This window comes from Marmota monax, unplaced genomic scaffold (genome assembly GCF_021218885.2).
Source record: "Marmota monax isolate L192 unplaced genomic scaffold, Marmota_monax_Labrador192_F-V1.1 WCK01_AAM20220418_F8-fsc00008, whole genome shotgun sequence".
NCBI lineage: Eukaryota > Metazoa > Chordata > Mammalia > Rodentia > Sciuridae > Marmota > Marmota monax.
This window is the reverse complement of record NW_026694432.1, coordinates 16,720,840-16,967,373: the sequence shown is the minus strand read 5'-3', so window position 1 is coordinate 16,967,373 and position 246,534 is coordinate 16,720,840. Positions and strand designations below refer to the sequence as shown.

The 246,534-nt window shown below is 51.9% G+C and overlaps 6 protein-coding genes across 20 annotated transcripts; 2 read left to right on the top strand and 4 right to left on the bottom strand.

Moving 5' to 3' along the window:
• Nucleotides 1-19,512: 19,512 nt before the first annotated feature.
• Hcrtr1 (hypocretin receptor 1) lies at nucleotides 19,513-30,666 on the top strand. 3 transcript variants are annotated; one of them, XR_009224332.1, is made up of 10 exons: nucleotides 19,513-19,675; nucleotides 20,611-20,670; nucleotides 20,978-21,160; nucleotides 21,338-21,516; nucleotides 22,543-22,786; nucleotides 23,029-23,144; nucleotides 24,778-25,004; nucleotides 26,237-26,358; nucleotides 27,974-29,082; nucleotides 29,184-30,666. XR_009224332.1 is itself a non-coding variant. In XM_046469352.2 (7 exons), the coding sequence occupies exons 1-7, from the start codon at nucleotides 20,962-20,964 to the stop codon at nucleotides 28,162-28,164; spliced, it is 1,278 nt and encodes a 425-aa protein (XP_046325308.1). In that variant the 5' UTR covers nucleotides 20,852-20,961; the 3' UTR covers nucleotides 28,165-30,666. The 3 variants fall into 3 exon arrangements, 1 of the variants encoding a protein (XP_046325308.1); XR_009224331.1 differs by lacking the exons at nucleotides 19,513-19,675; nucleotides 20,611-20,670 and having other exon boundaries at nucleotides 20,852-21,160; XM_046469352.2 differs by lacking the exons at nucleotides 19,513-19,675; nucleotides 20,611-20,670 and having other exon boundaries at nucleotides 20,852-21,160; nucleotides 27,974-30,666.
• Nucleotides 30,667-31,131: 465 nt separating this feature from the next.
• On the bottom strand, nucleotides 31,132-47,936 carry Pef1 (penta-EF-hand domain containing 1). The gene is made up of 5 exons (XM_046469333.2): nucleotides 47,788-47,936; nucleotides 36,784-37,069; nucleotides 33,787-33,942; nucleotides 33,180-33,323; nucleotides 31,132-32,122 (listed from the first exon to the last, which is right to left on the bottom strand). Exons 1-5 carry the CDS (start codon nucleotides 47,809-47,811, stop codon nucleotides 31,893-31,895), a joined length of 840 nt encoding a protein of 279 aa, XP_046325289.1. The 5' UTR covers nucleotides 47,812-47,936; the 3' UTR covers nucleotides 31,132-31,892.
• LOC124110187 (transmembrane protein 230) lies at nucleotides 37,739-38,843 on the top strand. Its single transcript, XM_046469334.2, has one exon. It carries the CDS (start codon nucleotides 37,765-37,767, stop codon nucleotides 38,125-38,127), a length of 363 nt encoding a protein of 120 aa, XP_046325290.1. The 5' UTR covers nucleotides 37,739-37,764; the 3' UTR covers nucleotides 38,128-38,843.
• Nucleotides 47,937-55,674: 7,738 nt separating the features above from the next.
• Nucleotides 55,675-103,737, bottom strand: Col16a1 (collagen type XVI alpha 1 chain). Of its 3 annotated transcripts, none has more exons than XM_046469167.2 (72): nucleotides 103,458-103,737; nucleotides 101,801-101,907; nucleotides 99,760-99,834; nucleotides 99,537-99,654; nucleotides 98,664-98,787; nucleotides 98,136-98,402; nucleotides 97,483-97,563; nucleotides 97,205-97,330; nucleotides 96,444-96,497; nucleotides 96,155-96,181; nucleotides 95,591-95,626; nucleotides 94,526-94,552; nucleotides 93,382-93,444; nucleotides 93,117-93,158; nucleotides 92,967-93,011; nucleotides 92,834-92,869; nucleotides 92,416-92,478; nucleotides 92,052-92,096; nucleotides 91,878-91,973; nucleotides 91,655-91,693; nucleotides 91,039-91,083; nucleotides 90,852-90,887; nucleotides 90,075-90,185; nucleotides 89,653-89,688; nucleotides 89,389-89,424; nucleotides 89,205-89,315; nucleotides 88,854-88,889; nucleotides 86,966-87,001; nucleotides 86,772-86,816; nucleotides 86,329-86,460; nucleotides 85,547-85,582; nucleotides 85,238-85,345; nucleotides 84,830-84,952; nucleotides 84,665-84,718; nucleotides 84,421-84,462; nucleotides 84,025-84,060; nucleotides 83,878-83,931; nucleotides 83,647-83,715; nucleotides 81,541-81,594; nucleotides 81,428-81,454; nucleotides 80,685-80,744; nucleotides 80,450-80,497; nucleotides 80,259-80,312; nucleotides 77,204-77,257; nucleotides 76,949-76,981; nucleotides 74,500-74,616; nucleotides 74,376-74,417; nucleotides 74,202-74,288; nucleotides 73,502-73,546; nucleotides 72,674-72,718; nucleotides 70,956-71,009; nucleotides 70,400-70,453; nucleotides 69,825-69,878; nucleotides 68,462-68,506; nucleotides 68,296-68,349; nucleotides 68,094-68,129; nucleotides 67,706-67,768; nucleotides 65,908-65,979; nucleotides 65,700-65,753; nucleotides 65,080-65,124; nucleotides 64,843-64,887; nucleotides 64,618-64,671; nucleotides 64,255-64,308; nucleotides 62,226-62,276; nucleotides 61,797-61,886; nucleotides 60,343-60,378; nucleotides 59,200-59,244; nucleotides 58,205-58,393; nucleotides 57,806-57,872; nucleotides 56,980-57,156; nucleotides 56,766-56,843; nucleotides 55,675-56,027 (listed from the first exon to the last, which is right to left on the bottom strand). In XM_046469167.2, the coding sequence occupies exons 2-72, from the start codon at nucleotides 101,871-101,873 to the stop codon at nucleotides 55,825-55,827; spliced, it is 4,869 nt and encodes a 1,622-aa protein (XP_046325123.1). In that variant the 5' UTR covers nucleotides 101,874-101,907; nucleotides 103,458-103,737; the 3' UTR covers nucleotides 55,675-55,824. The 3 variants fall into 3 exon arrangements, with proteins under 3 accessions (XP_046325123.1, XP_046325122.1, XP_046325124.1); XM_046469166.2 differs by having other exon boundaries at nucleotides 103,429-103,735; XM_046469168.2 differs by lacking the exon at nucleotides 80,450-80,497 and having other exon boundaries at nucleotides 103,429-103,732.
• Nucleotides 103,738-123,532: 19,795 nt separating this feature from the next.
• On the bottom strand, nucleotides 123,533-158,924 carry Adgrb2 (adhesion G protein-coupled receptor B2). 10 transcript variants are annotated; one of them, XM_046469429.2, is made up of 30 exons: nucleotides 158,795-158,924; nucleotides 151,342-152,155; nucleotides 140,493-140,576; nucleotides 140,036-140,200; nucleotides 138,749-138,913; nucleotides 137,936-138,100; nucleotides 137,685-137,852; nucleotides 137,507-137,608; nucleotides 137,256-137,362; nucleotides 136,352-136,546; nucleotides 136,128-136,196; nucleotides 135,935-136,043; nucleotides 135,296-135,629; nucleotides 134,931-135,036; nucleotides 134,698-134,741; nucleotides 134,313-134,439; nucleotides 133,755-133,858; nucleotides 133,563-133,665; nucleotides 132,711-132,861; nucleotides 132,493-132,562; nucleotides 132,009-132,075; nucleotides 131,766-131,851; nucleotides 131,370-131,468; nucleotides 129,148-129,319; nucleotides 128,744-128,839; nucleotides 128,387-128,426; nucleotides 127,113-127,732; nucleotides 124,980-125,015; nucleotides 124,583-124,681; nucleotides 123,533-124,017 (listed from the first exon to the last, which is right to left on the bottom strand). In XM_046469429.2, exons 2-30 carry the CDS (start codon nucleotides 152,138-152,140, stop codon nucleotides 123,832-123,834), a joined length of 4,668 nt encoding a protein of 1,555 aa, XP_046325385.1. In that variant the 5' UTR covers nucleotides 152,141-152,155; nucleotides 158,795-158,924; the 3' UTR covers nucleotides 123,533-123,831. The 10 variants fall into 10 exon arrangements, with proteins under 10 accessions (XP_046325385.1, XP_046325387.1, XP_046325388.1 ...); XM_046469431.2 differs by having other exon boundaries at nucleotides 124,583-124,678; XM_046469432.2 differs by lacking the exon at nucleotides 131,370-131,468.
• Nucleotides 158,925-182,938: 24,014 nt separating this feature from the next.
• Nucleotides 182,939-206,749, bottom strand: Spocd1 (SPOC domain containing 1). Of its 2 annotated transcripts, none has more exons than XM_046469075.2 (15): nucleotides 206,690-206,749; nucleotides 204,807-206,142; nucleotides 191,949-192,125; nucleotides 191,573-191,698; nucleotides 191,405-191,462; nucleotides 191,095-191,185; nucleotides 190,246-190,405; nucleotides 190,033-190,149; nucleotides 188,740-188,865; nucleotides 186,316-186,427; nucleotides 185,967-186,117; nucleotides 185,536-185,692; nucleotides 184,985-185,074; nucleotides 184,543-184,729; nucleotides 182,939-183,732 (listed from the first exon to the last, which is right to left on the bottom strand). In XM_046469075.2, exons 2-15 carry the CDS (start codon nucleotides 206,103-206,105, stop codon nucleotides 183,071-183,073), a joined length of 3,513 nt encoding a protein of 1,170 aa, XP_046325031.1. In that variant the 5' UTR covers nucleotides 206,106-206,142; nucleotides 206,690-206,749; the 3' UTR covers nucleotides 182,939-183,070. The 2 variants fall into 2 exon arrangements, with proteins under 2 accessions (XP_046325031.1, XP_058426930.1); XM_058570947.1 differs by having other exon boundaries at nucleotides 185,536-185,671.
• Nucleotides 206,750-246,534: the final 39,785 nt, after the last annotated feature.

Genomic DNA, 246,534 nt, shown 5'->3' with positions numbered 1-246,534 from the left:
ATGGAGACCGTGGGAACCACCTTTCAGACGCTGACTCAGCCCTGCCTGTAGGGGCAGCCAGCCCACCAATCAGCAGAGCTGGCGCCAGGGCCCAACGGGCAAGGGGGGCCCAGCCCCACAGTGCTGGGACCTCTGTCTCTGCAGATCATCTTCTCTAAGCCACCGAGGCAGGGGGCTCTCGCCTTCCCTCCTCCTGGGTCAAGCTCAGCCTGCCTAGGCGCCCTCTTAGCCCCCCACCTCCCCAGGCTCCCAGTGCCCTCAAAATACACCCCGACCTCTGCCTGACTCTCAGGACCTGCCAACCACTGTGCGGCACCAGTGTCTTCACCCTGTGCCCAGACAGCTCCAGAGTCCCCACTGCTCCGCAGATGGTGAGAACACGTGTGGACCGCCAGGCGCCGCACTCTGCTGCTCCCCAGTCCAGATGCCCTTCCATGCCACCTCCCAGGCCCACTCCTATTTCTGTCAATTCCAGGTTCCCTCATTCAAGCAGTCGCCTACTAGGTACTGTCCTGTGGGGGACTATTGACAGAGGCCATCTGCTGTACATCCTCCCCAAGCCACCCCAAATCCACAGGCATGGATCAGACACCCCTTCCTGCCACAGAGCAGCCCTCTGCCCTCCACTTCATGTTCCACTCATCCGTGTGTCCACCTGCCTCCCCCACTGTGCCTCCTGAGGGCAGTACAGTGGGTCCTGGTCCCCAAGCGGGCTGCCCTGGTATAAGGGCCATTTCGGTTTGTGGAATGACTGAGTGGCTGTGACCCATCTTTTCCTCCAGTTACTTCCCGACTGCGGCAGCCTGGTCCCTCGAGCACAGATGCCAGCTGCGCCCTTCCTTCCCTGGAGCCCAGGACCCTGGGCCTGGGGACGGGGTGGGGCGTCCCCGAGTGCAGGGTGGAAAGGCAGGTGGCCGAGTCACGGCCTCACTGCGGGCAGGGGGCGGGGGTCCTCCTCCAGGGGCCCTGGCAGCCCCTCTGCGCCGGCGGGCATCACCTGAAAGGAATGCGGGGCGCGCGATAAGCGGCCGCCTTTGTCTCGCTTCCTGTTGGCCAGGACGTCCCGAGCCGGCTCCCCTGGCCCGCCCACTCGTCCCCAAGGATCCGGGCCGGCCGCGGCCTTGGAACGACTCCGGTGCAGGGGCCGAGGAGGGCCACCCCTCCGCGCCTTCGGCCCCAGGACGCGCCCCGCTGGAAAAATCCCGCTCGGGGGCCGCGGGCCGGGGCCAGGCTGGAATTTTCTACGCGGACCTCGGGCGGAAGCTGCGGGGCGGGGAGGGAGCAGGGGCGCGGCGGTCCCGGCTGCGACGCCCGCCCGGCCCTGCGCTGCGCCGCGCCCGCCCGCCCGCTCCTCTCCGGCAGGCAGCGCCGAGGCCGCCGAGGCCTTGGCAGGTGCCGCGTGTCCTCGGCGGGCCGCCCCGGTGCTCGGAGGCCGATGATGGACGTGTGGTCGCGAAGAGTGAGGCAAACCTCAGGCGTCCCCAGCCGCATTCCTGACTGCCCTAGAGTCAGCCAATAAGGAAACCCTGGCACTCTGGTCTCCTGCTGTGTGTCCCGGAGCTAATTCCCTCCTTCTCTGGGCCTAGGGCACCGGTCCTGAGACAAACCTGGCTTTGAATCTCTGCAGTGTGACCCAGATCGTTCATGGGGTGACTCTATTCACCTCCCTCCTGGGATTGGGGGGCGATTAAATGACAAAGCACCTAAGCATTTAGCTCTCTGCTTGGGGCTTTTTAAAAGCTCAATAAATAGTAACAGCTCTGATCATTTCAGGGGATTGGACTTGATCAAGTAAGTTTTCATAATGAGCTAAACATTTAGGAAGAGCTTGGCTACAGGTTTCTGCCAACGTTATTGTTCTGAATACTTTATGCATATAATCTTGTTTAAGCCTTGAAAGTTTTCTTTATTAGGAACAGAAGTTTAGTGGTTGAGACAGGATGCAGACCCAGGTCATTTAAATCCTCATAGTCATCAGCTCTTTACTAATGGAACTTAAGATTGATAATCATAGCCTAATGCCCCTCCCCAAGACCTTTCCCTGACTGACAAACTCTTATTCACCCTTCAAAACCCAGCTCAAATGTCCCACCTCTGGAAACGCTTTATTGGCACCCATCTTCTTGACCTCTAGGGACCCTGGCATACCATAGAGGGAGTGCCTGTTTAAAATTTCTCAAGGAGCCTGGCATGGTGGCCCATACCTGTAATCCTAGTAGCTCAGGAGGCTGAGGCAGGAGGATTTGAGTTGAAAGCCAGCCTCAGCAATTTAGTGAGGCCCTAAGCAACTTAGCAAGACCCAGTCTGAAAATACATTATTTTAAAAAGGGGTGGGGATGTGGCTCAGTGGTTAAGCATCCCTGGGTTCAATCCACAATATAATAAGATAAAATAAAATAAAATAAAACTCTCCCGCAAAAGAATGGGCAGAATTTTTTCCCCTGAGCCTCATCCTTTCCTAGCTACCGAATATCCCACTTGGGCATTAATTCTGGTCTCCTGTTGGGCCCTGCAGGGTCCCAAAGCACCTGACTCTATTCTCCCAGGGGCTGCAAAGTCACCTCACCAGTGCGATGCCTCACATCTTCCTGGTATCTTGCCAAGCCCCATCCCTGCCTGGCGCCCATGAAGGGAAAGGAATCCATGTCCCCTGAGCCTGCAGCCGGCCAGGCCGCAGGCCAAGTGCTCCACACGTCAGCTCGCTCCCATTACTCACTCCTCTGTGGGGAAGTGCATCTCAGGAATACCCAATGCCACCAGCAAGGTGGCTCGGAGAGCCCGGGAGGGGTGGACTTCCAGACAACTCGGAGGGCTGGTGGGCAGGCACGGCTGGAACCAGGGTGCCCAGTCCTGCCAGGACGTGGTCTCTCTGCCTCTCCCTCTCCCTCTTCCTGTCTCTCTAGATTTGTCTGCTGCTAGGAAAGTCACGTGGCCAATGATGGGAGCCTCAGCACAGCCATTTTCTGGGGAGTCTGCTGATTAACATGGCTCTGGTCAGTGTCCACTTGTTGGCCAGTCGCTGTGCCCAAGGTCAAGATCATGGAAATCATGATGGCCCTTGTGGAATCAGTGTCTGGAGGAAGGAGGGACGCTGGACGGATGGCACAGGGACTGCTGCCCTCCACCTGCCAGGTGAGGCGATGGAGGCTCAGGGGTGACTTGTCAGCTCGCACAGCCCCTAAGTAGTAGAGCTCGATACAGACACAGACCCGACTGCTTTCCACTGACCTTGACACTCAGTCCAGAGGGACAGATGAGTGAGGGCTTCCTCCCCCAGCTGCTCCCACAGAGCTCTCCCCTGGGCCCTGGAGATGCCTTTTCTAGAATCCCTCTGGCTTGTGAAGATGCAGAGGCAGTCTCTTTTCCAGGGGAGACAAGGTGGAGTCCTAGCAGACCTTCAGGGGCCATCCTGCCTCGTCCCTGGGATGGGACGAGGCAGGTGACAGAACATGCTGGTTTATCCATCAGAGTTGGGTGTCAGGCGAGTTGTCCCAAAGACACACACTGCAGGAGAGGATGGCCCCTACCCCCCTTTACAGGGAGGGAGCTGAGGCTGGGCATGGGCGCGGGAGAAGGTGAAGTGACTTGCCCGGGGACACGTTATTAGTGTCCAAGCGATGTGTGTGATATTATGACACACCTGTTTTTTTGATGTTGTCCATGGTTCCTGGCTCAAAACTCCCTCCCTGAGGCCAGCCACAGAATCTAGACCTTCCCCGAGGCCATCACAGAAATTCCTGTCTTCCTTGCCTTTCTGTCTCACCTCCAGGCCCAAAGAGACTCTGACCTGCCCCCAGCCTATGGCAGGTCAGAGACCCTCCTCATTACAGAGGGGAGCTGCCCCAACGGTGCAGGGGGGAGGGCTGCACAGAGAGGCCAAGAAGGATGCAGAGGCCGCAGCCTGTGAGCATCCGAGATGCAGGGAAGCCTCCCTGGGGATCCCAAGGGACGGAGCTCTCGGGAGCCTCCCTCCTTAGCCAGGCCCTAGGAACTTAGCAAGACCCTGCCTCAAAAAAATATAAAATGATGAAAAGGACGGGGGATGTAGCTCAGTGATGAAGGGCCCATGGATTCAGTTCTCAGTGCCTAAATAAATAAATAACAGCATAATAAAATTAGAGTGTGTGGGGGGGGGGGGTCTTGGGGTGTGATTCCTCAACCTGTGAGATCTGATGCCATCTCCACGTATGGGTGTCCAGACGGAACTGGACAGAGGATACCCCCTGGTGTCCCTGCAGCACAATGGCTTGTTTGCTGGTGAGAAGGCCCCACGCCTTTTAAGGCGTCACTTGGGACACTCTGTGTGTATGGCAGGAGACCTGGGTCTGGGTTGGAGTTTGTTTTTTCTACACGGAGGAACCTCACTGGTCACACGGCAGCCTTTGTTTCCCCTAAGCCGAATCCAGGTGTCGGTCAACTCTGTGGCTTGTACCCAGACAGGGGCTTTGGCTTCCAACTTCACCTGAAGTCTGGGACTCTTTTCTGCTGGCGATTGAGGGTTGGCGATTGAGCCACATCCTCAACCCTGGGGAGGGGGGTTAGCTGTGCAACACTCCGGTGGCCTTGACCTGGGGCTGCAGGGAAGTGTCAGGGTCTGCAGAGGGGGAGCGAATCCCTGCTCATCTTGTAGAGTCAAGTTCCAAAGCCACCTCCTCTGAGAAATCCCTGCCTTCCCTAGACAGTCATCGTTCAGATATCCCGCCCCCAGTCTCTCTGTCACCTTCTGGCACTGCAGACCTCCCCCGTCCCCCTCCCTCCTGACGCAGATTTCTCAAGAATTGGGCTGGGCCACACCCTCCGCCCTCAGGATTATGGAGGGTTCGGGGGAAGAACGCGGGGCGTGAAAGCACAAGGTGCCCCCAGAGGGCGGCGCCCGGGTAGCAGCGCCCCCTGGTGGCTGAGTCCGCGCGTCGTGGCTGCGCAGAGGAGAAGCGGAGGCACCTGCGCAGGTTCCCAGACCCGAGCACCTACCGTTTACCGCGTGTTTTACGCACCTTCCCGGACTGAGTCATCGCGGCTCTTGTGACACTGCCTCCATTTTGACTCCCGTCTCCTCCAAGCACACCCACGCCCTGTAGGAGACCTGTCACTCAGAGCCAGTTAGACCCCGGGTTCAAGTTCCAGTTCCTCTGGCCTCCCCGAAGCTCACTTTCCACTCTGAACTTCAGTTTCCCGGTCTGTAAAATGGGAACAGTGATTTCTATGATCTCTTTGTAGAAATGGCTCTAGCTTAAGGAATTCCTTAAGAATGAGGAAACCGGGAGACAAGCTTATCCCCAAGAGCTCAATTAAGAAATGGGTACCTAAAGGGTGAGAGCAGAGATGCGCAAGTCTCCCCAGAGGGCCAGGCTTACTCTGGGACCCAAGGAAGCTGACCGGCATCCAGTGAAAGCATTAACCCATCACCCCAAGACGCTGAGAGAGGCAGCCCTGGCCAGCAGACGTGTGGTCAAGCTGAGCCTTGGGTTGAGGTGGTACTGGTGAAGAGGTCCCTGCCCCTGTGACAGAGACCTGGCTGTGGTGGGATCCCTGAGCCAGAGTCTAATGAGTGAGCTGGGGTGAGAAAGAATGGGGCACAGGGTCCAGTGTTGGGGGCAGTGCACGCTGCCTCTGGGCACTCGGAATCAGTGACTTTTAAAAACCCATGCCAGCCTGCGCCCCTCAGGGTCTCCACAGGACACAGACGGCGAGTGCTAATTAGGAGAATTTGGGCAGAATTTATTTTCAAAAAGACTCATGAGAAAGCAGAGTGTAGGGGGTCACAGGAGAGTACAGGACCCTGGGGCCTGCAACAGCATGTTTGTCACTTCCATTAGGCCTGCAGGACCAAGTGAAGAGAGAGGCCACTCCACTCTGAAGGAGAGAGTCTCTGAAGGCAGAGGCGACCTGCCTTGGGGAAGCAGGGGATAAAGACCTCGCCTCCCTCTCATCCCTCCCTCTCATCTCCTGTGGGCTCCACATGGATCCCAAGTTCACAGGAGGCTGGAGGGCAGGGGACTGCAGCTGCGAACTTTCTAAGTGAACAAGAAATAAAATGTCTGTCTTTTTAAAACCATGCTTTTCTTGGGGTCTTTATAATAGCAGCTTAACCCATAACCTGGGCAAAACACTCAGGAAGGGAAACATCTGTCAGGAATCTACGGTAATTGTGAATTTATATGTATTTGGCAGCACATATTTATCTTGGTGAAACATATAAAGCCAATCTGGAGGAATTGCAGGGAGAAAGTGAGAAATCTATAAACAAAGAGGGAAATTTTAATTAAACTTTCTTAAACCAATGGATCAAGTAACAAAACATTGGTAAGGACACATAAGTTTGAACAATGTAATTAAGGATGTTGGTCCATCAGATAAATACAAACTTTGCAATGCCCCCAATAGAAAATCCAGTGTTTTCAAGCGGATGTGCAACATTTTAAAAAATACTGCATACTCGGTAATAAAGGAAGTCTAAGATATTTTCAAAGAATCAATATAGGGCCAGTGGTGTAGCTTGATGATAGAACAGAGTGCTTGCCTTGCATGCTCAAGGCCCTGGCTTCAATCCCCAGCACTGAAAAAAGAAAGAAAGAAAGGAAAGAAAAGAAAAAAAATCAATATTAGTATATCACTTTTAAAAATTTTTTTAGTACTATGATTGAACCCAGGGGTGTTTAGTCACTGAGCCACATCCCCAACCCTTTTTGTATATTATTTTGAGACAGGGTCTCAAGAAGTTACTTAGGGCCTCGTTAAGTTGCTGAGGCTGGCTTTGAACTCATGATCCTCCTGCCTCAGCCTCCTGAGCCACTGGGATTACAGACATGTGCCAACACGCCTGGCTCCATCACATTCTTTTTTATCCCAATAATAAAATTAGAAATCAACAATAAAAAGTTGGCCAAGGAAATCCAATATGTTTGGAAACATAAAAACTCAATTCTAAATAATTCATGGGGAAAGGAGAAAATTATAAAGAAAATTACAAGATATTTTAAATGGAATAACAATAAGCTAAAGTAGAACTTGGAGGAAAAATTGTAGCCTTCACTGCATTTATTAAAAACAGAAAGAATTGGCAACAAATGAATTAAACATCCAATTCAAGATACTAGGAAGAGATGATCAGAAAACCCAAAGAGAGTAAAAGGAAGAAAATCATAAAGATAAAATAGGAAGTGATGATATAAACAAACAACCAAAAGTTGGGTTGATTTTTTTTTAAAAAGCCTCAATAAAATAAACAAAGCATTACCATGAAATACACAATATTGGGAACAAAAAGAATATGACCAGAAATGCAATCAAGGTTATAAAAAAAAATCACTAGAAAACACCACAGGGAGCTTTGGTTTTGGCAACATCTGACTAAGATAATATGAAAACCTAGGAAATAAACTCAGAAGAAGTAGCTTGTTTGAATGGGGAGCAAATAAAAAAATGATCAATCGTGGAAAATTCAAACTGGCTCAGACTTTGCAAGAAAAAAAAAAGATGTTTAAAGGCTGCTTTAAAAACAAAATGAATCTGGCGTAGTGGCACATGCCTGTAATCCCAGCAGAATTGGGAGGCTAGAATAGGAGGATCCCAAGTTCAAGGCCAGTCTCTGCAACTTGGTGAGACCCTTAGTTAAACTAAAAAATAAAAAAAAGGGCTGCAGGTGTGGCTCAGTGGTAAAGCACCTCTTATTCAATCCCTGGTACCAAAAAATAATAATAAAATAAAAATTAAAAGAAAACAAGGTGGGCTGGGGTATGGCTCAGTGGGAGAGCACTTTCTTGGCATGTGTGAGGCCCTGGGTCTGCAGAGAAACGAAAGAAACCCACAAGGTAAAATTAAAACGTTGGAAGATGTGAGGGAAGCCATGATCAGGCTCACAGGCATTCTTAGACTATTCCAGAGGACATGGATTAACTTCAGACATTGTTAATGAAACTTGCAGATTAAAAATTTAAGGATGACTAATGAAGGAGAAGGAAAGGAAGGAATTCCCAACCTGTAGAAACAGAGAATGAAGAAAATCCAGTCAGTCCACCACCAGCTAGGAAATGACAAGTGAAAGAAGGAAGAAAACCTGGTTGGTTTCTAAGACGATCTTCCCCATCCTTCTCCATGCCCTGGTGCAGTCCTCCCCCATAAAGAGCAGGCTGGACTTGTGACCTATTTCTGTCTCATAGGGTCTGGCAGAAGCCAGGGCAGCTTCGAGCAGGGTCCACTTTCTGAGCCCCATGTTCGGAAGGGTTCCATGCTTAATGCTCTGCTCACTTTGAAATTCTTCACACTATTTTCTTTTCCCCTGCAGGCTGGGGATCAAACCCAGGGCCTGGCACGTGCCAGACGAGCACTCTGCCACCCAGCCACAACCCTAGCTCCTCTCAACACTATTTTAATAAGGGACTCCACAAATTGTGTAGCCTGTCCGGTGTCCTATAGAGAGTTACCAGATAAAATACAGGAAATCCAGGCAAATTTGAATTTCAAGGAAGCAATGACTAATTTTTTAGTGAGTATTGATGTAGTGTCTGAATTTTAAATTCAGCTGGGCATCCTGTGTGGGTATTTGCTGAATCTGGTGACCCTACTAGGAAAGGCCTGTGACTTCCATTTTGATGACACTCTCTCTGGCTCTATCTCTCTTTATTTTGCATCATTCATTCTGGGAAAACCAGATTGTGAACAGCTCTGGGGAGAGGCTGAGGTGGGGAAGACCTGGAGGTTCCTGCCTCAGCCCTGTGAGTGGATGTGGAACAAATCCTCAGCAGGCCCTCCAGATGGCTGCAGCCTTGGCCACAGCTTGACCAAAGTCTGTAAAAGTCTGAGCCAGAATCCCTTAAGTGTAGCCCCCCCCCCCCCGATTCCCAACCCTTAGACATTGGATGAGATAATAAATGTTTGTTGTCTGAATTGGGGGGGGGGATTTTTTTTAACCTAGTAATGACTGCTGATAATATACATGGTAAATGGAAAGCACAAATTGGATGGTAGAAATAAATTTTGAAACACTGATAATCTCAAACAATGTAAATGCACTGATTTCCCCTTTAACAGATTATTCCCATCCATGAAAACACTTACTTCAGCTCTGTGCTGCTCCCAAGAGACACTCCTAAAACAAAATGTGGGCCTCCTGAAAGCAAAGATTTGAGAAAAGATCCCCCTGACCTGACACTGTCCTTGGCTTGATCAACAGTGAGCTCAGAGCCTTTGGCCCTCTGCTGCAGGATAGGGAGCTTTGTCAGGTAGCAGACAGAAATCCACTGCCCCTGGCAGGATGTGTCACCCCAGCACCAGTTCAGTCCTCAAAATGGGAAAGTACCAGCCCCAAAGGGTGACGATGATTGGGTCTAGGTCACTCATGTCTTTCTTGGTCAATGTTTAGGGAAAAGGTGCTCATGTGACCCCCGTTCTGGAACAGGAGATGAGGGGGAAATCAGGTCTGTTTCCTTACTTCTCTTTTCCCAGCCTGGCTCATGGAATCAATGCCTGAGGCTTTTCTGAATCTTGACATGACTAACATGAGCACAGGGGCCCACAGGTGAATGCCGATGGAGAGGAAATGCAGATGGGTGCTACACAACCAGCTTTCAAAAGACGTTCCAGGGCCCGAAGTGCAGCTGGGTGGCAGAGTGCTCGCCTGGCGGGCCCTGGGCTCCATTCTCAGGCCTGCAACGACGAGGAAAAAGGAGTCCAGACCAAGAGGACCATCCAGGCGTCAGTTTGCTAACCCTCTAGCAATGCAGTGGGCCAGGTGAGGAGTCTCAACATGCACCCGCTCAGCAGTTTTAATGGTTTGTCATAAAATCTTAGATTTTCTAGGTAGACAATCGCATGATCTACAAATATAGGATGATTTGTTTCTTCCTCCCCAATAGTTTATGCCATTTATTTATTTTGACTTTTCTTATTGCACAGGCTAGGGAATCCAGTGCAATTGGATCAGAAACAGAACACCCTCTGTGGGTTCCTGGTTTGAAAAGGTAGGCTTCTAAGTCCTTACCACTAAGTAGAATGTTTTCGGGTGGCTTTGGAGAGATTCCCTTTATCAGGTCAAGAAAGCTCTTGCCTGTCCCTCATTTGCTAAAAATTTTAATAATCTGCTTAATGTTATCAAATGCTTCCTTCTTTCTCCCTCCCTCTCTCCCCTGCCCTTTCTGTCTTCTCTTTCCACGTGCTCCACCGGTGCTCTGACACCAAGTCACATCCCCCCCCGACAATTTCCTAAGGTTGAAATAGTCTTGCCTTCCTGGAAGAAATCCAACTTGGTGACTATGTGTTTTTAAACATATTTCTGTATTGAGTTTGATAATATATTTAGGATATTTATGTCTGTGTCCATCAGTGAAATGGACCTGCAAAAAATCTTCCTGTCTCCAACTCTCCTCATCCAGGTTGGGGATCATATCAAATGCAGCACATGATTTCCCCTCCTTTTCTGTTTCTTGAGGCAATTTGTGTAAGACCTGGGCTTTCTGCTCCCTGGATATGTACTCGAGCCCAGAGTACTTGGAGTCACACAGTGTGAGAGATTTACAGCTATGTGTAAATCCCCAACACCTTTCCCTTCTGATGACCTTGGCTTTGCCACTGTCTGTAGGATTCTCTCTCCCAGAAGAATCCTCAGCAATGTGGCCACACACACCAGGACACCCAGTGTGGACAGGAAAAGGTTACCTGAGGCCGTGGGCCCACTGTAGTGAGATAGGGGTCCCGCCATCCCCATCATCAGGCAGTGATGGCCATGACTGAGGTTTGGTTAGCAGGACGCTCAGCTCTCACCCCAAGATAAGTGTTATGGTTTGGAAGTGAGGTGTCCCCCAAAAAACTCTCATGTGAGACAATGCAAGAAGGTTTGGAAGGGGAAGTGATTGGGTTCTAGCCCTCACCGAATCAGTACTTTAATTCCTGATGGGATTAACTGAGTGTGGCTGGAGGCGGGTGGGGTGTGGCTGGAGGAAGTGACTCATTGGGAGTGTGGCTCTGGGGTATATGTTTGTACCTGCCAAGTGGAGACCCCTTTCTCTGCTTTCTGATCACCATGTGAGCTGTTCCCTCTGCCACACTCTTCCTCCAAGATATACATGCTGCCTCACTGTGCGTCTTGAGGAATGGAGTCGGCTGTCTATGGATTAAGACCTCTGAAACCCTGAGCCCCCAGGTAAACTTTTCTTCCCTAAAATTGTTCTGGTCGGATCTTTTAGTCACAGCAGCAAAAAAGCTGACACTAAGCCTTCCACTTGACATGGTCAATAATAAAAGGGATACTTTGTCTTCCATAATTACTCTATTACTTTATTTCCCAGTGTGTCAATCTGGGCGGGGAGGAGGCGGACTATTTAAACTCCACCCCTTGGAATCCCAAACCAGCAGGTGCAGGAAGAAAGCTCAGACTATTGACCTGAGGGCAATCAACATTAACTCTTAGAGAATGTCCCCAGGTTATTGTGAAGGTCCCTCAGCTGTGGGTGGAGCTCAGTCACAGACAGATAAACCTCTGTTACCTTACTAGTCATATGATTATTTTAATGTAGATTAGAAGATATAGCTATCTAATTACAAACAATAAAAATTAGAACCACAGCATCAAACTTGCAAATGTATAGACAACACGTAGGACTAGGACAGAAAAAAAATAAAGACAAATAATGCCATCAGTACATAATAAAGTCCTATGATGTGCATAGCAACCATGGTCGGTCACCAACCTTCCCCACCTCAGCACACACTTCTGGAACAAATCGAGATAGAAACAGATTTTAAGTGAGAAAGAACTACTTTCTAAAGGCACTGAGTGATCTTTCTCATAAGGCTGGAGTTCCTACAGGGAGTCTTGGTGTCTAGAATAAATTCCTCCTCATCCTGGCCCAGGGCGGGAGCCCAGGGTGTCTGTACGCCTGTCTGCAAGCGCGTACCCTACACCGGAGCCCTGCCGGTTGATCTTCACCCTGAAGACATGTAAAGACAAATGAAGGACATTTGCAGACATGCAAAAATTCAGAAAGCTTTCCTTCTATGCCCTTCTTTTAAAATCATTATTTGAAGATCTACTGCAGCAAAACAGTGACATAATCCACGAAAGAGAGACTCAATAGATTCACAGAGCAGTGGAATTAACCCAGGAGAACAATGACTAGAAATACCAGAGGTCCACAGAGCCATCAGTCAAAATTAGAACAGGAAGTCAGAGGGTTTGGAGAAGAAGGTCTTTGACAGGAAAATGGGCTTCATTCAACAAATAATGTAATTAAGAAGCTGGGCGATTTTAATGACCTGATTTTAAAAGGCATATGTTTCTTCTCTAAAGAAGAAAAGAGAAAAGCAATTAGAAACTCCAAGAGAACAAAAAGTTCTCTAAGAAAGTCATGGCCCAAATAGGAAATGAATTAAAATGTAACATGACTTCAAGTATCAGAGGGAGTGTAGGAGAATATACTTGAACTTGAAGCGATTCCCTTCAAACAGCACTGAAACTCTAGGATTAGCTCCTTTCTAGGCCCCAGAATATTACTTGGTTCCTCAGAGAATCATGTTTATATGATCATAATATTTTAAAAAATAACTTTATTGATATTTGAAATTCAGAGATAGACAATACACACAATTGGAACCTTGTAATTACGGATATAGAACCAGATGCAAATGTAGGGTTTAGCAAGAAGAGTTGGGAGGAGGAAGGCAGAGCGAGTAGTAAGCAAGGATGTCTCCTCTCACACATCGGGGTGTCAAGAAACATTGCATCAAATTAATGTCACAGGGAAGACGCGCTGGAAATATGTGCATCTTACCAAAGGCTATGTTCCAAGCTTCTCGTCTTTCCTAGTAGGAATTGTTCTAGGTACTTAATGCATCAGTAATCACCTCCTCTTCTTCCTTTAGTCATAGAGCCCTAACGTTTTAGTTGAGCGTTAGCTGAAATGGCTCTCTAGAGAAAAATTATGTTTCCCAGTGTCTCTTGCAGCTACATGACAGGTGACCAAGGTCAGGCCACTGGACATATGTAGGCGTGATGTGCCTTTCCAATGACTGACTGGCCATCTCTGACCCAGGCCAAGCGTTTTGCCATAAATAATAATACCTAATACATTTTTGTGTGCTAATTGCCGTTAGGCCCTTTTTTAAAAAGTGCTTTGCATCTACTAACTCATTTCCCCTAACGTGGATAGATATTCAGTTCTTATGGGTTGTAACAAAGCTCCACAAGCTGAGTGGCTAAAACAGCACAGATTTGTCCTCTTACAGTCCTGGAAATGGAAGCCGCTGGGGCTGCCTCCTCCTGCAGGGGTGTGGAAAGCCCCGCCCCCTCGCCTTTGGTGGCTTCCATGGCACCCTGCAGTCCTTGGCCCCTCCTTGTCACCACCACCAAGTGCTTCCCTCAGCACAGCTGTCATGACTCTGATTTCCTGTATCCCTCGTATGAGGACCCTTGGGAGTATATTGAGCCCACCCCAATATTCTCACCTCAGAATTCTTAACGTAATCACGTGGCAATGTCCATTTGGGCACAGATTCTAACAGTTAGGATCTAGACATCTTTGAGGGGAACATTATTCTCCCTAACCAGATTGGTATTCTGTGATTTTCATTTTGAAGATGGTGAAACCCAAGCACAGAGAAGTTAAGTAGCATGCCCAGGGTCACAGAGCTGGTAGGTGGCAGACCCAGGATTTAAAGTTTAAAGTGTGGCGCTGGCATCTGTGCACATTACCATGATACCCCTCTAACGGGCTGGCTTCCTGATAATGATAACCTGACCTGGTGGTCTTCAGGGAGAAAAAAACTTTGGTCTTTCTAACCCACGATTATCTGGAGGTAGATGGGGGGTTGGGGAGTGATTCTTCATTGACAGCAGTTATATTCTAACACACGTAATTAAAAATAACGATTTTCACTTTATTCGGAATGTTTGACTATTTTGTAAGGAGATGTCTTCTTTATTAACTTAAAATGTCTTTAAGTTTTAGAACAAGAGTGCCTCTCTTAAACCCTCCAGGGACCCCGACCTTGGGATGGATTGAGTGCCAGCTCCTCCTTCGCTCTAGCCAGCCCTTCACCCGCTTTCTCTTTCTCCTAACTCCTCTCCAGGGGAGCGTCCCCAGCCAAACTAGCATTCACTGTGCTCCCAGAACAGATGTCCATCATGCCCACCCGTTACCTGTGCTCGTGCTGTCCCTTCTACCCGGAATACCTCCCCTTCTTCCCCTGTCACTCTCACCCAGCATGTGTCACTCAAAGCCCGTCTGTGAACTCCTATGCATCCTTCAAGACCCAGCCCATAATGCCTCTGCAATGTTTTCTCTTTATCTTGGTCTTTCTCTTATCTACTCAAGATTTTCCTCAAATTTCTGGTGATCCAGGTCATAGTTAGAAAACCCCCAACTCCCCACGTCTCCTAACACACACACACACACACACACACACACATATACACGCACGCACCCACACCCCTCCCAGAGAGAACAGGCCTCTCCTTTTCCTTCCTCTTGCGTGTTCCTGTGTTGATGTACCCACGCCAGCACACTTTTACTATGATCATTGTTTATTACTGGCATTATTTATGATTTTAGGGTTTGGAGCTGTCACGGCTCCTAGCACCAGTCTGTGATTCAAGATACAAACAACACCGAACCACAGCTTAAGTGTGAGGATGCTCGACATAGCCTTCGCTATTCTTCCCCAAGACCACTTTGACTTTTTATTTTTTTATTTTTTTTAAAGAGAGAGAGAGAGAATTTTTTTCACGTTTTTAAATTTTTTATTAGTTGCTCAAAAGAGAATGAATTTTTTAATATTTATTTTTCTTAGTTTTTGGTGGACACATCTTTATTTTATTTTTATGTGGTGCTGAAGATTGAACCCAGCGCCCCATGCATGCCAGGCGAGCGCACTACCGCTTGAGCCACATCCCCAGCCCCCACTTTGACTTTTAAAAATTTGAAATCATGGTTAAGAGATTGTGCATGTGCTTGTTTGTGTCCCTGCCCTGCTGTTCCCGCCCTGCTGTTCTGCACACCTCTCTGGTCTTGGTCTCTCACAACCTCCATGTGACAAAGGCTCCTGTTACAGCCAATGACCTGAGGCACAGAAAGGGTATGCTCCTTTCTAGCTGCTTCTCTAACAGATTATCACAAATTCAACGACTTAAAGCAACAGCCATTCAAGATGAGCCTCAGGAGGCTAAAATCAAGAAATGGGCAGGACTTCCTTCCTTCTGGAGGCTGTGGGAGCGCCTGCTCTGTGCTGTTCCATCTTTTAAGGCCACTGCATTCCTCGGGCTGTGGTCCCCTCCAGCACTGCCATCCCTCACAGCCCCAGGTCCTTCATTTCCTCTCCTCTTTCTGGTGCATCTGCCACCCTCTTATAAGGATGCTGTGGTTAGCGGGGCCACCGGATAATCCAGGCTCCTCTCCCCATCTTACGATCCTTAACTTTTTGTTGGTTTTTGGAGGTACTAGGGACAGGACTCTGGACCTCGTGAGTGCGAGGCCTGTGCTGTACCACTGAGCTACACCTGGATGTGGCTTCACTGGGCCAAGATTCAGCCTGTCACAGAAACTCAGGAAGTGACTATTGCAGGGTCACACAGTACCGAGTGGCATCTTAAGCCAGGTCTTCGTGGCCCCGAAGCCTGTGTTCCGGACCTCCCCTCAGATGGATTTAGCACCTCTGGGGCTGACTGGCCTTCCCCTGGGCTCACATGCACGGTCATGGTCAGTCTCAATCCTCTTTCGCCCTTTCCCTCCCTCCACAGGCTCCAGCCCTAATGCATTTGGCACCCCCACCCCTTGACTGCATGAGGGACCCCCCAGCCTAATCATCAGGGGCCCTCTCTGCAGCCTCCGGGCTATCAGTGTTTTTTGTTTTGTGGGGAGGTATTGGGGATTGAACTCAGGGGCGCTTGACCAGTGAGCCACATCCCCAGCCCTATTTTGTATTTGATTTAGAGAAAGGAGCTCACTGAGTTGCTTAGTGCCTTGCTTTTGCTGAGGCTGGATTTGAACTCACAATCCTCCTGCCTCAGCCTCCTGAACCACTGGGATTCCAGGGACCATCAGTGTTTGTGGGTGCAGGGGCTGCCTTCTCCAGCCCTGGCTTGAGGATGCTCTTTAGCTTTTAAGGTCATGAGGAGGCCTGACTCTAGGCCCTGGGCTCCTGCTCTCCCAGTGATGCTGGTCCCTTTGAGCCACCCAGACCTGAAGGAGGAGGCTTTCCCTGGGGAAGGAGGAACAAAGGATGGTGGCAGGGTATGTGAGGTCCATGGCTCCCTCCCAGGGGCAGGAGCACTTGGCTAGGCATTCCCAGAAGCCAGAGGCCAGTCATGGGCCCAAGGACCAAAAACCCCATAGATTCCTCATTCCTCTGGTCATGGGTCTCCCATGACCCAGACTTCAGAACCCCTTTTCTGGACCCACAGCCCAGTCGTGGCTGCCTTCTCCCCCAATCTCTGCTTGTTTTCTGATCTCTGTCCTAAACAGCACTTCTGCCCTCCCAGCGTCTCCCACCCACATCCCCAGGCTACAGCAGCATTAGCAAGTTGCAAACCCAATTACATTTCAATTGCTCTAGTCCCAGCCAGACAAAGGTTACTGTAAGTCTCATTGGAATTGGGATGGAGGGGGAGATAGCACCTGGGGCCACTGCCCAGGCTGACACTTGAAGATGGATGTGACAGGGACCTATGGCTCAGAGGCTCAGGATTAGATCAACAAGGCTGGGGCTGGCTGGTTCCAGGAAAGAGGTCATGTGGGCACTGGTTGACAGACAGCTCCAGCAAAGCCAAGGCTGGCCCTCCCTGGGTAGAAGAGGCGCCAGGGCTGAGGGCCCAGCCTGAGATGGATGACCCAAGGTTCTCTTCTAGGCACAGATGTTTTGCCAGGAGCGCCCCGTGCTATGCTGCTCCCCACAGTCCCTGTGGGGCTTCTAGAGGGCCACTGGCCTCTCCGGCCTGCAGCATTTCCTCTGAGCACACCCAGGGGTGTCTCCCTCATGTGCAATGAGGGCCACTGAATGGCTTCTCCCACTCTCAGGTGCAGCTGAGTGGGCCAGACTCAGGACCAGAGGGACTTGGGGCCCAGAGCCTCCTGCCGGCCAGGGTCTGAGAGCAGAGGAAAAGTGATCTGCCTCCTTAGGGAGCTGCTCATGGTCACTTGTCCTGGGGAGCAGCTATTTTTGGGGTGCCAAAGGATAAAAAGGGGGAAAGGTTGGCAATTGGGGACCCCCTCATAAGGGGAGATGGGCTATGGGAAATTGGATATTTTGGGTGGGGTTGGGCAAATCTCAGCCACGATTGTGTCTGTAAGGAGTATGTGTGTGTGGGGGGGGGCGGGGGGCATCTGGCTCTCTTTGTGTGTCTGAATGTGCACACACAGACACATCCCTCATGAACAGTGATCTGGTGGGTCCTGAGGAGCCCCTTGCTCATTCCAATCCAGGGTGTCTGGGAGGCCCTAAGCTGTTGAGTTCTAAGCCTGGCTGGGCTGGGCTCAGCTGGTACCCACCACCCACGCAGACACATGGATCTGTACCTTCCGCATCAGCGGCTGTACCTTGTTTTGCTGCAGCTGTCATTTAAATGTCCCTGCAGGATTTGCCTTCCATCTCCCCACATGCTGCAGCCCCCTCCCCAGCCCCTGAATGGCAAAGCCTGTCACAGCTCTAGATGGGGGGAGGGGGTTAACATGGAGGGATGAGTCATCGTCACTGGAGCAGATGTACCAAGTTCCACATTCCCACACTCACAGAGCCATGGACACAAAGGCATGACCACACTCACATTTTCACACTCACAGAGCAATGCGCTGGCAAGCCAAGGCTGGTCACAGCCTTACATTTAGACCCACAAAAGAGACAGACATACCCTCTCCCAACACACACTCCTCACTGACACACACACCAAAATACAAATCAACATCTACACACATCCCACCCAGGTGACCCCCAGTCACCAACTTAGTACCTGTCCTCTACACATATGTGTGCGCATGCGTATACACACACGCCAGCCCCTCTCCTCGAGTCCCTCATCCATGCCTCTACCTCTGCCACACCTAAAGCAGGCAGGACGGTTTTGAATCCTAGGTCTCTATTACCCATCATCCTCGTGCAGATGCTGTGGCTGCCCAAGGACAAAGTTGTGCCTTAGTTTAGCTTCAGTGCTCCTTTCTGTTTTGCAGAGGAGGTCAGGCGCCATTCCATAGCTGCCCGGCTCCCGCCCACATGTTCTGTGCCTAACAGCGCATCTCCAGCACCTGTGAAAAGGTTTCCCTGCTAAGGGAAGATGGTGTTTATATCTCAGGAGCCAAGTTCTAGGAGGGAAGGAGTGTGAGCCTCAGAGGGTGAGAGAGGAGGGCGGGGTTTAATGTTCTGAGACAGGGAATGGCTGCCTGAGGCCCATGAGGTCACTCTTCACTTACCTGCCATTTCCAGGAAGCCCAACTTGCAAATCTTTGCACCTGCAACTTCCTCTACCATGAGGACCTCTGACCTACTGCCAACGCCCTCCTCTGCGGGGTCACCTTCTCATTTTTCAGGTCTCGAGGAAGCCCTGGCCCAGCCCATCTGCTGTGTCTCAGGATCCCAAGCCCCAGGGGCCGGCTCTAGGGAACCCATAGGTGAATTGCCTGGCTGTGCACCTGCCTTCCTCCAGCAACCAGAGAGCCTTTGGAGGGTTGGGGAGCCTCTATTTGGTGGTCAGGTCTGTTAGATCTGAGAGGAGCACAGGCTTGAACCCAGCTCTGCCTCTGTTGGATGACTTCTGGCAAAACACTGAGCCAAGTGTGTCCAGAGGGTCCTCATCTGTAAAGTGGGAATAAAAACACCCTCACCAGGTTGATGTGACGGTTTCATGAGATCACATTTCACCACTCTATAGGAATGGAGCTGTGTTATTACTATTCATTGACCAGCACACAGCTAAGTAAATATTTGTTGAATTAATGAGCCCCTCTGGCACCCCCTCTCTTGCCTCCAACTCATGTCGGTCTTGGGAGGGGGAAGTAGGTATGAACAGAAAGAAGGATTTGGGGCAGAGAGTCGGAGATGAGAGAGCAGGGCTTTTGGGCATCGCTGGGAGCTAGTTGCTCTGGCAGCATCCAAAGCTCGGCTGGAGGTGACGCGGGCATCCTTACCCCTGAGACCCACCTATGCCATCATCCTCGTCAGCTAGGTAAGGTAGCCAGAAGAGGTGGGGCTGGGGTACACCTCTGCCCTGTGGCCCCCCAATGGTGCCCTGGGGATGCAGTCGATGCGCCCAAATGGGGGTGGCGGTGGAATAAATGTTGAATGAATGCCGACGGTATGAATGAACGGATGGACGCATGAATGGAGGTGGGATGGAAGCGTGAAGTGACAGGCGGGGAGGGATGAGCTTCTCCCTCCGCCCTCCGGGTCTCGGGCTGCGAGACAGGCTGGGGCTCCCCTCCCCGCCCTGCCCCTCCCTCCCGGCCCCCCTCCCCGCGGCGGCGCAGCCCGGCGGAACCCTCGCCGAGCCACTGCCCGCGCTGGAACCGGGCTGCTCCCTGCCAGCGAGCCAGGCGACGCCGCCTCGGGAGGGGGCTGCCCGGCCGCCTCGGGAGGGGGCTGCCCGGCCCCCTCCCTAGTCGCATTCTCCAGGAGTCCGTCTTCCCCGGAGGAAGGCGGAGTCCCGGGTGCAAGGTCTGGAAACCAGCAAGCGAGAACGCCCGGGTCCCGGAGCCAACAGGTGCGGAGAGTGGGGGACCCCGGCCCGGGGGTGAGGGCTCCAAAGGACCTGCGACGGGAGATGGGTGGACCAAGAGTCCAGGAGTGATCTGGACGCTGGGAGGCTGGGTCACCATCCCACCCTGCTCGCCTCCTGGCAGGCTGCTGCGGAACACCCAGGGGTCTTGCTGCACCCCTGCACCCCTTCCCCGCAGTCCCCGAGGTGCAGGGAGATCCCGCGGAGGGAGCTGTTCGGCCCCTGTACCCTCGCTCCCCCGGGGGTCTCCAGGGACCGTCAACCCTACTACACACCCCGGGGTCGCTTCTGCCCAGTCAAAGGAAGGAGGGGTCCGAGGGGGGAAGGAGGGGCGGGAGCGAGGCCGGATTTATGAATGGAGAGAGCGGCCGCTAGCGGCGGTCCCCAGCACTGCGCCGCGGCGATTTGCGAGGGGCCTGGCAGAGGGTCTGAGGGCCTGGCCGCTGGGCCCTGGCCTCTCCTCTCGCTCGCAAGGAAGTTCTCTGTTCCTCCTCGCACCTTTCCTGGTGTGTGTGTGTGCGTGTGTGTGTGTGTGTGTGTGTACACCCACGAGGTGGGGGGGAGTCAGGCGGGTCTGGTGGGAGCAGCCTGGATCTCTAATACCTGCCTCAATTCTTTTTCTAATAAAAAATTAAGGCCCTTGAGCTAACTCAAGAGAGAATATTTGTAATCCGTACGTCTTCCCTTCCCACCCCTGTGGTGTTCCGCGAATCCAGACAGACCTGGCTTTGTAGCTTTGTGACCTTGAGCAAGGGGCTCAACCTCTCTGAGCCTCCATCTGCCCATTCACAAAGCAAGGCTCCCTAATAATGGTATTCGGCAACGTCCGTGAGGCTAGCTTCCAGTGCCAGGCTTTGGGCAAAGCGCTTAGCGCGCAATAGAACTCATTCCTTACTCCTCGCCGCCGACCTGGGAGGTAGGTACCGTTATTACTCCGTTGGACTCCATTGAATGGGGAAATCGAGGCTGAAAGAGGCGAGGTAAGTTACCCAAAAGCAACTTGTGTGGAGTTGGGATCAACCCAGATCTGCCTTCCTCCACGGATTTGATACTGACAATTAAGAGGGAGCGCATATGCAAAGTGCCAGGCACACTCCCTAATATCTCCTTCCTTCCTTCCTTCCTTCCTTCCTTCAGGAAGTTTGGGCTGGGACCCCAAAGACCTGGGTGCAAGAAGCGGGCCCCCTGAGGGGAGTGGGCTGAGGGCTGGCCGGGCTCCCCTCCCTTCGCAGAGCCCAGGGTACCCCTCGGCTGCAGCGGCTCCTGAGCTCATGGAGCCTTCGGCAGCCCCAGGGGCCCAGACGGAGGTCCCAACTGGTAGCGGGGAGCCGTCCCGCGTGCCACCAGACTACGAAGACGAGTTTCTCCGCTATCTGTGGCGCGATTATCTGTACCCGAAGCAGTACGAGTGGGTCCTCATCGCCGCCTACGTGGCCGTGTTCCTCGTGGCCCTGGTGGGCAACACTCTGGGTAGGTCTCGGTCCTGCCCTCTCCTGTAACGCTTCCTCTGGGGACTGGGGGGTGAGTCCCGGTCCCGTCTGACCCTCTCCTGCTCGCGGGGACAGGGGCTCACTGGCTGGGCGGGGAGGGGTGGGCGTGGCTCTGACTCAGGTTTCACTGCCCTGGCCCCCTGGCTGCTGGCTGCAGTCTGCCTGGCCGTGTGGCGGAATCACCACATGAGGACAGTCACCAACTACTTCATTGTCAACCTGTCGCTGGCTGACGTGCTGGTGACGGCCATCTGCCTGCCCGCTAGTCTACTAGTGGACATCACCGAGTCCTGGCTCTTTGGCCACACCCTCTGCAAGGTCATCCCCTATCTACAGGTGAGCTCTTCAGGAACCCCTCACCAGCCTCTGTCACACCTACACGAAAACCACCATCTTCCAGAGGTCTCAGTGACTCTGGCTGGCCTTTCAGGCACGACACAGTGGCTCAAGACCAATGCACTGTCATCCCCTACTGCCATGAAGGACAGGTTACTGGGGTGAGCACTTGAGGACACAGCCACAGCTCCACATGCTCCTACACAGAACTCCTGGTCCCAAACACTGCCACACCACATACGCATCCATGGTGACCTCCAGGCACACAGCAGAGAAGAGAGGCATCAGCCCACTGTGACACAAACACCAATACTTGCTGGGCTTGCACCCTGATCCCAAGGGGGGCAGAGTTGAGGGGACTATCCACTGCCTTCCCTGTAGTGGGAACCAGGGCACCTGATGAGGTTTGTGGAGAAGGAGTGCCAGCCAGAGGCTGGCCGTGGCCTCTCTGATTTATCTCTGGACCCTCTCCCTGCACCCCAGAAGCAGGGGGCAGCCCTGGAGGCCATGCTTACCCATGATACTGGTCCGGACCCATCTCTGCCTCCTTCTCCTAACAATTTAGAGAAGGGGTGGCATTCCAGGGTGAGAGAAATGCTTCTTGGATTTTGCGCTGTTTCAAGGTTTTCCACTCAATTGATTAACTCTGGAGACTTTAAACATAAAGACAGAGGAGGGAATTTTGTACTCAGTTTCTTCATTTGTAACACAGTACCCACCTCATGAGAATGGTGCCTGCCACGTAATGCTTTCCATAAATGGAGGTAATTATTCACAGTAGGAGAACACCTACTATATGCCAGGTCTCCAGCTGAGCATTCCCATTCACAATTTCATTTATTCTCACCAGTATCCTGCCAGGTACATGGTATATTCCCATTCTGCATATGAGGCTCAGAGAGGGTGAGTAGCTTGCACAAATTCACACAGCCATTAAATGGAGTCAGAATTTGCACCACACTGGGATGTCTGTTATCTCTGGGCTGTTCCCCCTCATATCTCTGATGCTGTGTCCCTGTGGGGCAGGCCGTGTCAGTGTCAGTGGCAGTACTGACTCTCAGCTTCATTGCCCTGGACCGCTGGTATGCCATCTGCCACCCACTGTTGTTCAAGAGCACCGCCCGGCGTGCCCGTGGCTCCATCCTGGGCATCTGGGCCGTGTCGCTGGCTGTCATGGTCCCCCAGGCTGCTGTCATGGAATGCAGCAGTGTGCTGCCTGAACTAGCCAACCGAACCCGGCTCTTCTCTGTCTGTGACGAACGCTGGGCAGGTAATAGTGGGCACCTCCAGGACACATACCCATAGGGCAGACATCTGTCCATCCCTAGGGGTCCCTCCAGGATAGACACTGCAGGTTGGGTGACTCCAGGCGATCTCCCTGCCATGGTGCCAGCATGGGGGAGGTTCAGCTGCACTCAGGCCTTGCCCTACACAGGAAGGGTGGCATTGCCAACCAGGTAAGCCTGGGGCCCCCATGCTGAGCTTGACCCTTACATCTCTTGGCCCCTACAGATGACCTGTACCCCAAGATCTACCACAGTTGCTTCTTCATTGTCACCTACCTGGCCCCACTGGGCCTCATGGCCATGGCCTATTTCCAGATCTTCCGCAAGCTCTGGGGCCGCCAGGTGAGGCCAGCTCTTTTGGGCACTGTCTATACTGAGAGGGGTGGGGGGCTACTGGCCTCAGGGAGTAGACACCCTCTGCCTTCAGAATATGCTATCCTGGCTGCAACTGGAAAGAGGCAAGGCCCAGGGACGTGGGGACATTGGGGAACTTGAAACCTAGAGTGCTAGGCCTAACTCTTGGTAACTCCATTACCAGTAGCTGCCATTTATGTTCCATCACCCCCAGGGAATCCTGCAACCTCTTAACCTCCGTATCTTATCCTCCATGAAATACGTAAGAAAACAGAGAAAGAACATCATGTCCCCCAAAGCCCTCAGCTAGAGAGTAGAAAATCAGGGATTGAAACCTGGATCTGTAAGTTTCTAATACTCATTTTATCTCTGAAACATTAACAGCAGCTCTGAGTTTCTGCCTGGTGAAGCTTTGTATCCAGTGTCTTCACCGCTACCTAAAAAAGACATGCTGTTGCCTGCGTCACAGTGCTGAGCAAGGGCAGTCTCCTGCCAAGGCCAATGAGGGGCAGAGCCGGTCCCAGGGCCTGGCTTCTTTCCTCTATTACAAATGGCTCTGCAGTGGGTTTCCTGCTGGGGGGTCATGAGGAGAGGGGTGCTCAGAGGCCCTAAGCACTAGTGGAATTAACTCCCTGGTCAGTGCTGGGGCAGTGAGAGGATGCAGGCCAGAGAGTGACCAGGCTCGGGCACGGACACTCGCTTCTGGAATACCACTTACATTCCACACAGTGTTGACGGCACCCAGACCTTGCAGGGTGGGTGGTGAGATTGGTTAGACCCGAGCCCTGCTTTGGAAAGATGCCCAGTCAGGTGGGGCCTTTCCATACTGGCCTGCCTTGCAGGCTCCCAACGCCTGCCACCTGCCCCTCCCAGACCCCCTGTCCAGCAGGACAGAGGCACTGACCTCATCTAACAGACAAGAAACCAAGGCTTGGAAAGTTAGATGAGATTGTTTCACAGCTCATGAATGTTTGACTAGCTCTGGATGCCAAGTTTCCTGCACTCTAGCCCCATCCTCCTCTGATGGGGGGTGATCCAGGTGTCTAGAGGCAGGAGGGTCTTCAAGGATGTCTCTGGCTGCTCCAAGAGCCCAGAACCACCCCAGGATTATGGGCATCAACCCAGAGGGGGACCCATGCTCTGAGGCCCAGGTCATTCACTGCTGCCCTCCTGCTCACCCCTGACCTAGGCCTCCCCACGGTCTGATATGGGCCAGGGAGAGGCCCAGCTCACCCCACCCACACCCTGTCCCCACAGATGCAGCTGGATATTGAAGGAGGATGGATGGGCAGCCAGGAGATGTTCAGACCTGAGGCTGTGGCCTGAGGCTCCGCCTCTCTCTGAGTCTCAATTGTCTCATCTACAGCTAAAAATCAATAATGCCTTTTCAAAAGCATGCCGTAGGTGGTTTTGCAGTGAGATAATGCAAAATGAGAGTATATTAATCACCAAGTCCAGAGTGTTCATCTTTATTGTGAATATTGGGTTCCCTCCTTTTGCAAGAGCTCGTTCCTTGCCACCTCCACTCTGCCCCAGGGTCTAGCTAGGAGTGGACCCACCCAAAGAGATCAGTCCTGCCAAAGAGCTATGCCCACCACTGCTCTCTGTGTGTGCTGGACAGATCCCAGGCACTACCTTGGCACTGGTACGGAACTGGAAGAGACCCTCAGACCAGCTGGAGGACCAGGGGCAGGGTCCCAGTGCACAGCCCCAGCCCCGGGCCCGTGCCTTCCTGGCGGAGGTGAAGCAGATGCGGGCCCGGAGGAAGACAGCCAAGATGCTGATGGTGGTGCTGTTGGTCTTTGCCCTCTGCTACCTGCCCATCAGTGTCCTCAATGTCCTCAAAAGGTGAGAGCGCAGCCAAAGGTGGGAGGGTGTGGGAGGAGCTCTACTGGCCCCCCACATCAGGACAGATCCTTCTCTTCCCTGAGTCCCCGCACCTCCATGTCCTCGCTCATTAAATGGTATAGCAATAGTAATGGCTCTGGGCTGTCGTGAAAACCCGTCCCTTCACTCCTCAAGCATCACGTTCCAGGGTGAACAAGGCAAAGTCCCTCTCTTCGTGGGGACTACACTGTAGTGGGAGAGGAGGAAAATAGAAAAACTCATGTGTGTTATCAGGCAGTGATCATTGCTATAAAGAAAAAGAAAATAGGGAAAATGGTTTTTCTGTTTTAGACTTTTTTTGGGGGGCATACTGGGGATTGAACCCAGGGGGACTTAGGCACAGAACCACATCCCCAGCTCTTTTTTTAAATATTTTGTTTTAGTTGTTGTTGGACACAATACCTTTATTTTATTTTTATGTGGTGCTGAGAATCGAACCCAGTGCCCCTCATGTGCGAGGTGAAGGCTCTATGGCTGAGCCACAAGCCCAGCCCCTTCCCAGCCCTTTTAAAAAATATTTCATTTAGAGACAGGGTCTTGCTAAGTTGCTGAGGCTGGCTTTGAACTCATGATCCTCTCGCCTCAGCCTCCTGAGTGGCTGGCGTGTGCCACGGTGCCCGGCTTGTTTTAGATTTAATTTATAAAAACAAAAGGAAGTGACCCTTGAGCAGAGACTTGGAGGAAGTGAGGGAGTCAGCCTGCAGGGATCTGGAGGGACAGCAGTCGAGGCAGAGGTACACAGGGACACAGCAGATGAGGGGCCACAGGATTCTGGGGAAGTACATAGGCTATTGGGCAGGAGTCAGCCTGTTTGGGTTTGTGCTTGGCTGTGTCCTGGGTGTGTGATCTTGGGACTTCAACTCTCTGAGCCTCAGTTTCCTTAGCTGAAGAATAGATGCTGACCGGGGCTCCTCATGTCGCTGTGAGGTTGGATGAGAAGGTGGATGGGGACTCCAGGGGATTAGGTAGCTGGAGACTGGGCACATATACCTGGTGTCTGTCCCTAGGCCCTCTGTGGTCCTACTTTCTGTGCTTGAGAACCCAAAACTATAGGCAAGACCTCAGACTTGGAAACCCAGGAAAGGCCACTGAGTGGACAGAAGTGGGCGGGGGAAACTTGCCCTTCCCAGCTGGAGTTCCGTGAGCACCACCCCCAACACCTGCCCCTTTCTGACTCCTCCACCTGGCACTAGGGTGTTCGGGATGTTCCGCCAAGCCAGCGACCGCGAAGCTGTGTACGCCTGCTTCACCTTCTCCCACTGGTTGGTGTATGCCAACAGCGCCGCCAACCCCATCATCTACAACTTCCTCAGCGGTGAGTGGGCTGGGCAGAGTGAATGAGGGTGGCCAGCAGTCCCTGGGACAAGTGTCCCCACTGTCAATCCAGGGCCCAAGGAAAGGATGGTGGCAAGGATATACCTACTCTCTCCTGAGCATCACGCCTCTGCTCTGGGTTCCCCCACTCAGGAAAGACTAGGTCACACCCAGAAGCCTGGGCTCCAGCAGTGGCCAGCACCCAGGATGGAGTCTGGTAGATCCTACAGACCACAGAAGGGCAAGGGCTGGGCCAGTGGCCTCCACTTCCCTTCCCAGCCTGGGGGCATGCCCCTCTCTGGTCAATACAGGCAGAATAGTCTATTTTCCCCAGAGGGAGCCAGGCCTGTGGGAAGAAAGCCCAGGAGTCCGGCTGAGGGGATGGTGTATCATCCAGGGCCCAGGGTAAGGGAGAGCCACCAGCAGAGGCAGCTCAGTCCCATGAAAGGGCTCTCCCGGCCATCCAGCAGACGCCCCAGGAATCTAGGGGCTTACCCTGGATCCACGGCCTCCAGCACTGCCCTCTCTCTCCCACCTCCGGAAGTCCAGGCCTGCAGGCCCTCACTCCCACCATGGGCTTCGTGTCTGTTGTCCTGTAGCCCCCATCTCCACTCTGCCTTCAGGCCTCCAGGAGGGTGGTAGTGGCCTGACCCCTCAGGCTTGGCACAGCAGAAGTGACTCGCTAGACCTCATATTTAGCATTAGGCTTCTAAGGAGCTGGTCTAGATGGCCATTCAAGTCTGGACACAAATAATTTTTCAGAAACAGTTAAGATGTTCAAGAAGCTATCGGAGGTCATTATGTAATCCTCAATGCCACCCAAAAATTACTCCCAAAGGCTGCCTGGCTGGTTCTAGCTCAGGGGAGAGAACACAAGAGAGGAGCATTGTGGGGAGGAAAGGGCAGGCAGACTTCTTGAATCACACCTCTTTGCTTGGACTACATTTACTGAGCACCTACTGTGTGCTTGGCCTATGTTGGGCACCAGTGCGGCTGGCAGGCTGGTGACACATGGTCAAGGAGGGCTTGGTTCCGCATTCCCCTGGTAGAGTGGGCTGAGCTGGTGTGGGTGTGGTGATCACTCTTCTCTCTCACTGGTGGCCTTGGGTGAGCCTGTGTCTTTGAGCATCTCCTCTGTGAGGTGAGGATAAAGCCCTATGACCTCTCAGGATGCTGGGATGCTCTGGGGGGATGGACGCTGGGGAAGCTGTTACTGTGCCTGGCACAGTGGGACTGCCACATGCAAGGGCTGCTGCTGCCATCTCATCATCTTACAGGAGATCTGGGGAAAGCCTGGCAGCAGAGTAAGCCCCAAGCCTCTCCATGTGCACACAGAGTGGGGCCGAGGTGACCCACGGCCCCTGAGCCAGACGCCTTGAGCCAGGCTCTGAGCCAGAAGCCAAGGAATCAGATGATAATTGCATTTTTCTTTGGGAAGCCGCTTGGGCCTCTGTCCTCGTTCCCCGTGCAGTGCCGAGGTTGCTGGGGCTCTCCATTCCAACTCTACCCTCCCTCCCAGCCTCCTCTCAGACAGCTTGGCTGGAGCTGTGTGGGCTCAAGGTCCCTTCCTGCTGCGTTTGTCTCCTTATGGCTGTGTCTTTTGTCTCCTAACCAAGGTAAATTCCGGGAGCAGTTTAAGGCCGCCTTCTCCTGCTGCCTGCCTGGCCTGGGTCCCTGCAGCTCTCTGAAGGCCCCCAGTCCCCGCTCTTCTGCCAGCCACAAGTCCTTGTCCTTGCAGAGCCGGTGCTCCGTCTCCAAAGTCTCCGAGCATGTGGTGCTCACCAGCGTCACCACAGTGCTGCCGTGAGGGAGGGCTACCCTGGAGGCTCTGGGAGGCTCAGTGGGCCCTGCCTGGGTTGCTCCTCTGGGTCCTGGGATTCATCCCTGTGCCTCATGGAGAGACTGCTGGATGCAGTGACAGGCTCCGGGTGGAGTCCTGGTTTTCTGCCCCTGTGACTCTGGGCAAGTGGTTTCCCCTCTCTGAGCTTGTGATCCCTAGGCAGGGTTGATGTGAGGCTTAAGCATGCTCTAGAGAGTGGAGAGCTCTTTGTCAACTGTGAAGTGCTGTGGACTTGGTTACTGTTGTACTTCTCTCACTTGGCCGAACCCCGCAGTATTATCCACCCCCATCATCTTTCCAGAGCTTGGCCTTCCTCCCAAAGAACTTTCTCCTGCCCAATTATAAGCCTTCCCTGGAGTCTGCTGTAAAGGTCTCCACAGGTGTTTCCATCTGCTCCAGGGGCTCCCTAATGCCCAGGGCTGTACTTGGCCAGCTGCTCTGTGCTTGTGTGAACCAATCTGGGCCCAGCCCTTCCCTGGTGGGTTATGAACACAGCCCCATGTCACCAGGTGCCCAGTACACACACCATAGCTGGACCTGATGGCTTTGTGGTGTGATAAAACATCTATGTGTGGCCGTTCGGCTTGGAAGCCAGCAGCCCAAAGCAATTGTAATTAAAAGCCTGGCACTGAATGTTCCCTTTCCCTGTCATTACACAAAATCTGTGCTGCTTAGGTTAGGAGGAGAGGAAGGTGGGGCAGCTGGGGGAGGTGACACAAGACACTGGAATGCGTCTACTCATTGCCCCCTACTCCCCGTGGGATCCCAGATGGACCATGCCTCAGGTATGCTCAGTGCTGCCTCCGCAGTGGTGCCAAGCCCTTGATGCCTGGGACCTTAATTCTTGACACATTTGTTGGCTCCCAACTCGGTGGTCTCTGGAAGGTAAGGGGGTAGGGTGGGCAGACAGCGGGTTAACAGACTGATTTACTGTTCCCTCACCTTCTTGGAAACCAGGGTCTCATTTATTTTCTGTGAACTCACAGGATAAAAAGAGAAAGCCACAGACTTGGCCGGATGTGCTCCGGCTGCTACCAAGCGGATTACAGGGCTGCCAGAGGCCTTGATCCTCGTTGCCAGAGCAAGATGGGAGTGCAGTCTGGAGTGCTGCTCTGCTGAGAGGAACGGGAGGCATCTGGCCGAGGCTGATGCGGCCGTGCCTGCCACCAGGTCTGCTTCACTTGATTAATGGAGTCCCGGGCTCCCCGACCTCACCTGTTAAGAAGCAGGGCAAGCTGTGGGCCCGCCCAGGAGCGCCTAGGCACAGCTTCTTAGGAGTCCCACCCTGCCCCGAGCAGGTGGACAGTGTGCTGCTTGTCACAGGCCCTCAAGACTTGCCAGCCCAGCTCCAGCTGTCAGTGGACATGCAATGGTTGCCAGGAGCGACAGGCTGTCCTGTCCTTTTCATGTTCCCACTGCCCTTGGGGTCCAAGGCTGTTGGCAAAGTTTGTAGGCAGGGTTGGAGGTGCACGGTGCAAGAACAAAGTGTGAGGACCAGGCCCCAGGGCCAGACCCACAAGGATAGCCCAGGTCTTGGAGCCCTCCACTGCCCTGACCACAGAGATAGGGACTGTGATTGGCACCATTCTAAAGACAGGTTTGGGGCAGTGCTGCAGCTCAGTGGTAATGTACTTGCCTGGCATGTGCAAAGCTCTGGGTGTGATCCCCAGCACCATGAAAAAAGAAAAATTAAAGAGTTTTCAGTGGACACTTGGCTCAGCAGAAACAGAGACAATAGGAGTTTCCTCTAATGACTGCAGTTCTGCTTCTGCTCTGCAGGATGGAGCCAGAAAAGGGGGTCTTAGGCTTCCACTTTGGGGACTGATGAACTAAAGGACATGGCAAGGGGAGTGATGCCCAGTGAGGAGCAGCTGAAGACCTTGGGGCTTCCTTGGCCTAGGGGTCTTGGGGTAATGTGGTGGCAGGCTTCACTGTCTAGAGGATTGGCATGCAGAAGGGGAAACGAATGTCCCAGGTGGCCCAAAAGAGAAAACTGGAGCCAATGGCTGGTGTTTCCAAGGTGGCAAATTTTAGGATGCACATCAGGAAGTTTCTACCAGTAAAGGAGGAAATGGGCTACCTGGAAAAGCCCTGAGTTTTTTGTTACTGGAGAATTAAAAGAAGAGACTGGACTCCCATGGGGACCCTGGAGGGGATTCTAGCTCTGGATGAGGGTTGTCCTTTGAGAATTGGCTCCATCTAATTGTGGGATTCCAGCACCACAGAGCCCAGAGGAGAGGAAGAAGGCTGAACAGACTGAGCCGGCCATGCCTGCTGGGCCTCACTGGCCTGCAAAACAGTCACACCACCCCTCACCCTCTGCAGGAAGGATAGCCCTGCTAAAGGCCTCAGAGTGCTTATCTTCATCTCCAAAAGTCAAAGGATAATCACACCACCTCCTGTGATAAGGCCCCCCTGGTACATTAGAATGTCTGGTGTCTTTAGCTTTTGATTGAAATTCTGTCAGTTCATTATAGACACCCAATGTAGTCTGGGTGTCATGCTGATCTAGAGATCCAACTGGCAGGTACAGACGTCTGTACTTAATAAAAAAGGGGAGAAGTTATGACTTCATAAATGGAGTTTGTCTGGAAAATAAAACTCATGCCTGAGATAATAAAAAGGCCATGCTGTGCAAAGCTTGGGGTGGCTGCTTCCAGCCCCAAAGGCCAGCCCTACAACTTCCATGAAATAGACTCTCGGGCTGACCCCCAGCTGTATGGAAGTACACCTGGCAGGGCCCAGGAGCCACCCAACACCTCAGGTTCACCCTGACAAGTGAGGGGAGCCCTGTCAGTCTCAGCCCCCAGGCTGCTTCTTTCTGCATGGCTAGGTAGACAGTATGGACTTAAATATCTGCTGAATGAAAGAATAAATAAGTGGGTAGATGTGTAGGAACTGGTGGCTGGGAAGTCATGGAGGAAAGCATGGGACTACAGAATTTCATTCTTTTATTGAAGCTTACAGTTTCACTAGACTTTTGGCCCCATATGATAACTCACACATTAAAAAATAACAACAACAAAAAAACAACAACAAAAAAAAAACAGCATTGGCGGTAGGAGGTGACATCTGTCCTCCAGGAACTAAAGCAGAGCAGAGCATGGCAGGCAACTGAAGGGTCCAAGCTTTGGAGGGCAGTAGCCTGGCCGAGATACCCAGACGGCAGACTGTCCCAGCTCCCTGAGCAGGGACAGCCTCCAGTTAGAAGTTAACACACAAGGACTTGTGGATGTGAATGAGCAGGAATCCAAGCCACTGGTCCCACAGGCAAATCTCTCTCAAGCTTGGTCAAATTCCATTTTGGAGAAGCTGGGCTCATCTTACAGGACAGTCGCTGAGGGAAGGCAGATGCTAACGGTAAGAGGCTGAAGAACACTTATCACTGGTGTCAGTGCACAGAGGGGGAAGCTAAGGGCCAGAGGCACAGCCGATTGCTCAGGCCTGTCAGGACACTCAATTTCCAGTCCTCTCCTAGGTCAGGCTCCTTCCTACCTGTATGGCCACAGTCCAGGGATCAATTATTTGGTGGCTCTGATGCAGAATCCTCAACCCTCTTTGGGAACAGTGCTGCATCAAGCTAGGGAGAATTTTTTTAGAAGGGGAAAGAAAAGAAGAGAGACCCACATGCTTCTCCCACTCTAAGGAGCCAGGAAAGGTCCTTGGTGTGCTCCACTGTCTACAGATAGGCTGGGTCATAGCATCCGAGAAGCTGTCATGGTGACGAAGTCCTCGAAGCTGAGCCGAATGTTGCCCTGCACCGCGGTATCCTTCTCTCGGAAGGCCTCGGTCAGCACCTGCAGCTGGGTGCACACCTGAATGAAGCGGTCGAGCTGCATGGCGGGACTGGCAGAGCGTGGGCAGTAGCGGGAGACCAGGAGCTGGGTGAACTGGGGGCTCAGGTTGTAGCCCATTTGGGACAGAGCTGGAGAGGAGGGGCACACAAAGCAGACACACAAAAACCTGCTGTGAGCAACTCCACTGACCAGCAGCACTGGAGCACATGGAGCAGGAGACTTCTAGGATACAGGCATGGAAGCACGAGGAGGCCAGAGAAGTCCCACAGGTCTGTTCAGGTGGTCAGGTGCACAAGAGGGGCTCTGTCTGGAGGTTCCTCTTGGCTGGAAGGCCCCCCTCCCTCTTTCTCCAAATCTCCCTTAGAGAAGCTGGCAAGAGTAGTGCTAGTACTGATCCCTCCCTCCCTCTTGCCAGGGGCAGAAGTGGTTCTCACCAACCACACACCTGTTTAGTCTGACTGAAACCCATGGCCAGGGCAAAGGACCAGATTCTCTGTAGTTTTTCCCCTCTCCTAGGTGAGGAAGCTCCCCACTGGGTTCTCACCAATAGCTAGCCCCATTCTAACAGGCAGCTAACCACACAAGCTACCTGTCCTCCTACCTACTGGTCTGGGCTCAGATGGCAGGCTGTGGACCCAGCGTTGGATCAGAACCAGACTTGGAGTTGTGCTCTTAGGTCATCTTACTCAGCTTCAACTTTTACTCCACTCCACCTCCGCCATACCCACCCTGTGCCAGGGACTGAACCCAGGAGTGCCTTGCCAGGGAGCTACTAGTCCTTTTTATTTTTTGAGACAGGGTCCTGTTAAAGTTGCTAAGGCTGGCCTCAAACTTGCAATTCTCTTGCCTCAGCCCCCCTGAGTCACTGAGTCTACAGGTGTGCACAACCAAACCTGGCTCAACTGCAATTTTAGAGTGCTATGGGTCCTGGAGACAAAAAGGAAACAGCCTCTGGCAGAGGTGGCAGCAGAACCCTGCTTTCTGAGACCCTGTTCAGGGCTCTTTCCATTCTATATGCTGGGAACTAGAGGGAAGAGCCACACAGACTAGTCTCCAAGAGTGGGCCTGCACTAGGACAGCATTTTGCGGTACGGGTGGACACATGAAAGGACACGTTTCTGTTTTAGGAACTAAAGAGAAGAGTCCAGCTCTGCCCTGCCCACCATGCCCTTGCATGGGCCTCACCTTGCTGCAGCTCTGTGTAGCTGATGGAACCTGAGTGGTCCCGGTCATACTGCTGGAAGAGGTTCTTCCACTGCTGGATGAATTTCCACAGCGCTGAGAAACCATAGATATCAATGCGGCCTGACTTGGTCTTGTCAAACATGTCTGAGGGGGAGAAGGCAAAGGATGGCCAAGGGTACCATTGAAGCAGCCCCTTTCCCAGGCTGCAGTAGAAGACTCCACAGGACTGCAGGTCTGAGACACGAGCATCAAAGGCTAAAAAAGCCTCTTCCCTGGTTGCCTCGGCCCCACTCCACTCAGAACTTCATTTTCTCTGCAGGGTTGAAGGCTGAGCCCCAAGAACTTGATCTATGCTGAGCCCCCCACCCAGCCGTTTCCTGCCAGGGGTGGGAGTGCCCATCTGCAGAATGGGAAACCAAATCAGCCTATGACTTATTAGTCTAGAGAGAAACAGCTCTCAATTTAGGGGAAATCACCTTGAACCCCACTTTATCCCTGAAATTTTCCCTGGCCAAAGAATTTCTCCCAAGTGACCATCCACCCACCTACTGTCATCTGTCAATGGCTGTGCACCAGCTCAATCCCACGAGGAAGGGCTGGGACTCACTTATCATCATGAGGCATGTCTCGTCATTGAATGAAGACCAGTTGGAGTTGACCAGGGCCTGCTTTAGCTCCTTCTTGGAGATGTAGCCACTGTGATCTGAGTCCACTGACTGGAACCAGGAGTAGGCCTCAGGATCCACATTGGGTGGGACACCACCTGGGAAAAGGGTGTGAACCAGGGAAGTCAGACCCAGGCCTCTAGGCCAATCTGTTGAAATGCTGGGCAGGGCCAGCGTCAGTGCCTCTTGTCTCCTTTCCTACCCACATCTCCCCCATCAAGCTGAAATTCTTACTCTGGTGGAAAAGGCCTCAAGGCAGACTCAAAAGTATTTGCAATTGCTTTCTACCCCAAGAGTACTTCAGACTTCTATATAGTGCCCCAGTCACTTCTTTGTTTGTTTCCTGTCCACTTGGAGTATGTCAAGAATTCTCTGGGAAAGGTAAGCTGAGGGATCAGCGATAGATGAAAGGGGAGAAGAAAGAAGTCTATCCATCTTAGAAAAAACTTATACTAATTAGCCAGAAAAGAGGCTCCTGTACATGTGAAAGGATCATGGGTAGTTGGGAAGGATGGAAACCACTGCCCAGTCCAGAAGGCGAGGCCAGAGGGGAAAAGGTTTGCCTGACTGAGGGGCTGGTCTCAACTCCTTAGATAAAATCCAGGCAGTGTCAGTGGGGAGTGAGATTCACATTCCCCAGAAAGAGAGTTTCTGCAACCCATGTATGCCATGCTGTGTGTGTCGTGGAGCTCAGGCTTTATAATCAGATCCTGGCTCTCATCCTTACTAGCCTTACGAGTCTGTGTGACTTCAGGTGAAATGTGTAACTTTCTGAGTACTGATTTCTCCATTTCTAAAATGAACCCACTTCCCAAGGATATTGTGATGATTAAATGAGATAACAGCAAAGTAAGGTTCCTTAGCAAAGGGACTGGAATGCAAGCCATCAGAGATATTGTCACTAAGGAAGGAATACTCCAGCTGGGTCTGAGAGGATGATAAGGAGTGAGGCAGGGAGAAAAAAGAGCAGGTGGCAAAGGCACAGGTGTGTTAAGAGCATTCCAAGGGGTCTTGGTTTGTGGGAAGGAAGGGTTGATGACAGATTAGGAGGCTGGAAAGGCCCTTTAGGATCCTCCTGGGAGCAGAGGGGCACGGCTAAGGGTCAAATCTGTCTTCCAAAACAGTGGTGCTCTAACACCAGACATGGTCCTTCCAGGACTCCAATGCAGATGATGTCTGGATCTTGCTTTACGGGCTGGCTACACTGAAGAGGAGAGGAAGAGGCACTGGCAAGAGAGTAAGCAGCAGAGGGTGAATGGCAGAGAGTCCAAGGCCCATCCCTCCTCTCTAGCCCTAGGGATTAACATGAGCCTCAGGCCCTGGAGGATGTCTCAGGGCTGGGGCTCATTTTCCTATGGGCTCAGAAACAGGATTTTTTAAAAGTGTGGAAATGTGTGGTGAAGTTGCTGAGCTGAAAGCAAATGACCAGACACTCTGGGCTTTAAGAAGATAAATGCCACTGGCTGGCACTGCTCAGAACCCCCGAGGTTCAAGCAGCTCCCCCTGGACCACCTGCCTGCACATGTAAACTCACACGCTGCCTGCTTCCCAGCAGGACACTCCCTGGAGGCCCTTCCCAAGCATTCCAGGCTGCCTTGCTGGTGGCTTGGTCTCCCAGGAACAATCATTCTGTCAAGGAGCTAACTGAAATGGGCTTAGAGAGGAAGCAGGGCACTGGTACCCACTTTCCCTGGCCTTCTGTCTGAGATTGTTCAGAAATCTTCATGGAGGCTGTAGCCCCCACCCAAGGCTCTGCCTCCACTGAATCTCCAAGTCTCTGTCCCTCTCCTGTCCAGTACCGCATCTCCAGTCTCTCTGATTTTTGTTTCCCTTATCTCATGCTCCTGTCTTGCCTCAGCATTTTTTTAAAAAATATTTTTTAGTCGTTGATGGACCTTTATTTTATTTATATATGGTGCTGAGAATCAAACCCAGTGCCTCACACATGCTAGGCAAGCACTCTACCACTGAGGTACAGCCCCAGCCCCGCCTCAGCATTTTTTAAAAGCAAGGTCCATGCCATATCTGCTATCACATTAAATGCCACATTCTTCTTTGCTGAGAATGCCCTAGAACGAGTCCTCTCAGAGAATATTATTTAATGAAGCCCCTCCCATGGCCTGGACACTGTGCCATTACTTGTATATTCTCATTGAATCCATGTGAACAACTCCATGAGGCAGTGGCATTGCCCCATTTTACAGGTATGGGCACTGAGGCTCAAAGATGTAGTTTGGTCAGGTCAGTAAGTGTTCAAAAGACAAGCTTTCAACAATTAAGCCATCTTGCCTTTCTATAGATAGTGATCAGTCTCCCTCACACAAGAATGGGCTTGTCCTCTGGTACACTACATTACTGTCTCCAACTGTTTGCTGATTTCCTCCTCCTTATAAAAGCACTGTACATGTTCTCCCACTGCCTGGCAACTTGCAGAACCCCTCCACGGCAGAAGCATCCATTCCCATCCTATTGCTATCAGGCTTGGCCAGGAGCTGTGCTTTGGCCAAAACAATGTGAATAGATAACACATAGGGTACTTCAGAGTAGAAATTTAAAAAGCCTTTGTCCATCCCTGCTAGCTTCCTGATCCTTTTCTCTGCCACAAGGATAACATTTTCCAAATAGGGGATGCTCCTTCAGCCTGGATCCCAGAGTGAAAAGACACATGGAGCAGAAACTCAGCTGCCAACCTGCAGCTGCTGACACATGAGCAAGAGTAAATAAGCGTGAGTAAGCAATAGAAATTACTGCTTGTTGTGAGCTGAGGAGATTTCCCATAGCCAAGTTAGCTGACATCTTCTCATTCTGCTGATGCAGGCTGAAGCTGGAAGCAAGAAGCTCTGGTGCCAGAGACGGGGGTGCCTGCACACCCATACATGAAGGACAGGATGGGACTCAGAAGCTGGGTAGAGGCACCCAGAACCTAAGATCCTACTTACCCTGTCCATAAGGCCCAGGCTGCTGGGCACCATAGGAACTTGGAGGTGGCTGACTATAGGGGCCACCTGGGGCGGCACCACCATATGGTCCTCCTGGGGTTCCAGGGGGGAGCCCTCCAGCATTGGGGTATCCATAGGGCCCTCCACCAGCTGGTGGTCCATAAGGCCCTCCAGGGGCAGGACCCCCATAACCTCCGCTGCCATACTGCCCTCCACCATGTGGAGGTCCAGGGTAGTAGCTACCCGGAGGGGCTCCAGGTGCCTGTCCTGTAGCTCCTGGGCAGCCCTGCAGGAAGAACAAGATATCAGTCAGAATGATAAACTAGAAACTAGCCACAGTATGGCACTCCATAGCTGATCCCACTGCCGTTCTTTCAAATGGTTCTACAGGTAGGGTTGGAATTATAGTCCCCTTGCTTGATAGGCAGCCTGAGGCTTCTACTTGAAGGGATAAGTTACCCCAGGTCACACCACCAATGTCTGCAGAGTCAGGGCTGGAATCCTGCCCTCCTGACTCCCCTTTCTTGCACACCAAGGTGCTTTACAAGGGCTGGGATCATGTCTGGTTTGCCACTTTATCCCCAGCAACCAGTACACAAAGGATGCTCAGTAAATACTTAATGTATGAAAAAGCAGGCAAATGAATCAAATGGGGGTATTTGCTAGGTCGGCGGGTTAGGTTGGCTGTGCCATGAGGCCTGGGACGCCTCGGCTGGTACCCGTGGGCGAGTTCCTCTCTAGCTCCAGTCTTTTCTTTTTTTTTTTTTAAAGAGAGAGTGGGAGAGAGAGAGAGAGAGAGAATTTTTTTAATATTTATTTTTTAGTTCTCGGCAGACACAACATCTTTGTTTGTATATGGTGCTGAGGATCGAACCCAGGCCGCACGTATGCCAGGCGAGAGCGCTACCGCTTGAGCCACATCCCCAGCCCTCTAGCTCCAGTCTTAGCACGGTGCTCGGACTGTAGCTGTGTCCGTGTGTTATGATGCCGTCTCGTACTAATCTGGCTACTGGAATCCCCAGTAGTAAAGTAAAATACTCAAGGCTCTCCAGCACAGATGATGGCTACATTGACCTTCAGTTTAAGAAAAGCCCTCCTAAGATCCCTTATAAGGCCATTGCACTTGCCACTGTGCTGTTTTTGATTGGCGCCTTTCTCATTATCATAGGCTCCCTCCTGCTGTCAGGCTACATTAGCAAAGGGGGGGCAGACCGGGCCGTCCCTGTCCTGATTATTGGCATTCTGGTGTTCCTGCCAGGATTTTACCATCTGCGCATCGCCTACTATGCATCTAAAGGCTACCGGGGTTACTCCTATGATGACATTCCAGACTTTGATGACTAACGCTCACTTCAGCCCTGAGACAAATCACAGTGGAACTAAACTCAGCTTTAAGATATTGAACAGAAACTATGTCTAAGGGCTGAGGAATTATGCAGTTTGCAGATGTTTGACAAAACAATGGCCAGAGTTTATGGTTCCATCCCAAAAATGTTCATTGAGCTTAATTAGCTAATTAGGAAACGCTGTTTTTCATCTGGCCGTGGCAAAACTCAACAAGTTTTTCCACATGTATCATGGAAGAATAGCAATGCTAATTGGGAAAACAGGAGATTATCCTGTAGTGGAAAGTGTTACCATTCCCACCCTCTTTATACTGAGCATTTCTTTTAAATAGTCTTCTTTGTCAATTTGTTATTGTAGCAAATGGAAGAGTGTGGTATGTCTAATTTCTTAGTTACTAAGTAATTTATTTTTAAAATATCAAAAGATCTTATCCCCTACACTTAACTCTACTTTCACATTCTGGTGGAAGACCTCCCTAAAACCACATGTTGGTGTGGCTCCATCTGTAATATTTTTTACTTTGTTTCTTAGTGACAGGAACCAGGAATTTTTTGAGCCACAGAGTAAGTTTTCAAAGTATAAGCACTGTCTCTGATAACCAATCCTTGACCAGCTCTGATCTTGTTTCCCAATAGGATGGCCTGCATATAATTTGGGTCATTCTATCCTTTGTAGATCAAGATGTTCTATATATCATGCCTTTAAAGACTGAACTTTTGGCTGTTCCCTAATGAAAAAAAAATGAAGATAAGTGGTTGCTATTTAGAGTGTATAACTCTATTGGTAGCACCTGGTACTATAGTGTCATTCTGCTGAAGATCTCAAGACTTGGCTTGGATCCCTAGAGGACCACATCCTTAGGTTGATTCTATTTCTTTGCTTGAAAAAGTGACTTATATTCAAAAGAAATTAAAATGTCAGAATCCAAAAAAAAAAAAAAAGAATCAAATGGGATCCCAAGTGTTCACCCTGTGGTACCTCCATGTCTATCTGCAGAACTCACAGCACAAATGCAGACTCTGCCACACAGCTGTGACCCTCATCAGTCACCAGTGATGTAGCCACAGTATGGATATACCCACAGCATGTCTTCCTTAAGCTCCACCAGCTCAAGATGCAAGAACATTTTCCTATCCTCACTCATAACTCTTGAGGCAGGCAGGGAGACAACTATTCCTAAGGCAATATGGCCCAATGGTTAAAAAAAAAAAAAAAGTACAGTTCAAATTCAGGTTCTGTCACTTACTAACTAGCCTAATGAGTTACCCTAACCCTCAGGATCTTCTACTGTAAAATGGAAATAATAACAGTGCCTACCTTGGGTTGCCATATGAATGAAACGGGACCAGTCATGTAAAGGGCCATGACATAGGGCCTGACACAGAGTAAGCACTTGATACACATTAACTATTAATAATATCTCTATCTACAGAGGAGGCAACTCAAGTCCAGGGAGGTTACATACCAACTGTGTGGAGGAGCTGGGCCCAGAACCCAGGTCTCCTGGCTCAAAGGTCAGGCATTAGAGAATACAAGGGGACATTACACTCTCTTGTCCATCTCTGCATGCTTCTATCCAGGGATTCTTGAGGCTCAGAGTGTTCCGCTGCATGTCCCTAAATGGCCAGCACAGGGCCTGGCAGAGCACAGCCCTAACCTATCTGCAACCAGCTGAGCTCAAGGACACAGAGGAGAGCTGGCCCAGCTGAGGATCTGAGAATGGTATAGGTTCTTTTTGTGTGTGTGGTACTGGGGTTTGAACTCAGGGACACTCTACCTCTGAGCCACATCGCCAGTCCTTTTTATTTTTATTTTCTGTTTTGAGACAGGGTCTTGCTAAGTTGCCAAGGCTGGCCTTGAACTTGTGAGTTGCTGGTATTACAGGCACATGCCACTGTGCCCAGCTTGGTACAGGTTCTAGAAGTGTGCTAGATCAACTTATAGGTACCCCAGGGTCCTAGCACTGAAAACTATGGCTTTCTCTTTTTATTGTGTCTGACAGCTTCTCAATTACCCTCAAGGCTAAGGTCAAACTCATACTTCCTCTAAAAAGGGGCTTGCTTGCCCAAGGGAGGCTTCACAGGGGAAGGCAAGATGCAGGCACTGCCACCTTCCCCATTCTGCACTGTGGGAACTTCTTCCTGGAGGCTGCCATGGCTGGCAGCAAGGCTCTCACAGACAGTGGAGTCAGATTCAAAACTCTTTTCTCACCAGCTGAGTTCATGATTATGGGCCAGTGGCTTAAGCTCTCTGAACCTGTTCTTTACAAATAAAATACGAGGGCTGGGGATGTGGCTCAAGCGGTAGCGCGCTCGCCTTGCGTGCGTGCGGCCCGGGTTCGATCCTCAGCACCACATACAAAAACAAAGATGTTGTGTCTGCCAAAAACTAAAAAAAAAAAAAAATAATAAATATTAAAAAAATTCTCTCTCTTTAAAAAAAAAATATATATATATATATAAAAAAATAAAATATGATAAATCCCTTCTTCAATGGTTATGCCATGAATTACAAGAATTAAACATAGCAAAGTTCTATTAATTTAATTTTTAGCTAAACAATCCTTTTTTTGAAAAAAAAATATTTATTTTTTAGTTTTCGGCGGACACAACATCTTTGTTTGTACGTGGTGCTGAGGATCGAACCCGGGCCGCATGCATGCCAGGTAAGCGCACTACTGCTTGAGCCACATCTCCAGCCCAGCTAAACAATCCTTTGATGACATAAAATAAATACAATTGATCAAAGAAAGTTGCTTTGGCTGTAGCCAGGTGGGGTTCCAGATCCTTGGTCACATGGGACTCCCTGCCTAGATTTTTAGAGGACTGAGAAGAAGCCTCAGAGTAACTCAAGAGTCCTAAAACCACTAATGGAAATAAACAGTCCTTACAACACTGCCTGCCATAAGGCAAATGATCAATAAATCCTTGCTGTATTATGATTATATGAATTATTATTGTCAGCAAAGGTAAACCCTGTGGGGTTTAAAGGAGAATGGACATTATGAAGGAGCTTGTAGTTAACAGACAGGCATGCAGATACCCTGAGGCCCTGGGTTCGATCCTGAGCACCATGTAAAAATAAAGATATGTGTCCATCTACAACTAAAAAAATTTTTTTTAAAAATTAAAAGGGAATCTAGCACAGTGGTAGAGCACCCCCAGGTTCAATCCCCATCAAACTGCCAGTACCATGGAAAAAACCCAAGATTCCCAAGGGGGTTGAGAGGTGTGACAAGAGAGGTACACTGCAGGCCAGTCACATAACCTAACCCTCTGGGCCTGGAGAGAGGAAGGAACTTTCCCAAGCCATCCTCTGAATTGAAGGCACAGGTGGTGCCAAACCACTCCCACCAATCTGCACCTGAAGACTCTCAGTACCTCCAGCTACAGTGCTCCTCCCTTAAGCAACAGTATCCCAGAGTAAGATGGAGGTGGGTGGGAACTCTGCGGTATCTGGGCATACCCAAAGGACAGGCTGAACACCATGCCAGGAAGCTGCTGCACTGCAAAGCCATGAGCTGTCCTGGCCAAGGACATCTGAGGCCCAGCCCTCCCACCTGGGACACATCCCCAGGACCGCAAAGCAGGTGCACCCAGGCCGTTCTTCTGCCCTCCCAGCTACCACACTCCAGACAGAGACCTGTGTGTCTGGGACAGTCTGAGAGTAACTAAATCCTCTTCTTGCATTATACATATACAAACACTACTGGCAGAATATCACCAACGATCCCCTGAGAAGATGTCAGGAGGCCTATTTCTCAGATAAAGAAACTGAGGTACAGAGCTGTTAAATGACTTCATTCAGCAAGCATTTTAGAGCAACATTGTACCAGACTCTGTGCTTGGCCCGAGGGCACAAAACTAAATGGGACCCTGCTTTTGAGTAGCCCAAAGATAATTATGATATGATCCAACTGGTGTCAGCAAATTCTTCTTACATGCTATGAAGGAATTTACTTTGTTTGCTGAATGAATAAATAAGCAATCTTATGAATGATGCATGAAGGAGGGCTTCTCAGCTGAGGCAGCAGTGACATTGGAGTTGGTCCTTGAAGGATGCATGGGCATTCCCCCAAGAGGAAGATGGTGAAGGACGCTCCAGACAGAAGGCTAAAGAAAGATAAAGCACAGACTTACATAAGCAAGCACAGTGTGGTCAGAGAATGGGCTGAAGAGCAGAGGTGCAGAGGTGGGAAGAAACCAGTGTGAATTGAGAAAGGCCCTTGACACACTCCCTGACCAAGCATCTCTCCCGCCCGCCCTTCAGTCAGTGGATGCCTTTGGTGCCAAAGAGTACTTTCTATCTATTTAGCATCTCTCCACCCAACAATAAGCTCCCTAGGGACAAACACTGGGCCTCATTCATCAAGGTACCCCAGGGTCCAGCACAGTGCCTGACACCTGCAAACCTTCATAAATATTTGAACAAATGACCACCACTCTAAAGTGTTTGGGCTTTATGCTGAAGAAAACAGCACCACAGAAAGGTTTCCAGTAGGGGAGTAATGTGAGCAGAGCCCTGTTTAGAGAACCAGCAGAGATGTGGACGTGAGCTAGTGGGGGAGGCAGGGGCCCAGGTACTGGGCAGGCAGGACCTGAACCAGACAGAGAATTGGGAACAAGGAGACCAGGATGGATTCTGAAGCTATTTCAGAGATAGACTAGACATGACTTGACAACTAATTAGATTAGGCAAGAGATGGAGGGGGAGTGAGGAGAGGGAAGTGTTTAGAATGACTCAGGTTTCTAGCTTGCACAGATGACGGAAGTAGAGCCACCAACTGATGATACACAATCCAGGATGAGAGGAAGTGTGCTTTCCCAGGGTCACTGAGTTCTTTGTAAATGTCTGAACAAGAAATGAAAAAACAGAGCCCCTGACTCCACATTCTTTCATACTACTCGGTGCTGCCAACCCTTTGAGAGTTTTTCCAAAAGGATTTCAAAATAATAAATATAAGATTGTGAAAGAGGGGAGAAAAAAGGCAGGAGGAGTTCATTCAATAACCATGGTTTCCAAAGTATCACCAAAAAAGCATCTCTAGGTCTTTAGCTAATTGCAAATAAGCTACATTTGATATATTAGGGGCTTGTGTGGGGGGGGATACAATTATTAAAGCTCTGCTAGGTGCTTCCAGTTCAATCAACTTTAATTGATTTTCAGTTCTATAAGGTTAAGTACTATTATTCCCATTTCAGAGATGAGAAAATTAAGGAGCACAAAGTTTAACAATGTGCCCAAGATCACGAAGCTAGAATGGGCAAGTTAGGATTTTAAACACTGTCTGCATGAAGGGGTGCCTGGCATGTTCCTGCACCACAGATTGTGTAAAATGCCTGTGTCAAATACGATGGCTTTCTACAGTGGACAGGCTCAGAGGGGAAAGACTGGAGTAGGTGATCTTTCCGAGCCTTCAGGCCCAGAAATCAGGGAGTCTCAGAGGAATCTCATATTCTTTTTTCACTCCAGCACCAAGGTCTAGTTTGAAAGCTACATATTGGAAGAAATCCCACAGACCCTTCAGTCCAACCTCTCAGTTGATAACACAGTCTCTGCAGCACCACTGGAATCTCTATTTGCACTCCTGCTAGTGATAAAGAGCTCACGCCGCCCCCCCCCTCCAATAACCCACTCATAAAGTCCTGCATGGGTCTTTTCCCCCACTTTTAGCTCCAAAGGCTCATTCTTCTACCTGCAAGACCCTTCTGAGGCCCAGAGGTATCAAAGGCTGTTCCCTGCTGAGTCCTGCTGAGGAAGGAAGGAGGCTGCACTGAAAGAGAAGCCTGTGCCCTGGAGCTTCCTGTCAAGTGTCTACTGGAGTGGCCAGAAGCCCAAATAAGGGGTTGAATGATCACAAGAAGACATAAGGTGCCCAAACTCACCAGCAGAGCTTCCTAAAATATTTAAAGGACAGAAACACGCAAACAAAGAAAAATGAGCCAAGAACTGTGCCAAGACCACCTCTGTGCTGACACTCCAAAATCTTTCTTTCCAGCTTCATCTCCCCTGAGCTGCAGACCCACAAATCCAAAGGCTTCCTGAGCTTCCTGCCAAAACTATGCCTACCTCTGTGTTCCCATTTCCTGCTATCTACCTCAGTCACCTAAACCCAAAGCCCTAGTACCCTCCAGGGTACCTTCTCTTTCTTCCCTTCATCAATTAAACACCAAGTTTTATCAACTCTACCTCTTGAACGCACCTCAAATCAACCTTCACCCAGGTCACTGTTCTTTTTAGCCCAGATTACCTCAGTGGTTTCAAACTGCCTCAGTCTCTCCATTCTCATAGTGTTCCACGGTAAGAGTCCCAAAGGACAAATGAGCTCCCCTGCTACCCTTAGAATAAATTCACTCTCTCCAAAAGGTATACAAGGGATCTGGCCCTTGTTTATCTTTCTGGTCTTATTTCTTGCCCCTTTCCCTGTCACAATTACTACTAGACTGCTTTTCTTTTCTTTTCTTCTCTTTCTTTCCTCCCTCTCTCTCTCTCTCTCTCTTTCTTTCTTTTTTCAAGACACGGTCTTGCTATGTTGCCCAATCTGGTCTTGAACTCCTGGGCTCAGACAATCCTCTTGCCTCAGCCTTTTAAGCAGCTGAGACGAAAGGTGGGCATCACCATGGCCAGCTAGACTGATCTTAAACTTCTCCCCAAATACTGGGCCTACTTGCTTTCTGGTTTTTGTGAACTTATTTCCTCTATTAGAATACAATTTCCTTCTTCATCTAGCTAACTCCTACTGGTGATTCAGTTTTTGGATTATCCCCAAAACTTAGTAACATACAGATTCCTGGGTAAAAAACAGGTCTGAGGTGGGCCCTAAAAGTGTGTTCTTTTAACAAGCTGTCAAATGGCTCTGATGCAGACCAGCTACTGAGAAACAATGGCAATGTTTACCCCTAAACTAAGGTATCCTGCTATTCTAGCACGTTACACTTATTCCCATTTAATACTTATCATACTGATTCTATAATCAACCTATCTACATACCTCTTCCACTTAAGAATATTTACTACATACCAAACACCATACCAGGATTGATATGGATTATCACGTTTAATCTTTATGAGAATTCTGAGGTAAATACTGTTATGATTTCTTTTCGAAAGAGGGGAAACCAAACTTCAGACCTTTGCAACAAATTTCTGCAAAAAAATTTCAGAGATTTGAAATCAAATCTCTCTGGCCTCAGAGATCAAGCTCTTAAGAAATCCTTCAAGCTGGTTCTCCCACAAGAGCAAAGTTTACTACTCCAAAATCAGTCCATGCTAGAGTACCCTGGGCTGAAGGCAATGGAAAATTACAGGAATTGTGACTTCTAGCAGTGGGTGGGAATCCTCCAGGACCATGTAGCAGGTGGGAAGAGGCAGCAGTGACCAAACCTCTGGATGACTTGAACCAGTTTTCTTTCTTAGAATACCTGGGACAAGTCAGCAGGTAAAGTAAAGTGGGGTGGAGGGGGGAAAAGCACCATTTCTTCTATTCCAGAACCCTTTTCTCCCTGCATTCCTTTTTGACATTTCTCTCCAAGCATAAGTCCAGGCAACATGACACTGTAACAGAATGCAGAAGCAAAAGCTGCCACCATACACCAGCATGTACAAGCAATGTGCCAAACTCCTTGTAGGCTTTGCTGCATTTCTTCCTCCTTTCAGTCCTTTATACAGATATTATTTCTCCCATCCTACATGTGAGGAAACTAAGATTTAGGGGCCCTTATATGGTTTGTCCCAGGACACATAACTATTAAGTGACAGAGTTAGGATTCTAGTCCAGTTGTGTCTGACCTGAATGACTTGAGCCAGTTTTCTAGGATGCATACAACTCATCCCCAAAGCTCAGTAACGTGCAGATAGGTTCTTTTAACAAGCTGTCAGATGACTCCAATGCAGACCAGCCACTGTGAAATGTACTATGGCAATGTTTTCCAAAATTGCATTTCTCAGGAATGCTAATATCACAAAAATGACTGATATAAAATACATATTCTATTTATTTCTGGAAGAGTTACAATGTACATTAGCAAATTAAGAATTCTAATCTGTCGTATAATGAATAAATCTATTCTGCTTGACATAGTATTTCCCAAAATTTTTGACCACAGAATTCTCCTCTATTAACAATAACTATTAACATCTCACAAGACTCAGCAAATGGAAAGGGGTTTGGGAAACACTGCTATGATACAATTCCTCCTAACCTAGCCCATGCTGGTCTCTCTAAAGAATTCTAAGTTTTAGCCCTGGTGTCACCCTTATTTGCTATGTGTGACATCTAAGCCACTTAACCTCTCTGGGTTTGTTCCTCAGTGGTAAATTGGGGGTAACAATCTCTGTATGACACTTGGGCCTTCATGATAGGTGTAATGGAAGTCCAAATGCCCTGTAAACTGGATATAGGAGTGCACCTTCTGGAGTGAGTCTTGCTACATTTTCTGGCGTGTCAGTTGAGTTTAGTAATATCACATTTGATCTTGTTTTCCAATTTTTCCTGCATGAAATTTATCTCCTAAAGTACTACATGATTTTGGACAACTTAGAACCCCTCCTGAGATTGTTTCCTCCTCTGTAAAATGAGGGGGCTGTTTTGAGGGCCTCCCGGAAATGACCATCTTAAAAGTCTAGTAAAAGGGCTGGGGTTGTGGCTCAAGCAGTAGTGCGCTCGCCTGGCATGCGTGTGGCCCGGGTTCGATCCTCAGCACCACATACAAACAAAGATGTTGTGTCCGTTGAAAACTAAAAAAAAAATAAATATTAAAAATTCTCTCTCTCTTTTAAAAAAAAAAAGTCTAGTAAAAATCAAAACTCTAAAAGGCAACATGTTACACCTTGCTTTGTGCCAAATGCTGTAAAAGCATCACCTCATTCTTTTCAAAACTGCTCTGAGAAAGATCCTATTATTTGGCCCTAATTTAGAGGTGGACCCTCTAAACTACCCTATCAACATTCTGCCACCTAACAAAGCATTTTGGCCACAGAATCATATTATGGTGTTCTTGGCTGGTTTGAAATAAACTGGAAAGTAAGGAAGAGGCATTTGTAGACAGCCCAGGTTCTGTCGTTGGCTCTGCTGCCTAAGTACTTGGTGACTTCAGATAAACTGTGTCTTCTCTGGTTTTCACTTTTCCTAAGTGTGAAATGGAGACGTTGAGCTATGTCAGTGATCAAACCAGCTCAGTTGAGGATCTTGGTACCACCACAATTTCTCCTGATTATTCTGAAGCAATACGTGAGTAGGAAAATCTGTATTTCTTATCCGACTCCCTAATGACATCGAAGGAACCAGAGCGCTAAACACCTTATCAGCACGGAAGACCCCGCCCAGGGCGTCCACGGGAGCCTTGGGAGGGTGTGGAGCCCAGGACGGGCCCAGACCAGATTTGTGGGGTCCAGCCTGAATCTGTAGGGTCTGAAGTTTCCCAAATCATCCCAATCGAGGCGTCAGATGGGGCGGGACACGACTTGAGCAGGGTGTGTGACGTGAGCCGGGTGCGACCGATAGTCCCTTTTTCCTTCTCCCTCGCGCGAGGCCTCGCTGAAGCGAACCTCAACGTGAGGAGGCGCAAACAACGCCGGGAGAAAGAAGAGTCCAGGGGCCGGGACTGGACTGAGCGGGGCTAGGCCCCTACCTGCATTCGCGGGCCCCTAGCGCACTCACCTGCCCATACGGATAGCTGGCCATGGCGACTCTGACGTGATACGTTGGTGATAGGCGGGGCTTCCTGCCCTCAAAGCCACCCCTCGCTGGGTCTGGGGGAGAAGCCGTATCTGAATGGACAGTCGGATTGTCAATCTTCGGCAAAGTCGGCCGACGGAAGTGACGCTACAGAGCGGTGGACGGGTGTTTCTTCGACTTACCAGAAATTCTGAAAGACTTGTAGAGGGTTTCGGAGGTTCTGAGGGTTGTGCCGGCGCGCTTGTTTCTCCTTTTCCTGTCCAGAACTAGGTCCCAGGGCTGACCAGGTCAGGATATTTAGTGAGAAGCCTGGGTTGGGTATTGCTGCGGTGGCCATGTCATAACCTGGCAAATTGGACGCATGATAGTGGCGTAGTTGCTGTCCTTCTCAAGTTCCCGCCCTAGGATGCCTTGACTACTGGGGAACTAACTGAGGCCTCCTGGAAAGGGTAGAGGCGGTGGCGTCATGACATCGCTAGTGTCAAGACGCCGGTACCAGTTCGAACCCTTGGGGTGATGCACAGATCTGTGGGTTTTGGAGAAAACCTCAGACTGTAAGAGTAGGAAGAAAGGTTGTTGGTACCTCTTCATAAATGAGGAAACAGGTTCTGAAAGGCAGCGACTTACTTGTCCTAGTTCACAGTGAGGTCGCGGCAAATTGTGGCCTAGAACTGGGGTCAGGACGCCCAGGTCTCAGCAAGGAAGTGTAATTGGTCCCCTTGTGTGCGAGGGGGCAAAATTGGGATGCATGTAGTGGAGAGGGAGAAATAAAGAATGTCCATGCTTCTGCCCCTTTCAGCGCTTTATTCACTCAAATTACTCAATATAATTTCACTCTATAGGTTCTTTTTTTAAAAAAAAATATTTGTTTTAATTAGATATACGTGACAGTACAACGAACTTGACAAATTATACATTTGAATCAGATGGGGTATAATTTCTCATTTTTCTGAGTGTACAGGTTGCAGAATCACGTTGGTCATGCAGTCACGTATATACCCACAGCAATAATAATGTGTATCTTATTCTGCTGTCCTTCTTTTCCCCTGCCCCTCCCCTCCCCTCCCATCACTTCTCTCTACCCAATCTAATGTGACACACTTATTTTTTTTTTCTTTTTCCTCACTTCGTCATACATGTATTCTATATAACGATGAGGGTCTCCTTCCATCTTCTGTGCAATTCCCCTTCTCCCTCCCTTTCCCTCCCACCTCTCTTCCTTATTTATTTATTTATTTTTTTTTTAGAGAGAGAATTTTTTAATATTTATTTTTTAGTTCTTGGCGGACACAACATCTTTGTTTGTATGTGGTGCTGAGGATCCAACCCAGGCCGCACGCATGCCAGGCGAGCGCGCTACCACTTGAGCCACATCCCCAGCCCCTCTCTTCCTTATTTAGTGATAATCATCTTCTCATGCTCTTCCTTCCTACCCCATTTTGAGTCACCCCCCTTATATCAGAGAAGACATTCGGCATTTGTTTTTTAGGGTTTGGCTAACTCTCTATAGGTTCTTAATCAAGAAAACGATAGTCCTTAATGCTAGGTACTGCAATAGACATAATCAATGCACAGCAAATGATTCTAGATTAGTTAATTGACAGCAAACAATTCTAGATTAATTTTTAAGCAGTGTAAATATACTTCACCATGACAGGCTAATGACAGACATTCCCTCTGCGTGCTAAGTTCAAATGTCAGATCAAAAGTCTTAAGTCCAGCAGATGCACACTCAGACCACGGTGATCAGCTCCAGAACCAAGGCAGGCTTCTCCTGGGGTGGAGTGGATGACCGGTTGAGGAGAGGGTAATATGGAGAAGTTGAGGCTCTCACCAAGGTCCAGATGAGGCAGTAGAGTTTGAGAGCTGTGAGGATCAGGAAAACGATGACAAGAGATGGGATGTCAGACCAGGTCCTCATCAGGCTCTCCAGCTCGAGTGCATCCTTGTTTCATCTGGCTGAATCCCTGTTCATTAACTCTATTATTTATACTAAATAATAATTTGGGGGCTTTTGACCCCTCTTTCAATCCTTATCAGCTACCATTGGATTTCTCCATGACATCATTTACCCTGAGGTCAGAAACATCTGGTCTGGTGGTCTCCACCCTGATCTTCTCTCCTTTCCCTCTTAGGTGAGGATAGCCTGCCAGGGGCTTCACTCTGTTTATCAGGGTGAGGGGAACTAACTTGTCTGAGGCCATACTGGAGGGCTCTGTTAGGCGTGCCTGATTAGACTGGAGTTTTCAAACTGGAGTTTTTTAAATTGAGTTGTTTAGGCTCAAAAAAAGCCTAAGGCCATCCTCACACCTTGATAGATCAAATCTTTGTTCCTAAGTGATTTCAATATTAGGTACTTGCCTCTTGGGGTTCAGGTTCTATACTTGTTTGCCCACTTCTACGGTTGTTTTGTTAATTTCTTCCACTCAGACAAGAATTGTGTCTGGTTTTACCTGTCATTGTATCTGCAATGCCCACACTGTGCTTTTTAAATAAACAAATGAATAAATTAGGGTTATAAGGCGTTACCCAGTCAGGACCATCTTATCATATATCCAGGCATTTCCAAAATTACAATGTTGATCATCTACTTGCCTGTGGACAGCCTGCAATATGTGCTTCTCATCCACACTGGCAAAATAAGGCCAATCTTTTTTTTATCACTTTTCCAGTCTTAGGTCTCATAGTCAACATTCCACCCTCCTACACACAATTCCACTTATTGGACACTTTTGTTTTAATATGAGGATCTTAGTTTTATCACTTTCTAATGGTAAGATCTTGGGCAGATGAATTTTTCTTCTCTGAGTCTGTTTTCTCAGCTGTGAGATACAAATATGTAAATTTGAAAATGAGAGTTTTGTCCCTGCACAGACTTAAGGTCAAACCACTCCTTTCACTCTGTGTCCCAACTCCAGTCCCCCCCTCTATTAACCCTCCCACATTCCCTCCAGCTCCAGAGCTAGCCACTCTTGCCAGTCTGCCTTTGCACTTGGCACTGTGGCTGTGCCATGTTCCGACCTGCCTTGTATAAGAGTTCTCTTTGATGTTTTCCTCAAAACCCATTCCTCTCCATCTCAGAAAATCCACCCAGTTTCTCAGGCCAAAAACCTAGGCTCATTGTTGTCTGTTTCTCTGCACACTCCCCGACCTCCACTTGCTCTAGTTAAAAAAATATGCCATGTTTGCCCTTTTCTCCCTGTTTACACTATCCTTCCAGTCCAAGACACCATCATCTGTAGCCTGAATCGCTACAATAGCCTCCTGACACTCCATTCCCATAGGTAACCAGAGTAATCGTCTTAAACTCTGAGTCACATAATGTTATTCCCTGTCTTAAACTCCCAAAGGTTTCCCATTACTCTTACAATAAAACCTGAACTCATCCTTGTGACCTTCATGGTCCTACATGACCTAGACCCTGCCTTGTGTTGTGGGCCTCATTTCCTGCCGTTGTTGTCTTTCTCCATTCCTTTCTGCCACATGGGTCTAGTTACCACCCCTGAAACACACTGAGCTCATTCTCACCTCCAGATCTTTGGTTTAGCTCTTTGCTTTTTCTGGAATATTTTCTCTTGATTTTCCACTGGTTGGCTCTTCCTGGTCATCCAGGTCTCAGTTGAACTATTACCTCAGTGGGGGCCATTCCTTGATACCACATCTAAAGTACTCTGCCTCCCCACACACGTTCCAGTCATCCATCACACCACTGAATCTTAATTTTTCATACTTGTCACTTGAATTATCCTCTTTTAAGGTTCATGTGCATATTGTAAGGTTTACATGTGTACAGTAAGGTTGTAATTTTCTTACTCATTTCTCTGTCGACAGCACCTAGAATAGGGCTTGGCATGAATTCCATGATTAATGGTTTTATTATCATCTTTGTATCAAACATACCCCAGGTGTGAGAAATTGTGCTAAGTGGTACTTAGTTTTTGCCACAGTCTCTTGAGCTAAATACTGTCACCCATTTATAATGCAGAGCTGAAGTTCAGCGAGTCTAAGTGACTTCCTTAATATGAAAAGGATAAGTGGATCCAGATGCAGTGGCACATGCCTGTTATCCAGCAACTTGTGAGGCTGAGGCAGGGGGATCTGGAGTTAGAGGCCAGCCTCAGCAGCTTAGCAAGGCTCTAAACAGCTTGGCAAGACCCTGTCTCAAACTAAAAAAATAAAAAGGGCTGGGCATGTGACTCAGTGGTTGAGCACCCCTGGGTTTAATCCCTAGTAACCCCCCAAAAAAATATCAGAAAGAAAGAAGTTCTGAAGTATGGGACTGAAGATGTAGGGGATATTTTCCCAGAAAGAGAATAGTGACACCTACAAACCAAGATAGCATGATGCATATTCATGACTCCACAAACACATTAGCCTATTGAGTTCCTAGCACTAGCCAGGCTCTGTTCTAGGTGCTGAGGATTCACCGCCTATGAGAATTCCTCGCCTCCATTCCCTCTGCCAAGCAAAAGGCTTAGTAGAACTTTCTGTTGGGGGGGCCAGAGGAAGCCAAGTCTTCTGTCAGGCAGTTAGAAGTCAGACACCAGCCAAAGACAACACCCAGGACTGTGCCTCTGAGGACCTGCAGCAGGCCCAGGTGTGTTTATTTTGGAGGGGACTAGATGAAAGAGAGATCAGGATCTTCCTAAGATTGAAAAACAATCAACTCATTTCTAAAACCTCAACTACCTGAGGCAGACAGAGGTGAGTGGGGGTGTTCCTGTTGTTGTTTCAGTTTCAGCCAAAGGGAGAAACTTGGATTTCATCCCTTTGTAGAGCACAGAGTACCTTCCGGAGATCATGGGAGCCCTGTGGTTGACCCATCAGAGGTGAGACAGAGCTTGGTAATGGAAGGCCATCCACTGGAAAATATTGCCTCCCCCAGAGATGTCATCCCTGCTGCCTCCTGGCTGGGCTCCACATGCCTGTATGGCTTACTGAGAAGGAATGCCAACACCCAGCAAACGATTATGGAATTAATTCTTTGTACTCCAACTAGATCCAGTTTTGAAACTTAAATTCTAGTTGGATTTCCACAGAACCAAACCAAAAAATGAGAACAACAGGCACGGCAATTTGGACACATTCCCCTTCCATTGTGGGATCATAACCAGAGGACCCTGATATATTCTATTACCGTAAATGATTCAGGACAGCAACAACCAAGATCTAATCTCATAAGGGGTTCACAGACCACATGTGAAGGAGTCTAGTTAGATTCTGTTGAATTGTGGTGATAGAAGAAAATATTAGGCAAAGAGAAATATTTAAACTCCAGAAAGCAGTGAATTTGGGTTTTTCTTTGCAGAAGAAATAGGCAACAGCCTTTTCTCCATCTTAAAGAACAGAGGTTTTCTCAAATTAAGGACCTTCCAGTTCATTCTTCACATTGCCATCAGCAAACTCCCCATTAGGCAAACCAGAGTCAACGTACCTTTGTGTCGTACCCATCAATGGCTTCTCCCCTGCAAACACTCAGCAGAGCAACCATATTGTTCTGTGTCCCATCACTCAGCCTGCTGTGCTCAGCTGTCTCTAGACCTTGAACAGCACATGTTGTTCTCTCTGCTTGGACCCATTTCTCTCTGTCTAGACATGGACAGGTCCCCCAAGCAATGCTTACCCCTGCCCCACCATCCTACTTTGTCTTGTCTCCCTGTAGACTCTGTGGGGACAGGAAACATATGTGTCTAGTTTGCCTTTGGATCCCCAGAGCCTAGTACATTTCCTGGCACAAAGTGAGAAGAGGAAATGGACTCTTCAAGTTAGACTTTTGTCAATCTGAATGATCTCTGTGTTGCCTTAAAAGCCCGGAATAGACTAGGAAATGAAGATGGGAGAATAACAGGGTAGGAATGTGCCGAAACTGCCTAAGAGAAGCAGGAGGCATGTGCCCCTCCTTCTTTTCCCTTCAGCTTATCCAGCTCTTGAACTGATGAGCAAGATCCACAGATATTTTTTGCTGACCACAGAAGAAGAGACTATAAAATTCAGCTTCCCATCTGGTTCTTCATGGTCCAAGAAAATACAGCAATTTCAAACTCCGGGGAGACAAGCACTCAAATCATGAAAGCTTAAACCTAGCCTGTCGTAGAATCCCCGAAGAGCAGCATGAATTTGACTCAGGAAGAAGAGCGAAGGAAACATCATTTACTTTATAAGGATCGATTCCCTGGAGACCCTCTAAGGGGATGAGTTTGATGTTTCCATATGGCAATTTCCCCCTCTGGCCTTCAGAGCCAACCTGCTCAGTTCAACAGCTGGTCCTTGCTTCCCTCTCTTTCTACTCACGCCAACGTGTTCCCAATCTTGAGTCCCATCATCAGTTCGTTTCGCAGACGGGGCTGAGAGTGGAGCCTAACTTTCTAGTGGGAGTGATTTAACATCTGTCCTCATCCACTGTCCAAAACCTGGCTGATACTTCAATGCAAAGATGATGTATTTGCTTTTTAATGTTTTCTGTTAGAACCAGGGTTAACTGAGAATTGCTGGTGAGAGATGAAAAAAGAATCGACTCCTCCCATATCTAAAAACAGCCTACGAGGCGCTCAGGCATGCTCAGGAGTCTGTCTGCCTGATTTCATTCCTCTGGCCACAGGCACACCTCTGTCCCTGACAGGAAAAAAAAAATAGGGAAAAGGTTTTGAAGCCATCCATAGGCTGGTCTCCTGGAATTTGGGGCCCAACCAGAGAAGGGAATACTCAGAAATGCCAGAGCAATGCCAGCTCTGGAGAGGTTTGACAGCCGGTTTGAGAGCTTCAGGCAGTTTGGATAAACATCTAGACTTTTAGTACATTTCTGAGCCTGCTCTGTGATCCATCCCTTTGAAGTTTATCCAAGTTGAATAAACCTTCCCCAAATCTGGGGCCAGTCAAAAAGCTTTCTTTGGAAGTCCCCTGGCCGTGCCCTGCTGCCTTCTCACAGGGCAGCCACAGCCCATCAGGACAGGCGATCTGAAAAGTAGAGAAGGAAGAAGCTTGAGACAGAATACTTTCTGTAATGTTCAATTCACTCTTTTTTTTCTTCCTTTCCTTTTTACATACGGAGAAGGAGACAGCAGATGGGTCACCAAGCCTCCATTGGACTTTGAGGACCACAGGCTTAGATCTGATGGTGGCTTGCCTGTGACCCCTTCTCACTGATCCAGCCTGGCTGTCTCTGAATCCCTAGGCTAAGATGTACAGGAAAAGAACCACACATGTTCAAATAACAAAAGATGCCATTTGCAGTCCAGAAAGTCATTGCCTGCAGCTGGAGAGCTGGTGATAGAGCCGTGCACTGGGATAGGCGGGGGGTTCCGTCTCATTTCTCTGAGAAGCAGTCCCTGGTTGCCTAGGCAGGGGCTGGAACCTGTCTTTTCTCCTGTTGGCCAGGATTTCTAATCACAGAATTACTAGAGCACGGAGAAGAGCCTGGGAGGGTTTCCAGGTGGACGAACACACCTCAGCACTGGGTGGCACCTCCCAAGATACCAGCTGGATCAGGAAGTGAGGAGGGTGGGCAAGGATGGGTGGGGTACCACACACTGGTTTCCTTAGGAAAGAAACAGGGAGGGTCCTTTACAAGCTGGAAGTGGGGTCTTCAAACCTGCTTTTGGTTCCCTTGGGAGGAAAGACTGAGCAGATCCCCAACTTGGAGCAAGTGAGCCATGAGGATAAGACACAGGCCTGGAGGACCAAAGGATGAACCAGAAGCATCTGGAGAGGGAAATTAAGCTGGGGACATCCTATACAACAGCACCTCACTACGCCTTTGGCTGACCATGGACAATGACGTCTTTGTGGCTCTGGGACCAAATGAGAAGAAGAGGATGACTGGGAGATGTGGCTGCAGCACCAGGGGAATCCCACTACAAGTGGGACTGCAGATAGTTTTATTTCTTTATTGTTAAAAAAATATTAACAGCAATTAACAATAACAACATCAACCACACAAACATTCACAACCTATCACAGAGTCCTGAACGCTTTGGCCAATTATTCCCAATGAAGTCCTTCATCTTGTGGCAGATGGCGATTTCAGCCGAAAGGCCCCTTCATGTTTTTCATGGGTGGGTACTGCTGCTCCATTGGCATGGCCCCAAAGCAGTCTGAGGGGTTGCAGTGGCCGGCCTTGCCTGGCTGGCCCATGGGACCTGGTGGACCAGGGATGCCAGGAATGCCTTGCTGGCCCATCGGCCCAGTTGCACCCATCTTGCCATACCCTGGAGGCCCCTGAGGACCTAGGGAGGGAAGAGTCACAGAAGGGAAATCAGGAGACCAGATCACAAAAAGAAAAGAAATAATGGTCATAGTTAGTAATATATTTACATTTGATGCATATTTGTCAAGTCACAACTTGTTTTTGTGAAAACCTGATCTGAACCTCACATTGATCTAACAAGGACAACCATACCACTGGCTCATTTTATTGAGAGCTTCTGTGACCATGCAGGGGGCTAGGTGATTTGTATGCATTAGTCACTGAATCTGCACAACGGCTCCTTGAGGAGAGAACTATTATCTAATTTTGTGGATGAGGACACAGGCTCAGAGAGGTTGCACTTCAAGCTAAGTAATAGAGTTGGACCTCAGAGCCAGGTCATCAGACTTTGGCTATTCTCTTTCAGGCTACATTGCCATGCCTGCATTTTTGAAAGCGACGCTGAGGACCTAAGTGACCTCTTCAAGATTACACAGCCAGTAGGATGCCGAGCAAGACTTGAACTTGGGTTCCTGACTCCCACTGTGTACAGCTCTCTCCCACTACATCATGCTAGCTCAGCTTAGAACTAAGGACAGAAGCTGGGTCTTTCTTTCCACCCCTAGCAGAGTGTCTTAACACAGTGACATTGCTGTAAATGATGGATGACTGCCCTGTAGATATTTGGAGTTCTACACACTTTGTTGTTGAAGGAACATTAAGAAATGGGACCTCTGCTGGCTCTGGATTCATCAACTCAAATGCTAGGTTTTCCTACCTGGGGGTCCAGGGAGACCATTTTCTCCTGCAACGCCAATGCCAATGTCTCCCTTTTCACCTTTGGTACCAGGCAACCCTGGACAAGAGAAATAAGAAGTCTTATCTCTGAGCAGAAAAATGATAGATTCCTTGAAACACACATACAAATACAATGCTCAGGCCAGCCCCCAGAAGGCTGCATATGCCCATGGGGAACCAGAGGGCAGAACTACCTCTCATTCCTGGCAAACCCTGTCGTCCTTCTCTGCCAATCTGACCGGGGAGTCCGGGTGATCCTGGAGCACCTGGCCGACCTGGGGCACCATCCTTCCCTGGCGGCCCTGGCCGACCAGGAGCTGCTGCTATCTCCATGGGGAACTGCATCCTGGAGGTGTAGTAAGCCATTCGCTCTGTAGGAAAGGACAGGGCAGGTCACAGGGGGCTCCAGGGACTCAAGACCACAAATGCCATAGACATGGCACCAATATGGAACAGCCTTTCTCCAAAGGACATCAGGATATGGAACATGGGGATTGGTCCCAGATCTTTGGGGAGCACAGATCTAATTTCAGCATCTCACTTCTCCAGTACCCTTCACCGGTTCACTGTTGGCTTCAAAATAAGTCGACTCCTTGCTCTTCATGCTTCCCAAGCAGGATGCCCAGCCCCCCCAGGACAGTGTGCCCCCAGTCCCCCAGCACATCAACATTGGATGAAAAGTTAAAATAAACCACAGCAGCCATCTTTCAATTGCTGCTTGCCCCTCTGTTTAGGAATCATTCCCTGCAGGTTCATTTGAAATCAATTTTCTTGTCGGCCACCTTGATCAAGTAGAGACCAGGAGGGCAGGAGGGAATCCTTTTATCTCTGAACAGAGCAGGTGACAAGGAAGGTCGGATGGATAATTGAACACATGTCTGTCATCCCCTTGGCCTCTAAGTGTGTGGGCGGTGGAAGGGAGGACACGGAAGCTTTAAGGGAAAGGAGGCCAGGGCTGGGTGGAGAAGTAGCTGGGAAGGGCAAGTGGCCCCCACTGCCACCCAGCCGGCTGCCACTTACCATCAAACATTTTAATGATCTCTTGTCTGATGAACCTCTTGATTTCATCATAATTCACCATGTCTCCCTGAGGGAAGAGAAGAGAAGCTGCCTCAATTTTACACTCTCTCCTGGGAGCAGCCTTTATGGAAATAAAGGAGGGTAAAGGTCCAGAATCCTCCCACAGATTTTAAATCCAAAGTCCTACCTTCCCTGAGATGGTACTCAAGCATTTTGTGCAGAGCATAGTTGGCTGGGGAGAGGGACCTGTAACCCCCACCCTCCCCATGCAGTTAAGAACCACCTAGACGGAGTCATGCTCTTTCCTGCAGAATGTCAGCAAGAGCTTCCAAAAGGACCCATGCTCCATCCCACATGCTTGCTCTGGGACAGTGCCCAGAGCTGCCAGCCTCTCCTTACCATGGAGCCAGGCACACCGGGCAATCCAGGGCTTCCCGCAGGACCTGGAGACCCAGGGTGGCCTCTCTCTCCTGCAGGACCTGGTGGCCCAACAGGCCCCATAGAGCCACTCTTGCCAGGTCCGCCAGGCATGCCAGATCTTCCCTTCTCTCCTGCCTGGCCCTTCTGTCCTGTGGGTCCTGGATCACCCTACGAGAAGAGGAAGTCACAGTCCAGCATTACCAGCCACCACCAAGACTGTGTCACGATGTCTCAGCAATCTACCCCGTCTTCTCCCTGTTTCCACCAGGTCTCCAGCATCTCTCCCTACTCCGCTTCACTGTCACCAGAGCAGTCCTAGTCCTAACGCTAACCCTAACCCTTCTAGAAATCAGTTCTCATGGTGTGGCTCCCAAATGCCCTTGGTATAAAGACCCCACTTCCCTGCCAGGCACTCAAGGCCATTGATGACATGCTCCTGGTCACACCTTCCTCAGCCTCATCTCCTGCCCTCCAGTTCCAGCCAGCCCTCCCTGGTTGTAACTCTCTGATCCTGCCATACTGTCTAAGTTTTCCCTGCCTGGACACCCTCTCTCATCTCTTCCACACCTCCTCCCCAGCTGAAATGCCCCTGTTCTTTACACGGCCTCTCTCAGCCCCAGATCCCACAGTGCTGTGTCCAGTCTTCTATTAAAAAAAAAAGAAAAGTAGAAAACTTGCCCTACTCTAGGGTCAATATGACTGGACTGCAGGGAGCACCGCTGCTCAAGGGCCTCTTTTTATCCCAGGCCAGGAAAAGGGGCTGGGATGTGAGTGAGAGGGAGCAGAGATTTCCATCCCCAGCCACAGCTAAGAACCCTGGAATGGCCCCATATGAGGCGGACTCACAGGTGTGGCTGCTCCCAGTCCTGCCCGCTGGCCTTCCTATGTCCCTTCTATAGCTAACATCATAGCTTAGAGCTGGGCTTGATTGATACATGAGTCAATCCTCTCAAACCCAGCTGCTGCCCACTCACCTTTGGACCAGGAGGTCCATAGAGTCCCTGTTTTCCAGGGGGTCCCTAGAAGAAACCAAAGTCAGGGATCAAGTCTATGTAGCATCTCTGAGACCTCTGGGGAGGTCAAAGCAATGAAAAGATCATCGTCACTGACCCAGGCCCCAGGCTGCATCTAGCTGGGCTCTGTGTAAGAAGAGATGACATCTCTCTGCCAACAGAGGGGCTGACAGCTGGAAGGGAGAATGATGTCCCCTGGGGCATGGCCTTGTTTGATCCTGTTAGCCGGGTCCCTCATCACAGATGAGAAGAAGTGAAAAGAAGTCAGAATGAGAGAGCCAGTCTGAGTCAGTGGAGGGCCCTGCAAGACCTGGTGCCCAGGGAACGCTGTTCTCATTACTGTCTCTTTTTGACCAGCTACAGGGTTAAAAAAAAAAAAAAAAAAAAGCATAAAACAAGACTCACTGCCATCCTTGTCCTTGTCCCCTAGTCTCTAGTTCCTCTCCCCCAAGGCAACAAGAATTACCAGTTCCCTATATACAGTCATTCCTCTGAATCCAAAGGGGACTGACTGTTTCAGGACCCCCCTGGGCACCAAAATCTGTGGAAACTCAAGTCTCTTGTATTCAATAGAGTAGTATCTGCACAAAACCTATGCACATCTTCCTATGTAGTTTAAATCATCTCTAGATTACTTATTTTTTTAAGAGAGAGAGAGAGAGAGAGAGAGAGAATTTTTTTTAATATTTATTTTTTAGTTTTCGGCGGACACAACATCTTTGTTTGTATGTGGTGCTGAGGATCGAACCCGGGCAGCATGCATCTCAGGCGAGCGCGCTACCGCTTGAGCCACATCCCCAGCCCTAGATTACTTATAATACTAAGATAATGTTAATGTTTTATAAATTCTGGGATACTGTATTGTTTAAGGAATAATAACAAGGAAAAAAATCTATATATGTTCAGCCCAGCAATTTTTTTTTTCTGAATATTTCAATCTCAGTTGAATCCATAGACATGGAACCTGCGGCTATGGATTCTGTCTGGAGATGGTCTGCACACACAGGGAGTGCTGACTGAACGAATAAGGAGGGACCAGGGCAAGCTGGGAACTAAGAAAGCCAAGCAGCATTCCCAAGGGTAAAGGAGCCAGCATAACAGTACCTCTTTGCCGGCCGCACCATCTGCACCAGGTTCACCCTGGGGAGTAGAGAGCAATAGACATGTGATAAACTGTGACCCAGTTTGACCCTGCAAACCTCACCTTGCCCACCAGGCACAACCAGCTCCACCAAGAGGTGCCAATCTTGCATCCCTCACCCTCTGATGCCTCACATTCCAGCCTGGTCTGGGAGCCCAACTGATGGCTCCCAGCTGCCTCCTTGACTGATTTCTGCAAGGGAAGAACAGACTGTGCCTCTTCGCTTGGGATCCCAGCACCCTGCACACTCCCTGGCTCTGAGTATATGGTAAATGTTTGCTGAAGGAACACATGAACTGTGAGCCTCTGTCCTCAGTGAGATTTGCCAGGATGAGCCTGAGCCAGCTCCCTCCCCACAACAGGAGAGGTTGCCCACCCCCTGCTTATCTGCCTTCTGGCGGGCTGCTAGGGACAAAGAATCTGTGACTGCCCAGTGAGTAATAGAGTTCTGGGGTTCTGGGGTTCTGGGAGCTCCTGAGGGAAGGACCTGTCCAGGATCCTTGGCAAGAATCAGAATAAGCAGCAGAAGCCACCTAGGCTGTCCTGGCACATGGGCTGACTGCCACCTCTACACTAACTGGACTCATCCACCCCATTCCAGGCCCCCAATCTCAGGTCATTGTGACTGCTACCTGAAGGAGAGCCCACATGGTGGAAAGAACTTGATGGGCAGGGGGTGGGGCTAGAAGACCTGAGTCCCTGTCTCCTAGAAGGCTATCATCCCAGAGACTAGCAATCAGTTCCAGCTGATGTGGGTCACCTTGTCTGGATATTTGCAGACTGGGTAAGGACTCAAGATCTAGAATCAAGTAGGGTGGGAGTCTAGCTCTTCTACTGTGTGACTCTGAGCAACCTGCTTAGCCTGGCTGAGCCTTGGTTTCCTCATCTGTAACACGGGGCCAACCAGATCCACTAAGTGGGGCTGCCATACAGAGTAAGATAAAATGTGCATCAAGCACCGAGCTCACCATTCAGCACATGGTCTGTGACCAATATAGCATCACTCAGTGCTAAACATGAGCTGAGACCATGTTGTGGTTTCTGAGGAGCTCAGAAAGTTACAGTAATAGCACTGCATTTCTGGTTCCTGACATTTTCAAAGACTCTGTGGTTGCTGGCAAGCATCCCTAGGGCCGGGGGGTGGGTGGACAGGGACAGAGTCTCCTCTGTCTGATAACTCATTGAAGAATTTGCATGAGGTCAGTGGCGCATCTTCAGAGGCAGTGACCTGTGTGCACTGGCTGGCAGGGCCTGTCACTCCCAGTGTGCAGTTGTCCCAGGTATGGGCTCCTTGATGTGGTCCTGCTATACTAACGCCTCTCCTCCCCTGGAGATCCCAGGTGTGCAAAGCTGAGCCCAACTGGCAAAGCCAGCTGACCCTTTCCTCTGACCTGTGCTATAAGATAAGGGGTCTTACCGGGGGACCAGGGTGTCCAGGTGGGCCAGGCTGACCTGGGAGGCCCACCATGCCCCTTTCTCCAGTGGCTCCCCGGTCTCCTTTCAGGCCCTAGAGAATAGGAAGGAGAATGGTGGGTGGGGGTAGAAGTGGACCCCACCAAGCCAGAGGCAGACCGTCCACCATGTACCAGGAACCATGTCCCCACCTCCTGGGCCCCAAATGAGGAGGGGTGCTGCCTGAATTTGCAGCAGGGCCCTGGGATGGCCTCCAGCCTTTGAAGCCCTAGCCTCATCCCAGAGTGGGGATCTTTGGAGGTAGGTAAGGCGGATGGCAGAAGTGGGGATGCAGACAAATTGTTTTCCATCTCTCTGGATACCTCCAGAAGGAACCTACAGCAGAACAGGGCAACGCTCCTGGGAAGGAGGAACGATGGGAAGTGTCACTCACCACTGCAGAGATCCCAGCTGGACCTGGCTGGCCCGGAGGCCCCGGAGGCCCCTAAAGAGAAGCGATGGAATCAGTGGGATGGAAACAGGCTCTCAAGATGAGGGGCAGAGGGCTGAGAGCTCGAGCAGGCCCAAACTGCCCCATTCCATGCTCCTCCTGAAACCCTTCCTTCCTTCCGGGACACAGGACCCTCACAGCTAATGCCCACTGAGTGGTACACCTGGAAGCTATAGCCAGAGACCAAAGGCAAAGGGCCCAAGAGAATGAACTACTGGCCGGTGTCTTCTGAGACCCCTGCTTTCCCAGAGGCAGCCTCACTTCCTGCTATTCTAAGGAGGAAGGAAGACCAGGATCTGGGGTCTACACAGCAGGGGGCGAAGGGTGGGGGCTCAGCACCAACCCAACACACACTAAGAAGCTCAATAGCCAGGCACTCAAGCCCAGTCTCTTGGAACCCTCTAACCCTGGGTCAGTGAGGAACCCCCAGGAATGCTCCTTCCTGCTGGGCTGTCCCATCTCTGATGATCCACATCCTTGTCTCTGAGGCACAGCTCAAATGTCACCTCTCTGGTCACAGTGATTCTTCTGAACCCCAGGGCACTCAGTTCTCTCTCAGAGCACCTTCATCCACCTTCACAGATGGAAAGTTCCAGAAGCCATGGCCTCTGTTCCACTCATCTAAGACTCCTGGGATAGAAATGTCCAGCACTGGAACTCTCATGCAGCAAGGGACCTGGGCTTCACATACAGGAACAAGAGGAGGAGCCCTACACCTCCTCCCGCAACACCCTGACCCCCGTCCCTTGAGTCTCCACTGGGGCCACAATACAGAGTATGAGACTCCTTTCATCTGTAAAGTGAGGAGGAACTGGTCTAGATCTGGGGTCCCCAGGAGAGGGCTTCTGGACCCCTTCAGGTACATTAAAACATCCACGGGGACTTGAGAATTCCTTTTTTTTTGGTCATGAACTATTTTTAACATTTCTAAAAGCCTCCTGGAGATTATGCAGCCAGCACAACAGGGCTGCAAGAAATGCCAGTGTATTTGCTGTCCCTGGAGCCCTATCAGCTTGATGCCGTCACACTGATCAAAGGCACCAATTGGCAGCTATCTGCGCTACCAATGAGTAAAGTAGATGGGAAATTCATTATTGCTCTAACGAATGTCCTCTCCGAGTCTCTCCATCTCGTAAACACACCACCTACTTACCTCACCCAGGCCAAACTCGGGAGTCGTCCTTAATTGCTCTTTCTACCACTCCACCCTGCCTCTGCCCCAGACCGCCACCGCCAAGCACATCCTAGATCCATCCTGAGTCCCCTCCGCTACAGCCACCCATCCACCACTTCCCTGCACGTCTTTCCCACGCTCCTGATAGCACCTCTGAGGGCCTCCTGTATGTCATAGTGTCCTTCTCAAGGCTCAGCTTTCTGACCCCACTCTCCACCCTTCTCAAATGGCACTCCAGCCATGCAGACCTCCCAGGGTTCCTCAGACACACCAAGCTTCTTGCTGCTTTGGTCCTGTGCATCAGCAGACCCCTCTGCCCTGGGCTCTTCCCCTGGACTCCTCAGAGCTGACTCGTCCTTTTCTTCAGGCCTCAGCTTGAATGTCCCTTCTCCACTAAGTGTTCCTCCAAAGCCAGCTCCTGGCCCCTCTGTAATATCACCTCTGCCTGATGCTTTTGTACCAGTCTGGTGCCTGCCTTGAAGTGCCATGAGATGAGGGGGCCTGTCTGTCTTGCTCACTGCTGTCGCCCCAATGCTTGGAACAGTGCCTGGCAGGGAGCAGGTGCTCCATAATTATTTGTTGACTAACCGAATGCCTTTTGTGATAAGTGAACATGGACGTGCCCAGAAAACAAGAGGCAGAGAGCTTTGGGACCGCTGAATCGGGTGAGCCCACAGCCCCTTGTAGCTCTCTATGTCTAGGGAAGCGCCCTTTCAGGCCATCAGTGACTTGCCCACCACCACCCACAGTGGCTTCCCAACATTCCAAGAAACAGAGACAAAACCAGTTTTAACTCACAATGTGGCCAGGGGGGCCAGGTCGTCCTTGGGGTCCCATGGCACCAGGCTCACCCTGTGGAAGACAGAGAAAAAAGATGACACAGACACAGATTGCCTGGCACACCTGTGGCTACTTAGATGGGAGACGGGTGAGCAGGGAGGTGGGAATGCCAATGGCCAGAGGAGCATGCTTTCCTTGTAGGTGAGTGGCCCAGCTGTTTCTTGGGAGGGGACCAGTTACAACACTTGAGAGGAAGATGTGCAGTGTGGTGAAACTTTGCCCCAGAAGGCCAGGAGAGAAGCAGCCACTTTGGGCAGGAGTGGCAGGAAGCGGCTGCATCCAGATTCAGAAAGCCCGCTGTGTGCACAGATCCCACCTTACCTCCGCGCCGGGCCGGCCGCTGCTACCAGGGGGGCCTGGTTGGCCACAGTCACCCTAGAAGAGAGAGGGTCAGCCAGAGCTTGGGAAACCCACCCCAAATGGATCCCTCATCAAAGGCACCCTGCCACCTATCCTATCTCCAGCCACAGTCCCTCTGGTGCCCTCAGGCCAGAAGGTGGCAAAGAAGAGAGCAGAGAAGACTTGCTCTCCAGAAGTCACCCTTACCTTAGGTCCTGGGAGGCCAGGGTGTCCAGTTTTCCCCTTGAAACCCTGGAAGAAAAAGCAAGGAGCGATCACATCCCTCACCTCATCCAGAGGCTTCTCTCAGAACCTCCTTCCTCTGGTTAAACAAATGGAACCAATCCAGTCATGACTTGGTGCATGGGGTCTGGAGGATGGGAGCTGCCCACCCACCCAGGCTGAGGCTGCAGCGGCTCAGCCCCTTCCTGCAGTTCAACTTACCGGGGGTCCCATGAGTCCGGGGGGGCCAGCGGGACCAGGGTCCCCCTAGGGAAAGAGACCAGACATTGTGGCAGAGGTTTTGTCCAGCCTCTACCCAACTCATTCACCGTTGCCATCCCTGCTTCAGCCCTCCCCGGGCCAGCCCAGTGTGGCGGCAATGTCACGTGGGGCAGAGGAGGAATCGACCTGGCCTGACCTCTCACTGGCTGTGGACCCTGAGAGAATCCCAGGCCTCTCTGGGTACAGTGTGGGGGTAGTGATCTTGATGCCCTTTGCCAGGTCCCATCCCCGCAAAACTCCGCCCAGGGAGAAGGGCTTGCTCAAGGCCTTCCATGTCTACAGCCAGATTCTCTCCGAAAGCCAGCCTAGTTTCTTTAGCTGCCTGAGTTTCTATTTAAAATGTCACTGTCCTGCCTTTGGTGAGCCCCAGCTTGTCTAGCTTGGTGAAGGCCATTTGAACTGAGAAACCAGGGAGGGTGCAACAGGAGAGAGCAAGCGGGGAGTGGACATCCCGCGACAAAGGGGAGGGGCACTTCAGTTCCCTTCACCAGGGCTCCCTTGGCTTTGGCTCTTAGAGAAAGAGAGGAAGAGGTGCCTGCCCGCCCTGGACACCATCTCACCCTCAGGCCGGGCTTGCCATCCTTCCCGTCTAGACCGTCCAGGCCGGCGGGGCCCTAGAGACAGGAAAAAGGCTATTCTACAGGCTGTGTCAGGGCCCTGGGAGGAGGGAGAGCTGACCCAGCCAGACTCCCTGCCCCTCACCCCATTCCCACCCCCACCACACACACACACACAGCCCTCCCCTCCAGGCTGAGGGCACACACCTACCTGAATCCCAGGGGGTCCTGGTGGCCCAGGGGAACCAGGCAAGCCTGCTGGGCCGCGAATCCCTTCACTGCCCTGGAAAGCAGCACCCCAACAGTCAGCAGGGCCTGGCCCCGCCCACGGAGACTAGGCCTGGGCCCAGGGTTCAAGGACCTCTGGCTTCTAGTCCTCATTCTGTTTTGACCTAACTGATATAGTCCACACTCAGGAGAAAGATGAAGATCTGGAAATGGTCACACACCTACTGACCAGGCTCTCCATCTGCGGGATGGCAGGGCAGGAGAGGAAGCTGGGGGAGTCACGGCCTGACTGAAGGCCTGAACGCCACGCTAAACTTCACCAAATAGGCAAGTGGTTTCCAAACTGTACTTCTCAGAGCTCTGGGGGCTACTGGGGGGACCCTGGAAGCTGGGGAATGAAGTGGGGACCCAGAAGGTGGAACTCCAGGACCCTATCCTTGTCTTAGCCACAGCAGCTCAGATTCTTTCTGTTTTATAGGTTGAGGTTTTGAGTAGAAAAAGGCTCAGGGACTCTAAAATTAAGTCTAGAGGCACTGGGGAGCCATTGACGGTTCAGAACAGGGAGGTGATGAGAACAGATGTGTGAATTGGAATGTTTACTGAAGAAAGAGGGGGTGGCGAGAGGCTTAGAGGGAAGGACTGCTGCGTTCCCCAGTGGGGAGACGATGGTGTCTTGGGGTGGCTGTGGGGGTTGTTGCCTAGCTGAGGGAAAAGCTCTTGGGGGGCATTGCAATGCCACCAGTCACCAGAAGGGGTCAGCACAGCCCAAGTCAATATCAGACCCCATTGGGAGTTGAGAGAGAACCATTGGCCAGAGTTTGGGATTCTCTGCTGCCACCGGCCTGGGCAGGAGCTGCCTCCGGGGTCCTCCACAGAGAAGGGAGATGAAGGGAGCTGGCGATCTCCAGTGCCCAACCTTGACTGATGGCTCAGGGAGGCTGGGAGGGGCTGGGGCCTCTCCTGAGCTGGGGGAAGTCTCAGTGCTGGTGCTGCCAACACGCTGTGCCCTGGGATGCCCCTTGCTGTTGGGTCTTTCCTTGCCTGTACAGTGAGAAGTTGACTTTGTGGTTTCAAAGGAAAAAGCTTCCCAATTCTGCAGTTTCCTGCCCTCCCTCTGGGCCCCAGCCTCCACCCTAAGCTCAGAAGTCAATCTTGGGGCCACGTATACCACTCATCGAGCACATCACATCGAGGGAGGCCAGAGGCTCGGTGACACAGGGATATAAGCCCCAAACCACAGCAGAGTTGTGTCTCCAAAATCCATGAAGCCAAACTAAGAGGCAGCCAGTGTGAGGATCCCCAAGTTGCTGTACCTCCCCACACTTGTCAACAGGCTCCTTCTGCCCTCTCTGGGCCCTTGGGGACAACCCAAGCATGGCTGTCTGAGGGAGAGGCCCATCCCCCTCCAGGCTGGTGTCCTCCTCCAGGGCTTCCTGGTCTCAGATGTACATCTCCTCCCCGGCTGGCCCGAGGATGGCCTGACACCTTCCAGGTGTCTGCCTCCACCATACCCTCTGCCCCCTCCCCACCTTCCACCAGCCTTTCCCCTCTCCCAGCAGATAGGAGCCAGGGTTGCTCAGAGGCCAGCGGGCATGCTGGGCCCAGGGCCATCCAAGGACCGTTGGCCTGCCACAGCCTCTGTTCTGGGTCCAGCAATCACAAGTTCTGATGCTGTGAACTCTGTCTTTGAACTTCCCCGGGGCCTGATTTGAGGGGTGGGACACGGCATGGAGGCTACAGGGCTCAGATCCATGACTGGCCACCCTGGGGGTCCTGCTCACCTTCTCTGCTTGGGGCCCAGGTGGGCCAGGTGCTCCAGCTTTGCCTGGGAATCCAGGGGGACCCTGTGTTAACAGAAAAGCAGTCAGGAGTGAACGCAGGCTACAGTGGGCAGCACCCCTTCTTTCCCTTGCGGGCACATCCTACTGTTGTCAAGGGATGGATTTTGACTTCCTAGAAACACCACCCGGTGCTCATTACATCTGCCTGGCCCACTGGGCCCACCCAGGAAGCCCCAACTCCAGGTCCCACTTCCTGGAATCAGGCCTGGCCACCCAGGCTCTTGCTCCCCTGCTCTTCCCTCCCCTCCCCAAGCTCAGCCTGGTCAGGCCTGCCCCTCCCCTCCCGAAGAGGCCACAGCAGACAGAACAGCTCTGTGTCTTTACTCACCGGTGGGCCTGGGAAGCCTGGCTGGCCTTGAAATCCCTAGGAGAAGACGCAAGGGACAGTGTGGGTGTCACTCCTCTCTCCACCTGGCTGCCCAGGTGGAAAGAGTGACAGGGTGAGGCAGCCTCAAGCCCATGGGCCAGCAGGTGAGGCTCTGGGAGGACCAGTCATCCCTGCACCCCAGCCAGGTCCCAGCCTCACTCACCTGGTCTCCCTTTTCACCTGAGTTCCCTTGGGGTCCTCGCTCTCCTCGGGGACCCTGTCACCACAGAGAAAAATGAAATTGGAATCCCAGTCTTCCTGTCCTCAGACCCCAGGGTGGGCCAAGCAGGGGCCCATGTCCACATCTCCCAGCCTCCTCCCTCACTCACAGCTGGGCCTGGGGGACCTGGGAGGCCTTCTGTTCCTGGCGGGCCCTGGAGAGGGGAAGAAGCAGAATCACTCTGGGGACATGAGGATGGTTGGGGGTGGCTGGGCATGTGGTGGGAGGCTCCTTGAGCTGGCAGGACCCTCTGCCTGGTCTCTTCGGGCTCCCCTCTTGTGTGAGCTGTGGTACCCGCCTTGTAACTAGTCCTGCCACCTCCCAGCTCACCCCAATCCAGCAAATGGCTACCCCCTTCTCTTCCTCCAGCACTGTTCTGATTAAGTCACTCTCGTGCTCAAAAACCTTCCATGGCTCCCCTCTGCCAACTGAATGAGGCACACAGTTTCCATCAGTGCTGGGAGTCGAGGCTCCCTTCTCCCACCTCAGGTCTGTCTCCCCCGTTTCCATCATGCTCAGGAAGGTCACTATTCCTGGAACTGCTCTATCTGTTCCTACCTGGACCTCTGTGTGGCCACCCCTCTGCCTGGAATGACCACCATCCCCCCCACCCTCTCCTTCTAGCTGTCCTGAAACCATGTGGGATCATGGGATGGCTCCAAGCTGTTCCTACCACGCCCCACCCGTGGCCTCTCCCTCTGGGATTCCTCAGTGTGGACAAGCATGTGACTCCCCCTCCCTCCATTCAGATCTCAGCTCAAAGGCACCTCCCCAGTGGGGACCTCCCCTCCAGCCCCTCCCCGCTCTGTGTGCTCATGTGTCCGGCTTTCATGTTTATGCACCACGGCTGCCCGCTCGCTCACCACAGTACCCTCAGAACAGGGCCTGGCACCCAGCAGGCCCAAAGAACTTTCTGTTATTGAATAAAAGTGTTGCTGAATCCCACTGAGGTCTCACTGAAATTTGTGAGGGGGAGAGGTAAGACTCCAGATCTGAGGTCTGTCCCCAGATGGACTTGGGACCCAGCCCAGGCTCCGCCACTAACTCGCTAACTGGCTGCAGGACCCTGGGTGAGTCATGACATTGCGAGCCTGTCCTCGTGTGATAGCAGCCCCCTGGCTCCTGTGCTCGGCGTGGGGCCTCTGTGAAGGGTGGCTCTATTGGGGACAGAGACTCAGGCCTGGCTCTCTCTCAGGCTGGCCCTCGCCAGCTTGCCTTGGCAGGAGCGGGAGGGGAGGGAGGAATTCTTCTGCCAGCTGACTCGTCCTCCCGCAGCCTGGCTGCATGAACCTGCTGGGATTCTCCTCACAGCCTCCTCCTCCGCAGCCACCAGCAGGCGCTGGGACACAGCTGGAGCCATTTGGGGGCAGGGGCAGCAGGGGTCATGGGCTCCTCCTCATGGCTGCTAGGAAAATCTCCAGCGGAGGTGGTGGCCTGGCCTTTCCTCCGCCCCCGCGGGAGCCGCTACTCACCGACTCGCCCTTCTCTCCCGCGGGCCCTGTGTAGCCACGCTCCCCCTTGATGCCCTGACAATCCGCAAAGAAAGAGCAGAATTAGCCCGCGGCCCTGCCTGTCACGGCGCTAATAGGAGGGGTGGAGACTGCAGCAGGCACCCAGACTGGCACTTGGAGGTCGAGGGCACCAAGGGAGATGGCTGGGGGAGGAGAGACTGGGCCACAGTGTCCTCCCCACCTGCCACTGTGGCCCTCAGTGGAAAGCAGGGACCCGCCTACCCAGCGGGCACCTGAGAGGGGGTGGCACCTCCCAGCTGTCTCCCCAACTCTCCCAACCTCAGGAGGTAGATCTCAGTTCTTGCCATATCTGGGATTCCCAGTGTGCTCACAGAGACTGGCCCCCAGGCAGAGTGGGACAGACCATGCTGCCAAGGGGCTACAGTCGGGCATGCAGGGGACTACACCACCGGCCTGGCAGAGGCCAAGGCCAAAACGCTCCGAAAGAAGGAGCCTGCTAAGGGATGCCAGCCCGGTCCTGTCCTGATTACCAGCCCAAGCCTCCCGCACCCCCCAGACAGGACCCCCTTACTCACTGGCAGTCCCGGGGGGCCCATGGCACCTGGGTAGCCAGGTTGTCCTGGAGGACCCTGCAAAGAAAGGCAGACAAAATGGACAAGCCCCCCCATTTTGGTTGGGGGAACAAAAAGGTGACCTAAGCCAGAATATCCAGAACTGCCATCTAGCAGGTGATACCCAGCCGGGACCACCTCAGGCCTTTTCCCAAGCCCCAGGTTCTTTTGGACATGACCATCACCACCGACCCGGCCACGACAAGCCCAGGCTGAACTGAACCCTGGGAGCTGAGCCAGAGAAGGCCCAGACAGGCCGAGGGGAGAAGAGCCCCCAGGGAGGTGGAGAGGGCAGGACGGAGCCGTGCACCTCACCGGGAGTCGGGCACATGGAGGTCAGGGCACCCGGCAAGAGGGGCAGAGCCCCATGACACCCAGATCCTCTGACCCCAAGAGTGCCAAGACCCCATGCTGAATGCCTCAGGGCTTCACCACCCAGTTTCTGCTCAGCGGCCATTCCTCAGGGCTCGACCTCTCTCCCAGGGCTCCTGTCCCCCCAGCTCATGCCATCTCTTCTTACCGGTTCACCTTTGTCTCCTGTCAAGCCCCTGAGACCTCGTTCTCCTTGAAGACCCTTGGAGAGAAAGTTCATGAGAACCTGCAGAGGAGGGCAGTCCCCGCCCAGCCCCTGATGGCCCCTGCCCTGCAGCCTCTGATCACAATCTCGGCAAAGGTGGACGTCGCTAATGGCACTCAGGATCTGTGCTCCAGAAGGCTGACTCTCAACCCCTACCTATGGGTGCCCATAGGAGCATGCCCTCAAGACAGCTGGCTCTGGAGAATCACCCCTGAAGTGCGTGACTCTCAGATGGCACCTCTCACCTGAGTGTCACATGGGTGTCACCGATGTGTCCTACTATGGTAGCTAGCTGGGGTACACATTTAAAAGGATGACAAATCAGATATAATCTCCTTCTGAGGGGCAGCTGTCAGGAGAGGTGCACCTAGAGTGACTTCCCCATGAAGTGCATCGTGACAGACCACTTACCTGTCCCTGTCCCCATCAAGCCCTAGATCACCTCCTTTTAGGGACGCAGGGAAGAGGCACAGAGGGCTCCCTCCAGAGTGACCCCTGTCACTCAGTAACGTGTAAGGGGATGTCACTTTCGATCAGAGCCAGAGCCCCAGCCCTCACTCCTCACCCTGGCCTCGGTAGGTCGGCCACGACATTAAGTGCACCTTTGCTGTCCCTTCTCCCTCGTGCCCTCCAGAAACGGCGCCCAAACTTTTTCACAACACAAGACAGATGGCTAGACAGACAGATGGCCCCTTCACCCAAGCAAGCAGAAACAGACAAGGCCCGGCCAGAGATGAGGACGTGGGGACAGATGGAACTGCAACAAGGAGGGGCCCTGCTCCCGAGCCTCCGTCACCAGGCCTGGGAGGAGAGGAGCCAGGCCCCAGGAACACGAATCTGACAAACAGGAGGTTAGCTTCCGTGACCCCGGAAGGAGCAACAGCGAGGATGGGGGTGACTTAAACACACCTGTGACGATGATGAAGGCAGAGCAATTAACGACACCTGGCAGAAGGAGCGGACCAGGGCACCTGGCAAGAGGGGCAGAGCCCCATGACACCCAGAAACCTAACTGGCTGGTGTCACATGCCCAGCCTTCGAGCAAACTGGGGCTGGAGCCAAGGAAGAGGAGGAGGAGGAAGCTGAGGGTTTCCTCCAGCAGGATCGAAGGGTGCAGGCAGGGCTGCCTTGAGTCCCTGGGGGGCCGCTGGACAGCCCTGCCAAGCAGCAGGGCAGCAAACCTGTGCCAGCCTGCAATGTGAAGCCCTAAAGCTTTGGCATCTCTGCCGGGCTCAGAGCCAGTGCCTGGCAGGGCCCCAAGAACTACTTTCAGCAAATCTTCAGTCCACACGGCAGGTGGTGAGAGGCAGGAGGCAGGAGTGAGAAGGGCGGAATAAAGGGGCTCCTGGGGGCACCAGCTTCAAATAAGAAGGTGGAAGAGCTCGGAGGACGGAGGGGGAGGGACGCAGCATGGCAAGAGAAGGAGGAAAGGAAAACAGAAAGAAGTGAAAGTGAGAAGATGAGAAGCAAGCAGGAGGAGAAGGGAGAGTGGGAAGAAGTCAGCGACCGGGAGGACGTCCAACTGCTGGGACCTCAGGGAACCTGTGTCGTTAGCTACCGTGCCTGCATGGGACAACGAACACGGAGGTGAGGGCACACAAGCAGAAGCCACAGAGACCTGGCTGGTGGGGAGGGGAGCCGGAGCAGCACTAGGTTCTTACAGGCAATCCGGGGGAGCCAACAGCACCAGGAAAGCCTGGGGGGCCCTGGTGGGAGAAACAGCAGGTCACATCTCACAAGCACAGTCACCCTGGAACTGGGGGGCCATGGGGAGAGGAGGTCTGGGGGTGCTCTGAAGGCAGCTGAAGAAGAGACTCTTTGACCTCCGCGGCCCAAAAGGCAGTTGCTCCTCCTCGTGGCCCCAGAAAGGATGGCCCCTTCATTGGCAGAGACGCAAAACAGCCCCAGAGTCCATAAATCCTTCCCCAGTTTTCCAGAGTTTCCTGAATGCCCTGGCTGCAGTGGAAGCCCATTCCTTTGGTCTTGCCCAGCCTGCCTGCCACCTGCCCTCCGCCGGCCCACCCTCCGGTGGGTAGATCCCACCAGCTCTTTTTCTCCAAAGAACACAGTGCGGGGCCTTCCCAGATTTCTAATCATTTCTCTTTTCCAGCCTTATCAATACCACGGAGGACACTGGGGGGGTGCCCCAGGGCTGGGCTTTATAGACCTGTCCTAGAGATGGCCCCGTAGAGCAACCCAGGGTAGCTCTGTCTCAGCCCCACAAGGGCACCGAGAGATCTGGCCAGAAGGACACAGAGCTCCCTGGGTGCAGAGGTGAAGACGTGCCCAAGGATAGAGCTGGGCAGTTCCAGGGGACTTGACGGTGGAGAGCATGGTCCCCAGAGCTGCTCTCGGGAGAGAAAGGCAAGGACGGTGGGTGTCCCCTCTTTGTGCCCTGCTGGGCTTCTTGGACAAGGCAACAGAATGACGTCTGAGCGTTAGGACCCCTGCAGAGCTTCTCAAGCAGCCAGGGCACCACAGATACTTACAATTGGGCCTGGAGGACCCGGGGAGCCCCTCATGCCTGGCGGACCCTATAAAGGAAGCCAAGGGAAACAGATGAAGAGGATGGGGCCTCACAGAGCCCCAGGTCACAGCAGCCTTCCTCCTAGCTTGCCACAGCTGGAGGCAACAGAGGGCCGATGTCAAAACAGGACAATTCAGCTGATATAAAATGGCTTTCATTTGGTTCATTCAGTCACCCAACAAACATTTATTGAGCAGTTATTATGTATTGGGCACTGGTCCAGGAGCTGGGAACACAGCCATAAACAAAACACAAAAATCCCTGCCTCACAGCACTTATATCCTAGAGGCAAGGTGGACAGTAACACACAGAACAGGGCTGGCACATGGTTGGTGCTCAGGCGCTATCCGTAAAATATTCCTGAATGAGGTAAATACAAGCAAGGCGTGGCAGAGGATGGTAAGGATGGTACAGGCGAGGTGTCGGGGGTGCTGCGGTTGTGTGGAGCTTCCATTTTAAAGAGGGTGGTTAGGAAAGTCTACTGAGGGGACATGGGACCCGACTGCTGAAGAAGTGTGGGCAGAGGAAGCAGCAAGGAGCCAGGGTGCCAGGGGAGCAGGGGGCACTCCGGGCCACAGAGGCCTTGAAGGTCCCCGGGGAGCTCTCCAGGGAAACCGGAGCTCCCACCCCTGCCCAGAGGAGGGCCTGCTCCCTGGCCTTACCTCTTCTCCCCTCTGGCCTGGCAGTCCCGGAGGACCAGGGAGGCCAGGGCTGCCCACACAGCCATTATCGCCCTCGATGCTGTCTCCCTGGAGGTGGGACGGAGGTGGCAGAGTGAGCAGCAGATCCTCTCCTCATGGGGCCCGAGGAAGGAGGAGAAGCGAGAGCTCACTCACCCTTGCCTCCTCAGCTCTCGGGCGCTCCCGCTCTGAGAAGCACTGCAGAGGACAGGGAGGCGGTCAGCTGGAGCAGCTGGGAGACCCCCGAGCCGCACACGGGCTGCCCCAGCCCAGGCCCTACCCGAGCGCAGTTGTCCAGGCCTGGCACACCCGGGATGCCCTGGTCTCCCTTCTCTCCTTTCTCCAGGAGGGATGCTGGGTGGGCCGTCGGGCCCTGGACACAGTCCCCGCAGATGCTCTGAAGACAAAATGGGGAGGGTAGAGGGGCCTGGGTCAGAGCCGGCCAGGGTGGGCCAGATGGGGAACTCCGCTCAGAACCCAGGGCGGGGCACCCTGCCCAGGAGCTCTCTGCCCACACTCTCTCCCTCCCCAGCCACGTCCCTGCGGCAGCTTTGCTCCATCCTCAGGGGACCCAATCCCAACAATTGGCTTTGAGTTTCCTCCAGGAAGCAGCTCTGGTGGGCCAAGCCACAGCACTTTGCAGACAGGCGTGTGGGAGGAGGCGCAGGGGCCCACAGAGGGACCATCTGTCCCGGCTGTTCATGCAACCTGCACCCACCGTGAGGACAAGCCACGAGAATCTAGGCTGGAAAGACTGGCTCCAACAGCCAGTTCCCCTGCCTGAGGGAGCCAGGGAAGCCGGTGCAGGAGCAGCACAGCCCTCGGCCGACCTCTGGGGAGGGCCTGCCCTCCGCTGCCCAGAGAGACCAACTGTCAGAGGCTCCCCAGGTCACTGGGCCTCTACAGGCTTCCTGAAGGAAGAGCTTCCTCCTACCCTAGGCGTTTCCTTCACAGACCTCTCTGACCCTCCCTTCCATCCACTAAAACCCACCTGTAAAACCGGCCTGCAGTTTCAAAGGACTTGGGGATCTGGAGCCTCTCTCTGGCCTGGCATGGCGTCGGGGACCCCAGGCAGGAGCCCCCATCTCACCTTCACTGTTCACTGCATTGCCCAAGGATAATGCTGTCATTTACTCAGCTACGAGGCCGGCCCTCCTAATAGGCCTTAGAGCGTTATCACAGTTAATCCTCAGGGCGCAGCCAGGCGGGGAATCTCCTGAGCATTGTGGAGCTGAGGGAGCCTCTCTTTTGAGAAAGAGGAGATGCACTTCTTCTAGGTAAGTGGGAGCCTGGATTGGCCCCGTCTGTCTGCAGCCAAGTCTATGCTTCCTCTGGGTTGTGGACACAGCCATGGCCAGGGCTCCTGGAGGCACCCAGGCTGCCACCTGACCTCTTCTATGGGCTATGTTCAGATCCTGTTTGGGGCCTTTGCTGAGCATTTGATTACGAAGCCCACAAGTGAGATGCTATGAGAAGCAATGTCAGATCCTGGGTTTGGCCTGATTTCTGCTCAGGAGCAGGATTAACAGAACCCAGGGTTGACAGAAGCTTAGGAAATGGACTGAGGGTGCAGCTCAGTGGTAGAGCATGCTTGCTTAGTATGTGCAAGGCTCTGAGTTCAATCCCCAGCACTGCAGAAGAAGAAGAAGAAGAAGAAGAAGAAGAAGAAGAAGAAGAAGAAGAAGAAGAAGAAGAAGAAGAGAGGAGGAGGAGGAGGAGGAGGAGGAGGAGGAGGAGGAGGAGGAAGCCGCCGCTGCTGCCTAGAGAGAGGAGCAGGGGCCTTAGTGGCACAAATGTACTATGATCCAACATGTGGCGGCTGCCAGGTCAGCCAACCTCCTCTTCCAGTTTCTTCCAGAAACATCTGAATTCAGAACAGGAATGGACCTTCCCTCCACTGCTCCTCAGAGGCTCCCCAGGTCTCTGGACCTCAACAGTCCTCCTAGAGACAGTCCCCATACTCCGCCCTGACCAAGGCCCACCCAGGAGTGGGATGTCCAGGACACTGACTAGCTAGCCAGTACTAGGAGAGGGTGGCCAGGATGGGAGCTTGGGGGAGACCCTGGAGGCCAAGGCACAGTCAGGGTCCAAAGCTGCTGGGCTGGAGGAGGAAGTCAATGACTGTGCTCTAAGATCTCGAGGAAACTGCGCAAGGCAGGGCTGGGGGAGCCTGAGTTACTATGGTCTGGGTTTTACAGCTATTCAGAGGCCTGACACGGCCGACTCTCCTCCCAAGCACCATGTCCCCTTTCTTATTGCTAGAATTGTTCCCCAAATCCCTCTCCTCCCTGAAATACCCAGTCTGGCCCACCCAGGGTCTTCGGAGAACCTGACCTTCATAGCCTCCCACCACTGCACTGTGCCTTGTGCTGGAAGCTGCTGGGCCCTGCCCTGGTGTGACCTGAGTGCTACAGGAGCTCATTGCCAGCTGCTGCAAGCAGGCTTCAGGGTTGGATTCTGCCACCAGCATCCACCATGTGGGGACCTTCACAGGATTCCTTTGAGCACTCATTCAACAAATGTTGCCTGGGGGTCTGTTACAAGCCAGGCACCAGCCAGGCCCTCTTAAGACAGATGCTTGGAATGCAATCCCTAGAACAGGGAACCAGCAAACTAAATCTGTGCTCTCCATGAGGTGCATACAGCTGAGGGTTTACTATGAGAATTCCCTTGGGAGACAACCCAGCCAGCTCCTGCCACCCCCCACCCACCCCCCCGTGGCCTCTTACCTTAAGAAGGTGCTTCTCAATGGGTAAGGAGCCCTGCAAGAGACAGATGTGTGGGTTCTAGCAGGTGGGAGAAAGGGGAAGGAGACTTATGGGATCAGGTGCAGTCTCAGGATGTATCATGCCATCTGGGCCTCTCCCAGCCTTGGAAGGGGGAGAAAACAGGGACCCTCACAGCTGCCAAAGGGGTGGGCGTGGCCAGCTCAGGCCTGGGAAGGGCAGGGAGGGGATGGACGGTGAGTCCTGGCTGGTACCCACCAGTTCTGCAGTGAGCCCAGGCTGTCCTGGCAAGCCGTTGTTTCCAGGCACTCCCTGCGCAAGAAGACACAGACACAGTGAGCAGGCGCCTCCCTGGCCCTCTCCCTGCTCCCTGTCTTCAGCCCTTTCCCTCATCCTGCAGAACTGAGAGCCCCGGCCAGCACAGCACAAGTCTGCCTCTATTCTTAGCTCAAAAGTTTCCAGACAGCTCAGAAAGAGGAGCCAAGGAGGCTCAGAGGAGTGACCACCGAAACCAGCCCCGCTGGAAGTGTCTTCCCTGTGCAGCAGGGGAAGGTCAGCCATTGGTCAGCGGGTCTCCCCTAGAGGAACTGCTGTTTCTTTCTGTACTAGCTTCTTGGTATTTTCTCATTGAACCACAGCTATCTTGGTGAACTCGGTGTTTTACCTCATCTTAGAAACAAAAGAAAGACCTCAGAGAAAGAGTGTAAAAGATCACAACTCAAGATAACCACGGAGCTGAGATTCAGAGTGAGGACCACCGGCTTCTGACCCTCTTTCCCACTATTCCACGTCATCCCTCAAAAGACATCTCCAGAATACGGGATGCTGGCCAATCAGTCCCGTCTAGGAGCAAACCTGGCTACACCTATAACTTGGGCAGGCTATTTGGGGAGGGGCGGGGGAATACTTCCAAGCTGCAGTTTCCTTATCTGCAAAACAGTGATAATTTACAGCAAGGCTTCAAGGAGATAGTGGCTGTGAGGGGCTTGGTACAGAGCCTGGGACGCACCCGGACACTCTTGTTAAGTGAGCACCAGGCAGCGCTCAGCTCCCCTTGCAGACTGGCAGTTCACATTTGCATATTAAATCCTCTACAGAGGCAGGGAGTATACTCCATTTTGAATCCCCAGCGCCCAACATGGAGGAGTGCGCATTAAATATGTGTTGAGTGAACGCACCGCCGCTCAGCCTGCTCCTCCCTGTGCAGGATTTCCTTGGCCCACTCTGAGATCTGGCCTCCCTTCAAGTCCCAGCTTCCAGCAAGGAACACATCTCCTCCTCCAGAGCAGCCCTCCCTATCCAGGGCAGGCTCTCCCAGGCCTGGGTCAGCCCTGAGTCAGCCTCCACCCAGCCCCCTCTGTCGCCCAGGGCGATCAGGATTTAGAACCCTGCCGGGCACAGGGCAAGTGCCTTGAATGTGATGACGACGACGGTGATTCACCCCCTGTTCCATTCTCTGCGGCTGACCTGTTAGTCCCAGCCTGAGACTTTGTGATTCTTTTCCTGCCCTCCCAGAACTCAATGTCCCTGTGTTGTTCCACTGTAGAAGAGAGTAGTGCAGCCCAAGTTTAAGTCTAGGCTCAACTGCCTACTAGCTATACAGCCTTGGGCACATTTCCTACCCTCTGTGCCTCAGTTTCCCCATCTATGAAATGGATCGGGATGAAATGCAGTAATTAGGCACCAGGACTATGCAGTCTTGGGCTGGTAAGAACTATGCATCTCTGAGCCTCTCTCTGAACCCAAAGGGAGGAGCTGCTCGGCCCTCCTGCACTCTGCCTGGCCCACTTGCCAGCAGCAGCCTGGGCTTGGTCTCAGTCACTGGCACCACAGGAGGACGCTGGTGCCTGGGACCACTCAGCATTCGGGCTTTCCCACCGCCCCCCTCCAGCACAGCTCAGCAGGATTCATAGCACATCAGCCCTCCCTTGTTACTGGGTCATCAAGAAATGATTCTCAGCCTCCCCAAGCAATTGCAAGCCCCCCTGCAGACAAATTACTACTTCCTGGCACTGTACAGGAAGCTTGGACACTTTCAGCAACTGTGGGGCTGCCAGACACATGGCGTGACTCTAGCTCCTGGTTGCACTGTCCTGAGACGCAGTGGGCGGGAACAGAAAGTGCTTTGCAGGGGGAAGCCCCAGTCCAGGTTGCCAATTCTTGGGCGTGTGACCTTGGATACTATATTGCAACTCTCAGATCAGCTTGTCCAGCTGGGATGACTCCACCTGCCTCTTGGGGCTGATGTGAGGCTCAAATGAATGAAAAAAAAAATGGATGTAAAACAATAAAAGCAGCCATCGGGACAGTTATGATAGCTGATGTTCTCAAATGTTTACTCTGTGCCAGGAACAGTGTATACTTCACATGGATTCTCTTTTTTAATACCCACAAAAAGCCCTATCAGGTGGGTGTTGTAATCATCCCCAGATGAAGGTATTGAGTCAGAGAGAGGTTAAGTAACTTGTCCAGCGTCACACAGCTAGGACATGGCAGAGCTGGGATTCCAATTCAGGATGCCTGGCTCCAAAATGCAAACTCTAATCAAAATGCCGCACAGGTCTCAACTCCCCGCTCCCTATCTCTGGCTTCCTTGCTGTTCCTCAAACCCATCAGGCACCTTCCCACCTCTGGGCCTTTGCACTGATTGCTTTCCCTGCCAGAAACAGTTTCCCCCGTGGGCTCATTTTGCATTTCCTAAGTATTGATTCAAATGTCCACTTCTTTTCACAAACATCTTTCCTGCCCTCTTTCTATTTCCTATCCTCACCCTGCTTTATTTTTCTCCTTGGCACACACCACTTGCTACAAAACACTATATTCTATTTCTTTATCCTGTTTATTGCTGTCTCTTCTATTAGGATGCGAGCTCCAAGAGGGCAGAGGGTTTCATTTTTGTTTGCCGCTGTCTCCTAGCACCTAAAACAGTGCCTGGAAAATAGAAGATTTGCAAAATGTGTGTTGCATGAGTGAATGGATGTCAAACTCTGCTCCAAAATGGAGAGCTCTGTACCAGGGTATAGGGCTTTGACTTGACCCAGATTCTGAGAGTTGACCAAGGTCTGAGCTTGGTACCCATTGGTGAGATGACTGGGCATTCCTTTAAAAAGGGCTGAGTGTGCACACGGCCTGGCCTGAGGCATCCATGTGTCCTCCATGTCACCCTGGCAGGCAGGAACAAATGACCAGCAAGACATGACTGGCATATGTGGCTAGTGTAGGGGATCAGTGTCCTCAGGGTCCAGCATGGAGTGGCCACCAGGAGTGCAAGAGCCTGGCCCCCCCAAACTCCTCATTCTCTTCTCCCCCTTACCTGCAGCCCGGGCATTCCTGGGGGGCCTGGAGGTCCAGGGACACCTGGGGGACCCTGAGGGAGAGATGGTAGAATCAGAGCCAGAAGAGAGAGCTCACCCCATTGCTGGGGCAGCAGTGTCCAGTCCAGGTGGGCAAGCCGCGGGGCGCTGGCGGACAAGAGGAGAGACAGAGGAGACAAGCGACACACACCTGCGGGCCCGGCTGCCAGGAGCTGCCCATCCAAAGTCCCGGAGCACCCTGGGTGGGAGTGGGAGTCGCAAAAGAAGGGGAGAGGTTACAGGCAACGTCTACACCAAGCGCAGGGCTGCAAGGGGAGGCGGCTGGCTGGGGCGCAAAGCCCTGCGGGGCCCTTGCACACTGGGCACCAGGCGAGGCTGGAGGCCAGGCCTCTCCCCCGGCGGGGAAGGCTCTCAGCACCACTTACCGGCATGCCAGAGAAGATGGGGTCTCCTCGAGGGGGGCAAGAGCACTCCCCTGGCTCACCCTGGAAAGACAAGAGCCTTGGTTAGAGGCGGCAAGGATGGAGGGCTGTCTGGAAACGGACATCTGTGAGTTAGCCTGGACTCTAGAGATGGAGAGGCCAGGGCTTAAATTCAGAATTACCCTCGGGCAACCTGTGGAGCTCAGTCTCCTCATCTGTAGAATGGGGATAACGATTCGGACTTTAGAGGCTCTCATGAGGTTGGATTAATGTGTATAGCAGTCCTGCCACCTGGCAGGTATTCAGCAAGTGACGGGCGGCTGCTGCTGTTACTGTTGTCACCTAGTCGCATCACTGTAGCTACACAGCTATTCTCACCACAGCTCCTCCAGCTGCAGTCCTGCTTCTAGACCCTTCTGTCTGGACCCTCACCTCTCTGCCTTCTCACTTCTAGTCCTTCCAATTTACTTCCTGCCATATCCTCTGACTCAGACCCTATTTGCAACTGCAGCTCCTTCTTAAGAGGGCCTTGGAGTTCTCTGGCCTCCTGGGATCCTGGTTAAGTCCTGGGCAAATATGTAGAGTGGGAAGTACCTGGGGCTTCTGGACAGCAAGGAGTCCAGGGTGTCTCCTCAGCTCCTGTCCTCCGGTCTGGGGACACTACCATGTGCACAGGTTCCCCTGGTGTGGGGCTGTAGGGGCTTCTATTTCCCCCAGAGCAGTGGCCACAGGTCCTTGGAACTTACCTTCTCTCCTCGAGATCCCTTTTCACCCTGCAGAGAAGGAGCAGGCAGTGAGGAAGCAGGGGCGCAGAGGCAGGGCCAGCCAGGGCTTCCTGCTGCCCGCGGCCCACACTCACCGGCGTTCCTCTGGCCCCCGGAAGTCCAGTCTGTCCTTGCTGCCCATCAAGGCCCTGGAGGGAGAGAGCTCAGAGTGAGTGGGTGAGATCGGACAGTGGCCAGCCATCCAGCCGCCTCAGAGAAGGGCAATGGCGACAAAGAGAAGCAGCCGGTCTTGCTGGAGGAGACTGAGGCCAGGAGCAAAAGAGAAGGGAAGGAGAAGAAGGCTGGCTGGTGGCACTGCTCCCTTCCACAGGTGAGGAATCGAGGCTTGGAGAAATTTCACTGTCAATCCGACAGCACAACAGCACCCAGGCTGTGGGGCCCCAAGTCCCTGCTCCCCATTTCTCACTTGAGTGCATGGTACACGTCTCCCTGTCGTGAAAGTCACCTCAGTTGGCTGAGCTGGGAGAAGAGAATTTCAGCCCCTATTCTTATTACCAAGGAACTGGAGACTCTGAGATGTTGTCACTTGCCTAAGGTCACACAGCTAGTGAGTGTGGGATGGGGCTGCCTTCCTAGGGGACCCTCGATAGTCACACCTGGGACTCAAAGCTCCCCCAGGACCAGGACCCATCTCTGCCTTCACCTTGTGGCTCCCTGGGACTGGGAGGACCCCTGACTGCCCAGCTCTGCTGAGCATCACAGACTGGCCATGTGCCCCTGGGCGAGTCCCCACCCCCTCTGGGCTTTGGTGCCCCCTCAGGAGGAATCCATCAGTGATTCCCAAACTGGAACAAGAATTTCTCTAGGGATCCACAAAGATAGAAAAGGATATGGTTCACTGGGCTATTTTCAACATCACCAAAAGCTCAAGAAAAATTATACATTTGCCCACGGCCCAGCATGGCCCGAGCCAGCTGAAAGGTAGCATTTCTTTGATTTAGGCTAAAATTATATCATCTTGTAAAGTTCTAGTGGGTTCATGTGGAGTGGAAGCTGACTATTAGACAGGTCTTTGATGACTAAAATGAGAAAATGCACTTATTATGACTTAATCTATGTAATTTGTTCAATGGAAATGTCTTTATGACCGGGAATCGTTTTCTTGGGCAGTGCAGCACAGGTCCGACCACTCTCCCAGGGAGTACTGGTATAGACGGTCGCTAGCGGCTCCAAGGTTGGAAGTAGGGTCAGGCTTCAAGTTCTTGGCTTTGCCCCTTACTCTCTGGCCTTCCTTATCTAGGGAACAGGGACAATAACAGTTCCCTTCAAGGGCTGTTGGGAGAAGAAGTGAGGCTGTGTATTCAGAGCTTAGCCCCGGGCCTTAGCACAGCTACTGCTCACAACACGGTGGTGGGCACGTTCTCTCCTCGGCAGAAACTAGAAAAGTTGATCTCAAAGTGGAAGAGAGTAAGCTGGGCATGGTGACGCAGGCCTCTAATCCCAGCAGCTCGGGAGGCTGAGGCAGGAGGATCGTGAGTTCAAAGCCAGCCTCAGCTAAACCAAGGTGCTCAGTGGGACCCTGTTTCTAAATAAAATACGAAATAGGGCTGGGGATGTGGTTCAGTGGTCAAGTGCCCCTGAGTTCAATCCCCAGCAATCTCCATGCTCCCCCCCAAAAGTTGAAGAGAGTAGAAAGGTGATTTCTAGAGGTTGAGGGGGAAGGACGGAGTGAGGCTGAATAACAGGTACTGAGGAGACACAGGTAGACAGGAGGAACCATTTCTAGAGCTCCATAGCACAGTAGGTGACTACAGTTTACAATAACCTATTAAACATTTGAGAAGAAGCAGAAGAAGAGCTGAAGGCACTGAACCCAAAGGAATGATATGAGATGGAAATGCCAAGTACCTGATCTGATCGTTACACATTGTATACATGTATTGAAATTATCACGCCGCACTCCATAAATAAGTGCAATCACTACACGTGAATTAAAAGGAAAAAAAATTAATAAAAATATTTCTAAAAAACAACAGAGGACAGTAAAAAGATTGTGGCGATCGTTTCTGTTACAACGCAAGAGCTCTCCCCCAGAGCACCTTCCTTCCCTGAGGCTGAGGGACGCTCCCCTCTCCTGCTCAAGCTGTGGGACAGGCAGGGTCAGCTCCGTGCCCTCCTCCCAGCAGCAGTGTCTTGGTTCCAGCAATATCCCCAGCATAGAGCACAGAGGGAACTCTTACCGGAAGTCCAGAAACACTGGCACCAGGGGGTCCCATGGGTCCGGTGGCTCCTTTCAGCCCTGGAGATCCCTGGGGAAGAGAGGACACAAAGACTGCAGGGACAGGCTTAGAGCTGTATAATCCAGCAGCTGTGATACATCAGACTGGGTCTTGGACCATCCTCCGATTGGCACCACTCAGCCCCTGCCCCTGTGTCCCTTGGGTCCAACGCCCACAGAGGCAGAGGCTCACCTGGTTACCCTTTTCTCCAGCGGGGCCAGGTGGTCCTCGAGGTCCCGGAAATCCCTGTAGATGGAAACACAGTTATTTCTTATCCCAGACTGTCCCTTCCTCTGCTGGTCTCCATCAGGGTCTCCGTCAGGCCCAAGGCAGACATACCTGCATGCCAGGCACACCCTGGGCTCCAGGCTCTCCCTGTAAGTTAGAAAGGGCAGGCTGAGACGTGGCAGCCCAGCCAACCTGCCCCGCTGGCCCCATCCCATTGGCAGACCTGGCCATGGTGGGGGTGTCTACCGGCTCAATGTCAGGAGAGCTCCCCAAGGAGACCCTGAGGGTCAGAGACATGGGGGTTAAAGCCATGACCCCGAGAGCAACAGCAGGTCAGGGCTGCTGTCCCACCCCTGGTTCCAGAGGTGGGCCCTTGAGTGTCTGGGGGAGGCAGAGCTCTGTGCTTTGGGGAGAGGGAGGGAGTGGGCTACTGACAGGAGGTAGAGAGAGGTAGGTAAGGGCAGGAGAGGGAAGGGGGGTGGGGTACAGGTAAGGCTGGAGACTCACCGGGGGCCCCTGGGCTCCCATTCCTGGAGGACCTGGCTCCCCCTGAAGAGGCAGAAGTGCATCCTTGGCTCAAGATTCGTTACTCACCCTTCACCCTCTTCCCAGCCTCTTCTCCTTTACCTCCTTAGCCTTCATCTTCTCCCCACTCTACACCTGTCCCCGTTCCCTCTCTAAGCCCTCAGCCCCCCCAATTCCCCTACTCTGGTTCACACAGCTGCAGTCCAGGCCCCAGACTCACACATACCTGTATGCCCTTCAGTCCTGGGGGTCCTTGAACTCCTGGTAGGCCAGGCTGGCCCTAAAAGACAAGGGGCCTGTGGAATCACCCCGGGAAACAGGGGGGGGGGCAGGAGGAAGAGAAGGCAAAGCCCAGGAGGGAAGGACCAGAGGGCAGGCAGCTGGAGCTCACCGGTTTGCCAGGCCGGCCCACACCTTCTGGGCCGGGCTCTCCTTTGGGGCCAGGCTTCCCAGGCAATCCAGCCATATTGGTCGGCAGCCCCTGCAGGCTGGGGCAGGCAGTGCAGCCATCACCCTGCTCAGAGATGGAGATGGGAGCCAGGGAGCCAGGACTAGCAACCAGGCCACAGGCACTTAAAGGGGTTCTCACACCCCTCTGAAAGTCCTACCTCTCTACTGCCCCCATGTCAGCCTGGGAAACCAAAATGGGTCCCCAATGCTCCAAGCTAAAACAAGCTCCGGAGCCTCCACTCAGTGATCCCGGCCTCCTTCGAGGCTCATGCTTGCCCTGCAATTCCTCCTCACTCGCTTCCACCCGGTTTCTTTTTGCCCATGCAACAAACTGCGCCCCTTGACTGACCTTTTCTCCTTTTGGCCCTGCAGGTCCCCGAACCCCAGGCTCTCCTGACAGCCCTGGCTGTCCTGTGCTCCCTGGAGTTCCAGGGTCTCCGGGATTCCCAGCATCACCCTGTAAGAAGTGGGGCTCAAGGAGTGTGGGGTGGCCCAGTTGGGGGCAGGTTGCCCCCTTAGGACCTGCAGGCACTCACAGTCCCTCACTGGGGCTGGGGCTGGGGCTGGGAAGGGAGTACAGTGGGCACAAGGCAGCCAGGAAAAGGAGGGCCTCCGAGAAGGGCTGGTCCCCCCCACATGCCCGCCCAGGTTCTCTCACCTTCTGCCCCTTCAGTCCACGCTCTCCGGCCTTGCCCTGAGGAGAGAGCGTTCCCAGCACCCATTCACCCACGCTGGACACACCTGAGCACCCAGCCCTGTTAGACCAGGGGATGTGACAGAAAGAAAAACACTCTCTGCTCTCAGCTAGTGGAGGAATCTTGTGTAGGTGACGAGGAGCCTTGAGCCACACTCCTTGCCTGTGTGACATGGACAAATTACCTTACCTATGTGCCTCAGTTTTCCCATCTGTCAAATGGGGGGGTGATAAACTAGTAGAGCTTCTGCCCATGGGGTTCTTGTGAGATGTGATGAGCTGATGTGCGCGGAGCAGCACATGGCACATAGTGTCCCCTAGGCTGCCATTCAATGTTAGTGTTACTATTAAAGCAGTGACGAGAGTAATGCTCAGGGCCGTAAGTGTCGCTTCTGCTGTGCCTGTGCCTGCTGCTCACAGCTTCACACAAGGGCAGCTGACCACATTCTACGGGCAGAATCCAGAGGCACAGAGAACAGAACTGATGCACTCAAGCCAAAGATCCGGGAAAAGGCAGAGCTGGGATTAGAAGCCAGGTCTGTCTGGTCCAAGGGTGGTGCCCCTCCTGCCTGCCCTGCTGTGTCCCAGGCAGAGTCGTCACGACGCCTTCTGCTAAAGACAGAGGCGCCAACCCCTCCAGGTACTTCCAGTGCTCTACTCTGCCCAGGGAGTCAAGAGACGCCAGAGGGACTCCTCCGCTCTCTCCAGCCCTGCCCACAGCCACCTCCAGAGGCCCCCAGACTCACCTGCTTTCCTGGTAGGCCAAAGCCGGGAAGCCCAGGCTCCCCCTTCTCTCCAGTCGGGCCAGGCAAGTGCACCACACGGCCATCCCCCTCCTGAGGCCTGGACAGCGCCAGGCACGGCTCACAAGGCTCCCCCTGAAGAGCAAGGGTGCCGGGTTAGGGGTCCCTAGGCCCCGGGGCCCTAGGGCTCCACTTGGGATCTGGGGCTATGAAATATAGCCAGAGCTGACATAGCTCCTCTGCTGGGCAGGGGGCATCTAGGAGAGACAGTGGGAACACAGGAGAGAAACCTGGGTGGGGACCAGGTCATCAGGGTCTTGACACCTGGCTAAGGAGTTGGATTTTACCCTGCAGGCAGTGAGGAGCCCACAGGGTGAACAGCAGAGCGAGATGAGTGTCCACCCTGGGGGGGTGCCCACCGCACACAGGGAATGCCCCCGACTCACCTTTGCTCCTTTGATACCTGCTGGTCCCACTGGTCCTGGTGGCCCCTACACAAGAAGAAGCCAATATGATGCCCAGCCTCACCCTGGGCCATGCAGAGGCACAGCCCAGGCCTATAAGGTTGCCAGGCAGTGGGCAGCACCCCGGCCTTGTCCTCCCCCCTGGCCCTGAGCTGCTGCCATCCAACCATCCTTACCGGACTGCCGGCTGGCCCTGCCTCCCCGAAATTACCCTGAGGGTCAAACAGAGAACAAATGGTCAAAGGCAGGAGGCGGCGGCAGAGGGCTATCCAGAGCCTGGAATTGCAGGAGCAGCCCCCTGGGATGTCTAGGTCACCCTCTTGTCTCCTGCCCGGAGAAGCAGAGGCCTGAAGAGGGGAAAAGGAGTTCCCCAAGTCCCCAAGGGAGCCTGTGGCAGCCACAGGCTAGCAACTATGTTTCTGCTTCCTGTCTCACTTCAGAGCCCAGCTCCACCCTTGCCCGGGATCCAGCACCCAGAGGGCATCAATTCATTTACCCAACAGCTTCTGTACTGGGCTCTGGCTGGGTGCTGGGTTTGTGCGCAGCACAGACAAAACACCTTGTGGAGACTGCACACTTGGAACTTTTTAAACAATAATCAAAAACAGTGATGAATGCTATGAAGGGGACAACCAGGATGATGAGACAGAAAGATAGGAGCTCATTTTAGACAAGGCAGTCAGAGAAGGAACAACACATTATATTGCCAGAGAGATAAAAATAAGATCAGCTGGTAAAAAAAAAAAAAAAAAAAAAAACCTAGGGGGAAGGTGAGGAGGAAAAATGTTCTAGATGTTTCTAATGGGAGCCACCAGTAGAGAATCTAACAGGTGGGAATGGTCTTGAGGTATTCCAGAATGGAAGGAGGGCCAGTATGACTAAAGCACAGTAAAGCAGAGGAGGGAAAGACCAGACGAATTTGGAAGGGGAGGCAGGGTGGGGTCACCCAGGGTGAAGCCCAGTAGGACTGTGGCACAAAGTCAAGTCCCTGAAGAATTGTAAGCAGGGGAAAAAATGTGATCTGAGCTCCTTTTTACAAAGCCACATTAGCTACTGGATGATAAATGGACCGTTGAAGGGCTGCAGAGGCCCCAGGCAGGTCAGAGGAGCTGCCGCCATCCAGGTGAGAAATGATGGGGACCCAGACTGAGGTGGCTGCAGCGGAGGTAGAGAGAAGCGGGGGCGTTGAGGGAGGAGCTGCCGGCAGAGCTGACAGGACCTGCTGGAGGGGATGGCGGGGAGGATGACAGAGGGAAAGGAGGAGTCAAAGATGACACCACGTTTGGGATTTGGGGATATGAGTACATGACATTTGCTGACATGGAAAAGACTAGAAGGAGAAGCAGGTGGCGGGGCGGGCGGGGAGGCGCACAGAAACTCTGAGAAATGCCATGAGGTTTGCCCGTTCGAGTCGAGTCTGCACACGTAGCTCGGTATTTCTCACACTTGGGTGCTCGTACGCCCACAGAACCCCTCATTTGAGTAACACCCCATTAGAAGTTCAACGCTGTCATTTGTCTCCCACACAATCATGAATACAAACGTTAACACGGGCACTGAAATTGAGTGACCCGGCCGAGTAGTGAAGATTATAGACTCTGGAGCCAGACTTCCTGGGCTCAAATCCCAGTTCTACAAACACCCGTGTGGCTTTGGGTAGCTTCCTCTGCTTCCCTTTCCTCATCTTTAAAATGGGAATAACAAACAGGGCACCTTCCCCATAAGGTGCAGAGAGAATAAAAAGAAGTTAATGTATGTGCAAGACTTGGAACAGTACCCAACACATACTAAGCAGAAAAGAAATGCTAAATATTATTTTACTATAATATAGTCTTGAATGTGCTTAAGGGTTTTAGATTATCATCAAACACGACAGAATTCTCTTGGAGAACATGAAGGCTCTCAGAAATCAATTCTTTGTCTCTGGTCTGCAAAACACTGATGAGTGCATTTCACTGTGAATTTACAGCTTGATCTCTGCCCCTGTGCCCTGCCCAGGGCCACCCCTGCCCTGCCTCCCTGCCAAGAAGCCCTGGCATCCCTCGCATCAAGCCCAGGTCTCACCTTCTCTCCTTTCAGCCCTGGAGCCCCAGATTTCCCCTGAAAAACAACCAAGACAGAGTCACAGCACCTGCCTGTTCCCAAGACCCCAATGTCCCAGTGTCCAGCCAGAAAGAGGAAGGTCTGATGCCCACCCTGCAGGTAGCTGGACAGTTTCTTCTGCTACAAATGGCACTTCCAGGGGCTCAGGGGAAACCCCAGGGTAAATAGCCCAGGGCAGCGCAGGGATGGAGGGAGGGATCAGGATACAGGCTTGGGACACCTGCCTCATGGCCCGCCTCCTGGTCCCTGCCCAAAGACTTAGGGCCTGAATAGCCAGGAAGGCCACCAGCATGGCAAGGGTGGGTCACTCACCGGGAGGCCAGGCAAACCAGAGCCAGGAAAGCCCACATCTCCTTTAGCCCCTGTAGAGGGCCCAAGATGCTGGGCTCCTACGACTGGGCTGCACGACGAACACGGCTCCCCCTGGGGAAGGAAGGCAGGGATCAGAAAGGCTCCCTGGAAGGCAGACGGGCAGCCAGGGCAGGGGCTCCCTCACCTTCTCTCCTTTGATGCCTTGGATGCCAGGGTCTCCCTGCAGAGAACAATGGTTTATGAGCTGAGACTGGGCATGTCAGGGCACCCCAAATTTCACAGCCATATATGAGGACAGCAAGGTGACCCAACACATGCTCTTCAAACACCCAGGGGTCCCAGGGTTCAAGATCAGCACCGCAGAAAGATAGGTGTCAGCCAGCCCATGTAACAAATGAGGGAAATGAGGCCAGGAGAAATCACCCCCATGGAAAGCTCCTGTACGTACCCGATCACCTTTTTGTCCGGCAGTTTGCAGGTCCCCCTGAAACACAGGATCTGTGAGACAGTGGGGTGGGGAGACCAGGCCAAGACCCCAGCCCAGCCCAGCCCTCTCCCTTCCTTTGCCTCTGGCCAATAACAGGCTGGGCACTCACAATAAGGGTTGGGTCCACCCCAGCTTCCCCAAAAGGCATCCTAAAGTCTCTTGGAGAGTCCTAGAAGGTTGCCATGGAGACCTGGGGTGACACTCTAGTTCATCCCTAAGCTCATGGTTCATACCCCCTTATGGCCTTGACCTTCTGCCCACAATCTCTGTGGCCATGAGAGGCACCGAGTCCCTCTGCCCCATTCCTCTCTATGATCATGCCCCCAAGGTTGGTCTCTGTGTGTGAGGTGTGTGTTTGAGGGGTGTCCCTTCGTGGCACTTACCCTGGCTAGTGCAGGATCACCAGGTTCCCCTTTGGGCCCTGGCTTTCCAGGGAGCCCCACAAAGTTCTGGAACCCTTCAGGTAGCGTTGGGCACACTTCACAGGGGTCACCCTAGAAGAAAGGAAAGGCCACAGGAGCACAGGATGGGGCTGAGACCCCAGGGAACGTCAAGTGCCTCCTACTTGCACCAGCTCTAGAGATACTGGGTAGGTGGCCAGCACACTGTCCCCAACATTGAAGTGGACGGAAAGGCTGGGCGTGGCGGCACATGCCTGTAATCCCAGCATCTTGGGAGGCTGAAGCAGGAGGATCAAAGCCAGCCTCAGCAACTTAGCAAGGCCCTAAGCAACTTAGCAAGGCCCTGTTTCAAAATAAAAAAAATAAAAAGGCCTGGGGATGTGGCTCAGTGGTTAAGCACCCCGGGGTACAATCCCTGGAACTAAAAAAAAAAAATGTGGACAGCAGAAACATTGCAGGGGCCTCCTACCCCCCACACACCTCCTGGACATCACAAAACTACACCCCACAGCAAGCCATAAGGAATAAATGCGTCCTGCTGAAGCTTGGGTTGAGGGGAGCTAGTTCATTGACCTGCTTCATTCATAGACCACCTGGATGGCAGAGCCACATACCACACGTGCATTCCACAGGAATAAAGAAGAGGAGGGACATGGAGGAAGGCCTAGCAGCCTAGACCCAGAGCCTTGAGGCTGTGTTATCTGCAGAGAGGGGCTCCCACTCCCACCCCAACCTTGGGCAACCAGGCCTGGGACTCACCTTCTCTCCCTTCATCCCTGGTACCCCTGGCTTCCCCTGTTGGAGAAGAAGCAGGGGGCATTAGTGACAGGGTGGGGGCACTGGGGTGCCAAGCCCAGGGACCTAGCCTCCACCCTCAGAGGCCTTAAAGAACAGACCAGGCATGCTGGGTAGGGACACCCTCCCCCACCAGATCAGGGCCACTCACAGGTTTGCCACCAGGGCCTTCCTTTCCCGGCATGCCAGAGCTGCCCTGTGGTCAGAAGAAGGTTAAAAGATGTGACCTCAGCCCATTCTCCCCTTCCCCATCCAGTCCCTTCTTTGAATGGCAGGACACTCTCTGCCAAATCTCCCATCTGTTCAGTAAACCCTCCCTTCCTGTTCCCTGTTCTCCTCCAAGTCTAACTCAAACAAAAGAAGATAGAAAAGGAGGCCTCTGTGTACCTTTCCCTGGGGTAATAGGTGAGGAGGTGACCTGAGTGACCCCAGAGGAAACAAACAGACAAACAGACATTTTCAGGGACAGATATTTTCAGGGCTTTTTGCTCATCAAAAAGGAGCTTGGGCCCTGCAATGAAAGCCAATTTGTCACCTTAGGCCTGCCTGTCCCCTGCCTGTCCCCTGCCTGTCCCCTGCCTGGAACACAGGCCAAGGCCCACCTCAGTGAGCACCAAGGGCCTGGCCAGGCTGAACTAAGCCACCTTAGTCAAATGCCTGGCCTCCTCTCTGGGACACGCTTGCTGCAGGAACCCCTCTTCCCCATTTCTTCCCTTCTAGACTGAGCAGGAGCCCCCCTCCATGTGCCCAACCCTGCCTGGGCTTACCTTGTCTCCCTTCGGGCCTGGAGGGCCACCTGGGTCCCCCTGAGGGCAGAAACAGGGTGGATGGAAGTTTCCCAGGGACCCATCACTGTTGCACAGTGACATCTTTCACCCTAAACCCTTTCCAACCAGGATCCCTGGACAGGCCTTACCCTCCCCAGCCATGGCCAGGGCGAGAGGGGGGGGTCTCAGAAAAGGACAGCAGGAGAGACAACAGGGCACTCACTGGGGTTCCGGGCAGTCCTATCCCAGGGGGCCCAGGAAGACCGGGGGGTCCAGGCTCTCCTGCCAGACCTTCAGGCCCAACAAAGCCGGGGTCTCCCTGGCACAGACACAAGTGGGTGTGAGACAGTGGCCACCTCAGCCCTACTGCCCTCTGCACCTCCAGACCCTCACTCACCTTCTGCCCCTTGGGCCCAATGACACAGATCTCTCCAGGCCGGCCCTGTGGGGAGGAGGGCAGGGTGGAAGGACAGCCTGACACCTCCCCACTGAGACAGTACGTCCATCCTCACTGCCTGCCCCCCGGCCCCACTCCAGGTTGTCAAATGTCATCCTCAGGACACTGAGGCAGGGGTCTGTAGGCCTGGGTTCCGGGCCATTTCTTCCCCCTTCTTGCTGCGCCTCCTGAGCACAGCTGCTCCCCTCCCTGGGCCCTGTCCTCCCAGCTGAGCAAGGGCGGGTGGGGGGCATGCCCTGGCTAAATTTTAGCCTTTCCATCCCAGGCTGGGGGCTGTAGTGGGGGAGGGTCCCAAGCAACATACATCTCGGCCTGGCTTTCCCGGCAAGCCCTTGAGGCCTCCATCACCCTTCTCGCCTTTCTGGCCCTGGGGAAAGAAGAGGCAAAGTGACCAGGAAAGGATTGGAAGAACCCGGGAAGCTCCACCTGGGGGAGGGGCGACAGCCTTCCAGAGCCCTGGTCTCTGCCTCCCCTAAAACTGAATGGCTTCCACAGGAGGGCAGAGCTTCAAAACCAGCCAGGCCACTTACTCAGGGAGTCTGTGACATTTTCCTCTAGGTGGGGTGGGTGTTGGGACAAGGTGCAGGGGCTGGGAGGAATGGGAGGGGACTACCCACTCTGCCCACTGTCACCATCCTCCAGGAAGACCCTGGACACCTCCCTCCTGCTGCAGGGCCTGCAGACCACCCCGACACCCGCCACTCCAAATCTAGGCCTGTTACCTTCTGGCCTGTGGAGCCAGGGAGTCCTGAGGGTCCCTGAGGCAAGGAGGGGGACACAAGAGGAGGGATGAGGAAGGAAGGGAGATGGTGGCCCTGACCGCCACCCCTGCCCGCTCCCTGCTCCCACACTCACCAAGCCTCCTGACTCCCCCTTCTCTCCTTTTGGGCCTTCTGCACACTGAACAGGGAGACAAGGTGTTGAGAGGGCCCCGGGCTGGCATGATGGGGTGCAGAGAAGCTGACCCGGTCTTGGCCCTCAAGTGGGCCTCACCTCAGGTCTTACCTGAAGTGGAGCGTCCGGGGAGATCCGAACACAGTCATTGCCCTGGGGGTGAGGAACGGGGATCTGAGCTGGGGCTTCCTGGGGGAGTCACCCTAGACCTGCTATATGAGGAAAGGCCCAGGTATTCCTGGAAAACAGAGGACTCCACACGCTGACCCCCAGAGGGACCCTGCCCTCAGCCCCCACTGGGTCAGGCTTGATGCTGAGAGGATGGGGTGATGGCTCACATCCTGTCCCACCCCCAGGACCCAGCTGGGGCACCTACCCGTGCTCCCTTCTCTCCTTTGGAGCCTGATGCACCAGGCAGGCCTCGTTCACCTTTCCCTCCCTGTGGGGGAAGCCAGATGGTGTCTGTGACCAGAGGGAACATGTGGGAGCCTCCAGGAAGTGCTCCCCACTCCTGGGCTCCTCCAACCACCCATTCCATGAACGCGCACCCCCCCACACACATGTGCGTGCCCAGCATCCAGCCCCACCACAACCCCCACCATGCACACAGCACATGGACTCCATATGCACCGTCCACATGCTCCTCCCACCCCGAGAGGCTATATTTGGCAAACCTATAGTCTCATGGCAAGGGTATCACGTCCACCGCGCCCATGTGCAGCTCATGCAACACATCCGGAGAAGTACACAGACACACATGCGCAGTCACACATGCGCAGTCACACACACGCAGGTGGAGAAGCCCACCATGGCTGAGGATCAGGCTGCCTGAGTTCACATCTTGCCAGCATGTGACTCAGGGCAAGTCATGTCACCTCTCTGAGCCTCAGTTTCCCCATTAATAAAATGGGGTTCATGCCAGCTCCTGCCTCGAGGGTTGTGGCAAGGAAGAAGTGGGATGCTACAGGCAGGGTGGTGGCACAGAGCCTGGCACACAGTCCACTGTCCCTGAAGTTGGCTCCAGGAGTCACATCGCACGTGAGCATAGGCAGGTGCCGCCCACCCCACCACCCACAGCTCTGTGGTCCCCTGGGCACAGGTACTCGGCTCAACCCCTGGTCACACATGCAAACATGTGTCCCAGAGAGGCATCTATCCATGTCCATACATACGGCTCTGATACACCCAGTCCTACACACATAGGCACAGCAAGGCCTCTTTCCCCTGGAGGAAAATGAGAGCACTCACCCTGCAGAACAAGCACTAAGCAGATCAAGAAGGTAATAGATGTGCCCACGTGTGGCCCCAGGCCTAGTGCACAATAGGGCATCAGAGAAGGGCAGCCCTGACATCTCTGTACACACACAAGTCCCTGCTCTGTCCAGCACACACACTTAATCACCCCACACTCATACCGTTGAGAGTCCTGATATAAACAGACAACCACAGGGCTACACACTATGGGATGGGATGGGGCCACCAAAGAAGGCAAGACCACCTTGTTTGCTATCAGGACTCACCTTGGGGCCAGAGGGACCTAGTGTGACCTGAGAGGACAAAGAAGAGAGTATTATGCCTTGGGACAGCGGGAGGAAACCAGGGGCCTGGAGAGGGCAAGCAATTCAGCTAGGGTCACACGGCATAGTGTCAGGACCCCATAGCCTGAATCTCAGCCCCTTCTCTGCCTCCCAGGCTGGTCAGTATGCTGACTCTATTTCCATGGCTTTAAAACTGGGTCAGTGGGAAATGAGGGGAAAGGCTTGTTTCCTAGGATCTTTCAGAGGGGTCTAATCTACTTTCTCTAACTGCCTGGCTTTGGCTAGCCCCACCCCCCAGTTGCTGGGATAACATGGCACTCAGTTGCCATGGTAACCGCTGCACATCTGGGGACCATCAGCCTTAGATTTGGTGGAGGACAGGATAGGAAGAGGAAAAGGCAGCAGAGAGGGAGCTTCCTGATGTGTCCCTCAAAATCTGGGGGCTTGGAGCTGAAGGGAGGTGGGGCGTGACATGTCAGAATGTCAAACTATGGAAAAGCAGTGACTCATGCTGCCCCAGGAAGAGGCACAGTTGGGTACCAGCTGGGCTCACACAGAGCCCCCTTCCCTGGTCCTTCCGGACCCCCAAAGGGAAGGTGGGCTAGAGCCAGTTATCAAAGGGGAAGAGGAAAATCTGCTCAGGCCCTGAAATAATATGTGGCTCGGGGCTGTGTGAGCTGAGCCAGCTCGCCCCTTCCCTAGGCCTGCAAGGTGACGCGTGAAGCCTTCCAAACAGAGCAGGCCAGAGACCTGTGGGGAGTGCAGAGATGGGATCAGCAGCCAAGTCCTGATCCCATCCTGCCAGCCACCACCCCATGCCCATTCCACCCTGGACCCCAACACAGGGCAGGAGGCCATCTTCTACGCAGCCCTGGCTTGGTGGGGATGGGGGTGGGGTCAGGCCTAGCTCAGGGAGACAGCAGGGAGGGAGTGCGAACATGCACAAAGACCCCCTTGTCCTCAACCAGGAGGCAGCCCAGCCGACTCCAGGCCACATCCACGCCCAGCCCTCACCCACCCCATCCTGCACACCCTCCATTCACTCACGTTGCTCTCTCGGGCTCCATGGACACAGGGTGGACACTGAAAGGGGAGAACAGGCCTGGAGGTCAATTGTGAGTCCTGGGGATCAGCCCTCTGCACCTCACCCCTGCCAAACACACACACACACACACACACACACGTATAGCACATGCCACACCCATAGAGCATCACACATGTCCTGGGTATGATCTGAGAGCAGCGTGAAGACAGAAATCCCAAAAAACAACCCTTGCCCCTCGCTTCCCACCAGCCTAGACCCATAGCCATTTTGTCATTTTCCAGATGAGGGGACAGAGTGGAACAGTAGTGGGCCCTGGGTCATGCGGCATGACAAGGCAGAGTGAAGAGAGAAATCAGGGGTTCCATGGACAAGGCTGCCCTCCATGGCTACTGACCCACAACCCAGGAAGAGGCAGTATACAGACAGGCCAGGCATCTCTGAGGAATGTGGGGTTGTATAGGCCTCCATCACCCCAATGTCCAGGCTCTGGGCCCCAAGGCCTTATCCAAAAGTTTGTGTGATACCCCTCAACTGAGTTCTTTGGCTAGCCCACATGGGAGGCTTACCTCATGGGCTGCTGTCTCCTGATGGACCTGGGAAGAGGGGAACATGGGAGTGGGCAGGGAACTCAGGGGTCAAGCACTCTTCCAACACCCCTGCCCAAGAGCCAGCAGGAGTGGGCTCTCTAGAGAGGGCCAGGTACTGTGTCTCTTTCCTGCTCAGAGCTGGCACCTACGCGACCTGGGCTCTGTCCAGGCAGGAAGAGTGGGGGTGTCTTCTCCAAGGGGTTACACAGGGCCCCTACAGGGCAGACAGAGGGCACTGCAGGCTCCTCCCCCCGCCCACCATCTCTACCTTCGTTCCCCTGTCAGCCTTCTGGTTGATTCTTCCTGTCAGCTGTGCATCCACCTGGACAAACAGAGCAAAGGGAGACCCCCCGAGGCAGTTCTTGGGCCTGTGCTGGAAAGGAGCACCTAGGGAGGGCACGTGGGCCCCAGGTACCCCCTCAGCCTGGCGTCTGGCACCTCCCAGGGTATGAGGCCACCCCCACAGGCGCCCCTTTACCCCCGCACCCTGGTGCCCATGTGATGTCGGAGAAAATAAGGCTGTGAATCAATGGGATCCTGTGTTCCTGCAGCCAAAGGCTGGCATGCAGCCCGGGTGGATGGGAATCAAGGGCCCTGCCAGGGGGCGGGGCTGAAGGAGGAACCAGGCTTCCCTGCCACCTCCAAGGAACCTGGGAGTGGACAGGGCAGCTGGCCATGGTGCTGGGCGAGTGAGGGAGCCCTGGGGGGAAACAGTGCAACCAGGACTCTGACCCCAGGTACCCCTGTTCTGGACAAAATACCTGGGCAGCAAGACTGGTCCTGGCCTCACCAGAGGGTCTGGGTGGCATCAGTGAGGGTCTGAGCAGTGCCCGAGCTAGACTGGCAAAGCTCTCAATACCAACAGGTAGAAGGGGCCAGGGTCACCCAGTGGGCTGCCTCCCTGAACCTACAGGGTGGTATACAATGGACAGGGCATCCAGTGCCCTTCCTTGCTTGGCACGTGACTAACTGACCGTGGTGGTGACCTCAGTAGGTCAGGGGAGGAGCATCTCTCTGGTGCCTGCCCACCTTGCTGTTCTGAGGCTCCTCCAGGCAGAAGCAGCGAGTGTAGACCTTGCCCTCCATCTGTGGATTGATCTCGATGAGCTCATTGCTTTGTGTGTCCCGGCGGGCCTTGGAGGACTCCAGGGGGCACTGTTCAGTGTAGGGGAGGACTGGGGTCAATACAGAGGCAGGCTCATTCTAAGACCTCCCCAAGTCCCCTTCCAGACCCCCACCCCATCTTCAGCCCATTGTGCCCCTGGACAGCGTGCAGCCCCCAGCGGCTGTGTCTGGCCACCACTCACCCCCCCTGGCAGAATCTCACAGCAGCCCTCCTCCAGCACGAGCTCCGGGTCACAGTAGACGTGGGCCTGCTGCAGATCAAACTGCAGGGGATACACAAGTTAATTTCCTTTTCTTTTATCAACTAGTTCCTGCAAGCTCTCCCATGAGGCACAAAGATGTCCAGCCCACAATATGACCTCAGTGTGAGTCCAGTCTGGCCTGGGAGACCATCGAGAATAGAGCTGTCACCAAAAGCAAAACAAAACTGCACGTACAGGAAAGAGGGAGAGGAGGCTCAGAGTGACAGGCAAGAGGAGGCCCATGCAAGCTGCGCCGGCTCAGCAGAGGACGGTCTGTAAGGGAAGTCGTGCCAGCAGAGGTCCCCGCGCAGGCCAAGGCACGGAGGTGGCAAAGCACTAGGTGAGCTGGGTGACGAGGAGGAAGTGGAGCCAGAGCAGAGCTGCATGGAGAGACGTAAAGGAAGATGGTGCCAGGGACCCTTGCAGAAACCAAGATGCCAAGGGCTTGAATGCCAGGCTAGGCTGCATCTGGAGGTCCCGGGGGAACCAGGGAAGATTTTGAACAAGGGCAGAACCTGGCCAGATACAGACTCCAGGGCGCTCACTCAGGCTTCCAGAAGGTGGAAGAAGCCAGGGCCCAACCCAGCACTCACCGAGACGGGTTTGCCCTGCTCAGCATCCAAGCCCAGAAATACGTGGCCCACAGGTCGCATGGGTCGCCGGGGCCCCAGAGGCTGGGAGGAGGTTGAGATGCAATCCACATGGACGGAGGCCACGCGTCCAGCCACGCTCAGCATCAGTTTGTGCCAACGCAGGTCAAAGAGCTGGGGCACTGGGAAGATGCAGGACACAAAGTCGCCGTCTTGACCCTGAGCCCGGAGTTCCAGACTCCGCTCTTGGCTGTTGACTTCTAGGGAAATCTGTGCAGAATCGGAAAAGGGGCAGGCTAAAGGTTCAGAGCCCTAGAACCACCGTACAGCAAAGCCAAGGGCCCTCAAATTTATTTCACCGGGTGGGGGAAACGGAGAAGTACATCCTAAATGAATTAGGGTGGACCCTGGTGGGGGTGGGGGGAAGCAGGAAAGCCCCAGGAGTCACACACTGGGCTAAAAGCTGTGCTGGATTGGCACTACCCTGACGCCCCAAGGAGCTAAGAGGGCGGAGGAGGGGGCTGGGCTCACCTGTGGGTACCCATCGGCATCAGTCACTTGGAACAAATACCACGTGTTCTGGTAGGTGTGCTTCTTGAGCAGCAACGTCAGCACCAGAGCAAACTCCTCGGGTAGGCCCCGAGGGAACACTCGTCTGGGGATGGAACACAGGGGTGCTTGAGGCTCAGGACTGAAAAACCCACCCAAGACACACACAGGCACACACCTCCAAACACACGGCGCTCCTTCGCTCCACGCACATTTACGGAGAGCCTTCTAGATGCCAGACGCAGGACTGGCTGCTGGGGAGACAAGTGGCGAAAATACAGAGAAGGCTGATGGTGGTGGGAGGTGGGGAGGGGAGGACGGACATATACAAAGAATCCCCAGAAAATGATATTTCACTCCACTATGATTTGGGTGAGGGCTTCTGGGGAATCCAGGACGCCCAGTGGTGAAGATTTGGGCCAGGGGTGGAAGGAGAGATGCCAAAACCAAAATGAAACAAAAGAACATGGAGAGGGCTCAGCGTGACCAGAGCAGCAAGAAAGAGGGAATGGAGCCCGAGGTAAGCAGGGGCCAGAACACCCAGAGACTGGTGGGAACTTGGACTTCACACACATGCGCACACACACACACACACTTGAGAGAGTCCTGCCTCCATCCTGGTGTTCTCATGGTGCCCAAGGGTTGCAGACCTGGTCCCACCCACTAGCCAGAGATGGAGGTAGGTCTACCAGGCGCCCCCTTGCAGCCCACCCTGCAAGCCCCAGAGGTGGAGATCAGGTTGATTCCTGGATGACATGACCCCCAGAAAGGCCCCTGGGCTTAGGCCCCACATTGAGTGGCTGGGGTGTGGCTGAGGTCAGTATCGATTCCCCGTGGTCACACTGATGCTTTTACCGCATGGGCTGGGTCAGTGGGGCTGCCCCCAGCCGCAGGATGAGAGGCCCCTTGGGGTTGCGGATCTTCTTGATGGCAGAGGTCTTCATGAGGTTGAGTCGGCGGATGAGGTTGAAGCCTTCAGGGGAGACACCAGAGGAAGAGCTCAGTGGGCAGGTGAAGAGGGCACAGTCCACTCCAGGAAGACGGCAGAGGGGGAGAGTGGGATGAGAGGGACACTCACCAGTCACGTTGGCTGATAGGTCACTACTGTGCTCCAGCTTGAGTCCCTCCTGCTGTGAAGGTGGACATTGCTCACCTGGAAGAGAAGGGACCAAAGGGCTTTAGGGGGACTCAGGATGGGGTACGGGCTAGCTGGCTCCTGGAGAACCTGGGAAGGGGCAAGTTTAGAGACCTCGTCCTGGACCTTTAGCCTGGTCCTGCCTTGAGGCCATACTCGCACTCCGACCCTGGCTGCCCAGGGATCCAGGAGGAGCCCAGTGTACAGCTGGGAAGACTGAGGCCCAGCTCAAGGTCACCGACCACAGGACCAGAACTCCAGGAACCTGAACCTCCCAGCACCCCCAGTCAGGGTAAGGCAGAAGTCAGAGGAGAAAAGAAACTCTGGGGAGCCCCAGAGCACAGGTGGAGTGGGGAGCCATGGATATCCATGAACTCCCTCCACGATATACACCAGGCGGGAGCAGAGGAGCACCTCAGGGTGAGGAAGGGTCAGGTGTGCGCACACTCCATGTTGTGTAAGAGTGCATGTGTTCATCTGCATATTTGTGAGTTGTGGACACTAGTGCTACTGGGGATGCCATGTGCAGCTGGCACACATGTTCTCTGTAATGGGTGGGGTTCCGATTCCCACATCCAAAGCAGACAAGCAGGCCAGACACAAGTCCCAGCTAACAGAATGACTTTTCACCTAGATAACCATCTAGTAAAACAGGGAGAAGAGACAGAGGGCTGCAGAGGACCACAAGCTCAAGAGCACCATCAGGGCCTCGGGTCCCAGGCAGGGCACACTAAGCAGGTAAAGGGTCCCGAAGAAGGGGATAATTTAATGCAAGTCTCCAAAGCCCTGAAGGGACAGGCGGGCGGCCATGATCCCTGTCTCTGGGGCTGACTGGGCAGAGTACTGAGGAGGTGCTACATCAGAGACAAAGAGGCTAGAATCAAAAGGGCCTTGCCATCAAGGTAGGTGGGGAAGCTGGGGCAAGACAGTAAAGTCAGCTCCCAGAAGCCGGTGACCCCCCTGGCATCCTGTGTTCCTGGGCATGGTGACCCCACCGGCGTCTCCCTCCCCCAGGTCTGGACAGAAAGACCATCACTGTCTTCAGCATTGCAGCAGCCATGGGTGACTCACCCCTTGGCAATGGGCCCAGATTCCTTACAGATGTTGAAACTTTCTGCCCCAGCCCCCCAGGGGACCTAGTAAGAGAGAGGAGAACACAACTCCATACACATATGCAGAAACACACGTGTGGGCGCGCACATGCCCTCTCTCACGCACGCACACGCACAGAGCACACGGGATTGGCAGTCACACCTACCCCGCTGCACAACCCCTTTTCTTCTGCTTCCACACCTTGGTTTTTCTATCCCCTTGGCTGGCTGGATTTGGGCTCTAGAAGTTCTGCTCCCGCCTGGCTAGGCAGTGCAGCCACCCAGCCCAGAGGGCACCCAGCAGGGCTGGGCAGTTGGCCACGTCAAATTCCCCTGGCTTTGAACCCTTGAAAATGCCCCCCCTCTACTCTATCCAGAGTCTGGGGCAGACTTTACTTCTGGGCAGCCCTTTGTGGAAGACCCAGGTTGGGGTGGAGGAGGAGCACGGGGCTGGAGCATGAATTCTCCACCATGAGAAGGAGCAGAGGCATTTTCAGGATGCTGCAGCTGCTCTCTGCAGGAGAACACAGCGCTGGCTCCTCCCCACCCCACTGGCCCCAGTTAGGCACGCAAAGATGGGTTTATGTACTGGAGAGGGGGCTGTTCTCCCCCCAGAGGCCCAGGACTGTGTATACACGGAGAGCCACTCCAAGATGCAAACACAGAGGTGCTCAGGGACAGAAGCATACACAGAAACACACGCACACACTCTCCAGCTCACTCTCCAGGCTTGAGTCTGCCAACGCTTCAGGCCATCCTAAGCCCGGCCCCTAGACTTTCCCATGAATGCCCACGTGACCAGTACATACATGATCACATATGTGCAAAGGCCCCCGCACCTCAGGGAGCCAGTTGCAGACCTGTGGTGCCCCAGTCCTCCTGTGTTAGCTCACCTGTATTTGCCCCATGGCTGAAGGTGGCCCAGAGATTGAGCAGCCACAGACCAGGAGCCCAGGATACCCACATCCTGGTCCAGAGGGGTCAGCCACAGCCACAGCACCTGAAAACCACAGAGACCAGGAAGGCAAGGTCCTGAATTCCCATAGCATAACTCCACATGGGGGTGAATCCTGACAGCCCCCGGTGCCCTGGCTCTGGAATTGGGAGCCCAATCACATCTTGGGGTGAGCATCTGGGCAAGGATGATAATCAAAATATTTAACCACCGGTATGGCACGAACACTGGCCAGCCAGAGCACTAAAACCAGGCCCTGGCAACCTCTGGCTGTGCCAGTTAAAGGGGATTGGTAGTTTTCTGGATTGAGAGAGCTCTAGAAAGGTCCTAGAAGGCCAGGAAAGTTGGGATAGTGATGGAACTTGAGGTAAAGGCTATTTATCAAAACAGTGAGAAGCAATTCGGTATTTGAGCACTGCGCTGGCAGAGAGCAGCCCAGTACCTGCCTAACTCCAGTTCTGGGCTCAGCGCACGCAGCCCTGCCAGGCACCCACAAGGTCAGGGGCTAGAGACTGGGATGAGTCTCCTGGCAGGTATTCCAGGGCTGTGTGTGGGCCAAGGAAACTTCCCCCAGGGGTACAGTAGGCGGTAGAGCAGGTCGCCAGGGCTCCGGACCTTGGTGCCAACCTCCCCTGCTGATGGATGCTCGTCTTTTAGTTTTATTAAACCCTGATGGATGGGCCCAGATAAATCAATGCAGGCTCAGCAAGCAGCCCTCAAAGCCATACATCATTCGGCCTCCTCCAGGACAGGCAGCTCATGCGCACAGAGCCAAGTGTGTGTCAGCTCAACGCATGCAGATGCACAAGCACAGACACACGTGGTACCGGTGAGTGCATACAAGCCTACCTGCACACAGGTATGCTCACATGTGTGACACCTGATAAACCCAGACATCCCAATTTGCATATGTACACATGCACACAGCCAGCCTGTGACCACCCCTCCAGTAGGCCTTCCTGTTGGGAAGTTCTTATGCAAGTTTGACCTCATTCCTTCCATTGGAATCCTACTTTCCCTCCCTTGGTCCTGGATAAGAAACGAGAACAGAAGGGACCCCTTATTCCAAAATATTTGGAGGCAGGCTCCTGTCCCTTCTCCTTAGGACAGAAGTGTGCCCTCACCCTATTCTTCCCGGCCCCTACGGGGTGCATATCCCACCTCTCAAGCCCCATTCTGGCCTTCCGCTTCTGCCAGCCAATGGCAGAGCTGCCAACTGTGGGTGGCAAGTGGGTACATGTGGAGGCGTGAATGTGGATGTGTTCCTGTCCTCTTCCGGCTCCCAATCTCTGACCTCCGCTCCAAGCCCCAGTCTGACTGGAGAGCTACAGGGAGCAGGCATGGAAGGAGACAGGCTTTCAAGGAAATGTCCACCTCAACACAGAGGGACAGATTTGTGGGCAGGGAAAGTAGAACCAGAATAGAGATTAGAGCTCATTCCTACCTAGCAAAGAGAACTGAAGCTCAGCGAGGGGATGCCACTTGCCCCAGGACACACAGCAAGTCAGGGGCAGAAAGGGCCTTTGAGCCCAGAGCAGGGAGGCAGCCCAGTCCATGCCCACTTACCAGTGGCCGGTGGCCGGGTATGTCCTCACCTCGCTGAGCGATCCAGGCAGCCTCAGGGCAGCGGGCTAAGGGAAGCAGGGGCTGGGTTCCACCAGCCACCTGGAGTTCCTCGATCTGTCCCTGCAGGGCCTGTCCCCGGCTTCCCGGCGCCCCAGCTCTCCGGGCTGAGTGCAGCCGGCACACGCCTGCCGGGACTGCCGGCCACTCGGGTGGGGGAAGAGGGGCGGTTCCAGGGGCTGGGGACCTGCCAGCGCGGCTAATGCTTCCCAGCTGGGCCAGCCCGCCGGGCCCTAGGAGGAGGGAGGCGGGAGGGGCGGCGGCGGCGGCAGGGGCTGCTGGCCGCGGTCGGACGCGCACCCGCTCCCTCCCGGCCTGGCCAAGCGCCCGGGCCCGCCCCTCCCGCTTCCCCGCCAGGTGAGCGAGCGAGCCGGGACCTGCGTGCCCAGAGCTGCCCTGGAAGGGGCTCCTGCGGGCGGCGGGAGGCCCAGCGCCTGAAGAGCCAGGCCTGGAGTTGAGGGCCTCCGGGCCCCCCTTCCTCTTCCCCGCCGGCCAAAGGCTGGGGGGCGGAGACCCTCCTCCCAAGATCTTGAAACCCGTGACGTGGCTGCTGCGCAGGCTTCTGTGGTCAGTTTTTTCCAGTTCCTCTGCCTAACATTCCCAGTCTGTCCGTCTGTCTGTCCGCACTGGAGCGGGACAGAGGATCCCCAGCCCCCCAACCCTGCGTTAAATTAACCCCTTCTGCTCTGGCCTCATTCGCAGAGTAGGGAAACTGAGGAATGCCCTGTTCCTTCTCAGTCCAGAGGAGGAGAGCTCACATCCCTGCCCTCCGCTGTGGTTTGTGGCTTCAAATGCACTTCAAATGCACTGGACTCCACTTGCCCGTCTGTGAGATGGGGTCACCATAGTATCTGCCTCATATACCTTAGTTAAAGGAAATGAGTTAGTCTGTGAAAGCACTTAGACATGGTCTGTCACATAGGGGAGAAATATTTGCTGCTGTTTTCATTATTACTGTGATCCTTGGCAGAGGATGGTGGGGGTGGGGTGGTTGCTTTATATCCAGGTTCTAAGGAAGCAAAAGGAATTGAGGTTGGATGAAAGATGAGACTTCTGAGGAGGGAAAAGCAGGGGAGATGGACTAAGGTGAGCCCATGTGCAGAAGGGTCTCCCCCAAGGGGCAGCCAACAACTTTCTTGGCACCAAGATCGAGGGGCTTCAGAGAAATGGGTTCAGGAAGCCCAGGAGTGGTAAGGAATGATGTGGGGCTGAGCAGGGAGCAACTGGAGGGCCTTGATTTGGGGAGTGGGCTTCCTGCAGCGGCGTGTAGCCACAGGCCTGTGGCTCCGTCTAACCCAGGCAGGGAGAGACCCGGGCCTGGGATTTCCCGCCTCCAGACTCAGAGGCGCTGAGTCAGTGGAAACCCCAACTACCTCAGGCCACAGAGGCGCCCCACTGTGGTCCCTGCGAGGAGCTGGGCCCAGATGTGGCGGTGACAGTGGTGGGGCCTGCGAAGTGCTGAGCTCAGCAGGCAGGAAGTGCAGGGGGTGGGACTTTCTGAGGCTCTGGCTTGAGGAGTGTGCAGGCACAGTCCCAGCAGTACTGCCCAGGGCTGGGCACAGGGAGAACTGGGGAAAACGTATGGGCCAGGCTGTTTGAACAATCCCACATTTGCCCTTCATCTTTACAGCAACTCTGTGAGGCAGAAGTCTATGCTCAACCCCATCTTGCTGTTGGAGAAAGGAAGCAGAGGAAAAATGTAACTAGCCAGGATCACGCAGCTAGTCCGTGGTGCAGCAGAGACCACCATCCCTGAGCCTGGACATCATCCTGTGTCATTCTGGCCACTCCCACCCCTACCCTGATCATGCCCCAAGCAGTGGGTGTCTGGGCCAGAGCAGCCAGAGCCAGGGACCCAGGAACCTGAGAAGGGGGAGTTCAGATGCCTTCCCATAACACCCCAAGTGCACTCACAACAGCCAAGCCTAGGACACACCCTCTGCTTGGATCATAAACGCAATGTAAAAATGTGCCACGTGCCTTCCTCACTCTGACCATGTGTACACAGCCAGACGCATTCTCTCACAGCACTTGGGTTGCACACTCCACATGCATCCATAGACACTCATGTTCACACATAGGTGTGCACACGCACAACATATGCTCTCCTAAAGAGATACACAAGGACATAGGTAGGAACCAGGGGACCTCACAGAAATATATCCCTGGACATATCCAAACATAGACAGGCATTTCGTTCTCAGAATGTATGCATACAGCACTGCATGTGTTTGAATGTGCAGACACAGCTACGTGTGTACACATAGACGTGTGCACACACACACATAGAATTATACCTGCAGGCATAATTACTCAGCTGTGCAAGCAGAGACCCCTGCACCACCTGTGGTATATAAACACATGTGCACACAGACACAGGTGGCAACATGCACTCTGTCCCCACAAGAAGATCGGTCATGCACACACTGACCTGTGTATGTAAGTCCATGTATCGATGTGGACACATTTACATGCATTCAGCCCCAGAAAGTCAGCAAGTGGGGTATCCCGTGGGGCCAGGCTCAGTGCCCTCACCCCAGATGGCATCACAACAAGATAATCAACGCTGCTAATCGCCACCAGCTGCCCTGGAGCCTGCCTGACGCTGCCGGGTAGAGCTCCTGGGCCTCCTGGGCCTTGGGTAATGTGCCCAGATGTTGGCAATGCTCAGCCCCCCCCCCCAGTACTCCCACTGGACACTGGGGTAGGGCCTGGTCCCAGGATAAACCAGGAGCCCCATACATCCAAGCAGAGGTGGCCCACGTGTCCTCGTCTTGCAGTGGTCCTAGGCCTCCAAGCACACACACACTCTTAGGATTTGGCATAGGTGCACACAGGTGCGCCCACAGACGTGTCACACATGATGGATTGCTCTCTATGGATCTGTCCCTCCCTGGTTCCTCATCCTGGTAAGTATCACCATAATTCATTTGGATGCGCAGGCTGAAAACCTAAGCCTGGCTCCTTCCTTCCTCCAACAGTCCCATCCAATCTTGTCACTTCTACCCCAAAACACAGGACGCATCCGAGTACTCCTCCCTACCTCCGCTGCTACCACCCTGGCTGGCGTCACCATCATCTTTGATGCAGCCCACTGCAGGGGCTCCCAGCTATTCCGCCCACTGCTGGGGACCACTGCTCTGCACCTGCCCTGCAGCCAAGGAGACACTCCCTGACCTCTACCTATGGGGTTTCCAGGTCTCAGTATACACAGAATAAAACCCCAGACCTTTCCTTCAGCCTCACCAAGACCTTCATGATCTGGCCTCTGCCTTCCCATTGACCACCTCTCCCCAAAAGCTGTGCCTCCCCGACTCCACCCCCCACTTCCTTTCTCAGCCCTGAATTTACCACATTGTTTTTGCCTCAGGGTTTTTGATCCTGCTTTTCCCTCTACCTAGGTTGGACCCCCAGTCTTTGCCAGGCTGGCTCCTTGCTGTCCAGGGCTCCCCTCCTCAGCCAGCTCCTCAGAGTGGTCTTCCCTGACCTCCAGGCATGAGAAGCCCCCATCACTCCCTACCACGTGGCTCTGGTGGAAGCCCTGCACAGCTCTGGTGTGTGTGTGTGTGTGTGTGTGTGTGTGTGTTGTCCTTCTGAGTGACCCTGGACACCATTACTACTGCCTTACTGATCCTGGAACCCACCCAGGCACCCGTTTCCCTCTGCTCCGGGACGCCAACTCTGTATCTCTTTCTCTTTATGTCTCTGTTCTCTGTCTCTGTCTTTTCTCACTTTCTGTGTCTGTGTCTCTGTCTTTGTCTCTATCTCTGATTTCCATGCCACCATCTCTATGCTTCTGTATCTAGCTCTACCCTGACTCTTAGTGGTATCTCTCCCTATCTCTGTCTTCCCATGTCTCTGTTTCTGTTTAGGACTCCATCTTTCTGTCTCTCTCTCTCTCTCTCTCTCTCTCTCTCTCTCTCTCTCTCTCTCTCTCTCTCTCATTCCCATGCTCCTTGCCCTAAATCAGCACTGCCACCACGTCTCCACAGCTGTCCGCGTTCCTGTGGCAGGGAGACCCATCTTTCATCTCTGGCTGGCAGCTTTATGGTCCTAGTGGGAGGGCCAGCACTCCACCCTGCTCATGCCCCATCTGCCCTATAGGGCCATGGCAAGCCCCTCACAGACACCCTGGGCCCTAGCGATGGTCATCCATCACCCAGGCCCAGTTACCACGTTTTACTTCAAGTCATTCATGTTACTAGGCACCTGCTAGGTGTGACCACCCTAGAGCAGCTGGAAAGGTGAAGCCAGACGCTATTGGGCATGGATGTGGACATGGCCACGGCCAGGGCAGGGAGAGGCTAGGGGAGGGCAACACTCCAGTTATCATGGGCCCCACCTCAGTTATCCTCTTGGCTCTGCCACCTGTTCTGAGGGACTATGGAGAAGTAGCAGGCACAAGAGTCTTCCCTCTACCCACTGCATAAGCCTGGGCCTCCAACCCTTTAGGATCCCAGCTTGACCCACCTTGCCTGGTGTTAAAAGCACCTGAAAGCAGGGCACCTGCTCACTCCACCCCGTGGTGCTCCACAGGGAGGCAATACTCCCCCCAACCCAGGAGATACTGGACAGTGTCGGGAGACATTATTGATTGTCACAACAGAGGAGGAGAGAGGTGCTGGCATCCAAGGGTGGAGGCCAGGATGCAGACATCCTACCAAGCACAGGAAAGTCCTCTCTCAATGAAGAATTGCTGGCTCCAATGTCAGTATTTCCAAGGCAAAGAAGCCCTGCACTGCTCCCAGAGGAAGCTCCGGCTCTGCAGAATCCCACATTCCGTGTCCTCCTTTAAACTCTTAATCATACTCTGACCAGGGGTGGGAGTCATTAGAAGACTCAGGACACCAGAGTTTGATCTTGGCTCTGCCTTTAATAACAGCAGCTAGCATTTATGGAGCCCTTCTGAAGTGCCCAGGCTGGCACCATTCATGAAGACACTCAATTCAGTCTCATGACAAGCACGGGAGGCCCAGGCACTATTGCCATCCCCATTCTCAGGATGAGGAAACAGGGAAGGAAGAAACAGCTCAAGGTCACACAGAAGACACAGACAGAACCTGGATTTGAACTGGTCACTTGGGGACAGGTCCACCAGAGTACTGTCTGGGAAAGAGCCCACAAATGTGCCTGGGTGAATCCTTCCCCTCTGGGCCACGCTTTCTGTTTGATGAGATCCACCATCTCATTTCACCCACAACAATCCTAGGAGGTAAGATGCCACTGTGGCCTCCACTTCATCAGGAAGGCCAGGATTCAAGATCAGAGTCTCAATGTCGGGGGCTGGGAGCTGAGATCTGAACTCAGTTCTGCCTGATCCCGTGGCTTGTGATCTCAAGCAATCAGGTCACCCACAGACTCCCAAGTGCTGTAAGCAGGGGCATAGTTCCTACACTGGGAGGACTTGGTACACATGGAGGGTCGGGTCCCATCCCTGGGGCAGCTTTTATTATTTTTATTATTATTTTTGCAGTGCCGGGGATTGAACCCAGGGCTTTGTGCATGGTAGGCAAGTAACCACTGAGCAAGTTCCCAGCCCAATTGGCCTCTTGAACCTTCCAGAGCTTCTGGTTTTGTAGAGTTCACTTTTCTACAAAGTTCCCAGGTGATGCTGGCCCCAGGAGCACATTCGAGAAACCCACAGCAGGCACAGTGGTAGACCCTGGTACCTGGGTTCAAATCCCAACTCTGGTTCTTGCTCACCCTGTCACTTGGGGATGTCACTTCTCTTCTTCTAAGAGTTATCTGCCACTTAGGGTTGCTGAGGGATTAAAGGAGATGGTGACAAAGGGAAAGCCCCCTTTCTGATGCTGGCACCTAGGGGATGCTCCTACTGTCCCACATCACGACCTGCAACACAGCCAACTGTCTCCTCCCCAGACATAAATTCCCAGAAGGCAAAGACTAAAACGTCATTTTCTCCTGACTCTGGCCACAGAAGAGCAGGGCACAGAAGACACTGAATTGCAAAATAAGCACAGGAGGGGCAGTGGGATATAGGCCATGTCTTCTCAGGCACCCCTTGGGGCCTCTGTTCCTTAGAACAAGGTCTCCTAGAGAAGGTGTGAGGGTGGTGTACGGGCTGCATAGAGGTCCCCTAGGCCTGCCTGGTCCCACCCCTAAGAACCTCAATCTGTCAGGGCAAGAGTTGGCCTCCCAAGGCTTTGTTGTCATCGTTTGTACCCTTACTCAAGCATCCCTTTGGCTGCCAACCGACTCAAGTCAGTCCTGCTGTGCTGTGTGACCTTGAGTCAACCCCTAGGCCTTTCTGGGCCTTAGTTTATTCTATAAAAATTAAGTAAGGGTTATATTGTGATAGTGTGTTCATGTACAAATATATACCAATGAATCCCCCTGTTATATAAAATTATAGTGAGCCAATAAAAAGATAAACATTTCAAATAGAATTTTATAATAAATCAATTCAGAGCTTAACACAGTGGCTAAATGTGGGGGCTCCAGCCCTGGAATACCTGAATTCGAATCCCACCTCTACCATTTACTAGCTGTGGACTTTTGACAGATTACTGCATCTCCTGGAGTGAGCCTCAGTTTTCTTGTTGGTAAAATGGATTCGTCCCTCCTCACAAGGATGTGGTGAGGGTCACTGAGAGGGTACATGTAAAGTGCTGAGCTTGATTCCTGGAACTCAACAGATGCCAGTTACCCCAGACAGACAGGGAGTGTGTCTAACCCTCACTGCACAATACATGCAGTCTGTGGCTGGCTCCCCTCCGCCCCCCTCTCCCCACAGCATTTAGCTTTGAGACTGTCTTTGCCTCTGCGGGTAGGAAAGGCAGCAGGGACCAGTTTCTCAGAGTGGGTAGATCTGAGCAGAAGCTTGGAGGAGGGAGGGGTATAATCAGTTACTGGTTAGTGGTGTGTCAGGCTTCTGGTGCTCTGCCAGATCATACGGCACAGAAGGACCTGCTTTTGCTACCATTTCCCCAAGAGCCCTGGAGCGTCCAGGTACTTTATAAATACTTGCCATGTGAATGAAAGGGACACTCAGCATCTCCTTCATGAAATGCAAACCAAAGAGCCTCCAGGTGAGGCTTGGGGAGGAGAGGGGCAGCCAGGGGACCCCAGATTCCTTCTTTGCACGCAAGCGCCTCAGACTTTTGAACTGATAATTCTTAGAATCCTGGGATCTTGGGGTGGGGTGGAGCTTTGGCTGCTGCTCTGCCCACCTCCTCCCAGGAGTCAGTCCCTGGGCCTTAGCTGGGGAGGCCTGACAACCGGGCTAGCAAGATGGGCTGCCTGAGGGGAGCTGGGGAATGTTCAGGGTGCAAACCCAACTTTTCACCAAGACAGAAAATAAAATCAAAGATAATGAGAGGGTCTGACCTTAGCTCTGCTACTTCCTGGCACTGATCTCTTAGGCCAATTCCCTTTACCTCTTTGAGCCATAGGTTCCATATGTGTAAAATGGAGATATCGAACCACATGGAATTGTAGGGAGGATTAAATGAGATAATACATGAAGACTGAGCCAAGCCCACAGGAAACACTCAATGATGTTAATTATTATCATTTGAGAGGGCTAGTAATTTACCAGAGACTCTTGCTCTGCAGCTCACATCCATGTTCATCTCTGATATTTCCCCCTCCCCCGCATTTCACTATTTACATAGATGACGTCATATAGTTTCTGACAGATAGAAGATAGAATTTTCTGTAGAGTGGCCTAGATAATATGTAAAAAAATAAAACCAGCTGGAATATTTGTCCTCCTTGACCATTCAGAAAGGCCTGATGATGGTATTTTGAGGCAAAAGAGGAAAGCTGGTTGGAAGACGTGGGGTAAGACTTTAGGATTAAGGACCTGGGTTCAAGGCCAGGGTCTGTCTAGATGCATTTGATTTTAGGGGAGGTTGAACTTGGGAATGCTTGAGCCCCTTCCATTCCTCAAGTCTGAGGCTCTTAAACCTATAATGGCCCAAACATTCCCCGACCTTGGAACGGGGAATGGGATGAGGTAAAGCCAGACCTGTGTGAGGCCTAGGATGCCATCCCTTCTCTCCCCCCACGGCGGCTTAGTGTACCCCTCACAATTTACCAGCGGTTCCGTGTCCATCCAGTTTCCCCACACCACCTTAGCTGCAAGGTGGAGAGCTGCGCACACCACACTCATTAATCCTGCTTGGTACTGGGAGGAAAAGAGGTGCTGGAGGTGGTAACTAACTTGCTGGGTGTGACTGCAACATGCTTTTCAAAAAGTCATTTTAATCGGTTGGTGGCACATATCTGCAATGCCAGCAATTTGGGAGAATGAGGCAGGAGCACTGAAAATTCCAGGCTGTCCTGAGCAACTTAGTGAGACCCTGTTTTGAAAGAAAAAGGGCTGGGGACTTAGCTCAGTGGTAGAGTGCCCTGGGTTCAATCTCCAGTACTGAAAATAAGAATAGGAATCATGAGAGAACAGGCTTTAAAAGAAGTTAGGCAAGTGGTCCTCTTAACATTTCTCTGCAAGAGGCAGAGCTGCGATTTGACTTCGGGGCTATCACCGCGCACTCCTGTGTGATGGCCCCTTCCTCAATTCGGAACTCTGTTCTCTATCTGTAGAATGGGGATGTTTGCTCCAGAAGTTCTAAGCTCCCAGTAGGGACCTTTGGTCCCAGTCCAGGTCTCCACCCAGAAGCCTAGAACACACTGGTGAGCTTAGGCTCTAGGGAAGGGCAGGTGCAGACGTGATGGACCCGCCAGGCGGGGGCGCCGCCCGCCAGACACACAAAAACAACCAAATAAATCAGGCCAAGGAACTCCTAATCCTTCCCGGCTGTGGCTGCTACCGGCTCGCCGGGCCTGGGAGGAGGGCACCGCACAGCCAAGAGCGCGGAGGCGAGCCAAGAGACTCGGAGTGATGCCCGGCCATCAAGACGGCCTCCACTCCCGTGGGGGGAGCGGGGGTAGGCCCGACTGGGTGACTCAGGCCTCCCTGACCCGCTCCTGGGTGGGCAGGTCCCGGCGTCCCGGGCTATTTTTAGAGCCGGCTCGGGGCTGGAGCGCTGAATGGCTGGGAAGGGGGGCCTCGTGGGGGCGCAAGCGCCTGACCAGCTCTTCCCTCTCGGGCTTCAAGTTCCATGCCCTCCAGCCGTCCACCTAGAAAAGGGCAGAGGCTCGTGGGGCAGGGCTGTCATCACCTGCCCCGGGGGTACGACTTAGGCCCAGAGGTGCGTCCCGCGTTCCCCCTCCCTACAAGGTCGGGCAGCTCCAGAGAGCTGGGCGCAACCTCCTGAGGAACGACCTCTGTTAAGTGGGGCCAAGGAGCCTCCAGATGGTCAGTGTCTGCCTATTGGACTGCAGGACGGGGCGGGCGGGGCTCCGGCGACGGAACTGCCCAGGGTGGGAGAGAGGAGGGACCCTCCAGGTTCACGGGATCCCGATCCCACCCTGCGGTCTACCCGGCCTACCCTGACCACGCCCCCATTGGTCACGCCCCCGAAGCACTTTGGGCTCCACCCATAGCCCTGGTGCGGACCGAAATCTAGATCCCGCCTCCTAGGCGGTACCGCCCAACCCTGGCCAACCTTCGATCCTATCCCAAGGTCCAGAGAGGCGTGGATGCAGGGAGGTGGGACAGGCGTGAGGGAAGGAGGCCCTATCCCCCCGCGTGGATTCAGGGAGAAGGAGAGTGTTGAAGGGAGGGAGGGAAGACGCGGTTACTAGAAGCCTCTAAACTGCAGAACCTAGGCAGTCCTGGAGGCCAGAGGGACCGAGCGCAAAAACCACCTTGGACAGGTGGGCACCAGGAGGCACACGTGGCACTTGGGCAGAGGTATCTCTTCAGATTCCCTACTAATAATCCTTGGACCATGAAAACACTTCCTAGGAAGTGAGGGCAGATAGACACAAATGATCTCGTGGCGAGTTCAGGGACCCGCGTTTGGGGAGGCCCAAGTCAAGGCCCATCCTTCTTCGGGAGACGGGTGGAGGATGGGAGGCGGAGCCCGTTCTCCCGGCACCATCTAGTGGGAAGTTTGGGAATTGCGCAGCGCAGAGATGGAGGTGGGGAGGCGCGGGTAATCCTTCCTCTCCCTGGATGTCCCTCCTGCCCAACGTGCTCCAACTCCAGAATTCTCCCCAGATAGAAATCGGCGCCATCCTAAGGTCACCCCCTGTCCCGTCCCCAGCCTCAAGTCCTCCTCATATCTCTAGAACCTGCCTTCTCTCCATCCCAGCCACTGGTTCCTGAAGCATCTGCCAACTGCTCTCCCTGCCTCCGATTTTACTTTCTCCCTCATCCATTCTTCATAGCCAAGCCTGTTTCTAAAACAGAATTCTGGCTGTGTCGCTCTCTTGATTAAAATATCTCCATGGCTTCACATGGTCCTGATAACTCCAAATCTTGGCTCTTCACCACCCAGCCCCTAGTCACTCACAGGCTCCTTCTGCATTCCACCCCACCAGGGTGTTAGTTCCTGTCTCTTCCTGGAACACCCTTCCTGTCCAACTCCTACCGTCTTCAGGACTCAGTCGGGCAGATGCTCCTCTCCTTGGGATGCCTTTCCTGATCCCAAGTGGGAGTCAGGTGCCCTTGTCTGAGCTTCTACAGCAACCCCATGCCCCCACCTCCAGTGCACACCTGGGTCTCTAGTCACTGTCTTATTGAGATGTGAATTGCTTTGCCTCCCTGTATTCCCCTCTCCCCTTCCAAGCTGGTAGCCACAGCCTTTGATTTTCCTAGCCTCGGGGAACTGTGCTGGGCTGAACACAAAAGCTGCTTGAAGTCTGATGGCTCATTCTGACTTTTAAAAAAAGCTAACCTTCTGGAAGGGACTGTGCTAGGGGTTCCCAAGGGACAGAGAGAAGAGGACAGAGAAAGGAGAGTGGCATCTAGCTGTACAGGGGGCAGGAGGGAGGGTCCTATGAGGAGTGGTGCCCTCCCTGACAGGTGATGGGAGCTGTGGGTGGGGAGGGAAGGTACCAGAGGCCCCAGGGGAACAGCTGAGTCACTGAATCTCAAGGAACCACGTGGACTAGGACTCTGTGAGCATTGTGACCCAGGACAGGAGGCACCTCCTCCACATTTAAATGAGGTGGGACCATTAGGTCATTGCACACCTATGGAGGAAGGGGGGGGTATCCCCAGTTATGACTGAATTTGGAATTTTCTGCCAACTTGTAGGAAAGGGCTTAGGTTGAATCAGACTGGAGCTGGTTTAAAGAGAGTATAGAAACAGGGTATTTCTTGTTCGTTTGCCAAGATTCCTACCTGGTGCACCTGTCTGTGTACGTCTCCAACTCAGAGCTGAGACTGTGTGCGCCTCATTCAGGATTATCTCCCGAGGACCCAGAGTGATACCTGGCACAACAATAAGTGCTCAAAATGTATTTGTTGAATGCACTTTTCCTGGGTAGCTATAGAAATTCTTCTAGAACCTGTCTGCTTCCGTGGTTCCCCTATGGCCCTCAGAATAAAAGTCTAAACCCCTGTCGTGGCCCCCAGGGCCCGCTGGAATGTCAGCCGCCCCCTCACGGCCTCAGCTCTGCGGCCCATCCTCCCTGCACGCTGCTCTCCAGCCCAACCGCACTATCTGCCATTCCCCAAACTTGCCAGGTTGTTTCATGCCTCTGTGCCTTTGCTTATGTGGCACCCTCAGCCGGGAGTGCCCTTTCCCCTCTCTCTGCCTGCTGAGCTTTCAATTAGTCCTCAAAGCTCAGCGCAAGTGTTTCCTTCTCTGTCTTCCCCGACTCTCTCCCCGCCAGGCAGAGGAGAGCCCCTCCTGCTCCAGAGCCTGCTGCTCCGGCTCTGTCTCCCTCATCCCAAGCCCCGCTTCCTCGACTGTTGGCTTTTCTGGGGAAGTGAGTCCCTAGTGCCCGGTGTAGGATTGGACACGCTAAAGGCTCCCTCCGCACATACCCACTGCTCACTGAGCTGGAGTCCTGAGCCTCCGTGGCATCTAATGTGACCTCAAGCTTCCTCTCCCTTCTGGACCTAGTTTTCCTCTCTGCACAATGGGGGAGTGAAAGTCCATGGTCTCTAAGGGCCCTTCTGTCTCTCAGTTGAGCTTGGAAGTGATGGCATGTTGAGCCCAACCCAACCTGTGCACCCTGCAGGCCAGCTAGAGGCAGAACATGCCCAGAAATACCGCTGTACCCAACACCAGGTACAGCCACCTGGGAGCAAGCCCCTGCCGAAAAAGAGCTGTGTGTGACACTTGCACACAAAAGCGTATGTGGCCTTCTGGAAGCAGATTCTGTCTTCCCAACCCCCATCCCCAGTCAGCTATTGGCCTTGACAGTGAAAAATTCAGAAAACAGTCAGGGCTGCCAGTCCAGCGGTGAGTTAATATTCAAGGAATGAGCCTCTGCAATATGCATGCCCTGAGGCTGGTGTCCTGGGGGCTCTCCCCCTCCCAGGCCTGCACAGGCAAGGGCTCCCACCCCACCCTGGGCATAAACACAGACACAGTCTGCTCTAGGCTGGGTGTGGGGCCCAGAACCTCAGCACCAGTTGGTTCCTGGACATTCCTCCCCCAATATCTCCCCTTCATTCCTTCCTTCCTTCCTTAATTTGGCAGCATCTATTAAGTTCCTATCATGTGCCAGGCAACAGTATGTATGTCAGTGAATGTGACCCTGTTCTGTCCTCAGAGGCTCACAGTTCAGGGGGGAGACATATATAAACAGGAAATAGGTGATATAATTTCAGATTGGGAGAAACACTACAATGGAAGGATTAAGATGATGTGATTAAAACAAATTATTCTGAGAGCACAAGAGGCAGGCAAGGCTCTTCTGGGGAGTATTGGAGCAGTAATCAACAGAGGAAGAGGCAACAAAGGAGAAAACTGGGACAAAGTCTTTCAAGTAAAGAATAAAGCCAATGCAAAGGCCCTGGGGTGGAAGAAACCATAAAATGAGTTTTAAGATCAGACAGGAGGCCATGTATCTGCAGCTCAGTCAGTGAGCAGAAGAGTGGCAGGAGATTACTTTGGAGTGGTAGGGAGGAGCCAGATCATGCTTGGCCTTTTGAGCCATGAGAGGAGCCTTAACTTCATTCAAAGAGCAATCATGGCTGTGCATGGTGGCGAAAGCCTGTAATCCCAGCAGCTTGGGAGGCCAAGGCGGGAGGATTCAAGGCCAGCCTCAGCAAAATCAAGGCACTAAGCAAGGTTGAGGCAGGAGGATCCCAGGTTCAAAGCCAGCCTCATCAATTTATCGAGGCCCTAAGCAACTCAGTGAGACCCTGTCTCTAAATAAAATACAAAATAGGGCTGGGGAGGTGGTTCAGTGGTTCAGCACTCCAGGGTTCAATCCTTGGTACCCCCTCCCCAAAAAAGAACAATTAGGGACTTTAGGAAAGAAGCTTAATCTCTTCTCCCAGCTCCTCCACCTTGGCATCTTTACAGACTCTGTCTTCCTTGGCTTCAGATTGTCAGTGCCTAAGGCCCAAGGCCCAGCACAGATAGTGCTTACTGAATGACCAAGGCCAGGCTGGACTCAATGGCTCAGAATGGGTCACCTGGGTGGCTTGGAAGATCCTTGGACAGCTTAGGATGGGGTCACCTGGGCCAGATGAAGACATGTAGGTGCCCATTAAAAAGAGTCTGACATTCCCATGCATAATTGATAATGGGAATCCCATTATTCCGTGAAGCATCATACTTCCACATGTGATGAAATAAAAAAATGACTTTTTTGGCTTTTCAATTGCAAATGTCTGGATAAGTTCACTGAAGCAGGATTCCTTTCTGCTTCTTTGTGTGTACACTTGTGCTATTGCTGCCTTGCTGGTGTTCCAAGCAGGGCTCAATCTTTCCCTTGGGTGGTCTAGTGCTATAGATCACAGCTCCCCTGACTGTCCACTCAGTGACAGGAAGTTGGCCCAAGGGGCACAGCCCACCGCTTGATGCATGGAGCTGACAAGAACAAAGTGGCGCTCGGCCACGCCCAGCCTCCACCCGGGGCCGCCCTCCCCCCATCCTCCCTTTTGCTCCCAGCTGGGCTCAAGCCTGTAAGCTCCCTGCTCCCTCCAGGTCCCTCTGGGTCCCTCTCCAGGATCTAAAGATAGACCCTCATCCAGATCTATCCCCCTGTCCTGTAGCATCACACAAACACATTGGGCACCAAGGAAGGAAGGACCCAGAAAGCCTGAGCCTGCACTGCCCATGGGCTCTGGGTCTCAGGGACTGTCCTCGCCCCTGTCCCCCAGTGCTGTTAGGAAAGGTGAGTCTCCATCTTTCCCTCACCCTTTCAATCCCCAGGAATGTCTGATCTGTGTATGGACATGAAGGGAATTAGACCCCATTTCCAGGTGGAAGGAAAGATCCCCCTGTCCCCCTCTGCATTGCCCTCCTCAGGGACAGGGCTTGGGAACCTCCAGCACCGCCGATCAGTGATTCTGCAGGGGAACAGGAAGGCAGCTGGAGCAAGCACCCCCACTCACAGGCCAGTTCCCCCAAGGCAACTCCAACCTGAGCTCTCTCTGCCTCCACTGGGTTCAGCACCCTACCCCACCCGCAGTGTGTGCAGTGAGTGGGAAGTGACAAATGAGCCTGAGGAAGTCAGGGGGGAGGGGGTGGCGATCGATGGCATTAACATGGTGCCCAAATTAAATATTGACTTTCTTGGTTGACTCTAGGGATGCCTGGATTGATGGCTGGGGCCCAGTGGTGCCACCCCAGGAGATGGGGACACACCAGCCTGGAGCAGGCCTGTGGGAAGCTGAACCCTGCAGGGCGGGCTCACCCCTGCCCGTGCCTGGGGTGAGGGCTGCGGAGAGTGCTGGGCACTGCGCTGGCACCTCTATCTGTGCCGGGAAGCTTCCTCCTGGAGTCCAGAGCTGTCTCCTCCCTGAAGGTTTAGGAGTCAGGCTTCGTGGAGTGCCTTCCAGCACCCCCTTCACCCCCCACAATACTCCCTTCATCCCATCCAGGAACTGTGGCTGGCCCACAGCCCAACAGATAAGTAGAATCAATCTCTGTGATGATATCCATTACTGGGTCTCAGGACCCTGCCTCCCAGGGTGGTAGGGCTGGTTATTTTTGGTTTGTCATTTTGTAGGATGCTGGGGACAGGGTAAGGACATCCTCTCCAGCTAATTCACCTTCAGAGCCTACAGTAGGCCCAGGGTTTTCTCTCCCTCTCTCAAAGCTCCACTTCAAGTATTGTCTGTACTGCCTTCATTTCTTCACCTCCCACTCCCTCAAAAGCCTACTACTCTCCAATCTTGCTTCCTGTCCTGTCAGTGACTCTAGCTGCGCCCTCTCCTGAGTTCCAGCCCTGGGTATCCTACCACCTGCTTTCTGCTTAACATCTTTTTTTTAAAAAAAAATATTTATTTATTTTTAGTTTTCGGCCGACACAACATTTTTGTTTGTATGTGGTGCTGAGGATTGAACCCGGGCCGCACGCATGCCAGGCGAGCGTGCTACCGCTTGAGCCACATCCCCAGCCCCTCTGCTTAACATCTTAAAGTTAATATGCCCAAGGCCAATTCTTAATTGTCTTCCCCAAAGTTGGTCTTCTTCCTGTGCCCCTAAGCCAGTGGCAGGGTGGGTAAGACAGAAGCCCAAGGGTTATCCTTGACTTCCTCTCCTAATCCCAGTCCACCCCTGGGGCTGGCACCCGCTTCTTCCTCTATAGCACCCCTCAAAGGTCTCCTTGGTCTGGATGGTCTCTGGGTCGCTGTGTCTACTCTCACTTCGGTGCTCTCCCCCTCCATTTCACACACCCCAAGATCCCCTCTGATGTGAAATCCCATCCTGCCCACCCTCCACCAGAGCCTTCCTTGGCTTCCCGCTGGTCTTAAAGGCCAAAATCCTCAGTGGAGTGTCCCCTGGCCTGGACACTTAGCATGTGTCTTGAGGGCCTGAGAGGGTGGCAGTCTTCCTGGAATGGAAGGAATATGGGGGCATCCTAGTCACTGGCCCTAGAAAATCCCAACTGTGGGCCCCATGAAGCCGCCAGGGTGGGCATGAGGAGCCAGAGAGAAATGAGCCCAGTGAGGCAGGAGCCAGCAACTTCCCACCCCAGGTCCTCCCTGAGGACACCCAGGTCACCTAATTTCCTTTTAATTGGTGCTTAATGAAAGTGAATTAAACCCAATTGAGTTTTAATGTGTGTGTTCGAGTTCCTGCCCCAATCTGCTCCCCTTCCTCCTGGGTCTGGGGCTGTAGGAGGGAGGGAAGAAGCAGGCGTTGGGGGTCAGGTGGGCAGCATACCCTTCCCCCAGTCCTGCTGAGACAGGCCTGTTATCAGCCTTTAGGGGTCCTCAGGACTGTCCTCTGCTTCCCCATACCCCTTCCATGTCCACCTGTAGCCCTAGAATATCTAGGTTCCAGGATCACTGACTTAGGACCTCTTTCAAGCTGTCACTGTGGGGAGCTTTTCCTATATCACCCCCCTGGGGCCCTCTCTATGACTCAGGTGAGGTAGGTTGTAGAGAGATGCCTCCTTTTCACAGGTGACACTGAATGAACTTGCCCAAAGGCACTGCCTTTGTTCTGCCTAGAGCTGTGTTGTCCAGTGTGGTAGCCACCAGCCACATGTGGACTGAGCACACATAATGTGATGAGACAGAATTGAGCTGTGTTGTATGTGTAAAATACACATGGCCAGGCACGGTGGCACACACCTGTAATCCCAGTTCCTTGGGAGGCCGAGGTAGGAGGATCACAAGTTAGAAGGCCAACCTCAACAACTTGGTGAGGCCCCGTCTCAAAATAAAAATAGGAATGCCTGGGGATGAGGCTCAGTGATTAAGCGTCCTGGGTTCAATCACAGAACCCCCAAAAAAAGAAGAAGAAAGAAAAACACGCACACAAAGGGCCAGAGATGTGGCTCAGTGGCCTAGCATGTACAAGGCCCTCCATTCAATACCTAGGACTGCGCAACACACACCCATACCCACACATACACACACACTCAATTTCAAGGACTTAATACAAAAAAATAATGTAAACCATCTTGGTAATTTTTTATATTGATTACATGTCAAAATGATCATAGTTTAAAAATATTGGGTTAAATATATTATCAAAATTAATTTCAATTTTTAAAAATTAAAAGAAAATGGCTACTAGGAAATTTTCAATTATGTATGTGGATTACATTACACTTTTTGGACATCCCTCAGGGCCTGACTGGCCTTGTGAAGGCAGGGACCCAGGATGCCGTAGCCTGGAAGGCAAGGAGAGACTGCACCTGACCTTGGGTAGGTCTTGGAGTTTTGCCTCATCTCTTGGGAGAGGATCAGCCATTTTCAGCACCCTGGACAGCACCCCACAGGGGGATCTGCACTAGCCCTGAGGCTGGGGCAGGTAATAATTAACTGCAGAGGAGTAAATAGAACCCAACAAGTGTTTCCCAAGCTTCCCCACCCCCAACCCCAGTGCTAGGGCTAGAATCCAGAGCCTCACACATACCAGGCAAGTGCCCTACCGCAGAGCTACGTCCCCAGCTGGCAGAACACTTGCCTAGCACACACAAGAATCATCTTGAGTCATGCTCCAGATACCCAGTGAGGAACACTAGGTAGGCATTATCCCCATCTTGCAGATGAGAAAACCAAGGCTCAAAGAGCTTTATTCCATTTCACTCTGTAGAGGTGATCAGCTGGGTCAACTGATGCCTGCTGCATGTGACCCAGCTGAATGCCCACCTGAACCAGTTGGTCGCAGATGGCAGCTACTCTGATCAGGGCAGTGACATATGTACCAAGGGCAGTGGGGGCCCAAGGAGTGCTAACAGCTGGGCTGAGAGGATTCAGGGTCAGCATCACAGAGAGGGCTGCCTGGGCTGGGCCTGGAGGGACGAGGGTTTTCATCAGGAGGGAGTTCGGGCCGAGGGAAGCATGGGCACACAGGCACAGAGGTGAGAGGTGGGCCAGGAGAGGAAGAAGACAAGGGCCATGTCACTAAGGGTCTGGCCTTCTAGGCTAATTCTAGGACCTACAGAAAGCATCTGAGCAGGGCAGTGGCCCCACCAGATCTGCATTTTGGAAAGATCCTACTTGGGCCATGTGGACAAGGGACTAAGGCTGGAAGCAAAAGACACAAGGAGGACTAAGAGGTGAGAAAGCTATGCCCAGGGAATAAATGGTCATTAGACATCAGCCCAAATGAGAGAGCTCTCAGGCCAACTCATACCTAAGGAAATCTGTCAGGCAGGGCCCAGTGACCTGGTTCAAGGTCACATGGCAAAATGGTTCCTAGGGGAGCAGGGATGAGGGGGTGGGGAGGGGCACAGCCTCCACCTACAGGAAAGCTCGGTTCCTGACCACAGAGGTGGTGGGTCTCAAAGCTGCCAGAAGCTTCTGCCTTCAGCTGTGGCTGTTGATGGAGCAGCATCAACAAGGTGGACATACACACTCCCCTCAACCAGAGGCAAAGCTAGAACTACGAGAGGGAAATGCACATCAAAGCTCAGCCCTGGATGGCCCCAGAGGCAGCAGCCGTGGAGCCCGGGGCTGGGAAGGAGGAGACAGAAGCACAGGCAAAGGCACTAAGAAGTCCATTAGAAGGCGTCAGGGGTAGCTCAGAGAAAGGCCTGGCCTGGCGCAGTAGGCTCTGCTGGCACATGGTCATGGACAGGGAGGGGCTTTGTTTGTGCAAACCTGTCACCTTCTTCTAGGAAGAAGCCCCCTCTTGGAGACCTGCTCTCCTCCCTCTCCATAGGGGCTCCTGTGGGCTGCCAATCACAGGGCTTGAGGCCAATTAGAGCCCTTCATTCCTTGGGGGTTTTCTAACTGGGATTCAAGAGAGAAAGCTTCTACCCCTCTGGGGGCAAAGTTGAGTGACAGAAGCTGGGAGGGAAGCCTGCCTCCAAGAATGAAGGCCACCCACAGAGCAAGTGAGGAGGAGCAGAATCTCCTCTGACAGTGGAGCCTATCACCCAGGGCCAGCCCCACATGCCCACGGACCCATGTGCACTCCTGAGTGGTCACAGTGCCCTTGTGCCTAAGCTGGCTGGCACTGGATTCTACCTCTCCTGACCACATTCCAATATAATAATTACGGGAAACCTGTGGGAGTTTGGGAAAATCACATGCCCTCTCTGAGCCTCCATTTCCTCATCCGTAAATGGGAGTCACAATAGCTGCCCTGAAGCATCAGATAAGGTGGTGCCTGAGTGAGCACTTCTGGCTGCCCAAGAGGAAGGGGACCAAGGAATCCCCAGAGCTCGGAGGTCTAGAAGCACAGTCCTGAGAGGAACCTGCCCACATGCCTCCTCTATGAGGTCCAAGAAGGCAGGATTTGCAAGGGACTGAGCAGAAGCCCGTGCCACCAAGGCCTGCAAAACCCCAGAGGGGCTGCTGCTCCGCCTCCAGCCTGGTCAGTGAGGCCTCAGCTGTGATAGCCCACCCTACTGGGCAGTCCCTTCTTTACCCACCCACAGCACCTGACCTCTCCCTCAACACTCCATGAGCCTGGGTCTGTATTTCAGAGTCCCTAGAAGTGGCTCAGAAGTGGTCATTTTGCTAAGTGGCCCAGCCAGCTCTGTGCCCCGCTCCAGGTGCTGACGACAGAGGAGCCCCAGCATGCATGGCAAGATGAGTCCACGTGCTGACCCTATGCCCGTTCTTGGGTGCCCAGGAATCAAGCAAGTGTTTGCTGAGTTGTGAAAACAATGCAACCTGGCACTGAGTCCCTGACCCCCGCCTGCTGCCACCAAGCCAGCCGGACTCCTCAACCCCACCTACCCCAAGCCCTGCCCTGGGCTGACACGGAGGCTCCACCACAACCCGGCTCCCTGCGGCCACCCTGCAGCCATGAAAGTCAAGTCCCAAGGAGCCTGGCTGGAGTGCTTGGGTCTGAAGTCCCAGCTCTGCCTCTGAATGTGGCCTTGAGCAAGTCACTTCCCATCTCTGGCATCATTTTTCTACATAAAATGGAAAACCTACAATCTTCTGGCAAGGTTGCTGTGAGCAGCTACCGTCAGAGCCAGCCAGGCCTGCCCAGCCAGGGCTGACCTGCACCCACCATACCATCTGCCAAGATCAAGCGAGGCGGACCAAGGAGATGGAAGAACAAAGTGGGGGCCAGGGCTGGGCCTTCACCGGGGGTGGGGATGGGGGACAGCAAACAGCTTAGCAGACAAGTCCACAGATTGAAGTTTATTCTCAACAAAGTTCCCCTCCCCCCTCCCCAGCCCGGGACAGGGACAGACAGGCCGGGGGCGAAGATGGGGCTCTGGTGGCTGAGGGGCCTCTGAGAAACAAGGAGGGGCCCTGGCCCCCAGGCTGCGCCATATCTGGCTCCCCCAGCCCAGCTGAGTCCTCTGCGCCTCCTGCCCAGCCCTCGGGAGGGGGAGGGGGCGCTGGCTCCTGGGTAGTTCCAAAGCGGAGTGTGAAAATAGAGAGATATATATTTCTGTGCAGTGGGCAGTCCGGAGTGGCACTCACACCTCTGTCTGGAAGTCACCATCCGGAGGTTCCGTGGGCTCCCAGGCTGCTGCCCGGTGCAGGGCCAGCCGTTCTCGGGGCTTGGGAGGCAGCGAGCCCAGGGTCATAGATTTGAAGGTGCTCCAGCTCTGATGCCGCCGATGTTGGGACAGGCTGGGACGCTCCCCGGGGCTGGGCTTTTCCTGTGGAGGGAGCAGAAGAGCCAGGGCAATGGGCCAGGGCCTTCTCACCCCGTGCCCAGCATAAACTGAGGCGGCCCAGAGACAGCCAGTACTGCCCAAAGTGACAGAGTGATCAGGTGTCAAAGAGAGTTCAAATGTAGATTTGCCCGATTCCAGAGCTGGGGCTCCTGACCCCTGTGCTCAGGCCGCCCTAAAAGCATGTCCTTGATCTGCTTCGTGTCCCTCTTGATCCTGGTGGGCCCTGTCAATGGTCACTGTCCACGGTGCCTTCCCACCCCTTGTATAGCTCCAGGACTTTTGCTCATGCCATGGGCAGGTCATCAGGGCAGCCAGCTGAGGTTGCCAGGCAGCGAAGGAGGGCAGGAGGGCAGGAGTCCCTCAGCTGGCCTTACCCACCCCTAGCCCAGGGGAACATATGCTGCCTATGTTCCTTCGGGCTACCCTGCCAGAGGACACACCTATTGGATCTCCTTCTGCCACTGGGCCCCTGGGATCTGAGCCCTGGGCCACGGCACCAGGTCAGGTCCTGCGCTTGAGTCAGGTGCCGGCCCTGAGGAGCCCTCACCTTGGCGGAGGACTGGCTGCGGTAGCGGTCGAAAGTGTGGAACTTCTGGTTGAGCTCGTGGTAGAGTTCCGAGTGCCGTTTCCGGGTGTGCATCACCTTCTAGGAGCCGTTGGGTGTCAGGGGAATGCTCCCCTGGGGCAGCCCTGGGACCCACCTTGGTCCCCCCTGCCCAGACCACTCAGTACTCTGGGCCCCTCTGTGACAAGGCTGGCTCTCCATTACCTCAGAGCTCTGCTGGGGCAGGAGAGGATAGTGGGAAGATCCCACAGAAACCACAGGCTTGACATCCTCGGGTGGGGGCGGGGGGCAGTCAGGCTTTTCAAAGGAGCTTGGCCACTTTAAGAGTGGACCCTTTAGGGACAGATGACCCACCTGCCAACACACACACAGCACTTACCTCAAAGTCCAGGTCTGAATACCGCAACTTCTTTCGCTGGTGGGGAGCAACAGGGAGACAATGAAGGAAAGCAGACCTCTTTACCGCAGGCAGGACTTTAGGGACAGGAAACCTGGTCCATGGGGTCTGGCTGCAGTACCCTCCCCAACCCAGGCCCAGAAGATGGAATCTTTATGGGGCAGCCCATGGGGTTGTGGGAACAGGAGCTGAGGCCTGCCATGCACACACAGGCTAGGACACGTGGATAGACGCTCCCAGGGAGCACACTGAGGCAAGCACACAGGTCAACATGCAGCAGATTTCCAATGCCACAGGGACGATGTCTCCCACAGAGCTGACACTGGTCCTCTGTGCCCCAGGCCCCACCTCTCCTGCCCCATCTTGCCCCTTTCCCTCTGTAAGGCATAGGCTCCCCTCTCTCTGGAACCCTGTATTCATCCTGCAAACAGGGATTCAGGCTTTCAAAAACCTGCCTCTGATCTGGGCTTGCTTCTTCCTGCCCAAACAGGCCCTGCCTCCCTGACTCCTCATGCCCAAGACCTCCTCAAGGTCCTGAGGACACCTGAGTGTCTTAGAACATTGGCACGGGGAGGACTCATGAGACCAAGGCCAACTTTCTCAGGTTCAACAGGGAAATTGAGGCCCAGGGAGGGAAAGAGATTTGCCACTTGCCTTAAGACCCTCCCAGGGAGGCTTAAACCACGATCTAGCTCTCCCAAGTCCTCATCTGTGACACACTCACCACCACTGGCTCATGACATCACTCAATCTTCATTCTCCGCTGCCTGCTCTGCCTCCACGCCCAACCCTAGTTTCTCTGCCATTAGGCCTGCCCTCTGCCCTGGACCTTCTACTGCCCTTTACTGTGCACAGGTGTGTCCTCCCTTCCTGGCCACAGCTCCTTCTGGAGACATCAGGATACCTCTCCTTGACCCCTGATGCCTCAGAGGCACTGCACACACAGCTGCGACCAGTGGAATACGCTTGGAATTCTCTGCCCTGCCCCACAACGCCACCTCCACTGCCGCCCACCGCAGTAGTTGCCCACACAATTCTGTACGTCATCGCTGACCCCTCCAACTGCTACCACATTTATTCCTACCTCCCACAGTGGCCCAACCATGGGCAGGTGTCCACAGAGCAAACCTGCCACAATGCTGAGTGCAACCCTCTCTAACGTCACTGTCACATTTTCTTAGTTAGGCCTTCCCTTTTTCCTTTTCCCATCTGTGGCAGGAGCAGGCACCAAATGTTCAAGAAACATTTTAGGAAAAAGCTAAACTTGAAGCCCCCTCTAGTCACTAACTTAATTCCCTTCGTGCAGAGCACTGGGAGCGATTTCTGAGGCCAAACGTGAGCAGTCAATCACGTCTGTGCTGTGACTCTAGGCCCTTTCCTTATCCACATCCTCTCATTCTCCCAACAAGTTCTAGAATATTCTAGAGTTCTACCAATTGCTTGTCCCAGAAACTCTGCAGGAAAGGAGGACCATCAAACGGAAATATCTGGCAGGATGACCGAGGGAAACAGAGGGTCCCTTGTCATAGGCCATGGGCAGTGCCTGGAGCTGATTTCAGGGATGATAACAGCATTTTCTGGCACTTTCTACTGCTCCACACAGAAATAAATGCCTTACATCACTCAATCCACCAAACTATTCTACCAAGAGATGCAAATGTTACCCCCACTTTACACACAGAAAACAGAGGCACTGGGAGATTAAGCCATGTGCTCAGTCTCTCATTGCTGATCAGCAGACCGCGAACTGGAACTCGAATCCACGTGACGTGGAGGCCCAGACTCAGCCCTACTATCCAGCTTCCCTAACAACACAGCCCCTGGCCCTAGCCAGTCTCCTTGAAGGAGGACTCATCCTAACCAGTAGGTACTAGAGCAAAAGTGACTCCAGATGTGTGCCCTTAGTGCACGAAGTCCACAGCCATCGGAAGAATTCAGACACCAGGATTTCCCTGGAGCTGCCTGAGGCCAGATGGAGGAAGAAATGCACAAAGACCAGCTGTAGGTACTGCTCTGGGGAGGGGAATGCCCCTTCCTGACTGCAGCCTGTGACTTAGGCCTGGCCTCAGGCACACAGTGGGCAGACCCCTCTCCCCCTTCCCTACAGCTCCTCACCTCCAGGGAACCCAGCTTCATGGTGGAGCCGGGCACTGTGCGGGGCATGGTCCGGCTGCGCTCCCCTGGCTCGGGCACTTGTCGGGCGCTGGGTGTTGGAGGTGGTGGTTGGAAGGTCATCCCATAGGGGTTCTGTAGAGACCCGTAGGCAGGGCCCAGCCCCAGGCCCGAGTGGTCCACAGGCAGAAAGCTGGGGTAGCCTTCAGTGTGGGCCAGTGTCTTGGCAGCCCGCCGGGGGGTCCCCTCAGGCCGGGCCCTGGGGGCATCCTCACCCCCTCCGCCCCCACCACCAGGCTGCAGGCTCAAAGTCCGCCGGGGCAGCACCATGTAGTCCCCCTCAGAGCCTGGCTCTGTGGGCCGCAGCCACGTAAGGTCCAGCTGCCGCAGACCGCCCTCCCCACACATGTACACAGGGTTCGCCTCCTGTGGGGGTGGCGGCTCCCCCAGCCCTGGTGAGGCTGCCATGGGCACCAGGATGTTCCCAGGCAGTGGTGAGAAGCTGAGGCCACCCTCAGGACCCACGAGGCAGGACTTGGGCTCCTCGTCCTCATCCAGGGACAGGCGGGATAGTGTGCCCGTGATGGTAGATGGGTTGCAAGTGTTGACCTCCTTGAACAGAACTGGGGGCAGGAGTGGGAGGAAGGGGTGAGTCCTGAGAAGGAGGAGCCCCAGAGGCTCTTGCCCCAGCTGGGCAGGTACCAAGCCCCTAAGCTTGGACAGGGAAGGAAGCTGTCCCCAGAGGGGATGAGAAGACAACTGGCTCAGAGGCCTACAGGGAGGCAGGGCAAGAAACAAAGCCAAGGTCCAGCCCCCTTGGTGCTCTGTGCATGTCCTGACTTCTACCCCACAGCCCCAGGTCTGTCACAGAGCCTTGCTTTTCCCTGTGTCTTGGGCAGCATCTCCCCAGGAAACAGGAATAAAAAAGGTTCTGGTAAGAATCATGAAAGTGATATAATAAAGTAACAGCCAGTATGTGCCCAGGCTCCTGCTGGCACACATGTCCCCTGAGCCACCAGGCCCCAAGTCCTGGGGCTTCCCTGGGAGGCAGCATTGTCTCCTGTGCAGAGATGCCCGGGGAGGCCCAGAGAGGGAAGATGTTGACCCAAAGGCATACAATACGTGGCAATCACAAACTTGAATCCAACTTAGAGCTGTCTGATGCCTAACTTGGACTCTAGCAGCCAGGCCCCCATCAGGGCCTCCCAGAAAGGAAGTGGGGTCCCCCTTTATGCCCATCCCTGGGGCCGTCCTCAGCCCTAGCCCAGCAGACTCACCTGTTTGACAAGCCAGATCCACGTCCTTTTCAAAGTCTGACTATAGGCCGAGAGGGAAAGAGCCGGTGGGCAGAGAGAGGATAGGTGCATCAGGTGGGAGGGGACCCAGGCCCCTCCCTGCCCAGCTCTGCTTCTGTGTGCCAGAGGCACTGCCCCGCCCCCTCTGTACTGCCCAACAGAGCCCCACGGGACTGGTGGGAAACCAAAAGGAGGAAGAACTCGTCCAGTGCCACCCCACTATCAGTGGCTGAGCCTGACTTAAACCCAGCCTCTGCCCACTCCTTGTCGTGGACAGGGAAACCAAGTAGTTCAGGGCAGGAGGACGAGGAGGGAGAACGCTCAGGCCTCCTCACTCACCAGGATCTGCAGCTGCCCATTCTTACACGAGTCAGGGGAGTCTTCACTCTCATCGGCCCGACACACGCCCATCTGGCACTTCACCACATCCTGAACCTGCGGGCAGAGGGCACCTGCTGGGCCTGCCACAGGGCCCTGACAACCACTGGCTGTGCCTCCCACCCCAGGCACCTAGGCAGGCGTGAAAGGGAAGATGCGCATCTGGCCTCGGGGAAGGTGAGGACACCTCGCCTGGGCCAGAGGGGAGAAGTTGGCCAGGAGGCTTGAAGACAGGGATGCCCAGGCTAACAGCATCCACACCAAGAGTTACCCCCAAGGGGCTGTCCCCAATTCCCCTGGCCTACACAGCAGGGAGAAGCCAGAGCCCGGCATGGCGGTTGGACGGGGTGGGAGGTTCAGCCCACCTCTCGGCGCAGGAAGCAGTGCACAGCAGTGATGACGAAGCCCTGCGCGGAGTTGAAGACGGCAAAGAGCGCCTGAAAGAGGACCGAGCGGCGGTCTGTCATGGCCAGGACAGCAGACATCCAGGTGAGTGCCAGGAGGGGCAGCACCACGCAAGAGCTCCAGAGCGAGGCCCTGAGGGGACAGTGGCAGAGAGTCTGTCAGAGTGACCCTCCAGGGGACAGGTGGTAGAAGCCTAGGCCTCCACTGGGCTCAGGGACCCACAGGGTCTCAAACTCTAGGACCTCAATAGTTTGCCCAAGAAGAGAGGGGCTGAGGAGCTGGAGCCAGAGAGACAGAGAACTGCAGGCCAGAGCGGGAACAGGAGAGGGGGGAGGGACAGACACACAGACACAGTGGGACTGAGCCAGAGGCAATGTCAGGGGACAGAGACTGAGGAAGGGAAAGGGGACAGGGGAGAGAGGCTGAGGCAGACAGAAGCAGGCACAGGGACATTCAGAACCAACGCACAGAAGCAACTGGAGTTTTAAAATACACAGGGCCCGGCCGCATCCCCAGAGTCCAGCTGGGTAGGCTGAGGAGAGGAGGAGAGGAAGAAAGACCAGGAGAGACAGCCACAGTGAGAGAGCACGAGACAGACAGACACACCAGACAGAAAGATTAAACAGGCAGAGCATGGGGGGACGCCAGAGCACAAATCCTTGGGGAGGAGATGGGGCCAGAACTGTGAGGCAGAGGCTCTCCCCCAGCTCCCCACAGAGGAGCTGCCAGGCTCCCAGTGGCTGCTCAGAGTCCTAGGATCCTAGCTGGTGCTGGGGGTGAAAGCTGGGGTCGGGGCCAAATCTCCATCTCCCCAGCCTCACTGCCTGGGGAAGGCAGAGAAAAAAGGCAGGTAGGCCCTGGCCTTCAGGTCTGCCCTCCACACCTGCTACAGCCCACTACGGAGAGAAGGGCGGCCTTGCCCTACTGGGTGGGCCACCACACTCAGCCCACGGCGACCCACAATACCCCCCACGGAGAGTCAGGCACAGCTCTAGACAGGGCAGAGTATGGCACCATTCTGCAGAGACAGCCAGAGAGGCCAAGGCAGAGATATGGGCAGGGGGCCAAGACCTGTCCTAGAAAGAGTGGTTCAGGGCTATTCAGCCCAGCAGGGGGTGGGCACTGTGGTCTCTGTCGCCCCCGGAGGCGAAGCCAAGATCAAGAGTGTCTAATCACAGTAATAAGAGCTACCATTGATTAACCATCAATTCTCTGCCAGGCCCTGCACTGAACACTTTACATACATTATTTCAAATTGTGATCAAAACAACTCCAATAAACAAAACTGGGGGCTAGTATCCCAATTCACAGATGAGGAGACTGGAGTGCACCCAGCTGGGCAGAGAGGAGAGCTGGGACACAAATCCAGCTTGGCCGACTCTGAAGGCCAAGCTTCTAACTGCTGGCTCAGCAGACTTGGGCAGAGGCAGATGGCATCCCAAGGAAGAGGGAGCTCTCTGATCCTCAGAGCTTCACAATGATGGCACTAGCCACCTCCAGGGGCGTCTGGGGGTGTGCGAGATAAAGCTGGACCTCACAGGTCAGGGAGGCTCAGCTGGATTTCCAGCCCCAGGTGGGAGGCTGACCCTGAGGTTCTAGCAGATTCACTCCTATGGAGCCAGGATTTTAGGATTCTCAGCTGCTTGGGGCGGGGGGGCTGGGGGGGCGGGGTGTCCTGGGTGAAATAATTGTCCACCTCCATGATTCTGTCTCTGATTGTGAGATTTCAATGCCTCTGGAATTCTAAGTCTCAGATTCTATGACAGATGATAAGACTATGATTCACTCATTCTAATTCTTAGCTTCTGATTGTCTTATTCTAAGATTCTATCATTCTAATTCCAAGGTTCTATAGCTCAAAAATTCTAAGGGCCCAAGACTCTCTGAGCCTTTGGAGGTTGGCGGTGTGAGGAGGAGGAGTCTATGGCTGGGCCTAGAGAGAACTGGGGGAGGGGTAAGAGGGAAGGGTGGGCGAATGAACCCAGCACCTTGGGGGAGGACAGTCACTCCCCATCATCCTCTGCCACCTATCCCAAGCCCTAGAGACTGAGTGGCGGCTGGCGGGCAGGGCAAGCTCTCCAGGGCACTGGGCTGACAGTCCCTCCTCCCCCCGACCAGGGCACTGCCCCCCCATTCCTTTGCCCCAACCCACCCCAACCGCCCCCCAGGGGGCACGACTAACATGGCGTTCCTGGCCGAGGCTGAGCTGAGCAGGGGGCTGGGGACCGCTCCACACGCTGAGCAGGGGAGGAGCAGGCTGGCCCAGGGGCACCGCTCCGACCTCGGGGGCGGCACAGACATGGGAGAAGGGGGAAACACACGGGAAGCCGGGAGATAGGGGCAAAATGAGCCCCGAGAGGGGTGGGGAGGGAGGGCAGACGAGAGAGAGAGAGCTGGGTTAGGGTGGGCGAGGGGCTGCAGCTGAGCACTCCGGGGCCCACCTTGCCTGCACCCTTGATGCACCAAGGTTGGGGAGTCCCAGTTGGCACCCTGAAGCCCTGAACCTCCAAGAGTGCCCTCAGCCCTCCCTCCCTGCACATTTCCCAGGAAGGCCAAGTCGCAGAGACCCTCCCCTTACCCGGCCCTCTGCTTCTTGGATTTGTCCGAGATGCCATCGCGTGCCATGAGCTTGTTGAAGACGATGATCCCGATGAGCATGTTCACCTGGGGCCCAGTCGAGTGGGCACGGAAGACAGGGTCACCAGCTGCCCTCTGGGCAGGGAAGCACCCTGGTGGGAGCCGGTGGGCAGGGAGGTGGCACAGGTGACAAGATGACCCTCTGGGGCCACATCCCTCCCAGGACAACGAAAGGGACACATACCAGGACAATGACAGCTGCTGGACCAACAAAGGCGTATAGCAGGCCACCCTCCAGGGAGAGCCAGCAGCTGGGACGGGGAAGAACAGGGCATCAGACACTCGCAGCTCCCTCGCCACCCTCACTGTCCCTAGTACCCCCAACCCCCCTGGCTGCTATGCCCACATCACCAGTGGAGACTGAGCCCTAGACAGCGGGAGATGAGCCACTTCCCTTCCAACAAAGGTCAAGGACATTAGGCCTAGCCCCTGGGACTACCATAGGAATGAACAAAGGCTGACCCCTGAGCTCAAGAGTTCTGAGAGACTGTCCAAGCCCAGCAAGTCCTGTTATAGTCGGGGGCACTGAAGCTCAGAGATAGGAAAGAATTCGCCCAAAGACCCACAACAGGTACGAGCCACAGTCTCAGCCTGAGAAGGCCTAATGCCCAGGGCTGTTCCCCAAAAGACCCACCGACACCCCAAGCTGCCATGGGAGGCCCACGTACTAGCTGGATGTACCGTATCCCTTGGTGCGGGTGAAGCCCACAGACACGGCCACCACCAGGGCAGGCAGACCTGGGGGAGCGAAGGACAGCAGTGAGATGGCTGCTGGGGCTCAGGGCCCAGCTGACCTGGGTGCTCAGAGGGCTGGGTCAGAGCTGAGCCTCTCTGTTTCCCCTGCCCCCAGTGCCCTCCAGCAGAGTCTAGCACTGGCCCTGCTCACCCCAGCCCAGGCAGAGGAAGCGCTTGCGAACGAGGCGGGTGCGCATCCGCCCGATGACAGCCAGGTAGGACTGCCAGGCCTCAGTAAGCACCCAGCAAAAGGAGGACAGAAAGAAGAAGTGCAGGAAGGCAGCAGTCATGGTACACACGCCCTGCAGGGAGAGGGAACAGGAGGGAGTGGCCCTGAGCAGCAGCCAGGGCGGGAGGGGCCAGGCTCCCCACACTGTGCTGGGCTGCAGCGGCCAGCCGCCCACCTGAGCCCCGCCTCCCACAGAGCCCTGCCAGGCACCCCCGCCTTCCTGCACCCACACACAGCACGACACAGGCCTGGTGACATGCACACAGCACTCGGCATCCGGGAAGGCGGGCGGGCAGGCCACCCCCACATAGACTGGGCTGACAGGGTTGGGGACAGACAAGAGCACCTGCCATGTCAAGGCCAAGTAAGCCCCATGCCTGGCCCTCACAGTACAGAGAAGGCGGACAGGGCATGGGGGACAGTCAGCACAGGTCATCGACAAGTAGGTGGCAAAAGAGGCCTCACAGACAGGAGGAGGCCCAATGCCACCCGCCCAACACGTGCACCCAGGCACTCAGCTCACGCACACATTCACTGATGTACATAAACACTCATCACTGAGTACACACACACCCCCAGCACCCTCACGTATGCTCATACACCACTTCACACACACACACCCACCCCAACACCCAGCTGCATTGTACCCGTATCGGTCCCTGACGGATATCCACAGGAACACACTCCCCCTCCCCTGCAGACGCTCTCCACCCCCATGCCCCCTCCCATTCCCGGCAGACACCCACCCCTGCACCCCCTGGAGCCTGCACCTGCCTTGCTCAGCACCCGGGACTGGCCCACGAGGATCAGAATGTTGGAAGCCAGGATGGACAGACAGAAGTTCAGCAAGATGATGGAGCGTTCAGATTTGATGAACCTGACAGGGCACAGTGGGCAGAGGCAGAGACGCTGGCTGCCTGCCCGAGCCGGGTGGCTGGCCACCACCCCCCACAACATTCAACCTACCTCCAGAAGGCGGCATAGATGGCCAGCAGCGTGAGCAGGGCCATGCAGGACACGGCGCAGCCGATCACCAGGGGGACTGAAGGGGCCCCCGTCAGTTCCAGGGTCTGTGGGAGATGAGTTGCTGAGAGAGGGCAGCAGCGGGGTGCCTGGCCTTGCTGTCTAGTGCAGATTGGCACACCCACGTGCAGGCGGGTTCTAACTGTTGTTCTCACATGTGCACAGTCCAAACTCAGTCCCACACGCAGACACGTTTACACTCAGTCACCCATGTTCTTCCACATACAACCAGACATGCGCGCGCACGCGCACACACACACACACACACACACACACACACACACACACACACGGCGCCCGTGGCCACACCCCCAGGCAGGTGTCATGGCTGAGCACTATCCCAGGGGCACAGGATTCTGTGAGCAATCCCACAAGTGCACCTGCACAGAGGCACATTCAGGATCATCCAAGCTCCTGACAAGCACTGTCACAGAGAGCCCCTGGCAGCCCAGGGCCATCCTCCTCTGCCCAGCCCAGGCACCTCTCCCCCACCCCACTCACCAGGTCCTTGGGTGGCTGGGCCAGGACAGCAAAGGTGGACGGGTGCTGACACTGACATCGGGTGTGGGCTGCCTGGGTCTCCAAGGTCTGGCAGCTCTCAGTGTCCCAGTCCCCTGAGCTGGCATCTCTTGGGTGGGGGAGAGGTGGCGTGAGCCCTGGGCCCAGCTCCACAGCCCTGCCCCCAGTGCTGGCCATAGCCCAGGGAGGTGAAATCCAGGGCAAGACTACATCCATGAGGTGACAGCAGGGAGTCCCAGAATATGCTCTTGACCCCTCAGACCAAGGATGGCACAAGGAACCTTCTTGCCTTCCAGGCAGGAGACCCTTTCTGAAGAGGGGTTCTGGGGCCGCACCCTTCCTCACCCAGGACTGCCACCCAACTCACACTTTGGAGTAGTCCCAGCTGGCGCAATGGGGATCCGTGGTGCCCTGGGGAGAAGACATGCATGCAGTCCAGGGTGGGAAGCTCCCACCCCTGACCATCCTGCCATGGCAGCTGCCATCCACCCAGGGCAGAGGTTCTCCCTGTCACTGGGGACAGACCACCTCCCCATCAGACAGGCCTCTGGCCACCCATGATGGAGGATACCTGAGGCCCCTGCTGGGGCCCCTACTCACATTGATGATGTAGGAGAGCTCCACTGTGATGAGGGGCTCAGCTGGAGGTTGGGTGGGAGGCCGCACAGTCACTGTCATCACCCTGGAGGTGACAGCTAGTGGAGGCCTGGGGGACAGGCACTGAGGTCAGCTCCTGCCAGCAGGTGCCCAGACCCAGTCAGAAACTCTGAAGCTGCCTTGGATGGGGTAAGGGTTACCAGGGAAAGCCCTGAGGCTCAGTGGGCCCAGGATTTGGGGTGAGGTCTAGAGCTGGGGATCTGCCAAGCCTCTGAAAGCTACATGGATGTTTTTGAGAAACAGAGCCAAGCAAGGGGTTCCTGAGAGCATAGGACTACAGGCAGATCTCTCTGCTCAGGTGGACTTACCTGGGGGGTGGCAGGATGAGGCCAAGGGTGCGGTAGAGCACAGCACCGATCACAAAGTAAGAGGAGGATTCTTCAGGGTCTGCTGGGAGGAGGCGCTGGTGGGAGTGGCCTGGGCCTGGGGGCACTGTTCCTGGGCCTCTCCCCCTGCTAGGGCTACTGCCTGCTGCCCCAGGTGTGGCTGGCTTCCCTGGGGTGGAGAGGCTGAGCACCTCCTTGGGCAGGAAGAGGCGGTCCTCTGAGTGCCGTACCCAGTCCTTCATGCCCCGTCGGCCCCGCATGGGAAATGTGATGTCGCTGGACACAGCAGAGACAGGCTCTCGCTGAATGCTGATCACTGCAGGGGGATGAGGGTGGGCAGACAGCATCAGAGATAGAACAGAGAGACCCAGGGGAAGAGGCAGACATGGGGAAGACACACACCAGGGAAGGCAGATGCAGACACGGAGGTTGGTACAGACAACATGGAGATGGAGAGAGGAAGAAATGTAGAGAGAAAGACACAAGCATGGGATTAAACGGGGGCAAGATGGGGCCCAGAAACAAGAGGAAAAAGGGAAGAGCCCCTGGGAACCCTTCCCAGCCACAGTGGTCTGGATTCTATCACACCCAGCATCCCCTCCCCGGCCTGCCTCCTTGTACCCAGATTGTCCGTGACAATCAGAGAGCTTTGGAAGGCCTTGAGGGCATCGCCCACCAGGTGAATGAAGTCCTCCACAACACGGAGCAAGTGCACAGAGCCAGGGGACACCTGGAGACAGAAGAGCACTGAAGGTGTAAAGGTCCAAGGTGGCGACTGGACCTGATGGGGGGAGCCGGGAAGCCGGGCCCTCACCTGCTGAGCATCGTCCCACTTGTCCTTATTCTCTGCATCCACCATGAAGCTCACCACTTGGAAGAAGCGCTGGGGAAAGAACAATGAGGGTCAGGAATCCCGGCCCTGGGGAACGGGGGCTTCCCAGTACAGCCACACTTGAGACCTGCCAAGGTACTGACTCCCGCTTCTGTTTGGGGCTTCTCCATCCCCAGCCCTCCTCCCTCAGGGGTACAGGGTGGTACCTGCACATCATCAGCTGAGGGCACATAGGTGGCCCTCTTGAAGGTGTCAGTGACATTCCTCAGAATGTCCACGGAGAAGAGCAGGTCCCCGCTATAGTAGGTGCGCCGGGCCAGTAGCTCCTGTAAGCTGCGCACCACCTGTGACATGCCCTCACCTGCCAGCATGCGCTGCCCCTTGGCCAGGTGCTCTCGAAGCTGCAGGGGACATGAAAGCCCCTGTCACTGGAGCACTGGGAGCCGGGACTAGACGCTGGCCTATCCCATTCCCATACACCCACTGCCTGCATCCAGGAGAGGAGGCATGTGGGGTCAGACAGAGAGGCTCAAAGGGGCTCCCAGTGGAGACAGAGTCCAAGAAAGAGACCCAGAGAGTGAGAATCCCCAAGACACTTTTAAAAGACTGTAGTAGAAACAACTGGAGAAGGAAAGTGCTCAGATGTGTGTATAAAAGCTGACAAGCCAGTACGGGGCAGGGCACCTTCCACCGCAAAGGGGTCACATGTATCCTGAAGTGCAATGCGTGTGCTGTCACCCATGCTCCTTAAAACACACACACAGCCAATACCTGAAACAGCCAGAAACACATACACACAGGTCACATTCACTGATACCACCCTTAACCACGGCAGGCCCTGGGTTGGGCACTGGGGACACACACAAAAACTCAACTTCACCCCTGCCTTCAAGTCTAGTGGAGTACACAGACACTTGGACGAGCATCCTAAGGGAGCGTTAGGCACTGAGGTCTGAGTTGGGAGTTTGCCAGACAAGGAGAGGCATAGCCAGGCAGAGTGGGCACAGCATACTCCAAGGCGTGTGGAATGAGTGAGCCTCAAGCTCCCTCCACTCCCTACCAGGGTCTGGGACAGATGTTTGGCACCCCGACCCATCAGGGCACACTCACTGACAGATACAGGTAGCGGTATTCATGAGAGATGCAGCGAGCAAAGCTGGGCAGTCCCCAGTATGCCACACCCTGGGCACTGAGGAGACAGCGGCGGCTGGCAGACCCTGCAGGGGGACAAGACAGAGGGCTGAGGATGAGGGCCAAGTCTCACCCACTCCCTTCATACCTTAGGATGGGGGCTGGGGGCCCAGAAGTGGGTAGCAAGAAGGGTGGGGGGGGTGGTCTGCAAGGAGAGCTGCCACCCTTACCAGAGGCATTGGGGGGACATTTGTTGTAGATGATCTCGCCAGCTGCTGCCTTCTTCCACGTCATCAGCATCACATACTCATCCCTGCACATCTCATGGAAGGCTGTGGGTACAGTGGGGGGCTCAGCCAGGCTCACACACATGCCCCCAGGTTCCCAGGGCTGTGCAGGCAGTGGTACCTGGACATTTCTTCTCACTGCAGGGCTTCACCTCCTCTCCAGTGCCCTCACAGGGATAGCCCTGTGAGCCCGTGGCCTGGCACATGCGGAAGCGCCGCTGCCAGCCTGTGTCACACGTCTTGGAGCATAGGCTCCATGCATTCCATGGCCCCCACTTGCCATCAGAGGCTGTGGGAAAGGGGGAGTGTGAAAATCTGCAGGAGCCCCCAGGGACAGAGCTGCCACCTGACACCCTCATGCTGACCACTCACCCGGACACTGAAGGTTGCTGCACTCTCGGGTGTCCGTGAGGGCACCCGTGCATGTAGCCCAGGCAGGGCCTGCCACGCTGCACTTCCGGCTACGCTGCTGGGTCCCATTGGCACAGGACGAGGAGCATGGGCCCCAGGGACCCCATTCTAGCCACTGGCCTTCCACTGCATGGGGAGACACAAGCAGGGGTGGCCGTTGAGCAGAGCATGGGCGGGCTGGTGAGGACAGGGTACCACTGGGAAACTGCAGAGCCTGCTAGGCACTCAGACCTGTGCCAGGCCAGACCCACTAGAGCAGGGTGTGTGAAGGGGACTGCAGTGAGCAGGTGGTGCTTGGGCCTCACCTGCCTGCCTGTCACAAGCTCCAGGAACATAGGACACCTCTCCACTCAGCACCCAAGTGTGAGTGCTCTTCTGGCTGAGGGCATGGGCTGCTGAGGGCATGGGTGCCTTCTGATCTCTGCCCACACTTAAGCCCAGTTTAATGTCTGTCCTCTCCCATTCCTGCGGGCCACGGGCACCAAAGTGCTATTGTCAACAAGGGCAGCCCAGGACTTAGAGGAAGAGGCTAGCAGCTCCCTTTTGATAGGGTCACACTGCCAACCCCAAGTCAGAACTGGGGCTCACCTCCCACACTGGCAGGCATACTTCTCCAGTCTCCTCATGCTTGGTCAAGTTCGTAGGATCCCCAGGCGCAGAGTGTTGGTCCTGACTGCCTCCCCTGGGTCCCCACCACCACCACCACCACCACCACCACCACCACCGCCCCCAGGATGGGCAGTGCCTGCCTAGAAGCCCCTGGGTGCTACTGACCCGGGCAGGCGGCCATACTGCAGAGCTTAGTCTGCAGCTCGGGACCCTCGCAGGCCTTGCCGCCGTGCTGGGGGGGCACGCAGGTCCGCATCCGGCTCCGGGACCCCCGCCCGCAGCTGCGGGAGCACAGGCTCCAGGACCCCCACTCCTCCCACACGCCGTGCACTGCAAGGAAGCACGTGGCTGGTGGCTGGGCCGCACCTTGGCCCCGCCCACTGCCAGCGCCTGCCCATCCGCCCACCAATCAGGAGCTCCACAACTCAGCGGCAGCTCCTTATTGGCTCTGCCCTGGGTTTTGTTGCCAGGGTATGCTCTCAGGGCCCCAGGACTCCGCCCTTTGAGGGAACACAGGCTTCTGGTCCCAACTCACACAGAACGGCCCCAGTAGACACTTGCAGGACCAACCCAAGAACCATGAGTTCAGGAAAACTCAGGAAGGGACCCAAGATCCACTCCATCGGGCCTCCCCACCCCCAGATCACAGCCTGAATCCAACATAGCAGGCCTGGGGCAACAGAAGTGCCCTTCCCAGCCCCAACCTCATGGACACACAAATAGACATGAACCTCTACAAGGACACTGACACAGAGCTCACACGCTGGACACAGCTTTGCCCCAGCCCTTTGCAAGCACCTGCCACACCCCAGTACCAGGAGCCCTCCCCAAATAAGCCCTACTCTAAATCACAGCCAGGCACCACTTCTCTCCATCAGGAAGCAAGGAGCAGGACTATCGGGCTCCGCCCCTCACAGTCACCACCTGTCCCAGGCAGGCACATGCATTTCCTCAACAACTACATGCTCAATGGAAGAAGGCTTAAGGGTCTATGAAACCTCTCTGGGGAGTGGGATGCAGAGTCCAGAGAGAAGGGACCAGTCAGAGAGGAATCATTTTAAAGTAAAAGTAGCATTCATCTTAGTCCCTGCAGGATGGGCTGAATAAGCAAATGCAGGGAGGTGGTAAGTATAGGGGGTGCTGCGAGGCCAGGACTGGGGAGACACAGGGGGCAGTGCAGGTGAGGATGAGCCTTGCCTACCAGGATGCAGGCATCAGGGGAGGGAGGTGCCCAGAACTGAGCCCAGCTAGGTGTGGTGGGATTCTGCTGTGACCCCAGTGCCCTGCACTGGACTGGCATAGCATGTGGGGCCTAAGGCATAGTGTAGGGACAGGCAAGTTAGTTGAATGGAATGAGGGGGCAATCAAGCATTTTTGGAAGATTCATGTGCCTGAGTCCCAGGCAGGACCTAACCCTGCAGGCAGATGGGTAAGGGAGGGGGATGGGCCTACCTGGGCAGGTGGCTGAATTGTTGCAGGGCCGGGTCTCCCGCAGGGGCCCGCTGCACAGGGTCCCATAGGGGGAGGACACGCAGGAGCGGGTCCGCACCTGCAGACCCTGCCCACACGTCAGGGAACACACGCTCCACGGGGACCACTCCTCAGCCGCTGGGTCGCCTACGAGAAAGGGACAGCGTCGGCGGCAGGGGGTACCTCCCAGGCACTCAGTTTCACGGGATTGGGGGACTACCAGCAAGATGGGGGCAGGCATCAGAGGGACCTTCCTACCCTGACCCCAAGTAGCAAGCTCTTTGGAAGGCAACCCAGCTCTGCCCACAGGCCTCACATGGCAGAGACGCGACTGAGCTCCAGGACATAGACACAGACGGGCACACGCCAAGCACACATGCCACCAGACGCCACACAGTCGGGCCCCCGCCAAGGAGCAAGGGAGGCGGGCCCGAGTTACCTGTCTGCGCCATGTATAGCCCAGGCTCATCTGCAGACCTTGGCCACTGGGTTTTCACCTTCGGTTCCTCTTCCGGCTCCTCACCTGGAACACGGAGGCAGTGGCAGGGGCTCAGCAGAAGCCAGCTTGGTCCTGCCACAGTGGCACAGAGAGGGCAGCCTTGCTGGTCCTCGGCCTGAGGGCCTGGAGCCAATGGCGGGCAATGCAGAGAGCATCATATCCTGCCCCCTGCCCCACACCACCATTTTACAGATAAAGAAACTGAAGCTCAGAAGGCCACCCAAGACTCACCCAGAGCCTCACAATCATCTCGTCCACCTCTCACCTCAGCCAGACAGGGAGGTTGGAGGAGAGTGGTTGCCCAAATTAAGGAGGTGTGGGGAGGTGCCTGTGTCAAATCCTGCCCACATCTATCCCCTTTAAGCCTCTTGGTGGGACGAAGGGACTCTCATCTCTGCTGAGAGATGTGGAAACTGAGGACCACAGAAGGAAATGACTTGTCAAAGAGCACAGGGTCCAGTGAGCCTGAAGCTGAGGCCTTCTCCCTTCAGGGGCTGATTCAACTCTCCCCTGCACCTGCAACTCACACTGGGCCTGAGGCTGGGCCCAGGACCCAGTCTCTCCCAGAGCAGTAATGGGCCATGACCTGGAGGCACAGGTCAGAATGCCAATCCCCTGAGACCCAAAGGGCCTGGGGCAGGGGCCTATACCCAACAGACCCTCCTCCCATTGCCCCTGCAGCCAGGAGAACAGCAGGTGCTCCAGGAGCCTGCTGCTGCCTCGGCCGAGCTCCAGGTGTCCTGGATTTGTGTGTCTGGTCTAGGCCTTGGCAGCACCACCAAGTTCTCCCGGCCTGCAGACAGGGGCTCCTCCAAGCCTCTCTCTCTGCTTAAGTTTAGATCTAGAATGTCCCCCAAAGGCCCACGTGTTAAAAATTTAGTACTCGGTTTGGTGCTGTTGGGACTTTAAGAGGTGTGCATAGGAGGAGGTCTTCAGTAATTGGGGATGATGGGATTCCTGCTCCTTCCTCTTCCTGTTTCCTTCTTGGACACGAGGCACCTGGGCTTCCTCCACCACACACTCCCACCAGGATGTGCTGTGCCCCAAAACTCCAAAACTGTGAGCCAAAATAAGCCTTCCCTCTTTATACAATTATTATCTCAGGTATGTGTTACAGTAACGGGAAGATGACTAACATAGCCTCAGACCAGGGAGTGGAGGTGAGGGACAGACAGGAGTGCAGGGGGAAAGACCCAGCCCGAGTAGATTGCGGGGCAGGTGGGATTGGAACCTGGGGACAGGACTCAGCTGATGCTGTTCCCAGACTGCCCTCCCCACCCCAGGCTCTCACCTATTTCTGAAAACTGGATCGGCACAGAATGGGCACCAGAGTTTGAAGGGACCCCAGAGGGCTGGACTCCTCCTGCCCCCTGCTGTTCAGACCAGGCTCTGCAGCCTAGAGAAAGCCCTGCAGCATGACCACCCACCCTCCAGCAAACTCCAGGGAGCTCTGAACGGCCCCTAGCCCTGCTTCCAGTCTCATCAAGGGCCTTTCCCTTCACTTTAACCACCAGTCCCAGGACCTGAGCCACTTCATCCCTGAAACTTCTCCACCACCCCTGAAACCCAGACCCCTCAGGGTAGCGACACTGGATCCTGTCTGGCATGGACATTAACCAGCTGTGTGGCCTTGGGCAACTCTCTTCACCTCTCTGACCCTGCCTTCTCTGGAAAGCAGTGCTCATAATGCCCCACCTTAGGGGCCCTCTGACAGAAGGCTGTGAAGTGCTTGGTCCCACGCCCTGCATGTGGCGAATGCCCAGAAGGAAGGAATGTTGGTGTATCTTTGTCATCTCCCCTCTTCTCACTAAGCCCCCTCCGCCCCCACCAGGTCACCAGGTCTCCTTTGGAACAGCATCTGTGGTCCCCCCTTGCTTCACTGTGAACCCTGCCTCTACCAGACCACAGAGAAGGTGCCGGGCCACGCCTGCCAGCTCCTCAGTTCCCCCATCCATCTCTTCTACCACGCCTGCTCAGCAGTCCCCAGCCTGGAGCCTGTGACAAGCCACCTCCTCCACTCCCACTCCCAGGCTGGCTGAAGGATCTACAGCTGTGCCAACTGGCACCGCGACAGATTCAGGGGCTCCACATCTTCTGGGTGCCCAGGATTTCTCGGCCACCCTTCTCGGCTTCGTTCCTTCTTTGTCCCCTCCTCATTCCCCTCTGCAGCCATGGTGACCTCCCTCAAGTCCCCTCCTCCCACTCCCTCAGCCATGATGCCATGCAGAGCAGGAGCGAGGACCTGAAGGAGCCCTGATCTCCTGCCACACCTCTCCGCCTCCCAGCTCTGCTGCAGCCCACCCCCTGCAAAGGCCAGTACCTGTGCCTGGCCTGCCCCTGCACATCCACCTTCTTGGGAGGGCTCCTCCATTGTCCCCTCTCTCAGCTTTCCTCACGTCCTTTCCCGATGGCAGCCCACGACCCCACCCAGCCTCCCCCATCCTGGAAGGCCCTCCCTGCACCCTCCTTCCACCTCTGACTACTGTCCTCTGGCTTCCCTCCACCCGTGAGTGGTCCCCAGCTGGCATGCCAGTTTCTCACCTGCCACTCACTTCCTGGCTCAAATGTCACCTCCCCTGTCGATCCTCTGCAGTCTGGCTGCTGCCCACATCTTTCTGCTGAAACCATTCTTGACAGAGTCATCAACGCCCTCCTCACTGCCGACTTCCGTGGACACTTCACAGGCCTCCTCTCGCTGGACCCTGTTGACCCTTCCTGCCCTCCGATGCTCACCTCCCAGACTCTTCCGGCTCCCTCTCGCCTCTCTATGGAGGCAACTCTGCTCTGGTCTCCTGGGCCAGTCTACTTTACTGCCACTTCCCACAGCAGGCAGCCACACTTGTCCTGTTCTCACTGCATGTTCACCCCCACGGCCTAATGCACCCCTCTGAACCAACGCTCCCAGTCACCATGGCCAGCCCAGCCTCTCCCGGGCGCCATTGCTGTCCTAACCCTCAAACTCAGCTCATCCAGAGTAGGACCCTCACCTCCTCTCCAATCTCCTCCTGCTGTTCCCGACCTTCTCTGCCTGGAAACTCCCAGATGACCTCTCCTCTATGAAGCCTTCCTGCTGCCCCTTCTACCTGCCCTTTCATCACAGATGGTTCCATTTTCTGTCTGAAGTAGCCCCTTCTCCCCACCATGAGCCCTTTGAGAGAAGCTGTCTGTGATTCATCTCCCTAACCTCACGAATAGAGCCTGGCCCAGAAAAATGTCAATAAACAAACACCAACGAATGCCCTGCCCCTGGCTCCCCCCAGCAGGGGTCACTAGAAATGGATATTTGTAATCTTGACTCCCTACAAAGCTTCAGCTCTGGCGGAGGAGCGTCACAGCCTGACATGCCAGCCTTTACTGAAGGGAGTCTAAGACAGGCTCCGGGTAGGGCCCCCCAAGCCCTCCACCCAGAATACCTTTGAGGCAACACCCAATTATCAGTAGGTGCTCTAGGGACTGTTCAGCCTGTGACCATGTGGCACCCTCCTCTCATTCGGCTCCTGTTAGGTATCCCGCCCTTCACCAGATCTAGATGTCACCCCTTCCACAGCCCACTGAACTAGGACATGCCAGAGACCAGCCTCACCTGCCTGTCACGATGTGCCCTGCTCCCTGTGGCCTTCATGTCCTCCACTCCCAACCACTTGCTGATCAGCCCCATGATATGCCCAGAAGTAGGACTGGTGGTTTCCAGAATTTACCCTATTTGAAAACTGCCCCAGGCCCAGGGTTTGGGTCCCTCTCCCAGCCGTTGGGGCTGGGTCAGAGATGGGAAGGCACAATCCAGGCCTACACAGACTGGCTCCCCCGACCCGCCACCCCAGCTCCCTCAGCTGAAGCCAGCAATTTACTCCCCCACAGGGGAAAGCCAGTTCTCCCTCAAGGGGAAGAAGACAGATAAGACCAGGTGGCATCTGCTGCAACAAACACTCATTCACACATATGCACAGGCCCCAGGCAACTCGGCCTGGATCGGGATGAGCCTGTGGAGGAGCTAAGGCAGGCAGAGTCCCAGAGGACAAGCAGGACCCAGCAGGGTATGAGCACCCAAGGGCCCTGAGTGGCCCACCTAGCCCCTCTGCTCGGCAGGCTCGCTGGACCAGGGCCCTGGCGCTCACAGACCTGCAATCTATCAGCCGCCCCCACAGCTGCCAGGCCTAGGCCCAGGCCCAGGCCCAGGCGGATCCACTGCCTGGGACACGTGTCCTTATTTGACACTTGACACCCTCTTTTGTTGTTTTGGATAAGGTAACATTGATTAAACAACTCCGGGTGCCAGTCACCACGCACGCACCGGCACCCTGTCTCGTCCTCGTGAGAAGCAGTGCCGCCATTTCACTCAGGAGGAACAAGGCACAGGGTCTCACATGGGGGAGAGGCGGGGTGGGCTTGCACCCGGGCTTGCGACTCTGCAGGCCTGACCGGCTCTGACTGACCAACACAGCTCGTCTTGAGCTCCCACCCCACTGGACCCTGGTCCTTGCCTCCATTACCCTGCTTTCATACAGTTTCTAATTTTTCCTCTGTGCATCTGCTCCCCTCTCTTCCCACATGAGCCTGAATCTCTTCTGTGGCCTAAAATGATCCTCTGGGATCCCAGCCTTGGCCACAAGACTTCCCTGCTGAGGAGCATTCAGTGGCTCCCTGCTGCTACAGCCAGCAGCCACCCTCCAGCCCTTGTCCTCCCCTGTCTGCCAGGCACCAGGCACTCTGCAAGGCCGTGTGGACAGGGGAGGGCAGACTGGAGCCACACAGAAGTCTGGGTATGCTGACCCCCTCTTCTGTGGCCTCGTCCCCAGTTTGGCTCCTGTGACAGCTCTACATATCCTGGGTTCCTCCCTGAGGGAGGGCCTCCATCTCCAGTGCCCCTCTTGCACAGAGGACCTAGATTCTGGGCGGCCAGGCATGATACATCCGTGGCCAGATATTCCTGGGGATTCCTCCACCCCAGCCAACAGGGGCCACCCTCGACTCACCACTGGTATCAGCAGGCAGGGTGTGCAGGCTCTTTGCCACTTGAGCAGGACAGTGGATACCTGTCATGCTGTGCTCCCCACAACTCCATGCAGTCCAGCCCCCTCAGCCTCCCATGTCATGAATGTGTTAAAAATAACCACAATAATCACCACTTCCACGGGAAGAGAGCGTGGCGATTTACGAAGCACCACTCCCTTCCCAAGGCTCTTCACATCCTCCCTGAGGCTGGCCACAGAGCCCTGCGCGTGCACCAACCGGTCCCCTGAAACACGGCTCTGCTGTGTCCCTCTATGGCTCCCCAGCGCCAGCAGGGCACCTTGTACCTCACGGTGCATCAGAATCCCAGGGGTACAATGGGAGAGGGAGGGAGGTGGCTTTTGAAATCTCCAGGCTCCCCCGCTGCAGTCTAGTGTAACTGGGAATCCCTGCGAGACCAGGCACCCAGCCAGAAAACCAGTCCCCTTCCAACGACTCTTCTTCTTCGGGCCATGAACCTACCCCCAGCCCCCCACCAGGGCTGGCTGGGTCACTGCCACCTCCCCCATGTGGCCAGAAGCCCCTGGAGAACAGGGACCATCTGACTCAGTCTGCCTCCTCCACAGTGCCCAGTTTTCTCTCACTGCCTCAAGCCCCAGGTCACCAGGATGCGGTCCCAGTGTCTTGAGATGGCAGTCCTAGCCTTTGGCCCTGTCTCCAGCACTCGGGATGTCACCCAGCAACTCGTCTTCTTATAGCTCCTACCCGCAAGTTTGGTACCCCCACACTCTTGCGCAGGCTGTCTCCTCTGCCTCTAAGCCCTCCAGAGTGAGGCTTCCCGAAGCCTGGGGCGGGGACGTGGAACGGCTTACACGCGAGCCATAAAGATACGCCATATCCAGACTGGGGAAGTTAGCCCCTTCCCAGGTCTCTGAATCAGGGTGACAAGTGGCTGATCTGTCTGGATGGTGGGGTTTGTGCCTGTTGTCCAGATGTAATAAATAGTGCCCACCCCTTCCATCAAACCCTCAGGTATCCCAGCTGAGATGACATGTTATACCGGCACCTTGATTCTAGTCCTTCCAACTCCACGACAGATAAAGTCTCTGTGTAATCCCAGACTCTCACACGTCCCCACCCCGTGCGAATTTCTCTAACAAATGGAAAGTCAAACAGCCAGCTAAAATTGAATAACTCTCTTTGTTTTTCACTGTGGTTGCTTCTTTGGTTATCTTCTATTTCAGATAAGTGATTCTCTTTCCATTAACGATATGAAATTTCTTTTTAATATGTTAAATTTACAAAGTAATTAAATTTAAGGAGAAATGTCACAGGCTAGTGAGTTCCTATTCATTCCTCAAAACCCACCTCAAAGTCACCTCCTGTAGACTGCCTTCTCGCCCCTTTGGGGCCCAGTCCCCCACTGATCCTCCCTTGACATCTGGCCCATGAACTGTTGGACCTATTACACTAAATGATGATGACACAGCATCCATTTGTCAGGGATCTACCATGTGCCAAGTGCTGGGGTTCACATGTCTCCCAAGGCTTTGTGTGTTGATGTTTAATCCAGATTGGGAGGTTGTAAGAAGATGGAAACTTAATCTCACTATGGTGTTCAGAGGTGGGACCTTTAGGAGGTGATTTGGGTTAGGAAAGGCCATCAGGGTGAAGCCCCCAGGATTGAATCTTGGTGGCTTTCTATACCTGTGCACACCCTGTCTCTTGCCATGTGATACCCTGCACTACCTAGGGACTCTGCCAGCCAGATGTCCATCACCAGATGTAAGCCCTTGACCTTGGAACAGAACTGTGAGCCAAAAACCTCTTTTCTTTCCAGCTTACCCATTCCCTGGTATTGTGTCATTAGCAACAGAAGACAGACCGGGACAGCCACACACTGTGCTAAGCACTCCCCACGCTCCCAAGTGTAATTCTCCCCATTCCACTATTCCTGATGGCGGAATGCCTCTCACTATCCCCATTTTACAGGTGGTGAAATATAACTTGCCCGTGGACACACAGCAAGGCCGTGGTGAGGTCAGGAATTGAACCCAGGGCTGGGCCACTTCAAATCTGTGTACACTAGTGGTCATTCCACTGCACTGCAGGGCTTAAAGTGTGCCTCCATGCTGATCAAGACATGACCACGTGTGTGAGGACTGGCTGGAACTCAGTCCCCACTGAGAGGCCTGGGGGAGTCTGAGCTGCACTGCTCGTTCTCAGGTAGAACGCAGTGCTCGGGTGGCACACACCTGGGCAAACAGGACCTTCCAGGAAACACCGCTGCCACCATGTGCTAGGCCTCCCCCACCCTGTCCTGAGAGGGGGCCTGTCTCCTCACTATCAGGCCTGTCCCCTGAATAGGCAGGGGACCCCACCTCCTGCACCAGACCAGACTGGCCAAAAGGAGCAATGGAACCTGTCCTGGAGGGGACAGTAGTTGAGCTGAGCTTAAAGGATGAGGCATTCTGGAAAACTAAGGGCAGAGGGCACTCCAGGGTGGGGAACAGCCCCAGAAAAGGCAAGGAGACTGGAAAGCAGGGGGCTCAGGGGACAAGGAGGAGTGTCAGGTTGGAAGGGTAGGAGAGTACAGGGAAGGCTGGGTCCAGGATGGGGCTAAAACATCTGGCTGAGCAGAGCTCTGGCAGAGCTGGGAAGGTCTGGAATGCTGGACCAGGGAAGTGATGCACAGAGAACGGGGGATCCTGACGTCCCAAGGCGAGTAGCACCTTGTCCAGGTCACACACCAACAGAGGCAGAGTAGGGGTCAGAACCCACTCTTACCTCCTAGGAGACCCCAGGCTCACCTGACAACCACACCTCAAGAATAGAACCTGGAGATGGAGCAGATGGGCCAGCAGCACCCAGTCACGGATGGGAGGGTGCCCCAAGGGGACAGAGAGGACAGCTGAAGAAGAAAGGGAGGCACATGGGGGCTCTTCCTCCAAGTGTCATTCAGCACAGCCATCCCCAGGAGCTGGTACCTCCTCAAGCCTGGAACGGAACTACAGGCTGGTGGCCAGTCCTCAGGAGCTGGACTCCGCAGCTGGTGCCACCTCTGTGGGGTGCCACCTCTGTGACCCGCCTTCCAGCCTCAGCCTCAGCCAGCCTCTGTGCCAGTGCTGCGCGAGCTCCTTCCTGCCTGCCTTCCTTTTCTCCCTTTCCCCACACTTAACAGATTGCGGCAGCAAGATGGCACAAATTTATGGCTCAACTCACCAAAAATAACAAGAGATCTATCAAAGGCAGTTTGCGTGAAATTAACAGGCGCCTGTACCCTCTTGTCAAACGCACTCAGCTCTGAGGAGGGCCAAGGCACCTCACTCGGTTACTGCCCGTAGTCCCCAGCCTCTTTGCTCTTTCAGTACCAACCCAAGCTCACCCTCCGTGGTCTTGCTATTGAGCAGCTCCCAGGTGTGCCAGGTAGGTAAACCCAGCTCCTCTGCCCCTGGCTGGAAGAGGGGTAGCGTGAAGGTCTCACTCTTTCTGTCACCACCGTTCCCACAAGTCTCACTATCTGGCAGCTCCATGAGCCAGCCCACTCTCAGGGAGCTTCGTAAAAGACATGGATGGAGGATGTGGAGAGGGTCCAAGGGCTTGGCAAAGGTGGCACTGCCACCAACACAGAATCCTCCAGGTCCTGAGATTGCCTCAGACCTGCAGACACACCCTGACATGGGCAACAAACTGAGTCATGTGCCTGCCATCTCTCGCATCAGGAAGGTTGGACAGGAGGGAGGAGGTGGCAGAGCGGAAGAGCCTCCTGCTTGCAGGGGAGAGGAAGGGGCTAAGCCAGCCAGCTCTTGGTACCAGGGTGCAATTTGAGGTCACTTATGCCGGCTGATGCCACTTTGTCCCATGCCAACTCCTGAGAGGAGCCCTCCTTAAAAGCAACCACATGGAGACATGCCAAGTAGGACGGGGAAAGAGCACAGGTCAGGCTTGGGAACAGCTTGGAGCACCAGCTCAGGGCTCCCTGCTCAGAGATGACACCAGGCCTCATGCCCAAGAGCAATCAGCCATCTAGTCTCCATCTACCTCCAGTCCCCAAGGTCCCTGCAGAGGCTCTGATGATGGCCTTCCCACCACCAGCCCTTCTGACCCCTCGTGGTACCCCAGTTTCCAACCAACTCCTGCCTCCGGCTTTAACCAAACCCAGCTGGCGGCTCCTGGCTCAGGCTCCACATGGCAGCCTGCCCAGAGGTGCCTGCCCATGAGGGCAGAGCCTTGCTTCATCCACTGCAGACCACTGGACCAGTGGACCACAGGGAAAGGCAGACAAAAGAACCTGCCCTCTGCCAAACAGAATGGGGAAGGCCCCCAAGAGTGACGGGCAGTGGCGGCCACTCAGGAAGAGCCATAAACCTCCTGATATACGCCTAGCGCTCTCCACCGATGTTCGACAAAGAAGCAAAATTCAATTTCTTCCTGCAGGCACTAAATCCCAGGCCAGCCTCCAGGGCCTGTAACCTGCCCACAGCCTGGCTGTCACTCGGACGGCTTCATCGACTGCTGTTAAGAGGCCAAGCTGGCCTGGGAAAGGCCACAGCAAGGCCACTGGGCACTCACCATTCATGGGCATGATGCCAAATGTCTCATGGGGTAACCAAGAAGTCCCCCTTCCAAAGCACTGGGAGAGGCTACTGTCATTATAACACCTCCTCTAACTAATTCAGGGATATCTCCCCATTTTACAGACAAAAAAACTGATGCCTTTGTTACTCAAGGCAAGAGTTAAAAGCAGTGCTCAGCTCCAGGATTCTAGCCTCCAAAGCAGGGATAGGGACAGGCCACACCCTCCAATCCTCCCTGCAGCCCTCACATGAAGCCCCTGACCCCTCATGAAACCCAGATGCCCCTCCTGACTTCCACCCTTGTATCCCCTCGTAGGTAGACCAGCACTTGTTATCCAAATGGGGAAACTGAGGCTCAGGGTGGCGAGGGGCACCCTCTATGGGGACCAGCTCCCAGATTTGCCTCCCTCCCGCCCCCATGTCCTTGACCCCTGTTCCCTGCCAGGCCCCCTGACCAGTCCCCAGCACAGCACTGTTCAGCAGGCATGCAGGATCCAGACAAGGGGCTTGAGGATTTTGAAGCTTCAGGAAGCAGGTCAGTGGTCATGGCCATAGGAGCTGGGGTGGTGCGGGAGCAGGCAGGACTCAAGGGCTTGCAGAGCTTTTGCCCAGTCAGCAGGAAGTTCCAGCAGCTGGTGGTCCCCGTCCCAGAAGGCATGGGCCCACAAGGGGAGAGGGGATGCTGGGAGCAGAGCCAGCCCTGCCCTCTAAGGCAGCCTGGAAGCTCAGACCTCTTCACCCAGGCACACTCTTCCTCGTTTCCTTCTGCCCTGACCCTGGGACACTGCCAAAAACCACTGACCCGTGTGGGCAGGAGTATATCTCTGCTCCCTGCCTACTCCAGCCTTCAGGCAAACTTGTCAACTTGCGGTGCCAGGGCCTGCCACGGCCACTCCGAGCTTGGGGCCTGGAATGCCCTCACTACTCTTTTGCCATCTCCCCCCACTTGTCCCTTGGGTTTCTGTTCCTGCTCCACTTCCTTTAGGAAGCCGCCCCTGGCTGCCCAGCTAGGGGGGTCCCTTCCTGGGTTCCAATATCAGTGCACTGTCTCATCTGTACTCTTCATCCACCGAGATTGCACACTCTTCCAGACTGAGGTCTGACCCTGATCCATTCTGATGACCCCAACATCCAGACAAGGCTGAGCAAAGGTAACATCTGTGAATGACTGCACAAATGGCCTGGGATCTGCCAGGATGAACACTAACAGACACCATAAGCACCCTAGGCACCCCATCCCATCAGCCCTTGCTCAGACTCACCATATCTCATCTCGGTGGTGAATAGGTCATTGCTGCTTCCCGAGTGCAAGTCGGCCTCGGCAGGTGGGGCTGGGCCCCCAGGCACCAGAGCATTGGACAGGGTGTGGGCAGCAGGAGGACCAGGAGGCGTGGTCGTGCTGGGGCCAGCCCCCGCCTCCCCAGGGCAGCTGCAGCCTGGCTGGGCAAAGCCACAGGCCCTGCCTGCAGCACGGCCACACTCCTCACTCCAGCGGCAGAGCACACCGCAGGTGAACTGGCTGGAGTTGTTGTTGTTGATGAGCAAGACCTCAACAAAGCGGAAAGCCAGGGCGGCGGGCGCCAGCAGGCGCGGGGCCTCGGAGGGCTCTGCTGACAGGCACAGCTGCACGAAGTTCTTGTCGAAGTGCAGGAAGGTGAAGGGGCCTGAGCCACCACACAGCTCCAACCCCGCAGCTGCCTCCTCCTCCTCCTCTGGCCGCCCCACCTCTGACTCTGCCTGGGCCACCACCTCCTCAGGGCTAGGCCGCAGGCATGTAAAGTTGACCAGATAGTGGTCCAGGGGCAGCAGGCGGGGGGCAAAGTGGGCGCACACCTGCTCCTGGCGGTTGAAGCGCAGGTAGAGGGAGTACTTGGTGGGGTCAGGGTTCTCCAGGGTCCAGGAGCAGCCCGAGGCGATGGTGGGAAAGAGGTCCTGCAGCGAGAAGGCCCCGTAGAGTACACCCGAGGCCAGGGCGGAGCAGGCACTGGGGGCAGGGTCGAAGGCGGTGGCCAGGCGCAGGGACAGAATCACAGACAGTAAGAGGGGACAGGCTGGGGTCATCCTATGTCCCTTGCCCTGTGGAAAAAGACAAAGGTCAGTGGGTCCCCACATAGCCGGCTCTGAACCTCCCTGGCCATCGAACACAGAGGGCATCTGGTCAATCACTCAGGTCCACCTGTGTGATCTCAGAAAAGGGACTTGACCTCTCTGAGCCTCAGTTTCCTTACCTGTAGAATGGAGTGGTGGCAGTACCTACCTCACAGGTTTCCTACAAGGGTGAAGTAAGATAGATGAGGGTGGGCTCAGGAGAATGTTGGGACCTTGTTAGACCTTAACACCTAAGGCTTTAGTGTTGTCACTGTCATCCTACGGTTCCTCCCATGGGGCTCATCAACCACAAGCATCTGGGCCAGACGTTGGGCTCCAGCGCTATCCCCACCACCGAACCTTTATCCCCCATGACTGTTGCTCTCAGTCACAGCGTGTCGTGATCAGCTGTGAGGAGTGTCATGCGTAATCCAACAGTAATTGTCAAAGTGCTGATGTTTGACAACGATTTGCTTTTTTATAAAAATCAGAGCAATTCAAGGTTATTCCCGGAACGATGTCATTCTCACTCGTGCTTCACTGAGTGGGAAGAAAGGGGTGGAGTTAGCCAATATGCAGGGGCCATGCCCAACCCAGCCAAGCCCATGGGAGGCAGTGTGAACATCAAGCATGTCACTGTTGTGGGTTTCCTGGTTGGAACATTGCAGACAGACATCCCGCAAGGGCATGCTAGGCTTGAGGCACAGCACAACCAGCCACCTACTGACCAGGCAAGCCTCAGTTTCTTCATCTGCACAATGGGCACAGGAATTCCCCTCTAGCCTCTCTCTTCCTCTCCTGTTCCATGGGATTATCCTCCAAGGCTTGGCAAAGGACTGCTACCCCTGTTAAAGCCACCAGCTCACCATGACCCCTATCCTTTGCTGTTTCCCTGGGGTTCACCTCATAGTCTTCAATCTCCTGAGTGGGGACCAGAGTTTATAGACTTGTACCTTCCCTTAAAGGGCTGCACTAAGTTGAGCTGCCAGCAGGTGGGACTGTACTCTAGGCTCAGGATGATGTCCAGGACCCTATCCCAGGGCAGTCAGGCCAGAGGGGATAGGAGCTGAGCAGGAGAGAGATGCAGGTGCCCTCCCACCCACCAGGCCAGGCTGAACCACTGCCCACAGTCTCCCAGGCTCCTCCCCACTGACCGGCAAATGCAGCCTGGAGTGAGGTCTGAATCTGCCTCATTTCCAGGCCTACCCCACAAGTGACCCACAGAGCTCCCTCTTCCCAGCCACAGCACAGCTCAGAGCCCTGAATGGGTCCCTAGAGCCCAGCTCTTCCACATCAAAGGAGAAAAGATGAGGCTTGGAAAAGGAAGGCCACCTGCTCAAGATGACACAAGAATGGGCCAGCTGGGCCTGGAATCCAGGACCTGAGGCTCCAGCCCTTATTTCTCCCACCAGGAGTCCCTTGCTCCTTCCCTTTGCTTGTGGCTCACAATTCAAGCCAAATGGACAAGCTATGCACTCTGGGAACTGAGTGGCAGGCATAGGATAATACACAGGTATGGGAGATTTTCCCAAGACACAGCTGCTCCCTGGGGACAGATTTCCCCTTGGCAGTTCTAAGCAGTAGGAGGGGGCGGGCAGCAATTATCATTCCACCCCTTGCTGCAGCATCCACGACACTCCTCCATGCCCCAGATCCCCACATGCTGCTCCTCTGAGCCAGGCCTAAGCCCAGTCACAAACACAAACAAGCACCTGCCCCTCCCCAGCCATGCAGGAGGTGGGAGGAGGGTGGTGGAGGCCAGCTTAGGGCACTGAGGAGGAGCAGCACCACCCTCCTCCAAAGGCCACCAGCAACCAGAACAGTCTGGGGTCTCCCCAACACTCCTCATCAGAGCTTTAAAAAAAGGGGAACCATGACCTTCCCTATCCCACATCACGCCTGTCCCAAACTGTTCAACCCACCCAGCATACTGTGGCACCAGCAAAGTCAGCGGCTGATGATGAGTGACATCCAATCCCCCCTACTGCCCCCAATTATTTTTAAGCAGGCTGCAAAATTCAGGCCATGGCTACAGCTCAGCAGAGAAGAGGTGGGGGCTCATTATAACTGACCTCCCCTCTCCCTCAGGGCAGGGAACCTTCCCCACTCCATACCCGCAACTTAGCAGACGTGAGCTTGAACATCCTTGTGCCCTAAAGACACACACAAAAGCATGCAAGCACAGGCATATGTGCTGTAATGGATGAGCACACACAGACATACACAGATTGGTGAAAACCACAGATGCGTGATCTCACACTTCACAGGAGTGCCCACACATGTGCCAATGTAGAGACACACACCTGCACACATAAAGAGAGATGTACACATACTCCCAAGTGTGAACACACACAGGTTCAGCATATGACAGATAAGGATCAGGTGGGATCTGCCCCTCCCTGTGTCTCTGAAGCCTGGTACCTCTGCTGCCGCCAACCCATCAGGAAGCATGAGATCCACACCTCCAGAGCCACCGCCTGGCTTCTTCAGAACGGAGCCACCTGTAAACGCTGCCCAAGCCTCCTCATCCACTAAGTCTCCTTCCAGCATTTTGAGACCTCACCCTGGGTGTGCATGACCCTCATCCTGCTGCGGGGGTTGGGGGTGCTCAGCTGGCTTCTTATATGTCTCTTCCCACCCCTCAAAATAAGACAAAGATCCAATTCCAAGTTGAGTCAAAGACAGCCATTGATTCACTGAAGACCCTCCAGGATGTGTGTGTGTGGCAAGGGCCTGACCTGGGGCAACTGGCCCAGAGTCCTCCCCCTAAGCCACCCCCAGAAGGGAGTTCCCTTCCTGCCCCACCCCCATTCTCAAAACCTCACAGAAGCGCCCTTCTTGCCTGCTGAGGTCCAAGTCACAGCCTCTGGGAAGGCTCACTGGGTTGAACCCTAACAGTGGCTTTGCCAACTTTGAGCCCAGGAAGACAACAAACACCGAAGGCACAAGAGCTAGAGAGGAGAAGCAGGGAAGGAAGAACTTCCTGAGGTCAGAGGAGGCTGATGGAAAGAGTCAAAAGGCCTCCTCCTTTGGGACCTCTCAGGGCTGACATGGGTGAAGAGTTACCTGCAGCAATCTCAATCTCAAGAACCCTGTCCTCCAGTTCAGGAACCCCAGCAAGCTCCAGAATCCCACTCTGTCCTAGTACACTCAGGTCCCCTTCCTCTCAGACCCCACAGGCCCGCCCAGCCTTAGATTCCCCTTCTGTACCAAAAAAGGAATCCAAGGCTTCGCAACAGCTTTAAATGGCCAAGATAAGGCTGGGGCCGGAGGGGGGGTGTTGCATAAAGCGGCAGGGAAGGGGCGCCTCGGGGTCACGGCCGGTGTCGGGGATCCCCGAGATTGACTTGGGTCTGCCAGGCCAGTTGCGAACGGGGACGCTGGGCTGCCGGGAGCCCCAAGCCCTGGCCGCGGGTGCGGGGGGGGGGGGGGGGGGGGGCACGGCGACGCACACATCCGTCGCGTTTATCCACCTGGCAGCTCCAATTCGCCCGCCCGTCACTCACCCTCCGCCTCCCTTGCTCTCGCTGCCCGGCCGAGCCCGGGCCACTACGCAGGCGGGGACCCCCATTCGGGTCCTCTGCCCAAGCACCGACCGGAGGGCAGAGTGCTCAGGGACTCCTTTCCCGAAGCTGTGGCACACAGGAAGGCGCGCACCCGCCATCCTGCCTTGGAGCTGGTGGGCGGGACCGCGGGGAGCTGGTGCCCTCGGTGCGGCCCTCTGCCCTGACTGACACCGAGGGTCGCTCCGCACCACTCTCGGGCTCCGCCTGCCACGAGGAGCGGGACTCCAGTGGGGAGCCTCCTGAACGCCTTAAGGAGATTTTGAAAGGCAAACTGACCGAGGGGACGAGGGGCGGCCGAGACGGGGGGGGGGGGGGGGGGGGGGGGGGAGTGCTGCACGACGGCAGGGGAGGGGGCGGTGACTCAGCCGCCCTCCGCCCGCCTCCCCGGAACTTTGCAGCAGCTGGAGCCGCGGTTGCTACAGGAACCGAAAGCTTTTGTTCCCTGTGTCAGGGCTGCCCCGGCGGGCGGGTGGCTGGGAGGCTGCCACTCCCCGTGGGACCCAGGTCCGACCACACTGCCCAGAGGCCTTCCAGTGGAGCAGAACGCCACGGGTTCGCCCCCCGCCACGGGTTCGCCCCCCTCCGTCCCTCCTTTTCCCTTGCCGGTTGTTCACTGTGCACTCAGGCCAAAGCCAGGTCTCTTCAAACTCCTTGAACCCTCAGGCCAGGTCGTTCCCTAACTCCGGCCTGCGATGCTAACTGCCCTGCAAAGTTCCTGGTGGTGTCTGATCGCCTTGGAGGAAGTAGAGGCTCCTGTTAGCCCCAGAGTGGCAGATTTCCCACAGTGGGCCTTTGGGAGTCCTGATGGGTTTCTTCTCTGTACTGATGCCACCTTCCCAGCCTTTACACTTGAACCTAGACCTCAGAGACCTTGGCCTGGTGTTCATGTTTGCCTCTATGGCCAGAGCTGATGCCAGAGAGATCCAGTGGAATGCTGCAGAACTACTGAGGAGAGATGGGTAACTAACAGTCACAGGCCCCATGGATTCATAGCGGGTGGAGGGTGTTGCTGAAGGTGTTTTCTGTCTTTATTATCCTGGGGATTGGAGTGAAGACAAACCGCCCAACACACCTACCATTATTAATTGATAGGTGCCAGACACTATACGAACAATCTAATTTCATTCTCTCAACAAGTATATGAGAACGTGAACACTGACCCATTTTACAGAGGGTCAACTGAGGTTCAGAAAGGTTTAATAGCTTGCCCAGGTCACATAGCTTTTGAACCCAAGTCAGCCATCTGACCAAAAGCCAAGTTCCTAACTACTTTCTCAGCTTCATGACATGGGGATTGAGAGGTAGAGAAGGGAGCAGACACCATCTAGGACCGCCCTTTGTATTAGGGAAGTGCCCATGGGGCAAACCTCCCTACCCCCACCCCAACCCCACACAAACACCAGTCCCTTTCTGAAAAATGACAGGGGAAGAGCATCAGGGAGGAGGAACACAGGCTAAGCAGGGCAGGAGAGGAGAAGACCCCTTGCCTTATCTCGGCACACACTTCCTCATCTCCCAACCACCTTCACCAGGACATACCCTGTGCAGTGCCCACACTGACTCCCACCCCTGTGGCAGTGCAGCTCTGGACGCTCCCCAGATGCCTACCCTGTCCCAGGGTCAGGTGGATTCCCCAAAGCCTACTCCGTGCCCAAATCAGACAGAGCCCACCTTTGCCTCTACCCCACCCCTGGGGAGTGTCATGAGGTAGACGGACAGAATATCCCTGGAGACCCCTGTTTAAGCCCACACAAGCCCATCCAGACAGTCCTGAAGCCAAGGGCCAGTCCAGCCAGTCTGTGCTTGACGTTCAAGGGGCTCCTGACTTGATGCTGGGATGAACCCGCCACCCCTCCCCATCCTCAAAGCATAGAACCTGACAACAGGAGTGTTTGGTCAGCGCTAGCACCAGGGGATACCCAGCATTGCCCACCACTCTTATCCCCAGGGACTTCCCAGAGCCAGTCCTGCAGCCGCTGTAATGCTCTGGCTGCGGAAACCCGGGGTTGCCCGCGGGAGGAGAAGGGGCGGCGGGTCCTGGGCTGCGGGCAGGGGGCGCCAGAGGACGCCAAGGGGCCCGGCCGGCAGCTGGCGAGGCGGGCAGGCGGGCAGCATCTCTGGGCCCAGGCGCCCCTCCCCCCGCGGCCAACAGACCCGGTCGCCCGCTCTGCATCGGCCGCGACGCGGAGGACTTCCCGCGGCTGTGCTCTCCCCGACCGAGCCCATTGCGGGAGTGGCCACCAACTTCACAGCCTACAATCCACAAATCATGCCGGCCCCCGGGGTTGCGGGAGGGTGCGTCTGGTGCCCGGCTCTTTGCCCAGCATTAAGAGAAGAGGGATGAGGGGTCCGGCCAAAGATGAACACGGGAGTCAGGAATGCCGGTCCAGTTGAGATCTCGGCCAGAGGGAAAGGTCTTGGGGAAAACATGGGGGACACAGCCCCAGTTCCAGGCTGGGGGGGAGGGGACTTGCAGCAGAGATTGGCGAGGGAAGGAGGGACTCTGGGCAGATATGGGGGAGGGGGCACTCGGGACAGAAATAGAGGGGAAGCATGGTCAGGGTACAGGAACCACTCTCGCCAGAGATGAAGTGGAGGAGAGGACCAGGGTCCGGCATCCAGACTAGGAGGGGAGTTGGAGGGGGGAGACAGTGGAGCTGCAGGTTGGTGAGAGGGGTTCTAATCAAGATGAGGGGGCGCGCTGCCCGGATCGGGGCCGAGACAGGGAAAGACTCGAGACAGCGATGTGGGGACTGTCTGGGTCAGGATTCTAAAGGCGGGGCGGGGGGAGGGAGTTTAACATAGACCATAAAGGGTCGATCCCGGCTGGGGGAGGGGGTCAGAAAAAGGACTCACCAGAAATGAAGGGGGCCTAGACCCCAGGCTTGGGAGTTCCCAAAAAGACGGGTGGGTGAGCGTTGAATAGACTCTCGGGCGGAGGGAGAATTCAGCCGAGATGGGTTTAGAAAAGCGCCCCGAGTGCGGGCTGGTGCGGAAACTCAGTACCGCGCCGAGAGGGTTCGGTGCGGGGCCGGGTGAGGGTCTGGGGCCGAACACTCACCTGGGCGCTGTCAGCAGCAGGAGCGGGGGCCAGCGCTGGCGGCGGAGGCGGCCACGGGGCGCAAGTTTGCCATCCCTAAGGCAGGGGCCGGGCCGGGCGCAGGGCAGCTCGCTGCAGCCGCGCGGAGGGCCGGGACTCCCGCTCCGCGGAGCCGCGGGTGCAGAAAGGCGCCGTGGAACAGCGCGGGGCGGGCGGGCGGGCGACGGGCCGGGCGCGGGCTCCTGCCGCCGCCACCGCCGCCTCCTCGCCGCGCCGCCCCCCGTTCCCCCGCCCCGAGCACCGCCCGCGCCGCGCGCCGCCTCCTATTCGCGGGCGGCGGCCGCAGCCCCAAGCTCTAAAAACCCATGCCGCATCCTCTTCGGTCTCCGAGCGCCGCCGCTGCCGCCGCCAACGAACCGGATTCCTCCGGCCGCTCCGGCCGCTGCCCGCAGCGCGCGCCGGGCCGAGTGACGGCCGAGACGGGACGCGGCGCCTGCGCGGGCCGGGCCCGGGAGGGGGCGCGCGCCGGGCCAGGCGCGAGGAGCCGCGGGAGAAGGGGCGGGGGGGGGCGGGGGCGACGCGCGCCGCCTCCTGTTAAAGGGGGAGCAGCGCCAGCCGAGCCCAGCGCGCCCTCCCCCTCCCCGCCCTGGGCCCCAGGCGCCGGCGCGGGAGAAGCCCCTGGTAAGCCCCCGCCCCGCCCGTGGCCTCCAGGACCGCAGAGTGAGGCGATCCGCGAGGCCCCTCCAGCGATACCCCAGGCCAGAGGCATCTAGAGCAGCCAAGGGTCTCTTGGGCTCTGGAAGCTGAAGCATTTGCTCCCCCCACCACCACCCCGTGTGCATCGCATATTGCATGTCCTTGTGCATGCAGGCGCCGCTCATGTGCCCTGAACTTTGCATATGCATACAGGTGCCCTACGTGTGCGCTGCAACATTGCTTGGTTCGGTGCATGCAAATGCTACACATATGAACGGTGTTTTAACATAGGCTTTGGTTCTGATCGCGTGTTGCTTGTTCCTGTGCAGTGGGATGCTATACGTGCACAAGCTTACAGGTGCCACATGTGTGCTGAATGCTGTGGGTAACTCACGAAGGAGCCACATATGTACACTGCAGTGTGGCATATTCAGTGCATACTCTGGCGTAAACGCTGCAATGTTGCATGTCCCTAGGCACGGGGATGCTACACGTGTGCAGTGTATTACATGTTTTCCTGAGTCCCTATCTATTCCCACAAGTGCCTTTCCCTGTGCCAGGGGCGCCCCCATGTTGCATCTGTTTGTGTAAAAGCAGCAGAGTTGCACAGACCCACCCCTTCCCCATCCTGGCACGGTGCCCAGGAACCATTGGGTGGGGCCTGAGCCCACATGGTTCAGGCAGTACCCAGGAGAGGCCTGTGGCTCAGGGCCCTGGTCAGGCGGTTTGTGGCCTGGGCATCATGCCACCAGGAAGGTGGGCTGGCTGGGGACACACCACGGTAGCCAAAACAAGTAGGTTAATCTGATGGCTCTGGTCTGAGAAGCCAGCAGGGGGCAGCTTTGCAATGAGGGTGGGATGGTTTCCGGGCATACTTCTTGAAGCTCTCTAGCCAGGAGGGGACCAATCCTGGGCAGGCAGGAGACTCCTTGGTCCTCCCAATCCCAATCCCACTTTTCCCAATACTATCTCTGGAGTTTTGTCACCCTCAAGACTGGGGCAAGATGGAAGAGCTCACATATCCCCAGGGGCAGTACCAGGAAGGGACAGAGAACTCTCCCTGGTTCCTTTCCACTGTCCCTCCCCATTCAACAGTCAGTGACAGGTGTTGTGAACGATTATGAGAGATTATCGACTTTAATGGAAGGAGGTAATAAGGGGCGATGAAGGAATCTCACCTGTCACCTTAAGGTAATTTATGAGGCTATAGGAAGCAGGGAGGAGGGCTGGGCAGACACCTTCTCTTTCCCTGTGGGAGCCCTGGGAAAACAGTGTCTTGGCCTAGCACTGGCAGGAAGGTTCCTGGGTTCTTGCTAGCACCCTCAAACACACCCCAGCATATCTGGGTTTGAAGGCCCAGCTGCACTACAAAAGCTGAGCCAGGTGGGCCTGGTCAGCTGCAAAACAGGTTGGGAACCACCCTTGTGCAGTAGGAGATACTGGGTCCCTTCCTTGCTGTAAGAGACAATAGGGTTGCTGGGGTTGGGGTCTCAAGGAGGTGGGCAAAAGTGGGTAAAGCGGTCAGGACATGGGTTGCCCACAAGAATCCAAGGAGTGGCCCTTAGAAGTCTCCTGGACCCTGTCCTCCAGAGTTCCAGCTCTTTCCTCCCCTACAGAGAGCCTGCCTCCTTCTTTATGAATATTCATGATCATTTGCATACTAGAGACCCAGAGCCCAGAGAAACCCAGGCAGATCTCTTGCAGATGTGATGCAGCTGGATCCCTAAGGCCCCCCTCCCCTGCTTCCAGGATCCAGCTGGGTGAGGGGGTAATAGGAGGGGCTGGCTGCAAAGAGACAGCAGCGTTTTTGTCTGTTTCTCTTGTTTCTTGGTAACCCTCTGACTTCTTGACCCCATTCATTCAGCCACATCGATGGATGCCCTAGAAGAGACAGGTGGTGGGACAGAGTGAGGGACTGACACAGTTGGTACCTCATACCCCCAAGGAAGGGGTGCTCTCAGGGCAGGCTGTTGTGGGAGGGCTGTGGGAGCTGGGTGGACACACAGGACCTGCAAGGGTTGTGCAGAAGCCGGTGAACTAGGGCAGACCTGTGGAAGCCTCTCTCTGGAAGTGCCTCCTGCATCAGGATTTCCCACCTCCTTTCCCATGAGCCCCTGCCCTTCTAGACTCACTCTGGTGATAATGCCGCCCGCCCGCCGGCCCGGGAGGACTTGGAGTAATTACAAATCGCTTCCATATTCAAATCCAGCTGGTTGAGGAGAAATTACTTCTCTGAACAGCCCAGGCGGGGGTGGGAAGAACAAGTCTTAGCCCCAGCAGGGGCCTCCAGGGAGGCTGGGGCAGTCTGGGCACCCGAAGGGGTGCCTGTGAGCTTGAGCCCAGAGGGCTTGGGCAGACATAGCCCTCTCCCCACCTAGTGGACAAAGGACAGTGACCTCAGCCCTATAGCCCCATTGGGCCCCCCTCTGGAACCTCTAATGGGATGGAGGACCAACCCCACAGGGCAACTAGAGGCCAGGCTCCCCACCCTGCTCTCACACTGCCATGCTAGGTGACCTTGAGAAAGTCCCTTTGGCTCTCTGGACCTCTGTCTCCTTATCTGTGAAATGGTGTAAACCATCTCAGCCTGGCTCCTGGAAGATAAAAGGTATGGATTAGCAAGGGCTATGCCCTGGATAGGGGCCTTTTAAAATAACTATCTTATTATCAATTAATCAGTATTTTTATTAACAGTAACAACCACCAATGCACCATCTGGGAGGCAGCATAGCCAGCAAAGCTCAAGCCAGTGGGGCAATTCATGAGAGGATGGTAGGTCAAGGAAGGGAGCTCCCTGGCCTCACCCGCCTGGCCTCAGCCTTGCCTCCCGCTGGACCAGTGCCGCTATGCTTCATTGCCCTTTAAACAGATGAGAAAATGTTCTTCTTCCCAGTGATTTATTTGGCCCAGAGCCTAGACAGGTTTCCCTCCAGCAAGTGGGACCTAGGAGTGCCCCTCCTTCAGCCCCTCCCCACCATTGCCACTCAGCCAGATAATCCAGGACCAACCAAAGCCCTGGGTACCAAGACATCCTTCCAGGACACCTATCAGGAACTCATATCCCCAAAGACACTCAAACCCACGTGACAATCTTCTCACCAAAGTCTGCCCAGAGCTCATAGGACCAATACTTCACTGCTGTAAATGTCATGAATCCTAGAGGGCTGTGCTAGAAAAGGTGAAGTGTCCACTTCACCTACAGGAAGTTCTGCATGTCTAGCTTCCATCCTTCCTGCTGCAGATGGATTAGGAACCTAAAAAAGAGCAATCTGGGCTGGGTGTTTGTGCTGTATTTTTGGGGAGGGAATGGAGGATTCATTGTTCCCTACCCATATCATTCCAAAGTTTTTTTGTTTTGTTTTGTGTGTATCCCATTTGTGCAGTACTGGCGTTCTCTGTTCCTTGGCCCCTTGGGCAGAAGATTCAGAAACACTTTAAGGTCCTGGGTGATCACACACCAGAGGATGTGCACAAGAGTTTACAGAGTCTGGCAACAAGAAGGTTCATTCATTCAACAAATATTTATTGAGTGTTTGCTATGTTCTAGGCACTGGGATCCAGTCCATCAGCAAGTTCGTCAGTTGCTTCTACCTCCAAAAATATCCCCAATCTATCTACTCTTCACATCCTTACTGCCAACACCAGAGTCCAAGCCTCCATTATCCAGTGCCTAGACTCTCCCTGACTTAATTGCTGGGCTCCCACCCCGACCTCCCCCACCCCAGTCCATTCTCCAGGAGCCACCAAGCCAACTCTTTCAAGGGTAAATCAGAGTGCCTCTTAAACCCTCGGGGACTCCCCACAGCACTAAGCACTGTGGCCTCCCAAACCCTGCAGCTGTGGCCACACCAGCCTCTCCAGACCCAGCTCTAGTCCCCACCTCCCCCCACCCCACACTGTGTCCTAGTCAGTCACAGGAGTAGTCACTCTGAAAACTTGTGGCAGGGACTTGTCCATCTATTCAGAGCTGGATTCCCTGGGCACCTAGCACTATGCCAGGTACAAGGTAGGTACTCAGTCTCTGTTGAGTGAATGCATGGTCAAAGGGCAAGTAGAGACCCTTCCCTCACAGAGCTTTCAACCCGTGACCCTTGATGGATGCTCATCAGCAAAAGCGTGTTTCAGTATCTCACATGAGCAATCAGCTGAGTTCAGGCCACGAAATCACCCAGATCTGGATCCCTGCCTCTCTCATGGCAGGGATGGCTGTGTCACCTTCGGCAGGTCTCTTATGCCGTCTAAGCCTCAATTTTCTCTTCTGTAAAATGGAAATAATGATTCCAGCTTAGCAGAGCTGACATGGGTCACATGAGATGACAAAGGCAAGGAACCTCACCCAGGGAAATTCATGCCACTGGCATGAATGGGAGCCCCTTTCAGACTTACTCAAGGCAGAGGGCTATTCCAGGTTCTGGGGACACGGAGATTACTCCAAATTAGGGTTCTACTTCTTCCCAGCTCTCCCACACTCCCCAGAAAGAGAGAGGCATAACAGCAGGAGGAGATAACAGCACAGTGCGGGTGGGGTGGAGGTGGGGCACTGGAGCTGGGTCTGCTGAGATCATCGCAGATAAGAACACTGGGAGCCCAGTAAGAGCCCTGGGTTCTTGTTCTGCCCATAGGGCCAGACAGTGCGTATGGAGAAGCAGGATCCGGATCCCTTTCCCTACGGCACCTCCTCTCCTTACTAGGGGCTTCCCTTCCCCTTCTGCCCTCCAGTCTGTGTAAACACACAGGAGCCCACATCTGCATGTCCTCGCCCTGCCCAGTCTCCCAACCGCATGGCTGTCGGGTTCACAGTAACCACGTACGACCCCAAACACACACCCACCATTTTTCGGGTGGGGGCAGCAGTTTGCCTCATTTATCAGTTCTGTCACCTCTTGCTTTGGGCTGGGGTCAGGCGCATCCCTCTCAGGGTTGGCCTAGGCCAACAATTTGCTTCCGAACCGTAATCCCCACCTGCCTGCTGCAAATCTTAAGGGCAAGGAGCCCTGGCAGCCGCTCCAGCCACAAAGACACTGTGCCTGGTGGACAGGCAGAGGGTGAAGGTGCTTGTGAAGAGCTGCTCCCAGCTTCCTGACAGGGGGTAGGAAGGACAGTCCCTTAGGGAGAGGTGGGGACACTCTCCCAGGCATGAGGCACACCAGCAGTGGAGGACCAGTGCATTCCAGCTGCCTGGGATGTCCCAGTCCTCTCCCCTGGGCTCTGTGCCACCTGGATCCTGCTGGACTGGACTTGTGCCAAGCAGGACACAATGGGCAGAATAGGCAGGGTGGGGTGACCTAGAGATTGGGGGGACCAGCTCATGCTGCCAAACCCCTTTATGGATAGACACTGTGCCAGCCTTTCACTTATTGTTAAAATTAACTCTCAGAACAACCCTAAAATTGGTATGCCACCCCCATTTCCCAGATGAGGAAACTGGTTTAGAGAGAGGCAGAACCAGGACCCATGCCTCTGCCTCAGGCTTCATTCAGGGTTTATGCAAGACCCTGCCTCAGTCCTGCCTCGTCCTCATCCTCCCTGCCACCCCCAGAGGACAGACAAGCTGTGGAAAACAATTTATTTCAGGATTAGAGTTGAGCTTCCAGAGAAGACCAGCTCCCTGAGGGTGAGAGAAGTGGGGCGGCCTGACTGCCCGGGCTTGGCCCTTTAAGAAGAGGTTGAGGCTGGACACCCAGATTTTGGGGGAGGCAATGTGAGTTGCTGAGGGTGTTGGGAAGGACAAGGCCCAGGACCACTGACACCCACGTGCCTGCAGGCATGACCCCTTTCCTCACTGACCCCTGAGGAGGACACCTACCCTCCTGCTTGGATGTTCACGCCGCATATGGGCGGTTTGCTCTGGCAGGGAAGCAGTCGCTGCTGGATGAGGGGGTGGGCTTCCTGTCACTGCCAGCCTTGGCATGGCTGGACCTCAGGGTGCCCAGGACTTGGGGGTGAGGCCTGGGATGGGTGGGGAGGGGAGGAGGTTTCTGAGTGTTGTGGTTGGGGGCAGGGGCCCTGGGAGCCTGGCTGAGCCAGTGTTCTGTGTCAGAGTGGGAGTGAGTGGGGCTGAGCTCGGGGACAGGAGTGGGTGGCTGTGTGCGTCAATGTGTAGGGGGAGAGTCTGTGTGTGTATGGTGTGCCTGTGCGCAGGTTTTGTGTGTGTCTGCCCAGGCCTTGTACGTCAGGCTCCTGGACCTGGCTCTGGATGTCTGCTCCGTGCATGTGTCTGTCCGTCTGTCTGCATTTCCTTTTCTGCTTGTGTGCATGAACAGTGTAGAATGCGGCCACATGTGTGGGGCTGAGGTTTGTCTAGGTGAACGCGAGGTGTGTCACTGGAGTTTCTATGCAGCCAGAGGGTGGTACTTCCTTGTGTTCCATGTGTGTTTAAGCTCCCGTGTGTGTGTGTGTGTGTGTGTGTGTGTACAGGGAGGAAATGTTTTCAGACCTATGTGTGTTTGGTCTTTGCTGAGTCAGGATATGTGGCATTTGCTGGCCTGGGTGGGAGGTGTCCCTGTGTGTCAGTGTCTTTGACAGTCTCTGGTGTGTTTCCCTGTGTGCTGGGGAATGCCAGCCTGGTTCTCAGCTTCCAGTGAGGTCTCTGGGTAACACTATTTGGCATGTGTCTAGGGGAGGGGTGTGAGTCAGTGTGTGGTGGTCTGCAGGTGTGCCAGAGCGGCCTTGGGATTCTCATCTGTAGGGACTTGTGGAACTGCTTATCCAGGACACTCTCCTGCTCAAAGGCTAAAACCTGGACATGTCCTCCATTGTCAGCCAGCTTGGACAGCCCTGTACCTGCATTGCCTCCCCTTCCTGAAGGAACCCTGAGACTGCCTATCACTTCAGGTCAAGGTCACACAGTGGGGACAGCAGGGGCTCCTTTTCCTATGTTGTCTGGCACAGCTCCCAGCTCACAAAGGGCCTCACGGCTGAGGCCACCCACTCATGGAGCCCTGCTGGGTCCTCCTGGACTGAATTTTAAATTCCACTTGCTGGGGCTGGCAGGCCTGCATAGTGAACTTCGAGCTGGTGCTGGCCATGGCGGTGGCAGGGGTGCTGAGGGTGGGCACTCAGCTGCAGAAGAGAGCAAGTGGATCTGAATTTCAAAGGCAGCTGGGCCTCCAAGTGCATCTGCGTGATGCAATCGTGTATGTTGGCAAATGCGCGATTGTGAGTGTGGCATGTCTGGGTAGACCTGTTTTATGACTATACGTTTGTGAGGCTGTGTACAAGCCCTTGCATGGGTCCTGTGTCAGTGGGCTTGAGGGTTCATGGGTGACTGCCACCGTGTGAATGACCCTGAGGGCTTGTCACTGTGTGGGTGCTGCTTCTGGGCAAGCCTTTGCATCTGAGAGTGTATATTTTTAGGAACGAGTCCCTATGAGTGTGTCTGTGCCTTTGTGTGTCCGTGTTCTGGCCGCTGTGTGTGTCTTTGGCTGAGTCGGTGCCTTTGTGTGCTTGTCTGTCTGTATCACCTTGTGTCTCTGGAAGTGTTTGCGCCTGCCAGAGTTGGTGTGTCTGTGCCAGTGTGTGGTAGAGCATAGCCATGGGCTGGAGGGTACGGGTGGCCGGAGGGGTCCAGGCCTTCCTTGTCCCCATACTGTGCCAGTGCTGCCACTGCCCTCCGCAGCAGAACGCAGGGCGCTGGCGGCACACCCGCCCTCTCCAGTGGCCCCTTCGGCGACCCGCGGGTGCTAGATGGGCTCTCAAGAGGCAATGGCCTGAGAGGATGGGCCGTTAGCGCAAGGGGCGGGGCGCGGCGGCGCTTGTTCCACCACTTTGCTCCGCGGAGGTCGCAGGGGCAGCCCATCTGTCTCGGGCAATGGGCCTTTGCTGCCTTGCAGCCTTCGGCTCTTCTGGTGGCTGTGCGGAGACTCCAGCTAGAGCACCCGGAGGACTGTCCTGTCCAAAGGCAGGGAGGCACGTGCACACAAGCGCCTAAACTCAGAGGCACAGCGCCCCCAATTCCCCCTGCTACGCACAGGAGTCTGGGACAGGCCCCTGACACGAGGCTCAGGGAGAAGGCCACCAATGCACACCCAAGAGCGCATGGGCAGTAAGGGAGGCGCTGGAGAGGGAAAGCTGGTTCAGAGCCGCCTCTCCTGACCCATCAGGAGCATTTGGGGAAGGGGTGGTGCTGACTCCTCCCAAAAGGGCTCCCAAGGGTCCTGGCACTAAAGGTTTACTCCAAAAAACTTGCTGACTGAAGGAAAGAAAGAAATGAGCCATAGAGTGCAGGACCACTTAAGAAGTGAGAGAGTACTAGACAGGAGAGGCAGAAAGAGTACAGGCTCTGGACATGGCTGTGAGTGTGTGTGTGTGTGTGTGTGTGTGTGGTGGTAGTTTGAGGGTGGCCGTTTGAAGCAGGAAGTGAGGCTGGAAATACATCACTGAGGGCCTTGGAAGCAAAACTAGAGGCAGGTTTTATTCTGAAAGCAAAAAAGATCTATGAAGGGTTTTAGCAAAGAATCAAAGTCAAGTTTGTTTAAGAGACAACTGGAGATGGGTGTGGTGGCACAGGCTTGTAATCCCAGTGATTCGGGAGGCTAGGCACAAGGATGGCAAGTCCAAGGTCAGCCTCAGCCTTTTAGGGAGGCCCTAAGCAACTTAGTGAGATCTTGACTCAAAAAATAAAAAGGGCCCAGGATGTGGCCCTGGATTCAATCCCCAATACCAAAAACAAAGAAAGAAAGAAGAAACAATGGGGACAAATGGAAGGTGGATTTGAGGACAAAGGGACTGGCTACAGGCTGATTTGCTCATTCACCAAATATTTATTGAGAGCTTACTAAAACTGTCTAGCACAGAGTGAGTCAAACATACAATCTCAGACCCCAAGAAAATTCTAGAACTAGATCACATAATTGTTGTGCTTACACGGAGTTTACCTTCTAGTGGGATGGTGCAGGCAGATGAAAAAAAATATATATATATACATATACACATGGAACATCTGTGTTGGTAAGTGCACAGAAGGAAATCGTGCTGGTCAGGGGTAGGAGAACAGGGGGATGTTTTAGGTGAGGTGGTCAAGAAAGATGTCTCTGAGAAGGTGACACTGAGCAGACACCTGAGGGCGGTGAGGACATTTAGAGGAAGAGCTGTTCAAATAGGGGAAATTGCGAGTGCAAAGGCCCTGGGGGGAGTGTGCCATTTACTCAGATGGGGAAGGACTTGTGGGAAGTCAGAGAGTTCTATTTTGGACTTGCTGCATCCAAGGTGCCTTCAGGACATCCGGTGAGAGTGACCAGGAAACAGGAGTGATTTAGGTAAAGACAGGGATTAAAGAGAATGGAATTCTAGGAATGAGTCAAAGGATAATTGCAGGGAGGAGAATTGGGGCAACTTGATGTGTAAGAGTCAATTTTGAGGACACTGGCTGCTAGGGATGGAGAATGGGGGGAACCACGAGATTAAAATGGTACCCCCAGAATGGCTCTGGTACCAGTTGCCCCTCCTCCTGATCCTACCCTGCTGCCTGAGAGAAAGCCAGGGGAGCAGGCTACGTTGTTGACCAGAGCCCCTTTCTAGATGATCTCCTATGGCCCCCTGAGCTGCCACTGCCCACATCCTGGCCATCACAGCCAGTCTATCCACCATTAGTGCTTCCTCTCTCTAGCTTGAGGCTGGATCCTCATCACTGTGCAGCCCCTCTTAACAGTTATCAAACCTGGGAAAGAGAGTCTGAGGGTCTGGGCCACAGACCTCCCAGGTGGCCTGTGAGCCTGTCTCCCCTTGCATTGGGATTGGAGGTAAAGATGTACGCAGGACCCTCCAGCATGAATGTGACCAGAATCTCTGGGGTGATTTCATCACGTTCAGATGGGTTCAGTGCTGTGTTGGTGTCTGTTCAGAGACTGGCTCTGTGGCTGGGAAGGTGCAGCCCTAATCTATAGCATCTGCCAATTCTCAAGGTGTAAATCCTCCCACAACAGCCAATTTTAATCACCAACGTGAAGCCCACTGGCTGGCACAATTCCTAAAAATTTAACAAGCAGCTCTCACAAGCTGGGGTTAGGCAGCTCTAGCATCTTCTTTTCCAGAGAGATGGGAAGAGGCGGGGAGCTTGAAGTTTGGGTAGGGGGGTCTGCCTGTCAGTGGGGGAAGCAGAAAAGCCAGGCTTTCCAACCCCATCTTCCCTTGAACACCCAAGTCACTCCCCAGGGAGAAACCCTCTAGCTTCTTGTAGGCCTCCCTTGCATCTCTGGCTCTAACCACTTGACACCCTGCTCAGACCCTCTATCCAATGCATTCCCTACTCAAAAGGCAGCCTGGTACCCACAGCCCCACCCACTTTCTCTGCCTACTCTCTTTAGAAAACAGATACCAGAAAGCCACAGGCTAAGTCACTGTGACCCACAGCTATGTCACTGTAGACAGGTAACCTGAATGTCTGGTGCAGCTCTGCCACCAACTCCCAGGAGGTTCCTGTGTCCTCAGCTTTCCCATCTGTGAGATGGGTGGGAAGTGCCAGCCTCTCCAACAGCCCTTTCAACTGTGATGTTCTGCAATTACTGTCACTTCCCGTCTCAGCCCTGATGACAGCTCAGAGCCTCCTCTTTCAAAGAAATTTCCCCAGCCTCCTAGACCCTCACTGCTCCAGTGGCCCCCCACTGCCTCTGGCTCCCCAGGCTCCCCGATAAGGGGCCCAACTAATTACATTAGGATTTCATGCCAATTAGCAAACAATTACACAGGCAAATTGGTGTCTAATTTGGAGCAATAATGACAGCTCCACTGGCCGAGGAAAGATAGCTGCAGACAAGACTGTTTACCCTGGCCTGGCCCTGTTAGGGCCCCTGCAGGATGGAAGCCGCTTTTGGCCCTGACCTGGGCCAGAGACTGCAATCTTTGTAGGATCTTTAAGCAACTGCTATGCTGATTCCGTCATCTGCCCAGGCCTGCGCTAAGTGACCAGAGTAAAAGAAAGGAACCAATGTGGATGGAGGAGCATAGGGAAGACGACAGGCTGGCTTCACAGAGTTGGTGGGGAGAACTGGAGAGGCAGGGAGAAGGGAAGCCGGCATCGGAGCAGGGAGGACCGAGTGCCAGAATGAGTCAAAGGAGCTCAAAGCTAACGGAGAAACCAGTTGGGCCAGCGCCCAGGATGGAGTGGGGAGTTAAGGCTACAGGGTATGAAGGGCCAGACTGGGACCGTCGTCCCAGGGAATTCAAACATTTTCCTGGAGTTGTTGGGAGCCACTGGAGGGAGGAGGAGACTTGCTGAGGTGCATCTTGGGATCCTGCTCTTGGAACTGACAGCTACCTTCCGTCTGCCGTGGGGTCTGATCTGTCTCCCCTTTTAACTTCTCCAGAATCCACCAGCCTTGTTCAGGACCCCAAGGACCACAGCAGAGCAGCTAATTGTGTCTCCCTACCATTTCTTGTCCATATTTCCTCCAAGAAATTGCCCCAAGGTATAAACTCAACCATGTTCCTCCTTTGCTTCAACCTCCATGAATAAAGGTCAAGGTCCCTCCCCTGACATCACTACTCTTCACCATCTGACCTTTAGGGACCTGCCAGCTTTCCCGCTCTCCTCACCTCTGCGTGCACCCTGTGCTCCAGGGACTAGACACCAGGCCCTTTCACAACTCCCAGCCCCTGACCACGCTGTTCCCTTTGACTGGATCGCCCCCCCCCAAGACCCCTTGCTTGTTACCAAGTGCGCTGCCTCCCCAATTCCTCCAGGAAGGTATCCACTCCTCCCTCCTCTGGGTTCTCTGCAAACTGGGCATGGCACTGGTCACTCTGCCGCCAGGTGTGTGCATCCAGCTCCGCCTGTCCCAGCAGACTCTGAGCTGCTCTGGAGCAGAGTCTGGATTTACCCCATGTCTCCTCCATCCAGCACCAAAAGTGAATGAACAAAGCTGATAAAGGGGTGAGATAAAAGTATTTTCCCCTGAGAACAGTAAGGCAGAAATCCTGAGAAATATTCATGAACCTGGGGAGTGTCTCTCTTAGAAGGAGGAGTGAGGTCCACTTGCAGCCCTCTGCTCATTGAAGCCAAGCCCTGATCTGTCCCACTCCTGTGGTTTCTGAACACCCACACAAAACTCAAAGGTGCCCACCTCTACTAATGCCACGAGGTGTTTTCATCTCTGCCTTCAGAGAAAGTCCCTACAGCTCAGAGTACCCCTAAAGTAATGGCAGCTCTTGTGAGGGCAGTGGCAGAGCAGACTGAACTGCAGTATGAAGGACTGTGGGCAGGCTCGAGGAGGAACCTCCTGATCATAAGCACTCAACGGTCCCAAAAGGAATGACCAAGGCAAGGGAAGCCAAGAAGAGGCCAAGGATGGAACTCAAACCTTCCTGGAGGCAGGGGGATGACCTGGCTGCCATTCCTGGGAGCTTGGTTCTCACTCGGGGGGCTGCAACTCCATCGCAAGGCCCATCACTCATGTTAATTACCGAGAAAAAGTCGATTTCTCCTCATTTCCAGACTCCAAGTGACAGTATCATTAGGCTGGTAATGTGAGGAGAAATTGTGCGTGTCTGTCTTGGAACATGTCCTGAGCCAGAATGGGTGAAGGAATCCCCGCCCCCCGGCAGGGGTTTGTTTCCAAGATACTCCCAAGATGTGGCAGAGGGCCAATCTCCAGAAAATATGCTGTGCCACTAGGCAGAGGTGCTCTCCGTCTCTGTTCAGTGGACATACCAACCAAAGGCAGGGATAAGGAGCCCACAACCCACAAACCTTGCGAGATATGGTCAGAGCAGCTCTTGGACTTACATAAGGAAGCCAGGTATAGTGGCAGGCATGATTGTAGTCCTAGCTACTTAGGAAGCTGAGGCAGAAGGATAGCTTGAACTCAGGAGTTCAAGACCAGCCTAAGCAACATAGCAAGATCCCATCTCAAAAAGAAAAAGAAAAAAAAAAAAAAGTCAGGCATGGTGGTACACGCCTGTAATCCCAGTGACTAGGGAGGCTCAGGCAGGAGGATCCCAAGTTTAAGGCCAGTTTGGGCAACTTAGTGAGACCCAATCTCAAAATAAAAAACAAATAAAAGCGCTGAGGCTGTAGCTCAGTGGTAGAGCATTCCTGGGTTCAATCCCCAGTACAAAAAAAAAAAAAAAAAAAAAGAGTCCTCAGTTCAATGCACCCTGCTCTCCAGGAACAGGTTCTTTTCCCAGCTCCAGTCTTCAAGAGCTGAGGTGGGTGAGGCACAGGCAGGATGTACAAATATAATTATAGCTCAGTGTGATCCATGCATGACACAAAAGAGAACAAAAGGCTTATCCTCAGTAGTAATCAAAGAAATGCAAATTAAAACAATACAATACCCTTTTTTATCCTATTGAAATTAATACAGGTTTCTGTTTTGTTTTGTTTTTTAAAGACAGCAACTGTGTTGATGCGAACTGGAATCTGAGCCATTCTCAGACTCTGTTGACGGAGGGTAAATTGGAACAACTTTTCTGAAAGGCCATTGGGTGGTGGTGTCAAGAGCTGAAAAAACAGACACTTTGGTGCCATTAATCGACTTTTAGGAACTCAAATCAAAGAAAAAAAAATCCAAAGATGTTAAAAAGACCCACGTACAAGGATGCTTATTGCTGTTATTTATAACTATGAAAAATCACAAGCAACATAAATGTCTAGCAATAGAGGGCTGGTAAAATAAATTATGATACATCCCTATCTAAGAATATTATGCAAACATTAAAAGTCATGTTCTTGAAGAATTTTTAATAACCTGGGGAAATGCTCACTATATAATAAGTGAAACACAGCAGGAAACAAAACTGTACAACCAGGATGGTCTCAATTTTATCAAGAAAATATTTAATCAATTCATGTAAAGAAAGTCTGGAAGGAAATAAACTGAGACTTAATCTGAGAGGATTATGGGTGGTTTTTTGTTTGTTTCAATTTATACTTTTCTATTTCTTACAGATTTTCAGGGAAAGAGTCATTAGGAAAGCATGCAGGGTGTATGTGAAGGGAGAAGCCCAGAGTGCTATCAGAGCTCGAAGGCTCTTCTCCAGCTTCCGCAGGTGCAGTCTGGGAAGGTGTCCTGCCCGGGCCTTGCCTGCTCTGAGCCCGGAGTGAGGAAGCTCTGGCCAACAGAAGGAGGCTGGTGTTCAAGGCCAGGAAGATTACAAGCAAAGGCAGCGAGGCCAGAGAGATCCTCACCACACCTGGAAATCCTCGGGAGCTGTGTGGCTGGGGTAAAGGGCAACAGGTGGAGCAGGCAATGGGCAGAAAACAGCCAGGGAAGGCCTAGGCTGGGAGCTGCACTTTGCTTCTACAGCAGTGAGTGTTGGAGGGTCCTCAGCTGTGTTCTAGAAAGATCCTCATGACCAAAGAATGGAGGTGGGGACAGGGTCATGGGACCCAGGGTGAGGCAAGATGTGACACCTAGGAACCAGCAGGGAGCCTAAGGCAGCTGGTCTGGGGGAGAGGGGTGGGCGTGGTCTGGGCCTTGGTGGCCAAGAGGAGGAGAGGAGGGGCCTGTTGGAGCAGGGATTAGGGGAGATTTGACCGGACTCGGTGATTAATTGGAGAGGGGAGGCAGCGTGGGGGAGGGGAGCCTCTGTCGTGGGCACCCAGAGGGTGGATCGCAGTATCAGAAGTGCTTCCCCGATGGTTGCCCCCAGAAGAGCAGACTGGGGGCTTATTTGCTATTTGGCGGCAGAAAATCCTGGGAGAGATTGACCCCATGGCCACAGTGGGGCTGACCTCTGGCTTATCCTGGGCCCCTCTATACCGTCTTCACCTCCACACTGCCCTCCGGGTAGGGAAAAGGCCAGGGGAGGTGAGGGGCACAGGCGGGGGAGGGGCACACTCAGGAAGGCCACAGAGGGCCCTCCCTTGGAACACAGACGCGACAGCCACACGTGGACATGGATCCATAGAGATAGAGCACAGGGACCCTCGGGGACTGAGTCAAGTCACAGGCATTGATGCACACCCAGGGACACAGCCCAAGAGAGGACACTCCACACAGTCACACGCCCCACAGTCCACAGCCTCCCAGTCAGCTCCAGCCTGGGCCTCACACACAGGCCATTGTGCTCTGCCAGAGTCCCCAAGGTCCTCCTGCCTGTGCCACCCCACTCTACATCCCTCCTCCCTCCCCCAGGAGCACAGGACAGAGGGCCGTCTGGCAGAGGGGCCAGCACAGGGGACTGGCACAGGGACCTGCAGCCAAACGGGGCAGCCCAGCTCAGAGGAGGGAGGCCTCCGAGAAAGGGTTGCCACGGCAACAGGCTCCTGCAGAACCAACCAGAGGCTGAGATTCTCGGCTCTTATTTTTAGAAGTTGAGTCTGGACTGGTTGGCTCGGCCAGGGGCCAGGCTCCCACGGGCATGCCCGAGGGCACCCATACCAGAAGGAAGCCCCAGAGGCTCAGGTGGGCACTGCCCCAGCTAAGCTTCTTCCACAACCTGTGGCTCCCTTCCCCAGGGTCATGCCCAAGGGAGGGTCTCCTATTCCCTGTGTTCACACTGACCAAAGCACCCTCTACATCTAGGCCCCAGGGTAGAGACAGGACCCACTGTCCCACTGCAGCCTGTGGATGGCTGTGGTTTAATTTACAGTGTTTCAGGAGAGGGAAGGGGTGGGGGCTCTGCCCAATTGGTATGGTGGTGTGTGAGGCTGTGTGTAAGTATCTGCAAGAGCGCATTCGAGTGTATATCAATGGGGCTGCTCCCCCCTGGACTCCGTGTGTGTGTGTGTGTGTGTGTATGTGTGTGTGTGTGTGTCTATGTTAATGTCCTCTTCCACAAGGAAAAAGAGAGGGAAAACACCACCTCTAACCTTCATTTATGCCTGGGTCTCTTTAAAATGAGGGGAAGAAGCCAGATGTGGTGGGGCATACCTATAATCCTGGCGCCTCCAGAGGCTGAGGCAAGAGGATCACAAGTTCAAAGCCAGCCTCAGCAACTTAATGAGATGCTAGGCAACTCAGTGAGACCCTGTTTCTAAAAAAAAAAAAAAAAAAAAAAGGGCTGGGGGTGTGGCTTAGTGGTTAAATGCCCCTGGATTCAATCCCCAGTACCCCGCCTCCCCCCAAAAAGGAGGGGTGGGGCAGGGGCGGAACAGTGATCTCGGGCTGGAAGAGTGGTGGCCTCCACACACCCGCCTGTCCATAACTTTCCTGTATCTGAGCACACAGCTCCTGAGGTGGTGGAAAAGCCAGAAAGAGCACAGACAGACCCAGGTGGACCTAGCCTGAGTGAGGGGAGATCCTGGAAGAGGGAGCAAGCTGACTTTTGGTGACTCCTCCAGCTGCTGGGGATTTCTCTGTTAATCTGGGACTGCTCTGTTTGCATCTCATTTGCTTAAATTTGCATGACAAGGGCCTGGCTGGCACCAGAGTTCTAAATTCCTGGCCTGGGTAATTGTGTGAAAAAGTCTCTAGAGACCGAGCAGGAATCCTGGGGTCTGGGAAGCAGAGGCCGGAAGCTGCTGGGTTGACATTGAAGGTCCCCATCCAGTTCTAGGATACCCCACTCCTTCCCTAAGCCCTGGTGCAGGAGAGTGGGATGGCTACAAGGATGGAGTGGGAGAGGCGACAAGATTAAGAATTAAGGGCTGGGGTTGTGGCTCAGCAGTAGAGCGCTTGCCTAGCACATGCGAGGCCCTGGGTTCGATCCTCAGCACCACATAAAAAAAATAAAATAAATAAAATAAAGGTGTTGTGTCCAACTATAACTAAAGAATAAAACAGTTTAAAAAATTAAAAATTAAGTCTTCCGGGAGAGCACCCCAACTCCTGAGAGCACCAAGGAGCTGGGCTCAGAATATTCCCATGGGTAGGAATGGTCTGAACTTAGTGAGGGCTAGGGTGGGAGGAGGACAGGCAACACACAGCAGCCTCTGCCCCCACCCACCTCCATAAGAGGGATCCTCTGGCCAGAGAGACTGGCCATGTCATATCCGGGGCCTGCACTTACTAGCTCCAGGACTCTGAGACCTGGGAAACAGGGGTCTCTTCCCTGGGGACCCCCACTTTAGATAATGCCAGTTTGGCCCTCATCTGCATGGGGTGAGGAATTCAAAAGTAAAAAGATCCACATGCCCATAGAGTTATGTCCACCTTCTAGTCTGTACCTCAACCCAGGACCCCAGGATTCCCTGTTCAAGTAGCCCTAAGCCAGCCACCAGGGTCTTTGGATCTTCAAAGGCTGGTCATTTGCCAGGAGTGTGGACCAAGCAGGGACTGGAATGCAGGGTGTCCAAGGCACACATAGGAAGCCCCTGAAGCTGCAGGACTGAGCCCAGGGTGGGCCGAGAGGGGAGATGGGTAGAGGGCTAGGACCCTCTTTTGGTATTCTTGCCCTGGGTTCTTCAAACATTTGAGGTGGCTCTGAAAAGCTGTTTGACCTTGGTCAAGTTGGTTAACCTCCCTGTGCTCCTAAGTAGGGTTAATAATAGTTGCTGCCACCTCTGTTGCTGTGAGGGTGTGCTGAGCTAATTCATGCAAAGCATTAGGACTGTGCCTGGCACAGAGCAAGAGCACGAACGTGTTAGCTATTATTATCTATCATCCCGGGATTTGGCTTTTTCCCTCCAGTTGCAGAAGAAGCACCTTCTCTTTCATTTTGAGAAACTTAGGATGAAGTGGAGTCTGGGGATCTCCCTTCTACTCCTCACTCCACTCTCAGAGCCCAAACCTCCTTTTTCCTTTCCCGCAGCTGCACCTCAGGCCGGGATCCAGGAGGGCAGCCAGGCCATTAGACAGAGTGTAATGATTTATTTAATGTCCTTATTGGTTGAGTGAATCAATGAACAAATGAGTGAATGAAAAACAAAGTTAAAATGAATAAAAGTCAAACTGAAGGCTCCGTGGACCGAGCAGGACAGCCCACCAGGCAGATGTTTTGTCTGTGGGAGCCTCAAATCTGTTTCCCAGACCATCACTGTTTCTATTTTCATTAGCTGATGGGTGGCAGGGGGAGCAAGGGACTGGCTGGGCTCTTTGCAAGTCAGCCCTGGCTCTGGGAAGTGGCTCATCTCTGCTAGAATTAGAGTGTCCACTTGTGTCCTAGGTCCTTTTGTGTCCTGTAGGTGTCTGAGTGTAGGGATGTCTCTGTGTCCAGGTTAGAAGCCCTGGGGCAGGCCCCATCCAGGTCTGCGGCAGGATGGAGGGAGATGTTGGTGAGCCTCATTATCTCCATATTTACACCCCGCCCCGCTGGTACAGCCGGCCTCAAAGCGCCTGCCTGTCAGCCGGCGGGTTAGTGGTGATGGAGAGCTCTCTTGGGGCCAGCCAGGCTCCACCATCTGGCCTGGCTGGTATTGGAGGCGGGAGACCTGTCAAAGGATGCCCCTTGGGCTCTCGGGCCTGGCGCTAGGCAAACCTCAGAGTTGTGGGTGTGTGGGCACGTTTGCCTAGCCTGTGCTCACCCAGGTGTGGCTGTGAGGAGCATTCATGACTGTCTACGTGTATATGTCTGAGTGAAGGTATCCTCTTGGTCTGGAGTTTCTGTACGTGACAGTGCGTCCCACCAATGGTGGATCTTGGCCTTGGGCATTTTCTATGGGAAGCTCTGAGTAGAGGCAGGAGTGCTCTGTGAATTCCTGGCTCAGCTCTCAGTCGGGACAAATTAACCTCAGGCCCATTTCTTTAGAGAGGTTGGTAGTTCCTGTGAGGGAAACCAAGCCAGCTGAGGAGTCCTAAAGCATCCCTGTCTGTCCTTGAGTCCCATTCCCTGGAGGTGGACTTTGGCTTCGAGCATCATCAGAAATCCTAGGTTCACCAGGAAAGCACCCCCTCACCTGCCCCAGCCCAGAGACAGGACACAAGCAAAGCCACTCTGAAGTACAGTCACATGATTACCCAGACCTGGACACATGAACAAAGACACTCACATGTGTAGTCACAAATCCACCAGACACAAGCATGTGTACTCACTCATGCATACAGCATGGCATGCACACACTCATATGGCCACATGTGTGTGCTTACACATAGGAACACACTCATAAAATGATTTTTTGGGAGGGGGTACTAGGGAATGAATTCAGGGACACTCAACCACTAAGCCACCTCCCCAGTCCTATTTTGTATCTTATTTAGAGACAGGGTCTCACTGAGTTGCCCAGGCTGGCCTTGAACTTTCAATCCTCCTGCCTCAGTCTTCTGAGTCACTGGGATTACAGGCATGTGCCACTGCACCCAGTTCATACTCATAAACTGACAAAGTAAATTCTTGCAAAGATGCACACACTTAGAATCACATGCATGCAGACGTGCTTGCATATGTATTCACATGCACTCGGTCACTTCTGTCTCTTCCCACCCTCATCCCAGTTCTCTCAGTCCAGTGCTTCACTGTAGCCCTTTGCATGCTCTTTGCAAGGAGGGCATCAAAGGAGGGCAAATGTCATATGCATGTGGCCCAATGAGCATGAAACTGTGTGCCTATGTCTGTGTCCGTGTGTCACTGTATGTCTGACAGTCTGGATAGTTCTAGCTCTTTGAAAAACAAGGGGATGACTCTTTATGATGAGGAGCATGTTTTTCTGTGCATGTCTGTGTGTATACCTGGAAGGACTTATGTGTGGCCATGTGTACCCACATGTGTGAATGGGAGTGAGTGACGTGGGGATTTTTTATTTCTGTGTAACTGCCCCTTGCAGGCCATCTCTTTCTTGCCTGTGTATGCCTGTCTACGTGCACATTTGCATATCTGTGAGTGTCCCACGCGTACCTGGCTCTGTGGTCCAGGCTCCATAGGCTGACTCTATTCAGAGGCTATGGCCAGCAGAGGCTATGGCCAGGGTGGGGTCAGGTGAGACTGGACTAAATCCCCCAGCCAATGACAGTTGTATTTACCGAGCTCTGAGTAGGACATAATTGCTTCTATTAATCTTTCTCAGGTTGTTAATTGCTCACTTATCGGGTTGTGTATTATGCCGACTGTTGCTCTTAATTCGCCTCCATAGCTGCAGGTGTTTGCTGCCTTATTAACTGTTAATCGGCGCGGCTAGGGATAGAGATTTAATTGGCCTCCAGAGTGGGACACAGGCGGGCCAACCGGGCACTGCCAGGCTCTCAGCCTGTCCCTGGAACTCTCACCTGTGGAGCACAGGTGGCACCAGGGAAGGGGCTGGGCCACTGCCAGCAGTCAGCAGTCCTAAGTACAATAAGAGTCAGGGCGCCAACTGCAAGGCATAGCCCCTATGTGATCCTAACTCTTCCCAGAAGCCAACCGACCAATCAGAACCCAGCTCCTGAACTCCCTCTCCATCACCAACCTTCTACCAGGACAGGAGCCAAGCTCATTTATTTTAATTATCTGAACCTAATTGAGAACTAACATCAACACAGAGTGGAACTGTTTTTTGCCCTTTAACACCTCTTCTGCTTTTTCCATGTGACCCTAGTGATCAAGGTCATAAAAGTTACAGAGACACTGGGAGAAAAGAGAGCAAGAAGCATCCAGCAGAGCAAGAGGAGTTGAAATTAGACCCAAGAAGCACTTCCCAGCCTTTGAGGAGGTATCTGGAGCAGCTGGAGACTACACAAGAGTAAGAGCTTCCAGGAGGAAGTTCTGCTGTCCCATCCCAGCCACGCTTCTGCTTGCACAGCCCCAAGAATAGGGAACTCCCTCCCTCCCACCACTGCCCTGCCGCACAGCTGCTCCTCAGCAAGTGAGTTCTGCACACTGAGTTGACTTCTCCCCTCCAGACTGTTGTAGCAAAGGAGTCCCAATTGTCATCATGGGGAAACTGAGACCCAGAAAGGGTAAAGGAGTGGCTCCAGGGTTCCCCAGTCCTCTCTGGTAGAGGCTCAAGCCTGCTCCAATGTTTCTGCCCTCCACCTTCCCTGTGGCCCTGCTCCATCCCAGACATCTCAGTCCCAGAGGGTACCTTCTCAGCCTCCATCTCCTCTACTCAGTCTTCAAGCCTCCCACCTCAGCGGTCACTGCTGCAGCAGCTTCTGGCTCCAGTGTCTTTGGGTTAAGAATGAAAGATTTTTGGAAACATTGGTGTCCCTGTAAGGATGTAAGCGGTGGGGGGAGGGTCCATGTTGCACCAACCTGGCCTCTAGCCTCCAAGAAGGAAAAACAGGCAAACCAATAATCCTCATCCTGTGCCTGGAATCCAGTCTGCCCTCTCATCTGGAAGTTCTTCCTGGTGTCTAGTTGTCATATCTCGAGCTGCAAAGGAAGTTGATTTGCTTTAGCTGGGTTCTGAAAGGCTATGGGCTCGACAAGGGAGAGAGATACCATGAGTGCCTACTGTGTGCCAGAAGCAGGAATAAATGTGTGTAAAAGAGGCATCCTGTTTCACCTCACATAAACTAGTGAGTTAGGGATTAGTAATCCTATTTACAGAGAAGGAAACTGATCCATAGAGAGGGAAAAACCATACAGGCAGGATAGGGCTGAACTTGGGTTCCAACAAGCCTTGGCTTTGCTTAGGGAGCTGTCTTCCCTCAAGGATACTTGACTGGGTGGCAGTGGCCACTATCAACTCAAGCCACCCACCCCAAACCTGGGATCCCTGATGAGCAAAACACTCACGCATGCACCTCCCACGTACTCATCAGATAAAATGGGAAAGGAGCAAAGGGAACCTTCCGGGGATAGTTACCCAGACAAGCTCAGGCCCCGCCTCTATGTTAATGACATGCAGATATGCAAATTTGCACAAGCAACTGCTCAAACCTTAAGTAGCAATGGGGTGACACAGGAGCAGTTGCTATGGAAATCCAAAAATGTTGCCCCTCCCCACCTCCTGCACCAGCAGGTTCATAGACACGTGCACAAAGACCCAGGGTTCCTCGCTCTGGCGCCCAGAGGATCACGGAGTGGCAGAGGGTGTGAACCGGAAGGATCCCCAGAGACTGTGTCCAGCCGGGGGACGCTGAGACCCGGGGAAAGTCGCAGGAAGGGCACCATCTCGATCCTTGTGGGTCCGGGGCACCTTCCACCACCCAAACCCTTAGGGTAAGGGACGACTCCTACTCCGGCCTAGCAACGCGAGCTCCGCCCAGCGTTGCATAGCAACGTCCCTAGAGCCTAGCAACCCCGGCCACGCCCCCTAGCAACGTCAGGCCTAAGCCGCGCTCCCGGCCCCTACCAAAAGAGAGACGGGGAAGGGACAGTGGACTAGGGCTAAAAGGTGGGTGGGGGTCACGTCACCCAGTCGCCGCCTCAAGACAGGCGACGGGATCCTCACATGGAGACCCGCTCCCCGCCGGCGAGGCGTTCGAGGGCCGCGTTAGCACCCCCCTTTACAGAGAGGCAAACCAAAGCTCAGAAGGGAAGGCCCTGTCTGGAGGCTAGTGCTTGTTCTTCCCGGGAGCGCAGCAAGCGCTTCGTCTCCCGGGGGGCGGAGGGGAGCCCTGGCCTGGGGGAGGGGTGCACAGCCGTCTCCCCCGCCCCACTGCGTTAGGAAAACCACCCAAGTTGCGGACTCCAAATCGAGCTGCAGGTTTGCATAGTAATTTGCATCATTTGCATATAGTGCGGAGGCTGTGGTGCTCCCTTGTCCCTCAGAACCAGATAAGTTCTCCAAGGAGCCCTGCTACTTTCCCTGGTTCACCTGTCGATCCCCCTCTCCCTGACCCCCACCTACAGCCCCCCGCGCCCCCGCTTCCAACCCCTTCCACTAAGTTCATTCACCCCGCCCCCAGCTCAGCCTCTGTCCTGCCAGCCCCGACCTCCATCCCAAGGCCGAGGGCCCCCTCTGCTGTCGGCCGCGGGTAGGGCAGCCGCAGAGCTCAAGGGGCGGGGAAGAGGGAAACCACCGTGGCCCCTTCCTTCCCAGTCCATCAGGGTCCAGAGCGAGGTGGAAACGTGGGTAGAGGATACATACCTTCAGTCTCTGGAGCGAAGGAGGGGGGCGTTCTGCAGAATTCTCTCCCCTTGGCCAGCCCCTGCTTCCCCACCCTGGGCTGGCTAGCCAGGGCAGCTAGTTCTGAGGTCAGTCTTCAGACTCAATTCTCTCGAGTTACACACACGGAGACACTTTATATTAGAGCTGCTGTGGCGAGCTCAGTGCAGGGCCAAGGCAAGGTAGCACCGCCCAATGCTAGGCAATCAGACATATGCACGTGCATACGGACACACATGCATGCACAGAGACACTCAAAGATACACACACACACACACAGGAATATATGGTGGCACTTTGTGGTACCCCTCATCTATCCAAAGGAAGAAATCTTGGTCATTGAGAAGCTTAAAAAAAACATTGAAACTTGCTCTCCTTTTGCTCCTTAGCAATTTCCATGTCTGTGCACCTTCAAAAGCCTCTGTCCACTTCTCTCCCCCCCACCCCAGTCCTGCCTTTTCCCACTGCCTGTTCTTCCCCCTAATCAGAATACTTGCAGAATTCTTCTAGAAGCTACTCAGGGCAACAGCTTTTCCCTGGGGCAAAGTGATGGTTCCAAATTCCAGACCAGCAGTCAGCAAGGCTGCAAATCTATACACAAAAATCCAGACACACCAAACCACATCTGGTTGGAACTAGGGTCTCTCCTGACCAGTCAGCAGATGCAAAACTAACTTTGCCAAATTCTTTATTGAACCAAAATCCAACACCAAACAGATTGCAGGACAGGAAACAAACAAGACAGGTGGGGAGAGCTGACCCTCTTCTTCCTCCACCCTGTCTCTGTCTGGAGTAAGGGAATCAAGATCCCTGTTGATTCATAAAGATCCATCTACAGGGCCCAAAGAGGGGTCATGGCCTGGGCCAGGGGGTTCTGGAACTGCAGGGGGCTGGCAGAGGAAGCCAAGAATCCCTGGGGCTGTAGGGGGCTGGGCAGATGCTACAGAGGATGGGGGGTGGGGGTTCTGGCCTGGGGGCCACAATGAGGCTTGGAGCTGGTGAGTCATAGTAACCAGGGACTCAAGGTGCTGGAGCAGGGCTTGGTAGGGACAGGAGGCCCTGTGGAGGTGCTGCCCATGGCCAAAGCCACGGACAGTTGGTATAACTGAAAAGGGATGTTGGGACTGGAACCATCCTGGTGCTGGGGCCCTCTGCCCTCGCCCAGGACCGTGCCAGGTTTCAGGCTCTGCCAGCAGCCTCCCCCTGCCTCTGGGAAACCCCTGCCAACCACAGGCTCCCCTTGGAGGTGGGCTACCCTTGCCCTGGCTCTGCTGCAGGGAACCCCCTGGGGGAGGGGAGCCTCTCAGGGGCACATCTTGCCTCCTGTCCTCTTGCTGGTAGCACCGCATCTCTACTTTCCTGTTGAAGGAGACCATCTTGCGAACCTTCCTGCACACAGGGCTGGACTTAGCTGGGTCTGGGAGTCCTTTCTTGGGGAGCAGCACAGCCAGCAAGAGACTGGAGTGAGTAGCCTCCAGACCTGGGAAAAGAATAGGGAGCTATGGAAGGCCTGGCAGGGGACAACACGGAGCCCCCAAAGCTTCACTGTGGCTACAGCAGATCTGGAGATGAGGTCCCAAGAAGAGCCCCCCCCCCCACAAAGTAAATGGGAGGGTGAGCCTGTCTTGGAGGAGCTGGTCTTGGCTTGACCAAGGTCCACCTGAGGGTGGGGCGTGGATGTTTGACCTCAAGGCTCTGTGAATTCAAAGTCTACCTCATTGTCCCAGGACATGAAGCCCAGCAAGTTCAAACACTTTGCTAGGGAACTGGTACAGTGGAACCCTTGAGTCCCCAGCCCTCCTCCCCAGGGGCTTTCCTGGAGGCACACTGTGGATTGATCCCTGTATGGAACCCAAACTTGACCAGCGCAGCTGCAGCAAAAGGACCCCTCCCTTCCTCCTGTCCTCAGTGATGTTTTCAGACTGCTATCTGTGGGTCCTGCCTCTGTCCTGCTGTACCTGAGTCAAATGTGGCTGTCCCAGAAGCTTCTACTCAGGGGTACCTAACGGCACAGGCAGTGCAGGGTGGTACTTAGGAGCCCACTTCCTGGAACCAGGCTGCCTGGATGGGAAGCCCAGCTCTGCTGTTGACTTTGGACAGGTCACTTTGCCTTCTCACTGCCTCGGTCTCCTCATCTGTCAAACTGGGAGGGCTGTTTTCCTTTCCCATCTGCTCAAGTCTGGAGTTCCCTTCTGAGATGTGCCTGCCTCTCCTGAGACAGAGGTACTGGTACCAACAAGTCGGTCCTCTGTGAGGGAGGCAAGGTGCCGTGTGAGCAGTGAGCACTCACCTGGGCCCCCCAGAGAGCGCAGTCTGGTGGGCAGGGGCTGGAAGGCGGGCAGCGGGAGCAGGACCACCTCCACGTGCGCCACAGCCACCAGGCCATGGCGCTGCTTGTTGTTGAGGTAGGAATACAGCAGGCGGCAATTCTGGGTGTCCCGAGCCCCAAGGGGACACAGTCTGACCACACAGATGTCCTGCAGTCACAGAAGGAGAGCAGCTGAGGAGCAGTTGTCCCCTGGGCCTGCAGATGCCCCTGGTCTCATCCAAGTCTCTGGGAACCCAGGGAAGGAGACCGAGGGACTTGCTGAGGGTCACTCGGTGAGGCTCCAGTCACACAGGAACTAGACCCAATTTCTCAGGGCAGGCTCCCGCAGCAAAGCAGGACGGGAGGGAACTTGGGAAGAGGGTGAAGCACCAGGAGAAGTGGGGGTACCGAGAGGGGCAGTCACCTTGGCCTCAGCTGGGCAGACGCTGGCCAGAAGGTCCCAGACAACGTTGGGCAGGATGCAGCTTGCTGAGCGGATCACCTCAGGCAGAGCCTGGGGGCAGGGAGGAGGCCAGTTAGCCCCCCCAACTGCCCACCCCCATAGGCAGACTCATTCCCAGCCACCCAAAGGGCCTGGGGTGAAGAAGATGGACAGGCAGTACACGGGGACCCTCAGGGGCTGCCAGAGGACTTACCTGCCCTGGAGGCCTACAGCCTGTCCCAGCCAATCTCTTACAACTCCTCCCCACCCTCACCAACACGCGCCCTGATCACTGGGTCACTGGACAATCCCTCCTAAAACCCTCCTTTGCTTTAAGCCTGGGGTCACAGGGAGTGCTTTACCCTGTGTGTCCCTGTAGAGATGGGGCTGGGGTCTCATTTGCCCCAGCCAGGCACGGAGAGGATGCCGTGTTGTTTTAGCAAGGGTGACAGAACGGATGGATGAAGGAAGGAAAGGGAGGCGAGCAGCCGCAGGGCGGTGTGAGGGAGGACCAGCCAGCAGAGCGGGAGTACCTGGGCCAGCCGACAGCTGTGTCCTGAGACCAGCTGGGCCTTCACTCGGAACCGCTTGATGGAGAACATGTCAAGAGCACCCTCCCAGGGCGGGGGGCTGGGCAAGGCTTTTGTGGGCCCAGGAGGTATCTGTGGCCTAGAGGGAGGGACAAACAGACTGGGCCAGGCAGAGCAGGTCATCGGAACTGAACCCCAGCAACTCCTTCCTTTTCAGAGCGGGTGCTGGGTCACCAAGGCAGGGACTGGAACATTGGTCCCAGCGTGGCCTCGTGCAGGGGGAATCTAGTAGGCTGGAATGATTAGTTCCATTGTACAGGTGGAAAAACCGAGGTTCATGGAGCAGGAAGACTTGCCCCAAGACCATACAGGAAGACAAGTCCATGCTGGGTGTGCCTCTCCCTCCCAGCCTGTTCCTCCCAGCTCCCACACACCTGTCCTGGGGCTCTGTAAGAGGGGTGTCCCTGGTTTGGGACATCTCTGGAGAGGACACAGGAGCTGGGCTTGGAGCTCTCTGGGAGACCTGGTCTTCTCTGTTTCTGGTGGCTCTGGAGAAGCCTGGCAGCCCGCTCAAGGCCTCGCAGTCTGCAAACAGCAGAGGCAGGAGCTCAAACCACAGGCAGAAGAGGAGGCCACCCGGGCTTGAGAGCTGCGGCTGCACCAGGTTCATTTCACAGTGACCTGGGCACAGGCACCCCCACTCTGCCCCTTCTCGCCAGGTCGCCATCCTGCTGCTGATCCCCACACCAGCCCCAGCCCACCCAGTGCCCCACCCACCCCCACCTGTGCAGATGCGGCAGTTGGGGTCCAGGAAGTGGTGATGGTGCTGCTCCGAGGTGTCCTCCAGGGGGGCGGGCAGGGCCAGGGGGCTGCATTCTCTAGACACCACGGGTCCCTGGAAGGCACAGGAGTAGAGGGGGCAAATGGAAAGGTGGCTGGGGAAGTCAGCGGCCCTCCATGGGCAGGGAGCCCCAGAGAGACGGTTTATTTTCCTTTTCTCATTTTTTTTATTACTGTGAACTCAAAGAAAAATTTGAAAATACAAAAAAATATTGAAAAAAGAAATATCCTTCCCCATCCTACCACACATACAACTCATGATATTCCAGGCATTCATTCCTTTATCATAGTTTTTCCACACATAGGGGTTGGGCCCTTTGTTCAAATAGCTGAGATGGAGCATTCAACCTGACATCCTCGTTTTGTAGCAGAAGCACTCGATGCAGTGGGCTGAAGTGTCCCCGTCACCTCTGTTGCTTGCTGTCTGGGTCATTTGCTGGCTTGCACTATTCTGAATAGCACTGGGGACATCTTTGTGCAGAAGTATTTTCCTAAATTTTATATTCTTAGATCCAGTCTCAGAAACAGAGGGCAGAATCAGGGAGAGTGAGCCACCTTCAATGGACTTCTAAATTTTTTTTACATTTTAATTTTTTTTATATTTTGGTACTAGGAGTTGAACTCAGAGTGCTTTTCTACTGAGCTACACCCCCAGCCCTTTTTATTTTTTTGTTTTGAAATAGAGCCTTGTTAACCTGCTAAAGCTGGCCTCAAACTTGAGATCCTCCTGCCCAGCCTCCTGAGTCACGGCAATTACAGGTGTGCTCCACTGCACCTGGCGTTCCATGGACTCCTGATGTCCCTTGCCGAATTATTGTTCCCTTTAAAATACACACCTAAAAAGAATAGGTTGCTTTAGGACGGTTTAAGAAAATTCTGAACTGCCAGGCACAGTGGCACATGCCTGTAATCCTAGCAACTTGGGAGGCTGAGGCAGGAGGATCCCAAGTTCAAAGTCAGCCTCAGCAACTTAGTGAGGTCCTAAACAACTTGCAACTTGTCTAGACCCTGTCTACATAAAATATAAGAAAGGGCTGGGATGTGGCTCAGTGGGTTCAATCCCCAGCACACACACAAAAAAAAGATTCTGAAACTCTGTCCTTATCTTATAGCCACCTCGGGAGCAGTGCTGAAGCTCGGGTTTTGAGCAAGGCAGCCCAGGTTCAAACCTCGGCTCCACCACTACCGGGTGGCCTCAGGCCAATGGCTCCAGGTTCTCCATCCCAGAATAGCACAGACCGCGTAGGTCACTGCGAGGTCCGAGGTTGAGTGAGGTGCTGTTTGTAAAGGGGCACAGCTCAGTGTACTGTGTGTGGTTTCCCTTCCCTACTCCACCACCTCCCCTCTCTCTGCCTCTCTCTGGGGACTGAGGACTCCCGCTGGGTCTTCCCACCTTCTCCTCTGCAGACACATGGCTCCCTCAGTCCCCAACTCTGAGGGCTGGGCTCTGGTGGGGGAGCAGCCACCATCTCCCAGGGCTCCTCTCCACCTGGGCTGTGGCTCTCCTTGGCCTGAGCATTGGGGGTGACAAGTGGGGTGCTGGGGGTTCAGCTTGTCAGGCTCACTGCCATTTCCCCCAGAGCCTGGCACCCAGTAGGTGCTCAGTACATATGTGCTGAGTGAATGGTCATGGTCAAGAGGCCTGAAGCCCTGAAGCTCTCTCTCCTGGACACACAGCTGATTAGAGCCAGGGGACAAGTGACCCCATGGGAACAGCAAACCAAGCCAGTGGGCTTCTTCTGAGAGTGACTGATGTGCGCCAAGGGGAAGTTCTCTTCGGCTGCAGGAGGCTGAGGTGCCCAGGTAATAGATTTGGAAGCTGCTGAGCCCCTGGGGCCGGATCTGTGCAAGATGGAGGAGGCCAGGGGCAGGAAGGCGTGGGGTGTGCCTGTCAGGAAAGCCAGTCCCCAGCGATGAGAGGCACTGAGACTCTGGACTCTCCAGATGCCAGGGCAAGTTCCAGGAGGCTCTCTGGCCTGACCACCCTGAGCAATGGGTGGTTTCCTGCCTGGGGCATCTCCAAACGCACCAAGTAGAGCATGTCCCTGCCCCTGACATCTGGAAACCACTGCCGGAGCAGTGTGGCCCTCCTGCCTCCCCGCCGCAGACCTGAGCAGGAGGGCTAAGGCAGAGGCGGACTGTGGCTAGGCCTTGGTGCCACCCGCCTGGGCACCTTGGAGTGAGCCCAAAAGAAAGAAGACCAGCACCAAGAAAGCATGGACACAGCAGCCTGGTGGCACTGTCTCACCGTGCCCACCTGGACCCTGTGCAGTCAGGACCACGGTCCCTGCTTTACAATGAACAAGGCGGGCCTCAGAGTAGACAGGTGACTTGCTCTCGACCACACAGCTAGTGGCCCCAACTTACCACCAGGTCCTCCAGGGTCAGCGTCTGGTCCACATCCCTCGGGATCTCCACCTCGCCCTTGTGGGTCAACTTGGAGGCCGGAAGCCCACGAGGCTCCTTCTGTTGCTGTTCAATGATCTCTAGGCCCTGAAGAGGATGAGCTCAGTCAGGGGCCTCTAGCCACCAACGGCCCAGCCACACCTCCCCACCTCAAGGGCCCTCTCCTGTGGCTCCCCTTCCAAGCCAGGCCTCTCCCTGCCTCCACATTGGCTCCTTGGCTCCCCTCACCTGGAAAGCCACCACCCTCAGTCCTGCCTCTCCAGATTCCACTCATTCATTCACCCTCCATGCTAATCCTGCCTCCTCCAGGAAGGCTTCCCAGACTTCAACTTCACCCACAGTCAGTTCTGCCTCTCACTGCCCTGGGGAGGCTGTGGTGGAGAGAAAGAGCACAGGTGCTGAGTCCCTGCTGGACCGTTAATAAAGATTCACGAGGCAGTGTGGCCTTGGACCACCACCGAGCTGCCCTACACCTTGGTTTACCTGTTCTCTGGGGATTCCAATAAGAGCACTGGATTAAACATCATGTGCAGAGAGCCTGACCTGGTGTAGTTGTCACTGTTGATCAATGTCATCCTACCTGCAAGGTTCCTTGAAAGCCCAGAAGACAGGGGTCCTGTCCTCCCTTGGCAGGGTGTGGGACCATGCAATCGCCCAGGGTCCCCGCTTGGCCTGAAGCTTTGCTGTTATCACCTTGAAACTCTTAACAGTTTTTGAGCAAAGGGCCCCACATCTTCATGTTGCACTGAACCCCACAAATTATGGAGCCAGTCCTGCCCCGGGACCCCACAATGCCTGGACAGCAGCTCAGCCCACAGTGGGTGGGTTCACCTAGTGGACTCCAGCTATGAGCTCTGACCAGCCCAGGGTCTTTCAGAAGAGCATCTCAGACCCCACCCCATCCCCTAGGCTAGTGAACTCCTGTGAACTTTTCCCCCTGGAGGATGAATGATCACCCTGGACTCCAGACTGCAGACTACACCTGGTCCTCCCTGTCCCACCCTCACACAGCTAGCTGCACAGAAATCCAAGTGTGTCACCTGTCAACAGAGCCCTCTGTCCCCAGTGCCTTTCACCTCTGCCTCTTCCTGCTTTCCTCCTGGGAGGATCTCCCGGACTCTCCGTGTGACCTCTCCAATGGCTTCCTGGTTCCTGTTCCCCATCTTGCATTTCCCTGTCTGTGTCCCTGTCCTTGTCCCTCTCACCCTCTCCTATCCCTGGGCCGCCCTCTCCTGACTTGGCTCCACGGCTCACCCGTTTCTCCTCCTGGTCCCGCCAGCGGGACAGCTCCTGAGGGGCCAGCTGGATGGAGTTCATCCGCACCAGTTTGTGGGGGGTGACGTCCCCATGAGCCACTTTGAGAAACAGGTCCTGCAAGGCAGGGGGCAGAGGCTGCACCAACCATCCTGAGAGCATCCTGCCAGCGCTCGGCACCCCGGCGGAGGGCCCAGGTCAAAGCCCGCTCACCTGGTTCCTGGGGTCCCGCAGGTTGAACAGCAGGCTGCGGTACTTGGTCTTGTAGCGGCAACTGGTGTCTTGCGTCAGGTCAAAGAGGGCTGCCTCGATGTCCTCAGCGATGCCCTCCACCACCTCCTCACTCAGCACCAGGTCGGGACACTTCTGTAGGCTGTGGGGACAAGAGAAGGGCCCTGGGCACTGAGCCCATGGGGTTATCCACACACTTAGCCCCAGGGGAGACCTGTGGCGGGAAACTCACTTCCGTCACGGGCATCTCCCTACCTGGGCCTGGCTATTCTTACCCAACTTCATAACAAATAAATATGACCGTTCTCCTTCCACAGGATGCTGAGGCTCAGAGGAGATCAGGCTGATCAATGGCAAAGCCAGAGTCAAATCCAGATTCCTCAGCCTGGGCCGTTCCTGGCCAAAGGAGCTGGGGAGGTGGGGAAGGGAGGGACTTGGCTGGTGGGGGTGAAGCATCAGCCAAGGGGAGAGGATAGTAGTGACCCTGAATGTTCCATTGACTTGCTGTGTGGCCTCTACAAAGTCCTGCCCTCTCTGGGCTTTGGCCTCACCTGGGCACCCATCTCAGATGCTCCAGCACAGCCTCTCATTGTGTCTGAAAGCATTTGCTGTGGGTGATGCCCAGAGCAGACACAGAGGGCTGCAATAGCTGAAGGGCAGAGCATGACCTTGAAGCCAGAGATGCCCAGGTTCACATTTCGGCTCTCCGCAGGCTGGCCGGGTGAGCCAGTGACCTCCCCCTCAAGTGGGGTTAGTCACACACACAAGCCCTCAGAACACGGCTTGGCCGGGGGTTCGCGGCAGCCTGGGGAAGCAGAGGCCAGGCCTTACCGACTCCACAGTGCCTCCTGCATGGCGCGCACTACAGTAGCCCGAACCACGAGATCCTGGGGGGTCATCTCCTGCTGAAGCTGAAGTCCAGCTGTGGGGGAGAGAGAGCCTCCTGGGAGCCCTCAAGGGCATGAGGCGGGGCAGGCCCCAGGAGCCCAGATGGACAACATCCTCCCTCAGGGACCCAGGCCCCCTGTCCACAGCTGGGCCCTGGTGGCCAGCAGCCCCCGCCCTAGGGGAAGGACTCTAGGCTGATGGGAGGCAGGAGTCCCAGTAGGGGCTGGGGCTGGGACCCTCCATGGCCCTTCACCTGAGTCCTCTGCCCTTTCCTGGAGAGGTTCCCCATCTGCAGCCTCCGTCAGGCCACCCTGTAGGGAGAGGTGAGGAGGGGACACTGCTTTCCCCAGTGCCTGCAGCCCCCCCATGCTCTGCCACCCATTCTCCATGGTGGCCAGGTGGCAGAGGCAGGCACACTCACCCCTGAACAGTCGGCCCTGGGGAAGGGATCCTTTAGGGGCCCAGAACAGCGGCTTGGAGGGAGGAAGGGATCAGAGAGGCTTCCGGAGTCACGTGCTGTCCCTCCTAAAGGAGGTGAATGGACAACCTGGGGGCAGCAGAACATGCTGGTCAGCCAGAGACAAAGGCCTGACAGGACACTGTCTCCAAACACGCTAGTCCCCCTCCTCCAACCGACCTCCCGGATTCTGGAGGAAGAACACACAGAGCCCAGGCAGCCAGGCAGGTGGGGCCCCTGGCTACTGTCCTGAGAAGTCACACCATCCCTCTGTGCCTCAGTGACACCTCCAAGTCAGGTGACTGAGCCACACCAACCACGTGAAGAGCCTGTTCTGTACCTGGTGACCAGCAGAACCCCGGGTTTGGGCCCTTTCCCTCCTTCTGGGCCTCTGGGCCGGCAAGGCCGAGCCAGCCTCCATGAAGTCCTCTAGAGCCTCCAGCTTCAGCAGCTGCTGTCCCCCAGCCTGGCCGTGGCTGATGGCCCCCAAGAGCTGGATCACCGCCCCAGAACCGAGCTGCGGGGAGAGGAGAACTTGAGAACCAGCCTGGACGGAGGGCCCGCCTCCCCTGCAATTGCCATATGTCTGTCCCCCAGGAGGACAGGGGACGTGCCTATGTCGGTCCTCACTGTTTACCCTATGTCTGCAAAAGGCCTGGCATTTAGCAGGATTTAGTAAACGTTTGCCGACTGGCTGGCCCCTGTCCCAGGAGAGGAGCCTGTGCTCACTCCCACCCTCCTGAGCAAGGAACCTTCTCACCTCCTTCTGACCAGAGATGACCTCCTCAGGGGCCACATGTTCTGTTCTCGCACCACCTCCTCCTGTCAAAGCTTTGGACATGTCCCTTTCAGAGGCCACTAACTTGTTTTTTGCTTCTCCTTGAAATAGCCACTTGCAACCATCTCCCCTTCTGTAAGACTGCCCACCACCCAGCTATTGTTCTTGAGAGAAATCCCCTTCATTTCAAGATGCAACACAGTTTTTGGTGTTCTAATGAACTATGGAATCCATCCTGCTCCTCTTTTTGCTATGGCTACCAGGAAGCAGTTCAATGATAACTTTGAGCCTAGAAGTTTGTGCCTTTCCAGAATTGGTAGAGGGTGGCGACTTCTAATATTTTATTTCTCTTTTCCTTTGCTTTCTTTAGGTTTTTATCCCACTTTAAGTGTGTTTTGATTTTTTTAAAATGTATTGCAAACCACAGGAATTTTCTGGAAAGCAGGTTGTGCCTAAAAATTAATCCTTGACTGGATTATCATGGAATGGTCAGGTTGCAAGGGAGAAACTGGAAGTCTAAGCTTCAGCATCATAGCTGGAGGAGGATCACCCCTGGGGGAGGACCCACCCACGACCCACCCACCCCGCCACACTGAAACAGGGAAGAAAAAGGTCAATAAGAAAAGCGTAAAAACAAAAACCTACATAAGATACAAGCTTCACCCCATGGGGCATTTTCACTTCCTCCTTGGAGAGAGAGAGGATGCAGAGATCAGAATCCAAAGAACCCAGTGATGACCCCTTGGCAGGGAATTCACTGTAAGATGTTCTTTCTGAAAGGGTATGCGATGTTCACCAGGTTGACATTTATAACAAAATAAAGTCGGGCACAATCCAATTAAAGGGGGAAGAGTGAATACATGGTAACATATTACACCATAAATTCTGTGTGGCCAAAGAGATGAGGAAGTCACAATAAAAATGACCTTTTACCAGGGCTTACAAAGTAGCGGGCCCTGGAGGAAGCTCATCCCACACAGTCTTATTAAGGTCTCTGAACAGCACGAGGCAGGGTGTACTACCTTTATCCTACCATTTCACAGATGTGGAGACTGAGGCTCAGAGGGGCCCTGAAAAGTCCCATAGCTACTAAGCTGGCGAGCTGTATTGGAGTTTAATTCTGATCCCAAAGCCCCAACACTTAACTGCTGGGCTTCGTGGAGATGCAGAAAGATTCATGGAAAGATATCATGGTGTTATTGGGAGAACAAGAAAAAAAAAAAAACAGGTTACAGAACAATATTGGTTGCATAAGCCCCTTTATGTAAATATATATTTATAGATGCATAACAGAATGTATCTCTGGGGAAGGAAATTCCAGAGGGACTTTCACTTTCTATGTGTCTACACTTGGATATTTATATTATTCAAAATGAGCATGTATTTCTTTTATAATCAGAAACATATTTTTTATTAAAAAGCAAGTGCAAAACAATATGCGTAGTGTGCTATCATTTGTGTCTCAGAGAGAATGAATTTTTAAGTTTGTATGCGCTTGAATGTACATAAATTATCTCCAGAAGTACCAAAAGGGCCCATAACCTGGGCTGCTGGCAGGGCAGGGGCTGGGTGCTCAGAGGGAGGCGGGTCACTTTTTTGGTGGTGTTTTTAAAACGTGGGAATGAATCAGCTTTTTAAAAGAGTAATTGAGAAAGAGGAAGGAAAAAATAGAAAACAGGGTACACCTGGGAAAAGGAGCCGGGAAGATATTAAGACCAGCTCTTCATAGCTCCGAGCCTTTGGCCGGCCCTGGTCTCGAGGGTCCTTCAGCCAGTACTGAGGCCGAGAACGGCAGGCAGCAGGGTGGGAGGCGTGAAGGTCCCCGAGGCCGGACGTATGGGACCAGAATACAAAATACTATGTATAATATGTGTAAAGAAATAAAAGAAGAGCCTCGCATATGAGTGAAGGGAGAAGGCCGAGTAGGTGTAGAGATATTTAAAAGGCAAATCTGGTTGAGAACCAAATGCAATTTCTGGAAATAAGGAATATAGGCAAAATTAAAATTAAAAACTCCATGTATAGGTTTCATAGCATATTAGACACAGCTGAAACAAACTGGCACACTTGAAGGTAAACGTTGTTCTTTTGGGTACTGAAGATTGAACCCAGGGGTGCTTTACCACTAATCTCTATCCCCCAATTTTTTATTTTTTATTTTGAGGATATATAATTTGCCCAGGCTGGCCTTAAACTTGTGATCCTCTTGCCTCAGCCTCCCAAGTGGCTGGGATTACAGGCATGTGTCCCTGTGCCCAGCTTAAAGATAAATTTAAAGAAGTGATGCAGGCCTGGCTTAGGGGCGTACACCTGTAATCACAGGGGCTTGGGAGGCTGAGGCAGGAGGATCCCAAGTTTGAGGCCAGCCTCAGCAACTTAGTGAGGCCTAAGTAACTCAGCAAGATCCTGTGTCTAAATAATATACAAAAAAGTGCTGGAGATGTGGCTCTGTAGTTGAGTGCCCCTGAGTTCAAGCCCCAGTACCAAAAAATAATTTTTTAAAAAGGAGTTTGGTGAATTTCAAACAGGAAAAATAAAATCCATACCTAGACACATCAACACCAGTGATAATGTGATCCTAAAAGCACCAAGAGAAAAAAATTATAGCTAGTATTGTAAGGGCATATCAAATATGCTACTCCTGCGGTAAGCACTTTACATTCTCACTATGACCCTATGAGGTACTAGTATGATTATTGCCCTCATTTGACAGAAGAGGAAATTGAGGCTTGAAATGATTAGCTTGTCCAAGGTCACACAGCTGGCAAACCAAAGATCAGGATTAAATCCAGGCAGTCCAATTCCACAGGCCACTGTGCTATTAATGCCACTCACTAAAAGACACTGTAGGTAGAAAAAGATTGGAAATTAACTAACAGCTAATTCCTCAATCGTCATAATGAAAGGCAAAACCTAGTAGAATGTTCTTTCTTTCTTTCTTGGTACTGGGGATTGAACCCAGGGGCACTTTACCACTGAGCAGCATTCCCAACCCTTTTTGTTTTCTTCTTTTGAGACAGGGTCTCACTAAATTGCTTAGGGCCTAAGTTGCTGAGGCTGGCCTTGAACTTGTGATCCTCTTGTCTCAGCCTCTCTAGTCACTGGGATTACAGGCATGCACCACTGTGCCCGGCTAGAAAATTATTTTCAATGTGCTAAAAGAAAATAAGTGTCACCAGCTAAGGTAGAGCACCTCGAAATCCTGGTGACTCGGGAGGCTAAGGAAGGAGGGTAGCAAGTTCGAGACCAACCTCAGAAACTTAGGGAGACCTTGTCTCAAAATTAAAAAAAATAATAGGACTAGGGATGTAGCTCAGTGGTAGAGGAGCCCTGAATTCAAACCCCAGAACCAATCCAAACCAGAAAACTGTCAATTGTAAAATCAGATGAGAATGAGGATGAGATAAAGATATTGTAGAGAAAACAAAGACAGTTGGTTTTCTTGATCATTTTATTTTACTCAATAAACAAAATAATAAAGCATGGAGGGAGAAGGAAAGAAAAATTATCCCACTCAGAAAAGCTGAGATGCAATGAAGAATTCTGAGCAAAGAAAATGATAAATATGTTGTTAAATCTAAACAAACATTGCATGAAACTATAATAACAGTGTGTGATTTGTTGTATTTAAAAAATAGGATAAGACCAATTTACTGGATAACAATAACACACAAATTGGGAAGGTGCGTGCTCAGAATGAAAGCATTCCAAGATCCTTCCCTACTTCAGAGGAGGAAGACTGTAACTACTTTTACGCTTTGCTAAGTCAGGCATTCAGGCTGAGAGAACTTCTGAGAGAACATCAACAGGACGAAGAAAAATTCTAAATTAAAGATAAAAAACGAGCAAGGGAAATAATCCATCTAAAAGGGGGCAAGTATAGGAATGAGAAATTCTAAACAGGACGGTAGAAATAAATGTAGAAGAATGAGACGAGACCCTTATGGCCCTGTACAAAGTCAACCTGGAATGGATCAAAGACCTGGGAATCAGACCAGAAACTAGGCAACTCCTAGAAGAAAACACAGGGTCAGCACTCCCGCCTATAGGTACAGGCAATGACCTTCTCAATAGGACTCCTAAATCGCAGGAATAATGCAAGAATTAATAAAAGGGATGGTATCAAACTAAAAGGCTTCTGGGGGCCAGGCATGGTGTGCATGACTGTAATCCCAGTAGCTTGGGAGGCTGAGGCAGGAGGATTGCAAGTTCAAAGCCAGCCTCAGCAATGTAGCAAGGCCTTAGGCAACTTTGCAAGATCCTGTCTCTAAATAAAATATAAAGGGATGGGGATGTGGCCCAGTGATCAAGCACACCTGGGTTCAATTCCTGGTACAAAAAAAAAAAAAAAAAAGGCTTCTCGGGGTTGGGGATTTAGCTCAGTGGCAGGGCACTTGCAAGGCCCTGAGTTTGGTCCTTAACCCTGGGGGAAAAAAATAAAAAGCTTCTGCACAGCAAAGGAAACAATTAAGAATGTGACGAAAGAACCTTCAGAATGGGAGAAAATCCTTGCTAGTTACCCTTTTGACAGAGGATTAATACCTAGGATACATAAGGATCTCAAAAACTTAACACCAAAAAGACAAATAACCCAGTTAATAAATAGGCAAATGGACTAAAGAGGCACTTCTCAAAAGAAGAATTACAAATGGCCAACGAATACATGCAGACAAATGTTCAGCATCTTTAACAATTAGGGAAATTCAAATCAAAACTACAATGAGATTTCATCTCACACCAGTCAGAATGGCAGTCATCACGAATACAAAACAATAAATGCTGGAGAGGATGTGGAGACAAAGGGACTCTGTGACACTGTTGGTGGGATTGTAAATTAGTACAACCACGATGGAAATCAGTATGGAGGATCCTCAAAAGATGAGGCATGGAACCACCATAGGACCCAGCTATCCATGCCTTGGGATTTATCCTAAAGAATTAAGGTCATCACACTAGAGTGATACACACATCCCCATGTTTATAGCAGCACAATAGCCAAACTGTGGAATCAGCCCACATGTCCATCAATAAATGAATGAAGAAAATGTTGTATGCTGTTAGAGTCTGTAAATAAGTCAAAATAACACCTGGCATTTTGCCAGGGGAATGTTAGAGTTGGTAAACAAGTCTGGATGGTGCCTGGCAAAATGCCAGAGGGAGTGGTTTGAGAAGTAACAAAAGCGAGCCATTAAGTGTGAAGATTCCTGATTGGTTGACTGCTGTATCTAGTTTATGCTAATTAGATAAGCTGTGTGGAATGTATAAATACTGCTCCTGTCCTGCAATAAACGGCTCCTACTCCTGCTGTATCAACGTACACAAGTTGTTCGTCACCCCCCGGTTATTTTGCTGCAGCCGGACTGCGGCAGTATGCATACACAATGGAGTTTTATTCAGCCATCAAGAAGAATGAAATTTGGGCTGGGGCCGTAGCTCAGCAGAAAAGCGCTTGCCTAGTATGCGTGAGGCACTGGGTTCGATCCTCAGCACCACATTAAAAAAAAAAATTAACAAATAAAAACTAAAAGCATTCTGTCCATCTACAACTACAAAAACAATTTTAAAAAAGAATAAAATTATATTATTTATAGGAAAATGAATGGATCCTGAGAACAGGATGTTAAGTGAAATAAACCAAACTCAGAAATTCAAGGGTCATATGTTTTCTCTTAAATGTGGAAGCTGGTGAGGAACAAGGCAAAGAAAGGTGGGGGGAATCTCGGGAAAAATCAAAGGGACATCAGCAGAGTAGAGGAAAGGGACCAGGGGGAGGGAGGACAGGAGGGAAAGGGGAAATTCGGGTGGAATGACCATGGCCAAATTCTATTGTATATCATGTACACGTACAAATATGTAACAAGGCATTCCACCATTTTGTAGAATTACAAGGCACCAATTAAAAATATGGGGGGAAGTTTATGTTAAAAAGGAGGGTCTGGGGCTGGAATTGTGGCTCAGCGGTAGAGCGCTCGCCTAGCACGGGCGGGACCCGGGTTCGATTCTCAGCACCACATAAAATAAAGGCATTGTGTTGTGTCCACCTACACCTAAAAAATAAATATTTTTTAAAAAAGGAGGGTCTGCCCAGGCACAGTGGCACACACCTATAATCCAGTGGCTGGGGAGGCTGAGGCAGAAGGATCGAAAGTTCAAAGCCAGCCTCAGCAATAGTGAGGCACTAAGCAACTCAGTGAGACTTTGTCTCTAAATAAAATAGAAAATAGGACTGGGGGTGAGGCTCAGTGAGTGCCCCTGAGTTCAATCCCTGGTACCTGCCAAAAAGGGGTGTCTGAAGCCGGGTGCATAGTGCACGCCTATAATCCCTGTGGCTCAAGAGGCTGAGGCAGGAAGATCATAAGTTCAAAGCCAGCCTCAGCAAAAGCAAGGCATTAAGCAACTCAGTGAGACCTTGTCTCTAAATAAAATATACAATAGTGCTGGGGATATGGTTCAGTGGTTGAGTGCCCCTGAGTTCAATCCCCAGTACCCCTCCAAAAGAAAAAAGAAAAATCTAAAACTGATCCAGGGTCCCTGCTATCACCACCCTTTTCTATTCAATGTCACACTGTGGTCTTGTACAGCACAAGTGAGGACAGGGAGGGGCAGACGTGAAGAACTGGAAAGAAAATAACAAAAACTGTCATCTGTCGACACATGATTGTCTGTCTGGAAAACTCAACAAAAAATCCTAATAGACAAATTATATGAATTAGTAAGAGTTCAGCAAGATTTCTGGATACAAAATCAATAAGCGAAAATCAATTATAATTTTTATATGCCAGCAACAGCTAGAAATTGCAGTTTTTTTAAAGTTATCATTTTATGAAAGCATCAAAAAAAAAACAGACATGATGGGCCTTCCAAGGGAAAGAATACACTACCACCCACAAAGCTCACAACAGAATCCAATTCTAATCAAACCTCTAGATTCAACCAATTTACAGAGGACCATGTTTAACTAAGCCACAGAGATGCAATAAAACTACAGGACAAAAATCTCATTTCTTCAAAAAAAGAAAGAAAGGAAGGGAAGAAGGAGAATGAATAAATTCATAAATTTGGATATTTGCAATAATAAGAATTCCCCCAGACTTCTGAGTGAATATACAAAAGAAGACTTGAAGGCAGGAATGCAGACAGATATCTGCCCACTAATGTACGTAGCAGCACTATTCACAACAGCCAAAAGGTGGAAACAATCTAAATGTCCACTGAAAGATGAATGAATAAATAAAATGTGGTATATTATGCTAAGTGAAATAAGCCAGTCACAAAAGAATAACTGCATGATTCCACCACCTGAGGTATTCAGAGTTATCAAATTCACAAAGGCAAAAAGTAAAACAATGGTTGCCAGGTGCTAGGGAGAATCAAGAATGGGGAATTATTTCTGTTTTTCTTTTTGATACCGGAGATTGAACTCAGAGGCACTTAACCACTGAGCCATATTCCCAGCCCCTTTTTATATTATATTCAGAGACAGGAGTTCACTAAGCTTCTTAGAGCCTAAGTTGCTGAGGCTTTCTCACAATCGTCCTGCCTCAGCCTCCCGAGTTGCTGGAATTACAAACAGAACTATTGTTTAATGGGTTCAGAGTTTCAGTTTGGGATGAAGGAAATGTTCTGGAGAGGGATGATGATGATGGTTGTTCAACAATATGAACTGAACACTTAAAAATTGTTAAAATGGTAAAATTTACATTATGTGTATTTTACCACAATAAAAATAATCAAGAACTCCTGCTCACCAACAGACATATAAGGAAAGTAAAAGTATGTGCCATACTCTCCGTGAACTTTGCATAACATATAATTGAAAAGGAGTAGTGTATGCAGAACATATAAACAACTCCTACAAACCAATAAGGAAAAGCTAAACAACAAAAAAAAATATTATTTTTGGCAAAAGACTTCGCAGGAATGGTTAAAATGCACAAGATTCTCCTTAGTAATAGAGAAATGAAAATTAAAACAACACTGAGATATTGTAGCAATCTCTACTTTGATAATAATAATAAATATCTGAAAATATCAATAGTGTTGGTGAAGATGTGAAATCACTGACACATTTATATATGCTGGTGGGATATAAAACATTTCAATCACTTTGAGAGATATTTGGCACTGCTTAAGTAAAGTTGAAGACATGTGTATCTTTTTTTTTGGTACCAGGCATGGAACCCAGGGACACTCAACCACTGAGCCACATCCCCAGCCCTATTTATTTAGAGACAGGGTCTCATTGAGTTGCTTAGGGCCTTGCTAAGTTGCTGAGGTTGGCTTTGAACTTGCGATCCTCCTGCCTCAGCCTCCTAAACCGCTGGGATTACAGGAGTGTGCCACTGTGCCCGGTGAAGACATGTGTATCTTATAACCTAGAAATTCCACTCCATAGAATGTTCCCTGGAGCTACTCTTGCTCATATATGCCAAGAAACACACCAAACCGTTCAAACAGCACCATGTGTGATAGCAAAAAGCCCTGCAAAGAACCCACCCTTCCATATGGAGTCAACAAATAAATGGAGGCATATTCATGCAATGGGATACCTGCTGTCAATACTTAGGATCTGTGTGATCTTGGGAAAGTTAACCTTGGTGTGCCTCAGTTTTCTCATCAGTAAAATGGGGATAATACCATTGTCTACCTCATAGCATTGACGCAAGGATTGTGATCATTATTCAAGAATCTTTAAACTGTGCCCAGAACACGGCAACCTCTCTATAAACATTAATGCTGATAGGGTTCCTTGGCTCCTGCCTTGGAGAGGGCCCTCCTCCTGACACGTGACCACACTTCAGTGTCTCCTGTTCCATTCAATGTTTTCTTCACTGATCTCTCACCTCACTCTTCCCAGCTTGGCCCTAACGCACCCACCGCCCCGCTCCATGCTGCCTCCTGTCTCGGTACCTTTGCACATGCACTGCCCTCTTCCTGCCCCGCCCTTCCTACCTGCTCTACCTGCTGAACAGTCCTCTGGGCTTCAGTTTGTAGTTAAACTCTGGTTACTTGCTTGTCTCTCACTAGACTGTGGAGTCTGCAGAGGAGGCCTCCTCTTTGTTCAGCAGGAGGCTGTTACACATCCAACCCCCCCCCCAGCTGGGGCTTTGGCAGCCTGGCTGAGGGCCCAGACTCTGCTATGGTACGGCCTGGGTTCAATGCCCGGCTTCACCTGTTACTCTCCAAGGGACCCTGAGTGAGTCGCCAACCTCTGAATGCCCATTTTCTTGATCAGCAACGTGAGGGATAACACTAACTTTGCAAGCGCTCATGAGGATGACCTGAGATGACACAGGGGAAGCTCCTAGCCTATAGTAAGCACTCTAACAAAAACAGCTATTCTATTTCTATTTCTTCTCCCCCTGCCCCCCTCCCCGTGTTAGGGATGGAACCTGGGGCCTCCCGCATGCTCCCTGAGCAGCTCATCACTGAGCTACACCCCCAGCCAAAAGAGCTATTCTTAGGCTTCCCACCCGCTGCAACCACTGGCTCCTCCCTCACCAGCCTCTTGACACCATGCAGGTGCAGACAGTGAACCTGGTGCCCAGGAATCTGCCTGGGGCCAGAGGAGCTGTGTGTCCCCTGGTCGTGGTGGGCAGAATGAAGGCAGAGCTCAGGGCACTGACAGAGCTGCCCTCCCCATGTCCCCTCCTATCCCCTGTGGGGCTCAAGATAGACAAAACAACGGCTTCCAGATCCTCTCCTATCCCCCCTCCAAAAGTCTCTATTTTCTGCCAGTTGAAGACACACGGGCCACCTCTCTTGCAGCTTTGGGGCCCACGGGATGCTCCTCATTTCACAGAGGATGCAACTCTGATTTAGAAAGAGACATCTCTTGTCGGAGGTCACCCTGTCCTAAGAGGCAGAGCCTGACCTTGAACCCATCTGTCTGTCCCTGCCTCCAGCCAGGCAGCCTCCAGGAGAAGGAGCTGGGGCCCTAAAAGGGGGCTCCAGACCAGCTGGGCACTGAGCCCACCCCTGCCCACACCCCATTAGCCCTGTCCTTCACCACCCGCCCGTCCCTGTCACAGCCCAGCCTCATTCTTCTCCTGCAGCTGGCACCGGTCACCATGGCAACGGGATGTTTGGGAAGCTGTGGGATGATGGGCTGTACCGCAGAGTCAAGGATGGGGCCCAGGGAAGGGAGCAGCCGTGGGCTGTTTCCAGTCGAGCGAGGCAGGAACCTGGCTCTACTGCCACGCCTCAACAAGCCCCCCCCACCCACAAAAAAATGCTGCAGACCCAGGAATCCCAAGTCTGGACATCTGGTCCAGATAAATCATCTGGAGTGGGGAGGAGCCAGGTGTACCAGGATGTCCGCCCCAGCATCACTTACAACAGGACAAAACCGCACCTGTCAACCACAGGTAACCTTTTAAGCATTTTTCTTGTACCCAGCGCCGTGTTAAAAGCCAAACATGTGTCATCTCGTGTACTCCTCGCCACCACCCCACGGGGTAAGTGCTTTTAATAGCCACGTTTTGCAGATGAGGAAATTGGGCTCAGAAAGGTGAAGGCACTGGCCTAGGTCACCAGATAGACAAAGCCAGGACGGAATGCCAGCCCCTTGCCTGCTACGCCACAGCGGCTGGAAATGAGAAAAGGAAGTCCCAGCCCAGCGCCTCATCCTGACAGCGCCTGGGACTGTGACAAAGCTGTCTAAGACAACTATGATGCAGGGTTCAGGAAAAGCAAAAAAATTCAGCAGAACAATGTGCACCAACTTGGAAAGAGCTTAATCTACCACGGAGCCTACAAAGCCAAGTTCAAGCCCTAGAGCAACACAGAGGGCAGAGCCCGAGCCCACTCAGGTGAAAAGGTAGAGATGTTCACATCTGCACAGACGTTCCCAGGAAAGACACTGGAAGGGCACAGGGTGTGACAGGCATTATCCCTGGATGATGGGCAATGAGCCCAGGAGGCATTCACAATAAATAAATAAAATTATAAAATTTGATAAATATGATCACAATCCCAGGTAAAGAAAAGACATCTACTCACAGGGAAAAGATCGATACCCAAAATGCCTTCAGGAGTTGGTGCTAAACGTTGGCATTATGGGTGACTTTTATTTCTTCTGTATTTTCTAAGATGAATACACATCACTTTGAGAATTAAAGATAAATGTTTTGAAGTGATGTTTACCAAGACGATATGAAGACATTCCTAATGTAACCATGGTACAAATGGCAATAAACAAACAGGCAGATCACTGGTTCCTATCCCAGGGCTACGACTTGGCTCTCCGTCCTTGACGAGGCTGTCATTTTACCCCTTGAAGCCTCAGCATCCGCATCAGTGAAATGGGTAGAAGTCAATAGCATCTACCCTGAGGGACTGTTAAAAGATTGAAGATGAAGTGCTTAGCACAGTACCCCGCACATGCTAGCCCACCTAGATGTGAGGACCACTGTGCTATGATGTGGAGGATTCATGAGCAGCAAGCTCTCAAGACAGCCTGATTTGTGCCCTGGCTGTCACTGACCAGCTGGGTGACCTTGGATCTGTTACCTTATCTCTCTGGGTTTCACAGGAAGATTATATCAAAAACATCTAGTGTGTTAATATGCAAGTACAATAAATGTGGAAACTTCAACTGTGTGGGAAATAGTCACTAAAAAAATACCTTCCATTTTTGGTGTACATACATGTTAGCTGTGAATTACTAACAAAATTAGTGTAAGTGGGAAAACTACAGAAAGGGAAGCAATGATTTTAGGGAACATGGCTGGGTACCGACTCCACAGCTGTGTGAGCCTGGACAATTTTGTTAACCTCTCTGAGCCTCAGTTTCCCCATCCAGTCATCTAAAGCTAATGCTTGTCTTCTAGGGCTACTGTCCACACTAAAGGAAAAGCAAATGTTAACATGAATTACATTGTTTACCTTGTACCTTATGCTGTGCTAGGTTCATTATTTTACATCATAAAATTTCATTTAATCCTGCAAAGAACTCTATTTAGCTGGTGTTAGTATTTCCTTTTTACAGATGGAGGAACTTAGATTAAAAAAAAATATCACAAGGTCAGTCAGCTAGGAAAGGTCAGAGGCAAGATTTGAACCCAGGACTTCTTGGCTCCAGATGATTAGGACCCCTCCAAGAATTCAGTAGGGTAATTCATTTCCTCTTTTCCGACTCTGGCAGGCCTCAGCTTACATAAGAGTGAGAGAGAATGTTCATTAGGACTCCATCTAGGGGCTGGGGTTGTGGCTCAGTGGTAGAGCACTTGCCTAGCATGTGTGAGGCACTGGGTTCAAGTCTCAGCACTTCATATAAATAAATAAATGTCCATCAACATCTAAAAAATTAAAAAAAAAAAAAAGAGCCCATCTAGCTTCGCCCTATTGAATTCTACCGCCAAGCATCGTGTAAAGAGGTGGCCTGGCCCTTCCTGTTTCAAATTTTTAGATTCAACTTACCAGTCTGGGGCAGCCTCCCGGGCTGGCTTCCTCTGGCTCATCCTGGCAGGGGTGGTCTGAGTGTGTATCTGTGCTGTGCTCCTGGGCACCGAATGCAGGACCTCTCCTTAGCCTTCTCTGCCCTTCGAGGGGGCCTATGGTGGCGGACTCCAGGGAGGAGCCGAAGATGTCCAGGCTCTCTGGGGAGCTGGAACAGGCATCGGCAGGGGCAGCGAGTTCCCACCCTAGCCTCTCCCCGGGTGCTGGCTGGGCCTTGGCCTCCAGCTCCTCCTGGTTCTCAGTGCCAACCCCCAGCAGGGGCTCTGCTTCCTGCTGCTCTGTGGAAGCCCCTCCTGGCACTTCCAGACACAGCACAGGGTTCAGCAGAAGGTCCTGTGCAGTGGGCCTGAGGGACTCTTCTCCAAAGGGCACTGGGAACCCAACAGAGCCGTGGGGGCTGCCAGGCTGAGCCTGGTACCCAGCAGCAGGCAAGTGTTCACACTCCTCTGCCCCTGAGGCTCGCGCAACCCAACTCCCAACTGGATCTCTAGGCCCAGCATCCTTGGGAGAGGGAGGCCTGCAGGGGCCCCCCAAGGACTCCAGGTCAGCACCTTGGGGGGAGCCTCCCACAGACTGGCTGTTCCCACCAGGGCTCTGATCAAGCCACAAGAAGCCATCAGCCCCTTTCCTACCTTTGGAAAAGGCCCTACACTTCCGGCTTTTTCTTCGTGACCTCATAGGGCCTGGTGAGGATGGAAGGCCCCTTCCAGGGGGTGCCTCTTTGTTGAGTGTGGGGTTTCTCCCATCACACCCTGGAGAGCACATGTCTTCATCTCCCACCTCCCTGGGCCTGGGGCTGCTGGCCCCTTTGGCTCCTGTCAGCCTCTCTCTGCCCACCTGTGCTCTCTTCGGGAGACCTGGTGACGTGCTACAGAGATCCCTGAGGTATCTGGTATGTAAGATGTCATGCAGGGAAACCTGGAGCCTCTGGGGGAGCTGAGCACTCCCCTGAGCAGGCCCTGGGGGCAGCTGCACGTGGAGCCTGGGGCCAGGCCTGGAATCTTGGCCCTGCTCCAAAGCTGGCAGCTCCAAAACCTCCAAGCTTGCCTCAGAAGCACCTCCAGCCTGGGAGCTGGCACCTGGATGGGACCCCTCCATGAGGCCCCTCTTCCTGCTCCAAGCCCAAACCTGGGCCTCTGATTTTAGGTCTGGCATGAGGATGGTTCCTGCTATGTCCTTCTGGAGGTCCTCACATCTGTGTTGGGGATGGAGAACAGGATCCTCTGGACTGGAGCCCTCTGCATCCCCCACCTGTGACATATCTGTTCACCTGGCAGGGCCAAAGGAAGACCAGGGCCTGTGTGGAGACAGAGAAGGGAGACCACCTCAAGGAGGGCCGGACCTGCCCGCCCACTCAGGGCACCAGGCCTATGGGAACCTGGTTGGTAGCCTCCTTTCCAGGTCCGGCCCACTCCAAGGTCTGGAGGGGAACCCTCCAGGGATCAGCTGGACTCGGGTGCCCTGGGTGGGGGTGGGGGGGGGGGAGAGGCTGCCTCCCACGGGAGCTGCTACAGCAGCCTTGGCCTCGCCCTCTCTGGGGGCTTACACCTCTGTTTAAGCGGGAGATAGTAATATCTATAGCTATTAATGGCTCATATGCACCATTTCATTTCGCCCTGGCAGATTCGCCTAAGGAAGCAAAGAGCCGGCATTCCCTCCCAAACCAAACGCCCAGCTTTAAATCACCCCACTCGGCGCAGACAGAGCAGGGTTCATACCCATCACCCCTCCCCAGCGCTTCCTTCCGTCCCATTCTGACGGCCCCCAGCCGGTTTCCCAGGCCTGACTTGGACAGTCCCCCACCGTCCACTGAACCCTGGCCCAACAGGTCCAGCCGTTCTCACCTGTTCCCCCTCCTCCAGCTACACCCCCAACCAGGGTCACGTGAAGTGGGAGAGCCCCGCCTTGGAGCAGGCTGGGGGCGGAGACCTTGGTGAGGCGCAAAAGACGGCTCTGCTGGGGGTGCTGGCGTTGCCGCCCCAGCAGAGGGCGCGCCCTTCCTCTTGAGGGCTTCCCGGAGGAGGCGCCAATCCTCCAGGGCAGGGTTGACGGGCGCATGCGCCAGGGGTACCAGGCGTTGAATGGCTTCACACGCCTACTGAGTTTAAACCCGATCGTTTGGTGTTGACGGAGTGACAGTGCCTGAGCCCCTGGGGGAATATAAAAATCAGACCTAGATTTTTTTGCTTAATTATTTATTCTAATATTATTATTATTTCAAATATAATTTATGTAGCTAGCAATGTGCACATTCAAGTCCAACCTTAGGGAACAAACTTTTTTAAACCTTGGATATTGTTTTTGTAAGGGTAAAAGAAATTGAAGTTAAAGCGTAAAAGTTAAAGGGTAAAAGACCGGGTGTTGTAAAAGTTTCTAAGCTGCAAGGTCTGAGTTAAAATGTAAAGGAGGTATTGTTAGGTTTCTATGTTACCTGCAAAACCTGAAATTTCGGTAGCTGTTAAGACAATGCTTAGAACCGCCCAGTAAACATTTCCCCTGATTGTCTGGTTGTTTAATAACTGAAGGGGTCTGTGTGGTTGCACGCAGGCCTTGCAGGGCCTGAACCAATCAGTTTGAATGTGTACTCTCCTTAGGAATGACCTATCACTCTAGCCTGACCTGTTCCCGCCAATGAATGAACTAATCAGGTTTAGGAGTTGTTGTTCAATTTTCCCGCGCCTCATGATGATTTGTTCTGATGTATACAAAGCCCTCCGCCCTCCCCAAAAAGTGTACTTAAGCAATCCTCAGCCCCTGCTCGGGGCTCTGGGCTGCTTTCCCTTCTTGAGTGGGAACAGAGCCCCAGCATGCTGGTTCAATAAATCCCCTTTTGCCAATTGCATGAGTGGTCACTTGGTGGTCTCTTTCTCCGACGTTTCGCAGGACCCTTACATTTTCATTTACTTGATTTCATAATTGTGAACGATAGGGGCTGGGGTTGTGGCTCAGCGGTAGAGTGCTCGCCTAGCAGGCATGAGGCGCTGGGTTCGGTCCTCAGCACCACATAAAGGTAAAATAAAGATAGTGTGTCTACCTAAAACTTAAAAATAAATAAATATTAAAAAATAATAATAATAATTGTGAACGATATACTTATGCCTCTATTACTAAAATTATCCATTTTAACAGTATTTTTTGACTTTTTTTTTTGTACCAGGGATTGAACCCAGGGACAGTTAACCACTGAATCACATCACCAGCCCTTTTTTAAAATTTTTTATTTATTTTTTTTTATTTTGAAAGAAGGGAGACCACCTCATGGAGGGCCGGACCTGCCCGCCCTTGCGTTGCTTAAGGCCTCGGTAAATTGCTAAGACTGGCTTTAAACTTAAGATCCTCCTGCCTCAGCCTCTGCAGCCCCTAAGATTACAGGCCTGTGACCCCGCACTGGGTTAATACTTATTGACTTCTGATGTGGTGATTTAATTAACTGCCCATTCCCCTTTCTCCTCCCGATTTTTAATTTTTAATATTTACATTTCTAGCTTTTCTATGGTTTCTGTTATCCCTGAGGATAATCCTAAGTGTCTGTTTCTTCTTTATATTCCATGTTTTGACTCTCCTCCGTGTGAAACAACTTCCCTTGATATTCCCTCTCCACTTCTGCCACCTTCTATCAACTAAACCTTTACTTTTGCATCCCCGAGACTCATAACCTTTACATTCTATCCTGTAAAGATAATTCAATTTGCCATTATTCACCTATAGACTGATTCTTAACACTGAGAACCAAATGACATTCCTCACATTAAGATTATGGAAACACTTTTGCTATGGAACCAGGGGTCTGATGGGCCTGAGTGAGGGGGCTGAACTCACTAGCACTGAATACCTTCATGCCCCCGGGGACCCCGAAATCTTCCAGGCCCACGGGACACTACACCACAGTTAGACTGAATGATTTTGATCAATGTATCTCAATCCAATGTCAAATTAAAACACCATGATGATAGTAATAAGGGAAACTGTGGGGTATATGGAAATTCTTCGTAGTTATCTTCACATTTTTTCTGTAAGTCCAAAAATCATTCTAGAAAATAAAGTTTATTTAAAAAAAATTATACGGTTGTCCATATTGAAATTTGTCATGATCTGACTCTCAGGGTCACAAATGAAGTGAGAATTGAGATTCATTGTCACCAATAACCATAATTATTGCTCTGAGGAAATAAGTGACAGGCAGGTGGCACATGCCTGTCATCCCAGCTGCTAGGGATGCTGAAGCAGGATCAGGAGTTCAAAGCCAGCCTCAGCAACTTAGAGAGCAACTCAGTGAGACCCTGTCTCTAAGTATTAAAATACAAAAAAAAAAAGGTTTGGAGATGTGGTTCATTGGTTAAGCCCCTCTGGTACAAAAAAAAAATGTAATAATAAAATAATATGGTTTTGCCTAGATTCTGGCCCAATGTCTTTCACTCTATTGTTAGCTGTTTGTTCCACTGACATATCGCAACAACTGTGCTGTATACCTGGTTCCCATTAATACATGAATTTACTTCTTAGTTACCTGTTCCATTAGTCAATTTGTCTGTTCCTGATCAATATACCATTGTTTTAATTCCATGGTATTGTGATATATCTTTAAATCTGAGGAGCAAGCTCTACCCACCCACCTTTATTGGTTCCTACTTTTCTTAATTGTCTTAACTATCTATCTACATGTGTTCTTCCATACGAACTGTAGAATCAACCATTTTACCAACTTCCCTGGATAATTCTATTGGGATTTCTATTCTAATTTCATTGAATTTACAGATTAGAGGCTTAATTCAAAATTTTTAATACTGAGTCTTCTCATCTATGAATAAGATATATTTCTGTCCATTCTTTCAGGTCTTCATTTTTATGATTTTTCTTCATCAAAATATTGCACATTTTTATTCAGTTAGTCTGCACTTCATATTTATTGTTGCTTTGTTAATTGGTTTCTAGGTTGTTACCAATGTAAAGGAAGGCAATTTATTTTGTTGACCTTGCATCAAGAAATTTTCCTGAATTCTCTCATTAATTCTAGTAATTTGTCTACTGATCCTTTTTAAAATGTGTGTATCTGTATGGTCAGGTGGTCTATAAATAATAACAATTCCATCTTGTGTTGTATCAGACTCCTATTATTCCTTCTCATTTATATCTTTTGGGTAGATTGCATCAATCCTTATAAGCCATATTTATTTTTCTTGTCTTATTGCATTGTTTAGAACTTCTGGTACAATAATGAATAGCTGCATGGGGATCTTTGTCTTGTTCTTGACTGAAATGGAAGCAATTTTAAAGTTTCACAGATATTATTTTTGCTATAAACTTTTTGGTAAATGTACATTAGGTTAAGAAAGTTCCTTTCTCTTATTAAGTTATTGAATTTTTTCTCATTAATTGGTCTTGAATTTTATTGTATTTAATTATTATATTGTATTTAATTGTATTGTTTTTAATGGTTCTTGAATTTTATGTTTCCTCATATCTTTTGATAGTTTTCTGCTTAAATTGATTAATATGATAACATACCTTGATAGAATTTTCTAATGTCAATTCATCATTGCATTCCTCATAGAACTCCTGCTTAAGTATGACATGTGGTTTTTAAAAATACTGCTACATTTAGTTTGAAACATATAAGTCAGGAATTTGCATCTGTATTTTTAAGAAAGATAAGTTGATATTATGATTTTCTTACCCAGCCTTTTCTAATTTTACTATCAAGGTTGTAGTATCTTTATGTGAATTAAGTAGATTTCCCACTTTTCCTGGTCTCTGGAACAGTGTGTATACAATACAGATTTTCTTTTCCTTGTTCTTGACTTAAATGGAAGCATTTTTCCTTGGAAATTTGGTGTGTATGTTATGGTTTGGATATGAGATGCCCCCTGAAAGTTCATGTGTGAGATAAAGAGGGAATGTTCAGAAGTGAAATGATTAGATCATGAAAACTTATGCCTAATCAGTGGATTGATCTATTTGATTGATTAATAACTTGAAAGGACCGCTGTACTGGGTGGTAACTATAGGCAGATAGGGTGTCACTGAAGGACTAGGTCACTGGAGGTGTGGCCTTGGGGGTTGATATTTTGTTCCAGGGTCCTCAATCACCCCCACGCTCTCCCTCTCTCCCTCTCTCTCTCTGTTTCCTGGATGCCATGAGATGAGCAGCTTTCCTCCTCCAGGCCCTTCCACCATGATGTTCTGCACCATCTCAGGCCCAGAGCAATGGAGCTGGCCTACCATGAACTGAATCTCTGAAACCTTGAGCCCCAAATTAAACTTTTTCTCTTTTAAGTTGTCCCTTGTCAAGTATTTCAGTCATAGCTATGAAAAGCTGACAAACAGGAGAAATTCACTGGAAAACAATTGGGTGCCTCTCAACTTATTAAATGACTTTTAGTTTTTTCAGTTCCACTTCTTTTTTTTTAAACAATTTTTGTAATTAATATTTTTCTAAAGTTTATCATTTTATTTAAGTTTTCAAATTTAATGGCATAGAGATAAATGATCTCACAATCCAAAAATATCTTCATTGTATCAGAGTTATTTTCCCCTAATTATTCCTAATCCTGTCAATTCATTCCTGCTCACTTTCTCTTTCTCTCTCTTGGTCAGTCTTTCTAGGGTTTTCTTTTTCAAAGAATTAGATTTTTTTTTTTTATCATTTGTTATCTCTGTTTTTTATAGTTGTTGTATTTTCTATTTCATTATCTTCTGTTCTTACCTTTCTTATTTACTCTCTTTCACTTCCTTTGGTTTACTTTTATTCTTTTCATTCTTTCTTGACCCGAATCCTCACCTCATTTATAATTATTTTTTATTTTTAAAGATTGGATCTCATTAAATTGCCCAGGCTGACTTTGAGCTTGTAACCCTCCTGCCTCAGCCTCCAAAGTCACTGGCATTGTAGGCGTGTGCCACCCAGCTTGTTTATAATTAATTCATTTAATGCTATACATCTTTCCCTAAGTATTTCTTGAGTTAGAGCGTATAAGACTTGAATAAGTAAAGGTGGAGTTCTTATTGTCACTCAATTGTAAATATTTTATAATTTCCACTGTAATTTACTCTTTGATTCATAAATAATTTAGAAGTTTGTATTTAACTGTCAATTTAAAAAAAACATTTAAATTAAAAAGTTGAATTGCAGTCAGATAAAATGATCTATAAAACACTGATCCTTCTTGAGAATTCTTAAAATTTCCTCTCTGATCTGATACATTGTCACTGTTTGTTGTGATACATTGTCACTGTTTGTTGTATGCTTGAAAAATAAGTACATTATCAGCTTAATAGTGTAAGCTTTTATTGTCTCTCTATATTAACTCAAGTTTTTAAATCATGTTTTTCAAATCTGTAGTCTATGGTAACTTAATGTAAAATGCAGTCTCTGGTAACTTAAATCAATAAAAATCAGTGTATTTTTATGGAAAAGAAACTGCTCCAGGTATTTTAAGCAAAATGAGGTTTAATATAGGGCATTGGGTGTTCCCCAAATGCAAGAGTGGACTCCCTGTAGAGGTACATTGGGCTGAACCTAAGGCTATCACCACTGGAACCATGTTGACAAGTGTCCCTGTGGTGACAATACAAAGATCCAGACGTGAACACTGCTGTTGCTGCATGCCCCCAACATCCACAGCACTGGGGAAAAACATTGAGGCTATAAACTCAGTGGCTGTAGATTGTGCTTGGAAGCAGCAATGGTCTAAAGAAAAGGGCAGTGGTCAATGCCTTGAATCTGCCTCTCAGATCTTGTATTAAGAGGGGGAAGCTGCCCCCAGCTTGTCATAAGGACTGTCAAAAGGACATCTGGAAAACAGCTTCCCCTCCCTCCCATCCTCAGCTGTGCAGGAAGCACTCTGAGTTGTGGGACTGAACGCCGGCGGGAGTCAGTCCTCATTATTCTCTACAATATTTTAAATTATGTTTTAATCGACTGGATCGGTTTTCTCGGTGGCAAGTTTTTAACGCCTCACATCATTATTGTGAACTTGTCAATTTTTTCCTTTATGTCTCTAAGTTCCTGCTTTATATCTTTCCAAGCACCTTTTCTGAAGCATACAAATCCACCCGTCTCTGCATCTTTCTGGAGGGTTGTAAACTTTCATGAGCCCAATGTTCCTCTCTCTTCCTCTTAATGTTCTTTTGATTTAACTTAGATTTTCTGATATTAATGTTGGTTTGCTTCTTCCTTTGGTCTGTATTTACCATGTTTAATTTTTCTGTCCTTTTATCTTCAATCTTGGTGGGTCATTTGGCTTTTCCCCGTGACTCTTACAAATGGCACATGTGGTAGTTTGATGTTAGAAACCCAATCAGAGCATCTCAGGCTCTCACCTGTGGTGTGTAACCTCCACATATTATTGTGGCTACTGATATATTTGTTCTTGTTTCTCACACTTCTTATCACAATTTCCCTTCCTTTGTGGCCCCTTTTGCCTGCTAAGGATGTATCAATTTATACTTATCTCCTTTATTTTCTTGATCACATGGGAAATTATGTTTCTCCATTTCTAATTTTACACAGTTGCTCTACATATGTACTTAAATCTATATTTCTCCAAGAAAGTCTAAATTGTCATTTTTGTTCTTCTCCCAAGTAAGTCTATTTCTTTCAAACATTTCCATCCCCTTACCCCCAAAGGCACCACCTCCATTCCTTTGCTATTTTAGTTTCAGCTTTTTTCTTTCTTTCTTTTAACAGACATAAAAATTATTCTGAGCTGGATGCAGTGTCTCATGCTTGTGATCCCAGCTCCTTGGGAGGCTGAGGCAGAAAGATCACAAGTCCAAGGCCGGTTTCAACAACTTAGCAAGACCTTTTCTCAAAATAAAAAATAAAAAGGACTGGGGATGTGTCTCAGTGGTAGAGTATCACTGAGTTCAATCCCCAGAACTACCCCCCCAAAAAAAAACTGTATATATATATTTTATAGTCAACACTTATTTCAGATTGTCACCAGGATTTACCTAGTATCTTCTTACATTAAACTCCTTCAGTGGTGTGCTGGGGATATAGCTCAGATGGTAGAGTGCTTACCTTGCATGCACAAGGTCCTGGGTTCAATCCCCAGCACCACACACACACAAAAAAAAATCCTTCTGTGGAAAAGGCAAAACTAGAGATGGAGAGACTGTGTGGAAGGTTGCAGAAGTGACCCAGGTATCAGGTAGTTCCTTTTTAGTGGATTTCCTACAGGCCAGGACGTTCTGTATATGTTCATTTATGGTTCACTCCACGCTCTGAGGTGGGCATTCTCGCTTGCTTTACAGGGAAGGAAAGCTGAGGCTCCTGGGATCAGGCTGCTGGGGAGAAGCAGGAGTGGTGACTAGTCTCAAGTCCAACTCCATCCAAAGCCCCTGCTCTGGACAGGAACTAGATGGGCCCTGCCTTATTGGCCACTTCAATTTCCCTGCCTAAGGTGGTGGCTGTCGTTTATCAAGTACAAAAACATATCCACAGGGGCAAGCAGAGAGGTAGGGAAGAAAACAATGGCAGAGCTAGATGAAACCCAAGGAAAGAGTGTTTCCTCCTAATAGATGATTTCTTTTCTTTCTTTTTTCTTTTTTTTTTTTTGGTACCAGAGATTGAACTCAGGGGCACTCAACCATGAGCAACATCCCAGCCCTATTTTGTATTTTATTTAGAGACAGGGTCTCACTGAGTTGCTTAGCACCTTGCTTTTGCTGAGGCTGGCTTTGAACTTGGTATACTCCTGTCTCAGTCTCCAAAGCCGCTGGGATTACAGACATGCGCCACTGCGCTGGACCTAATATATGATTTTAAAATAATTTTAGGTTGACAGGAAAGTTGCAAATACGCATAAGAATTCCATATCCTCCCCACCTGTTTCCCCAACCTTGTTTCCATGGTACATTAGTCACAACTAAGAGAAAACACTGGTATGTCACCATTTGCTCAACCCCAGGCTTTATTTGGATTTCACGTACCCCAGCCTCATGCCCTCTTCCTGATCCAGGCTCCAGTACTGGGCACCACGTGACATTTAGCCTCCTTTCTCCTTAGTCTTCTGTGGTCTGCACAGTCTCCATGTCATTCCTTGTTCTTCATGACCTTGACCATTTTGAGGAGTACTGGTCAGGTATTTTGCAAAGTGTTGCTCAATTAGGGCTTCCTTGTCATTTTTCTCCTGATGAAACTGGTCTTAGAGGTTTTCAAAAAGAACCCCACAGAGGGACATCCTGTGGTGGGGGGCCATGTTACAGCCACAGGTGATATTGACCTTCACCACTTGGTAGAATGTTTTCCAGACTTCTCTGCTGCACAGTACTATTTTAAGAGTTGTAAGATGGAGAGAGGTAATGTTTTGAGAGAGTCATACTGTGATGCTTAGCACAGGAAAAGAACAGAAGGAAATGCACCAAACGCTGACAGTTGATCTAAGTGCTTCTCTTTTCCTCTCTTTTGCTTTTCTGTATTTTTCTTTGTTCTATAATTAATATGTAAATAACTCAAACTTCTTAAGTTTTTAAAAACTATCCATAGTATCATCTCAATTTTATGAACAACACATAGAGCTATTTATTCATAGAAAAAAAGTTACAAGGCATTCATTAGATGTTGACAGGGGTTATCTCAGAGTAGAAATTTTTATTTCTTTATTGAAACTTTGTGTTTTTCCGTTTTTTACTTTTTGTAGTTTTTAAGTACGTAGAATTAGGCTTATCATAATCTTTGAGTATACAGTACACATCCTCAATGTTGGTCCAATTCTCAGTGTTAGTCCTTCCTTAAATTGTTTATGAATTTGTGTATTCATATGTTTATTTTATAATATAAAAAATATCCATGGAACCACTGCTCATTATGAAAAATAAATTACTGGTAAGAACTTACATCTACTAATAAGATCCTCTCCACTTTCATCCACCCAAAGTGACTCCTATGAATCTGTTCACTGTTCTTTTGTTTTCCTTTTTGTGTAGTTTTATCATACCTATCTCTGTTTCCCTAAGGTATATGTTTTTTCTAGTGTTCAGTTTTTATTAAAAGGATACTCTGTTTAATGTGGTATTTGGGGGATTTACTTTTGCCACTCAAAATCATATTGCCAAATTCCATACATATCATTGCATGTAGCCACATCACATTCATTCTGACGACTGTACACTATTCCATTGTATGTTGCTCCAAAATGTACATGTCTGTTTTCTTCAGGGATTATCTGGATTATTTCTGGAGTGTTTGTTTGTTTGCTTGCTTTTTTGTTTTTTGCTAATCAGAACATTCTAGAATGTATCTCCTGAAGTATGTGGTAGGAGTTTCTCTTGCATTTGAAGCCTAGGATTGAAATTGCTGGATCTCAGTTGGCTCAGTTTAGGAACCCCTAAAGCAGAGCTGGAGATAAAGTCTAACATGTAAACAGTTTATTTGGAAAATAATCGCAGAAATAGAAGTGAGTTATCAGGGACAGTGAGGCAGGGATGAGATCAAGGTCAATGCTGGGGGATTGATTCCGGAAACTGTGGGCCTAAAGGATGGATGACCCATGCATTTATCTCTGGGCTCTGAGCCTCACTGGCCAAGCGCTGCCCCTGGAGTGCTGACTTCCCCACACTTCCAGACTGGGCTTGGACGTGGGCTGAGTCCCCACCTCCACCCCACTCCCAGAGAGGTGTGCAGCTAGCTTGTGGAGAGTGGGGACCTCTCGGCATAAAGTGAGTCAGAACTGTACCTGGGACTTAAATTAGAGGGGAAGCTGAGGGAAGGTGACCTGGACCGGAGGCTATAGGACAAGGGAATATTTGACTTTACGAATGCCCAGTTGCATTCCCCAGTGGCTGTGCCGGTTCACACTGCCGTGGGCGGTGCTCAAGAACCCAGCAGATCCACATCCTCCCGAGCACATGCTATGGTCAGGTGGCTTACTGACCCATCTCTGACTCTCTTCTTTCTCTTTCCTTCCTTCCTTTTTTCTCCCCTCTTTTTCTTTCTTCCTTCCTGCAATAAACAGGCCATTTTTGCTGTATTTCTTTTAAATTCAGAAGTAGAAATAAATTTTATGTTTCCAGTTGCTGTATGTTTTCTGTATCAGTCGCTACAGAAAAGTCTGGAAACCTAAAGACTAGGAAAGGGCCCATCTTGGGGTGCAGGGATATTGACTCCGGGTGGAGTGGCTGAAACCCCAGGGGGATGGTGGTGGGGAGAGAGGACAACAGAGAAGCGACAGAAGAAACCGAGCAAGAAGCTTAATAACAAAAGGAAGGAGAGGTCCGCAGCAGGGTCATGTAGAGGAGATTTCCAGAAAAGAGAAAACTGAGTTTTACCCAAATGAAAAGGTACTGAAAATAAGTGGGTGATAGAGGTACCTCCCAGGTTCCCTCGTTCGCTGAAGGACATGTTTGTGTTGTCAGTCTCATGCACTAGAAAATCAGAAGCAGACCCTTGAAGCCCCAGGCATGAGGCTTGGGAACACAGGGTACGCAGCTTCACATCCTGGGGCTCAGTCCCCAGGACCACCAGCACCTGGAGCTTCTGACCCCTTGGAGACTCCCCTAGACGCTATTGCTCCTTTGCATTCAAGGTCATGCCTGCTGCCACTGGGCACTGCCAAATTGTAGGTGCAGATCACTGTCACATCTCCCAGACATTGTGCTTCTGACAGAGCCTTCTGGAGACCCCCTCATCATGGGTGCACTTCTGGATTCCCTGCACCTCTGTGCTGCTGAGCTGAGAAGATGGCCAGATGCTCTAGGGCTCGTGGTCTTCATCCTGCTGGAATGTGGACAGCAGAGTCAAGAGGAAGCTGGAGCGTCTGCTGCTGGTGGATATGCCTGTGCCAATGAAAAGTGGTCCTGTGCCAGAGCCAGCACTGCCAGTGGACACACAGGAGAGCTATGTGACATCACTGGTATGCCCATCTGGGTCACCTAGGTAGTGTTTGCCAGATTTCTGCTCTGAAAGGGCTGCTCTTCTCCCATCTCCCCTGCTTTCCATACCAAACTCTAGGGAGGAGGTCGCTACTTAAGTGGAGGGCATTTATGTGCCACCTCTTTGCATAGGAGATCTGTCCCTCCTCAATCTTTTATTTATATAATTTATCAGTCATTTATATATGTATGGATCCGTGGATTTTTTTTTTCCAGTGCTGAGGATCAAACTCAGGGCCTGATGCATGCTAAACAAGCATTCTAAAACTGAGCTAGATCCCCAGTCCAACACTCATAGATAGTTTATTTATTTATCTATGTTTGGTGCTGGGGATTGAACCCAGGACCTTGAACATGCTAGACAAGCATTCTAGCTACATCCTAGCCCTTTTCTATTTTATTTTATTTGTTTATTTATTTTGAGATCAGAGATTAAACCCAGTGGTACTTAACACTGAGCCACATCCCCAGCCCTTTTAATATTTTATTTAGAGACAGGGTCTCTCTATTTGCTGAGACTAGCTTTGAATTTGTAATCCTCCTTCCTCAGCCTCCCAAGCCACTGGGATTACAGGCATGTGCCACCACACCCAGCTTCTATTTTATTTTAAGACAGGATCTCACTAAGTTGCAGAGATTGGCTTTGAACTTGTGATCCTCCTTCCTCAGCTTCCTGAGTAGGATTATAGGCATGTGCTCCCAAACGCAGCTGATATTTGTTTTATATTTTGGGTTGTAATATAATTCTAGTTTATTTTCTTGCTCAAATGATTCTGTTTTGGCCATTGGAGGTCTTTGAATTGGCCCCTCTGTCTCTGGCATTTTTACTTATACCCATAAGTGTGTGTGTGTGTATGTGTGTGTGTGTGTGTGTGTTATATTTCCTCCCTTCTTGGAGACCTTTAACCCCCTGCCCATGTCAGTTTTTGGATGCACTTGAGACTGACCCCTTCCTTCACTCACCCCTGCCACTTGCCACTAGACCCCTGAGCCCTGGCTGTGCCTCTGGGACCTCAGAGCAGCTGGACACTCTGGACTTTGGACCCTGCCTTTTTCTACCTCTTTCAGCCACTGCCCTGAAGAAGCAGTGCCCTTTCCCCTGGTGGAGTCTGTGCTCTATCTCAGAAAAGCTTTGTGACTAGAGTGATGTCACAGCCACCCTCTCAGTATGTGAACAAACTTATCTAAAGGACAAAACAAAACAAAGTCTGCCTCTCTATTACCTTTGAAGCCTAGCTTATCTCCTCCATTTCTGTACTTCAGATAAACCCTCTTTTGCCTGATACTGTTTTAGTACATACTCTCCCATCTGGTCAGCGTAACATCTTTGGAATCAACCAGACTCCAGTTCTAGTCTCGTAGCCTGGACAGTCACTTGATCCTCAAAGCATCAGTTTCATCCTCTGTAAAAGAGGAATAATAATAGCCTCCAAATAGGTACTGTTGGTTGAGCACCTGCTGTGGGTATTAGGTGATAACTCTGAAAAGCACCTAACATGAAGCCCAACACACATAGTAGGTACTCATTAGACACCAACTATTATCACTAGTTGCAATCTAGATGTCACAGTCTCTCCCCTGAATCCATCCTCTACACTCTAAGCTCAGACATGACGATGTCATTCTTGTGCTCTCAATCCTTCCAGGATGTAGAATTCAGAAAATCCCTGCCTTTGAATTCCAGATCTGTTGAAATCTTACCCTGATCTATGCCCCCACCCTCATCTTGCTTGTTTCTCAGATCCCACCAGACTATTCACTCTGTCCCAGTTGGAGAAACAGCCACCTCCTGGCCTCTGCTTGGGCCACACCCTCTTGTCATGCTCCTCCTGCCTTCCTCCATCTGGGGACTCCAGGGCTCTGGTAGGTGACACAGCAGAACCTTTCCTAATGAGCCATCTGGAGCTGGTGCTGCCCTCTGCATGACAGCACCTCCTATCTGCTGGATGTCCTCCCTGCCCCACCCCTGCACCTCCCCAGACTGCCCAGTGGTCAGGGCCATGTTGTATTAGAGCAGACGATAAGAAGACAAGACGTGGACTCAGAGGCCCACAGGCCTGCGTGTAATCTGCCTGCAGATCATGGCCCTGCAGTTCATCAGTGACCTGGCAGCAAGCAAGTTCCCTAACTTCTGTGAGCTTCATTTTCCTTATTTATAAAATGACGATGATGATTGCAGCTACTCTATAGGAACATTATGAAGACTGCAGCAGATAATCCCCGTGAAGCACTTCACATAATGCCCTACACACAGGAAGCGTCTAATAAATACTCCCTTTCTCTCCTAATATCAGGCATCCAGGAGTTGCCTGCTCTGCCAGGCTCCATTTATTGATGGATTCAAAGCTAAAAATAGAGCCACAGCCTTGGGAGCAGGTCCTTCCAGAGCCTGAATTGATGCCCTTGGTGCTGGAATGGGGAAGAAGCCTGTTTTTCCCCTCCAGGGACCTCCCAGAGAAACACGGATCTTAGTTTCTCAGGGGTGCCGTGCAGAAGCAAGGTCCAAGCAGGCGAGCTCTGCACACAGGCTTCTGCCCCAGCTCTGCCACACACTGGCCATGTGCCCTTGGGCAAGCAACTTTGCTCCTCAAAAGAGTGTTACCACTTTGGCCTAGAACACTGACAGTGTTAATAACATCATTTGCAATAACAGACAGCCGACACTTGCAGAGGCCTTGAGGCCAACCACTGGCTCTGGGACTCTGATTGTGGTGTCCCCTCTCTGAGCCTCAGTTTTTGCATCTCTGAAATAGTCCCAGCAGCCAGGCCATGGACAGCAGCTCAGAGCAGTAACTCCTGATGGCAATCCAAGTTATCTAGATGTCCATCTCTCCAGCTGAGGGCACAGGGAGCAGAGACAGAAATTTATTTTAGCTGTTTGTAGTTATTGATCCACCAGCCTTGGAAAATGCAGAGAAATACATCCAACAGAAAAACGCCTCTCATCTCGGACTGCTAAGCTGGTGCTGCCAGTGGATAAACCATTTCTGTGCAATCGACTTCCCTGCCATGGGCCCAGGGCTCCTGGCAAGTTGTTTTGTCTCCCAGGACAAGATGCTGATTTAATTAAAACAGATCCAGAGTTGTGGCAGAAGCCCATTTCCCTTCCTGCAGATAATCTTCACAGTGATGTCAAAGGGCATAAATGTGGCTCTCAGAAGGACCAAGCCAGCCTGGTAGATATGCTGGAGCTGGATGACCCAGACCTGAGGGTCACAATCTTAGATTGTCTCTGCCATTTCCCTCTTCCTGTGACGGCTCCATCAGGCTCCAACCCCCAGCCCGTCACTCATTTCTAAATCTGAGATGGATATAGAATTATATGACAATAACATTTTATGAACACACAATCTCATCCCACTGCAGTCCATGCAAGAGATAGAGAGCCTTGGGCCATTCGTGCCATGCGCAAAAGCTTCTCTGAGCCACCTGGAGCCTGTGCACCTGACAAGGGGAGAGAAAATCCCAGTTCTGCCCACAATGAGCTTAGAAGCAGGAAGACAGAATGATCAGCCAAGGGTGTGAGCAACGCCCATAGAACCCATCCCACCCACTGGGAGTGTCGATTGGCAACATCCAGGGTGCAAGTTCTGGTTTTGGATTCTCACTCTCCTGGGTACGAGCTGTACCATTGCAAGACCCCGGGCCAGTCTCTTAATCTCTCTTAGATTTCTCAGATTACATTTTTTTTCTTTGTTTGTTTGAAAGTATTTTTTTTTTTAGTTGTAGATAGTAAACCTGCTTTTATTTTATTTTATGCAGTGCTAAGGATCCAACCCAGTGCCTCACATGTGCTAGGCAATCGTTCTACCACTGAGCTATAGTCCCATCCCTGTTTGCAAGTATTCCTGCTTGCAGACAACAGAGTCCATTCTGGGTAGTTTAACTAGAAAGGGAATTTGTTGGGGGACGTTAGACAAACAAACTCTAAACATAGCTTTCAGGAGCCTCTCCAAGACGCACACTGCAGCGTCAGACTCCTGGGGGAGCTGCTGCTGCCGTCACTGATTCCAGAACCAGGCTGTTTTGGCTACCAACAAGAGATGTCCCACTGGCAGCTGTACATGCACATGGTATCTTGGGTGATGGTGTGATTGGAGGAACTAGGTCACACGCCTGCACCCTAGCTGCAAGGGAAGCTGTTTTTGGATTTGGGAAGGAAGGACTCAAGTTATCAGGGGTAATCAAAAATGTAGAAAGGAATTCTTAAGATTGTCTAACAGTGATGGATGACAAATGTTCAGATCATCTTCCTTCTTGTCTGTCTCCCCTAATTAGATTGTAAACTCCATGCAGGCAGGTATCTGGAATGTCTCATCCACCACCGTATCCCCAGCACCTAACATGGAGCCTGCAATGAATAATGGATAACTAAAATGGGGGTGATAATAGACCCACGTGTACTTTCAAGTTACTGAACAACTTACAGTCTCTGGGGGGTCGGGGGGTGTGTCTCCATGTTTTTGGGGTCTGTTTCTTCTTAATGGAATACCCATTCTTCCATAACCCCTTGCCTAACAGTGAAATCGTCTTTACTCTTCAGTTCTCAGCTTTGACTCACCTGTCCCTGGAGTCCTTCCTGGGTGTACAACTCCATCCACACCATCACCATTGTCACCACCCCCACATCCTTGCACTGGGGAGCTCGTTTAGTGGGATGGTCAAGAAGACCATCTCTGAAGTTGAATGACCTGATTTCAAATGCTAGTGGCCTTGGCTCTTGCTAAGTTGTTAGATCTTGAATAAGCCATGTGACCATTCTGAGGCTCATTGTTCTCCACTACAAGATGGGGATAATTAAGTCACAGGATGGTTGTGAGGTTTAAATGAGATGGTGTATGCAAGTCCTGAGGGTGGGACTGTAACAGAGAAAGCTTGATCAGCTATTGCTGCTGCTGATATTCTTACTGTCCTAGCACTTATCAGGGCAACATTATGTCTGTATCCCCAACAAAACTGAGCCCCTGGAAATCAGAACCTAGGTTGACCTTTAACCCAGCACTCTTTCATGCACATCCCATGCAGATCAGATGTCCTCACGATATTTGTCACACAAACTCAAAGCAACTACAAATGCCAAGATGGGAAGATGAACCATTTTAAATTAGCGTAACAGAAAAAAATAACAAAAATTAAAATGTACCTGAAAAGTGGGGGAGATGGCAAATGGCTAGCATCAACGTGATGTCAAGATTCCACACATGTCCATACAAACATGTCTGAGTTGCTAAGAGATAGCTGAACAAAGGCCACAACCAGGCAATTCAAATGAAGAAACGGGAGTAGTAAATAAACGTGGAAGAAGTGTTAACCCTCAACAGAAGAAATACAAATGAGATATAAACGAAAGCAACAATAACATAGATACGGAATTCAACACAGAATTATTTATAACACTCAAAAGTGTCCAAGGACAGAAGAATGGTTCCATAAATAATGATATATCAGTTCAACGGCATGGCGTTCCACCATTAAATAATCATGAAAATGTTAAAACAAACGCCTTGGAATAGTAAGTTTATAAGCAGATTGCAAAGTTAAATTTGAAGCATGATCACAATGTGCAAAATGTTCATCTGGACTTGATGGAAGCTTGGCAGAAAATACGAGAAAAGGAAAACAGTTGCCTTGATTTAAAAAAAAAAAAAAAAGAAACTTTACCGAGTGCCCACCATATGTCAGACTCTGTGCCAAAAGCTCACACGTATGATCTCACTTGATTTTCCCAACTCCCCCCATATCCCTCTGAGGTCAGAGTTGTTCCCCTTTCCAGGTAAGACAACGAGGCCCAAAGAAAGGCAACAGAACCTGCCCGAGGTGGCACAGCCAGTAATTGGGAGGTAGGAATGCCAACCCAACTCTGGTTTGTTGGACTCCGAGTCCAGGGCTTTTTCCAGTGCATCAGATGTATAAGATGGATGGAGTCCAGTGGCTTTTCTTGCTTTTTAAACATTGCCTTTGGTGCTGTTTAAATGTCATTTGCACAACTAAACACAATTTCAAGAAAACCCCAAGGAATCTCAAGAAAGCAGTTCAGTTAGTCCTTCTTCCTGCAGAGAGCTCCCTATCATCGGCGGGCACCCATGGTTTTGCCTAAACGATACCAGGAAACAGCTTCTGTCCTTCTTCTTTGAAAGGGGGACACCTGGCATTATTTCCTCCACTCTCTTCATCAAGACTCTCCCTTCCATCCCAGGCTGCCCAGAGACTCTGGGTGTCCCCACCATGGGGATCCCAGTGCTATTGTCAGTATTTCCAAAAGCCAAATAGAAATTGGGCTTTCACCCTGAACTATCCTTGGTGGACTGATAAAGTGGCCAGCATTACTCCCTGGATGGAATTAGAGCACCACATGTCCTGACTCTGTCCTGGGGGCATCGTTAGGGCTGTGAACACCTGTTGGAGGAGTCAGGGAGGTCCCCTGGGGGAGATGACTTTTCAGCTGAGATCTGGAATGTGAGTAGAAGCCTGGCAGGCAAAGAGCAGGAGGAAAAGGGAGCACACGGCAAAGAAGACATGCAAATGGCCAATCGGTACAGGAAAGAAATGCTCTCAGTCTCATTAATCATCAGGGAAGTGAAAATCAAAATCAGCATGAGATATCATCTCTCCCAAGCTAGGATGGCTATCCTCAGAAAGATAAAGGCAGGCAAGGATACAGAGAAAAGGGAAGTCTTATACATTGTTGGTGAGAATGTAAATTAATACGGTCACTATGGAAAACAGTATGGAGATTCCGTAAAAAAAACTAAACTAAAAATAGAACTGCCATATGATCCAGAAATTCCACTACTGGGTATGTATCCAAAGGAGATGAAATTGTTATACCAAAAAGATACTTGGACTCCCATGTTTATGGCAATACTATTCACAATAGCTAAAATATGGAGGCAACCCAGATGCCCCTCCATGGATGAATGGATAAAGAGAATGTGGTTTATACACACAGTGGGATATTATTTAGCCATAAAAAAAAAAAGAAAGAAAGAACAAAATTCTGCCATTTCCGGCAACATGGATGGAACCGGAGGTAACTATATTAAGGGAAATAAGCCAATCGCAGACAAGCACCTCATGTCACATTGGAAACCAATGTCAATCATGCAGAGCAGAATGCAATAGTGGAGACAGGGTGTAGAGACAGTAGGAAGAAGTTCAATAGGAGTGTAAAACACAGTGGGGGCGGGGCATGGGGCTCAAACCTGTAATCCCAGCAGCTCTGGAGGCTCAGCCAGGACGATTATGAGTTCAAAGCCAGCCTCAGCAATTTAGGGAGTCCCTAAGCAAGTCAGCAAGACTCTGTCTCTAAATGAAATATAAAAAAGGGCTGAGGATGTGACTCAGTGGTAAGTGCCCCGGGGTTCAATTCCCAGTACCAAAACCAAAGAACACAGTGGGGAAATCTCTTCTGGTTCTTCTCTAGCATAGTAGGAGAACTATTGTTTAAAATAATCTAGGATACATTGCAAAATGACTCCACGAGTACAAAGTTCCCAACACAGAAAAATGATCCATGCTTGAAAAAATGGCTATCTTATTATCCTAATTTGATTATTATACCTTGTATACATGTATTGAATTACCATAATGTACCCCATAAAGGTTACAAATATTGTTTCAATTTTTTAAAAGAATTATACAAAAAAAAAAGAAGAAAGAAAAAGAGGGAGAGAGAGAGAAAAGAGGCAGCACATGGGAAAACCCTGGAGGCAGAGAAACTATGGACTTTCAAGGAAATGAAATGAAAGAGGTCACCAGGGCCAGAGCGGAGCATTGAAAATGAGCCCAGAGAAGTGAACGGAGGCTGACCCTGCAGCGTTGGGAAGCCACCGAAGAAGAGCAGGGAGGAAGGAGAGCCGGAGAGGATCACATCCCAGAGCAAGATGGGAGGGCTCACAGGGGAGAGGTGCAGAGCCTTCCGGGACCTGTCTGGGTTTCAGAAAGCAGAGGACTTGGGACTGGATTAAGAATCACACACTGACACCTGGGTTTGGGGTGGGAGAGGGACGGGATTATGAGGAGCCCTCTCTTCTTTAGCTGTAGAAGAGTTAAGGCTCACAGAGCTCATATGCAGCCCAAGCCAGGAGGAAAGTTCCACTACCCTGAAACAGCCCTGGCCCCTCCCCAACTCCAACTTCTTTCCAATCGCCAGTCCAGGGAAAGTTTGCCTCATTGAAATATTAGTAATCGACAATGAACCATCTCAAGCCTGTATACAGACAGAGACACACAGGAAGGCCGGACGAGAAACGAATGAAAGAAAAGAATGAAAACAAAGAAACGAATGAAAACAAAGAATATTTACCAGGATAAACACAAAACAAAACAAGACCCCCCCCCCTCCCAAAAATTCTCAATGGAGCATTTGTTTCCACATGCCAAGGTACAAAGAGAGGTACAGGAGCTCATGGAGATAATGGCAAGATAACAAAAGGAAATAAAACATAAGCTGTCAGGGCTCAGGAAAAAGCGGAAGGAAAATGACGACATCCCAGAATGAAAGTCAAAGTGAAAGTAGCACAAAAGAAAACAGAATCTGTCAAAACATAGTAGGACACAGGGCGGTGGAAATGAGGAAAGTGAGAAAAAGGAAATGAAAAAATATTTTTTTAGGTTGAAGTGATAAAAAACAACTGCTGTGGCTTGGGTATGGTTTGACAGTGTCCCCCAACGGTTCCCCTGCTGGAGGCTCTGTCTTCCAGTGTGGCAGTGTGGAGCTGGTGGAGCCTTTAAGAGGTAGGACCTGGTGGCAGGTAATTAGGTCATGGGGACTCCACCCTTGGAAAGAATCACAGGGACTGGGTTTGTACTGTGGGGAATAGGTTGTTATAAGGGAGTCTGGCACCTCCCTGAACCCTTCTTCTGTACCCACTGCCTGCAACTCTCACAGGTGCTCTCACCTTTGAAATGTCATTTGCCATGAGGTCATCATCACCAGAGCTGAGCAGATGCTATGCTCTTTAATCTCTAGAACTATGAGCTAAATAAATCTCTTTTCTTTATAAAGTAACCAACCTCGTGTATTTTCTTACGGCAACACAAAACAGACTTAGACAATGACAAAGAGAGACTCAGGCAGGTGTTTAATCCTCAAAGTCATATATTAATGATATTAAGAGAGTAGAAACTTAGTCTAAATATAGTGTGTACAGGTAGGGACTTTGGGAAGTGATTATATTAGATTAGGTCATTAGGGTGGAGCCCCCCATAATTGAATCCTGGTAGCTTTATAAGGAGAGGGAGAGAGACCATACCAACACAGAAATGCATACATATTCTTGTCATGATGTGAAACAGTCCAGTGGAACCCTGTCAGCTAAATAAACTTCCTTTATCTATAAAGTAAACTTCCTCAGGTATTTCATTATAGTATTGAAAAGCTGACTAATACAGACTATATATACATAAGGAGTCTCTGAAGAAATAAACTAAAATGATGTCATGATACAAATATTCTGACATAATTCAAAAAAGTATTTCAAAAAATGGGAGACTAAACAATTGAGATCCAGGAAAATTAGAATATGACAAAATATACCCTAATAAAAAAAGTCTATAAAGTTATGAATTCCTTGAGCACCTCAAAGAAAAGGAATACATCTCTTACAAGGGGGGAACATACCAGGCTGAGGCAGCATTCTGAATTAGAATATAATGGAACAACACCTACAAGGTCTTCAAGGAGAGACATTGTGACTCAAGAATTTTATTTTCAGCCAAGCTGTTGTCTGAGTATAAAACCAAAAGACAAATGTTTTTGAACATGTGTGGGTAGTTTAGAGGCTAGGGCAATGGCACAGAGGCTCTGTTGGAAGAACAGGGTTTTCTCCTTGTGGTGACCTTGAGTTTTAGTCAGAGGTTCATTCCCATATTTATGCAGCAGATCCTTGGAGATGTGACGATGTGCTAGGCCTGGATCTGGGACCAAACGAGTTCTATATCGAATGTTCCAGAGGTGAAAGAAAGCTTCCCCGAGGAGGTGAGCTGCCTGAGGAAGAGGAGAGGAGTCCAGGAGAGGAAGGGGATCTCAGGCAAGGAAAAGAGCAGGTGTCAAATTGGGGCAGGAAGCACTGGACAGAGGCTCTAATGTGGAAGTCAAGATGTCATCAAGGGTAGGATCTGAAGTTGTGCGGGAGAACCCAGAAGACCCAGGGTGGACAAGGGTAGGGGGCCATGAACCCTGGGCTTTCCAATACTATACTATAATGAAATACCTGAGGAAGTTTACTTTCTTTTAAACTTCACCTGATAGGCAGCCACAGAATAACTGACGCAAAAATGGCTGTTACACTGCAAGACTGAGGGGTGTTCTCGTGAGAAGAACAGGCCAGGCTGCCCACCATTGCTGATTTTGTTCAATGTAATATTGGAAGTTTCTGCCAACAGAAAGACAAGAAAAAGAAATAAAGAGCTTAGGGATCATTGAGACCATCTAAATATTTTTCACTGTGGAGTCAACGAGCGTGCTTGGACAGATTTCCTTCTTTCTGCATCTTCACGTTTACTCTTGGAAATTTTGATGGTCTCTCCCCTCTTCTGGCACTCTTTGCCTTTATTATCAAGGACAGAGTCTTCTATCAACTCTGCAAGGCCACTCCTTATTTCTGTTTTACAGATGGAGAAGGAGGCGGTGAGGAGTAGGCAACCTGAGGCCACCCAGGGCATAGGGAGTCTCGTCTATCTGGTGGGATGACTCTGTCAACTCCCCACAAAGACGTGGGGTTCTCATTAGGCTGGAGAACAGGAAGGCAGTGGGAGTGTCACAGCTGTTTGAACTTCACCAAGCTCACAGAGAGGAGGACCTTCACAGGAAACCCCAATGGGTGACCAACTGGAGAAGGTTCTATGAAGTGACACATCGATGGCCAGCCACTATGGCCCACGTTCAACTCTCCAAAAGCACCAAGCAACCTCCATGCAGCCTCAGGAGTTTCGTGTACCCATCCCCAGGCCTAGAGTGCTCCTCTGTGCTCTTCACATGGCTGGCTCCCCCTCACCTTTCAGCTCTCTGCCTTCCTTCCCCTCCTCAGAGACCTCCGAGGGCTCGGTCCCAGGTTGCTCCAGGCTGTGTTATCAACTCAGGCTTCACCTGCCCTAGATAGGATGCTTCGTGTTTGTTCCGGGTCTCATCCAACTGGGGCACCATCCCACCAGGTCATCAGACTGTCCCATTTGAATGGGAGTCTCTATGTGGGCACTGCAGAAATGCATGAAATGAAGCACTTGGAAAATTCCAGGTTTTTCTGAACTTCCTTTTAGGCACAAATAAGAACCTTTCAAGGAAAGAAAGACTCTACCATCTCTACAAACCCCCACACGCATTAGTCAACACATTTCTTGACACTGCCCAAGTGCCAGCCTGTGCTCATCACAGGGGTATACACCAAGGCAGGTGCTCATGCATGAGGGTCCCCAACCCAGGGGTACTTAGGGGCCCAGATCCAGGTCAGGGCTGTTCACCAGGCTGTGGGCCCACAGAGCCATGTCTGCCCCAAAAGATGGCTTTCTCTGGTTCCCTCAGGAGTGCTGCAGGCTGGCACCTGGTCCCTGCCGTGCAGGGTTACGAGAGTGGGAGACAGACAAAGCACTAGAAGACATCCTATTTGCTGGTGAGGGCACTGGGCTTCTGAGAAGATGAGTAACCAGTAAGGGACAAATTCCAAAGCCACAATCTGCCCTGCAGCATGACAAGGGCATTGTAGCAGCATTTACTAGTGTTGCACACCAGCCCCAACCTCCAACATCCCAGTTTCCCCCCTCTCCCGGATCCCTGTGATGATGAACGCAGGTTCCTCTGATCCCCAAGTTCCCTCCTCTTGACCTTGCCAGCTCCTTCAGCTGAGCTCAACCTCGCTCCTCCCTGTTGCTGCCAAACTTCCCTCATAGCCACCTATCATTGTGGGAGGCAGAGGCTCTGATGAAATTTACTTGGTGAGATTTATTTGGTGCAATGCCTCCTGCAGCTTGTATTTCCTGTCCCAGGTATCTTTTAGAGCTAGTCATGTATCCTGGGCTGGGGACAGACCTGAGCAATGGCCCCTGTGCGGTACTCAGGATTCTATTCCCAGTGGCAGCTAAAACCATCACGTACCTAGGAATAAGCTGATATGAATAAAATTATACCACTTTCCAGAAGGGCATAAAAGGAGATCTGAGGAAATGGAGAGACACTCCATGTTCCTGGGTGGGAAGACACAGGGCTGTAAAAATGTCAGTTATCCTCAAAGTAATCTATAAATTTAATGTAGTTCCAATGAAAATATCAAAGGAATTTTTATGGAATTTGACAAGCTGATTTTAAAGTTAATCTGAAAGAAAAAAAAAACACAAAGAAAATGCACAAGCAAGGCTGGGGTCATAGCTCAGCAGCAGAGCGCTTGCCTAGCATGTGTGAGGCACGGGGTTCAATTCTCAGCACCACATATAAATAAAATAAAATAAAGGTCCATTGTCAATTAAATATATACATATATATTTTAAAAGAAAATGCACAAGCATAGAATATCTAAGGGAAAAAATATAGTATTTTGGTTGTAGTAAATGTTATGTCCCATAATATTTGCCTTATTAACCATTTTTCAGTGTACAGTTCACTGGTATTAAGTACATGCACAATTACATAAACATCATCACCACCTGTCTCCATCATCCCAAACTAAAGCTCCAGACCCTATTAAACAATAATTTCCCATTCCCCCCTCCTCCAACAAGAAAACAAAATGTAAACAAGTAAAAATAAGGGGAACAGTCAGATCAGAAATAAAAATATCTTATAAAACAAGATAAAGCCCACCGTTTTGAACAACCAATTAAAAAAAAAAGAAAAAAAAAGATAAAGCCCACCTATCAATCTATCATAAGCAAAGTATTTCATAATAAATGGCATTAGGATAAATAGCCCTCTGATTAAAAAAAAACTCTACCTTATACCCGACACCCATACAAAGTCCCTTTGATTTAAAGAACCCAATGTTAAAAACAGAACCCCATAAAAGTGTTAGAAGAAAAACAGGATGGGTGGATACATTTGACTACATAAAAACAGTTAACTTCTGAATGACAGAGATTCTAAGAACAAAGTTAAGGGACAAGTAACAGGCTGGGAAAAACAAACCCGCCATAGACATACAGGAACGCTACAAGAACAGATCTTGAAATAATAACAGCTTGCTTTCATCTTTCCCACTTCCTCACGTCAATCAGAGGTTCCACTTTACCTCCAGGAGAATTAGTTCTTTTATAGCAAGAAAATAAAGAGAGAAGCAGCCGATGTTTAGATGTCATTGTTTTTGTAACTTCCCAGATAGTCTACTGAAGCCCACATCAGAAACCATACTTTTGAAAACCAAAGCCTTTGATTTGCAAGAGTCTGCTTTTGCTGAGAGAAGAAAATGCTCTTGAAAATCAAAAGGGAAGGTCCTGAAGGAAGCTGGAGAGAGATAAAATTTATGCCTTAACTACAGATTGAAAAGGACTTGAGAAGACCCAGCCCGTGTGCCTCTGGGAAAGAAAATGGGGTCACTGGACTAGTAGAGAGGAAGGGAGTGGGAGTGAGCCATGACCTTGGGAGAGGTCAAGGGCATCTGGGAGCAGGGAACAGGACGTGCAGGATGAGAGACGGGGAAGTGCCTTCAGTGCATAGAGCTCTCTGAGCTCCCTTCATCCCACTCCTAGGAGCTTCTTGGGGCTGTGCCACCACAGCATACCTTCTGTGCCCTTTCAAGTGCACACAACCGGCCACTCTGGCTGAAGAGCTACATTATCCATTCAGCTCTTTACTGTCTGACAAAGGCCTCCATGGTCAGCTGTCTGGTGTGCTCAGCAGGAGTGACGCCCAACTATGTCCTGAGACTTTGCAGAGGAGCCCCATCTGCACGTATCCCTATTAATGCATCCTCTTTTCATATGCCTCAGGGCACTCATCAGCCTCCTCCACCAGAGGGGGGGATCTTTAAAATCCACAGAGCAGGGGGTAGTATGGAAGTGAAGATCCTCTGTGACCTGTATTGGTGCAGAACTAGATCATGATAAAAATCTACCTTGGCTTCGTAGCACCACCATATATAAAGAGGCACCAATAAATCAACGATACCCCAACCCAATAGAAAAATGGGCAAAAGGTATGAAAAAGAGAACTCATATAAGAAATATAAACATCTGGGGCTGGGGATGTGGCTCAAGCGGTAGTGTGCTCGCCTGGCATGCGTGCGGCCCGGGTTCGATCCTCAGCACCACATACAAAGATGTTGTGTCCACCGAGAACTAAAAACAATAAATATTAAAAAAAAAAACTTTAAAAAAAAAGAAATATAAACATCTAATAATAATATGAAAATATTTCCAGTGCCAGTTTTAATTAGGGAAAAGCAAGTTAAAACAATAAGATTTAGTCAAGTGCATTGGCACATGCCTGTAATCCCAGCTACTCTGGAAGTTGAGGCAAGAGAATCACAAGTTCAAGGCCAGCCTGTGCAATTTAGGAAGACCCTGTCTCAAAAATAAAAAGGGTCTGGGGTTGTGGCTCAGCGGCAGAGTGCTTGCCTAGCATGTGTGAGGCCTGAGTTCAATCCTCAGCACTGCATATAAATAAATAAATTAAATAAAAGCTCAATTGACAATAAAAAAATTTAAACAAAGTAAATAAAATAAAAAGGACTAGGGATGTATTTCAGTGGTAGAGTGTCCTTGGGTTCAATTCCCCAGTACGAAAGAAAGAAAGAAAGAAAGGAAGGAAGGAAGGAAAACTTGGCAATTGTAAAGGTACACACCTTTAAACTCAATAATTCCACTTCTGCCAAAGTGTCCAGGAGTTGGTTGAGAAAATCAAGGTTAAAGGGATCTGCCCAATATGTGTTTGAAGAGTTGTTTAGCAATATTTTTATAGTGAAAAACTGGGTAACAGAGATTGGATTCAGAAGGAAGAAGAACAGAGCAATTGAGAGTTGGAGATGGAGGTCAGAGGCCAAGGCAGAGACAGAAATGGAGCCAAAGGCAAAGGAACCCAAGCAGAGGCCGAGGAGAGAGTACTCAGCAGGGCTGATGAAAGGGATGAAGGAGGAGGGAGACACCAGGCAGACAGAGATGGGGAAAAGCAAGCCAGAGAAAGCCAGAGTGGTGAGAGCCAGAGGCAGGCAGGGGCAGAGGCCTAATGAAGCCCAGGGCAAAGACTTAGGCACCTCCTGGGGCTTACCGAGGGGCCCAGCCCCAGGATAGCCCATCAGCCCCTTGACACACCCATCAGTGCCACAGGCCTAGGACCTGACCCTGGCAGCTGAACAGAACCCATCTTCCTGCCCCATTCCAGCATCCCAGAGTTGGAAAGCCCGGGAACCATGGGTGGCTGCTAAAATAACCTTAAGCAGGGAAGTGACCTGAGTGTTCACAGAAGTCATGTCTGTGAGGAGGAAATGGGTGGGCCTAGCAAAAATACTCTGAGAAATCCTGGGTCCTTCTGAGAGCAAGGAAGGGCCATAAAGAGGTTTCACATCACACACATGGGCAGAATATACACTCACCGCACACACACACACACACACACACACACACTGTGGGGGGTACACGGCTGTTACAGCGCACCAGAGGTGTTCTAGTGCCTAGTGAGGGCCAGAAGTCTCTGCTGGGGCTGCCTGCGTGGGAGAAGCTACACCTGGCCGCAGGAACTCGTTTTTGAACCCACATGAGAGTCTTCCAAGACTGCACAGATGAGGGTCCCTCCCCTCCCTCCTGGGCCCACCTGCCGGAGACCGTTATGGCACCTTCCCGTGCCCACTTCAAATGTGCCCTGCAGCTTTCCCCTGCTTCTCTGCCTCAGGCTGGGGAAGGCCACTCACCCATGGGCCGGCAGAACTCGGTAACCTAGGGAGCCGAGGCTCTAGGCCAGCCCTGAACAACAGGGGACAAGAGTCCTAGAGAACATCTCAGCTTTCCGACCTCATATCAAAAAATTCTGAGGGTTCTCCCTGTGGTTCCTTACGGCTTGGGGCCCAGTGGCCCACAGTGGTGACAGCTCAAGGAACACCCTATAGGAGAGGTCCCTTGTCAGAGTGTCCCACAGTTGGGATGTGTTGACTTGCTTCTTCATGGTGTTGTTTCTCTTGTTCCTCCCTCTTCTGTATTTCCGGTAACTAGAAGACAGCCAGGGTTCATTGGTCTGGTGATGTACTTTCTTAGGCTCTGGCACTGCCCGACTATATCCTCTTGGCCAGTCCTGGAGGCCACCTGCAGACATGCCATCCCAGTGCCTTTCTACTGTGCTACCTGAGGATGACCTCAGGACCAGAGTGGCCTTCCACTGAAGGGCAGGGTGGGAATGTGTAGGTGGAGCCCCAGCCTCCAGCCTCTCTAGGGGAGGCTCCTGACATGCTCTGCACAGTCTTTCAAGGGGTCCCTGGAGAAACTGATCCCCAATTGCCTGAGTGTGAGACACTCATTAATTCTTTTTTCCCCCTTTCTTCCTTTCCTATACTACTTCTCTTCTCCTCTAAAGGTTTCCTAAGACTGACTCCCAAATATGCTATACTACTTGCACCCACATCCTTTCCCTAGGGTCTGCTTCTTTGGGGAATCGGAACTAAGGCAGACGCTTCACAGATGGGGCTGTGTCCTTGGGAGACACACAGAGTGGTGCTTGGTTATGGAATTCCCCATCAGCCTTTTGTATTAATCAGCTCAGCCACGGGTGACTATTGCCTGAATCCATTATTTTATTAAGGGGTATAAAAAAAAAAGTAGTTTTCTAACCCTATCAATCCTTCCACATTTATTAGTTGGGTTTTTTTTTTTTTCATAAAGAACTTTCCCTCGTAAATGAGGGCTTTTAAGTTGAGATGAAATAGTAGAAGAATGACAGGATAAAGGCCTAATTCTTTCTTTTTCATTGCTAACTCTCAGAACAAGGAACTGTGCCCTAGTTACCACTGAGAGAATTTAATGATATTTGTTTGATTTGGATTGTGTGTGTGTGTTTGTGTGTGTGTTTGTGTGTGAGAACAAATGAGAGTTCATATATTCATTCTGTTTCAATACATTTCAGTCATTATTCTTTCATCTTTAACCATTGGGCAATCCTTCTTGGTGGCCCCTAGGAACTTCAGACATGATCTGATTACTCTTTGATGATGTCCTTGTTTTCTGGCCCAACAAGATGTCCCAGGTTCATGTTGTCCATTTCCTGCCCCAGACCTGGAATCCTCCATTCCTGCTAGAAGCCCTGGTTCCTGTGAGTGGGAAGATACAGTCTGACCCCTGGGGGTTGCTCATTGGTAGTGGATTGTTACTGATTCTGCACTTCATCAGTGGACAGAGCTGTCAAATACTTTTAAACAGAAGAAACCAAAGGATTATGAGTTTCTGCTGATCTTTCCAATTCAAATATAACATTTCAGGGTTTTTATGTAATCTCTTTGATCTTATCCTCATATCTCTTTTCTCATACACTGAAGATCTTAGAGTCTAGCATTAGCATAATTACTTATTTGCATTATCCTGTGATTTTTATAAGTTTCAAAAATAATGTCAATACTTTTTTAAACTAGCAATAAGACTTTTAAATGAAGTTTTAAGATTTCTTTGAAGATCTTTTTGTCCTTAGAAAATATTTCTTTAAGGACATACAGTCGATATGCTATGAGGTAAAGCCACTTGAAATAATTATTTTTACTGAGTGGTTATTTCACCAATTTGATATATACTTAAAGTTCTTCATTTCAGATTGCTTTCAATTTTTAGGGATTGCTTTTTCCCCTCTTTTCCTTTTGATTTAATGTTATTTGTGAATGTGTTAAATATTTATGTGATTCCAAATTCAAAACCACATGAAAGTGTGTATCTAGAGAATTTCAGTTCCATCAGTATCTCTCTGCCCTGTCTTCCCCTGTAAGTAATCATTTTTATTGTTTTTTCTTATTTGTTTATCCTTTCAGTGTTTCTCCTTTTTTTGCAAATATAAACAAATATGCATACATATTTATAACTTTCCTTGCCCCATTGTTACACAAAAAATCGCATACTGTATATTCAGCTCCACACCTTGTGTTTTTCACTTAACAATATATCCTGGGGATCATTCCATTGCAATATGTCTTCCATGCTTCTTCTTATAGCTCGATAGTATTCCATTGTGTGAATGTCCCAGTTTACTCAATTAACCTCCTAATGATGGACATTTGGATTATTTCCAGTATTTTGCTAATTCAAATAATGCTACAATGGATAACCTTGTGCATAAGTCATTTTAATATTTTTTTCCAGTGTTTATTTAGGATAGAAATCCACAAGTGGGATTACCGAGCCAAAGGGTAAATACATCAAGTGATTATATTTCTTTTGTTTAGATTTTTCCAAGTTTCCTTCCAAAGAGTTGAACCATTTGTGTTCCCATTAATAACCATTTTCTGTCATCCATTCAATAAACACCTATTGCATGCCCTGCTATGTATCAGACAATTTTTTTTTTTTAATTTGGTACTGGGGATTCAATCCAAGGGTGTTTTACCACTGAGCTACATCCTCAGCCCCTTTTATTTTTATTTTGAGACAGGGTCTCACTAAGTTGCCCAGGCTGGCCAGGAATTTGCCATCCTCCTGCCTCAGCCTCCCAAGCAGCTGGGATTGCAGGTGTGCACCACCGCACCTGACTGGGCATTTTCTTATTTGCTGAGGAAACAGCAAACACGGTTCTTTGATGCAGAAGTTATAGTCTGGTGAGGAAGTGAAAGTGAACAGATCGTCATACAAAGAAATCATCATTTACATATTTAGAAGGAAAAATATGGATTCTACAAGAGTGTAGGATAAGGATCTTTAACCAGATTTGGAGGTCAGGAAGATTTCACTGATGAATAATGTCTGAGGTGAAACCTAAGGAACAAGTAAGGATTAACCAGAAAAGTGGGTGGCGGAAATACTTGGGCCAAAGAAGAAATCAATCTTGAATCAAAATAAATTAATTTAAAGAAAAAAAGAGAAATGCTTTATAGCAAAACCCATAAAGTACAGTGATCAGTATTTAGAAAAAAATTTCTAATATCAAGTTATTTTATTGTTTAAAAAAAGCTAAAATAAATGAAGTAAATGGGCAACTTAAGAACCCAGAAAAAGACTAAGATAAAAGAGAGTGAATAAAACTAATAAAGATAAAATAAGAAATTAATGAAGTAGAAAAGAAAGAAATAAAAAGCAGTTAAAAGGATACATTTTTAAAACCAGCTCTTTAAGGGATGGTCATGCCACTCAGTGGTAGAAAACTTGCCTGGTACACAGGAGGCCCTGGATTCAACCCCCAGCACAGCAAAGAGGCAGGAGAATCAGAGCCAGGAGTTTGGAGTCAGCCTCAGCAGAAGTGAGGTGCTAAGCAACTCAGTGAAACCCTGTCTCTAAATAAAATACAAAATAGGGCTGGGGATGTGGCAACAAATGTGTTGTCTATAGGAGGCTGACAATCAATTAAAATATAAATCACCAAAATTAAGAAGAAATAGAAAGATCAAAGAAAAGTTTAAAAAAGCCATCAAAACAAGGCATAGGTTTCAGTCTCTCTCTCCACCTTTGTGTGTGGGCTCCATTCTTGTGTTACACATGATCCTTGCTACAGTTTGAATGTACATTTCTCACCCTCTCTAATTCGTATGGTTGGATGGTTGGAACCTAAGACCCAATGCAATAGTATTAAGAGGACTAAATCATGAGGATTCTGGGATTAGGATCCTCATAAAAGGATCAGAGGGAAGTACCTACCCTTTGCCCCTTCATCCCTTCCATCATGTGGGGGCATAGCATTTGTTTCTTCCAGAAGATGCATCAATAAGTCGCTATCTTGAAATCAGAGACTGGGCCTTCACCAGACATGGAACCTGAGAGCACTTTGAAGTTGGACTTCTAACCTCCAGAACTGTGGGACATAAATTTCTGTTCTATGAAAATTACCCAATCTCAGACATTTTATTCAAGCAGTAGGAACTGGGCCAGCCTCCATATGACCAAAAGATATCCAATGGTAATCTCAGAGAGCCTCACTAGCAGCCTATATTCTATTCTCCGGTGTAACCTAAGAATGAGCTCTCCTGTTGATTATGATAGTAACAATAATAATAATAAAAACAAAAATCTATTGGCTGATCACCCAGCTTCAGCAAGGTCAATCAATTCCAGCATCTGTAGGATACACACTTAGGATTGGCCTAGACTGGATCATATGCCTCCTCTTCATGGCTGAACAGACTGGGGCCCAGTGACTGGTAACTTCACCTAGACCCCATGGAGTTGGGGGCAGTTACCGAGGGACCATAATCCTGTGGATCGTTACAGTCCACTGCGGGTGCTCCATCCATTTCAGACAACAAAAACAGGAAGGAACAAGTCGAGTGTCTAATAGATGGGAGAACAGTATGATGAACTGTGACCCCAAGTCACACAAAGCCACACTGTACAGCTAAAATTTACCTGGTTACTAGCCCAAATATCATCCATTTAACATTTAGCAAATATTTGTGAAGCATCTACCTTACTCTGCACACTGTTTTAGATGAAAATCGGTTAAAAATTTTTAAGAAGTCTGGAGATATGGCTCAGTGGTAGAGTATTTTTGCCTAGCAATGCAAGAGGCTCAGGGTTCAATACCTAGCACGAAAGGAAGGGAGGGAGGGAGGGAGAGAAAAGAAAAGAAAGCTGAACTTGGTAGTGCACTCCTGTAATCCCAGTGACTCGGGAGGCTGAGGCAGAAGAATTGTAAGTTCAAAACCAGCCTCAGCAACTTAGTGAGGCTCTGTGTCAAATAAAAAATAAAAAGGGCTGGGGATGTGAATCAGTGTTTAAGCACCCCTGGGTTCAATCCCCAACCAAAGAAAGAAGGAAGGAAGGAAAAAAGAAAATAAGAATACTCTCCTCATGGTGCCTCTGTTCCATCTATAGAGTTTTGGGTGCAACCAGATGAACAAAAGAGCCTATCCAGTTCAAAATTCTTTATTGTAAAATAGAAAATTATGTTTACGTATCTTTTTTAAAAAATTTATTCTAATTAGTTATACATAACAGTAGAATGCATTTTGACACATAGTACACAAACGGAGCACAACTTCTCATTGCACATGGTTCAGAGTCAACACCAGTCCTGTAACCATACATTCGTCTATTGAAGGGCATCTAGGTTGGGTCCATAGTTCAGCTATTGTGAATTGAGCTGCTGATGTGGCTGTGTCCCTGTAGTATGCTGATTTTAAGTCCTTTGGGTATGAACTGAGGAGTGGGATAGCTGGGTCAAATGGTGGCTTCATTCCAAGTTTTCTAAGGAATTGTCACATCCAATCAATAAATGGGCTAAGGAAGTAAACAGACACTTCACAGAAGAAGAAATACAATTGATCGATAAATATATGAAAAAGTGTTCAGCCTCTCTGTAATTAGAGAAATGCAAATCAAAACTGAGATCTCACTTCAATCAGAATGGCAATTATCAAGAATACAGAATGGCAATAATGAGTGTTGGCAAGGATGTGGAGGAAAAGGTACACGCATGTTTACATATCTTAAGGACAAAAAAAAAAAAGCAAAACCCAGCCCCAACCTGAGTGAGTGCACTGCCTCCTTTGAGGAAAAAAAACTGTAAAATGAGCACAATCCCACATCACTTAACAGCAGGGTGTGACCGTACACTAACCTAGAAGGTACAGCCTACTCCATTCCAGGCTCTAGGGGACCACCCTCAAATATGCAGTCAGCAGCCTATGACTATAACTGGAATCCAGGAAGTAGCCTCAAGAGCTTCCATTTTATCAATTCAAAGAGGCAGTTTTAAAAAGTGTTAAGCACATGGATTCTCAATTCTGCTCAGTACTTGAGCATATGGATTCCAGCTCTACTACTAATTGACTGGATGATCTTGGATAAGTTTCTTAGTCATTTTTGTGCCTCAGCCTCCCCATCTGTAAAATTGAGAAAAAAATGTACTTCTCTCATGGAGTTGTTCACATAGAAAGTGTTTATTGGGTATCTACCAAATGCCAGGCACTTTTCTAGGGCATTTAGTTGACATGAGGAAACAAAACAAAGATCCAGTCCTCTAGCAGAAAGAGACAACCAGTGAACACAATAAACAAGCAAATTGTATGTATTTCTGGAACTGATAAGTATTATAGAAAAAAAAGAGTAGAGTAGAACAAGAGGGAGAGAGAGGGCTGAGGGGACGGGTCGCTAGATTCACGATGTGGACAGAGAGAGCTTCCTTGAGATGGTGAGTTGAACTAGAACTTGAAGGAGGTGAATGAGGGGAAGCAGATATTTGGGGAAAGAGCTTTGCAGATAGAGGGACCAACTGATGCAAAGGCCTTGTGACAGGCACTTGCCTGGGAGAATTGGAAAACCGAATGTCCAGTGTGTCTGCAGCATCATAGGGGAGGGAGGAGTAGCAAAAGGAATCCCATTGCTGGGCGCAGTGGGGCACACCTATAACCCCAGCAGCTCAGGAGATTGAGGCAGGAGGGTCACAAATTCAAAGCCAGCTTCAGCAACTTAGCGAGGCCCTAAAGCAACTTAGAGAGACCCTGCCTCCGAATAAAATATAGCAAAGGGGTAGGGATGTGGATCTGTGTATAAGCACCCCTGGATTCAATCCCCAGTACCCAAAATAAATAAATAATGGAATTAGGTCATGGTGAGGCCTGGAGACCACTGCAAGGACTTTGTTGTTATTTAATATTTATTTTTAATAAATATATTATAATATATTCATTTTATTTATTTATTTATTTATTTTTATATGGTGCTGAGGATTGAACCCAGGGCCTCGCATGTGCTAGGCAAGGGCTCTACTGCTGAGCCACAACCCAAGCTCCTGGACTTTGGTTTTTGCTCTGAATAAAATGTGCAGCCACCGGGGCTGGGGCTGAGGCTCAATGGTAAAGCACTCGCCTAGCATGTGTGGGGCACTGGGTTCCATCCTCAACACCACATAAATATAAAAAAAGAAGTGTGGCTCTGTCAGTCCTTCCCCACTTTCTTCTTTCTCTACAGGTAAATATTCTTTAAACAAAAAAAAAAAAATGTGGAGCTGCCGAAGGTTTTGAGCAGAGAGTGACATGAACTGATTGACATGTTTAAAGGACCTCTCTGGACACTATGTGGAGGACAGAGTATAAATGGGCAAGGCCAAAGCAGGGAGACCAGTTTGGAGGCTGGTGCAATAGTCCAAGTGAGGTGAGAGGCAGCAGTGGTTGAGAGGAGGGTGACAGTAGGGGGGGTGATAAGGAATGGCCATCTGGATGCATTTTGATGATAGAACCAATGCAGTTTTCCAATCCGAATATGAGATGTGGATAGTCCGTTCTTGATCTGAGCAACTAGAAGGAAGCACATCAACTTCAGTTTTAGATGAAGTGGGTTTGAAGGGGGAAGATCAGGGATTCCATTTTGAACAAGTTTAGTTCGAGAGGTCTCTGTACCTCCAAGTAAAGAGGTTGAGCAGACGCTGATTGCTTAAGTGTGGAGTTGAGAAGAGAATTCTGGACTGACAATAGAAATTTGGGAGTCACAGACATGTAAAGAAAGGATGGATACGGAGGATGATGAAACTGGATGAGAGCAGCAAGGAAATTTGAAAAATGTGCAGGGCAGAGAAAACCATCAAGATTGAAGATCCAGGGGGCTGGGGTCATGGCTCAGTGGTAGAGCACTTGCCTAGCATGTGTGAGGCCCTGGGTTCAATTCTCAGTACTGCTTATAAATAAATGAATGAAATAAAGGTCCATCAATGTCTAAAAGAAGGAAGTCAATGCAGGCAGTGCTGGGAGAAAAGAGACTCGGGGGATGGACATGAGGGGGAAGCAACCTGTCCAGAGGAGTTTTGCCACAGAGATGGGTAAAATAAATAAATAAAGTGGTAGCTGGCAGGGATATCTGGTCAGTAATGCTTATTATCTTCCTTTCACTTATTTATTTAGCTACTGGGGATTGAACACCAGGACACTTAACCACTGAGCTATATCCCCAGTCCTTTTGATTTTTTTATTTTAAGACAGGGTCTTGCTAAGTTGCTTAGGGCCTTTGCTAATTTGCTGAGGCTGGCCACACACCCCTTGATTAAGATCCTCCAACCTTAGCCTCCCGAGTTGCTGGGATCATAGGCGTGCACCACCACACCTGGCTCTTCACTTTATAAGCTGGGAACACTCAGGGTGTGTTTGTTTGCTGACAGTTGATGGTGAGAGGCAGGTCACTGGCTGAGACTGAGGTGGGAGGAGGTGCTGGGAAGTTGGGCTAGAAAGAAAGCAGAATATGAGAAATGGACCCATAAAAGCCTGTGGGGCAGTGAAGCCTGTGTGTGGCATGTAGTGTCCTAGCCAGGCAGCCTTCAGGCCCACTTGAGATTTGTGGACAAGAATGGTGAGAATTCAATAAGCTAATATATTACCCACGAAAAGCACTTAGACCAGAATCTGGCACATAGAAAATGCTATTTCAGTATTAGCTATTGTTATTTAAAATTAAGTATAGAAAAGCCTAAGGTGATCTAAACCATAGTATTAATAATTTTGTGATAAGGAGAAATATACTCATATCTGGCATTTTATGCTTTTGTAATGATTGAGAATATGTGGCCCATTTGAATGACAACCTTGTAACTTTAATTGAAATGTGCAACGAGGTAATTGATTAAGACTCATGATTTCAAGATGAAATCTTACTGAAGTAATGCACAAATTAGAACATCTGAGTTTTAGGCTCACTATATTTATTAGTTTAATTTTCTGGATTGATAAGAACAATTTTGTTCTATGGAAGGTTTTGTTAAGTGAGAACATTTAAATACTTAAGAAAGAAATCAATTATGTTTAAATTTATCATTGCAGTTTTACAATGGTGAAGGTGTTTCATTCACTGAGTTTGTAAGTGGGGCCAAGCATTATTCAAGATCTCCTTAAAAATGATTGTTAACATTTATTAGGCTTATAAATAGAATAATACGATTTGTAAGCTGAACATAAAAGCCTAAGGAAGGACCAAGGTTTTTTGAATGTGTAATTTTAATAAACTGACTCCACTTTTAAAACCAAAATAAACCTTCTTAATAGTCTTCTCTGCAGACAAAAATCATCCTCAAGGGCATTGAAGAACAGTTTTGACCAATTGGAGGAGTAGCTAGTTCTTGTGGGAGAAAAATCAGAACTCAAGACACTCTCTGGGCTGGGGCTGGGGCTGAGTGGTACAGTGCTTGCCTAGCATATGTGAGGCACGGGGTTCAATTCTCAGCAGCACAGATAAATTAATAAAATAAAGGTCCATCGACAACTAAAATAAATTTTAAAAAGACAAACTATCCAGGGAGGGTCATAGTGAGCTCTCTGAGAAGGAAGGGAAGGGGGTGCGGAGATAGATGGTCACCCAGCTGAGGTGGGAGCTGAGAGTGCAGGGTTAGGTCTTCAGTGCCGCTGAGAGGTGGGAAGGAAGCAGATTGAAAGGAAAAAAGAGACATGCCTTTAATTCCAGCAACCCAGGAGGCTGAGTTAGGAGGACCTTAAATTCAAGGCCATCTCAGCAAATAGCGAGGCCCAGTCTCAAAATAAAAAATAAAAATGACTGGGGATATAGCTCAGTGGTAGAGCACTCCTGGGATCAATTCTCAGTGCCAAATGAAAAGAAAAAGAGGTGATATTGTAATACCAGATTCGTGGGACCCCAATAGACCTCCAGGAGCCGAATCTGATGGAATCATACAAAAGTCTTTATTGCAAGCTGGAGCCTGGACTTACAACCGTTTTCGTCACAGCGGTCCCAGGGAGTGAGTCCTGACCCTTAGTTCAGTGGGGATTTATAAGTTTTTGGGGGATACTCTATGTGTCACAACATCACACAGCAAATAATTTCACACTGCAGGAAAGTCAAACAACAACTCTTAACATTGATTAGCACATTAGTTGGCAGGAACAAGTCGGGTAAGGGTGATTGGTTAGTACAAGTGGTGGATATGTTTGAACTGATTGGTTTAGGCCTCGAGGGGTTGCAAGGGGTTGCAAGAGTATATATGCTAAAGTTGCAGGGTTGCCTAATCACGTTATCAATCACTGAAACTACTTGGACCCTACTTGGCATTTCAGGTATCTTCCCTGTCTCACTCTGATTGGTCTGAAATTAGGCCTCAGGCATTCTTTTGGTCTTTTCAGGAACTTGCATTTGCTGAGTCAAGGACATCTGGTATGGACAAATGACTCAGCATGGTAACTTATGTGCCTAGCAATGGGTTTTCCAAGGATAAGGGTCTCTCACACACACACACACACACACACACCCCACCACCACCACCCATCACCCACCCCCGCTTTGGACAGGACCTGCTCTGAGGTACAGGCTGGTTTTTAAAAAATGAAGTCACATCAGTTTCTCAATATCAGAAATGAGCACCCTGTATTGAACCCTATTAGTCAGGCTCTCAAGAAAAACAGAACCTATAAGGAGATTGAGATACAGATAGATGGATAGACAGACAGACATTAAATGAGTTGGATCATATGATTATGGAGTCTGAGAAGTCCCATGATATGCCATCTTCAGGCTAGAGAACCAGGGAAGCTTGCAACACAGCTCAGTCCAAGTTCGAAGGCCAAAGACCCATGAACTTGAGGGGCTGCAGGACAAATCCCAGAGTCCAAAAATTGGAGCACTGGAGTTTCTGATGTCCAAGGGCAGGAGAAACAGATGTCCCAGTTCCAGCAGAGACTGAATTTGCCTTTCTCCAGTCTGCTTATCTATCCTGACCTTCTACCCATTGAATGATATCTACCACAGTGGGTAACATGGCCAGATCTTCCTTACTTAGTCTGTTGATAGAACCTCCAATTTCTTGCAGAAACATTCTCACAAACATACCCAGAAAAAATGCTATATGAGCCACCTGGGTCCCACATAACCCAGTCAAGTTGACACATGAAGTTAATCGTCACAAATCCCTTCAACATTATTTAGGATGTGCCAGTAAAACTGTGACTTACTTCATTGTTGTTGTTGTTGTTGAAGAGTCTTCCAGTACAATCCCAGGCCAAGACTGACCATGCAGGGCCCTCATGTGTAACAATCTGGGGCCCCAGGCTGAAAGGTGATTATAGAGGTTGTCCCTGTGTCTCTGTCCTGGCAAGGGGTGCTAAACTTGGAAGGCACATGGGGTGTAGGTCCCAGAACTGGGGTGATGATCTGAACAGATGATCAGAGGCTTCCTTCAGCCTGGAAGAGCCCTTCACCCTTTGTCACATGAGAATGCTGCTGCAAGAAGACCCCACCAAAGGAGCATGCCCTCACCAGACAACAAACTTATTGGAACCATGATCTTGGACTTTCCAGCCTACAGAAATGTGAAAAATAATAATAACAATAATAATCTCTGTTGTTTATAAGTCATCTGGGGTCTCAGGTATTTTGTTATAGCAACACAAACAGACCAAGACAACCACCATGCTGCCTTGCCTCTCAGCCACAAAGTTTACCTTCCAGAAACCTTCATGTAGGGCTTAGTGGTAGTAAGTATGAACCTTAGTTTCCTCAGATATAAAATAGGAATAATTCATTCTATGTATTGGCAGTCATATCAATTAACAAGGAAAACTGTCCCAGAGCATAGAGAAAGATGGAAATAGATCTAGGGTTCTTTAGAAAGCCTCTGACCCCCAAACTTGACTAGGATAGTGCAGAAAAGGAAAAGAAAAGGTCAACCTCCATTACTCATACCAGTGCAAAACTCCTAAATAAAACTGTGGTAGAATGAGAAATGTGATATTTCTTGTGCAACTGCGTTTATAGACTGGGTTCAGACTCTTTTTTAAGTATCAGCAAGGCTTGGTATTGTGGCACACACCTGTAATTATAGCTACTCAGGAGGCTGAGGCAGGAGGATCACAAGTTTAGACCAGCCTCAACAACTTCATGACACCCTGTGTCAAAATAAAAAATAAAAAGTTCTGGAGGTGTAGCTCAGTGGTAGAGCATCCCATGGGCTCAATTCCCGGTACCACCACCACCACCACCACCACTACCACTACCATCATTATCATCATTAATCAGTTTTTTTTTTAAAGAAAGAGAGAGAGAGAGAATTTTAATATTTATTTTTTAGTTTTCGGCAGACACAACATCTTTTGTTTTTGTCTGTGGTGCTGAGGATCGAACCCAGGCCCGCATGCATGCCAGGTGAGCGCGCTACCGCTTGAGCCACATCCCCAGCCCCATGAGCCACATCCCCAGCCCTTCAGTTTTTAAAATATCAACAAGAAGAACTTACCAATGCATCAGAAGAGAAATATATCATGATCCAGTGGTGTTGATTATAGGAATGTTAGGATAGTTCAACATTAATAAATCTATTAATATAATTTATTCTAGGAAATAGACTATGACAATGATTTAGAAGAAAATATACCCTGACTGAGTCCTGTTTATTATAGTAATAAAAAGATCTGTATTAGAGGGGCTGGGGCTGTAGCTCAGTTGCAGAATGCTTGCCTAGCATGCGTGAGGCACTGGGTTGGATCCTCAGAACCACATAAAAATAAACAAATAAAATAAAGACATTCTGTTTATCTACAACTACAAAAAAAATTTAAAAAGATCTGTATTAGAAAATTCATATAATTTCTTATTAATAAGCAGGAAAAAATTACATTACATGTTAAAAGAAAATGAAAATGCATTTGATAAATATAATATCCATAATTAAATTTTTCAAATGCAAGCAAAAAAACTTTTTTCTTATGATTATTCTTTAAATGTCTCAAACCAACTTTAAGCACATGTTCCAAAATGAAACTCTAGAAATAATTCCATTTGGTGTAGAACAATCTAA

What these genes read in the sequence shown, in the direction of transcription:
- Pef1 (XM_046469333.2), bottom strand. Translation starts at nt 47,811, where the DNA reads ATGGCCAGCTATCCGTATGGGCAG. An exon ending in CCAGCTATCCGTATGGGCAG is followed by an intron (nt 37,070 to 47,787) that starts GTGAGTGCGCTA and finishes TTCTTCCTGCAG; the next exon opens with GGCTGCCCAGGAGCTACAGG. An exon ending in CTACACAGAGCTGCAGCAAG is followed by an intron (nt 32,123 to 33,179) that starts GTGAGGCCCATG and finishes CCTCCTCTCCAG; the next exon opens with CTCTGTCCCAAATGGGCTAC.
- Spocd1 (XM_046469075.2), bottom strand. Translation starts at nt 206,105, where the DNA reads ATGTCACAGGTGGGGGATGCAGAGGGCTCCAGTCCAGAGGATCCTGTT. An exon ending in CAGGAGGCACTGTGGAGTCG is followed by an intron (nt 190,406 to 191,094) that starts GTAAGGCCTGGC and finishes TTGTCCCCACAG; the next exon opens with CCTACAGAAGTGTCCCGACC. An exon ending in GGGACCAGGAGGAGAAACGG is followed by an intron (nt 188,866 to 190,032) that starts GTGAGCCGTGGA and finishes CATCCTCTTCAG; the next exon opens with GGCCTAGAGATCATTGAACA.
- Adgrb2 (XM_046469429.2), bottom strand. Translation starts at nt 152,140, where the DNA reads ATGACCCCAGCCTGTCCCCTCTTACTGTCTGTGATTCTGTCCCTGCGC. An exon ending in ATGTCCCCCCAATGCCTCTG is followed by an intron (nt 137,363 to 137,506) that starts GTAAGGGTGGCA and finishes GTCCCCCTGCAG; the next exon opens with GGTCTGCCAGCCGCCGCTGT. An exon ending in GATTGTCACGGACAATCTGG is followed by an intron (nt 135,630 to 135,934) that starts GTACAAGGAGGC and finishes ATCCCCCTGCAG; the next exon opens with TGATCAGCATTCAGCGAGAG.
- Col16a1 (XM_046469167.2), bottom strand. Translation starts at nt 101,873, where the DNA reads ATGTGGGTATCCTGGGCTCCTGGTCTGTGGCTGCTCAATCTCTGGGCC. An exon ending in CAGGGCCAAAAGGAGAAAAG is followed by an intron (nt 84,953 to 85,237) that starts GTCAGTCAAGGG and finishes ATCTCTGAGCAG; the next exon opens with GGTGATGGCTGCACTGCCTG. An exon ending in TGGGCCCCCCGGGACTGCCA is followed by an intron (nt 69,879 to 70,399) that starts GTGAGTAAGGGG and finishes GCGGATTGTCAG; the next exon opens with GGCATCAAGGGGGAGCGTGG.
- LOC124110187 (XM_046469334.2), top strand. Translation starts at nt 37,765, where the DNA reads ATGATGCCGTCTCGTACTAATCTGGCTACTGGAATCCCCAGTAGTAAA.
- Hcrtr1 (XM_046469352.2), top strand. Translation starts at nt 20,962, where the DNA reads ATGGAGCCTTCGGCAGCCCCAGGGGCCCAGACGGAGGTCCCAACTGGT. An exon ending in CCTGGTGGGCAACACTCTGG is followed by an intron (nt 21,161 to 21,337) that starts GTAGGTCTCGGT and finishes TGCTGGCTGCAG; the next exon opens with TCTGCCTGGCCGTGTGGCGG. An exon ending in GTCCTCAATGTCCTCAAAAG is followed by an intron (nt 25,005 to 26,236) that starts GTGAGAGCGCAG and finishes ACCTGGCACTAG; the next exon opens with GGTGTTCGGGATGTTCCGCC.